General features: G+C 44.2%; 1 protein-coding gene across 2 annotated transcripts; it reads right to left on the reverse strand.

Moving 5' to 3' along the window:
* Nucleotides 1-31278: 31278 nt before the first annotated feature.
* Nucleotides 31279-242352, reverse strand: MIB1 (MIB E3 ubiquitin protein ligase 1). Of its 2 annotated transcripts, XM_073550850.1 has the most exons (22): nt 241827-242351; nt 222038-222209; nt 192202-192331; nt 169006-169110; nt 143771-143837; nt 143103-143307; nt 139120-139303; nt 130762-130906; nt 126889-127022; nt 121612-121719; nt 117702-117899; nt 106575-106726; nt 81966-82098; nt 69400-69486; nt 59433-59594; nt 58991-59172; nt 54605-54797; nt 52858-52936; nt 52260-52373; nt 51410-51510; nt 35005-35138; nt 31279-34532 (listed from the first exon to the last, which is right to left on the reverse strand). In XM_073550850.1, the coding sequence occupies exons 1-22, from the start codon at nt 242053-242055 to the stop codon at nt 34514-34516; spliced, it is 3033 nt and encodes a 1010-aa protein (XP_073406951.1). In that variant the 5' UTR covers nt 242056-242351; the 3' UTR covers nt 31279-34513. The 2 variants fall into 2 exon arrangements, with proteins under 2 accessions (XP_073406951.1, XP_073406952.1); XM_073550851.1 differs by lacking the exon at nt 31279-34532 and having other exon boundaries at nt 34998-35138; nt 241827-242352.
* Between the last annotated feature and the right edge of the window lie 46006 nt (nt 242353-288358).

Raw genomic sequence — 288358 nt, forward strand, 5'->3', positions numbered from 1 at the left:
AACCAGATCAATGCAAACAGAATAGCAAATGAACCACTTAGCTGAACATGCAGGGAAAGAGCAGGAGACATCAGACCTCAGGAGGCACAGGAAAAAAAATCACCAGCAGAGATAGAGGGAGTCGGCAGTCTTAAATCCCAATCTGAAACCCCAGATCTCCAATCGTCTTCCTCATTATCAGGTGGCAAGCCTCTGTCAATCAGATCAACTCCACTACATCCAGTAAGCACCAGAGGGAGCCCAGAAAGAGAGCTCTCAATCTGACCAGCTCCACTATCTTCAGTTATCACCAGAGGGAAGCCAGAGAGAGAATTCAAAACAGTAGGCCCTGTTCCTTTGTTCACAATGGTGAAGACAAAGGAGTTGTCTGATGACATCAGAACTGCTATTATTAGCAAACAAGACTTCCAAAGGGCATAAGACCATCTCCAAAGACCTTGGCATCCCAGTTACAACAGTGCACAATGTTATTAAGAAGTATGCCAAGCATATAACGATCAAGAACCTCCCTGGATGTGAGGGAAAGAGGAAAATTGACAAGAAATGTCTTCAAAGGTTGGTGCGAATGGTAGAAAAATCACTACGTCAAACATCCAAAGACCTGAAGGCCAACCTGGAACAGTCTGGGGTCATGATTTTTACAAGTACCATACACTGCACAGTAAACCAAGCAGAGCTTTTTGGACGAAGGCCAAGGAAGAAACCCTTGCTGAAGAAAAGACATAAAAAGGAATGACTGATCTTTGCCAAAAAGTATTTTGACAAACCACAATCCTTCTGGGAAAATGTTCCGTGGACAGATGAAACAAAAATAGAGCTTTTTGGCAATGCAAAGCCACAGTTTGTTTACACACGGCACAATGAAGCCAATAAGGAAAAGAACATCCTACCAACAGTTAAGTATGGTGGATGATACATAATGCTGTGGGGGTTGCTTTGCTGTGTCTGGTACTGGAGGCATTGATCATATCACAGGAATCATAAAATCAGAGATTTTAGAACGAAATGTTCTACCCAGTGAAAGAAAACTTGGTTTGAGTCGAAGATCATGGGTCCTACAGAAGGATAATGACTGAAATCACACATCCAAAAGTACACAGGAATGGTTGAAAAATAAAAAAAAGACTGTTTTAAAATGGCCAGCAACGAGTCCTGGCCTCAATGCCATTGAAAATCTTTGGGGTGAGCTGAAATCTGCCATTGGGAAAAAGAACTATGCAAACATTCAAGAGCTTGAACTCACTGCAAAGGAAGAGCGGGAGAAAATAACAGATGAAAAGTGCAAGAAGCTTATAGATGGCTACAAGAAACATTTGTAGGCTACAATCTATGCCAAAGGGTGGGCAACCAAGTATTAATTAGGGGTGGCTTTCATTGCTGCACATGCTGTTTATTCTGTTTATTCTTTGAAAGTGTACCATGTAAGTTGAAAAACAATGTTTTATTGTATTACTTTGGAACACTAATTAACAAAACCTGAGGATATAATAATAATAAATAATATTCTTTATTTTTATATAGCGACAACATATTCTGCAGCGCTTTACAGTTTGCATACGTTATCATCACTGTTCCCGATGGGGATCACAATCTAAATTCCCTACCAGTATGTCTTTGGAGTGTGGGAGGAAACCAGAGAACCCAGAGGAAACCCACACAAACACGGGGAGAACATACAAACTTCTTGCAGATGTTGTCCTTGGTGGGATTTGAACCCAGGACTCCAGTGCTGCAAGGCTGCAGTGATGACCACCGAGACACCGTGCTGCCATATACAGTTGTAGCCAAAAGTATTGACACCCCAGCAATTCTGTCAGATAATACTCAGTTTCTTCCTGAAAATGATTGCAATCACAAATTCTTTGGTATTATTATCTTCATTTAATTTGTCTTAAATGAAAAAACACAAAAGAGAATGAAGCAAAACATTGATCATTTCACACAAAACTCCAAAAATGGGCTAGACAAAAGTATTCGCACCCTCAGCCTAATACTTGGTTGCACAACCTTTAGCTAAAATAACTGCGACCAACCGCTTCCGGTAACCATCAATGAGTTTCTTACAATGCTCTGCTGGAATTTTAGACCATTCTTCTTTGGCAAATTGCTCCAGGTCCCTGACATTTGAAGGGTGCCTTCTCCAAACTGCCACTCCAAACTCTCCACAGGTGTTCTATGGGATTCAGGTCTGAACTCATTGCTGGCCACCTTAGAAGTCTCCAGTGCTTTCTCTCAAACCATTTTCTAGTGCTTTTTGAAGTGTGTTTTGGGTCATTGTCCTGCTGGAAGACCCATGACCTCTGAGGGAGACCCAGCTTTCTTACACTGGGCCCTACATTATGCTGCAAAATTTGTTGGTAGTTTTAAGACTTCATAATGCCATGCACACGGTCAAGCAGTCCAGTGCCAGAGGCAGCAAAGCAACCCCAAAATAGCAGGGAACCTCCGCCATGTTTGACTGTAGGGACTGTGATTTTTTCTTTGAATGCCTCTTTTCTCCTGTAAACTCTATGTTGATGCCTTTGGCCAAAAAGCTCTACTTTTGTCTCATCTGACCAGAGAACATTCTTCAAAAACATTTTAGGCTTTTTCAGGTAAGTTTTGGCAAACTCCAGCCTGGCTTTTTTATGTCTCGGGGTAAGCAGTGGGGTCTTCCTGGGTCTCCTACCATACAGTCCCTTTTCATTCAGATGCCGACGGAGAGTACGGGTTGACACTGTTGTACCCTCAGACTGCAGGGCAGCTTGAACTTGTTTGGATGTTAGTGGAGGTTCTTTATCCAACATCCGCACAATCTTGCGTTGAAATCTCTTGTCAATTTTTCTTTTCCGTCCACATCTAGGGAGGTTAGCCACAGTGCCATGGGCTTTAAACTTCTTGATGACACTGCGCACGGTAGACACAGGAACATTCAGGTCTTTGGAGATGGACTTGTAGCCTTGAGATTGCTCATGCTTCCTCACAATTTGGTTTCTCAAGTCCTCAGACAGTTCTTTGGTCTTCTTTCTTTTCTCCATGCTCAATGTGGTACACACAAGGACACAGGACAGAGGTTGAGTCAACTTTAAACCATGTCAACTGGCTGCAAGTGTGATTTAGTTATTGCCAACACCTGTTAGGTGCCACAGGTAAGTTACAGGTGCTGTTAATTACACAAATTAGAGAAGCATCACATGATTTTTCGAACAGTGCCAATACTTTTGTCCACCCTCTTTTTTATGTTTGGTGTGGAATTATATCCAATTTGGCTTTAGGACAATTCTTTTTGTGTTTTTTCATTTAAGACAAATTAAATGCAGATAATAATACCAAAGAATTTGTGTTTGCAATCATTTTCAGGAAGAAACTGAGTATTATCTGACAGAATTGCAGGGGTGTCAATACTTTTGGCCACAACTGTATATAACTTATCTATTTATTTCTGAAGATATTGTGTGGTCTATGAAAAAAAATGAAGGGGTGAATGGTGAACAGCACTGTATGGTCAGCTTTAGAGGACACTTAAGGCTCGTTAGTGAGGTCAATCGTTATTCACTTGTGGATAAGAAACCATGTCAGACTGCATTGGCTACGGTGAATTTTTTTTGGCTGATGATACGTGCCTGATTGGACTTATGAATGCTAATGAAAATTCATTGGTAGACTATATGTCAAAATGAACAAGTGTTCGTTATGATCAAAATTGATCGTTTCATCAAATTTTTCTCAAATGTGTAAGAGGGGCTTTATTGCTAGGTTTCCCCACAGACTGCGCTTTATTGCTGGGGGTCCTAACAGAAGGTCACTTTGTGGTGAGCTTTTTGACAAAGGACACTTCTGTCTAAAGTTGAGAACCCCTGCAACGGATTTTTCCACCACAATCATTTGTCAAATTTTAGAGATTGGCTGTTAAATGTTTGATGTGTGAAGGCTCGACGGCTGGCTCTTATGTGGTGTCTCATCTCTTCTAACTAGAGTATTCATGTTTGGAGACATAAATGGACATATATGGGCCCTATATGCTGTTTGACCTTTAATAGCGCAATATAAACTCAGTAAAACCAATATAGTCATAAATCTGTACATCTAACAAAGCAAGCGTCAAGAATCCTTTACATATTCAATGCTCATATAACATTAATGATATGAGAAAGTCTAAATCAGCTAAGATAAACAATAAATTAACCTCGATAAGATTAGGGTCAGAAACTAGCAATTCATATAGTATTGCTGCCGTGTTCTAAGTATACACTAAATTTAGATTAGATTAACACAACAGCGCTTCTACAAGTTGGCAGATTTTGTTCTAATGGTTGGAACTTTGCCCTCATCAATACTTGTATGTTACAGTACTACTAGAGACACGGAGCTCATGGGCAGCATTGTCAGCTATTTCTAGGTATACTTACTGTTGTCGTAACGTAGAGCAACTATGACAATTCTGTTAAAGAGCTGTGAACAGTTCTAGCAAAGGTTTCTAGCACCCCCTGCTGATGCTTAGATACACCGAGAGATGCATTTTCAAGAACAGGAGAGCTTTTTTTTACCTTTATATCATCTAAACATAACTTTTTCTTCAACAAGCAGTATCTACAGGAAAACCCATCATTTGTCCAAAATATGTTCTTGGTAAATATTGTTTAGTACCTACCAAGAGTAGACCCAGAAAGGATAATCATTGAACCCTCAACATGGTCATATATTCCCAAGGCTCAAGAATGCACATGGAGCATGAAAGCAAGCCCATCTGGTTTATTCCTTCAGAAGAGAGACTGAAGCACAAATGACTGAATTACTTAATTCTAGCTAAGGCTACTTTCACACATCAGGTTTTCGGCGTCAGGCGCGATCCGGCGTCGTGCCGGAATGCCGGATCCGGCAAATGTTTTGTAAAACCTGATGTGGCGGATCCGGTTTTCTGCCGGATCCGTCTTGTTCTTGACAGACAAAACCGGATCCGTCTCATCCGGTTCATCCGTTTTTCTATCCGTTTTTCGACGGATTACGCCGGATCCGGTTTTTAAAATTGACCCTTGTGGCCTTCCGAACGGGATTGGCTACTGGAAAACTATATATAGCATGTTCCTACAGCCCTTCTTTGACAGGTTGTAGAGGAGAAAGTGCAGGTTGTAGAGAAGAGCAAGTTACTGGCGAAGATGGATGTTGTCATTGGAAATATTACCACTAGAAGTTCTGTGACGGTTTCAGTAATGAGGGACAATTTTGCACTATACTTTATGTCACCTCAAGGCAGAGTACACTGGCAGGATGACAGAGTGTGAAAGATTTGTGCCCTAACCAAACTTGTGTACCTTCTGGACCAACAGTATATACCTTTGCCAACCAAAGTTGGCTATCTTGTCATGGTCTCTATTTTTAGGTTTAGGCCACAGGTGTGTACCTGGTTGTGTTTTATGCAAAGTATTTCAACTTTTAACAAAAGTTGTGTACATTGTTAGGAAATCACCAACAATAAACACGACTTTTCAGGTGAAATACTTTGCTTCAAACACAACCAGGAACACAACTGTGGCAAAAAGCTAAAATTTACCCACAGTTATATACCTGGTTTTGAATACCTTTTTACCTTTTAAATACCCTGTATTTAACCTTTTTTTTAAACATATTTCGCCGCAGAAAGAAATGACAGACAACCAGTGTAAACAATAATTTCACTTTTATTTAAAAATTTTTTTTTTGTGTAAACTGTTTTTAAAGTTAAAAAAACTTTTTTAATAAAGGTTTGAAACCAACCAAATGGGCATTTTTATTACAAAAATAACATTATAACTCGGTGTAGTGTGGGGTGGAAATACTGCTGGAGGGGCTGCGGGACACTTCGACAATGGGAGTGTGGAGAGAGGACTGGGATCGTGGTGGGGAAGGAACAGTTAGAGGTGATGGTGTGGAAAAAGCTACAGAATGGGTGGACATGTGGGAGGCAGAAGAGGTGGTGGGCGGTGGAGTGGAGGGTTGGGCAGGGACTGTAGGAGCAGATGATGTTGATGGAAAGTTGTATGGGGAAGGAGTTTGGTACGGGGAAGGAGTTTGGTATGGGGAAGGAGTTTGGTACGGGGAAGGAGTTTGGTATGGGGCAGGTTGCTGGAAGTGGGGAGATGTCTGGTACTGGGGAGGTTGCTGGTACTGGGAAGGTTGCTGGTATTGGTGAGGTTGCTGGTATGTAATAGGAGGGGGAGGATGGAAAGTGGCTGGAGGGGGTGCAGAATGTAATAGGAGGGGGAGGATGGAAAGTGGCTGGAGGGGGTGCAGATGTAATAGGAGGGGGAGGATGGAAAGTGGCTGGAGGGGGTGCAGGTGGAGGAACTACAGTGGTGGGAGGTGGAGGTTGGGAGGTAACCTGCTGTAGAGCACCGTGGCACGAATGCATTACATGCATCTGCTGGGTAGGAGATAGTGTTGCCATGCGCTCCACAACAGACCGGAAAAAGGTGTGGTTTGGCGAAGATCTTGCTTCTGAATGCATGGTTTGCAGAAGTGTCTTCACCTCCAGAATGCTGGAGTTGATCTGCTGAAAGCCTGCGGAGATTTGCTCTGACAAGACTTTTAGACAGTTCTGGAAAGATGCATTCAGATGCAAGAACTGTGGGGCATAACTCTTTTCCTGACCCCTCTGCCGCTGCCGCCCAGTACCCGCAGGTGTACTAGAGGTGGCAGGGGCAGAAGGGTGGGGTAAAGGGAAAGCGATCTCCTCACCAGCAGCTTCATGTAATGTAGGCGGCCACGATGCTCCTGTGCTGGTGGATGGGACAGATGGGTCGAATGTGTGGGAAGGCTGGGAAGGTGCAGATGTACCGGGGCGGTCGAAGTGTCCCTCGGTGCCGGTCTCCTCAGGGATCGCCTCAGAAGGGTCCAATCGTGCAGGCTCCCGAGTGCTGCTCACCGTGCTGTGGATTAAAGAGAAAAAAAAACAATTAAAATACTGACATGGTATGGCCCTGGCTGAAAAAAAAAAGTTACATCTAACATTTTTTTTCACATGTGGTGTGTAATATTTACCTTCTAGTGACCACATTGTTTCCCGGAGGAACGACAGGGCTTGTGCGTACTTGTACTTGCTCCTGCGTCCTCCAGATCCACTCGGGGCCCGCATCTCTTTATTGAACTCCTTCTTGAAACGATCCCTCACAGACCGCCACCGATTCACAATTCTGTTCCCTGAAACGAGAAAGGTGTGGTTAGTATACAACATCAGTGTTTCACAAACTCCAGTCCTCATGGTCCCCAGGGGTCATGTTTTCAGGATTTCCATAGTAAATAGAAATCCTGAACACATGATCCGTGGGGACCACGAGGACTGGAGTTCGGGAAACACTGGTTTACATCAAGCAACCGGTACTGTATATACTTACGCTCTTTAATCTGGGCCCGAACATCGAGGTCCTCCCAGCGGCCCACAAGGAGCGAACAGATTTCCTCCCAGAGTCGTCGGGTAACGATAAGGTCAGCGTGGCGGCGGTCAGCCATATTCCAGAGCGGCTCCCTTTCTCTGACGAGATCGATGAGGTGGTCCACATCGAGTCCTCCATCCTCACCGTCAGAGTCGGGAGCACACTGTGAAGGCTGTTAAAGAAAAAGACAAAAATAACATAATTAGCCTCCACAAAAGAAATGAAATAAAAAGTGCAAAAAAACAAAGCAAAAATATTTATACTTACACGCTGGTGACCGCCGCGTTGCTGTCGCCGACGACCCTGGGAGGCACTGCGAGGACCTCTTGGCCGAGCACCAGATTGGGAAGACTAGAGAAGAAAACAAAAAATGTTATGTCTTTGGACGTAGGCATTTGTTTGCTGTGTGTGGTCTGCAGAACATTGTTTTCTATGTGTTGTGTGTAGTGTGATGTTGTGTTTCTGCGTTTGATGCAAAAAACTTACCAATTGTGAGCCCACTCCAAGTGTCTGTCCACCCCTTCCTTCTTCTGGGAGCTCCTCTTCATCTTGTGAATCCTGTTTTGAAATAAAAGGCAATGAATAGACATATATTACAGAGATGATGGATTTTGGAAATAAAAACTTACCGTCAAACGCTGACGATGCGAGGGAGGGCTCCCAGAAGATGATGTGCTGTCCTGTTGATGGCCAGACTCCATGGCTGTGGGTATTGCTGCTGCTGTTGCTGCTGCCAGTGATGCCATTTCTGCTGCTGCTGCATCTCTTGGGCGGCTGTTGAATAAAGAGAAACAAAGGGCCAATGAATATCTTGATATTCAATAGCCCTAGTTTGGAGGAATGGGGGATTTGATAATTACCGTCTCTCATCTGCTGCTGGCCTCCCCTCCTCAGCATGTTCCATTTGCTGCTCCATTTGGGGTGGTGGTGGTGCTGATGGTGCTGCAGTGGTCTCCTGCCTTCTCCTGCTGCGCTTGGTTGCTTTCTTGGGTGGCATGTTGGGTGTGGCTGTGGGTCCCACTGTCTTGCTTTTATATATGTCTTGTGGGCAGAGCTACTGAGCATGCTCAGACCAAAAAACCGGATCCGGCCACCGGATCCGGCTTTCGCCGGATCAGGCGCATTGCGGCGCTCATAGGCTTTCATTGTGTGAAAAAGCCGGACGTGCCGGATCCGGCGTGTCCGGCTTTTTCGCCGGAGACAAAAAACGTTACAGTAGCCGTTTTTTCCAGACGCCGGATCGCGACACATTGCCGGATCCGGCGAAAACCGGATGAAACGCATGGCCATCCGGCGCGATCCGGCGCAAATGCAAGTCAATGGGGGGGAAACCGGATCCGGCATTGCATTTTGCCGGATCCGGTTTCTGTCAAAAGCGCCGGATCGCGCCTGACGGCGAAAACCTGATGTGTGAAAGAGGCCTAAGATAGAAACATGTCACAACAGATGGGCTGTGTAGCTGTGCAATGGTCAGAATGTCAAAGACAAATCCTGTCCACTGCCAAAAGCCTACAATGGGCATGTGAGGATCAGAGCTTTTCCTTTTACATCAAGTTGAAGAGATGGAAACAGGTTGGCTCAAAGAAAGTACATCACTGTAAGTTAATGGTATTCCATATTTGCAGTTGTCATTTAGCAGAACAATGTGTCTGGTCACACTGCAAAAATGGCTTCCAAATTCCACAGATCCCAACATAGACCAGCATCTGTGGGATGTACTGAAAAACCATCTCTCATCCAAAGGCTCCACCGTTTGTAGGGCTCACAGGATCTGCTGATAACATCTTTCTGTTCCAAGCCTTGAGTCAGAGATGTTTTAAAAGTACGGAGAGCAGTGGGGGTCGGTGGGTGTCACAATTGCTAATAAAGAAAACTTTTTTTCATCTATGTTATCAGCAAAGCCCTTTAAGGGACTATATGATGTTTATTTTGTTTCATTATGATCTTGGTAGTTTCACAGATTTTTACTTTAGAAACTGTACTTGTTTCTTTTTTTACTTTTCACTCCATTGAGCGGGGCACTGAAATTACCTTCACCTAATGTATTAGTTTTCTTACCATTCAAGTGGGCGGTTCATTTCATTCAATTCTGTGGACGTGTCCCATTAATCCACTGTCCAATCATAGAAAAGCAGCTTCATAGGGACAAAAAAAAGTAGATGTCCACATTTCTGACCGACATAAAACACCAATAGAGAAGGTCAGAAGTGTGCCAGCATGAAGATACTTACCTATCCTCAGTCCTCAGCTGCTTCCATGAAACTGCTCACTCTTCCTGCTTCTTCAACACTACTGCTGCTGTCTGTCTCCTCTCCTTTACTAACAAGAAGTGTTAGGAGGCAGCCATTGACTATGTGACAACGCCTCTCTCCCGTCACTAAGCTCACTTGACCATGCTGACAAAGCGCTTGTTAGTTAAGCACCAAGAGAAAAGGCAAACAGCAACATCATTGTGTTGGAGCAGCAGGAAGAGTGAGGAGCATTGCAGGAGGAGCTAAGGACCGAGGACAGGTACGTATTTCACTGGCACAATTCTAATCTCCTCTATGGGCATTTAATTTAAAAAATGTCAAAATTGTGGGAATCTACTTTTTGGTCTCTATGATGCTGCCTTTTTATGATTGGACAGTGTCATGGTGGACTGAAAGTACATGCCAACAAAGTTGAAAGAAATAAAACCCAAGTTGAACAATAAGGAAATGAACATATTGGGTAATTTTGGTGCCCAGTATCTCCACAATGGAGTGGAGAAAAAAAATTAGAGGAATGTTTGCCCACATTCCTGCTATTATGTTCTGTATTGTACAGTTTATAAAGTCAAAATTTGTGAATGGTTCCCTTTAAGTGCTATGTCATTAGTGTGTATTGCTATCGTCAGTCATACCTACCAACTTTGAATGAGACTGAAATAGAAAAAGGGCACACACATACTGTACACAAATCACTCCATCTCTCAAGAAGACCTGGGATTCATTAACCAGCATGACCAGGTCTTCCAGGGGACATGATACCCTTGTGACAGTGTCCTGTCACACCCAGGCTCCACTGCTGTTGAGTTAGTTTCTACTGCCCAGTCATGTTACTTTGGAATATCAAGTGAAAAAGCTCCTAGAAGATCCTTCAGTTTCTACCCCAAAGGAACAGTGGTGAAACGGGAAACTGACCGCCTCACCACAACTGTATCTATGTCCTAGAGACACAAATGCAGTTGAAGTCGGGAAAAACCTCTGACTTACCGGGACAGTTCAGAAAAAATTTGTTCCAGTTTAATTACAGTATAAAAAATACTTTACTTAATAGATGATAAAACAGCTTGTCACTAGGCTTGTAGCAATAAGCAGAAGAGAAAAAGTGACGCGTTTCAACCTCAATCAGATAACGATCACTATTAAGTTTGAAAAATGTTGCTTTTTGTCATGTGCTTGTTGCCACAAGCCTAATGCCATGCTGTTTTAGCATTTATTAAATAAAGTCTTTTTGAATTTTTCTCTGGAGGTGGAACAATCTTTTTTTCTTATATGTCATACGTGTGGATACAAGTTGGTGAGCCAACCCATTCCTACTTTTACTGGGACAGTTCCCCAAATTTAGGACTGTCCTGCTAGATCCAGGATGGTTGAGGTATGGCTATAGTGTAGTATACTGTAGTGTAGAAGGAAGCCACAAAGTGCAGACATAGGGCTGTTTTCTGTGAAAGTAATAGAATCATGGTGGCATTGCTAACATTTTGCCGTAATTACAACAATTCTTTTAGGAAAAGACAACAAAATTGACACCTCAACAGACATTTTTGTATTTTTATCATCCAGCACTTGTACAATAACTTCAACCCAAAGGTTATTGACCTTATCTGTATTGGTTTTTCCTTTGCAACAATCTGGCTAAGAAAGTGTTCAGATGTAGATTTGCTGTTGATGTTCATTACGGATTTGGGGACAGAAAGTCAGTTGTGAATTTACAATAACTGTAAAGTGAATGAGATTTCAAAAACCTTACCCACATGCTGCCTATACTGCAGTGTAGAATTGACCTGCACTGAAGATTTTTAAGTCCCAGGCATGTCAATTATAATTGGAGTCTCAGCCAATGACGGGATATCTTATACATCCATCGATGTAGCCGTCCAATGAGTTTGTCGTCATGGAAAGGGGCATTGCTTGCCAAATCAGATATTGAATCGGCATTTTCTCTGTTATTTTTGTGGATTTTCACTGTGGATTTCATAGTTTTAAATGAGTATTTTGAAATCTGCAACAAATTAGCACACAATACTTGCAGATTATGTTGTAGGTCCACAACAAAGTCTGTGTACATTTTTTAGATCAAGAGTGTAAATACCCAAAGGCCTGTGACATGAAGGACAACTTGTATTCCCTTATCTTTTATTTCCTTAATGACCAGAGCTTTTTTCGGTTTTGCAATTTTGTTTTTCGCTCCACTTCTTTCCAGAGCCATAACTTATTTTTCTGTTAATATGGCCATGTGAGGGCTTGTTTTTTTGCGGGACAAGTTGTACTTTTGAACAACACCATTGGTTTTACCATGTCGTGTACTAGAAAACAGGAAAAAAATTCCAAGTGCGGTGAAATTGCAAAAAAAGTGCAATCTTACACTTGTTTTTTGTTTGGCTTTTTTGTTGGGTTCACTAAATGCTAAAACTAACCTGCCATTATGATTCTCCATATCTACGTGGTAAAAAAAAATTCAAAAGTTTTCTAAACGCTGTCCAAAGCGCTGCCATAATGGACCGTAGAAACATACCCTTAGCCTCAGTAGGGACAGCGATGATGAGGTCTGTAAGGCGCTGTAGACTATGAAGGTGCTTTGTAGGATAATAAAAGATTAGAGACTGTTAATGCAGTAACATCACAGGGGAGCAGAATAGGGCACAGATTGCAGTGTACCAGGAGTTTTAGCAATTTTGTAGGTTTGCAAGGGTGCAGTAAATGAATACAGTGGATGTTGCCATCTTGTGGCTGAAAGAAATATTACTATAAATACTCTTATCCAGCCTAACATTTTAGTTTTTTTCATGATCGCTTATCCATAAATGATGGGCAGGCAACACTTTTTGTGTACACTTTGGAAAATCATAACTCATTGTACTGGGCAACAGTTTTAGGCAGGTGTAAAACAAAAGCTGTAAAGTAAGAAAGTTTTCAAAGTGTGAAGTTTTTTTAAATTAGTCAACAACATATTATATCTAAAGGGGTAAACAGTCATTATAGGTCCAGTGGGGAGAAAAAGTATTTAGTCAGCCACCAATTGTGCAAGTTCTCCCACTTTAAAAAAAAAAATGATATAGGCCTGTAATTGACATCATAGGTAGACCACAACTAAGAGTCAAAATGAGAAAATAAATCCTGAAAATCATCTTGTCTGATTTGGCAAGATTTATTTTTCAAATTATGGTGGAAAATGAGTATTTGGTCAAATAAAAACATGCAAGACCTGTAACTTCTTTAAGAGACTCCTCTGCCCTCCACTCATTACCTGTAGTAATGGCACTTGTTTGAACTTGTTATCAGTATGAAAGACGCCTGTCCACAACCTCAAACAGTCACACTCCAAACTCCACTATGGTGAAGACCAAAATGCTGCTGAAGGACACCGGAAACAAAATTGTAGCCCTGCACCAGGCTGGGAAGACTGAATCTGCAATAGGCAAGCAGCTTGGTGTGATGTCAGATCAATAAAACTAGTGATCCAGTGCCATTGGAGACCATGCATGCCCATGCCATCACACTGTCAGCACTTTTTCAGAGGATGTGGTGTGCTTCGGATCCAAGTCTTCTCCGTACTTTCTTTTTCCCTTCTTTCTGGTACAGGTTCATCTTAATTTCATCTGTCTAAGTATGCTTTTCCAGAATTGGGCTTACTTCTTTAAAAGTCTAATCTGGCCTTTCTATTCTTAAGTTTGATTAATGGTTTGCACCTTGTAGTATTTGCTTTCCTCTGTATTTATTCTTATGAAGTCTTCTATTTATCTGGAACACTAACTTTATGGAAAGTGTTCTTCACTTGGGTGGATGTTGTGAAGAGGTTTTCTTCATCCTGGAGAAGATTCTGTGATCATCTATCACTATTGTCTTCTGTGGGTGTGTAGGATTCGGCCAGGAGAGTAGTCGTGGCCGAGGACACCAGGGCCTTGGTGTCCTGGCCTCCTCCCACAGAAAAATTGTCAGCTTTTGTCAATATACCTGTTTGTGGTTCTGGGCCACCGTCAGAGGTTCCAGTGCGGTGCTGCACAGCTCCATTACGCTCAGTTTCGGTGCATAGGGTGGAAAGAATGGACACAGAAACAGGTTCAGAAGCCAAACAAATGACTTTACTTTTCTCTTCAACGGTCCCGGGCACAACAGTAGCATTACAGTCCACACAGCATTTCTCCTGCACTTTCCCTTTCCTCAATTCTTTGTCCTCACGCACATCATGGGGTTGTAGCGCCCTAGGCGGTACCGCAGCTTCACTTCTGTAGGACCTCAAGACATAGGGGATCCCGCTCATCCGTTTCATCCTGGACTTACAAGCTTCAGCCTTATTTAAGATCTGCCACATTGAGAATATTTTGCGCCCTGCTTGACTTTTGGACCCCGAAATTCTCTTCTCCAGTCCCAGCTGTAGAACCGTTCTTCTTTGGTGCTCCCGCTCTTTCCAGCACCCATCTGTCTGTGTCCGTGCTCTCTCTTTACTTTCTGAACGTTACGTCGGTGCTATGTTGTCCTGGGACTAGAGCCCTTGTGGACACTTCGGGTGTGCTCACCCTTCTCACCTGTTCCTATATCTTACACTCACTTATCCCATAGCAGCTCCTCCTACATTAGCCCTATGCTTACTGTGTTTGCACTAGCTACACTATCTACGAGCTATGAACATAAACATGCCCATCTAGTGGCCGACCCGGGGTAGTACACTGTCCCTATTTAATACACACAAAATACAGTAAATAGTAATACACGAGATGTAGCAGTACCAATATTACAAACAATGACAATACACCTTAGTGGTGTAGCAGTACCATAGAATTACATCTGTACATTATTTCAAGATATTTACATTAGGACTTCTTAAAAGTGGGTGACATTAAAAGGCATCTTCCTTCAATCCCCTTCAGGTGTCCAGGCCTTTTTCAGTTCCCAAGCTAACCAATGCACTCTTTCTTGCAGAATATACTAAAACTGTTGATTTGACCACTCCTAATATTTCTACTATCTCTCCGATGGATTTCTTTTTTTCAACCTAATTGTCTGTTTATACTGAGAGCTCCTTTGAGCACATGTCATCAGTTCACAACAGCTTCCAACTGCAGATGCCACACCTGGAATCAGCTCCAGAGACCTTCACCTGCTTAACTGAGCTTTGGAGATATCTGTCCAAATACTTTTGGTCACTTTAAAAATAGCCAGCTAAATATTAAAGAGCTGTAATACCTAAACCCTCCCTCCAATTAGGATGTGAAAATCCTCAAATTAAAGCTGAAATTCTGCACTTTCAGCCCTTATAATTTATATAACTGTAGCTTAAATGAGTTTTGGTAAACAGCTAAAATTCCAAAACTTGTGTCACTGTCCAAATATTTCTGGACCTAACTATTTAATCTAATAAACTGTTAGAAAACATGTTTTAAATGTGTACGATGAGATTTTAGTAGAAATTTCAAGATCCAGAAACATGACAGTATTCTTATGTGTAAAGGGGGAATAGGATGCACCATTTCTTTTTAGATTTTCAACAAAATCTTTTGCCTCCAAAGTATTCCCTTGTCAAATACAAACATTATATATATGATTTATTTTTAAATATATATTATTGCCAATTTGGAGACTTGTGATGTGGAGCGACTCAAATACCCCCATAAACAAATCTGGATAACTCAGTGCGACTTGCATCCCTATTGCGGTCCCAGATATCTTATGAGTAAATGCTCCTCTAAATTTGGACACATTGAATGAGTCTTTTATTTTTACTAACAATCGAAAAATCCTTTTGACTATCAGGCAAATCATTGCACTTTAAATACTTTTAAACCATAATTAAGGGCATAAAGAAAGCCCAAACACCAAGAGTATATTAAATCACATATAAATCTTTATTTAAATTAACTGGTTAAAAAAAATGATACCATAAAACCAAGTGCTGCCATTAAATTGCAAGAGGGACACCATTATGCATTACACCAGTATAGGATACTTCAGGTTATAACCTTTATAGCAGGTAGACAGAAAAATATTCAGAATTGAGAGTCCTCAGTGGCTGATACCTTTTAATGGCTAACTGAAAAGATGGTAACACATTGCAAGCTTTAAAGACTGAGACCTGAGTAGTCTCGAAAGCTTGCAATTTGTTACCATCTTTTCAGTTAGCCATTAAAAGGTATCAGCCACTGAGGACTCTCAATTCTGAATATTTTTCTATACTGCAATAGTCACTTATTTCCAATCAGGCTATATATCACACTGATTCATGTTATAAGTACATGGCTTGTGTAGTATATGATGGTGTCCCTGCAGCGTAATAGCAGCACTTGGGTTTTATGGTATCATGTTTTAACCACTTAATTTGTGTTTGAGCTTTCTTTATGCCCTTTATTATGGTTTAAATGTATTCTTCCAGTTATGGCCCTTGGTATTTTTATGTGATTCTCTATGGGATGTGCTTTTGTGTTTAACTCTTTAAATAATTCTCAGTATATGCAAAAATATACAAGATGATACAAAATGGGAACAAAACAATACGATATATACAATTACATAACATAAAAAGGATTAACAAAAGAATTACTAAATCTGATGATCCATGAATGGCTATTATCTTTATGGAGGGAAGCACTCTGATTGGGAAAATGGAATACTCTCACAGTGAACTACATCTTCTCGAATGAACAAAGACCAAAACTTTCATTTTCACTAACTCAAGGTCATGCCCATATACCTCCCCTTGATGAGCTCACATTGTGGCTGGGTGTGTGGTATGCTAGGTGCTTCAGAATTCCATGAGATCCTCAACTTACAGGATATATTCACCCCTGTGTGTCCTCCCAGGCAATTGATATTGTTGTCATGTATTCTTATCGCTATTTTACCTTTTTATAGAGATGAAACATGACCTGGATAGCACCATCCATTGGGCCAATATTACAGTTGGATGGGTTAGAATGGCCTTATCTTCGCTGCAATGCCAAAAATCTATCTCCCATAAATATCAGATCAATGCAAACCTCAATAGTCATATCTGGACCCCAGAGACAAAAAGTTTAAGAAGATTCTTTGATCAGAAGAAGCTCTATCCCTGGGGAAGGTACTTCCCCATCTCTGAGTAAACAGATCTCAGAGTTGTCCTCTTCCCAGCAAGTCTCCCTGCTGTAATTATTTGGTCACCGCAGGAGGCCCCTACTTCAATGGAGATTGAAGTGTTTACTGTATAATTTACCTTGTTTTAATTACCGTAGTTTCTTTCTTACCACCCACAATTTAACTTGTATGTTCAATGCGAGGGTGATATGTCTCCTCTCTGGTGATGTCTTATGCTAATTGAAAGAGCTTTTAAAACTATGGTTTCCTTTTTTGCTGAGATTATTCTCAGACTTTTTCATTTTTATTTGCAGGAATTTTATAAAAGGTATTGGAAACTAAATTATAAAATGTTTGCAAAAAGTAACCCTTATGGTGCTATGGCTAAAAATCAGATTTAGCAGCTACAACTTGGTTTACAAAATTATTTTCATGTAACAACATATTTTCATTTTCTGATTGATTTATTTTTACACTTTCCCATTTTTTTGTTTAGTTTAATCTGAAAATACCTTAACGTTACATTTCCAAATATTGTTTAACAGGATGAAAATGATGAAATGGTAAGACAGGATGTAGAGAAGGCCAAACTTTTAAATTACTATTTTGCATCTGCTTTCTCTCAGAAAGGAAATGTAACATCAACTGTTCTTCACTGTCCTATTAAGGGAATAGAAGAATCCAGGATATCTATAAACAGAATGATAGTGAGGAAACACTTAGCTAACCTAAATGAATTCAAGTCTCCAGGTCCAGATGAATTACACCCCAGAGTACTGAAGGAGATAGCAGAGGAAATTTTTGAACAACTCTCCATAATCTTTGAAAATTCTTGGAGAACAGGAGAAGTCCCAGAAGACTGGAGAAGAGCAAATGTTCAAATCTTCAAAAAGGTGAAGATGGTGGACCCATCCAACTATAGGCCCGTGAGTCTGACTTCTATACCAGGAAAAACCTTTGAACAAATTAAACAACATGTATTGTAAGTACCTGGATAAGAATGAAGTGATTAAACAGAGTCAGCATGGGTTTGTAACTAATAAGTCATATCAGACTAACTTAATTTCCTTCTATGACAGAATCATTGATTGGGTGGATCAGGGAAATGCTGTATAGTATAACCTGACTTCAGCAAAGCATTTGACAAAGTATCTCACACAATCCTTATTGAAAAAATGACTAAGTATGGAATGGACAAGGCAACTGTTAGGTGGATTCAAAACTGGCTAAGTGATCGGACCCAAAGAGTGGTCGTAAATGGCTGCACATCCAGTTGGAAGAATGTCTCAAGTGGGGTACCACAGGGCTCTGTCCTGGGCCCTGTATTGTTCAACATCTTTATCAATGATTTAGATGAAGGAATTGAGGGTAAACTGATTAAATTTGCTGATGACACAAAGCTAGGAGGGATAGCTAATACTAGAGAAGAGAGAGAGAGGATTCAAAAAGATTTAAACTGGAGAAGTGGGCAGCAACTAACAGAATGGTTTTTAACAGGGAAAAATGCAAAGTACTACATCTGGGCAATAAAAATGAAAAAAAGTATATACAGAATGGGAGGAAAAGGGCTAAGCAACAGCACATGTGAAAAAGACTTGGGTATACTAATAGATCACAGACTGAATATGAGTCAACAGTGTCATGCAGCAGCAAAAAAGGCAAATGCAATTCTAGGATTTATTAACAGAAGCATACAGTCTAGATCACGTGAAGTCAATATTGCCCTCTACTCCTCTTTGGTCAGACCTCATCTGGAATACTGTGTCCTGTTCTCGGTGCCACATTTTAAAAAAGACATCAACAAACTGGAGCAAGTTCAGAAAAGAGCGACCAGAATGGTGACCGGTCTGCAAACCCTGTCTTATGAGGAAAGGTTGCAGGATTTGGGAATGTTTTGTTTGCAAAAGAGAAGACTGAGAGGAGACTTAATAGCTGTCTACAAATATCTCAAGGGCTGTCACATTGTAGAAGGATCATCTTTATTCTCATTTGCACCAGGAAAGACTAGAAGCAATGGAATGAAACTGAATGGGAGGAGACACAGATTAGATATTAGAAAAAACTTTTTGACAGTTAGAGTGATCAATGAGTGGAACAGGCTGCCACGAGAGGTGGCGAGTTCTCCTTCAATAGTAGTCTTCAAACAGAGGCTGGACTGACATCTGTCTGGGATGATTTAGTGAATCCTGCTTTGAGCAGGGGGTTGGACCAGATGGCCCAGGAGGTCCCCTCCAACTCTACGATTCTAAATACGATTCTAAAACAACAGATCAAATTCTTTAGCTTTTTGGTTTCAGCAAAACATAAACCTTTGTTTAAGAAGGATAATTCCTCTTAATCAGATTAATAAGAAAAGAAACTGAAAATCTTTGTCTACTAATTTGGTCGATGCATTTTCATCTGCCCCATATTTGCTACTCATCCCTTAAAATTTTCTGTATCTGCCTCCTTTTCTTCCCAGTCTCTTTTTTTAACTTTTTGAGGAACACTGACTTTTTGAGGTGACTTTAGAGGTAGAAAGTCATTTTTTTATGGTGTTGATTTGCTGCGTGATGAAATGGTGGATTTTTTTTTTTTGGGGGGGGGGGACAAAGTAAAACATTATAGTTAGATGGGGACCTTTACAAATTAAATATTTGATGTAGCACTATTTGTGGATATGTTTTACATAGGTCTGGAGGATGAAATATCAGGTGTCATATAAACTTCATAGTGTCTTTGAAAAGTATTCATAACCCATGACCTTTTCAACATTTTTTTCATGTTACACCCACAAACTTAAATTTTGGGGGATTTTATGTAATATACAAACACAAAGTAGCAAGCATTTGTAAAGGAAATGATACATTGCTTACTATTTAAAAAAAAATTAAATCTAAAAATTGTGAAGTGCATTTGTATTCAGCCCAGTGTAGTCTAATACCCCTAAAAAAAAAATCCTGAGTGACCAGTTTCTTTAGAAGTCACAGAATAAGTAAATTGACTCCACGTGTATATAATTGATTCTCAGTATAACCATAGCTGTACTGTGAAGGCCTTGGAGGTTTATTTAAGAACATTTGAGATCAAACAGGATCTTGAAAACCAAGGAACTCACCAGACAGGTCAGGGATAAAGTTGTGGAAAAGAATAAAGCAGACATAGTTTATAAAAAAAATAGCCCAAGCTCTGAAAATTTCATAGAGCACTGTTCAATCCATCATCCAAAAATGGAAGGAGTATGGCACAACTGCAAATCTACAAAATACAGGACAATCCTGAAGGAAAACCTGTTAGAAGTTGCAAACGACTTGAGACTGGCACATAGGTTCACTTTCCAGCAGGTCAACGACCGTAAACATACTGCCAGAGCTAAAGTGTAATGGTTACATCAAAGCATACCCATGTGTTTAAATTGCTCAAAGTCCATACCAGAATCCCATTGAGCAAGAATTGAAAATTGCTGTTCACACATGCCTCCATCTAATCTCACTACACTAGAGGTAGTTTGCAAAGAATGGCAAAAATTTGAACCTCTAGATGTGCAAAGCTGGTAGAGACCTACTCCAAGACTTGCTAGAGTAATTGCAACAAAAGGTAGTCCTACAAAGTATTTACTAAGGGGGTATGGAATACACATGCAGGTCACAATTGTCAGATTTATATTTTTTAGATATTTAGAAAAACAGGTATCATTTCCTTTACAGTTCTCAAATACTTTCTACTTTGTGTTGGTATATCAGAAAAAAAACAAATAAAACCTTTAAGTTTGCACGTTTAATGTGAAAAAAATGTGGAAAAGTATGAACGCACGGTGGCTCAGTGATTAGCACTGCAGTCTTGCAGCGCTGGGGTCCTTAGATCAAATCTCAGGGAGGACATCTGCAAGGAGCTTGTATGTTCTCATGTTTGAGTGGGTTTCCTCCGGGTACTCCGGTTTCCTCCCACACTCCAAAGACATACTGATAGGGAACTTAGATTGTGCGCCCCATCAGGCACAGTGCCAATAATGTCTGTAAAGTGCTGTAGAATTAATGGCACTATATAAATGAGTAAATTAAACAAACACTTTTTTAGGCACTGTAAGACCCTGACGTCTACATAGGAAAAAATATTTCTTCACATTTTTGGTCCCCACAGCAACTGAGGATTTCTGGCAATAGTGCATGACAGTTGAAAGATGCAATTAATTCATTCTTTCTCCAGCAGTCTCTTAATTGAGGCTATGTGCACACGTTGCGGATTGTAAGCGTTTTTGCAGTTTTTTCGCCGCGATAACGCTGCAAAAATGCTTACACACCGCAACCCATTAAATTCAATGGCATTCTACAATACTGTGCTAATGCTGCGTATTTTTCCGTGGCAGAATTGCATGGTCATTTTTTGTGCGGAATAGCGGCGATTCCGCACACATAGGACTGCATTGATCAGCTTACTTTCAGCATGTGGCTATGCCCACCATCCGCAAAGTAAGCTGATCATGTGCGGACGGTACCCAGGGTCTGGAGGAGAGGAGACTCTCCTCCAGGCCATGGGTACCATATATCCCTATTAAAAAAAAGAATTAAAATAAAAAATTGTGATATTCTCACCTTCCGGCAGCTCCCGCAGCCTTCCCGATCCTCGCGATGCTCCCGGCAACTCCCGTTCCGAGCGATGCCTACAGATCGCTTGGAAAATGCTAGCATTCTGCAAGCTAATTACATTTGCAAAATGCTAGTGTTTAGCGGGAATACGCATGCCAATTCCGCATGCGTATTTCCCGCGGCAGGGAGTTGCGGAATTGCCGCTGAAATTTCAGCGGCAATTCCAAACGTGTGCACATAGCCTAAGATGTGCATTTAAAATGGCAGTCTTATTGAATTGAGCACAAGTCTCTTGTCTTGAGCACAAGTACAGTAATATTTGCAAGCTCTCAGAGAAAACTGTCGTAAAATACATTTTTGTACAAAGAGTGGATGCGTAAGAATTTTGCGACTTTTGGTGTTTCCAAAGTTATAATTGGCAGCAGATGACGGCATTCCACACTATATCCCATTAACCTCTTGATAATACCAGTTTGGGGCAAAACTCTTCAGGGTGGGGAAGAGCATATATGTTTTAATTCAGTCCTCATCATTTCATAATTTACTGTGGTGATGAACACTGCAGGCTCACCACCTTAATCCTCTATATATTTGCTATTTACTTGGTTAAAACAGTGAGCCAGCCTAGAATATTTACACTTAAGCTCGGGCGCAATCATTATAGATCTATGCTGTTTTGCAAATATGTATTGGTTGCGCATTGAAAAGGAGGTACAGTGCAAATAAGTTTGGTCCATATGTAATATACAAGTATACATTAAAAAATACCATGCTAATAGTGTCCTGAAATGGGTCTGTGGCAGTCCATTCAGGATATGTAATGTTTATTGCTGTACGCTATCCTGTAATGTTGTTGTACGCCCCAGAAAACTTATAGTTGCGTGCCAGCTAGTTAAGAGTATGTAAATACAAAATGAATATTCACCTCTTTCTCCGCCCTTAATCCCATTCACCCCTCTGCGCCGGTATCAGTGATTCAGTCAGCCAGCAGTTTTACTCACTGAAGATTGCATCGCAATCCTTGGATTGGCTATCTGGTCTCCTGATCGGAGCGTGACAGCATGTGTTTCTATGCAGGTCAGAGGCACATGCTGCCAGTCCAAGGATTGCCGGATAATTTGGAAGTCTACTTTAATTTTATGGTTTCCATATAGTGTGGTCATTACCAATCTTAATAGTTAATTAAAGAGACGTTTTAAATATCATTTAGTGAAAAATTTCCATTTTTTGTTCCCAGGAAATGTCGCATTTTATCTTTAATGAATTCAACAAATTTTTCAAGTATTGTGCATAATCACCTGAAATATATGCTAGGCAGGAACTGGCATACATTTCTGTCACAATTTATGGAACTTTTGTGGCACAAAATATGATTAAAATTATCAGGTGTGGTTAGCTACACCCCATCCAAGCGCCATCCACTTCACAAAAAGTTGGTGCAATTGGCAGGGACTAGCGCAAGAATGCCAAAACTATCAACATTTTGCAAAACTTCCGACAGTATTATGCCAAAATTTTGGCAAAAAGTGCTGGATGAATCAGCTCCTAAGTGCTTTTAATATAGTTAATACACAAAGGGGTTAATTCAAGATCTGTGATTACTTTTCCAAGCGTTTGGAGCCACTTCCCTGTCATATTGTACCTTGCCCTTGCAGTGGCAGGGTCCTAGGTTCAAATCCCAGTAAGAACAACATACAGTTAGGTCCATAAATATTTGGACAGAGACAACATTTTTCTAATTTTGGTACTAGGCATTACCACAGCGAATTTTAAACAACACAATTCAGATGCAGTTGAAGTTCAGACTTTCAGCTTTCATTTGAGGGTATCCACATTAAAATCGGATGAAGGGTTTAGGAGTTTCAGCTACTTAACATGTGCCACCCTGTTTTTAAAGGGACCAAAAGTAATTGGACAATTGACTCCAAGGCTATTTCATGGACAGGTGTGCGCAGTCCCTTCATTATGTCATTCTGTCATTCTCAATTAAGCAGATAAAAGGCCTGGAGTTGATTTGAGGTGTGGTTCTTGCATTTGGAAGGTTTTGCTGTGAAGGAAACATGCGATCAAAGGAGCTCTCCATGCAGGTGAAACAAGCCATCCTTAAGCTGCAAAAACAGAAAAAACCCATCCGACAAATTGCTACAACATTAGGAGTGGCAAAATCTACAGTTTGGTACATCCTGAGAAAGAAAGCACTAGAGAACTCATCAATGCAAAAAGACCTGGGCGCCCACGGAAGACAACAGTGGTGGATGATCGCAGAATAATCTCCATGGTGAAGAGAAACCCTTTCACAACAGCCAACCAAGTGAACAACACTCTCGAGGACGTAGGCGTATCAATATCCAAATCTACCATAAAGAGAAGACTGCATGAAAGTAAATACAGAGGGTTCACTGCACGGTGCAAGCCACTCATAAGCATCAAGAATCAAAAGGCTAGACTGGACTTTGCCAAAAAAACATTTAAAAAAAGCTAGCACAGTTCTGGAAGAACATTCTTTGGACAGATGAAACCAAGATCAACCTCTACCAGGATGATGGAAAGAGAAAAGCATGGAGAAGGCGTGGTACAGCTCATGATCCAAAGCATACCACATCATCTGTAAAACACGGCAGAGGCAGTGTGATGGCTAGGGCATGCATGGCTGCCAGTGGCACTGGGTCACTAGTGTTTATTGATGATGTGACACAGGACAGAAGCAGCCGAATGAATTCTGAGGTATTCAGAGCCATACTGTGTGCTCAGATCCAGCCAAATGCAGCCAAATTGATTGGTCATCGTTTCATACTACAGATGGACAATGACCCAAAACATAAAGCCAAAGCAACCCAGGAGTTTATTAAAACAAAGAAGTGGAATAATCTTGAATGGCCAAGTCAGTCACCTGATCTCAACCCAATTGAGCATGTATTTCACTTGTTAAAGACTAAACTTCAGACAGAATGGCCCACAAACAAACAGCAACTGAAAGCCACCGCAGTTAAGGCCTAGCAGAGCATCAAAAAGGAGGAAACAGCGTCTTGTGATGTCCATGAATTCAAGACTTCAGGCAGTCATTGCCAACAAAGGGTTTTCAACCAAGTACTAGAAATGAACATTTTATTTACAATTATTTAATCTGTCCAATTACTTTTGGTCTGTTTAAAAACAGGGTGGCACATGTTAAGGAGCTGAAACTCCTAAACCCTTCATCCAATTTTAATGTGGATACCCTCAATTGAAAGCTGAAAGTCTGAATTTCAACTGCATCTGAATTGTTTTGTTTAAAATTCATTGTGGTAATGTCTAGAACCAAAATTAGAAAAATGTTGTCTCTGTCCAAATATATATGGACCTAACTGTATGTATCCACAAATACATACACACAATTACTTTACTATTCAAAACATCTGTACACCTGTTTGCTTTATATATTTTTTTTACAACGCCAGAAATTTTTGCACAAATTTCATCAATCTACATGAGCCATTTTGATAATTTGTTGCTAAAAATTACAACTAAGACAAAAAAACCCCAGCAAATGATAAAACGAGCCTTAAAGTGTATTCAGAGAGTATTCAGACCCCTTTCAATTTTTCACCCTGTTTCATTGCAGCCATTTGTCAAATTCAAAGATGTTCATTTTTTTCATTAATGTACACTCTGTCTACAAATATCTGTATGGATGTCAGATTTGTAGAGTGATCATCCTTATTCTGATTTGTACATGGAAACACGAGAAGCAATGGGATGAAACTGAAAAGGAGAAGACAGAATAGATATTAGAAAAAAATTCTTGACAGTGAGAGTGATCAATAAGTGGAATAGACTGCCACGAGAGGCGGCGAGCTCTTTCATAGAAGTCTTCAAACAGAGGCTGGACAGACCCGAGATGGTTTAGTGAATCCAACATTGAGCAGGGATGTTGGACATGATGACCTTGGAGGTCTGTTATGAACTGGTCACCGAGGAGGACGGCAGGAATAGGCTAGGCCACCAGGAAACCAGAAAGGTTGGTAACTTAGCGGATTGCAGACCCCTAATCCTAACAACACAACTAGCAGTAGCCGCGGGGCATACCTACGATGCCCTAGACGCCTCATCACAGCCGGAGAGCTAAGCCTAAAGCAAGAAAGGTGAAGTCTAAACTGCCCCGGTGTAGAACCCCAAAGGAATAGATAGCCCCCAAACATATATTGTCGGAGAGACAAGATGAGACACAAACGCAGGCAGAAAATAGACTGAGCAAATGATGGGGCCCAAACTGACTAGATAGGACAGGAAAGGAAAGACACTGTCTGCAATCACACAAAAACCCTTAAAGATTCAACACGTCTTATGTACAAAAAAACACTGAGGTCTCACGAACTCTCCCCCACTATATCAGCATTCTGGTGTAAACTGGAAGCAAAGCAAAATAGACTAATATAACAAGGGACTGAACAAACTGACACAAGCTGTAACATATGGAGCGGGGTCCAGCACTGCCCCAGCAGGAAGCACGCTGAACCCTCACAGCAAAGAAAATGAGGCAAAACCAGATAATATGCAAAGGATTAGCAAATGAACAACTTAACTGAAAAATGCAGGATCAGGCAAGAGACAGCAGACCTCAGAATGCACAGGAACAAACTAATCACCAGCAGCCACTGAAGGAAGTCTGCTCACTTAAATACTCCAGTCAGTAACCCCTGATCTCCAATCATCGTCATCAGGTGGCAGACTTCGGCCAGCTCCACTACCCACAGTAACCACCAGAGGGAGCCCCGACTCAGAAGTCAAATTGAGAGAGTTCACAACAGAGGTCCCTTCCAACTCTAATATTCTATATCTATTATTAAAAAAAAACTGAAAAACACTACAATGGGATTTTCTGAGTTTTTCATGGACCCATATACTTTGGTGGGTGAGTTTGATTTGTGATTAAGATCAAAGATAGATGGAGATCTTTTTTCTTTTGCAACCACTTTGTACACAAACAAACATGGTGGCTCAGTGGTTAGTAACGCAGCCTTGCAGCGCTGGGGTAAAATTTGGGAAAAATGTTTTAGTCCAAATTTTTTCATTTTCATAAGGGCAACAAGTGAAACTGTACTGTGCAATTTGTTTTGTAATTTCTACGGAGTACACAGATAACCCAGTATGTTGTGGGCAAACTACTGTTTGGGCACACAGGAGGGCTCGAAAGGGAAGGAGCGCCAATTCAATTGTGGAACACAATTTTGGTTCTAAAATTGCGGATGCCATGTCACATTTGAAGAGCTCCTGACATGCTAAAACAGCAGAAACCCCCAAAGTGACCTCATTTTGGAAACTGCACCTCCTGAGGAATTCATCTAGGGGTGTAGTGAGCATTTTTAACCTTCAGGCGATTCACAATTGTATAAACATTCTATGGAGTCTATGGAAAAATTAACCTTTTTTTCAGAAAAATTTTTGTTTTAGCCACAGTTTACATTTTCACATAGGGAACCTGGTAAAAATGGCACTAAAATTTGTCACCCAATTGCTGCTGAATTTGCGAATACTCTATATGAGGCTGTACAGTACTGCTGAGCCATATGATGAGACCTGGGAGGGATTGGGTGCTATTTGACTCTTGGAGAACAAATTGTTGTAGAATAGTTTGCAAACTCCACATATACGGCCCCTAAGTGCCAGCAGAATCCTCCCTCCTCTGACCCCATTTTGGAAACTATACCCCTCTGGGAATATATCTACAGGTGTAGTGATGATTTTGACTCCATGGGCATTTTCCAGAAACAAGTGGATGCTGTGAAAATTGCAAAATCTGCCCTTGTAGTACCCAGTACACTGTACCCATACATTGTGCCCAGCTCGTGCATGCACCCATAAATTAAGCGGGCTCTCATCGCTACAGAAATGCCAAATATGTGGAAGCTAAATGAAATTTAGGCACACTATGGCTCTGAAGGGAGGGGGGCTTTGGATTTGAGAGTGCAGAATTTACTGGATTTATTTTGGGGGGAGAGGACACATGGCCTTTGTGTTACCAGTAACATGGAAGCCCCATATATTTCCGTTAACAGATGACGACTTAAGTGGGGACTTTTATTGGGAACATTTTATATAACATTTTGGATCATTTATCCTGTGCTCTATAACGAGCAATTAATTAGATTGGGGTTTCCATCTAAAACTCCCAGGGATCCATTCACTATAATGAAGCAGCAGAGTTAATCTGGACTCCATCTGGCCTCTTATGATTGCTTAAATAGATGGATACCACTGGATCATAGGCCAAACTGCACCCAGTGTCTTCATCTACCTCATTATAAGGAATCTTCTACCGGGGGGTTCTGTCTGAATGACGTATTTCAGAGATTTACACAGAAACCCTGGACAGGATAAGTGTGCACCAAGCCTTAAGGGGGTTTTACACATAGCGATATCGCTAGCAATATCGCTAAAGCATCACCAATCTGGTGACGCAGCAGTGATATCGCTATGTATGATACTTACCTCCGACCGGCTCCCCCGCTGTCTGTCGTTGATTGCGCAGCACCATTTCTCGTCGGGCGCTTCCTGCTGGCGCCGACGAGCGACACGTGGACGCGGACGGGAGGACGTCAGGATCGTCGCGTCTCAAAGGTAAGTAACAACCGCTGTATCGCTGTGAGATCTGCCTGTGTGGCAGCTCACTAGCGATCATTTAGCGATGCACCAGCGATCCTGACCGGGTCGTATCGTTGTCGGGATCGCTGGTGCATCGCTAAATGTAAAGGGGCCTTTACTGTGATCTTTGGGAGGCAGAATTAACAAAATCAACAGCAGGTCAAGAATTTGTTCTATTTATGTTTTCCGCACGAGCGGTATAAGTGATTAGACAATTATTCTTCCGGCTGGTGCGATTACAGCGATACCAGATTTATTTTTTTAGGTTTGGCTATTGTCACACATTTAAAATGTTTTTTTTTCTTGCATTGCCATATTTTGAGATCTATAATTTTACTAGATTTCTGCCGACAGTGTCATGTGGGGGCTTGTTTTTTGAGTTGATGTTTTTGTTGGTATTTTTGGCACATCACATTTTATGATCGCTTTCTATTCCGATTTTTGTGAGGCAGAATGAACAAAAAGGAGCAATTCAGGAACTTTTTTTATGCCATTCAAAGTGTGGTAAAAATGATAAGGCAACGTTATTCTTTGGCTCAGTATGACTACAGTGATACCACATTTATAATCATTTTTATTGCGTTTTGCCGCTTTTAGGCTATGTGCATACGTAGCGGAACTCTCGCGGAATTTACCGCAAGAATTCCGGAATTCCATTCCGCGGGAAAATCGCATTTTAAATTCCCGCGGAAAAACTAGCGATTTGCAAGCGTAATTAGCTTGCAGAATGCTAGCGTTTTCCAAGCGATCTGGAGCATCGCTTGGAGAACTGATTGACAGGTTGATCACATTCGTCAAACATAGTGTTTGACTAGTGTGACCAACTTTTTACTGCATAGGCAGCCTCAGTAGAAAAAGATAAAATGTAAAAAATAACTTAAAAAAATATTGTTATTCTTACCTTCCAGCGTCCCGCGCAGCCTTCCAGCCTCTCTCCACGATCCCGGTCCCAGTAATCCTTTGCATGAATGACCGCGAGACGTCGCGGGATTGCGAATGACCGCGAGATGTTGCGCTCCCGCGACGTCATCGCAAATGACCGCAAGACGTCGCGCTCCCGTGAGATCTCGATGTCATCGCGGTCATTTTCGCAAAGGATTACTGGGACCAGGAGTGTGGAGAGAGACGGGAAGGCTGCGCGGGACGCCGGAAGGTGAGAATAAGAATATTTTTTTATTTTAAATTCTATTTTTTACAGGGATATGGTACCCAAAACCCGGAGGACAGTCTCCTCTCCTCCGAACCGTGGGTACCATCCGCAAATGTTCGGCTTACTTTTCGCATGGTGGGCACAGCCCCATGCGGGAAGTAAGCGGAACAATGCAATCCTATGGGTGCGGGATCGCAGTGATTCCGCTAAATTAATGAGCATACTGTGTTTTTTACCGCGAAGCGATTCCGCCGTGGAAAAAAACGCAGCATTAGCGCAGCATTAGCACAGCATTGCGGAATCCCATAAGATTGCATGGGATGCTTATTTTTTGCGTTCTCACGGCAAAATCGCGCGTTTAAAACCGCCACGAAAACGCGAAAAAAACCGCAATGTGTGAATGTAGCCTTACACAAAAAGTTTTAGAGAAGACAGAATTAATTTTGCATCTCTTTATTCTGTGACTTAAGAGATTTTTTATTTCTCCGCTAACTGAACAGCTTGTTTTTGGGTGACAAGTAGACATTAGCTATATTGCTATTATTTACATTCAACTTTTTGATCGCGTTTCATTACACTTTTTTGGAGGGCGGTATGATGAAACCGATGTAAGTTTTATAGATAAGGTTCTTCCGGACACAGCTATCTCAGATGTGTACTGTGACAGCTCTTGTTCCATGTACAATCGCAACAACGTACCTACACATCGATTGGGAACCCCTTTCCAACCAATGACGTTCAGGTATGTAAAATATCGTGAGGAGATTAAAAATCTCCCAAATCAAACCTTTTCTCACCTTTGGAACTGCAAAAAAAATGTTTACGGTGGCATTTATTTATTCTCATCTTGACTACTGCAATGATCTACTGATTCATCTCACTCTAAACAAACTTTCTCCTCTCCAATCCATACAGAACGCAGCATCCAGGGTCATATTTCTGTCCAGCCACTGCAGATGCCTCCACCTTACACTAGTCAATACACTGGTTGCCCATTCGCTAAAAAATAAAAAAAAAAAAGGGGAGAACCCAGCGCTGCTTGTGGTCAGAACGCAATACATAAAGTGCATATGCACATATTGATTTCTAACTATTTCAAAATAAAATATTTCTCCCCTTTTTTTATTTGATATTGGTTTGTGGCTGACCATCACTCTTGCCGTGCGCGCTGGGTTGTTTGCCGTTCTTTGTGTTCATTGTGATTGATCTAGGCTGTTCTGCACACACACACAGCAGCCCTGCCCTGCCCCAGGCTCTGTTTGATTGTGCACCTGTGTATGGGTCTGTATCACCCTTCATCTGTGGTGCTGTTCAGGCAGTGTGGAGGTTAAACCTGAAATGTCTATGTCCGGATCTGGTCAACCTTTATCTGCGCTCGCCTTTTGTGGCTCTATGGGAGTGATTCAGAAACACTTCAGGTACAGTTTGCATTCAATATGGTCTTGCTTTTAATACATTTAGGAGGCCATAATGGCACAGTGAATATAAAAAACGTAGAGTAGGACTGCCCCATATGAGAATGCCTTGGCATGGCAGGATGGCTCAAATAATTGATCAATTTTTTTTATCCTCCCTAATTCAAACCTTGCAGGACTTCTCTTGTGCTGCACTAGTTTTCTAAAATGCACTACCCCGCACAATATGACTGATCCCTAGCCCTCACAATTTTAAGTGTGCTTCAAAACCATCTCTTTAGATAAGCCCATCAACTCACTTCACTGACCTAACTCTTCTGTGTTCCATTTTTCTAAACTTTCTATGAATCTGGTTCTTCCTATTCATCTGTCTGCACACCTCTATACACCCAGTAGCACTTGGCAGAGGACACTGGCTGATGACCGGATCATGCAGCTTATTTGAAATACCCTATTATAACGATGGTTGGACCATATATGACCGGAACTTTTTACCTATTGTGTCACCTCTTATTTCCTTATAAATTGTAAGCTTGCAAGCAGGCCCCTCACTCCTCCTGTAGCTGTTGAACTGTGTTACTTTGTTTTGTTTTTATCTGTACATGTCCCGCACTTAAATGTAAAGTGCTGCAGAATCTGTTGGCGCTATATAAATACAATTATTATAAATACTGTTCGTTTCCAGAGAATATAATCATCTATTTATATAACTTTATTCTGCTTTCAATCAGTTCTATTATTGATAAATTATCTCTTACCATCCAGAAGTAAATCATCTCTTTTCTGACAAAATACTTTTCACACACATATATTTCAACCCGAACATTCAGACTCGATGCCACACCTTCCCCAGGTGTAAAATATTAGTGTTTATTAAAGCGTAAGCCATACCTTAATACAACAAGCAATGAATTTTCCAGCAGTGTAGAAAATGTTTTCAGGTCTTAACAGAAACACAGAATACATAAGCTTAACAGTCTACATTGAATATCTGACAAAGAACAATAAGCAGATAATAAAAAAAATCATTACCGACCACAGATGTTAAATTCGGTGTCCAACTATAAGCAGTTCTCACCAAGATTTGCTGAAAAAGTAATGTGAATTTTTCAGGGGACTTCAAACGGAAGTGTGGTCTTCTGCTGCCATGCCATCAGGTGGTTAAGAAACATGGCCAGGTAGGTTTTTGAGGAATAATCTCTGTAAGCCAAAGCTTTGTATGGATCTCAAAGGAAAATTATAAAGACCATATTCTTTTTTTTCCTACATGCTGAGGTATTAACTGATGACCACAAAACAAAAAAAACAGCTTATAAACTATTACCTTCATGGGAAACGTATACACACAAATCTGATATAAACTATACAAAAAAACTAATTTCTACAAAGTTAAACTATTTTTTACATACTCTGCAATCTAAAAATCAGATGAGCAGCTGAATAGAGAATGCTTTTAAAGGCGCTCTGATAGGAAATAATGGAAACCTAGAGACCGGTCAGTATTAAACCACAGTCTTGAATGAGAAGAAGCAACTATTACTCAGTTAGAAATGTTTCAGGCTATGTTGAAGCTTTGAGGACAGGTCAGTTCTGCTGATTTGTCTGCTATAGTAAATATTTGTATTCCTTATTAAGTAATTCTGGATCATTTTTTCCTTAGACAATGTTGTGCTGTTTCTCAGTTATTCTTCCTAGCAATTTATAAAACAGATTGATAACTTAAAGATAGCAGATGGGGGCGCACTCTGACACTGTCCAATCAGTGCTGTTCAAACCGACTGTAGGGCAACACTATTAAAAAGTTATTAAAATAGTAACACAGGGGGCATGCATTTAAAGGGAATCAGTCAGCAGGGTTTTGCTATGTAACCTGAAAACAGAATGAGGTAGAGGTTAAAATACAAAATTCCACGATGTGTCAGATATTAGGCTATGTGCTGTTTGCTTAAAACAAAGGTTTTATCACCTGGTGATTATCAATGCTGTGACGTGCTGGCTCTCGTCCGACTCCACCCCCTCTTGTGATAAGCAGCTCACTGTCTATAGACAATGGACAGAGCCTGGTGTGAGCAGGGGAAGCTTTCTCAGCTCTGCTGCATTGCTAAATCTAAAAACACTGTGTGAGAACTGCCGCACCCAGTAAACTAAGTGATTCATCAAAATCACTGGATTCAGGGTCTCTGTCTACATCGGGCTGGCCTCAGATGAGGTAGCAAAACCTGCTGACAGATTCCCTTTAATGTATTTATACATTTATTGGAGGAATAACAGAGGAACAGCACAATGAGAAGTGAAAAGAAATAATGCTTTAGAACTTATTTATAGGGGTATACAAATATATGCAAGGTCAAGAGAGTTGACAAGTCTTCAGCAAATCAGATTTGTTATATCTAAACTAAAGGGAAAAAAAAAAAAAAAGAAAAAAATTATAAACTATGCATCACAAATTCCAGCTAAATGTAATGTCATTGTGTTACTAGTCTTACATATTTAGAGGGTAATACTGTAAGATTAAGGCACGAAGCAGAAAGGTATAGGTACTGTTATTAATACTGAAGCAGAACCTTACAGTATTCCCAATGCATATTTATCAATTCATTCTTCATTTCCACCCATCATTCTCTTACCATTATTGGAGAAAGAAACATTAAGTATTTTTATGGTCTTTTTTTGTAAGGTGATATTTTGTGTTGATTTCAGTAGATTTTTTTTGGATGGAAGAAGCATAGGTTTATAGTCATTTAAGGAAATACAAGTATATATTAAAAGAATGTTCTGATCTGATCAGTTTTGACAGTAATGATTACACCCCAATGCTGTCCGTCAATTTCTTGGTAGATAAACTCAGATAAAATGAGCAGAAATTTAATTGTGCTGGGAACTTCGGCAAATAGTGAGGCCTAAGTGTGAGAATGTGCTTTCTATGCTGGCCAAAGGGGGGGAAGAAGGAAAAATAACAACCCTTGAGACCTGGTTTAGTCTATGAGATCAATAAGATATAGGAAAGAAGGCAGGGGCTAATGATGCTTCTACTCCATAGTTGTAAGGCAGAGGCCATTAACTACAAAGGACTCATGCTTCCCTGCCAGACTTCCACAAGATTGCCAAGCCTCTTTATAAGCAGTGGACTTCCATTTTTTTCCACTTGCATTGCTTTAAGTACAGTGTGCAATCTTTGGAGTGTGATACTTTTAAGGACCGGTGTGTCTGTATGTGCAGGTGATAATTTTAAAAACAAATTACTTTCACAACTTTAAATATGTAGGGGGTGAATTGTCTCAAATTCTAGTGAAGATCACTCTAAATTAGTAACACGAGCCCCACGGTGCTGCTTCTTGATGCCTTGACATAAACACAATTGTAGGCCCATCCAAATGCTTGCCCAGGTATACACCTAGAATGTTGCTGAAGCATTTATAATAAGTTTTCTTTTCAGCCTAATTACTGAAAACAAATAATTTAGTAAGGCTTCCTTTCCCACATCAAGGTTGGTCTCTCTACCACTAAACACAGATGAATATGCATGAACATACAATACGTACACAAAAATGATCATTTTTAAAAGGATTTGAAAATTTTCATAGACAATCGACAGTCCAGTGATTTCTTTTGATGACCAGTATGTAGCAAAGCTAATGCTCAGAGTCAAAAGTATGTGGCACCACTAGAGATATGCTTGGCTCTTTGCATAAGGATGACATCGCCTTTTAAAATCCTGAGCGCGATTGAAGGAATAAACATGAAATACATATATAAAAATAAATATAAACAAGTCGTGGAGGGACATCTCCTTGGTATAACTTTCTTGTCTTCCCGATTATGGAAACCTTAAACGATCATTTACCATTCTAGCATGTATATGAAAAAAGAAAAATAGCAAGTGGTGGGCAAGAAAAAAAAAAGGGTCATAATAATCGTCCAGTGATCAGAATCCAGCAGACACACTGGTAGTGTAAGGATGGTCAGGGTGGTAAGAACATTGGGCATTGTAGTGTTGGGCACTTGTAAGGTCTACATTCATTATTCAGTATCAGAAAAGACATCAAGTTAGCTTCTTTGTTCTGCCTTTGCGACATTCTGTCTCCTAACATGACATACTGAATCTGTAAATGAATAAAAGAAATTCTATTACTTCTTTTAAAGAAACTAAAGCTCTAATGCAGTAAATACAATCTCCAGTCCAAGGACTACCAGCAGGCCTACTACTAAGCATTTCAATTCTCGGGCACATGTGGAGCAATGTCCACTAACCTATTTGTGCACACGAGTGACAGCCCCAAAAACAACAAAAAAAAAGTATAATTATGTATAATTGCTCCTGCCACTGGTTTATCAACCACACTACACTAGTGTGATTTATTGATTCTTTCCATTATTACCGGGCACAGAAAAATACAAGTGCTTGGCAGATAATACACAGTACAAAGAAAATACTACTATAATGTGGCAAGATCAAGCATACACTTTTGTAGCAAACCAGTTAACAGAGAATGTAGTTTGAACTAATAAAACAGGAGTACTAAAAATATGTACAGAAAGCAAAGACTACAAAACAAGCAATTGTGAGACTAGTACAATAAGATTCTTCGTTCAATGGCCTTCCGACAAATGGGACATTCACTCATCCGATCACCGCAGAGCTGACAGGTTCCGTGTCCACACATGAAGATCATATTTTTCAGCCGGTCCAGGCAGACAGGACACATGGTCTGTAGTAAAGGAAATAAAAGTTGGGGTCACTCCAGGTTTAGAATTGTTCAAAGGCAATTGATTATGCTTCAAATATATAGTTTGTGCACAACACAGAAGAGATACACCTGAACTAGATGATAAGCAAGAAATAGAGGTGTGTAAATTAAACTTTATTTTCAAACTCCTATTTGAGGGCTCCAAGTTCATAGTCCTTTCTTGTGGTCTTTGGGACAGTTCAGAACATTGTGTGTGCGTTACAGCAGATACTATGCATGGGGGCTAATAATACAGATTGTGTGTGCGTTACAGTAGATACTATGCATGGGGGCTAATAGTACAGATTGTGTGTGCGTTACAGCAGATACTATGGCTGGGGGCTAATAATACAGATTGTGTGTGCGTTACAGCAGATACCATGCATGGGGGCTAATACTACAGATTGTGTGTGCGTTACAGCAGATGCTATGCATGGGGGCTAATACTACAGATTGTGTGTGCGTTACAGCAGATGCTATGCATGGGGGCTAATACTACAGATTGTGTGTGCGTTACAGCAGATGCTATGCATGGGGGCTAATACTACAGATTGTGTGTGCGTTACAGCAGATGCTATGCATGGGGGCTAATACTACAGATTGTGTGCGCGTTACAGCAGATGCTATGCATGGGGGCTAATAATACAGATTGTGTGTGCGTTACAGCAGATACTATGCATGGGGGCTAATTCTACAGATTGTGTGTGCGTTACAGCAGATGCTATGCATGGGGGCTAATACTACAGATTGTGTGTGCGTTACAGCAGATACTATGCATGGGGGCTAATACTACAGATTGTGTGTGTGTTACAGCTGATACTATGCATGGGGGCTAATACTACAGATTGTGTGTGCGCTACAGCAGATGCTATGAATGGGGGCTAATACTACAGATTGTGTATGCGTTAAGGCAGATGCTATGCATGGGGGCTAATACTACAGATTGTGTGTGCGTTACAGCAGATGCTATGCATGAGGGGTAATACTACAGATTGTGTGTGCGTTACAGCAGATGCTATGCATGGGGGCTAATACTACAGATTGTGTGTGCGTTACAGCAGATGCTATGCATGGGGGATAATACTACAGATTGTGTGTGTTACAGCTGATACTATGCATGGGGGCTAATACTACAGATTGTGTGTGCGTTACAGCAGATACTATGCATGGCGGCTAATACTACAGATTGTGTGTGCGCGTTACAGCAGATACTATGCATGGGGGCTAATACTACAGATTGTGTGTGCGCGCTACAGCAGATACTATGCATGGAGGCTAATACTACAGATTGTGTGTGCGTTACAGCAGATGCTATGCATGGGGGGTAATACTACAGATTGTGTGTGCGTTACAGCAGATGCTATGCATGGGGGCTAATACTACAGATTGTGTGTGCGTTACAGCAGATGCTATGCATGGGGGATAATACTACAGATTGTGTGTGTGTTACAGCTGATACTATGCATGGGGGCTAATACTACAGATTGTGTGTGCGTTACAGCAGATGCTATGCATGGGGGGGTAATACTACAGATTGTGTGTGCGTTACAGCAGATGCTATGCATGGGGGCTAATACTACAGATTGTGTGTGCGTTACAGCAGATGCTATGCATGGGGGATAATACTACAGATTGTGTGTGTGTTACAGCTGATACTATGCATGGGGGCTAATACTACAGATTGTGTGTGCGTTACAGCAGATACTATGCATGGCGGCTAATACTACAGATTGTGTGTGCGTTACAGCATATACTATGCATGGGGGCTAATACTACAGATTGTGTGTGCGTTACAGCAGATACTATGCATGGGGGCTAATACTACAGATTGTGTGTGCGTTACAGCTGATACTATGCATGGGGGCTAATACTACAGATTGTGTGTGCGCTACAGCAGATGCTATGAATGGGGGCTAATACTACAGATTGTGTATGCGTTAAGGCAGATGCTATGCATCATGGGGGCTAATACTACAGATTGTGTGTGCGTTACAGCAGATGCTATGCATGGGGGGTAATACTACAGATTGTGTGTGCGTTACAGCAGATGCTATGCATGGGGGCTAATACTACAGATTGTGTGTGCGTTACAGCAGATGCTATGCATGGGGGCTAATACTACAGATTGTGTGTGCGTTACAGCAGATACTATGCATGGGGGCTAATACTACAGATTGTGTGTGCGTTACAGCAGATACTATGCATGGGGGCTAATACTACAGATTGTGTGTGCGTTACAGCAGATACTATGCATGGGGGCTAATACTACAGATTGTGTGTGCGTTACAGCAGATACTATGCATGGGGGCTAATACTACAGATTGTGTGTGCGTTACAGCTGATACTATGCATGGGGGCTAATACTAAAGATTGTGTGTGCGTTACAGCAGATACTATGCATGGGGGCTAATACTACAGATTGTGTGTGCGTTACAGCAGACACTATGCATGGGGGCTAATACTACAGATTGTGTGTGCGCGTTACAGCAGATACTATGCATGGGGGCTAATACTACAGATTGTGTGTGCGCGCTACAGCAGATACTATGCATGGAGGCTAATACTACACATTGTGTGTGCGTTACAGCAGATACTATGCATGGGGGTTAATACTACAGATTGTGTGTGCGTTACAGCAGATACTATGCATGGGGGCTAATACTACAGATTGTGTGTGCGTTACAGCAGATACTATGCATGGGGGCTAATACTACAGATTGTGTGTGCGTTACAGCAGATACTATGCATGGGGGCTAATACTACAGATTGTGTGTGCGTTACAGCATATCCTATGCATGGGGGCTAATACTACAGATTGTGTGTGCGTTACAGCAGATACTATGCATGGGGGCTAATACTACAGATTGTGTGTGCGCCACAGCAGATACTATGCATGGGGGCTAATAATACAGATTGTGTGTGCGTTACAGCAGATACTATGCATGGGGGCTAATACTACAGATTGTGTGTGCGTTACAGCAGATACTATGCATGGGGGCTAATACTACAGATTGTGTGTGCGTTACAGCAGATCATATGCGCGTTACAGCAGATCATATGCATGGGGGCTAATACTACAGATTGTGTGTGCGTTACAGCAGACCATATGCATGGGGGCTAATACTACAGATTGTGTGTGCGTTACAGCAGATACTATGCATGGGGGCTAATACTACAGATTGTGTGTGCGTTACAGCAGATACTATGCATGGGGGCTAATAATACAGATTGTGTGTGCGTTACAGCAGATGCTATGCATGGGGGCTAATAATACAGATTGTGTGTGCGTTACAGCAGATGCTATGCATGGGGGCTAATACTACAGATTGTGTGTGCGTTACAGCAGATACTATGCATGGGGGCTAATAATACAGATTGTGTGTGCGTTACAGCAGATACTATGCATGGGGGCTAATAATACAGATTGTGTGTGCGTTACAGCAGATGCTATGCATGGGGGCTAATACTACAGATTGTGTGTGCGTTACAGCAGATACTATGCATGGGGGCTAATACTACAGATTGTGTGTGCGTTACAGCAGACACTATGCATGGGGGCTAATACTACAGATTGTGTGTGCGCGTTACAGCAGATACTATGCATGGGGGCTAATACTACAGATTGTGTGTGCGCGCTACAGCAGATACTATGCATGGAGGCTAATACTACACATTGTGTGTGCGTTACAGCAGATACTATGCATGGGGGTTAATACTACAGATTGTGTGTGCGTTACAGCAGATACTATGCATGGGGGCTAATACTACAGATTGTGTGTGCGTTACAGCATATCCTATGCATGGGGGCTAATACTACAGATTGTGTGTGCGTTACAGCAGATACTATGCATGGGGGCTAATACTACAGATTGTGTGCGCGCCACAGCAGATACTATGCATGGGGGCTAATAATACAGATTGTGTGTGCGTTACAGCAGATACTATGCATGGGGGCTAATACTACAGATTGTGTGTGCGTTACAGCAGATACTATGCATGGGGGCTAATACTACAGATTGTGTGTGCGTTACAGCAGATCATATGCGCGTTACAGCAGATCATATGCATGGGGGCTAATACTACAGATTGTGTGTGCGTTACAGCAGACCATATGCATGGGGGCTAATACTACAGATTGTGTGTGCGTTACAGCAGATACTATGCATGGGGGCTAATACTACAGATTGTGTGTGCGTTACAGCAGATACTATGCATGGGGGCTAATAATACAGATTGTGTGTGCGTTACAGCAGATGCTATGCATGGGGGCTAATACTACAGATTGCGTGTGCGTTACAGCAGATGCTATGCATGGAGGCTAATACTACAGATTGCGTGTGCGATACAGCAGATGCTATGCATGGGGGCTAATACTACAGATTGTGTGTGCGCGTTACAGCAGATACTATGCATGGGGGCTAATACTACAGATTGTGTGTGCACGCTACAGCAGATACTATGCATGGAGGCTAATACTACACATTGTGTGTGCGTTACAGCAGATACTATGCATGGGGGCTAATACTACAGATTGTGTGTGCGTTACAGCAGTTACTATGCATGGGGGCTAATACTACAGATTGTGTGTGCGTTACAGCAGATACTATGCATGGGGGCTAATACTACAGATTGTGTGTGCGTTACAGCAGATACTATGCATGGGGGCTAATACTACAGATTGTGTGTGCGTTACAGCAGATACTATGCATGGGGGCTAATACTACAGATTGTGTGTGCGTTACAGCAGATACTATGCATGGGGGCTAATACTACAGATTGTGTGTGCGTTACAGCAGATACTATGCATGGGGGCTAATACTACAGATTGTGTGTGCGTTACAGCAGATACTCTGCATGGGGGCTAATAATACAGATTGCGCTTTAGGGCCCCGTCACACACAGCGATCTCGCCAGCGAGATCACTGTGTGTGACGGGGATCAGTGACCGCCCCCAAACACACACACACACACACACACCCCCCGCCGAGTATCGCTGATCGTGCACTATCGTCCTCGGCCATTTTTTGATCGTTGCTCTCTCGCTGGCCAGCGCGCATCGCTGCGTATGGCAGCGCGAGCCAACCATCAGCGAGGCTCCCAGTGCTCTAAGCAGGCGCTGGTATCTAAGGTAAATATCGGGTTACTAAGTGGCGCGCGTCACTTAGTTACCAGATGTGTACCTTAGAAACCTGCGTGCTGGCAGCTCCCGGCACGAACACGCAGGTTTCTAAGGTACATATAAGGTAACTAAGTGATGCGCGCCGCTTAGTAACCCGATATTTACCTTAGATGCCAGCGTCCTCGCTGGTGCTGATCGCTGGTGAAGCTGCCTGTTTGGCAGCTCACCAGCGATCATGTAGCGATGCACCAGCGATTCTGACAAGGTCGTATCGTTGTCGGGATCACTGGTGCATCTTTAAGTGTAATGGTACCCTTTCAGCAGATATTATGGCTGGGGGCTAATAATACAGACTGTGTGTGCTTTACAGCAGATACTATGGATGGGGGGGTAATACAGATTGTGTGTGCTTTACAGCAGATACTATGGCTGGGGGGGTAATACAGATTGTGTGTGCTTTACAGCAGATACTATGGCTGGGGGGGTAATACAGAATGTGTGTGCTTTACAGCAGATACTATGGCTGGGGGGGTAATACAGATTGTGTGTGCTTTACAGCAGATACTATGGATGGGGGGTAATACTGATTGTGTGTGCTTTACAGCAGATACTATGGCTGGGGGGGTAATACAGATTGTGTGTGCTTCACAGCAGATACTATGGATGGGGGGGTAATACAGATTGTGTGTGCTTTACAGCAGATACTATGGCTGGGGGGGTAATACAGATTGTGTGTGCTTTACAGCAGATACTATGGATGGGGGGGTAATACAGATTGCGTGTGCTTTACAGCAGATACTATGGCTGGGGGGGTAATACAGATTGTGTGTGCTTTACAGCAGATACTATGGATGGGGGGTAATACAGATTGTGTGTGCTTTACAGCAGATACTATGGCTGGGGGTAATAATACAGACTGTGTGTGCTTCACAGCAGATACAATGGATGGGGGCTAATACTACAGATCGTGCTTTACAGCAGATACTATGGATGGGGGGTAATGCAGATTGTGTGTGCTTTACAGCAGATACTATGGCTGGGGGTAATAATACAGACTGTGTGTGCTTCACAGCAGATACTATGGATGGGGGCTAATACTACAGATCGTGCTTTACAGCAGATACTATGGATGGGGGGTAATACAGATTGTGTGTGCTTTACAGCAGATACTATGGCTGGGGGGGTAATAAAGATTGTGTGTGCTTTACAGCAGATACTATGGATGGGGGGTAATACAGATTGTGTGTGCTTTACAGAAGATACTATGGCTGGGGGTAATAATACAGACTGTGTGCGCTTCACAGCAGATACTATGGCTGGGGGCTAATACTACAGATTGTGCTTTACAGCAGATACTATGGATGGGGGCTAATACCAGGGCTGTGGAGTCGGAGTCGTGGAGTCAGTGCTCATTTTGGTGGAGTTGGAGTCGGTATAAAATGGACCGACTCCGACTCCTAAAATATATAACAAATTGGGTACAGTAGTTCAATGCAGGATGTGCTGAATATTTTTTCATAGGCTACATTCACACACAGCATTTTTCCTGCGTTTTTTGAGGATACGTTTTTCAGTTGCAAAAGCAGATCAACTTTTTAAAAAACCGCATCACCTGAAAGGTTTTTGAGCTCACAGATAATGTTTTCAATAGCAAAAGCAGATTACAAATCTGCTCTATCTAGCTATATATCCATGTATCCATATCTGTCTATCCATATCATATCTGTACCAAAAAGAATGAAAGTCGGATAGCACACAGACTAACACTACTTTTTTTTAGCACCAGTCCGGTACACCTCATAGCTACCCAAAAGGACACCCAGGACAGGCATTGCTCTGCCAAGAGTGTGCAAAGCAGTAATCAAAGCAAAAGGTGGCTACTTTGAAGAATCTAGAATATAAGACATATTTTCAGTTGTTTCACACTTTAATTATATAATTCCACATGTGTTAATTCATAGTTTTGATGCCTTCAGAATGAATCTACAATTTTCATAGTCATGAAAATAAAGAAAACTCTTTGAATGAGGTGTGTCCAAATTTTGGTCTGTACCGTATACATGTACATGTATACAGTGTATTACATATTTACAATTTATTAGTTTTTTGTGTTCTACAGTTGTATTCCAAAAGATATTATGTTCTATCTAAATATCTTGATTATTGGATCATAGAAATGATTAAATGTCTGATGTTCACAATGTACTACAATAAATTTTTCACTTAAATATAAGCAATATATGTGGGAGTCGGAGTCGTGGAGTCGGAGTAAGGGAAATTGAGGAGTCGGAGTCGCAGGTTTGGCTTACCGACTCCACAGCCCTGGGTAATACTACAGATTGTGCTTTACAGCAGATACTATGGATGGGGGGGGGGGGTAATACAGATTGTGTGTGCTTTACAGCAGATACTATGGCTGGGGGCCAATAATACAGATTGTGTGTGCTTTACAGCAGATACTATGGATGGGGGCTAATACTACAGATTTACAGCAGATACTATGGATGGGGACTAATAATACAGACTGTGTGTGCTTTACAGCAGATACTATGGCTGAGAGCTAATAATACAGATTGTGCTTCACAGCAGATACTATGGCTGGGGGCCAATAATACAGATTGTGCTTTACAGCAGATACTATGGATGGGGGGTAATACTACAGATTGTGCTTTACAGCAGATACTATGGATGGGGGCTAATACTACAGATTGTGCTTTACAGCAGATACTATGGATGGGGGGGTAATACAGATTGCGTGTGCTTTACAGCAGATACTATGGCTGGGGGCCAATAATACAGATTGTGTGTGCGTTACAGCAGATACTATGGATGGGGGCTAATACTACAGACTGTGTGTGCTTTACAGCAGATACTATGGATGGGGGGTAATACAGATTCTTTGTGCTTTACAGCAGATACTATGGCTGGGGGCTAATAATACAGACTGTGTGTGCTTTACAGGAGATACTATGGCTGAGAGCTAATAATACAGATTGTGCTTTACAGCAGATACTATGGATGGGGGGTAATACAGATTGTTTGTGCTTTACAGCAGATACTATGGCTGGGGGCTAATAATACAGACTGTGTGTGCTTTACAGGAGATACTATGGCTGAGAGCTAATAATACAGATTGTGCTTCACAGCAGATACTATGGCTGGGGGCCAATAATACAGATTGCGTGTGCTTTACAGCAGATGCTATGGATGGGGGCTAATACTACAGATTGTGCTTTACAACAGATACTATGGATGGGGGGGTAATACAGATTGTGTGCTTTACAGCAGATACTATGGCTGGGGGCCAATAATACAGATTGTGTGTGCGTTACAGCAGATACTATGGATGGGGGCTAATACTACAGACTGTGTGTGCTTTACAGCAGATATTATGGATGGGGGGTAATACAGATTGTGCTTTACAGCAGATACTATGGCTGGGGGCTAATAATACAGACTGTGTGTGCTTTACAGGAGATACTATGGCTGAGAGCTAATAATACAGATTGTGTGTGCTTTACAGCAGATACTATGGCTGGGGGCTAATAATACAGATTGTGTGTGCTTTACAGCAGATACTACGGTATGGATGGGGGCTAATACTACAGATTGTGCTTTACAGCAGATACTATGGATGGGGGGTAATACAGATTGCGTGTGCTTTCCAGCAGATACTATGGATGGGGGGTAATAATACAGATTGTGTTTTACAACAGGTACTATGGATGGGGGCTAATAATACAGATTGTGTGTGCTTTACAGCAGATACTATGGCTGGGGGCTAATAATACAGATTGTGTGTGCTTTACAGCAGATACTATGGATGGGGGGGTAATACTGATTGTGTGTGCTTTACAGCAGATACTATGGATGGGGGGTAATACAGATTGTGTGTTCTTTACAGCAGATACTATGGCTGGGGGCTAATAATACAGACTGTGTGCTTTACAGCACATACTATGGCTGGGGGCCAATAATACAGATTGTGCTTTACAGCAGATACTATGGATGGGGGCTAATACTACAGATTGTGCTTTACAGCAGATACTATGGCTGGGGGCCAATAATACAGATTGTGTGTGCGTTACAGCAGATACTATGGCTGAGAGCTAATACAGATTGTGCTTTACAGCAGATACTATGGCTGGGGGCTAATACTACAAATTGTGCTTTACAGCAGATACTATGGATGGGGGCTAATACTACAGATTGTGCTTTACAGCAGATACAATGGCTGGGGGCTAATAATACAGATTGTGTGTGCTTTACAGCAGATACTATGGATGGGGGGGTAATACTGATTGTGTGTGCTTTACAGCAGATACTATGGATGGGGGGTAATACAGATTGTGTGTGCTTTACAGCAGATACTATGGATGGGGGGGTAATACAGATTGTGTGTTCTTTACAGCAGATACTATGGCTGGGGGACAATAATACAGATTGTGCTTTACAGCAGGTACTATGGCTGGGGGCTAGTAATACAGATTGTGTGTGCTTTACAGCAGATACTATGGCTGGGGGCCAATAATACAGATTGTGTGTGCGTTACAGCAGATACTATAGATGGGGGCTAATAATACAGACTGTGTGTGCTTTACAGCAGATACTATGGATGGGGGGTAATACAGATTGTTTGTGCTTTACAGGAGATACTATGGCTGAGAGCTAATAATACAGATTGTGCTTTACAGCAGATACTATGGATGGGGGCTAATACTACAGATTGTGCTTTATAGCAGATACTATGGATGGGGGGTAATACAGATTGCGTGTGCTTTCCAGCAGATACTATGGATGGGGGGTAATAATACAGATTGTGTGTGCATTACAGCAGATACTATGGCTGAGAGCTAATACAGATTGTACTTTACAGCAGATACTATGGCTGGGGGCTAATACTACAGATTGTGCTTTATAGCAGATACTATGGATGGGGGCTAATACTACAGATTGTGCTTTACAGCAGATACTATGGATGGGAGCTAATAATACAGACTGTGCCTTACAGCAGGTACTATGGCTGGGGGCTAATACAGATTGTGTGTGCTTTACAGCAGATACTATGGCTGGGGGCTAATAATACAGATTGTGCAGATATAGCAGATACTATGGATGGGGGCTAATACTATAGATTGTGCTTTACAGCAGATACTATGGCTGGGGGCTAATAATACAGATTGTGTGTGCTTTACAGCAGATACTATGGATGGGGGGGTAATACTGATTGTGTGTGCTTTACAGCAGATACTATGGATGGGGGGTAATACAGAGTGTGTGTTCTTTACAGCAGATACTATGGCTGGGGGCTAATAATACAGACTGTGTGCTTTACAGCACATACTATGGCTGGGGGCCAATAATACAGATTGTGCTTTACAGCAGATACTATGGATGGGGGATAATACTACAGATTGTGCTTTACAGCAGATACTATGGCTGGGGGCCAATAATACAGATTGTGTGTGCGTTACAGCAGATACTATGGCTGAGAGCTAATACAGATTGTGCTTTACAGCAGATACTATGGCTGGGGGCTAATACTACAGATTGTGCTTTACAGCAGATACTATGGATGGGGGCTAATACTACAGATTGTGCTTTACAGCAGATACTATGGATGGGGGCTAATACTACAGATTGTGCTTTACAGCAGATACTATGGATGGGGGCTAATAATACAGATTGTGTTTTACAACAGGTACTATGCCTGGGGGCTAATAATACAGATTGTGTGTGCTTTACAGCAGATTCTATGGATGGGGGGGTAATACTGATTGTGTGTGCTTTACAGCAGATACTATGGATGGGGGGTAATACAGATTGTGTGTGCTTTACAGCAGATACTATGGATGGGGGGGTAATACAGATTGTGTGTTCTTTACAGCAGATACTATGGCTGGGGGACAATAATACAGATTGTGCTTTACAGCAGATACTATGGCTGGGGGCTAATACTACAGATTGTGCTTTACAGCAGATACTATGGATGGGGGGGTAATACAGATTGTGTGTGCTTTACAGCAGATACTATGGATGGGGGCTAATACTACAGATCGTGCTTTACAGCAGATACTATGGATGGGGGGGTAATAAAGATTGTGTGTGCTTTACAGCAGATACTATGGCTGGGGGCTAATAATACAGACTGTGTGTGCTTTACAGCAGATACTATGGCTGGGGGGTAATAATACAGACTGGGTGTGCTTTACAGGAGATACTATGGCTGAGAGCTAATACTACAGATTGTGCTTCACAGCAGATACTATGGCTGGGGGCCAATAATACAGATTGTGCTTTACAGCAGATACTATGGATGGGGCTAATACTACAGATTGTGCTTTACAGCAGATACTATGGATGGGGGCTAATACTACAGATTGTGCTTTACAGCAGATACTATGGCTGGGGGCTAATAATACAGATTGTGCTTCACAGCAGATACTATGGCTGGGGGCCAGTAATACAGATTGTGTGTGCTTTACAGCAGATACTATGGATGGGGGGGTAATACAGATTGTGTGTGCTTTACAGCAGATACTATGGCTGGGGGCTAATACTACAGATTGTGCTTTACAGCAGGTACTATGGATGGGGGGCTAATACTGATTGTGTGTGCTTTACAGCAGATACAATGGCTGGGGGCTAATAATACAGATTGTGCAGATATAGCAGATACTATGGATGGGGGCTAATACTACAGATTGTGCTTTACAGCAGATACTATGGATGGGGGGTAATACAGATTGCGTGTGCTTTACAGCAGATACTATGGATGGGGGGGTAATACAGATTGTGTGTGCTTTACAGCAGATACTATGGCTGGGGGGCAATAATACAGATTGTGTGTGCGTTACAGCAGATACTATGGCTGAGCGCTAATACAGATTGTGCTTTACAGCAGATACTATGGCTGGGGGCTAATACTACAGATTGTGCTTTATAGCAGATACTATGGATGGGGGCTAATACTACAGATTGTGCTTCACAGCAGATACTATGGCTGGGGGCCAGTAATACAGATTGTGTGTGCTTTACAGCAGATACAATGGCTGGGGGCTAATAATACAGATTGTGCAGATATATCAGATACTATGGATGGGGGCTAATACTACAGACTGTGCTTTACAGCAGATACTATGGATGGGGGCTAATACTACAGATTGTGCTTTACAGCAGATACTATGGATGGGGGCTAATAATACAGATTGTGTTTTACAACAGGTACTATGGCTGGGGGCTAATAATACAGATTGTGTGTGCTTTACAGCAGATACTATGGCTGGGGCTAATAATACAGATTGTGTTTTACAGCAGGTATTATGGATGGGGGCTAATAATGCAGATTGTGTGTGCTTTACAGCAGATACCATGGCTGCGTTCTTATGGTTGGGCAATATCATGCAGTGGTAAAAGTAGAAAGCTCCTCCAGAGAATGACAGAACCTGCTTTCTCAGTGATATTTAAGACTGATGTGTCTAACCAAGTCGCACAGACCTCACTGCCAGGACCTACTGTGATTTCAAGTACAGGAGAAGGAGAGCTATGTATTATTACACACTCTGCTCTTCATCTATGGCCACGTTCACATGTTCAGTATTTGGTCAGTATTTTACATGAATATTTGTAAGCCAAAACCAGGAGTCGGCAAAAATACAGAAGTGGTGTGTGTGTTTCTATTTTACTTTTCCTCCGATTGTTCCTTTCTTGGTTTTGACTTACAAACACTCATCAAATGCTGAACTCATGATCGTGGCCTAAGCGTGACACACAGTACTGCTCTCCTCCTTGCATCTGCAATCACAGGTAATGCAGAGTGTTGGATTAATGACACACAGCTCTGCTCTCCTCACCCTGAACTATTAATCATAGTAGGTGCCAGTAGTGAGATTTGTGTAGCTTGGAGACGAAAGGCGAACTGTGTGTCATTACATACATCCCTCAGTGTGTCTGGGATAGAGGCAGTGCGGTGTATGTAGGGACACACAGCTTTGCTTTCCTTCCCCTGCACTTAGAATCCCAGTAGGTGCTGGCAGTGAGGTCTGTGGAACTGGGTTAGACACACCAGTGCTATCATCTCACACACAGAAAGCTGGTTGTGACCTTCTGTGGGGGCGATTTTTTCTTTTTAGAACTGCACAACACTGTCCGCTTATGACTGGACAACATCATGCAGGAAAAAAAAAGTAAACGCCCTATTGCAAAATCTGTTAATTCCCCATTGGTTATAGTAGAAATCAGCATATAACTTTACAGGCTTACATATCCACAAGAGATGACAAATAAAAAATATAAATGCTTTATTTTGATCTTCAGCTAGTTTATCATGATGTGGCCAGTTTTGCAATTACAAAATGGTGAAAGGTCCTTTTTAATTATTCCCCAGCAAAAACAGGAGGACTGAAGATTCAGAAAAAAGGTGTTAAAACACAGCCTAATGTGAGGCTATAAACTACCACTGTCAACAGTGACATCCTGCCTATCTAGTTTCCAGCAGTCCAGTACAGCTGTTATTTTAACACTGTAACTTCACCCTCTAGTGACTTATAGGTAATGCTTCATATAACAATAAGGCATTTTCATAAAGAGTGGTATTTTGTACATCAGTGTTAATTAACAGAGCAAACGAAGTGCCGTGTGCCGCCACCAGAAATGTTAATCTAGTCTTGGGCCCGGCATACATTTCTTGTGCAACATGCCACTTAAGTGAAGTGAATTATGATGAATTTGTCAGGCTTTGCCACGATGTGTCACATCCCAATTATGTCCACTTTTCAAAACATAGGCAGAGCTAGCCAAGATTGGTGGAAAAATGGCAAAAGTAGAAAAAATTAGTGTGCAATTCCAATTTTCGCCTTTGCAACGTCACAAGCTTTAGGCTAGAATTTGTTAGTAAACTGGGAGATGAATCAGGTCCTAAGTCTATACCACAAAACTGAAAAGATTCCTAAAGCAGAAATAGTCAGTTTATCTAATTATTGCATATATAGTTCCAAAAAGTAAGGATTAATGATGAAGAAATGGAGGAATCAATGTACACTACCGTTCAAAAGTTTGGGGTCACATAGACAATTTTGTGTTTTCCATGAAAACTCATACTTTTATTAATCAAATGAGTTGCCAGATGAATTTATAATCTAGTCCAGACATTGACAAGGGTTGAAAAAAGATTTTTATTTTAAATAATAATTTTCTCCTTCAAACTTTGCTTTTGTCAAAAGAATGCTCCCTTTGCAGCAATTATAGCATTGCAGGCCTTTGGCATTCTAGCAGTTAATTTGCTGAGATAATCTGGAGAAAGTTCACCCCACGCTTCCAGAAGCCCCTCCCAGAAGTTGGCTTGGCTTGATGGGCACTTTTTGCGTATCATACGGTCAAGCTGCTCTCACAACAGCTCAATGGGGTTGAGATCTGGTGACTGTGCTGGCCAATCCATTACAGATAGAATACCAGCTGCCTGCTGCTTCTTCCCTAATTAGTTCTTGCATAACTTGGAGGTGTGCTCTGGGTCATTATACTGTTGTAGGATGAAATTGGCTCCAATCAAGCGCTGTCCACAGGGTATGGCATGGTGTTGCAAAATGGAGGGATAGCCTTCCTTATTCAAAATCCCTTTTACCTTGTACAAATCACCCACTTTACCAGCACGAAAGCAACCCCAGACCATCACATTACCTCCACCATGCTTGACAGATGGCATCAGGCACTCTTCCACCATCTTTTCAGTTGTTCTGTGTCTCACAAATGTTATTCTGTGTGATCTAAACACCTCAAACTTGGATTCATCTGTCCATAACACTTTTTTCTAATCTTCCTCTGTCCAATGTCTGTGTTCTTTTGCCCATATTAATCTTTTCCTTTTATTAGCCAGTCTCAGATATGGCTTTTTCTTTGCCATTCTGCCCTGAAGGCCAGCATCCCGGAGTCGCCTCTTCACTGTGGACGTTGACACTATCGTTTTGCGTGTACTATTTAATGAAGCTGCCAGTTGAGGACCTGTGAGGCGTCGATTTCTCAAAACTACAGACTCTAATATACTTGTCTTGTTGCTCAGTTGTGCAGCGGGGTCTCCCACTTCTCTTTCTACTCTGGTTAGAGCCTGTTTGTGCTCTCCTCTGAAGGGAGTAGTACACACCATTGTAGGAAATCTTCAGTTTCTTGGCACTTTCTCGCATGGAATAGCCTTCATATCTAAGAACAAGAATAGACTGTCGAGTTTTACATTTAAGTTCTGGCCATTTTGAGAGTTTAATGGAACCAACAAATGTAATGCTTCAGCTTCTCAACTAGCTCAAAGAAAGGTCATATTTATAGCTTCTCTAATCAGCCAAATTGTTTTCAGCTGTGGTAACATACATTTCAAGGGTATTCTAACCATCCATTAGCCTTCTTACACAGTTAGCAAACACAAAGAACCATAAGAGCACTGGAGTGATGGTTGTTGGAAATGAGTCTCTATACACCTTTGAACATATTGCATTACAAACCAGACGTTTGAAGCTAGAATAGTCATTTACCACATTAACAATGTATGGAGTGTATTTCTGTATAATTTAATGTTAGCTTCATTGGAAAAAAAACTGTGATTTTCTTTAAGTGACCCTAAACTTTTGAACGGTAGTGTATGTTACTTGTAGAAAAAAAAAAAAAGAGCATTGATTTCCCGTACATAAGGCTATATTCACATTCACTGTAAAGGATCCAGAAGGAAAAAAGCAAGACAAAAGAAAAGAAACACAGATGCAACCAAATACAAAATGGAACTGAAAATTTCCATACCTAAAACAGATAATTGAAATAGGAACATTGGATTCTGTTTTGTATCCTTTCACATACGTTTATGTTCTGGTTTCAACATAACCGTCTTTACTACAGCTGTCTCTGAACATCTCTAGTGTTCTGGGTATGTACATTACTAAAAAATCAGATCCAGTAAATTAAATAAATGGATAATATTGTCAACTGCGGTTTGACTGCAGTGGTCACATGTCATGTGATTGCCAGGAGGAATGGTGCCAGTTCGGAAGTATTTTTTCATTATTATTATTTTGGACAGTTTAGTTAAGAAGGGGTTGTCCAGTAATGGACAAAAATGATGATCTGCACGTGAGCTGAATTTATTTCATTCCTTTACCTGCTCTTTGATGTCCTGTAATTGTTGCTGCAGCTTCTGCACATCAGCATTGACATTGGTATTGTCCTTATCCTTCTGTAAAGCTGGAATGTTCCCCGCAGCTGCAAAAGACAGAAAATTATGAGCTACATTCATAACCATCAAAAACATTATATGACAATTAGATGCTAACCAATATTTTTGAGCGGAATATACAATACATTTATTGAAATTTTACGTTTCATAGCTAATTTCTAAATACAGCTTATAAGAGCTTGTAAAGTAATTGCAGAGCATAACATTAATACTACTGGTGATTTGCCTGGCTAGATGAGGGCCAGACATAGCTTATACACAACCTGTAGCAGTTCACTACTACCACAAAAATATAATTGTGGTCCCTACTGTCTGATAGATTACATTTACAGGGAATGCATTATACAGAGTGTTCAAAGGTAATGAAATTACAGGGGCTGCCAGCCAATCACTCTTCAAAGCACTGCTGTGTTCTGTATGAGAGCCCCACTGCCAGACCTCTCTAGTGGCAGCACTTTGCAGTTAGAATGAAAAAAAAAGATTGGCAGCCTGAAATCGAGCATGCAGGAACATTATCTCCCCCGACAATTATCTGTTCTGGGCCCCCATATACATGAGACTGTTATCTAAACACACAGATATTGGTGGGTCTGGCCGACGTCAGTATAAAGTGTCTGGGGGGACTTTACTCCGTTTTACTACCTGCGGCATTTACGTTCTTCAATCTGCATTTGCACAACAGCGTTGTTTGGTCACTGTTTATCAAGTTTTGATACTGCTCAATTTTTCAATTTTAAAAAGTCATGTTGTTTTTGCATTTTTCAATCCTTCTTACCAATGTCATCGGTGACATCTTCTGCACCCTTCCCACTACAACATATAACAAAAGGCACTCTTCGCTCCACCAGAGCACGACACTGCACACACTTCTTCATAAGGCTCGCACAGTCTGGAAAGAAACACATCATGCAGTAACCTCAGTCAAGGCAAACAACCAAGCACTGAGAACACCTCTATGAAAGGCTGGGCTGTGACCGGACATATCTTTACTAGAAAAACTAAATGCAGAATGCTCATGACTGGACGGGAGTTTCTCAGTCATTCGGAAAAGGCTTTATGTTATGCTGTGGGTGGTGTTTTAGTAAGACATTGCCAAGGTCACAGAGAACTTGAACAGTGTGAACACATGTCACCAACCTAAAATTGGATATGCAAGTACATCCACCGCTGGTATAAACATTAGCTTAATACATAGCCAGCTTTCAGGAAGGCTGTCATTTATTACACCGTATAACCAACATCTACTTAACGGGACATTTAATGGCTACCAAAATGAATAGGTGATCATACAAAAAGTGTAAGGACACCGCCAACAAGCAATCATGTGTAAGATTACACATTACTATGCAATGCTGCAGGGTCATAGCACTTACTTTCACAGGCACACATATGTCCACATGGCTGGAACAGCACAGCTGCTTTCTTGTCTGAGCACACAACACATTCTTCTATCTGTACAATAGACACAAACCACAGATTATACCGGGCACACGACCACAGAACATTTTATACCATGGTTCATACTTCCTATAAATATTTACAGTAAAAGTAAAATTGGGGGGAATTTATAGCACTGCTGAGTATGACAGACAAACATTCAACGTAGGTCAGATCTCTTTCTCAGGCCGGGTGTGCAGGTTAGCAGCTCACCTGATCATAGACAGACTAAAGAGGCAGGAAAAGGGTTATACTATGATGTCATAGGGTCAAGGGTCAGTGAAAAAAGACATTTGTAAAAAGTGCCTAATTTTAATCAAAATAATATGATATAGAATTGAAATATAAGTATTCAACTTTAAGGACAGAAAACTACAAGCTGGGACTTGTAGTATTTTAACTTAGCACTACATCAGCAACCATGGTGATTAGGATACCAATCATTAACAAACAATACCATAGTGTAAATCTAATATACCATTAGTATAAAAAAAATAAGTTAGGCTAGTTTCACACTAGCGTTTTTTTGCGCTGCGTTTTTGCGCAGTGCAAACGCATAAAAAAAACGCGTCATGCATTTTGTATGCGTTTTCTGCTTTTTTGCGCATGTGTTTTAACCTTTTTTTAGCCATTTTTACTCTTAAAACGCATGCGTTTTTAAACGCAGACGTGCGCATGTGCATGCGCACATCAGCGTTCCCATAGACTGTAATGTGTTTTTTTGCGCATTCCGTGCACATGCGTTTTTTTGAGACAGGTCGGACGGACCAAAAATGCAACAGGTAGCGTCCGGCGCGCCTGGGCGCACACTACAAAAGACGCTTGCGCACGTAAAATGCGTATGAATGCGTGGAAATGCTAGACCATGCCCCCCCGCATGTTAATGATTGGGGAAAAGAATGCATGCATGCGCAAAAACGCAGCGCAAAAACACTCTAGTGTGAAACCAGCCTTAAAGGGGCTTTACAGTACTTTTATATTGATAGCTTATCCTTAGCATATATCATCAATATCAGATCTGCGAAGGTGCAACACCTGGCACCCGCACCAATCAGCTGTCCCCACGACCAGGTACTAATGAGTAGGGGTGGAACTGCAGTTGCTCATGCTACTGTGAGCAGCCTGCATGCCCTAAGTGTGCTACCATGGCCTGCAGCATCTCCAGACTTGTCTCTCATGGAGCAAATCTGGGACATTACTAGTTGACAATTTAAAAAAAAAAAAAAAAAAAAAAAGAGAGCTGCCAGCAAAGAATCTTGATGATTTCTGTGCATTCAGTGTGGCAGAACATTCCTCAGACAACCATTAATAATTTAATTGATGGCGTGTAATTGCATGTGGCACTCATAATGAATAAATCATGATGTTTATAAAATCTTGTTTCCATTTTTCCATCATTTGCATATCATTAACATGTTTAGCGAAGCTGTCGTTTTCATAACTCCAAGAATTTTTTGTTCTTGGTGTGGTAATTTCAATCTTGAGGAGTGTAAATAGATCAGTAGTAGGAATATAGAGATTACAAACAGATTTTCATATCTTGTTCATGACAAAGAGGAAGCATCTGAGGTCACCAGCCCAATGATACCAGACATTATATGGGTTTATATTATATGGGGATCCTGCATTATAAAGTAAATTAAAAGACATTCATAATTGCTTTTTCTTTTATTTACTATTCACCTTCGTTCTAGACTGTACTTGCTCTTTGCAAATGAGACATTTCTTTACACGTGGAGAACATAATGAACAGGTTGCCACATGGCCGCATGGACCGAATAGTGTATCTCTCTTCAAATCTGAGCACACCATGCATTCTTCTAGAGTCTCAGAGTCATTATTTATCATAGATGGACTGTGAGATCCCACTTGACCACTAGACAAGAGTAAAATATAAGTTAGGAAATAAAAGGTTTCTGAACAAAAATACTATTTTCATTCAAGATGATTAGATATATCACAGCAAAGCAAGGTGAAATAAGGCACGCCAGTCACCACCTGAAAATGCAGCATTTCTCAACTTTTTCTCAAAAAAGCAGACTTCTATTCCTGAAGACAGAGTATGGACAATGCAGTAAGCCTCCACTCATACACACTAAACAATGGGGCTCAGTCAAGACAAAGGTGCACAGAAACAGATCCAACGTTAGAAGAGGAGAAACGGCACTCACCCTGGATATCTTCTTAATACTTTCTTCACATGAGAGGTGGCAGCCACTGGGTGATTATGCTGAGTGCAAAATGCAGGTAACATCCAATCTGTGCCTACTTGTGCTTCAACTGGCAGAAGAAGTGCAAGCTACCACGATACAGGCGTTGCATGCATTTTTCACTCAGCGTTATCACCCAATGTCTGCCACATTTGATATGATGAAAATATTAGGAAGATCGCCAGGCTGTCTCATTTTTCCTAATGTTGGATTTTCCATCACTGACTTCAATAGAAAAAGAAACCCACAACACTATAAAAACTGCAGAGAAGACAATGAAGGCAGACATTTGGAGTGGCAGCGTGCAGGTCCTAGTTAGTTCTGGGGGAACGCAATAATGGAAGTATTTAACTGTTCGTTTCTGCCTGACTGGACAGTAATGCCACATTGTCTCAATGGTGATGTCACTTCAAAAACATCAAAGTCACCACAAACAGGTCATCATGACTGTATTATATGGCTGTATGGTATAACTAAAACGGGTAACGATCACAAAAACTTGTGAGACAGCTTTCACATGGCAGTAACCCTTAAATGAACAGTTGCACTCCCTGCCTCACACCACAGTATGGATGTGAACCCACATGAATATGTTCAGTTTTCTTGGGCATTACAGGGTTTCTTTTAATCCTCAATGCTATTGGTTGCATTATGAAGTTACCCAAAGAGTAAATTGAATTGTACCTTGATTTTGAATGGTATAAGTTGAACAGAGCAGGTATGTCTGCTGAACCCGCTTCAGAATATTCAATGCACCCCTGAACCCTCATTATCCTACCACTTTCTTCAACTTTGATGCTAGGCAAATGTCCCATTAACTGCAATCTGTTAATTGCCCCCTGCTGTGAACAGTCCTCAAGCCCCCTTCTCCTCCCTCCCTCACCTGGCTTCATTTCATGGGCATTTGAATTGTATAAGTTGAACACAGCAGGTCAGATGTGACATCGACATCATTTGAAGTGATATATGAGAAATATTACCAGAAATAGTCCAGAAATCGGTCAGACGGTAAGACTAACCACTGCTTTCTTCCATTACTTGAGGTTTTTGTTTTTTTTCACCCTCCTCTTTAACCATGCTCACATTTGCCATCACTGTTTTTGCTCCACTAATCTTCACTCTCCTTCGCTATCCCCAAACCCCTACACCCTCGAACCAAATAACTATCTCACCCTCTCTCTTGCCCCCCACCTCGCGTTATCTGCAGACATACTCCTTAACCTCAGACCTCTCCTACTAAAATACAATACAAGACGATCACTCTCCTTCACCCACCTGCTTTCCCTTTCTCTTGCTTCTTCTCACTGCTGGTGACATATCCCCCAACCCTGCCCCCCTTGCCTCATACATCCCAATAATAGTCACCCCTATCTTTCTCACACTACCGCAATCCCTCACACTTAAAACCCGTGCCACTGACCCCCTCCCTCCCGCACCCTCTTTCTGGAGCACTTTGGAATGCTCGCTCCATCTGCAACAAGCTCTACGTGATCCACGACCTCTTTACCTCCCGCAACCTTTCCTTCCTGGCCCTCACTGAGACCTGGCTGACACCCCCTGACACGGCCTCCACGGCCGCACTGAGTTACGGCAGCCTCCACTTTACCCACACTCCTCGCCCTGGCAACAGACATGGTGGAGGAGTTGGTTTCCTCCTTTCTAAAAACTGCTCCTTCAACCCTATTCAACCCCCACCCTCCCTTATCCTCCCTTCTTTCGAGGTTCACTCTGTCCGTATCTACTCTCCCTCTAATCTCCAGATGGCTGTCATATACCGACCACTGGGCTCAGCCACTACCTTCATCGACCAATTTTCCACCTGGCTCCTCGACTTTCTCTCTGCTGACATCCCCACCATCATCATGGGGGACTTCAGCATCCCCATTGACACCCACCAGCCAGCAGCCTCCAAACTCCTCTCACTTAGCTCATCCTTTGGACTTACTCAGTGGTCCTCCACAGCCACCCACACAGACAAACATACATTAGACCTCATCTTCACCCGCCTCTGTTCCCTATCTAATCTCACAACCTCTCCCTTCCCCCTATCTGACCACCATCTACTCACCTTCTCATCCTTGTCCTTCTCACCTGCCCCCCCATGTCCAGCCACTAGCACATCCTCGCAGAAACCTCGCACACCTAGACACTCACAGACTCTCTTCTACCTCTGTCCTCCATATTTTCACTCCACAACACAGACAGTGCCACCACTTTCTACAACGCCACCCTCACATCACTCATAGACTCAGTCGCCCCTCTCATGCATGGCAAAGTGCGACAAACCAATAAGCAACCCTGGCACAACAACCTCACCAAAAAACTTCGACAAGCATCCAGGGTCGCAGAGCGGCGTTGGAAGAAAACACGCCTGCCAGACGACTTCACTGCTTTCAAACAAGCTACACTTGCCTTTAAATCAGCCCTCACCTGTGCTAAACAGACCTATTTCACAAACCTTGTATCTTCACTATCCCACAACCCAAAACTGTTCAGCACATTCAACTCTCTCCTCCGCCCACCACTGCCACCTCCAACTCCCCTCATCTCTGCTGAGGACTTTGCCACTTAAGGGCCTGTCACACTAAGCGATATCGCTAGCAATATCGCTATAACCTCACTGGTTTTTGTGACGTAGCAGCGATATTGCTAGCGATATCGCTATGTGTGATACTTACCTCCGACCGGCTCCCCCGCTGGTCATCGCTGATCGCGCAAGAACGACCGTTTCTCGTCGTCAGCTTCCTGCTGGACTTCCTGTGGCGCCGACGAGCGGCGCGTGGATGCGGGCGGGACGTCAGGATCGCCTCGTCTGACAGGTAAGTAATGACCCCCGACCACGGCTATGTTGCTGGTGAGATCTGCCTGTGTGGCAGCTCACTAGCGACCACTTAGCGATGCACCAGCGATCCTGACCGCGTCATATCGCTGGTGCATCGCTAAGTGTGACAGTACCTTTACTTAAAAAAAAAGATTGACCAAACAAGGCAAACCTTTACAGTTCCACCACCCCAACCGCTCCACATACCAGACTTCTGCCCTTCCCTAATAACCTCCCTCTCCAACATCACTGAAGGAGAGCTTATGCATCTACTTTCCAAATCACGCCTCACCACCTGTGCACTTGACCCCATCCCTTCCTACCTGCTCCCCAACCTCACTAACATGATCATTCCAGCCCTAACCCATCTCTTCAACCTATCCCTAACTTCTGGTACCTTCCCCTCTGCCTTCAAACATGCCACCATAACACCTATCCTCAAAAAATCAAACCTTGACCCAACTGCTCTGCCCAGCTATCGCCCCATATCACTGCTCCCGTTTGCTTCCAAACTCCTTGAATAGCATGTCCATGCTCAACTTTCCTCTCACCTCTTATCTAACTCCCTCCTTGACATCCTGCAATCTGGCTTCCGCCCTCACCACTCCACTGAAACTGCCCTGACCAAAATTACTAATGACTTACTCACAGCCAAAGCTACTAACAGAGCGTTCTCCATGCCATGCCTCAACTCGTCCGATTATCCACCACCCTCGGATCCTTCAAACGGAACGTGAAAACCCATCTTTTCAGGAAAGCTTACAGACTGCAATAACCATTCTGCCGCCTCACCACCGCCTGAGCTGCCGCCTCATCATCACCAGAGCTGCTGCACCCCCGACTTTGTCTTTTCCCCGCTATCCCGTAGAATGCAAGTCCGCAAGGACAGGGTCCTCTCCCCTCTGTACCAGTCTGTCATTGTAAATTTGTTGTGGAAATTTATTTACTGTTAACGATATCTATAACTTTGTATGTAACCCCCCTTCTCATGTACAGCACCATGGAATTAATGGCGCTATATAAATAAATAAATAATACCTTGATTTCTCCTTATGGCACTTAGCCAGGGCCTTGCACAGGCTGGGGTCAGGACACAGATCCAGAGGAGACTGGCCTTTTTTATTGCGAATGGTGAGGTCAGCTCCATTAGCAGCAAGGAAGCAGGCTATGGATGCCGCGCTCTTCTTCTCTCCACCTTGCGTTCCAAGTCCCATGATAAGCTGAAAGATTGTAAACCTCCTTCATATTAAGTCTTTAGAGGCCAAGAACTAATCAGTGACATGCAGCATTTTTTCAACAAAGGCCCTGTTAATATTCCACAACTGGTAGTTGTGGTCAGATAATTACAGTAATACATTAGATAATATGCATTATCATACATCCACGATAACAAGAACATTGAATATACAACTGAAGCAAACAAATACAAATGTGTGCTACCAAATGTGTACCACCACTTTAACATCCCCGAGACACTCACCGTGTTCTTCGATGGCTCCCATGTGGTGTCCACCTTGCCTACATCCTGCATATCTTGCAGCTGGCGCAGCTGAGACAAAGTATGGTGCCGGAGAGCTTCATGTAGAGGGGTGTCACCGTCTTTGTCTTGTATATCCAGTTTCGCCTCTGCACGGACTAACAACTTAATAGAAACAAAAGAGCAATTTGAAGAATAAATCTAGTCTAACTACATTGATTTTAGACAATGAGGAAAGTTGGGTCTCCAGATCAATACAATGCAGAAATTTGAAAATATGTAAAGCCAATTATACTGAGGGTAAATAATCGGATATCTGTACATATATAGCCATCCATGTAGCGAAAAGAGGCATTTCTACTGAAAGATAATTGTAAAAGACTGTAGTTAGAACCGCTCATGTAAACAGTGTCTCAAACAATGGCAGGCGGGCACGTCAAAATGCATAAAACGCATGTCCCTGCGTCCCCAATGTTAAAGATAGGTACACGGGACAACGCAAGACGTATGCGGAAGTAGGCAGAGCTTAAGGGAGGATGTATGCAGTCATCCGCTGACCAGCCATACGCAAGTGTGAACTTAGCCTTACAGATCGCTCAGTGTGCATCCTCTGCTTTGGTCTGCATGTGTAAACAGACATTCAAATGATCATCCACCAGTAAAAGTTTACTGATCGTTGGTCGTATCTTGCCGCCAGCTGTACCATATAATAGGACCCTATGGTCACTCTACCAAGCAGAAATTACAGAAGACTTTTTTTTCATTTTTGCATAGTCAGATCCAGCATCATGTTACTCTGAACACAGCGGTTGGCACTTCACCTAGTGACCTGGGCTAGTCAACTACCCTGGGAGCCTTATTTCCGCAGACACTATCTTACAGTTATTGTTAGGGATGCATGTTTGGACAAACTGTCCACTACTTCCAAAAACAACTAGGGAATGGTAGATCGGCAGTGATGCTGTAAGGACACAAATACAAGTTTTACGGTAATTAGCTCAGCAACATATAATAGAAATAATTGTAGTATGGCATTGTCAGAGAACAGGTCTTTGAGGACAACCATGCCTGTGATATCTGTTTGACCAAAGATAAAGAATAATACCAAAAAAGAGAACAAGATGTGTAACAATGCTGGGATGTACAGTTGGTTTCTTGTTGGAACACACTATGGATGAGAATAAAACATTTACATCATTCACCACCTGGGAGTAGGTATGACTATTACTATTTCACACTGCATTATTATTACGGTGGATCGGTCACCAGATTTCATGATAACTCCGCATAAACCATTACATAAATCTCTTAGACCTGATGAAGCTAGTGAACTTACTATGAAGAGTTTCAGAATGGCTGAATAACCTTGATACTGAGAGTCACCAGCTTTGCTGTGCGCATATTTATTCAACTATTCCTTTGGGTAATATATTTTCTCTGTTGAGGACTGATATGTGTATATTTCGGAACTGTTAACTACGGGGTTACTAATTTCTACCCAACTCCGCAGTCAGCATGCCTCGATCTAGAATGTAGACGTTGTTGGATATTACCGTATTTGCAATATGTTTTCCCCAATAACTTTTCTGTTTTCTTGAACAGACTTTTATGCTTTGCATTAATATTGCTAATAGTTACCTGGTCTTGTTTTTTCGCACATAATGGTTGTGATAATATCTTGTGGTATGGCAATACTGGGTAGTAATATAATGGTTGTGATAATATCTGGTGGTATATGTGGTAATACTGTGTAGTAATATAATGGTTGTGATAATATCGGGTGGTATATGTGGTAATACTGTGTAGTAATATAATGGTTGTGATAATATCGGGTGGTATATGTGGTAATACTGTGTAGTAATATAATGGTTGTGATAATATCGGGTAGTATATGTGGTAATACTGTGTAGTAATATAATGGTTGTGATAATATCTGGTGGTATATGTGGTAATACTGTGTAGTAATATAATGGTTGTGATAATATCGGGTGGTATATGTGGTAATAATGTGTAGTAATATAATGGTTGTGATAATATCTGGTGGTATATGTGGCAATACTGGGTAGTAATATAATGGTTGTGATAATATCTGGTGGTATATGTGGCAATACTGGGTAGTAATATAATGGTTGTGATAATATCTGGTGGTATATGTGATAATACTGTGTAGTAATATAATGGTTGTGATAATATCGGGTGGTATATGTGGTAATAATGTGTAGTAATATAATGGTTGTGATAATATCTGGTGGTATATGTGGTAATAATGTGTAGTAATATAATGGTTGTGATAATATCTGGTGGTATATGTGGTAATACTGGGTAGTAATATAATGGTTGTGATAATATCTGGTGGTATATGTGGTAATATTGGGTAGCTATAGGCACCTTGGTGCCTCTTACCATGTTACATATACTATCATTAGCCTCTCTTTTTTTTTGTTTGATACTTAGGTGATGCATGATTCGCCAGCTTCTATGTTTTTCATCGCTTGTACCACCTTGCCATAAAGTCTGTGTCTTCGTTTTTTATTCTTTTCATTCCTATTTAGTTATGTAGTTTATTTTTGGACCGAATCATGTGACGACTTTAATTATAATATTTACATTTTACCTTACTGATATTTTGGGGGTTTTCCTCGAGAGTATGTTTTTGTTTAATACCAAGTCACTCGGTACCAAAATGGGTACAAGGTGTGTAATTATGCTGGAAAGTACAGTTGGGCTTCTTGAACTTTTTATGACCACACCTTACAACATTTACGGCACTCACGTGGGAGTAGGAATCACCCATTTCATTTTCACATTGATTTCACAATAAAACCTGCACATTATTGATTAGTTCTTTTAGACCTGATGAGGTTGGTGTACCTTCGTTGAAAATTCATGCCAGAATGGCCGTATTAAGCTCTTTTCACATTTGCGTCTGTGTGCGCATTGTTTCATCTGCATGCGTCATGTGTACCTATCTTTTTAACATGGTGTACGCAGGGGCATGCGTTTGCATCAGTTCGCATGCGTCGTTTTTCGGTGTGTGGCGGGGTCTGACGAACGCAACATGTTTCATTTTTAGAAGCGGCAAAAATCTGTCAAATATGCGCAGTTATGCGCATGCGGATGAGTGCGTAAAAAATGCATTACTGACTATGGGAACACGCATGCGTACGCACTAAAATGCGTCCGCATGCTTTCTTCAAAATGTAAATAGAAATCCCATGAGACACGCCCATTTTTGTCTGATGTCATATCAAACGCATGCGCATAAACAACGCAAACGCATGCAAAAATGAATACAAATGCAGCTTATTTTGGCATCATGCGTAAGATGATGTGGATAAAAAACACTGAGTAAACATACGTATGCGGATAATACCCTGCGGACTCAAATGCTAATGTGAACCTAGCCTTAGCCAGATATTATGGTAAGAATTTTATGAGTCGAGCTATAAAGTGAAATGTAAATACACCAGCCTCATCAGGTATAAGATACATGTCATAATACATGCAGTCTGTATTTTGAAAAATCCACTTTAACCCCTTAACCCCCAAGGGTGGTTTGCACGTTCATGACCGGGCCAATTTTTACAATTCTGACCACTGTCCCTTTATGAGGTAATAACTCTGAAACGCTTCCATGGATCTCAGTGATTCTGACATTGTTTTCTCATTACATTTTTCTTCATGTTAGTGGTAAAATTTAATTCAAATAACTTGCGTTAATTTGTGAAAAAAACGGAAATTTGGCGAAAATTTTTAAATTTTCACAATTTTCCAACTTTGAATTTTTATGCCCTTAAATCACAGAGATACGGCACACAAAAAACTTGATAAGTAACATTTCCCACATGTTTACTTTACATCAGCACAATTTTGGAACCAACATTTTTTTTTGTTAGGAAGTTATAAGGGTTAAAAGTTGACCAGCGATTTCTCATTTTTGCAACACCATTTTATTTTTACGGACCACATCACATTTGAAGCCACTTTGAGGGGTCTACATGATAGAAAATACCCAAAAGTGACACCATTCTAAAAACTGCACACCTTAAGGTGCTCAAAACCACATTCAAGAAGTTTATTAACCCTTCAGGTGCGTCACAGGAATTTTTTGAATATTTAAAAAAAAAATGAACATTTAACTTTTTTTCCACAAAAAAAATACTTCAGGTTCAATTTTTTTTATTTTACCAAGGGTAACAGGAGAAATTGGACTGCAAAAGTTATTGTGCAGTTGGTCCTGAGTACGCCGATACCTGATATGTGGGGGGAACCACTGTTTCGGCGCATGGCAGAGCTCAGAAGGGAAGGAGCGTTGTTTGACTTTTTCAATGCAAAATTGGCTGGAATTCAGATCGGACGCCATGTCACGTTTGGAGAGCCCCTGATGTACCTAAACAGGAAACCCCCCACAAGTGACCCTATTTTGGAAACTAGACCCCCCCCCAAGGAACTTATCTAGATATGTGGTGAGAACTTTGAACCCACAAGGGCTTCACAGAAGTTTATAACGTACAGCGGTACAATTAAAAAATCATATTTTTTCCACAAAAATGATCTTTTCACACCCAATTTTTATTTTTCCAAGGGTAACAGGACCCTAAAAGTTATTGTTCAATTTGTCCTGAGTACGCTGATACCCCATATGTGGGTGTAAACCACTATTTGGCGCATGGCAGAGCTTGGAAGGGAAGCAGCGCCATTTGACATTTTTGGCTGGAATTGAGATCGGACACCATGTCGCGTTTGGAAAGCCCCTGACGTACCAAAACAGTGAAAACCCCCAACAAATGACAACATTTTGGAAACTAGACCCCCTAAGGAACTTATCTAGATGTGTGGTGAGCACATTGAACCTCCCAGTGCTTTATAGAAGTTTATAACGACCGGGCGTGAAAATAAAAAAATCGTATTTTTTCAACAAACATGATCATTTAGTCCCCAATTTTTTTATTTTCCCAAGGGTACCAGGATAAAATGGACCACAAAAGTTGTTGTTCAATTTGTCCTGAGTACACCGATACCCCATAGGTGGGAGAAAACTACTGTATGGGCACACGTCGGGGCTTGTAAGGGAAGTAGTGACGTTTTGGAATGCAGACTTTGATGGAATGGTCTGCGGGTGTCATGTTGCCTTTGGAGAGCCCCTGATGTACCTAAACAGTGGAAACCCCCCACAAGTGACCCCATTTTGGAAACTAGACCCCCTAAGGAACTTATCTAGATGTGTGGTGAGCACTTTGAACCCCCAAGTGCTTCACAGAAGTTTATAATGCCCGGGCATGAAAATAAAAAAATCGTATTTTTTCCACAAACATGATCATTTAGTCCCCATTTTTTTTTTTTCCCAAGGGTAACAGGAGAAATTGGACCCCAAAAGTTGTTCTACAATTTGTCCTGAGTACGCTGATACCCCATATGTGGGAGAAAACTACCGTATGGGCACACGTCGGGGCTCGGAAGGGAAGTAGTGACGTTTTGGAATGCAGACTTTGATGGAATGGTCTGCGGGTGTCATGTGTGCGTTTGGAGAGCCCCTGATGTACCTAAACTATTGAAACTCCCCACAAGTGACCCCATTTTGGAAACTAGACCCCCCACAGAACTTATCTAGATGTGTGGTGAACACTTTGAACCCCCAAGTGCTTCACAGAAGTTTATAACGCCCGGGCGTGAAAATAAAAAAATCATTTTTTTTCCACAAAAATGATATTTTTGCCCCCAATTTTTTATTTTCCTAAGGGTAACAGGAGAAATTGGACCCCAAAAGTTGTTTTGCAATTTGTCCTGAGTAGGCTGATACCCTATATGTGGGGGTAAAACACTGTTTGGGCGCATGGCAGAGCTTGGAAGGGAAGGAGCACCATTTGACTTTTTCAACGCAGAATTGGCTGGAATTGAGATCAGACGCCATGTTGCATTTGAAGAGCACCTGATGTGTCCAAACAGTGGAAACCCCCCAATTATAACTCCAACCCTAACCTCAAAACACCCCTAGCCCTAACCCTAGCCCTAACCCTAATGGGAAAATGGAAATAAATACATTTTCTTTTAATTTTATTATTTTTCCCTAGCTAAGGGGGTGATAACGGGGGGGTTTGATTTACTATTTATGGCGGTTTTTATTTTTGGCAGCTGTCATACGCTAAAAGATGCTTTTTATTGTAAAAATAGTTTTTGCATCACCAAATATTGAGAGCTATAATTTTTCCATATTTTGACCCACCGAGTCATGTGAGGTCTTATTTTTTGCGGGACGAGCTGACGTTTTTATTGGTATCATGTTCGGGCACGTGACATTTTTTGATCGCTTTTTATTCCAATTTTTGGGACGCAGAATGAACAAAAACCAGCATTTCATGAATTTCTTTTGGGGGGTGCGCTTACACCGTTCCGCCTGCGGTAAAATTGATAAAACGCTTTTATTCTTCGGGTCAGTACGGTTACAGCGATACCTCATTTATGTCTTTTTTTATGTTTTGGCGCTTTTATGCAATGAAAACAATTTTATATAAAAAATAATTATTTTTGCAACGCTTTATTCTGCGAGCTATAACTTTTTTATTTTTATGCTGATGATGCTGTGTTGGCGGCTCATTTTTTGCGGGACAAGATGACGTTTTCAGTGGTACCATGGATATTTATATGCGTCTTTTTGATCACGCGCTATTGCACTTTTTGTTCGGCGGTATGATAATAAATCATTATTTTTTGCTTCGGTTTTTATTTTTATTTTTTAAGGGGTTCGCTAAAGGGGTTAACTAATAGGACAGTGGCGGGTCGTTACGGACGTGGCGATACCAAATATGTGTACTTTTATTGTTTTTTTTTATTTTGAAAAAATGAATTTATTAGGGAATATTTTTTTTTTTTAATTTATTTAGCGATTTTTTTAAAATTACTTTTACACTTTTTTTTTTTTTTTTTAACTTTATTACATTGTCCCAGGTGGGACATCACTGTCCTGTGACAGATCGCTGTCACATCACAGATCACTGTGACATAATAATAATAATAATAATAATAAATTTTATTTTTATAGCGCCGACATATTCCGCAGCACTTTACATTTCAGAGGGGATTTGTACAGACAATAGACATTACAGCATAACAATAATCACATACAGTAGATTATAACAAATACCAAGAGGAGTGAGGGCCCTGCTCGCAAGCTTACAGTCTATGAGGAAAGAGGTAGACACGAAAGGTGGGTGGTAACAGTTGCCCTGATTGTATGGACCAGCCATAATGTTAAGTGTGTAACAGTACAGACACAGAGGGCTAATGGATGCATAAAGCATGTGGGAACATGATGCTGGGAACCTGGTTATGGTAAAACTTTTGGCTCTGCCACACAGGGATAGGTTAGGTTAATGTGTTGAGGCGATAGGCCAGTCTGAATAAATGCGTTTTCAGGACACGCTTAAAATTGTGGGGATTGGGGACTAATCGTATTGACCTGGGAAGTGCATTCCAAAGAATTGGCGCGGCACGTGTAAAGTCTTGGAGACGGGAGTGGGAGGTTCTGACTATTGAGGATACCAGCCTCAGGTCATCAGCAGAACGGAGGGTGCGGGTAGGGTGGTATACTGAAACAAGGGAGGAGATGTAGGGTGGTGCTGAGCCATGGAGGGCTTTGTGGGTGAGGGTAATAAGTTTATACTGAATTCTGGAGTGGATAGGTAGCCAGTGTAATGACTGGCACAAGGTAGAGGCATCGGTGTAACGATTGGTGAGGAATATGATCCTGGCTGCAGCATTCAAGACAGATTGGAGAGGGGAGAGTTTTGTAAGAGGGAGACCGATTAGAAGAGAGTTACAATAGTCGAGACGAGAATGAATAAGAGAAACAGTAAGAGTTTTTGCAGAGTCAAAAGTAAGAAAAGGTCGAATTCTAGAAATGTTTTTGAGGTGCAGATGACAAGAGCGAGCCAGTGATCGAATGTGGGGGGCAAAGGAAAGCTCGGAATCAAGTATGACCCCAAGACAGCGGGCATGTTGCTGGGGAGTAATAGTGGAACCACAGACGGAAATGGCAATGTCGGGTGTAGGTACATTAGTAGCGGGAGGAAACACAAGGAGTTCAGTCTTTGACAGGTTCAGTTTCAGATATAGTGAGGACATGATATTAGACACAGCGTTTAGACAATCGCCAGTGTTTTCTAGAAAGGCTGGCGTGATGTCAGGAGAAGAAGCGTATAATTGGGTGTCATCAGCATAGAGATGGTACTGGAAACCAAATCTACTGATTGTTTGACCAATAGGGGCAGTGTACAAGGAGAAGAGGAGGGGGCCTAGAACCGATCCTTGAGGAACCCCAACAGTAAGGGGAAGGTGAGAGGAGGAGGAACCGGCAAAAGAAACAGTAAAGGAGCGGTCGGAGAGATAGGAGGAGAACCAGGAGAGAACGGTGTCCTTGAGGCCAATGGAATGGAGCATAGTGAGGAGGAGCTGATGATCCACAGTGTCGAATGCTGCAGAGAGATCCAAGAGAATTAGCATGGAGTAATGACCATTTGATTTAGCTGTTAGCAGATCATTAGAGACTTTAGTGAGGGCAGTTTCAGTGGAGTGTAAAGAGCGGAAACCGGATTGGAGAGGGTCGAGAAGAGAGTTTTCTGAGAGATAGCGGATAAGACGGGAGTGGACCAGGCGTTCCAGGAGTTTAGAGATGAAGGGAAGATTAGAGACAGGTCTATAGTTAGCGGCACAGTTTTGGTCGAGGGATGGTTTTTTAAGTAGTGGATGTATGATGGCATGCTTAAATGAGGAGGGAAAAATACCAGAAGAGAGAGAGAGGTTAAATATTTTAGTTAGGTGAGGGGTGACAGCAGGGGAAAGGGACTGGAGGAGATGTGACAGAAATGGGTCACTGGTGCAAGTAGTTGGGCGAGAAGATGCAAGGAGCCAGCTTACTTCTTCTTCTGTGACTGGTTCAAAATCAGAGAGTGAGTTCGATGCAGTGGGGGAGGGAGGACAGTGCATGGTATGAGGGGATTTGGAGATAATTTCCTGTCGGATCTGGTCAATTTTTTCTTTGAAGTAATTGGCCAGATCGTCAGCTCGGAGCTCCATATGACATAGTGCCTGTGCCATATGAGCGATCTGTCACAGGCACTACACAGGCTTCCTCCTTGCCTGCGCTTTGCAGGCATGAGGAAGCTAGCTCCCTGCAGGCCCCATCTTGGATTCGGGGGCCTGCAGGAAAGGAGCCCCCGGCAGCAGCGCTGCACATTGCGCTGCTGTGGGGGGCTCAGGGAAGCACGGAGGGAGCCCCCTCTCTGCCGATGCTTCCCTTTAACCCCCGATACACCGCGATCGTGTTTGATCGCAGTGTGCAAGGGGTTAACGTGTTGGGGGCCGTCTGTGACCGCCCCTGACACATTGTGCCGGGTGTCAGCTGTGATAATCAGCTGACACCCGGCCGCGATCAGCGGCGCTCACCACGTGAACGCCGCTGATTGCTGTGACGTACTATCCCGTCCCTGGGAATTAAGTCCCAGGGCACATGGACAGGATAGTACGTCACATGGGAGTAAGGGGTTAAGGTTGGAGGAAATTTGCTGCACACTTGAAAGTATGATTCGAAAGCATCAAGCTATGCAAATGTCCAGAATATTTAGGCACAGAAGCCAAGTCATCCTCATTTAATGCATGTTCTAGGGTAATTACACCTAACGTTTAAAAGGTTATTAATTTTGCTAACATTGGAACTTGTTGCATATTTCAGGGAATTCTATTAAACTAATTTACCCAATAACCTGTACAGTTATGATGGAACCAAACTACTGTACAAATATTTTCTGCTAGAGATTAAGGTATTTTGTTTGTTTGTTTTACCTTGAGTGGAAACTCAACTACTCAACATCAAATAATCCACAAATTGGTTAGCCGTCGCTTACCATTTGACCAAAGAATTCTGCAGAGATAAAAAAGAGATCTTCAACAATTCATAGCAGCAATATCATCTTACCCTGACAATCTGTGTATGCTGACGTTCCACGGCCAGATGCAGAGCTGTCTGCTGGTTTACATTTTGGATGTCCAAGTTTGCACTGCCCTGGAAATAAAGAAGAACTTCTTGTTGGAAATCACTAGGAACAACCTCCCCAAAATTCAATTTCATCCCATTGCTCACAATTTTGTTAGAGGACCCATAGGTGGATATTTGTATTTATTTAAACATCCTAGAATCAGTAGAGCAGCACCAATTGGAGAACAGGTTTATTTCTGTGCCCCAACACTCCAAAGTAAAGTCTCCAGATAATAAAGAAGCAAAGGTTTCCTTCAATGTTTCTGTGGTTGTATACCACAGAACATCTGTCATATAGGAGAACAAGCACGGTTGGTGCACTGTTATAGGAGAACTTTGGTTGAAGTTTGCTACTTTGTTTCTGTGGGGGGGTGGAATAGGTTTGTGGGACATTACTTTGGAACAGAGAGGAACAAGGGAAAAAAGGAAATCTGTTCCAGAATCGGTGGAGTAGCAATAGGAGGAGGGACTCAATTTAATAAAACAAAAAAATCCAGTGACACATTCTCTTTAAGTGACACACAGGTAAGAAGAATCTGTTCAGATGAAGAGTGGAAGGGACAGAGACGAAAGCACAACTAGGTTCACATAGTGTTAACACAGCCCGTTCAATGCATAGCGTTGACGGGCTGCGTTAACGCTACAGCTTAACGCGATATGCGTTATACTATACTGCTAACGCTGATGCTTCATCAGCGCTAGCGGTGACGGAGCCTCAGACGTTGTAGCCTACGTCTGAGGCTCCATCAGTGAATGACGGCACGTCGCGAACGCGTGCCGCTTTATGGCATGCGTCGCGATGCGCCACATAATGGGGTCTATGGCAGCGTTAACGGACTGCATTACACCACGTTAAGGCTAGGTTCACATTGCATTTAGAGCATCCGTTTAACGGATCCGTTAAACGGATGCGCTAACGCTGATGTCATTTTTGACATCTTAGTGACCTAGCGCTAACGGTATGCATAAACGCATGGTAGCGCTAAGATACCATGTGTTAACCCATACAGTTCTACGCACAGCGAACGGGTCCGTTCGCTGTGCGTTACTGTCAACGCACCCAAAAATGCTGCATGCAGCGTTTGAGGGTGCGTCATGAATTAACGCATACTTGCCGACGCATGCCAATTTTGGCATGCGTTAGGATGCACTACATTCATTGCGGGCAATGGCCTCGTTAACGGATCCGTTACATAGCGTTAGTGCCGCTATGTAACGGATCCGTCAGCGCATTGCCCCCTAACGCAATGTGAACCCAGCCTAAGACAGCAGGTCAAAACCACAATTTTATATTTCAACGACCACATTCCCTACACAATTTCACTTCCTCAGCTTTTAGCCACTGCGTGAAATCCCCCTTAACCAAACAAAAATATTAAATGGGTTGGTCTAGAGGAATACAAATAGTTTGCATAATTTACAAGTAGAAAATTAATAACACTAATGGAATTTATTTAAACTTCATTAACTTTTGTTATCTAACCTGCATAGATATCATAATGTTAGTATCGGGTCCAACACTTATTTTGACACAGGCACACAGTTTCCTCAGCTCCCTCTTTGTGTAGATATCTTGCTTGAATTGGGCTGGTCGCCTAGCTCGGTTCATTAGTAAAACCATCCCCCTTCCCCAACATGGCTGATGTAGACATGGGAATTGTTACCTAAAGAAGCCCATATATCTTTAGATTAATGTTGACTGAAACCTCGTTCTGACAATAGCTAGCTCTCCTTAATTACGCACCAAAGCTTGGTGCAGCACACGTCTGGTAGGTACACTGCACTTCTTTAAAAGGCCCAGGCCAAGTGGTCACCCACACATCATGGTTAATAACATGAGCACCTGTCCAGAGACTGTACCTCCAAGTGGGGGAATACTCTGACCATCTTCCACAAGATTCCAGCCTTCTTTTTTCCCGCTCTTAGTAAAGTCAACATATATGAAACATGTTTAAGTTTACAATCGAAGGGATGGGTTTTCATACATTAGAAACATCCAAAAGTGGCTTGGGGCCATGTCATGTCAGCTGTTTTCTAAACATTGCCCTCAATAAGGATTCTTGTTGCCCAGGTGACTAGATTACAAAGGTTTTTCTTTTAGTATCAGTGATCATCTAATTTCACAATAAAGGGGATTGAGCAGCCTGCAATACATGAGAATACCTGGAAGCTACAGGATAAAGTTAAAAAATGATTAATAAAAATCAATTACAAAAATGGCATAATGCAATTCAGTTATGCTAGAAATGGTGCTTCCAAACTAAGGCTAATCCTAGGGGAGAACCAGAACTTCTCTTGCAGGATGCTGTGAGCGTACCTTCATCTTCTGCAAGCCCTATGAAGCACCACTAGGAGAAATCATGGATCAGACATGAAGAGTTCAAACTTTTCGATCATCATCTCCGACATCTATCAGGAGATTCAGGAAGCCCTATACAAATTAGACTGTTGGCAGGCTCAGACGTCTTTCATCTCATGTGTATGGAGGCCCTTATGAACTGAGCCAGACACCTAGTCCCCTTCAAGCAAATCATCAACATAGTGGCAGGAGGATATCCCTGCATGCACTTGTATCATGATGGATGTGAAAATACAGTTTCCTGGAACATGGGACCGGTGCTGAAATCAGGACATCAGTGGAGATTTCATATTTAGCCACTTATATTACCATCTATTTCTGTCTATCTGCATTTTATCAGCTTTTATTTTTTTCATTTATGAGGCTGTATAAGGCCGGGTGCAACACAATCCAAGAGTAGCAGCACTTTGGATGCATCGTATGTTCGCTACGTCCAAGGCGCTGCCTTCTACTGAACTCAGGTGATTCCACATGTGCTCACTGAACCGTGTGGATTTACCACGTTCAATATATTCTATTAATGAAATTTCTGTTGCGTCTCCGTAAGAGACAGTGACGTGCTGCAGTCTTGAAAGAAGCGCTGCACGTCAGACTCCGCGCGTGGTTCGCAGGCATCTATGCACGCATAGTGGACATGGGATTTCTACAATTCCCATTCACTATGCTGTCACAGCTGGTTGCTGCGGGTCTGATGCTATGTAAATATGCAGTGTCAAACCCACAGCAGTTCCTGATCGTAGGCCTCTACCCTAAGGCATTTTAATGTGGGAGAGGCTATACTCCGCATCAGTGCAAGCGCTGTTCCAGTGATGATGGCACTGGCCCTCGTTATGTCACACGAGCCCTGCAGTCAATCAGTGGCCGCTTCACTCTAACTTCCCTTGGACAAAAATGACATGCAGAAGAAATCAGAGAACAGCAGCAGCTGACAGCTCTTCCAGATTCCAGTTTCATTTGAAGGAAGTGCAAATAAAGCGGTCACTGAATGACTGCAGGGCTTGACATTATGAGGGCCAGTGCCATCATCACTGGAGCAATGCCCATAACTAAGCTGCGTATAGGCTGTTTTTATTTTACATGGGTGAATATAACAAGTGATAAGTGTAGTAGTGGAGTATAGTAGTGGACAAACTCCTTTAAATTACTGGAAGTCAAAAAGAGAACACCGAACATTGGTCAAAGACTAGATATTGGACAAAATATTATAGATACAATAGTCTTAGTTACTCACCGGTTAATGGTATTTTTCGGAGTCCATGACAGCACCACCTGAGAGAGGGATCCGCCCTTCCTAGGAACAGGAAAACCTACAGACACAAAAAGGGCGGCACCTCTCCCACGCATCAGTTGGATTACAGAGCATAAAAGAGGACCTCCAAGGTTAATGCATGATTATATGTACAACAATATTAATACTTAAATTTTTATCACCCGTGGATATGTACAAAGGGAAGACGTGCACACCCAAATTGACTAAGGGAAGGGAATCTATGGGTGCTGTCATGGACTCCGAAAAATACCGTTAACCGGTGAGTAACTAAGACTTTATTCGGTCGTCCATGACAGCACCACCTGAGAGAATTACAGAGAGTAATCACTACTTTAGGGGGGGGACTACAGCCTGCAGAACCCTGATACCGAAGGAGAGGTCTGCAGAAGCACCCAACTCTAGCCTATAATGACTATAAAAAGTGCTCGGAGAGGACCAAGTGGCCGCCTTACAAATCTGGTCGATGGAGACTTCCGATCTCTCGGCCCACGAGGTCGCCACAGCTCTGGTGGAATGCGCCTTCAATTTCTCCGGAGCTACTCTACCTTTTGAGGTATAAGCTAACGAGATTGCTTCTCTAATCCATCTGGCTAGTGTACTTTTGGACACCCTAAGACCTTTCCTAGGGCCTTGGTAGGAGACAAAGAGGGCATTGTCCTTCTTCCAGGGATCGGTAGCCGCTAGATACTCCAAGAGGCATCTCCTAACATCTAAAGTGTGTAGCTTCTCCTCTTTCTCATTAGTTGGTTTAGGGAGGAAGGATGGAAGGACTATTTCCTGCGACCTATGAAAGCTGGAGGCTACTTTTGGTAAATACGCTGGGTCAGGTCTAAGTATTACCCTATCCTCTTTTACCTGAAGAAAAGGTGGGCGCCTAGACAATGCCTGAATGTCGCTTACCCTACGGGCTGACGTTATGGCTATCAGGAAAGCTATCTTGAGGGACAGGCTCCTAATAGAGGCTGAAGAGATGGGTTCAAATGGCACTTCTGTCATAGCTGTGAGGACTAGGTTCAAATCCCATGGCGTGAGTCTATTCTTTACTATTGGTCTGGATCTACTCGCTGCTTTGATAAACCTATTGACCCAGTAATTAGCCGCGATGTTGCAGCTAAAGAGGGCCCCTAAGGCGGATACCTGTACTTTAAGGGTACTGGTGGAGAGACCCAGGTCCAGCCCTTTTTGTAAAAATTCCAAGATCTGGCCTATAGGGACGGAATCATCAGTATTTATATTTGAGCTTTGGAGGAATCTTTTCCAAATTCTGACGTAAATCTTAGTTGTCACCACTTTTCTACTTTTTAGTAGAGTGTCAATTAGGTCTGGGGAGAAGCCTTTACTTTTTAGCAGTGACCGCTCAAATTCCACGCCGTGAGATGTAGGCCAGCCACCTGAGGGTGGAAGACCGGGCCCTGGGACAGAAGGTCCGGGATGTCCGGGAGAACCCAAGGATCGTCTACCGACATGATCCTGAGGTTCGAGAACCATGCCCTTCTGGGCCAGAACGGGGCGATGACTATGACCCTTGCCCTGTCCTTCCTGATCTTCCTCAACACCAGAGGAAGTAGAGATAGGGGAGGAAAGGCGTAGGCTAGCCTGAAGTCCCATTTTATCAGTAGCGCATCTACTGCCAGAGGAGTCTCCCTGGGATTTAGGGAGCAAAACTGTCTCGTTTTCGAGTTCTCCTTGGTGGCGAATAGATCCACCTCTGGTTGACCCCATCTCTGCACGATCTGAACGAAAATGGAGGTGTTTAAGGCCCACTCTCCTTGTTTTAACAGATTGCGGCTTAGGAAATCTGCCGCGACGTTTTCTTTTCCTCTTATGTGAAGAGCCGTGAGAGATAAAAAATGCCGCTCTGCTAGCTGGAACAACTGTCCTGCCACATTCATCAGAGTTTTGGATCGAGTTCCGCCTTGGTGGTTGATATAGGCCACGGCCACTCGATTGTCCGAGAGAACTCGTACGTGATGGCCCTGTAGATACATAAGGATCTCTTTAGCTGCGTGTACTACCGCTGTCAATTCTTTCAAATTAGAAGACATTTGTATCTGATCCCGTTCCCATAGGCCCTGGACCAGAATTTCCTCCATATGCGCCCCCCAACCGGAAGGACTTGCATCCGTGGTGACCACGCGGGAAATGTTATACTCCCAAGGGACCCCTCTAGACAAGTTATTTCTTTCTAGCCACCACTCCAGGGACTCTATTGTGTTTCTGGATAAGGTCAGTCGACCTTCTAAGTTACCCCCAAGAATCCTCTGATACCATAAAACTTCGCCCTGTAGAGTTCTCGTATGAACTTGGGCCCACTGGACCGCGGGAATGCAGGACGAGAGGGAACCCAACAGGGACATGGCTTTCCTGAGGGACATGGAGGGGTTGTTGGAAGCGTTCAGGACCCGGCCATGCAGGTGCAGCAGCTTCTCTGGGGGCAGACGGCATTCCTGCTTTTTAGAATCTAGGGTTAGGCCTAAAAATTGTTGAATTTTTAATGGCTGCAAACAGGATTTTTTGATATTAAGTAGCCATCCCAACCGCTCTAGAGCCGCCGTTGTTGTCTGTAATTGTTCTAAACACTGCTCGGCTGAACTGCCTATTATAAGGAGGTTATCTAGATAGGGAACGACTAGAATGTTTAGCTCGCGCAGATGGGCCATCACCTCTGCCATCACTTTGGTGAATACTCGGGGCGCAACTGCCACCCCGAAGGGTAAGGCCGCGTACTGGAAGTGCTGGATTGACCCCTCCAACTGAACCGCCAGTCTAAGGAAAGGTTGGTGTGCTAGACATATGGGTATATGGTAGTAAGCGTCTTTCAGATCTAGGACCACCATGAAGCAGTTTTGAAACAGCATTTTTATTGCGGTGTTAATTGTTTCCATTTTAAACGGACGTACGACCAGGAATTTATTGAGGGCTTTGAGGTTAAATATAGCCCTAAATGAGTCATCCGGTTTACGGACCAAGAACAGGGGGGAATAGAAGCCTTTCCCCCTTTCTTCCTCTGGAACTCTCGTCAGGACTCTTTTGGCCAGTAGCTTGAGGACCTCGGTCTCCAGGGCAGCTTGTTCTAGCGGGGAAGATTTGAGCGGAGTTACCCTGAACCGATCTTGGGGAACGCAGGAGAACTCTAGGTGCAGTCCTGTAGCTATCACCCCCAGTATCCAGCTGCTATTTGAGATTCTGGCCCAGGCCGGGTAGAAGGCAGATAATCTTCCTCCTACCGGAGCCACTAGTCATTGGGGCGGCTTCTTATTATCCCGTGATGGACCTTCTTGGCGCCCCCCTCCTCCGAACATGAAGCCCGTACCTCTGGTTTTCTTGTTGTCCCATCTGTTCTGATCTCTGGCCTGCCTCCTGCGGGAATACCCTTTCCTAGAAAAGGGACGTCTCCAGGATGTATTCGGCAGACTCGGAAATTTCTTTTTCTCATCCCCGGCTTTCTCTAACAGTTCGTCTAGGACAGGGCCGAACAAGTATTCACCCTCACAGGGGATAGAACAGACGGGACCTGGCTTGGATATCCCCCGGCCAGCATTTTAACCAGAGGGCTCTTCGGGCCGAATTAGACAAACTTGCAGACCTGGCCTGGCTTACTGAGTCTGCCGAGGCATCTGCCAGAAAGGCAGCAGCATTCTGGATAATTGGAAGAGACTTACGGATGGAAGCTCGCGAGGTTCCATCCTTTAGCTGGGAGTCCAATTGATCCAGCCAAACCATCATGGATCTGGCTGCGCACGTGGCTGCTATTGCTGGCCTTAGGGCGCCTGCTGACATCTCCCATGTGCCCTTTAAAAAGGAATCTGCCTTTTTATCTAGGGGGTCTTTAAGGGAGGCCATATCGTCGAAGGGTATAGATGACTTTTTGGAGGCCTTAGCTACTGCTGCATCCAGCTTGGGGGCCTTATCCCATCGACTTACTATTGGGTCCTCAAAGGGGTATCTTCGCTTGAAAGCCGGTGGCATAGAACCCCTTTTTTCCATTTTTTTCCACTCCCTGTCTATCAGGCTCTGGACTCTTTCGTTTAATGGAAAAGTCCTTTGCTTTCTGGGGTCTAGACCCCCGAACATAATGTCCTGAGCAGACAGTTCTGTCTTTTTTTCTTCTACCCCCATGGTTGACCTTATGGTTTTAATTAATTTATCCATTTGGTCCAAGGGAAAACAGAACCGGCTGGAATCCTCTTCGGAAGAAGAAGAGGAGGAGGCCGAGGACTCTGAGGAGATATCTTCCCTCCTAGGGCCGACTGAAGATTCTGAGCCTGAAATACTAGCCCGTCTTCTTTTAGAAGAATCTTCTTTTGATAGGGCTTTTATTTCAGTCCTGATTAATTGCCTCAGGTCTGTAGCGAAGCTTGGAGCTTCTTCCGCTACCTGCATAAATAGGGAAGAGTGTAAGAGTCTGATACTCCACTCACGTTCTACCCCTCATCTCCGTCCCTACCGTCTGTCTCACGCAAGACTGACACAATCTCTTAGGGTGGCCACTACAGAGGGCACATTCCTTGTGCTTCTGCTTCCCTGTGGCCTTCTTCCCCTGAGAATCAAAAAACATAAGGGGACACTGCATCAGGGTACATTCTCGCAGATCTCTTACCCTTGCAGATGAGGACAGGTACCGGATCATGGGGGGGCTGCAGGAGGATCCTTTGGCCTAGAGGAACTACTGTGGCTCTGTCCACTCGAACGTCCCTCCTTCCGCCCCTTAGGCTGGTCACTGGGGTGCTTTGCCACGGGCTGCACCTCTTGTGGGTCCATGGGGGCTTCTGTTGTGTCCATCGCTGGGCCTCCAGAAGCACCTCAGCAGCAATGCCTTCTGTCTTAAGAAGGCTTCCCCTCCGGATCAGCAGGAACTCCGTCCGGTGTTCGGGCCCCCCATTGGACCGCCTCGCGATCCTCCCCCTCCCCTTCAGGCCTGCCCTTCAGGCGGCGGGCGCGCATCGGCGCGTGTCCACAACAACCGGAAGTCGACCGGCATCCGACTTCCGGTTTCGGCGCTAGGCCCCGCCTCCGCCGCGTCACTTCCGCCGCGCGACAGAGGCCGCGGGGACGCGCGGCAAAGGGATCGGACGGATCCGCCCGAACGGACCGCTCCAGGGAAAGGAGACACAGGGGGACACCGCTTACCTCACCGGTCCCATAGAGAAGGCGCCCACCGGACCCCGTCTCCGCCTGCTCTTACCACTGCCGTGGACATCCTACCCGGACCCACCGTGGCGCATCCAGAGCCCCCAGCGAGACCGAGGTAGGAGAACCCCCCGCTACCTGAGTCGGTCCGCTGGCCTGGGAATTCAGTTATCCATGACGGACGATCTGTAGGGAGTTCTGTCCTTGTTAGGAACAGGAAACCAACTGATGCGTGGGAGAGGTGCCGCCCTTTTTGTATCTGTAGGTTTTCCTGTTCCTAGGAAGGGCGGATCCCTCTCTCAGGTGGTGCTGTCATGGACGACCGAATAAAAAGGTGTTTTAACAATAAGTGGCAATGGTTGGTACTGTATGCAAAGAGTGCCCACACAAGGTAAAAACATTTTAATATGGAAAAACAGAATAAAAGATGAAGAAATGATAATCAAGTGGGAACACATAATTGACGTAGGGTAACAATGATGATGACAGGTAGAAAAAAACGCAACGTCATTAGATATCAGACAATGCAATGAGTTATTGAAAAACAACTAAGATGGAAACCATGCTGACTTGTTCTGAAACGCGCGTCGGGGTGTGAACTTGACTTGAAACAGGGACCACCATCAGGTAACCACTACTGCCTTTTGACTTACCTTATCTCCATACTTACTCACTGCATACTCTGCTGTCAACAAGCAACATTGCCACATATGCATGTACATTTCTGGAGAGGCTTCATTTCATGCCTACTCCCTTCCTATATACTAGAATAATGCCTTTCCTTATATGATTGACATGTCAGCATCAACGGTGTTTTAGTGTCTATATATAATCATAGGCAAGTAGTGATGACTCATTTATCTTCAGCAAGTTTTCCATCTTTCTTGTTTTTCATTACATTGTCTGCTAGTGACATAGCGTTTTTTTTTCTACCTGTCATCATTATCGCTATTGGTCCCCCTTGATTATAATTTTTTCATCTTTTTATTCTGTTTTTATTATTTTTTTTCCCCCATATTAAATTGGTTTTTAACTTGTGCGGGCACTCTTTTGCCACCCATTGTTACAATAAAGTTGTTTTATCTATAATATTTTGTCCCATATCTATTCTTTGACCAATGTTCGGTGTTCTCTTTTTGGCTTTCACTATATCCCGAATGGTCTGCCATTCAGTTTCCTAGGACATATATGTCACCCTCAGACACAATGATGTGCACAGTATTTCCTAACTCTGTACATATATGATCTGTTACGTCCAGTTTTTGTTTGTTTTTTCAATTACTGGGTAATTTATTGAAAAAAATTAAATAAATTTCTGTGAATATAATGTTTTGTTTTTATTGACGGTTGATAAAGAAAATCCTATTATACAATTACTAGAAATTGAGTACAGTTTTGTATCAATCATTATACTTGACAAGAATACAATGTCCAATCTGCCCGCACCCATCTTCCCTCTCTGTCACCCGTCTGAGCTTACATTTTAATAATATATCGAGTACAATATTTAGACAAGGAGTTAAACATGAGGGACATACAGCAGGGTGCTTCAAATATGAAATAGAAGGTCACTATTAAAAAGAGAAGTTAAATATGGCATCCAATCCCCCACGGTTTACTAAACTTCGCGATGGCCCCCCTTTTGATGTATATCTTTTTTTCCATCAGATTGGTGGCATTTAAGCACCTCACCACCTCTTCCATTGACGGAGCAGTGTTTAGCTATGGACTTTCTGATTCAATACAGTATTGTAGCTATAGCCAGTAGTGGGGATGAATTCCCATTGTCTCCTACATAGCCAAATATACACACTTTGGGGCTAAGAGAAATTTGAATTTTAAAGACTTCAAAAATCAACCTACCCTCATTCTCCCACAACCCAGAAATTATCGACTAAATCTGCACCATCTTCCCTACAACGTGGGCAACAATAATCCACCCAGAGGCCCATCCCCTGTATAGTATTTTTGGAGTTCTACATAGTCTGTGCATGAGAAATATTTGAGATCCTCTTTATGCTGTCTTTATTGATGGCAACTAAAATATCATCCCATTCCTCTGAAGTAATATGTCCCATATCCCTCTCCCAGCTGAATTTAACTTCAGCCATAGGGTCTCCCAGGATTTTTAACAACAAAGAATTATATATAATGTATATAAAAGATATAAGGCCTTTAGTATTTTTGGCATTCAGCACAGAGTCCAACATCCCATTCAAGGAGATGGATAGGTCAGAGATAAATTCCTGAGGTATCACATGCCATAATTGTAGATACTTGAAGAAATCAAGAGTTAAACAGATACCAAGGTCTGTTTTAAATGCTCAAATGTGCAAAAATAACCCTCCATAAATAATTGATGTAAGTATTCCAATCCCCTCCTTTTCCATTCCCCAAAACCTTCCAAACGTTGCAATTGCCTCAAACAGGGGTTATTGCAGATGGGGGTATACTTGGAATATTCTCCCATTCCTAACCATGTCTTACATGCCCACCAGATGTTATGGACAGGAATTATAGTCGGCAAGCATCCGGTCTAGGACCCAAGCCTGTGAGCCTCTAGTAGTGCCACTAAATTACCTCCCTACCCAAAGAAATATTAGCAAGGAGGCACCTGCCTCCTGCACACCCTCCAAAGCCCACCCTCTAAAATGTTGAAATTGAGAAGCTACAGTGCTGTGCAAATTAATTGGGACAAAGCATTTTTTTAAGTAAAATCGTAAGTTGGTTACCAGTCAGTGATTCAAACCAGTTTTAACTACTTTGAACAGGTGTGAGTGCCCCGCAGCCCTTAGAAACCCGATGTTTACATTGGTAACCAGCGTGCTCGCTGGCCCTGATCGCTGGAGGGGCTGTCTATGTGACAGCTCACCATTGATCAGCTAACAATGTCCCAGCGATACCATCCACGTTGGATCGCGGGTGGGATCGCTGGGACATCGTTATGTGTAGCGGTACCCTTATTCCCAAAATGTAATGTTCTCAAGTATCCATGCACCCCCACCGATCCAGAGAGCAAGAAATGCCCCATCTGTACAGAGCAGTGGCCATGCAAATGTACCACTCATTGTCTATGGCTGCAGGGTCTAGACAGCTCCCAGCTTTTTCCAGCAGCCCCATAGACAATAATTGTGAGATTTGCGCCCCCTAATCGATTCTGAGAGATCATTTCAAAGTCCAGTTCTCAAGATCGGTCGACCCACTACAAATTGGCAAGTTATCTATCCTGTAGAAAATTTTGGCTATAACTGCATTATATTTTGTGACCTTTATTGCTTGCATTCTCTCATATAGCCCAAATTTCACACCACTACTTTGTCTCATTGAACAATAAACTATGGTGCTTGTCGTGTGACTAAAATTTGCTGTGGAGCCCTGGAAAAAGATGAGGAAATAGGAACTGAACATACTACCCGTGGTGATATTGGTAGAGCGTACAGGCAAACAGGCCAATCCAGTATTTTTTTCTATGCAGTCAAGGCTCATTAAAAGGGTCGATATTAACTTTTAGGATTGATATTTTCAATAGGTGACACTAAAGTTAAAGACCGTTCTCTCTGGAGACAATTTGCATAGTTAATTTCCCAGAGGACCATTACATGGCCTATAAAAGTCTCCTTACATTGACATATCAGGCATGTCACTCTGCACTCAGTGCCCTAGATGAAAAGAAAAGTAAAATATTTCCTACCCCTAGAAATGAGAGAGGTTAACAATAGAATTGATGAAATCATTTTGAGGCCATACCTGATGAACCAGAAGTTCGGCCACTTCGACATGATTATTGAGTGCTGCCAGGTGCAATGCAGTGTAGCCGTCATCCTTCTTCTCATCAACTATCCATGGCCGAGGCAATTTTGAAAGCAACACACGCATAGCACTACAAAGAAAACATATATGTAAGCTTAAAATACCTACTTCCTATAAATATTTATAATAAAGGGCTTCTAATCCATACAGCCAGATTACAGCTACAACACCGAGTCCTGCGGCACAAAGGCCAGTACTATCCACCATCCCAGTCCAGGTGTGAAATTTGGATTTTAAAATCGAAGTGAGATCATGAGAAACTGTTCACCTGGAGGGGCACAGGGCCTTTTAACTCACTGGCCTGAAATTCAGCTTGTATAGCACAGCATGATTTTCAAGTTTGCTATAGGGACCACTATTTTCAAGGTACACCCACAGCAGTTTCGATTTGTACAGTAGTGTGTACTCTGCTCAGTTCTAGAATTATAACCATTCATGAAAACACCAACCGTAGTCCAGCCTTGATTATACAGGTTTTGTTGTGTATAGCGATCTCCTGCAATATACATTTTTTTGTGCTGAAAACGCCCCCTCAGCCTATATACGAGGCTTTGTCACAGAAGACGGCAGGGGGAGCGGCGGAGCAGTGGGACACAGGAGGCAGGAGCCGGCGGCTGTAACTGTGCCCGCTGCTAAAGAGAAATGAATATTCACTGCACTGGCAAATAATATTAATTTCTCTTATAGCGTGCACAGTTACAGCCGCCGGCTTCCAGCAGTGGCCGGGTTAGCACAGGTGCCCGCTTATTAAGGTTAAAGGTAATGAATATTCACCTCTCTCCACTCCCATAGGCGTGGAGAGAGGTGAATATTCATTCCCTTAATGAGCGGGGACACATGTTTGCCAGGCCGCAGGAGCTGCTGGCACTGGAACAAGATGCTGCAAGGGCACACAGAGAAGATAAGTAGAATTTTTTTTTATGCTTTTCCCATGCATGCAAGGATAGGGATAAGGAGCCATGCAGACAAACATGGGAATAAGGAGCCACGCATACAAGGATGAGAATAAGGAACCACGCAGACAAGGATGGGAATAAGGAGCCATGCAGACAAGGATGGTTATAAGGAGCCATGCAGACAAGGATGGGAATAAGGAGCCATGCAGACAAGGACGGGAATAAGGAGCCATGCAGACAAGGCTGGGAATAAGGAGCCATGCAGACAAGGATGGGAATAAGGAGCCATGCAGACAAGGATAGGAATAAGGAGCCATGCAGACAAGGATAGGAATAAGGAGCCATGCAGACAAGGATGGGAATAAGGAGCCATGCAGACAAGGATGGGAATAAGGAGCCATGCAGACAAGGATGGGAATAAGGAACCATGCAGACAAGGATGGGAATAAGGAGCCATGCAGACAAGGACGGGAATAAGGAGCCACGCAAACAAGGATGGGAATAAGGAGCCATGCAGACAAGGATGGGAATAAGGAGCCATGCAGACAAGGATGGGAATAAGGAGCCACGCAGACAAGGACGGGAATAAGGAGCCACGCAGACAAGGACGGGAATAAGGAGCCACGCAGACAAGGATGGGAATAAGGAGCCACGCAGAAAAGGATGGGAATAAGGAGCCATGCAGACAAGGATAGGGATGAGCAGCCATGGAGAAAAGGGTGGGGATGAGGAGCCATGCAGACACAAGGATGGGGATGAGGGGACAATGCATACCCGGCTTATACGCGAGTCAATAAGTTTCCCCAGTTTTTTGTGGCAAAATTAGGTGCCTCGGCTTATTCTCGGGTCGGCTTATACCCAAGGATATACGGTATTTCTGAGCAACAAACAGCAACCGCAAAAACCACTATTTCCTTGGTGCATGATCTACTGCCCATTTCCTATAATAATCCCCGTCCTCCTTGGGAGTGAATGTTTCAAAACTATTCAATTTTTTATACAGTTTTATAGAAAAATATGAAACCCATGTAATTGCCCATCTTGTGTGGGTGACCTTTATTTTGGTCAATAATCCACAAATACAAGATATTCACGTGTATTTGGCAGCTATATACACACATCTCTGTATGCAGACAGAAACTAAATGTACACTTATAGAACATGACAGACGTTCGGAGTGACACAGGGACCTTGCTAACTAAAGCATTCACATTACATGTAGTGAAAAGAGGTGTTCCCTAAAACTTCTATTTATATCCCCTGGTCAGCTCCACCATGGAGGACACTAATGAGACAGGGACAAATATACCTAAGTTATCTCACCCGTGTGCACATTAACCCCCTACTTACCAGGGTGCAGGACAACCTGTTTGTAGTAAAACATTATACATTAAGAGGTTGTGAATACAGAAAATAAGCTGGAATATTTAGAAATACAGCGTGTCAGACTTCATTCATAATATACCAGCCAAACCACATCAGTGAACAAAAAGCCACAAAAATTTTATAAACACATCCCAAACAATCCTGGTAGTTTTTGGCAAGAAAAGTGGCACAGGCTGCACTACTCTTAGGCTATGTGCCCACGGTGCGTGTTAAAACGCACACCAAAAACCGGACTCCTTCCCAGAAATCGCGCGTTTTTTTCCGCGCGATTTCACCGTGATTTTACCGCGATTATGATTGCGATTTTGCAGCGATTTTCGTGTGCGATATTCAAGCACTTTCTAAGCATCGCTTGGAAAGTGATTGACAGGTTGGTCACACTCGTCAAACATAGTGTTTGACAAGTGTGACCAGGTTTTTACTATTGAGGCCGCCTATGCGGCATCAATAGTAAAAGATAGAATGTTAAAATGCTAAAAAAAAAATAAAAAAAATCGGTGTATATTTACCTTCCAGCGTCCCGCGCCGCCTTCCCGGGCCACAGCGTTTCCAGTAATGCCTTGCGAGACCTGTGATGATGTAGTCTCGCGTTACTATAGCGATCTCGCGAGACCGCTAGTCACGCGAGACCTACGTCATCACAGGACCGTGCCGCAAGGCATTAATGGGAACGCTTAGGCCGGGAATGCAGCGCGGGACGCCGGAAGGTAAATATACCCCGATTTTTTATTTTTTATTCTTTTTTTTACAGGGGTATGGTACCCAGGGCCTGGAGGACAGTCTCCTCTCCTCCACACCGTGGGTACCAACCGCACATGAGACGCTTAACTTCCTGCATGGTGGGCATAGCCACATGCGGGAAGTAAGCGGTTCTCATGCATTCCTATGGGTGCGGAATCGCGGCAATTCTTTGCGATTCCGCACAAAAGAATGAGCATGCTGCGATTTTTTTCCGCGATGCGATTCCGCCGCGGAAAAAAGCGCAGCATTAGCACAGCATGTGCGGAATGCCATAGGAATGCATGGGGGGCGTCATGTACACGATTTTTAAACGTTTTCGCGCCGAAAATCGTGGCAAAAACGCTTAAAAATCGCTACGTGGGCACACAGCCTTATTGTCAAAAACAGCAGAAGCCCAAGCAGACCAGAAAAAGAAATGGTAGAGTGAAAAAACAGTAAATTTTAAGCAGAGGCATCTGACATTTCCCTTTATTGAAGGCTTACAAGAAAGTTATATTTGTTATTACATGTTCCTTACTTACATAGCACCATTAATTCCACTGCAATTTACATACATTGTCAACACTGTCCCCATTGGTGCTCACAATCTACATTCCCTATCAGTATGTCTTTGGAATGTGGGAGGAAACCGGAGGACCCGGAGGAAACCCACACAAACTCATTGCAGATGTTGTCCTTGGTGGAATTTAAATTCAGGACACCAGCACTATAAGGCTACAGTGCTGCTTATATTATTTTTGGTTATCCTTTGTACGTTTCTTACACCCAATACAGGCAGTGATAAAATATTTGACACTTGAGAAATAAAAAAAAAAGCTTAAAACCCTCCACACTGTAAGGCTGAGTGCAGACGGACTTTTTGGCCCTGCGGATTTTTCCGCGCAGAATGGAAGAAATCCGCAGGTCAAATGACCTGCATTTTTCCTGCGGATTTCTTCCATTTTCCATGCGGTTTTCTTGCGGTTTTTGTGCGGTTTTCCATTGCGGTTTTCCCCCTGCGGATTTGGTGACAGGGGAGATGGAAAACCGCACAAAAGAAGTAACATGCTGCGGATTTTGTACCGCGGGAAAACCGAGCGGAAAAATCCGCAGCGTCTGCACGGCGGTTTTTTTTTTCCATTGATTTTAAGGCTACTGTACATCACAATGCGGATATGCAACGTTTCTGCGCGGTAAAATCCGCTGCGGAACCGCTGCAAATCTGCATCGTGTGCACACAGCCTAATTGCACAATTGCCCTTTGTGTATCACTCATCAAGATGATTCATTCATCTAATATAACGGACCTCACATTTTGATTGTCAAATTTGGTTATTTTCATTCACTGCTATATATATCTCTGTCTCGTAATCTGCCATCGATAGTTGGCCATCAATCGTTATAATCTGCCATGATTAATAGCTATTCTGTTCACAATAAGAAGATATATTTTCTTAGACATAGAATTACAACTGTCCAAAAACTAGAGAAAATAAAGCACAAATATTAATTGACAGGCTCAGGCAAAGCTGGTTAACTTGGCACTAAAATTGATAAACATTGTACATGAAGCCATATACAGCACAGATTTTGAGAAATGTGCCTGTACCTGTATGTACCATGGTCACAGGAACAGGATTCATAGCAGAATTAGCTATGGGATATGGCAGGCTATCAAAATGGTCTGTTCTGCAGGAAGATGGCTCAGTGGTTAGCACTGTAGTCCTGCAGCGCTGGGGTCCTGGGTTCAAATTCCACCAAGCACAACATCTGCAAGGAGTCTGCACAATCTCACCGAGTTTGCGTAGGTTTCCTCCGGGTCCTCCAGGTTTCCTCCCACACTCCAAATATTATCTGTAAAGCGCTGTGGAACTAATGGCACTATATAAGTGAGGAAAATAAATCTTTGATTCTCTGACAATTAAAGAAAAAAATCTTAATCCGGTCCAGAGGAGGGGTCTTTTAAAATGATGCGTATCCTGTGCCCCTGCTTAGTGCCAGCTTCCCTCACTTCCCTGCAGGCCTAGGTCGCACTCAGACATGCCAAGGCTGAGGGACACATCTACCCTTTTAGTGCTGTCTGTGCACCAAAAATAACTGAACCCCGGACAGGAGAGTCGGAAGTCTAGCTCTGCTCTCGGCAGTACATACTAGGGCTTCCTTTTAATCGCAGGCTAATTACATAACACATTCGGCATACATCCAGGCAGGATACGAATATAGTAAGGTTTTCGTCACGTTGGAAGATGCAGAATCCGATACTGAAATATGTTCAAACATTTTCTGATTTTTCACTAATGGGAATAATTACAATAAAAAAAAAATTACAATAAGTGAAAAACTACGCGGAATATACTGGCAGAGCAAAATTCCATTTTGAGCTCAACTCTAGAAACATGACGGACACTGAACAATTTTGGAACGAAGATAACAAAGAAGTGATTAAAGTCACTGTAAGCAGAAAAGCATTTTCTTTGGTGTCGCTGACCCTTTAAGTGGTCTTTCCTCTGAAGTATGTGAGGGGGACAGAGGAACACTACCATAGGAATACAAGTTTGCCCTGGGCAGCACACAAAGCATCAGTCAATGATTAACTAGAAGTTGTAGAGTGGGGGTGTATAGAGCGAGCAGGCAAGGGGTTTTATTACAAGAAATAAAAGGCTGAGTAATACAGCAAAAAATACAAACGGCAACGTATCTGTATGTGGCCTAATATCACTGTAATAATAAAGTAACGTGCCCCCCGGCAGAGAGACATACACCGGGTCACACGGTGCTATTGGTGACACATCAGGGCAGACCTGGACTTTTCCCTACAGCACAGCCACAGAGGGTCCAGGAGCAGGAGCGCTCCTTCTGTGAAAATACGGGTAATGTAAGTGGAAACATGAGAGACCGCTTTATTTGGCATTGCTAAAAATAGCTGAACAAATGGCAGAGAGTGTTGGGGGCTCGCAGGATGAACAATCAATGAGCAGAAAGCATGATAGGAGCTCCCAGAGCTCTTGGATCGACCATCGACAGCTGAGAGACTATTTTTTGCTATGGTTGACTAAATATGGTCAGGGAAGAGAGAGGCACTAGAGGGAACGTTTGCCTGGGACTGCATGTTTCACATGCTTAGCTGCCTATAAAGCTCTTACACTGTAGCTTGTGCCCTTTGAGTGGGGAATATGGCTCGTCTCTATAATTGCCAGGGGGAGTCATGACCTCGGATGGGGCTTTACTGACCCTCAGGAAGGAGAAGCAGCTTTGCCACAGATGTGTTTGAGGTCCAATCTGGGAACTTCAACAAAGGAAAATCCTCAAGGACAGACACATTGTTACACAAGGAAAGATAGAACTCATTTTTTTTTCTTTAACATTTCTACCTCCCAGGTATTTTATATATATTTTTTTTCCAACGTGGGAAAAGTTGGTTTTAAAAGCCCACTCGGCTTACAGATTAATGTAGCGGTGCACCTGCCATCATGTGTGATCTATATGTGTGTGCACAGGTGAGTTATTGTGTGATTTGCAATTAACATTACTAAACAAGTGACAAGTAGAAAGCTCCCGCTCACCGTGTAATAATATATATAACACTATGGATATAAACAGGCAAACACACATATATATAAGGCTATACTGACATATAATGCAATACTAACCAGACTAACACCACAATGCATGCCTGAATATTAACATTTAGATACTTTTATATTCATCTGCAATTCCAGAAGTTTTACATGTAATTTGCAAGCCTTGCCATATATCGCAGGGTTCTGTAGAATGCTTTCCCACCGTTATGGGCAATTTTCTTTTACAAAAATTTCCCTTTTCCACAATGTTAAGCCATGAGCTAAGTTATGGCAGGAAACGTGAGCGGTGCGGTGTCCGCAGAGCGCGCAGCCTGTGTAGTTTGCTAACTATTTAAATCCTGACAGTGCCTGCTGTAATAGTAATGCTGCAATGCTGTTTTTCCTTGTATTACTGTGCTATATCACCAGCTACTCTCTGATTTGCTCTCTATCAGCTGCATGCACTAGCTTTGTCAGGCTCTGCAGGAATTTTACTTTGGCTCATCTTTCCTTTTCTCGGGACACCTAACCAATACTGCTGCTAATTGCAAGAGTCTTCTGGAAATAGGAGCCCGTTCTCTGCATTGCAAATACACTAATTCTACCAAACCCAGATGAAAGGAGAGCTCACCAGCAGTGTGACATCATTCCGGTCATTTCATTGCCTCGGAGACTACTGAATGCAAGTCGGGGTCTAGGGTGAACGTACGACAATTGCAGTCATCAATAAAGATGGCAAGGGCTGCTGCCTGCTCGGAGGAGGCAGGTGCAGGTAAGTCACAAGGCTAATGAATAATCTAGGCTGGCATCAGCATGTGTGGACCTGACCCTGCTGCCGGCGTGCTGTGTGCGCTGTCACTAATACATACAAGTCTAGCAGCAGTAGTGTCCTTGTAGTGTGAAACACTAGAGCTTGGAACTATTTTACTCGAATGCTTAATGATCTCATTTTAAGTTTTTATGGAATTGATTTTATATCCTTTATCATTTTAAAAGACCGTTTTATCTATTTAATACTTTTAATGTAGGCCTTTTTTTCTTGCACCTGATCTTAAATCGCAATGCAGCTTTATTAGGCCACATGTAACATTATTTGCTTGGAATATAAAGTTGTGCAAAGTTCTTTTCTCCTTTCAGCTTCTTCTGGTGACAGGCCTGTGTAGAGTACATACTTCTTTATGTACCCATATGGACATACAATGCTATGGAATGTAAAGAAGTATGTATTTTCCCCAGGTGCAAACGCCTCCTGCAAGAAAGTGACCTCCGTACGCTGCAATATTCACCGCAACTACACCACCGCAGCCAGGTAAAACAGGGGAAGGGGGCTAACAATGGCCCCTCAGCAGCTAGCTTCCAGGATGGATTAGTAATTAAGCTAAAAGTCTGTTACATCTGCAGTCTCTCTTACTAATCTGCTATACATACTAGTGTCCTGTGTTATAATTACCAACTATATAATAATGCTAAATACTGTAATCAAATGGTGAATGGTGTGTGAGTAAAATATATATGTTGTTACCGACACCTATCAGCTACTTCTACTATAATATATATATATACACACACACATATATACACACACACACATAAATATATATTATTATACCCACCACACACTGTATACATATACACACACATATAGGCCTGCATGACACGATGTAACGATCTGACCTTTCTGCCCCGGAGGACACAATGAAGCTCCACATCACAGTCCTTGCAAACACCACGGCACTGCTGCAGGCCTACCACCAGCAGTCAAAGAGTTAAACAGACCAAAACAATAGCATCCAGACAAGCAAAACTATAAATGGACATTATGTACCTTTGATGAGACGCAGATGGGCACATCTGACAAAGAATTATTTTGTTAAGCTTAGCGTAAAACAAATTAAACTCAAGTTTCCCTTAAAAGGGGCATAAAGAGTCTCAAAACTCCTTGCTGAGGTTTTTAAAGGAACATGCCCTAAAGTGTAATGAGGTTTCCCCGATGCCTGCGCTTCCTGGAAGCTGAGGCTCTACAGCCTTTACATACAGTATAGTGCAGACGTTTACATCAGCGAGCTCCAGAGCGACACACACACCTACAGGACAAATGGACAGGGAGATGTATTCAGGTAATGAAGTGCCGCAATCCACTACCACACGTTGATGTACTGAGCAGTGAGCGGGTGAAGCCTCCAGCTGGAGGAGCAGCGTCACTCCAGAATGTCAAATCCATCACTTAGATCAGCTGTTCTCGTACCCCGGCACAGTATGCGCTGTGAGCATGTGCTGACATGGTCGTAACTCAAGCATTTCCAACGCCTGACTGACACGGGGAACAGATGCTGACATTATCAAATGCTGCAGTGCTTTTTTTCCATGGCCTTTTCTTGCCCTGATATGGCAAATGGATGAATGTGAATAGCCATCCAAGAGCACACTGAGCAGCTGGATCTGCACAAGAGTTCACATAGAACTGGTATAAATAGCCACCAGTTTTAGTGGGGACTTTATTGCCCCGTTCAGGGAGAGGCAGCACCTGCTACGTTCCTATTAGGACGGTGTAAGGAATAGATTTACATGATCACAGTCACTGCCTGGTAGGAAAGCACCATATGCTGCAGTGGGCAAGTATATTTAGCCCCAGCAATTACTACAGGACGGCTCTCTTCAATGTAATGTACTGCATGAGAACTGAAGTGAGAGGCAGGTCAGTGAGAATAATCAGTGTAGTCTTCTAGCTGCTGCAAGGGACACGCCATGTGCTGCATTCATGCTAAAGTTACGATTCACCACCGACTGCACCTAAAGGAAGCCGAACACCTCCATGTCTGCCAGCGAGCTGTAACACTGAACATACATAGAATATACGTTCAGTCATTGCTCCTCTGCATCGCTATAGTGGGAGGGGGCTGGATTACAGGGCCGGGTCTGCTTGCAGCACATATATTTCATGTCTGGATACTGCAGTCTCTATATACAAGCTGTTTCTTCTTCTGCCGCGACCATCAGAGACTATATGAGGCTGCACGTACGGTACATCTGCCTTCCTGCGGGGGTCTCCCGCACTGCAATGCTTTGCTAAAGCTGGTAAAATGGAACCAAATCACCTCTTCAATGGATTTGGTCCCCTTCAACCAGCTGTAGGATTGCATTGAGGACTACAACTACCAACATACTCTGGCAGCCAGGAAAACATTGCAGTTCAACGATTACTCATTTTTTTTCATTTGTTACTAGCTAAAATCTAATGTGCGAATTACAAATTGTGAATGAATTATGCAATAAAATCTTGTAATAAATCAATGTTATGCAGAAGCCATATTTCTAATCATTTATTGATAAACGCATGATACACACACATGAAATGTTCTCATATGAGCAGTAACAAAAAATGTAAAATGTTGGCACGTCGGAGTGTGAAATAGGTTAGAATCCAATGAAGAGTGGACTCGTCTGGGGATATTTGACATTAACACTGGGCTATTTCACCTATTTGTACAGACATTACAAAACATTTGCTTTAACCCTTGATGATGTGTATTCTTTTAAGGCTGGGCTGACACATGGCTTTTTTGTGTGTTATCATGGCAAAAATGCACCATTTTGCTGCGATCTTCAGAAGAATGTTGCAAGAAACCCTGCAGTTTTACCACGATGTGAACACAACCTCAAACCGACCACATATGTAATGGTTATCATCGATCATATAGCTATATCGTTAATGATCGCAGGTGATCTGGACTCTAATGACAACGGACCTTTTCTAACTATAAAATGATTCTGGTCACTCTCTCTAAACACCACAGCACGACGGCTTGTATAAAGTGGTCACCGGAGAGATTACCTAAGGACCTGTACAAATGGATACTCCAGGTAAAATCAGTGTACAAAGGTCACTCACAGCCACGAAACAAGGCTCTGCAATCCAATATTACAACACATACTGGTCCTCTGCTCCAATTACAACACAAAATTTAAAAGAAAAAAATAAAAACACATTGGTGGCGTCCCGACAGCAAACACACGGTTCAGGAATATATAAAACATAAAGCAGAAAAAATAACAACTGCACAAAATGCAAGAGCAATGACTCAGTGATAAATCAGGATGAAAGAGGCCTTCCTAACCTGAAAACACCTTGGTTTACCTCCTCAATTAGGCTATGTGCACACGTTGCGGATTCTGCTGCGTTTCCACAGCGGTTTTGGCCCTGCGGAAACACAGCAGTTCCGCAGACATGGTACAGTACAATGTTACTCTATGGACTTTCAAATCCGCTGTGCTCACGATGCTTTTTTTCCGCGCGGTTTTGCTGCGGTTTACAATCCGCAACATGTCAATTGTTTGAGCGGATTCCGCAGCGGTTTCACACCTTTAACATAGTAGACGTGTGAAACCGCAGGGCAAAACCGCAGGTCACTTTACCTGCGGATCCACGCGGAAAAAACCACAGGTGAATCTGCAACGTGTGCACATAGCCTTACTGGTGTGCGGGACTAAGACCGTGTACCCACGTAAGCGCTTTTTTCATGTTTGTTAAGCGTTTTTACTGGCAAACGCGCTAAAAAAACGGTTACAAAAGCATCCCATTCATTTTAATGAATTCCGCACTTTTTGTGCACATTGATGCGTTTTTTACTGCGAAAAAAACGCATCACAGTAAAAAATGCAGCATGCTCATTAATTTCGCGGAAAAATCCGCATTTCTAACTATATTCTATGAGCAGGAGGATGCTCCTGTAAAAAAACGCATAAAAAGCCGCGCAAAAAAACATGTGTTTTTCCTGGGAAGGAGTCCGTTTTTTTCTGCATACGTGGGTACATAGCCTTAATCCTCAAAGTGAAAGCTGGCAAATAAAGAGACAGCCACAAAGCAGTAATCAAACTAATTACTGACATCCGTTATTAGACAGCAAGAAGGGAAAGTGGCTCCTGTGACTGCAGGAAATGGACGTGCTGAGAGTGGCACTACATAACCCATTCAGAGACTTACAATAATTGCTGGATTTTACAACAATTTCATTACAAAATTAACAAAATTAGCAACAAAAAAAAATACAATTTTCAGGCTTTCCACATCCTTCATCGCTAACAGAGGGCTTTCCCCAAAATTAGGGTGATTCACTGCATTCAAGACAAGACCTGCACAGTGCTCAGCTCTGGAAGATCCCAATCCTCCACTGACATGTAGGCCATATTCACACATAGCTTAAAATATTGCGGTTTTTTTCTGTAGAATTCTTTTTATAATCCAAAAATCTGCAGCATGAAACAGTTCAAAGAAAGTTGATATGATTTTATGAAAACTCCTGCCCACTGCACATTTAAAGACTGTGGCCTGAAAAATGCTGTTTTTACGCTACCGTGTGGACAAAGCCTAATTTTTTTTCCTAAAAGGTACCTTGTAGAGGTCCATTCACATATGTCATATCAGACACAAATTTAGCAGGGGATTCAGAACAAACATCTACATCAAACAAAGTGACAACCCATTTGCTCTGCATATAACTGAGGCTTCTACAGTCCTGCTCACATGGTTTGGGAAATGATTGCACAGATTTCTGGCATGCAGATAAGTCATGTAACACATGTGGCATTTCCACACACATTTTTGGGGAGAATTAGCCCCAGATTGGATAACGGGGATGGGACAGCTCAAACAACAATTATATAATGTATACGGACGCTACAAACATAGTGACCTATTCTTTCAAGGGAGCGTATCAGCCGAAAATGAACAACTGTTTAAAGCAATTTTTTATACATTAAACAATATTTCATATATTATGGAGATTGCTTTCTAATTTTCCATGTTACTATTTATATTTTACAATAATCCTAAAAACTTGCATTTTTCACTGCAGTCACTAAGCCGGACACGAAGCTTCTGTTCTGCAGAAATCCTTTTACAGTAACTGTATCATCATATGAGGAAGTCTCCATAAATACAGGCGACACCACTGATATTAGGTGGAGGTAGCAGCTCCTCCCTCTCTGTACAGTGACCTCTGCACAGGTCAGAGGCATCTACCCTGCAATTCACTGTGGTGTATAGGTCTGCTGTAAATCTGAACTATCAGGCAGAAAACCAAAAGGAAAAAAAAAACAGAAAAAGTTTCAGTTTTTGACTCGAATTAGTAAACAAAAATCTAGGTGACATATTTCCTTTAATACCTAATGGTGTCTTCTCAAGATTCACCAAAAAAAAACAATGCGTAGAACAATAGGAGCCTGGAAATTTGCTGTGACCTAATCAGCTTTCACTAAACCACACGCCTTCCAAGCAAACTCCATTCACTGGAATAGTCTGCGTTACCGACTCATTAGCTGATCGGTACCCGGGCTTTATATGAATGCTAAAGCCCCTCAGTTTAAGGCATTGGTGGGAGTCACACAGGTTGGGTGTCTTCCATCAGACATTGATGGCTAAGGCCTCTTTCACACATCAGGTTTTCGCCGTCAGGCGCGATCCGGCGCTTTTGACAGAAACCGGATCCGGCGAAATGCAATGCCGGATCCGGTTTCCCCCCCCATTGACTTGCATTTGCGCCGGATCGCGCCGGATGGCCATGCGTTTCATCCGGTTTTCGCCGGATCCGGCAATGTGTCGCGATCCGGCGTCTGGAGAAAACGGCTACTGTAACGTTTTTTGTCTCCGGCGAAAAAGCCGGACACGCCGGATCCGGCGCGTCCGGCTTTTTCACACAATGAAAGCCTATGAGCGCCGCAATGCGCCGGATCCGGTTTTTTGGTCTGAGCATGCTCAGTAGCTCTGCCCACAAAACATATATAAAAGCAAGACAGTGGGACCCACAGCCACACCCAACATGCCACCCAAGAAAGCAACCAAGCGAAGCAGGAGAAGGCAGGAGACCACTGCAGCACCATCAGCACCACAACCACCCCAAATGGAGCAGCAAATGCAACATGCTGAGGAGGGGAGGCCAGCAGCAGATGAGAGACGGTAATTATCAAATCCCCCATTCCTCCAAACTAGGGCTATTGAATATCAAGATATTCATTGGCCCTTTGTTTCTCTTTATTCAACAGCCGCCCAATAGATGCAGCAGCAGCAGCAATGGCAGCAGCTGGAACACCACCCACAGGCATGGAGTGTGGCCACCAGGAAGACAGCACATCATCTTCTGGGAGCCCTCCCTCGCATCGTCAGCGTTTGACGGTAAGTTTTTATTTCCAAAATCCATCTTCTCTGTAATATATGTCTATTCATTGCCTTTTATTTCAAAACAGGATTCACAAGATGAAGAGGAGCTCCCAGAAGAAGAAGGAAGGGGTGGACAGACACCTGGAGTGGGCTCACAATTGGTAAGTTTTTTGCATCAAACGCAGAAACACAACATCACACTACACACAACACATAGAAAACAATGTTCTGCAGACCACACACAGCAAACAAATGCCTACATCCAAAGACATAACATTTTTTGTTTTCTTCTCTAGTCTTCCCAATCTGGTGCTCGGCCAAGAGGTCTTCGCAGTGCCTCCCAGGGTCGTCGGCGACAGCAACGCGGCGGTCACCAGAGTGTAAGTATAAATATTTTTGCTTTGTTTTTTTGCACTTTTTATTTCATTTCTTATGTGGAGGCTAATTATGTTATTTTTGTCTTTTTCTTTAACAGCCTTCACAGCGTGCTCCCGACTCTGACGGTGAGGATGGAGGACTCGATGTGGACCACTTCATCGATCTCGTCCGAGAAAGGGAGCCGCTCTGGAATATGGCTGACCGCCGCCACGCTGACCTTATCGTTACCCGACGACTCTGGGAGGAAATCTGTTCGCTCCTTGTGGGCCGCTGGGAGGACCTCGATGTTCGGGCCCAGATTACAGAGCGTAAGTATATACAGTACCGGTTGCTTGATGTAAACCAGTGTTTCCCGAACTCCAGTCCTCGTGGTCCCCACGGATCATGTGTTCAGGATTTCTATTTACTATGGAAATCCTGAAAACATGACCCCTGGGGACCATGAGGACTGGAGTTTGGGAAACACTGATGTTGTATACTAACCACTCCTTTCTCGTTTTAGGGAACAGAATTGTGAATCGGTGGCGGTCTGTGAGGGATCGTTTCAAGGAGTTCAATAAAGAGATGCGGGCCCCGAGTGGATCTGGAGGACGCAGGAGCAAGTACAAGTACGCAGAAGCCCTGTCGTTCCTCCGGGAAACAATGGTCACCAGAAGGTAAATATTACACACCACATGTGAAAAAAAATGTTAGATGTAAATTTTTTTTTCAGCCAGGGCCATACCATGTCAGTATTTTAATTGTTTTTTTTTCTCTTTATTCCACAGCACGGTGAGCAGCACTCGGGAGCCTGCACGATTGGACCCTTCTGAGGCGATCCATGAGGAGACCGGCACCGAGGGACACTTCGACCGCCCCGGTACATCTGCACCTTCCCAGCCTTACCACACATTCGACCCATCTGTCCCATCCACCAGCACAGGAGCATCGTGGCCGCCTACATTACATGAAGCTGCTGCTGAGGAGATCGCTTTCCCTTTACCCCACCCTTCTGCCCCTGCCACCTCTAGTACACCTGCGGGTACTGGGCGGCAGCGGCAGAGGGGTCAGGAAAAGACTTATGCGCCAGAGTTCTTGCATCTGAATGCATCTTTCCAGAACTGTCTAAAAGTCTTGTCAGAGCAAATCTCCGCAGGCTATCAGCAGATCAACTCCAGCATTCTGGAGGTGAAGACACTTCTGCAAACCATGCATTCAGAAGCAAGAACTTCGCCAAACCACACCTTTTTCAGGTCTGTTGTGGAGCGCATGGAAACGCTCTCTCCTGCCCAGCAGATGCATGTAATGCATTCATGCCACGCTGCTCTCCAGCAAGTTACCTCCCAACCTCCTCCTCCCACCACAGTAGTTCCTCCACCTGCACCCCCTCCAGCCACTTTCCATCCTCCCCCTCCTATTACATCTACACCCCCTCCAGCCACTTTCCATCCTCCCCCTCCTATTACATCTACACCCCCTCCAGCCACTTTCCATCCTCCCCCTCCTATTACATACCATCCACCTCCATCCACCTCCCCAGCACCATCCACCTCCCCAGCACCAGCAACCTCCCCAGCACCAGCAACCTCCCCAGCACCAGCAACCTCCCCAGTACCAGCAACCTCCCCAGTACCAGCAACCTCCCCAGTACCTGCAAACTCCCCAGTACCAGCAACCTCACCAGTACCAGACATCTCCCCACTTCCAGCAACCTGCCCCGTACCAGACATCTCCCCACTTCCAGCAACCTGCCCCGTACCAGACATCTCCCCACTTCCAGCAACCTGCCCCGTACCAGACATCTCCCCACTTCCAGCAACCTGCCCCATACCAAACTCCTTCCCCATACAACTTGCCATCAACATCATCTGCTCCTACAGTCCCATCCCAACCCTCCACTCCACCAGCCACCACCTCTTCTGCTTCCCACATGTCCACCCATTCTGTAGTTTTTTCCACACCTTCACCTCTAACTGTTCCTTCCCCACCACGATCCCAGTCCTCTCTCCACACTCCCAGTGTCGAAGTGTCCTGCAGCCCCTACAGCAGTATTTCCACCACACACTACACAGATTTATAACGTGTGTATTTAAATAAAAATGACCAGTTTTATGGTTTCAGTTTTATAGTTTCAAACTTTTATTAAACAAGTTTATTAAATTTTTAAAAAAGTTTACTAAAAAAAACATTTTTCAATAAAAGTTAAATTATTTTACACTGGTTGTCTGTCATTTCTTTCTGCGGCGAAAAAGGTTAAATACAGGGTATTTAAAAGGTGAAATGGTATTCAAAACTAGGTATATAACTGTGGGTAAATTTTAGCTTTTTGCCACAGTTGTGTTCCTGGTTGTGTTTGAAGCAAAGTATTTCACCTAAAAAGTTGTGTTTATTGTTGGTGATTTCCTAACAATGTACACAACTTTTGTTAAAAGGTGAAATACTTTGCATAAAACACAACCAGGTACACACCTGTGGCCTAAAGCTAAAAATAGAGACCATGACAAGATAGCCAACTTTGGTTGGCAAAGGTATATACTGTTGGTACAGAAGGTACACAAGTTTGGTTGGGCACAAATCTTTCACACTCTGTCATCCTGCCAGTGTACTCTGCCTTGAGGTGACAAAGTATAGTGCAAAATTGTCCCTCATTACTGAAACCGTCACAGAACTTCTAGTGGTAATGTCATGGTAATCTTGCAAGGTGGTTTCTTCAGAGGTGTCCTCAATGGAAATGGGTTCCTTGCAGATAACAAAATTGTGGAGTACCACGCACGCTTTGATCACCTCGTCCACAGTTTCTGTCTTGAGGTTGATCGCAGTCAATAGGACCCGCCATTTGGCTGTCAGAATACCAAAGGTACATTCAACCATTCTTCTTGCTCTTGTGAGGCGGTAATTAAAAATGCGTTTTGGTCTTGTCAATCCTCTGCTAGAGTACGGTTTCAAAAGGTGTTCTGACAGCTGGAAGGCTTCATCCCCTACACAGACAAATGGCATAGGTGGACCAGATGTTTGCGGCAGCGGTCTAGGTGGTGGGAACTGGAAGGTGTTTCCATACAGTTTACGCCCCATGGCAGACAGTTTGAAAACTTGAGAGTCATTGGAGCGGCCATAGGCCCCAATATCAACCGCAATAAATTTGTATTCCGCGTCAGCGATGGCCATGAGGACAATTGAAAAATATTTCTTGTAATCGAAATATTCCGATCCCGATCCAGCTGGCTTTACAATGCGGATATGTTTCCCGTCCACAGCGCCCAAGCAGTTGGGAAACTGACATATCTGTTGAAACTTGTCAGCAATTTCAATCCACCTCTCTGTTGTGGGCTCTGGTAAAAACTCTTCAGCTAAGGAGTCCCACAGTGCACGGCATGTGTACTTCACTATTCCAGATATGGTGGAAATCCCGAGTCTGTACTGGAAATGCAGTGACGAAAGGGATTCTCCAGTTGCAAGAAATCTGTGGGGAATTAAAAAACAATAAATTAGTTTTAAATCACAGCATTACATACCAAAACTGAGCTATAACACTTGGAGATACAAACTACCACCAACAAGATTGCAGTGAAAGTGTGCTCTGATGCGATCACATCCAATAAATGTGGCTTACCTTAAAGTCACCATCAGACGCTCTGCGGGTGAAACAGAGAAGCGGCAATAGGTGTCCGCTTTTCTTATGAGGTGTGCAATGCGCTCCACCAAGTAATCAAAATTCTCCATTTTCATCCTAACATATCCAAAAAATTTATCCGGGTTTCGTCGAAGGTCCATGCATAGTGTAGAATAGACCCCACGCGTCATTCTCTTGGCTGTGATGGGGTGGATCCACAAACGTCGTCTACGATGCCTGATGCGCTGCTGTCTCGCTCTCTCCTTCTCCAGAACAATCACCCTCAAACGATTCACCTCCGCTGTAAAATCCGCCAAATTCTTCAAAATATTTCCAATGACAACATCCATCTTCGCCAGTAACTTGCTCTTCTCTCCAACCTGCACTTTCTCCTCTACAACCTGTCAAAGAAGGGCTGTAGGAACATGCTATATATAGTTTTCCAGTAGCCAATCCCGTTCGGAAGGCCACAAGGGTCAATTTTAAAAACCGGATCCGGCGTAATCCGTCGAAAAACGGATAGAAAAACGGATGAACCGGATGAGACGGATCCGGTTTTGTCTGTCAAGAAAAAGACGGATCCGGCAGAAAACCGGATCCGTCACATCCGGTTTTACGAAACATTTGCCGGATCCGGCGTTCCGGCACGACGCCGGATCGCGCCTGACGCCGAAAACCTGATGTGTGAAAGTAGCCATATCTGATCTCTATTTATTCAATGCACATTTAGATTAAGCTCCCACAATGAGCATTTGGTGTATTTTCACAGCAAAAAAAAACGCAGCTTCTTAAGGGCCTGTCACACTAAGCGATATCGCTAGCAATATCGCTGTAACGTCACTGGCTTTTGTGACGTTATAGCGATATTGCTAGCGATATCGCTATGTCTGATACTTACCTCCGACCGCTCCCCCGCTGGTTATCGCTGATCGCGCGAGAATGTCCTGGACCATTTCTCGTCATCAGCTTCCTGCTGTGCTTCCTGTGGCGCCAACGAGCGAGGCATGGACGCGGGCGGGAGGACGTCAGGATCGCCTCATCTGACAGGTAAGTAGCAACCCCAGACCCCAGCTATGTCGCTGGTGAGATCTGCCTGTGTCATAAAGAAACCGCAGGAAAACTGCGCTGAAAAATCCGCACCGTCTGCACTGCGGTTTTTAATATCCATAGGATATTATGGTACTGTACACCGCAGCAAAAAGTGCTGCGGATCCACAGCGGCCAAATCCGCTGCGGAACCGCAGCAGAATCCGCAGCGTGTGCACACAGCCTTACAGTCCCAGCAAAGTGGGAGAGATATATAGAAATCTCCTGCCCACTGTGCTTAATTTGTACTCAGAGTAAACCGACCTGCTGTGCGGGTCTCAAAGCGATGTGAGTTTCTCTTGTGGGTAACGCTGAGTTTTATGTACAGATTTTCCCTCATAGAATTGCATTAGATCCAAAAAAAAAAAAAAAACACAGATAAAAACAAGCGTAATCCGCACATGACTAGCAAAGTTTTGTCAAAGACAAATACCAGTTGGTATCAAAAGCAAAGGGGCTCTATTTCAAGGGTGACACACCAACAAAAGACAAAGACGCATTGTCAAAAGCGCATTGTAAAAACGCAAGTAACCAGATTTACATATTGGGCGCAGAAATGCTACAGACAATCCATAACATCAAAAACTCACAAAAAGGTCATCATGGGAACTTTAGCCTAAGCTTACAGAACACCATATAGATTCCATGTATGCAATATGAGGGAACAGAACATATAACCCCTTAGTGACAGAGCCAGTTTGGTACTCAATGACCAAGCCAATTTTTACAATTCTGACCACTGTCACTGAGAATGTTTTTTAGTGACAAATTGCACTTCATGTTAGTGGCAAAAATTTCTTTGATATGACTTCCGTTTATTTATGGGAAAAAAAACTGGAAGTTTGGCAAAAAATTTAGAAAATTTTGCAACTTTCAAGCTTTTAATTTTTGTATCCTTAAGACTGTGTTCCCACGTTGCTTTAAGCGTTAAGACGCTTTTAGACGTACTTTTTGCCGCGGAAACGCTTAAGAAAAGCATCAAATATAATCATAATTGAATCCGCGGACATGTTGTGCTAATGGTGCGTTTTTTTCCACTGCGGAAGCGCTTAGCAGAAAAAAAACGCAGCATGTTCATTAATTTTGCGGAAACGCATGCGTACATACAATTGTATTGCAAAAACGCATGCAAAAACGCTTACAAAAGCAGGTCATAAAACGCATGCGTTTTCCCGGGAAGACGGTGTGCGTTTCCGCTCAGGAATATTCTGCTTCAAAAAAGCAACGTGGGCACATAGCCTAAATCGGAGAGTCATATCACAGAAAATAGTTAACATTTCCCACATGTCTACTTTACATCAGCACAATTTTGGAAACAATTATTTTTGTTAGGAAACTATAAGGGTCAAAAGTTGATCAGCGATTTCTCATTTTTCCAACAAAATTTACAAAACCATTTTTTTTAGGGACCACCTCACATTTGAAGTGCGTTTGGGGGGTCAATATAACAGAAACTACCCAAAAGAGACACCATTCTAAAAACTGCATCCCTCAAGGTGCACAAAACCACATTCAAAAAGTTTATTAACCATTCAGGTGCTTCACGAGAACTAAAGCAATGTGGAAGGAAAAAAACGAACATTTTACTTTTTTCACAAAAAATTTACTTTGAAACCAAATTTTTTTATTTTCACAAGGGTATCAGGAGACAATGGACCACAACATTAGTTGTGCAATTTCTCCTGAGTATGTTGATATCCAGTTTTTGAGGGAAAACCATTGTTTCAGAGCATGGCAGGTATCAGAAGGGAGGGAGCACCATTTGAACTTTTGAACGCAAAAGTGGCTGGAATCAATGGTGGGCGCTATGTCACGTTTGGAGAACCCCTGATGCACCTAAACAGTGGAACCCCCCAATTCTAACTCCAACCCTAACCCCAACACACCCCTAACCCTAATCCCATCCCTAACCACAACCCTAACCCCAACTCTAACCATAACCCTAACCCCAACACACCCCTAAACCCTAGCCCAACCCTAACCTTAGCTCTATCCCCAACCCTAGCCCAGCCCAACTCTAACCCCAATCCTAGCTCTAGCCCAAACCCTAGCCCAACCCTAACGGAAAAATGGAAATAAATATATTTTATTTATTTAATTAATTTTACCAAAATAAGGGGGTGATAAAGGGGGGTTTGATGTATTTTTTTAATTTTGATCACTGTGATAGACCCTATAACAGGGATCAAAATGGACCAATAGGAATAATTTCCTACTGTTGCCAGGTGCCAGCCAGCAGATCTCGGCGGGCGCACTGCGCCCACCATTTTCTTCCCTGAAGATGACATCGACGGCCGGGGGATGCAGGAGGGTTCAGGAACACCGGAGGGGTGCTCGGGGGACCTAATTTCTCTCTCCTCTGATGTGCTAGATCATGTCAGAGGGGAGAGAAATTAAATGGGAAACCAACCTTTTATTTTTGCAGTCGCTGTTATTCCATTGAGAACAACAGTGATCGCAGCAATGGGGTCGGTAAAATCCAAACCAAATCATATTCTTCGGGTTCTTAGCTACCCCCGGTAGCCGAAGCCCCGGAGAATTTCCAACGTGGGGGGGCGCTATACACTTTTTTCTCAGCGCTGAGGAATAAGTACCCTTAACTGCCACCATTAAAAGGCTTATCAGCGGTCGTTAAGAAAATATCATTTTTGCAAAGGCCTAAGTAAATAAAACACATGAACCTGTCACGTTGCCAATCAAGATGCTCCTGTTGGTGCACATATACAGTTGTACTCAAAACTTTCCATACCCCGGTAGAATTTTTGATTTCTTGGCCTTTTTTCAGAGAATAACACCAAAACTTTATCTCCACTCATGGTTAGTGGTTGGGTGAAGGAACTTATTATCAAACTAATGTGTTTTCTCTTTTTAAATAATAATAACAACCCAAAACATCCAAAAGACCCTGATCAAAAGATCACATACCCTGGAGATTTTGGCCTGAAAACATGCACAGAAGACACAAATGGGTTTGAATGGCTACTGAAGGCAACATCCTCACCTGTGACCTGTAATCAGTGTGTGTGCATAAAAGGGGAGTGAGTTTCTGGGATCCAGACAGACTCTTGCATCTTTCATCCAGCCACTGAATTTTCTGGATTGTGAGTCATGAGGAAAGCAAAAGTATCGTCAACGGATCTACGGGAAAAAGTAGTTGAACTGTATAAATAAGGAAAGGGATACAAAAAGATATCCAAGGAATTGATAATGCCAGTCAGCAGCGTTCAAACTGTGATTAGCAAATGGAAAATCACGTAGACCAACAAAAAATTCGACCGCAACCGCCAAGAAAATTGTTCGGGATGCAAAGGAAAAAAAAAACAAATAACATCAGCTGAAATATTGGACTCTGACTCTCTGAAAACTAGCGGTGTGGCTGTTTCAAGATGCACAATAAGGAGTCACTTGGAGAAAAATGGCCTGCATGTTCGAGTCGCCAGAAGAAAACCATTACTGTGCAGATGCCACAAAGTATCTTGCCTACAATACGCAAAACAGCACAGAGAAAAGCCTCAAATCTTCAGGAACAAGGTAATTTGGAGTGATGAGACCAAAATGTAACTTTTTGGCCGCAACCATCAATGTTACATTTGGAGAGAGGTCAACAAGGCGTATGATGAAAGGAACACCATTCCTACTGTAAAGCACGGAGGTGGATCGCTAATGTTTTGGGGATGTGTGAGCTACAAAGCCACAGGAAACTTGGTCAAAGTTGAAGGAAAGATGAATGCAGCACGTTATCAGCAAATACTGGAGGCAAATTTACAATCATTAGCTTGGAAGCTGCGCATGGGACACACTTGGACGTTCCAACATGACAATGATCCAAAACACAAGGTCAAGTTGACCTGTCATTAGCCACAGCAGAATAAAGTGAAGGTTCTGGAGTGGCCATCTCAGTCTCCTGACCTCAATATCGTTGAGCCACGCTGGGGAGATCTCAAGTGCGCAGTTCATGCTAGACAGCCCAGGAATTTAAAGGAAATGGAGGCTTTATGCCAAGAAGAGTGGGCAGCTTTACCATCTGAGACAATAAAGAACCTCATCCACAACTATCACAAAAGACTTCAAGATGTCATTGATGTTAGAGGAGGCAACACACAGTATTAAGAAATGGGGTATGTGAACTTTTGATCAGGGTCAGATGTTTTGGGTTGTCATTATGATTCAAAAAGAGAAAACACAGTAGTTTGACAATAAATGGCTTCACTCAACCACTAACTATGAGTAGAGAAAAAGCCGTGGTATGTAAACTTTTGAGCACAACTGTACCTCATGGTGCAGCAATGTAAATACGCATATCTTTAACAGAAGATAAGAGCAGCTTGCTACTCTGCACCTATATGGACTCACATCCTCTTGGAACGATCAGCAACCTGTGATAAAATACACTAAGGCTGGGTTCACACGTAGCGGAACTCTCGCGGAAAATACCGCGAGAATTCCGGAATTCTATTCCGCGGGAAAATCGCATTTTAAATTCCCGCGATTTTCCTGCAGAAAAACTAGCATTTTGCAAGCGTAATTAGCTTGCAGAATTGCTAGCGTTTTCCAAGCGATCTGGAGCATCGCTTGGAGAACTGATTGACAGGTCGGTCACACTCGTCAAACATAGTGTTTGATGAGTGTGACCAACTTTTTACTATTGAGGCCGCCTATGCGGCATCAATAGTAAAAGACAGAATGTAAAAAATAATAAAAAAAAAAAAAATATATTGTTATTCTCACCTTCCGACGTCCCGCGCAGGCTTCCCGCCTCTCTCCACGCTCCCGGTCCCAGTAATCCTTTGCTACAATTACCGCGATGACGTCTGTTCTCGCGGGATCGCGACGTCTCTCGGTCATTCGCGATGACGTCGCGCGAATGACTGCGAGACTTCGCGAACCCGCGAGAATGGACGTCATCGCTCGCAAAGTCTTACTGGGACCGGGAGCGTGGAGAGAGGCGGGAAGGCTGCGCGGGACGTTGGAAGGTGAGAATAACAATATTTTTTATTTTAAATTCTATTTTTTACAGGGATATGGTACCCAAAGCCCGGAGGACAGTCTCCTCTCCCCCAGACCGTGGGTACCATCCGCAAATGTTCTGCTTACTTTTCGCATGGTGTGCACAGCCACATGCGGAAAGTAAGCAGAACAATGCATTCCTATGGGTGCGGGATCGCCGCGATTCCGCGAAATTAATAAGCATGCTGCGTTTTTTACTGCGAAGCGATTCCGTCACGGTAAAAACCGCAGCATTAGCACAGCATTGCGGAATCCCATAGGAATGCATGGGATGCTTATTTTTCTTGGTTAAAACCGCCACGGAAACGCGAAAAAAACGCCACGTGTGAACTCAGCCTAAAACACAGCATATCCGGTAACCATTTTATCCTGCATGTGATTCACAATGGGACCAAAACAGGAAACGTCCTGCATTTCATGCCATGGAAATCAGTGACTGCATTTATAATAATACACGATACATGTTGTCTCTGGGACGAGCCATTTAAATTTGTGACATTTCTTTTTCTCATTTCTAAATTGGACTGAAAGTAATTGACACTCCTATTAGGTCATCTTTGTTAAATGTTACACTATGCTATGCCACAAAAATAAAACAACCAAATAACTATAGAGTAGTTCAATTTAATTTTGCAATCAATGAAAAAGGTTGATAAATCTATTGCTCTCCTGCTCAGGCCCTGAAACCACAGTCAGTGAGATCAGCATTACAGACATGACACCGGATCAGGTGCATCACATGCTAAGAAAAGAATAATGTCTGGACATTACCTGGGATTTCCTCTCAGCGCGGCGTGATGAAGGGCATTAAATCCATTGTTATTGGTAATGGTGACATCGGCTGCGGCTTCTAACAACACAGCCAAAATATCATCCCGCTTTTTGCTGATGGCGTCATGTAGGGGAGTATCACCTTCTGAATCCTATGAACCAAATAACACAATTTTATCCGCTGGACTACTACCTCACCTGTTAGTACAAACTTCTGGTATCTAAAGCGTTTATTTGTGACATGGAAAAGAAATACAGAACTGTCCAGTGATTAATGCAAAATGGATGAGAAAAAAAAAATAACACTAGAACCTCTCTGTTGTGTATATTTTACAATACATGACAGCCATATTGTGCATATTGAGACATTTCAATTTTCTATTGGGGCGATACAAACCAAGAGTTCATGACTACTGAGGTACACAGGATTTATCCTATAGTTGCACGTCTAATCCTGAGCGGATCTGTCCACAGGGAAAAACAGCAGTTTCTACAGCCTAAATATCTGCTGCATTTACAGCAAACGCGCTATGGATGAGACTTTACGAAATCTCATGCACACGGAAAAAATCTGCAGCCTAAAGTAACAAGTGCTGCAAAGTTGAAATCCACAACATGACAATTTATGTTGCAGTTGTTAGTGCAACACTAAATTTATTTGCACCATTTCAGTTCTGAAGATTTCACTGCTGTGAAAATGCCATTGTGAACGCACCCTTACCCCTTCAAACACATTAGATTAATGTCATTGGACCCTGGCGACACTGAAGGGTTCAGCAGACAGTCTAAAGTGTATGGCTGGCTTCAGACCTGACATCATAACGATATATATCTATAGATAATAAAATACTGACAAGTAAAAAACAGAAATTCACACATCTGTTGTACTATTTCATGTGCTGTGTTTTGATAGCACGCTGACCCATAGTGTGTCACTGATCCACACACACATCAGCTTTAAAAACAGATCCATGAGTCCAGCCTGTGAGACTCAGAGCAGGTCCTACTCTCATCTATTCTGCGGACCAGACTCGGCCATTAAAGTCTGTGGGGAATCCATATAAAATGTACGTTGGACTTCAGTTTTCAATCTGTGTTTTGTCTGTTTTCACGGATTCATTTCTAAAGGGAACCTGATGCATGCTGCTCACAGTTTGGGCAGTATGTATCAGCCACTAGCTGTTGTATTCCAGCCACGTACGTTTGTCTCTGAAACGCTGCGGTGTGAAACAGAAAAACATACTTTTAAATAGCTGCGGTTTGAGCAGCATGTATCAGCTGACAGGTTTCCTTTCATGGAATATTCCCACAGTCAGGAATGGTTCCGTATTGGCTCAGGATTTGACACAGGTGAAATCTCCATCTGAGGTCACTGGCAGGTCACCTGCGTTTTTGATGCATCTTTTCGTTGCATGCATTTTTTTTTTTGTCACTTGAAATAAAGCTAATTGAGGCTATGTGCCGACGATGCGATTTTTAAGCGTTTTTGCCGCGATTTTCGGCGCGAAAACGTTTAAAAATCGTGTACAGAACGCCCCCCATGCATTCCTATGGCATTCCGCACATGCTGTGCTAATGCTGCGCTTTTTTCCGCTGCGGAATCGCATCGCGGAAAAAAATCGCAGCATGGTCATTCTTTTGTGCGGAATCGCAAAGAATTGCCGCGATTCCGCACCCATAGGAATGCATGAGAATCGCTTACTTCCCGCATGTGGCTATGCCCACCATGCGGGAAGTTATGCGTCTCATGTGCGGTTGGTACCCACGGTGTGGAGGAGAGGAGACTGTCCTCCAGGCCCTGGGTACCATACCCCTGTAAAAAAAAGAATAAAAAATAAAAAATTGGGGTATATTTACCTTCCGGCGTCCCGCGCTGCATTCCCGGCCTAAGCGTTCCCAGTAATGCCTTGCGGCACGGTCCTGTGATGACGTAGGTCTCGCGTGACTAGCGGTCTCGCGAGATCGCTATAGTAACGCGAGACTACGTCATCACAGGTCTCGCAAGGCATTACTGGAAACGCTGTGGCCCGGGAAGGCGGCGCGGGACGCTGGAAGGTAAATATACACCGATTTTTTTTATTTTTTTTTTAGCATTTTAACATTCTATCTTTTACTATTGATGCCGCATAGGCGGCCTCAATAGTAAAAAGCTGGTCACACTTGTCAAACACTATGTGTGACGAGTGTGACCAACCTATCACTTTCCAAGCGATGCTTCAAATCGCTTGGAAAGTGCTTGAGAAAATCGGGGCAAAATCGCAAACAGAATCGCGGTAAAATCGCGCAGAAAAAAATGCGCGATTTCTGGGAAGGAGTCCGGTTTTTAGGGTGCGTTTTAACACGCAACGTGGGCACATAGCCTGAAAGGTGACTTCTGGGAAGGAAAAAAAAGTGATTTCCTGTTTGCAGATATATTGGGGTATGTTCCAACGGTCTGTAAACGCTGCAGGTTGGACGCTGCGTACATCGGCAGCATCCAACCCGCAGAGTACAGCTGTTACAGCATAGTGGATGGGATTTCAAGAAATACCATGCCCACTATGTGTGCACTGATGCCCACGGCTCACCCACAGAGATGGATATGCGGCGCGTCTTTCTAGACCGTAGCATATCAATTTATGTAGCTGAGACACTCAGTCTCCGCTGCGTAAATTACCCATTCACCATCATTAGATGCAGTAAAACCACATTATCTTCCTTGTCACATGAGTATTAAGTGCGGGAACACAACTTACTACACATGTGTACTAATTTACATAATAGCAAATTTTGTGACAAAGCCAGAAATACACAACACAGGAAGTGGAGGAAAGGACAGAGAGCGCTCAACTCCTTTTTAATAAATAAATAAATAAAAAATTTTAAAAAATGGCGTGGGGTCCCCATATTATATTATATATATATATATATATATATATATATATATATTAACTAGCCAGAGTAAAACAGACTACTGGGACTGGTATTTCAGGCTGGTAAGGAGCCAATATCCATGAACCTTACCAGCCTGATAATACCAGGCCGCAGCAGTGTGCTTACCTTGGATGGTTAGCAAAGATAGAGGGATCCCCTCAAAAAAAAAAAAAAAGGGCGTTAGGTCCCCCTATATTTGTTAACGAGCCAGGGAGAAAGCAGACAGCTGCAGCCTGGCATCCTCAGGCTAGCAAGGCCCATGGATTTTTTGGCCCTCACCAGCCTAAAAGTAGCAGCCGGCAGCCACTCCACCATTGGCACATTCAAAGATGCGCCAATTGTGGCACTTTACCCGTCTCTTCCCACTTACTCTGTAACGGTGGCAAGTGGGGTTCATATTTGTGGGGTTGATATCACCTTTGTATTGTCACGTGACATCAAGCCCAGCGATTAGTAATGGAGAAGCATCTATAAGACACCTTCCATTATTAATCCTATAGTTATATGGTTAATAAAGACACAGCCAGAATAAAGTCTTTTATTTGAAATAATGACAGACTCCTTTAATAGATCTTAATTAAACCATACTTACTGCATCGCCTAATTCCACCAAAGCCCACGATCTCCTATAAGAAAAATAAAATAAAAAAGCAACAGTATACCATACCTGTCCACCGAGAAGATATATAACCAGTCCAACGACGAGTTCAGCTCTGCTAAATCTGGATGTTAGGCTGAACGATGCCATTATGCCACCATCCACCCTGACATCCAGACACAGCGGAGCTTGTAGATGACCACCGGCTGTCACCAGCACTGCAGTTCTCTCGATCAGCTGACCGTGAGAACTTGGCAAGTGACCGGCGATAACCCCATCTCCGGCATTTCTCACGGTCAGCTCATCTCACTGTGAGAGCTGCAGTGGACGTGAACTTCCGGCTGTGGCACAAGGTAAGACATTATTTAAATTAGTTCACATGCGCAGTGAGTTGCATTCCAGCACTTAATACGCATGTGACTAGAAAGATAATGCGGTTTTACCGCATATAATGATAGTCTATGGGTAATTTATGCAGCAGAAACAGAGCGTTTCCGCAACATAAACAAACATGCAGCGGTATGGAAAGACGCGCCGCATGATCGTTTACGCAAAGATGCCACGGGCGTCTCTGAACGCATAGTGGAGATGGGATTTCAAGAAATCCCATCCACTATGCTGTAACATCTTGTCACTGTGGGTTTGATGCTGCAGATGTACGCAGCGTCAAACCCGCAGCGTTTACTGACCGTGGGAACATACCTTAAGAGACAATGCATTAAAATAAGTTCATTCTACTGCCTTCAGTTTTTTCAAGACAGATGAGAAAACACAGATGAAATAGATATAAAATGGATGACATTCTCATAAATATAAATCTAGACACGAATTTGTGAGTGCAGGCTTAGCCTAACTGAAGGGGTTTATCTGGTGTAAGTAAAGTCTGCTCGCCTGTTAGAAGAACCGCTCTGTACCTTTCTAATGTATCATAAAGCAGTGCTCCAGCACTCTACTTATCATACATATAAGAGTGACACCAGCAATGTTCTAGCTGTGCCATTTGTTTCATCCCATCTACAGGATGAAATCATCACCAATCAAATCACAGCTAGAAGCTCCCAGACAAGTAATGCCACCTTCCTTTGCCATCTCTATGTGCTCCTGCACAGGCCTTTTAAAGGGGTTTCTGCTTTCTGGAAAGTGGGTCACAAACTGTGTAAAGTATGGTACCTAAAATCAACTCTGCAGGTACTCGTCCTCTGTGGGACCAGCCCACGTTCCCAGACACTGCTCCAGTATCAGTGTTTTGGCTGCAGGGGTGACATCATGTCAACATCTTATGTCTAGCCAGTCACTGAGCTGAGTAGCATGTGCAATCAACCTTTCCTGAAAGTGGACAACCCCTTTAGGGTATAAATTTTGCCTTAGTACTATGATAAGAAGGCGAGTTCAAACAATAATTAGTACAATTAGTCTCTGAAATCAGTAAATGCTGTGTGCATCATACATGAATCCTATGAGATAAAGCTGCTCACTGCCACCTCCTGAAACAAAACTGACAGGAATAAGCCTATCACAAGCAGGAGACAGGCTGAAGCTGCATCACATAGTATACACAGACCGTGTGAAGGGACAGACGTTCTATATGACTCATCTATCACTTGCTGATAAGACTCAAAGCAGAGTAAGTGCAATGCGATGTCCCCTTCTGCAAAGCTTACAAGATCATGGGAAATGTAGTCTGCATTAGAGATACCATATTATAGGGGAAAAAGAATGGCATATGACCCAGAAATGTCACATCAAGTAAAACGCTATGCAGACTTAAAATATTTCTGGCGTGCAGTTTCATTTCCTCTACATTTTCAAGCTTTCTAAGCTTTTACAAGCATAAAGATTGCATAGACCTTGTCATACAATGATTTTACAAGGGTAGTTAATTACCATATAGTCAAAACAGTTTTTGTGTATAGTTTGTTTTATATTTTGCTTTTTGTTTTTTTTGCAGGTGAAACAAGCTGAGCGGTACATTTAAAGCTGTCATCCATTGTTTTATTTTTAAAACAGCCCAGCATAGTCAAAAAGTAATCAAAATATATATACCCTAGAGACTAACAAAAGGATTTTCACTAACCTAGTCCATCGCCCATGTTGATCCTCTGTTGCAGCAATTCTCTGCCCTTCACCCTAGGCACCTCTACCATTTACTAGGCTTCATGTGACATCATAAAGGCCTAGTAAATGACAGAGGTGTACAAGATGCCGGGCAGAAGATGACTGGTGCTGAAGCAAACACTGCACTAGTCTCTGGCTACAACGGATTACAGAACTTTATGATGGACATGGGTAGTTGAAATCTTTTTGCTCATTGCTAAAGCTCACTTCTACTAGCTAGGTTTCCCACCCTGCTTCCACTTCTAGCAGTGTCACAGACATGGCTGCTTCAGTTGCCTCTGCACACAGTGATTGGCTGCAGCAGTTCCATGTCCATATGACTGGAATACGACGCCTAATTCAGGTGGTACAGACATGCGAGGGAGTGCATATTATATATATTGGACCATGCTATCCTGTTATTTTTCTTATTAAATAAAAAAAGGTAGTTGGCAATCCCTTTAAGGGTACATATACACAGGAAAATGTGTTGCAAAAATGTCTGCAACTGTCCTGAAAGACTTAAAAAAAAAAAAAAAAAAAAAAAAAATTCACACATGTTGAACCAATTCTTGGTCACAAAAAACGCTTCAATGATTCTGCTGTTTGTGAAAATATTTTAAGAATTTCTTAAAGAGAATGTGCCGCAATTTTTATTTTATCATTAACAATATATAGATTGTAAGCTTGAGGGGAACCCTAAATCCTCCAGTTGAACTGTGTGTTACTTTGTAACGTCTTTTTGTCTGCACATGTTCCCACTTACCTTATTTTTCAGACTATAAGACACATCTAGGTTTTAGAGGAGGAAATTAAGGAAAAAAAAATTGAATTTAAACAGCAGGCAAAAAGGCAGCAATACTTACCTGCCCAGATCTTGGAACAAATGCACTACAGGATGCAGCCAGCCCATAAAGCAAGATGTTAGCAACAGAGGTGCAAAATACCAGATCAACAGTCACTCTCCACCTATCCATTCCCGAAGGGGGTGACTGCCCAGTATACAATTGCACAATAAAGGCCCGCATAGGGCGTTGTTCACACAAGGGTACTGCATAGTGTCTGGTTCACAGCCTATTAAGCCCCCGTCACACATAGTTATCTCGCTAGCGAGATCGCTGTGTGTGACACTGACCAGCGACCGGCCCCCCTGCCGGCTATCGCTGATCGTCCTGGAATAGCCAGGACATTTTTTTGATCGCTGGTCTCCCGCTGGCCAGCACGCATTGCTGCGTGTGACAGGTGGGAGACCAGCGATCAGCACGCTAGTAACTAAGGTAAACGCAGGGTTTCTAAGCAGCGCGTGGTGCTTAGAAACCCAATGTGTACCTTAGTTACCAGCGCGCTGATGTAGGGAGCTGGTAACCAAGGTACACATCGGGTTTCTAAGTGACGCGGTCCGCTTAGAAACCCGATGTGTACCTTAGTTACCAGCTCCCTGCATCAGCGCGCTGGTAACTAATGTACACAGCGACGCCGCGCTCGGCATCCCTGGTGCTGATCGCTGGTGAAGCTGCCTGTTTGACAGCTCACCAGCGATCACATAGCGACTCACCAGCGATCCTGACACGTTGATATCATTGTCGGGAATGCTGGTGAGTCGCTATGTGTGACGGGGCCCTTCCCCCCTTCACATTTAGCGATGAACCAGCGATCCCGACCACGATACGACCCGGTCAGGATCGCTGGTGCATTGCTAAATGGTCGCTAGTGAGCTGCCAAACAGGCAGATCTCACAGCGACGTAGAGACGTAGCAGTGGTCGTAACTTACCTGTCAGATGCGGCGATGATGACGTCCTCCCGCCCGCGTCCACACGTCGCTCGTCGGCGCCAGCAGGAAGCCCAGCAGGAGGCAGCCGACGAGAAACAGACGTGGACGATCTCGCGCGATCAGCGATAGCCAGCAGGGGAGCCGGTCGGAGGTAAGTATCACACATAGCGATATCGCTAGCAATATCGCTGCTGCGTCACAAAATCGGTGACGCTTTAGCGATATTGCTAGCGATATCACTATGTGTAAAGCCCCCTTTAGTCACGCCCCTACTTTTCAATTAGCCGGGCTGGCCAGCACACTCTCATTGCATCACAGTGTGAACACCCCTCATGCGAGACAAGACATGTTCGAGCCCGGCTACACCCCGAAAAATATAGGTGGAGAGTGGCTGTTGATCTGGTATTTTGCACCTCTGTTGCTAACATCTTGCTTTATGGGCTGGCTGCACCCTGCAGTGCATTTGTTCCAAGATCTGGGCAGGCTAGTGTTGCTGCCTTTTTGCCTACTGTTTAAACTGAATTTTTGGAGACTGAGTCTTCTTTGATGGCTTTACTAAAAAAAAAAAAAAAAAAAAAGAACTGAAGCAAAAAATACGGTCAATTCTGTATTTAATATCCCCTATCCTGGTCTATATGGTCCCCTCATCCTCCTACCTGATAGACATGGCCCACCTCATCCCTACCCTGGTATGCATGACCCCCTCAGCCTCATCCTGGTATGCATGGCCCCCCCGCATCCCAACCCTGGTGTGCATGCCCCCCTTATCCCTATCCTGATAGGAACGGCCCTGGTATGCATGGCCCCCCTCATCCCTACCCTGGTATGAATGCCCCACTTATCCCTATCCTTGTACGAATGGTCCCCCTCATCCCTATCCTGATAGGAACGGCCCTGGTATGCAGTGCCCCATCTCGTCCTAGTATGCATGGCCCCATCCTTAACCTGGTATGACTGGCCCCCATCCCAGTCCTGGTATGCATTGTCCCATCAGAAAACATTTAAAAAAAACAAAAAAAAAAACAACATTACGCTTACCTTCCCGGCGCTTCCTTGCAGCATCCTTTTCTGATGCCAGCAGCTGCTTATTGCCGCTCACGCAGCACATGGCAGGGACCTCACGTGCTGCTTGCAAGCCGAAGGGCAGCTGCCGGAATACTCAATGCTCTGCCGGGACTGTGTGCGCACAAAGTAGTGAGTATTCATTGCTGTTTAGCGAGCACAGTGTCAGCTGGAGACATCCTCAGCTGCCGGTGGTCATGTGTGCCGATACTTAAGAGAAATGAATACTCATGATATGGGGTGAATATTCATTTCCATTATGTATCAGCACACATGACCGCCGGCAGCAGCAGGAAGGCCCCGGCTGACACTGTGCTCGCTAGAGAGCAATGAATACTCACTGCTTTGCGTGCGCACACAGTTCCAGCAGAGCATTGAGTACTCCGGCAGCTGACCTTAGGCTTGCAAGCAGCGCATGACATCCCTGCCATGCGCTTTGTGAGCGGCATTAAGCAGCTGCTGGCATCAGAACAGGACGCTGCGAAGGAGCGCCGGGACGGTAAGTTCAATGTTTTGTTTTTTTTTAATGTGTTCTGATGGGGCATGCATACTAGGATGGGGGTGGGGGCCAAACATACCAGGTTAAGTAAAGGATGGCACCAATCATACCAGGACTGGGATGGGGCCAATCATACCTGGATGCCATTAAAGAGAAATAAATATTCATTGCCCTCCACGCCCATGGGCGTGGAATGCAGTGAATATTCATTTCTTTTAGCAGCCGGCACAGGAGTTAGCCGCAGCAGCAGCTCCTGCCTCTGTGACCCACTGCTCTGCTGAAATTGCTCCCCCACCTCCCTACCACAGCCAGTACATCCGGACTATAAGACACATACACCATTTTCCTCCCCATTTTTGGAGGAAAAAAGTTGGTCTTATAGTCCGAAAAATACGGTAATTGTAAAGTGCTGCAGAATATGTTGGTGCTCTAAAAATAATTTTGGAATTATTTATTTTAAAAATCTAAACTGTTGTGTTTCAACTTGTATTCATTCATTGTTTTTTCTGCAGCCGTTGGGGGCTCTCAGTTTTATTTGCTGGTGTATATGTGTTGGAGCATGACACTTAAACACAGCAAATAGGGTGGCCCCTGAGCATAAGAGACTGCGCTTGGTGTCCAACCACATCTCCTTAGCTGTACTGGGCATGTCACATGGGCTGTCCAGTTCACAGCTGTAGGGGGAGCCAGATGCAACTGTACTGTAGCACCGAGCTGTGCTCTAAGCTACAGTTTCCCCCTGTCACCGCTCACATAGTGTTCAGGAGACTGGTGATACAAAGTTTGGGCAGCGGGTGAGCCCAGTTCGCAACTAATGCGATGACTAATGCCAGGTTACTGAGATGTTCTCACCACTGCAAAAAATTACCGCCGCAGCCCTGTTCTCCCCACTCAGAGCAAGAGAGCATAGGTGACCTATCCCAGGGGTGAGAACAGCTCAGTAGCTAGGTAATATTACTGCAATATCAGGCTGTCCCATTCTGTCCTCACTGTTACCATCACCGCAGTATCCAGAGCTCAGCAGAGTAATCATCACGCTGCTGTACTCAGAGCACTGACTGAGCTCTGCTTAGTCACTATAAAGCCCCATTCAGATGTCTGTGATGCATGGATGGCTAAATGAGGCTTCACTGCTGCATCTGAACCCAGGTATCTAAACCCATCATGTGTGATGCAGTGTACTGAGCTGCGTATTTAGTCCACCTTGTATGATGCAATACACAACCATGTATCTAAGCTCACCATGCGTGACAATCTTCTGAGCTGTGAATTTAAGGCAACCATGTGTGATTCAGTCTGCTGAGCCATGTATCTAATCCCATCATGTATTATACTTTTAATGTAACCATAGTGGCGCTCAGGTATGTGTGAACTCCAGTAGCATAAGTAATAGACACCAGTCCATGAATCCAACCCTTATCCTGTACTAAACCGTAAGCAGTGCAGCACCAACTAACCATCAGGCCAGCCTACCTCGATGATACTGTGCACATGTCAGTATCCCTTTGCAGTGTCCAGCTAAATGTCTCTGCCCTGTGATCCTAAACTTCATCCTGAAGGGGAGGAGCGATGTCACACATTACAGCAGACCCCGCCCATTTCTACTGAAGGTGTACTGTGAACTATAATATCCAAATTGCCTCTTCAGCGAGAGAGAGGACTTGAACTCTATAGCGCCACCAGTTGGTAGTAGCGATCCTACAAGTCACAATTGACCCTTTAAAGAGTCTTGCAATATGACTTAGGATGAAAGCCAAATCAGAATCTCAATTTGCAGACACGGTGTTTCAGGCTATTGGCCCTCATCAGTGCAAAGTATGAGAACTGATTTGGCTAGGTATGGCAAATTTCAGCAGCTGCTCCCCCTACTGTTTAAAAGCGGAAAATATCAACACTAATTACCGTATACTTCATATTGTATACCCTTTAAAAAAAAAAAAGGGGAGTGTCTGCAGATTTTTCTGTTGCAATTTTCTTATGTGTGGCAAAACCACAAGATTTGTAAAACTGTTTTCTAGCAGTTATGAATGGCGTGTGGTAGATGGAATTGGTTCAGATGTTGCTCATGACATTATGGCTCCGTATTGTCATCAAACAATTATTCAAGTAATAAAATCCAGAAGTTATGCAAATGTCAAATATTTGTTATTTGTAAAATTATTGGTATAGTGTGCCAAGAAATAATTTACCTGTAGGCTTGGATGGCAACCAAAATCCAGAAGTGTTTTTACGACCTGTAAGTGGCCTTTATTCACAGCAATATGCAGCGGTGTCTGTCTGCGCTTATTCCGGGCATTTAAATCTGCACCCCCTCTATGTAGCACCTCAATCACAGCACCTTCATCACCAAAGGCTGCATGATGGACTGCCCGGTCGCCATCTTTATCCTACAAAATAGATATCATGTCAGTACACAGGTTCACATCCAGTACACAATTTTATGAAAGAAGCTTCTCTGTGTTGCTTGCCAGCATTTTATCATTTACCTCTATGGCTTTGAAAGGGGAAATCTACACTCACTGGCCACTTTATTAGGTACACCTGTCCAACTGTGTTAAGACTTAATTTCTAATCAGCCAATCACATGGCGGCAACTCAGTGCATTTAGGCATGTAGACATGGTCAAGACAATCTCCTGCAGTTCAAACCGAGCATCAGTATGGGGAAGAAAGGTGATTTGAGTGCCTTTGAACGTGGCATGATTGTTGGTGCCAGAAGGGCTGGTCTGAGTATTTCAGAAACTGCTGATCTACTGGGATTTTCACGCACAACCATCTCTAGGGTTTACAGAGAATGGTCCGAAAAAGAAAAAAAATCCAGTGAGCGGCAGTTCTGTGGCCGGAAATGCCTTGTTGATGCCAGAGGAGAATGGGCAGACTGGTTCGAGCTGATAGAAAGGCAACAGTGACTCAAATTGCCACCCGTTACAACCAAGGTAGGCAGAAGAGCATCTCTGAACGCACAGTGCGTCGAACTTTGAGGCAGATGGGCTACAGCAGCAGAAGACCACACTGGGTACCACTCCTCTCAGCTAAGAACAGGAAACTGAGGCTACAATTTGCACAAGCTCATCGAAATTGGACAGTAGAAGATTGGAAAAACGTTGCCTGGTCTGATGAGTCTCGATTTCTGCTGCGACATTCGGATGGTAGGGTCAGAATTTGGCGTAAACAACATGAAAGCATGGATCCATCCTGCCTTGTATCAACGGTTCAGGCTGGTGGTGGTGGTGTCATGGTGTGGGGAATTTTTTCTGGGCACTCTTTGGGCCCCTTGGTACCAATTGAGCATCGTTGCAACGCCACAGCCTACCTGAGTATTGTTGCTGACCATGTCCATCCCTTTATGACCACAATGTACCCAACATCTGATGGCTACTTTCAGCAGGATAATGCGCCATGTCATAAAGCTCAAATCATCTCAGATTGGTTTCTTGAACATGACAATGAGTTTACTGTACTCAAATGGCCTCCTCAGTCACCAGATCTCAATCCAATAGAGCATCTTTGGGATGTGGTGGAACGGGAGATTCGCATCAGGGATGTGCAGCCGACAAATCTGCGCCAACTGTGTGATGCCATCATGTCAATATGGTCCAAAATCTCTGAGGAATGCTTCCAGCACCTTGTGGAATCTCTGCCACGAAGAATTGAGGCAGTTCTGAAGGCAAAAGGGGGTCCAACCCCTTACTAGCATGGTGTACCTAATAAAGTGGCCAGTGAGTGTATTTTACCTTGGCCAAAAAATTACTTGCCACCACCCATGATTTAAGGCTACAACTAATCTGATGTCACCAGGAAATATCAGTTTTTGCTGTTTTTTTACAGACTGCCTTTCCTCAATACAAGTGTCCTCTTGCCATAACACAGGGCTTCCACTGAGACTTTCAAACTACACTGCTCAGCTGTCTTCTGTTAGCATAAAAATAGATAACTTGCGGATCGGTGGAGCTTTGACCGTTGGGATCCCAAGCAATCCCAAGGACAGGACTCTGCAGGACCCTGTCTGAATGAAGTGGTAGTCAGATATGAGCACCACCACATCATTCATTCTCTATTTGAGTGTGAAGATAGAGTACAGCACTCAGATTTTTACAGCAGTCCCATAGAGAATGAACGGAGTGGGTCCGCTATCACCTGTCTAATAAATGGATGATATCTAGTGATGAGCGAACATGCTCAGATAAGGCGTTATTCCGACCATGCTCGGGTGTTAGCAGAGTATCTTCAGCTTGGTCGAATAATATGTTCGAGTCCCCACAGCCACAACACATGCGGGGTTGTCTGTTTCTTAGGCAGTCCCAGTATGTGTTGCAGCTAACAGCCGCGAAACATGCAACTGCAGGGACTAGAACATATTATTCAAGCACGCCCAAGATACTCAAACAACACCCAACCATGCTCGGATAACCCGTTAGCCAAGCACATTCGCTCATCACAAGGGATAACATTTAAAGATGGGAATAACCCTTTAGAGGGGTTGTCACCCCATAAAATTCATTACCAACAGGACTGACGGAGGCAGTCAAGTGCTGAAAGTGCATTTTATTCTGTAGGCAGCATGTTAAAAACCATTGGGATGGGCTCAAATTGTTGTAATATAGTTTTAAATGTGAAAAATTAACCCCTTAATAATGAAGCCAATTTTCATTTTTGCTTTTTCCTTCCTTTCTTTCAAGAGTCGTAACATTTAGTTTACTATCGACATAGGCGCATGAAGTCTTGTTTGTTGAGGGACAAGTTGTAGTTTTAAATTATACCACACATTTTACCATACAATGTACTGAAAAATAGGAAAACATGTTCAGCTGAGCATGATTACAGCGATACCAAACATATATAGTTTCATTATTACTTTGACTTTACTAGCTTAAAAAAATTCTTAGCTTGCAAAAAGTAAATAAAAATCGTTTTATGTCACCATTTTCCAAGAGCTGACATTTTTTTTTTATTTTTCCATTGGTGGAGCTGTATGCGGGTCTGTTTTTGGCGTGCCAAGTTGTCATTTCTATTGGTATTATTTTGGAGTACGTGCTTTGTATTGCAAATCTGGGGAAGTGATGGCATCCAAAGCATGGGAATTCTGGCGTTTAGATTCTTTTTTTCTTTATGGGTAAAAACATTTTAGATCTTGATAAATTGGACTTTTACAGGTATAGCGATAATGAATATGCTTTATTTTTGAATCGGTAAAAGTAAGGTGATGCAAACTTACGTCTGTTTATTTATTTTTTTAACTTTTTAAAATCATTTTAGAATCCGCTTTCCATTCATTTTTTGTTGTTCCTGGACTTGAATCTGGGGTTCCTTAATCACCTTTTCTATATACAGCAATGTGTCTTTGCAAATAACGATCTCTCCTACAGTAACCCATTGGGTGATTGTGGTCAGGAAGTTAGGGCCATGGCTGCTGGCACAAATGTGCCACCAATATTACGCCACTTAAGGGCTTGTGGAGATGACCGTATGAGTGTGAGCCGACCAAACATCGGATTGCAATATAACCAGTGTAATTCTATGGGGCCGTGCACATGTCCAATTTTTTTCCCCAGACAGAATTCGTCAAAAGAAAAAAAAAAAAATATAGCAGAATGCTCGAGTTGAAACAGATCATTGGATGGCATTCAGCCATGCAAGTCACTGTCCATGCAAAACAAAGAACTGCACTCAGATGCCTTCTGAATGCAGTCCCATTTTCATGGACTGACAGAATAGAGAAGATGGAGACACCCTGATCAGCATAATCAGCCTGATTCTCTCAGATGTGAGAAAAATATTGTCATGTGACCCTAGCCTAAAAGTTGCCTCAGAGACTGACAGCAGCATTTCCAAACAGTGGTGATCAGAACTAGCTTTAATTGCTGCTGAGAGTGGCAGGTGCCAGCTGTATTACACAGTCAGCATGTGACCTGTATGTAATGGCCTCTGCTCCATACACACACCCCCTTCCCTATTACATGCTGAGTAGGGAAGGTGTTATGCATAACTTGTCATTTATAACCATTGTATCACCAACCACCATCCTAAATAAATCTGATTTTTACTTTTAGGAATTGTACGTCAAGATCAGATTAATAACCAAACGGTTATAATTCATTACCTCAGCTTCCACATCTACACTGTGCTTCAGGAGCAGCTTCAAAATGTCCACATGTCCATTCTGACTGGCGGCTTGCATAGCTGTGTGTCCAGCACACTGTCCATTCACCTAAAAATAAGAATAGTTAAATAGTTACATTCTCATCCCTGACAGAAATATCTAACCAAGATGTTGGCTATTGTTATGCACTAAATTGTCAACATGAAGAATTTACAACGATGTCAAAGTTATAAAAATAAGTCTTATTCTTAAACATTTGCAGAAAAATATGTATTGTATTTCCAAAGGATGAGGGGAAGATAATTCTTCACTAGAGTTGAGCGACTTTGGTCAGATCGGGTTTCGTGAAACCCGAATGAAACAAAATTTGTTTCGGATGAAACTGATCCGACTAGGGCAAAAAAAGTCGGAGTTTCGTCTGAAACACGACTCCAATGCAAGTCAATGGGGAATAAAAGTCGGCATTGAGCAGATGACATTCATCCACTCAATGCCGACTTTTATTTCCCATTGACTTGCATTGGGGTCGGGTTTCAGACGAAACTCCGACCTTTTTTTGCCCTAGTCGGACCAGTTTCATCCGAAACAAATTTTGTTTCATTCGGGTTTTACGAAACCCGATCTGACCAAAGTCACTCAACTCTGTTCTTCACCAGAGGCAACTAAAGTGGGAAATTACCAAAGATGAACTACAGATACAAATCAGATCTATGGTTTAACATAAATGGATCTGATTGCCATCAGGCGCAGCTCATCCTCACGAAGTTTTCACTAGCATACAGTATTAACCCCTTCACTACCAAGGGTGGTTTGCACGTTAACTACCGGGCCAATTTTTACAATTCTGACCACTGTCCCTTTATGAGGTCATAACTCTGGAACGCTTCCATGGATCCCGGTGATTCTGACATTGTTTTCTCGTGACATATTGTACTTCATGTTAGTGGTAAAATTGCATTCAAATAACTTGCGTTTATTTGTGAAAAAAACGGAAATTTGGCGAAAATTTTGAAAATTTCGCAATTTTCCAACTTTGAATTTTTATGCCCTTAAATCACAGCGATACGGCACACAAAAAACTTAATACATAACATTTCCCACATGTTTACTTTACATGAGCACAATTTTGGAACCAAAATTTTTTTTTGTTAGGAAGTTATAAGGGTTAAAAATTGACCAGTGATTTCTCATTTTTGCAACACCATTTTATTTTTAGGGACCACTTCACATTTGAAGCCACTTTGAGGGGTCTATATGATAGAAAATACCCAAAAGTGACACCATTCTAAAAAATGCACCCCTTAAGGTGCTTAAAACCACATTCAAGAAGTTTATTAACCCTTTAGGTGCGTCACAGGAATTTTTTGAATATTAAAAAAAAAATGAACATTTAACTTTTTTTCACAAAAAAAATACTTCAGGTTCAATTTTCTTTATTTTACCAAGGGTAACAGGAGAAATTGGACTGCAAAAGTTATTGTGCAATTTGTCCTGAGTACGCTGATACCTGATATGTGGGGGGGAACCACTGTTTCGGCGCATGGCAGACCTCAGTAGGGAAGGAGCGCCGTTTGACTTTTTCAATGCAAAATTGGCTGGAATTCAGATCGGACGCCATGCCGGGTTTGGAGAGCCCCTGATGTACCTAAACAGTGGAAACCCCCCAATTGACCCCATTTTGGAAACTAGACCCCCCAAGGAACTTATCTAGATATGTGGTGAGAACTTTGAACCCACAAGGGCTTCACAGAAGTTTCTAACGTACAGCGGTACAATTAAAAAATCATATTTTTTCCACAAAAATGATCTTTTCACCCCCAATTTTTATTTTTCCAAGGGTAACAGGACCCTAAAAGTTATTGTGCAATTTGTCCTGAGTACGCTGATACCCTACATGTGGGTGTAAACCACTATTTGGGCGCATGGCAGAGCTCGGAAGGGAAGCAGCGCCATTTGACGTTTTTAGCTGGAATTGAGATCGGACACCATGTCGCGTTAGGAAAGCCCCTGATGTACCAAAACAGTAGAAACCCCCCACAAATGACACCATTTTGGAAACTAGACCCCCCAAGGAACTTATCTAGATGTGTGGTGAGCACTTTGAACCCCCCAGTGCTTCACTGAAGTTTATAACGTCCGGGCGTGAAAATAAAAAAATCGTATTTTTTCCACAAACATCATCTTTTAGTCCTCATTTTTTTATTTTCCCAAGGGTAACAGGAAAAATTGGACCCCAAAAGTTGTTGTCCAATTTGTCCTGAGTATGCTGACACCCCATATGTGGGAGAAAACTACTGTATGGACACACGTCAGGGCTCGGAAGGGAAGTAGTGACGTTTTGGAATGCAGACTTTGATGGAATGGTCTGTGGGTGTCATGTTGCCTTTGGAGAGCCCCTAATGTACCTAAACAGTAAAAAAACCCCACAAATGATCCCATTTTGGAAACTAGACCCCCTGAGGAACTTATCTAGATGTGTGGTGAGCACTTTGAACCCCCAAGGGCTTCACAGAAGTTTATAATGCCCAGGCATGAAAATAAAAAAATCGTATTTTTTCCACAAACATGATCAATTAGTCCCCAATTTTTTTATTTTCCCAAGGGTAACAGGAGAAATTGGACCCCAAAAGTTGTTGTCCAATTTGTCCTGAGTACGCTGATACCTCATATGTGGGAGAAAACTACTGTATGGGCACACATCAGGGCTCGGAAGGGAAGTAGTGACGTTTTGGAATGCAGACTTTGATGGCATGGTCTGCGGGTGTCATGTTGCTTTTGGAGAGCCCCTGATGTACCTAAACAGTGGAAACTCCCCACAAGTGACCCCATTTTGGAAACTAGACCCCCTAATGAACTTATCTAGATGTGTGGTGAGCACTTTGAACCCCCCAGTGCTTCACAGAAGTTTATAACGACCAGGCGTGAAAATAAAAATATCGTATTTTTTCAACAAACATCATCTTTTAGTCCCCAATTTTTTTATTTTCCCAAGGGTAACAGGAGAAATTGGACCCCAAAAGTTGTTGTCCAATTTGGCCTGAGTACGCTGATACCTCATATGTGGGAGAAAACTACTGTATGGGCACACGTCGGGGCTCGGAAGTGAAGTAGTGACGTTTTGGAATGCAGACTTTGATGGATTGGTCTGCGGGTGTCATGTGCGTTTGGAGAGCCCCTGATGTACCTAAACTATTGAAACTCCCCACAAGTGACCCCATTTTGGAAACTAGACCCCCCACGGAGCTTATCTAGATGTGTGGAGAGCACTTTGAACCCCCAAGTGCTTCACAGAAGTTTATAACGCCTGGGCGTGAAAATAAAAAAAACATTTTTTTCCGCAAAATTATATTTTTGCCCCCAATTTTTTATTTTCCTAAGGGTAACAGGAGAAATTGGACCCCAAAAGTTGTTTTGCAATTTGTCCTGAGTAGGCTGATACCCTACATGTGGGGGTAAAACACTGTTTGGGCGCATGGCAGAGCTTGGAAGGGAAGGAGCACCATTTGACTTTTTCAACGCAGAATTGGCTGGAATTGAGATCAGACGCCATGTTGCCTTTGGAGAGCACCTGATGTGCCCAAACAGTGGAAACCCCCCAATTATAACTCCAACCCTAACCTCAACACACCCCTAACCCTAATATGAGCCCTAGCCCTAACCCTAGCCCTAACCCTAGCCCTAACCCTTGCCCTAACCCTAACCCTAGCCCTAACCCTAGCCCTACCCTAACCCTAACCCTAGCGGGAAAATGGAAATAAATACATTTTCTTTTAGTTTTATTATTTTTCCCTAACTAAGGGGGTGATAACGGGGGTTTGATTTACTATTTATGGCGGTTTTTATGTTTGGCGGCTGTCGCACGCTAAAAGACGCTTTTTATTGTAAAAATAGTTTTTGCATCACCACATATTGAGAGCTATAATTTTTCCGTATTTTGACCCACCGAGTCATGTGAGGTCTTATTTTTTGCGGGACGAGTTGACGTTTTTATTGGTACCATTTTCGGGCACGTGACATTTTTTGATCGCCTTTTATTCCGATTTTTGGGACGCAGAATGAACAAAAACCATCATTTCATGAATTTCTTTTGGGGGGGGTGCGTTTACACCGTTCCGCGTGCGGTAAAATTGATAAAGCGGTTTTATTCTTCGGGTCAGTACGCTTACAGCGATACCTCATTTAGGTCGTTTTTTTATGTTTTGTCGGTTTTTTGCAATGAAAACAATTTTATATAAAAAATAATTATTTTTGTATCGCTTTATTCTGCGAGCTATAACTTTTTTATTTTTTTGCGGATGACGCTGTATGGCAGCTCGTTTTTTGCGGGACAAGATGACGTTTTCAGCGGTACCATGGATATTTATATGTGTCTTTTTGATCGCGCGTTATTGCACTTTTTGTTCGGTGGTATGATAATAAATCATTATTTTTTGCTTCGTTTTTTATTTTTATTTTTTAAGGGGTTCGCTAAAGGGGTTAACTAATGGGACAGTTTTATAGGGCAGGTCATTACGGACGCGGCGATACCAAATATGTGTACTTTTATTGTTTTTGGGGTTTTTTATTTTGAAAAAATGGATTTATTGGGGAATATTTTTTTTTTTTTTACTAATTTATTTAGCGATTTTTTTTTTAATTATTTTTAACACTTTTTTTTTTTTTTTTTTTTACTTTATTACCTTGTCCCAGGTGGGACATCACTGTCCTGTGACAGATCGCTGATCTGTCACATCACAGATCACTGTGACAGATCAGCGATCTGTCACAGGCATTGCTGCAGACTTCCTCATGCCTGCGCTTTGCAGGCACTGAGGAAGCCAGCTTCCTCAGGCCCCCGAAGGCCCCCGTCGCCATCTTGGATTCGGGGGCCTGGAGGAAAGGAGCCCCCCGCAGCAGCGCTGCACATTGCGCTGCTGTGGGGGGCTCAGGGAAGCACGGAGGGAGCCCCCTCCCTGCCGATGCTTCCCTTTAACCCCCGGTACACCGCGATCGCGTTTGATCGCGGTGTGCAAGGGGTTAACGTGTCGGGGGCGGTCCCTGACCGCCCCTGACACATTGTGCCGGGTGTCAGCTGTGATAATCAGCTGACACCCGGCCGCGATCAGCGGCGCTCACCACGTGGGCGCCGCTGATCATGGTGACGTAATATTCCGTCCATGGTAATTAGGTCCATGGTCACATGGACGGAATATTACGTCAATTGTAGGTAAGGGGTTAAAAATATACATCTATCTATGTCTGTTAGTTCAAAAGAGCGTCCAGAATGAGCGTCCTTACATCCACATCTGGCCTCTTCAGCAAGTCTTCTACTTTAGCAACATCGCCATTTGCAGCCGCTTTCACCAGTTCCTCATTAAGATCTCCAGATTCTTGGGTTTCAAATAGTTTCTTTAACAGTTGCGACAGTCTCTCTATGGAAACAAATGATTGCCAGACGTCACAGGTCATCATACTTCTAGGGAACCGGTCGCCAACTACATGCTGCCCTTTTCTGAAGAGAGCATGAAGTAAGGGCAGACACACTGATTTCAGCAGTATAAAACTAATGGACTAAAGTTAAAGAGTTTCAGCGAAGTTACTCTTTAATCCTTAAAGGGGTATTCCCATTTGCAATATCCTATTCCAATATGCAGTAATACTAATAATATTAACAAATACCTCAAATTAGAAACGTAGTATAGTTTTTCCAATTTGCTTTCTCCCTTTCCTCTTGTACAATCATTGTAGGACCTTGGGTATCCATGGTTACAACCACTAGCTGTCACTATGTCAGTAGTCGTAACCATGGATACCTAAGGTCCTGTAATGCCTGCACATGAGGAAAGAGACATAGTGAATCAGAAAAACTATACTACATTTCTAATTGGAGGTATTTGCTAATATTATTACATCCCTTACATATTGAGATAGGATCTTGGACATCGGAAAACACCTTTAAGTCTTTAAAAGTCCCGATTATCCACGAGCTGCTACTGATTGCTAAAAACTGTCAATCAGCAGCAGGCGGGCGTGCAGCAGCAGCTCATGTAAAATTCTGACTCTGGTAGTGCGCTGCAGGGGTTCTCCAAAACTACTTAATGGTCTTTTAAACAATTTTAAAAAAATGTTGCATAAATCAATAGTACAAGCATATATAAAAAGATTTGTCATATAAATTAGAGAAATATGCCACTTTCTCTACTTAGGAGGCACTTCTCAGTGAAAATTTGACTTTGTCAAAACAAGACTGACCTCCAGCTTACTGAGCTGTAAGAATGCAGCTACCTACTTCAGTTTATGTAGAAGGCATGGGAAGGATGAGTGATGCAGAAACACAGGCAGTTCATGCTGCAGCTTTCTAGTAGCATTTTACCTCTCCCCAAAGTGTTGGATGCACAGCTACACACACACACACACACACACACACACACACACACACAAACACACAGTGCACATTATGATGTCTTTCATGCTGACACCTATGAACATGATACTTATAGACAGGACAGCAGGAATATGACATGTATGTGTGTGATGTGTATGGGAACCATTGTAGAAACTTATCTGTACCCAATGGTTTATATATAAAACTGACAATTCTTAAAACTGACATTACTTGGCAATATGATGATTCTACAGGTCACAACGACTAACCCGATACCACACTTGTAAAGTTTTTTTGTTTTGCTTCAGGGTTTTTTTTTTTAAAAAAACGTAAAAAAAATAAAATTAAATTGTTTTGCATTGCAATTTTCTGACACCCGTAACATTTTCATTCTTCTGTTGCTAACAACCAAGCAAGAAAATACCGAAGAGGACCCGTAGACAAGAGAGAACCAGACAAGACATAATCTTCAATATATACCTTTATTAATAATACATAAGTGGTGGTATAAATACCATAAAATTAATATATAAAAAACACTAAGCACAAGTGGGACAATTTTACACAATATAAAAAAAAAAAAAACCCTGATGAAGGATTAATTCCGAAACGTGCGTCGGGGAGCACAATTGTGGGACGTGCTGGACCTCAAAGGTATAATTATTTTGGCAATTTCATTCAAGCATTATTTATTCCTAGCGATTCATTTGCACAGCAATGTAAGTGCAGTCCTTGTTGTACACTGCACTTCAGCAAGCAGTGGTCTTATCTAAACGCCATATTGGTGCACGGCACTTTATATACTACATCACTTTAGTTTTGCACAGCAATTTTTTGCAAATTTTCCTCTCCTCTTTTTGTCTTATGCACTGGCACACTGCACTTTAGTAAGCAGTGTCTTTATAAGTTGATTCACTTTACACTGTTCACTGCTAATGTGACCATTATTTGTTACAAATTTTCACAGGATTAATTGATTTTTATACACTGGATTTTCTTCACAGTATTATACAATTTTTATTAAGAGGAATTTATCATTTTTTTATTTTTATTATTATAATAATTTTAAAAAAAAATTTTTCTTTAGGAATATAAAAATATATATATTTGTATGAATGCATATGTAAATACCATATAATTGGTCCAAGCTATATAATATTTTTTTTATATTGTGTAAAATTGTCCCACTTGTGCTTAGTGTTTTTTATATATTAATTTTATGGTATTTATACCACCACTTATGTATTATTAATAAAGGTATATATTGAAGATTATGTCTTGTCTGGTTCTCTCTTGTCTACGGGTCCTCTTCGGTATTTTCTTGCTTGGTTGTTTGTAACTAGTGGGTTTACCACTTACCTTCACTGAACAATGGTGGTAGCACATTTAAATTATACAATACTTATTATTATAATTATTATTTAGATTAATTGTATAGATATATCCTAAATATTCAGTGTTCGTGTGTCCTTTCTCATTCTTCTGTTGCTAAAGTGGTGTAATGACTTACTAATTACATGGTGAGATTACATTTTTATTCATACCATTTTGGGGTATATATGATGCTTTGACTGCTTCTTAAAAGAGGTTGTCCACTACTTTATCATTGATGACGTATCCTCAGAATAAGTCAACAATGTCTGGCCGGTCGGGGTCCGACAAACTGGCACCCCCGCCGATCAACTGTCCTCTGTGTCAGCGGCAAAGGCTGAAAAAGCTAAATTGCGAAGCTCCTCAGTCTTCTGATAGTGGCTGCGGCTGGGTACTACACATTCAGCTCCTATTCAATCAATGATTCAACTCCTGTGATGCCCCCCAAGCTTGCCATAGCGGAACACAAGCAAAGTCCCAGTGCCTGCCATGATGGAACAAATGCGATGTCCCCTATGCCTGCCATGGCGGAACACATGCAATGTCCCCTTTGCCTGCCATGGTGGAACATATGCGACGTCCCCTTTGCATGCCATGCCGGAACATGAGACATCCCCTGTGCCTGCTATGGCAAAGCACCTGTGAGGCCCCAGGACCTGCCATGGCAGAACACCTGTGAGGCCCCAGTACTTGCCATGCCAGAACACCTGTGAGGCTCCAGTGCCTGTCAGTGGCTAAGATTCACAGATATATTTACTGCAGTGTTGTTGAATTGCAGTATATAGAACAAGTAATCAGACCACTGTAGGTTCAAATCCTTCAAGGGTACTAAAAAATACAAATAAAATTTTTGAAAAACATAGTATGGCAACCTTATGGCAGAATGCAATCAAGCATAAATGAGCACTTCTGGATCAGCACGCTCCACCCCCCTCACACCAGGACATTTAATGCCCCAGATCATCCAGTGTCAGAATAGGGATAAAAGTCAGTAAAGATAAATAACGAACTATAAATATTAGATACAATTGAGATTTCAGATAAGAACAGAAAAGTCTCTAATGTTAAACATACATACAAGAAAATAGTGGACAAATCTCACATATTAGGTCTGGCTGTGTATGAAAACAGCCTCACGGTCTCTTGTAGTCTACCAGTGACAGACAAATCTGGGAGTTTACATTTGAATAAGTCCAGTCCTTAGTTCCAGAATTGGATAAGCAGGTATCCGCAGGCAATTAACTCAGCAAATCAGAGATGCGTATTAATGAGACAATCAGCAGCCAGCCAAACAAGCATTCAGAAGTTTCAGCCACCAAATCTATAAGGTTATTCTCCATCATCTGACTTTGAAGAACTGGGGTATAGTCACATCCATGAGAAAAAGAAAAAAGGAAGTAAAATGATGTAACTACCTCCGGTTGCACTGCTTATTGCTGATCCTACAGATGCCACCTTGGAGACAGCAGTCGGGTTATATGTCCACGATGTTCCGCAAACTTCCACTTTCAAGTCACTGTCTGAATAAATCTGCTGAACTCGTCCAACTTTACCCAAAGTCTTGAAAATGCAAAAACATAAAACGCAATTAAATATCAAGTAAAGAGGAAAAGTAAACTAATCATTCACACAGATTAAAATTTTTATTTAATAGAAAAATGTAAGTATCCTATCAGTTGACGTCACTAACTCCAATTTCACATATCACCTTACTTGTCTACAATTTTTTTTTTTTTTTTTTTGACATACAGGAGCACATAATCATAATATTTCAATGTACGCAAGAAAAACGAGCAAACTTCAGACTGATGCTTCTATGGCCACGGCTCAGTGTGCCATTATTTACATTAAATACATTTACACATCATACATGTATGAAAAGAATACAGGACAATAATTACAGTACATGTTTCATAGCTCGCTTGTCACAATTTGAAATAGCAACCACTTAAAAGGTGAGCGGCCGACCTAATACCACAACAACTTTACAGAGACCCCAAAAAGACCAGATATTTGAAAAGGGAGAAAATATCTAGATGAACTTAAGGTTTTTGTTTGCTTTTTTTTTTTGTTTGTTTTTGGTTATTTTTGTGGGGTTTTCTTTTTAATATGCATGCTTAGATATCACAGACTTTTTTCTTTGCAGTATCCACTGTTTTGGTCACATTCAAAGAGATCTTATATATTTTTGTGGCCAAGCTCTAATAGCTTTCATAATCCAATATGAACTAACTTTAACCCCTTTACTACCAAGGGTGGTTTGCACGTTAAGGGTATGTGCACACGCTGCGGATTGGGGTGCAGATTTGGAAAATGAGGTATCACTGTGGAAAATAGGAGTAGTGAAAAAGGATTTAATCTATTCTCCTCCACGTATGGTGGACACTGACCTAGGGACTTCTTCTAGCCAGGTCAGTAGGCCTCATAATTCAGTGCTGAGGTCACATCATTTTCCACTACTCCTATTTTCCACAGTGACGCCTCATTTTCTGGTTACATAAATATTTGACAAACCTACACTGTCATTCATTTGAGAGGTTTCAGAATTCTAGATGAATAAGAGCAGTCTTGTGTACTGATGAAGGCTTACTGTCATAGCCGAAACGTTTACATAAGTGACTGCAAATAAAATCCTTCACTGATTGCAAAAAGTTGAGTGCCAAATTTTTACTACTTATCTATTCTGGTGTGGGAACCTTCTTTTGTGCACCGACTCAGCTGTGCCACGATATACTTGTCAAGACCTAAACAGTGGAAACCCCCCACAAGTGACCCCATTTTGGAAACTAGCCCCCCCCAAGGAACTTATCTAGATATGTGGTTAGCACTTGAACCCCTAAGGGCTTCACAGAAGTTAATAATGTACAACCGTACAATTAAAAATCGTATTTTCCCAAGAGTAACAGGACCCCAAAAGTTATTGTGCAATTTGTCCTGAGTACGCTGATACCCCATATGTGGGGGTAAACCACTATTTGGGCGCATGGCAGAGCTCGGAAGGGAAGCAGCGCCATTTTACTTTTTTGACTGGAATTGAGATCGGACGCCATGTCGCGTTTGGAAAGCCCTTAATGTGCCAAAACAGTGGAAACCCCCCAATTCTAACTCCAACCCTAACCCTAACACACCCCTAGCCATAACCCTAGCCCTATTTTTGGCAGCTGTCACACGCTAAAAGACGCTTTTTATTGTAAAAATAGTTTTTGCATCACCACATTTTGAGAGCTATAATTTTTCCATATTTGACCCACCGAGTCATGTGAGGTCTTATTTTTTGCGGGACGAGTTGACGTTTTCATTGGTACCATTTTCGGGCACGTGACATTTTTTGATCGCTTTTTATTCCAATTTTTGTGACGCAGAATGAACAAAAACCAGCGTTTCATGAATTTCTTTTGGGGGGGTGCGTTTACATCGTACCGCGTGCGGTACAATTGATAAAGCGGTTTTATTCTTCGGGTCAGTATGGTTACAGCGATATCTCATTTATGTCTTTTTTTATGTTTCGGCGCTTTTATGCAATGAAAACAGTTTTATATAAAAAATAATTATTTTTGCATCGCTTTATTCTGCGAGCTATAACTTTTCTATTTTTTCGCTGATGACGCTGTATGGCGGCTCGTTTTTTGCGGGACAAGATGACATTTTCAGCGGTACCATGGTTATTTATATCCGTCTTTTTGATCGCGCGTTATTGCACTTTTTGTTTGGCGGTATGATGATAAAGCTTTATTTTTTGCTTAGTTTTTTATTTTTTAAGGGGTTCAATAAAGGGGTTAACTAGTGGGACAGTTTTATAGGGCGGGTCGTTACGGACACGGCGATACCAAATGTGTGTACTTTTACTGTTTTGGTTTTTTTATTTTCAAAAAATGAATTAGGGATTTTTTTTTATTTAAATTTATTTAGCGATTTTTTATAAATTATTTTTACACTTTTTTTTTTTTTTTTTTAAACTTTATTACAATGCCCCAGGGGGTACATAACTGTCATGTGACAGATCGCTGATCTGTCACATCACAGATCGCTGTGAAAGATCAGCGATCTGTCACAGGCAGTGCTGCAGGCTTCCTCATTCCGGCGCTTTGCAGGCATGAGGAAGCCGCCTCCCTGCAGGCCCCCACCGCCATTTTGGATTTGGGGACCTGCAGGGAAGGAGACCCCCCCAGCAGCGCTGCACATTGAGCTGCTGTGGGGGTCACAGAGAAGCACGGAGCGAGCCCCCTCCTTCCCGATGCTTCCCTAAATCCCCGGTACACAGCGATCCGTGACCGCCCCTGACACATAGTGCCGGGTGTCAGCTGTGATAATCAGCTGACACCCAGCCGCGATCAGCTGCGCTCCCCCCGTGAGAGAAGCTGATCGCGCTAGACGTACTATTCCGTCCTTGGGACTTAGGTCCCAGGTCACATGGACGGAATAGTACATCTAATGTAGGAAAGGGGTTAATATTAACTTTAATAAAACAAAAAGCACAAATATAGTTAGGCTATGCTCACACTGTATTGACACTCAAAGGGATGTGCCTTCAAAAAATTGTTTTGTTCAACAATTAAAAAAAAAAAGTATTAATTTTTTTTTTTTTTTTTAATAGAATTTGTTTTTAACCAGTTTACCCCGAAGGTGGTTTGCACATTAATTACCGGGCCAATTATTACAATACTGACCACTGTCCCTTTATGAGGTAATAACTCTGGAACGCATCAACGGATCTTGGCGATTCTGAGACTGTTTTTTTCGTGACATATTGTACTTCATGATAGTGGTAACATTTCTTTGATATGGTTTGCGTTTTTTTGTGAAAAAAATGGAAACTTGCGAAAATGTCGCAATTTTCAAACTGAATTTTCATGCCCTTAAATCAGTCATATCGCACAAATTAGTTGACAAGTAACATTTCCCACATGTTTACTTTAAATCTGCATCCTTTTAGAACCAAATTTTTTTTTGTTAGGAAGTTATAAGGGTTAAAAGTTGACCAGCGATCTCTCATTTTTACATCACCATTCTTTTTTAAGGGACCACATCACATTTGAAGTCACTCTGAGGGGTCTATATGATAGAAAATACCCAAAAGTGACACCATTCTAAAAACTACATCCCTCAAGGTGCTTAAAACTAGAGTTGAGCGAATTTGTTTGGATTCAGTTCCGAATACAATCAGCATCGAATAATGCTTTTGCAATATTCGTCGAACACAGCCGAACGTCATTAGAGTTCATGGGAGTAGAAATTACCGAACATATTCGAGCTGATCATAAAACATACATTCGGCACAAATAGTGTTCGAATATGGCACGAATATGTCAAAATCAGATTCGTGGACAAAATACAAACAAATTCATTCATCTCTACTCAAAAACCACATTCAAGAAGTTTATTAACCCTTCAGGTGCTTCTCAGGTATTGTTGGAATGTTTTTTTTAAAAAATGTATTAACAATTAACTTTTTCTCACAAAAAATTTACTTCAGATCCAAATTTGTTTTAATTTTCCCAAGGGTAACAAGAGAAAATGGACCCCAAAAGTTATTGTGCAATTTGTATGCCGATACCCCATATGTGGGGGTAAATCGCTGTTTGGGAGCATGGCAGAGCTCGGAAGGAAAGGAGCGCCATTTGACGATTTAAATGCAAAATTGGCTGGAATCGAGATCGGGCGCCATGTTGCCCCTGATGTACTTTTTGGAAACCTCCCAAAAGTGACCCCATTTTGGAAACTAGACCCCCCCCAAGGAACTTATCTAGATGTGTGGTGAGCACTTTCAACCCCCAAGTGCTTGACAGAAGTTTAAAACATATTGACGTGAAAATAAAAAAAAAAATCATTTTTTCCACAAACATGATCTTTTTGCCCCCAATTTTTTTTATTTTATCAAGGGTAAAAGGAGAAATAAGACCCCAAAAGTTCTTGTACAATTTCTCTTGAGTACGCCGATACCCCATATATAGGGGAATACTACTTTTGAGGCACCATCAACTCTTCAAGATAGTGTCCAAAAATACGTAAATAATAGCATTTCAATTCAATATGCAGTACTCACATCCGATTGGAAGTACAAAGGGAGAAAGAAGAGATCCATAGGTTAAAAAATAACTTTTATTTGTAAAAATAAAATGCAGAGATAAAACGTAACCAAGCAGTGTGCCTCATATAGAGGACGGTCCAGGAGGACCACAACTAGCACTCCATAAATGTACAGAATTAGTATGCTAAGTGGAGATAATCAGTTACCAGCAAATATGGTGAGATAGATATATGTAGACTAATAGCAACCACCTTAGAGAGAGTCCCTATAGAATATCCAATACTTCACATATACCAGTATTCAAACATATTGCTCATTTGCTCAGTAGATACTCCAAAGTTGAGGATAAATAAAGAAACTGACTCAAAATCAGATGGCTAAAGATATAGTACATATGAGAAATAAAGTTATGGGAGTGCAAAGAGAATTCAGGAACTTTACATAGTTTCCTGCCCGTGATGAAGGCAACTTATGCTCAATACTAGACCCAACAATGTATAAGCTTATAATCGCTAGTGAGAAGTAATCTGCTAAATGACCACTGACAGAATCAAAAAAGTGCCGGCAAAAAGTAAATGACTGTGCCCGCAAGTAATAGGAAACTAGGATTCACCTTGTGAGCAGGAGCCCGAAGTGCCGTCCTCTCACCCCGATGCACGTTTCACCACTGGCTTCTTCCGGGAGCGTCACTGCTACAGGGCAAGTGGGAAGAGCCGAGCAAAGCACCAGGATTGGTGCATCTAATAGATGTGCTTTTTCTGGGCAGCTGTGGGCTGCTATTTTTAGGATGGGGGGTTAATATCCATGGCACTTTACCAGCCTGAGAATACGAGCCCCCAGCTGTGAGCTTTAGCAAGATCGATTGTCAAAAATGCGGGGGGCCCCCACGCCATTTTTTTTATTTATTTAAAAAAAAATTTTTAAACAGCGTGGGTACCCCTCTATTCTTGATAAGAAGCCTTGCTGAATCTGACAGCTGAGGGTTGCAGCCCCCAGCTGTGAGTTTTGCCTGGCTGGTTATAGATAATACAGGGGAACCCACGCCGTTTTTTTTCATTCATATATTTATTACGCAGGCGGCGGCTGATGAATACCCCCATCAGCCACTGCCTGCTGTCTCTTTTATCACTTTAATAAAACTCTCATCATTCTCCCCTGCCCGATTGCCGGCAGAGCAGGGAAGAATGCACCCGGTGCCAGGGAAGAGTGCTTACTGTAACACTTCTTCCCTGGCGCCCATCCGTGTGGCACTAACGTGACACATGCATGCCACACACTTACATCTCCGGTACCAGAAATATCAGGACGTGTGAAGAGGTCTTATATCGGGTTTTAATGTTTGGCTGCTGTCACACACTGAAAGACGCTTTTTATTGCAAAAAATAGTTCCGTGTGTGGTAAAATTGATAAAGAAGTTTTATTCTTCGGGTCAGTATGATGACAGCGATACCTCATTTATATCGTTTTTTATGTTTTGGCCCTTTTATGCAATAAAAGCTATTTTATAGAAATATAATTATGTTTGCATTACTTTATTCTGAGAGCTATAACTTTTTTACTTTTTCGCTGATGATGCTGTATGTGGGCTTGTTTTTTGCGGTACAAAATGATGTTTTCAGCAGTACCATGATTACTTATATCCGTCTTTTTGATCGCGCGTTATTCCACTTTTTGTTTGGCAGTATGATGATAAAGCATTGTTTTTTTGCCTTGTTTTTTATTTATTTTTTTATGGTGTACACTAAAGTGGCTAACTAGTGCAACAGTTTTCTAGGTCGGGTTGTTGCGGACGGAGCAATACCAAATATGTGTACTTTTATTGTTTATATTTCTTTTTCATTCAAATACTTATTTAGGAAATACAATATATATTGATTTTTGAAGCAGCATCTGCATGCTATAGAAACTGTCAGCTCTGCACTGACAGAGACTTGCTGATCGTGCACTGCGCATGATCAGCAAGTTTCCTAGCTCTGGTGACCCGATGTCACGACGACATCAGGTCATCATGGCAACAATTGGGACCCCGCGTCAACCTGTGGGGTCTCTGACCCAAAGCCAGAGGGGCTGTCAGCCCTCTGCCAGCTACAAGAATAATGTGATCTTGTTTGATCGCAGTATTTCAGGGGTTAAAGTTTCGGGAGCGGTCAGCTGTCAAAATTAGCTGACACCCAGCGGCAATCAACCGCACACCCCCCATGTGCACAGGTGATCGCGATGACATAATATTCCATCCATGGTCAAATAGGCCCAGGTCACATGGACGGAATATTACGTCCAATGTCAGAAAGGGGTTAATGAAGTAAAATATGAAAAATAATTTTAAAAAGTTTGGTATTTCCACTTTTAAACACTAGGTGGAGCAGATGCTGAAATATGAACAGCTAGCTCGAATTGTGACTGAAGTACACATGGGCGAGGTCTGATCACGTGTGTGACTTCTCTCCTCCGTTACTGGGTGTTTGTAAAAACATAACAGAGGATGACATTTAGACACAGCGCGGAGCATTTTGTTGGTGACTGCCAGGGATACTGACAAGTAGGCTGCCACTGAGGATGGCCGGCAGCGCACGCAAAATTCTACTAGCGCACGGTCAGCACACCCTATGCTAAAGATAGGGTGTGCAGATCACATGCAGCCGTGTGCGATACTAGGCGGAGATGACCGGAGGGGCGGGGCTTAGTGGCGGCCGTGCGCTGCGGCCCAAAACGCTAGTGTCAAGCTAGCCTTAGGCCATGTGCACACGATGCGGATTCTGCTGCAGATCGGCAGTGTTTCAGGCTCTGCGGGTCCGCAGCAGATTTAGCTGCATTGTACAGTACCATTGTTTTCAATGGTAAACTGAAAAACGCTGTGCACATGCTGCGGGTTCAAATCCGCAGCATGTCAATTCTTTGTGCGGAATCCCCAGTGGTTTCACACCTTCTCCATTGTAGAGGTGTGAAACCGCAGGGCTAAACCACAGGTCTTTTGACCTGAGAATTTAACTGCAGATTTATCCAAATCCGCGTGGAAAAATCCGCAGCACCTAAAACTACGCGTGCACATAGCCTTATGTCCATGGCTGCCATGAGTTGTGAAAGTGTCGTGCTCGGACACTTACACCCCCACCAAATGAAAATGGCAACCCCAAGTGGCTAAAGTAAAAATTATAAAAATATTAAAGTAATTAATTTAACATTGTATTAAAATAAATTGATTATATAATCAATAATTACTAATACAAAAATTAATATCACGCCACCTTCCCTTTAATATTGAGCACATATGCCAAGGAAATCTCCAGTTAGATGCCACGGTAACCCATAAGGCATGCAAATTCTGACACATAAGTAAAAGCAACCATTGCATATAAAAGGATATAAAAAAGATATACTAATCCATACCTGCCCAACTGATGCAAAAGGCATTTAATCAGGTGCTTAGAGCCCTACAGATAATTTCAGAATCTTTGACAGAAGCTTTCCCAGAGCATGCATACATTAAAAAACCTGGCAAAAGGACTCTATCAGTATATTTATTTTTTTCTCATTTCTGATAACAGAAAAAAATATGACAAATTCTATCTGTAACTTTTGGAGGATGACCCCATCAGGTGTCAAGCTTATAAATAAGAAAACACCTTGGACAGATGTCACTGTCCATTTGCTTCTCAGCAAAAAAAAAAAAAAAAAAAAAACCTAATGGTTTAGTAGAAATATTATTGATAAAAGTGCAATAAAACAGGCAAATATGACAACTTACTGGAAGCATGGCCTCTGCCCATTCTCCATGCCCTCTTTGTAGTAGTTTTATTCTCTCTAGATCGTAACATATCTGTACAAGATCGCCCACTTGAAATTGCGATGTTCCTCCTTCAGCCCCTTGTGCAGCATCTCCACTTCGGACGACATTGGCTTTGGTCAGAACAGCGGGATTAAAAGTCCATCTAGGAATTAATTAGATATCGTAGATTACAATTTTGTAACACACTGCTCTCTATTACATCAGGAACCATAAAACTACATGTACAATCAAATCAAAAAAGCACTTTTGCAGACAGTATGTTGGCATGTCTTGCATTTATAAAATCTACAGCGATTGAAATATGTATTGAACACGTCACCAGTTTTCTAAGTAAACCTATTTCTAAAGGTGATATTGACATGAAATTCTCATCAGATGTTGGTAACAACCCATCCAATCCACACAGGCAAAGAAACCAAACCTTAGATGTCCATTAATTATGTGTAATAATGAGAAATGATACCGGGAAAAAGCATTGAACACATGGTGAGAGGTGTGTAAAAAGCCATGGAAAGTCATGACACACACTATCAGTAATTACAAAGCAATCCTGCCACTTAGTGAAAAATAATATCAGCTAGTTCAACTGATGCCCTACACAAAGGTGTCTCATTACCAAGGTGCCACACAAGAAACATCTCAAGATGGGTAAAACCAGTGAGCGGTCTCTCAAGAGCATCGCAACCTTATTGTTTCAAAACATACAGATGGCATTAATTACAGAAGAATTTCTAAACTGAAGGTTCCCATGAGCATTGTTGGGGGGAATAATCCGGAAGTGGAAAGAATATAATTTCACCATAACCCGTCCATGACCAGGTGCTCCCAGCAAGATTTTAGACAGAGGAGTGGGATCTAAGGGGTACTTCACACAAAGCGAGATCGCTGATGCGTCACCGAATTTGTGACGCATCAGCGATCTTGCCAGCGATCTCGCTGTGTGTGGCACGCATCAGCAACCGGCGTGCTTTAGTTACCAGCTGTTTACCCTGGATACCAGCTCCCAGCGTGAGCACACTGGTATCTAGGGTAAACAGTGGGTAACTAAGCGACGTGTGCACTTAGTTACCCGCTATTTACCCTGGATACCAGCGTCCTCGCTGGTCCTGATCGCTGGTGAGTCCGCCTGTTTGAGAGCTCACCAGCGATCATGTAGCGATGCACCAGTGATCCCGACCAGATCGTAGCATTGTCGGGATCGCTGGTGCGTTGTTTAGTGTAACGGGACCCTAAGGGGTAAGGTTTCTCCTTTTGGAGAGTGACAAGCTAGGTAAGGCATGCCAGTATGAGAAGACACAGAACTGAAAAGAATTATCAGAAGAGTCGTCCAAGAGCCAAGGACCACCTGTGGAGAGCTACAGAAAGACCTGGATCCAGCAGGTACATTTCTTCCAAAGAAAACTATAAGTAATGCACTCAACCTCCATGGCCTGTATGCACGCTCACCACGCAAGACTCCACTGCTGAACAAAAAACATGTTCAAGAACAAAGTTTGCTGAGAAACATTTAGATAAGCCTGTGTAATACTTTGAGATTATAGTCTGGCCAGATGACACCAAAATTGAACTCTTTGGATGCCATAATACACACCATGTTTGGATGCCAAAGGGCACTGCATATCACCCCAAAAACACCAGACCAACAGTGAAGTTTGGAGGTGGAAGCAAGATGTGCTGAATATTTTTTCATAATAATTTGGAAAAGTTATGAAATGTCCTATAAATGTCCTATAAATTTCTGTTCTGTTCCTGAACTAAGGATCTCTCCTTTCAGTTGAGATGAATCTGTGCTGCACTTTATGTACATATTCAGTAGTGACCAGTGCTGTGAGGTTGGAGGCAGGAAAATTTAGAAGTCGGCGCCCTGCCTTTAGGTCTGTTTGCTGATCCTGTTGAAAACTGATTAATGTCTATGGCTGTTTTTTTACCAACTGTCCAACTTACAAGCAGAATGAAAAGTAAAAAGGAAGACAATAATAGATTATATTTAAGTCACCACTAAATGAATATAATTTACAATTCCCTATCAGCTCCTAACTGGAAAGCGAGAACTGTATTATTGCTCAAAGGATTCCTGTACCTCAGCAGCCTGATGAAGATTTGTATTAACGCTGAAAGTGATGAAAATGCAGAAACCTAGGTATAACTAAAGTCAGCAGCAGTTTTATGCTACAAAATGTGAAGTGTTTAATTAATCTCCCAGTGAAGGCCGACCCTAAACCTGAGTGTTGTGCCACTACTTTCTGCAATGACTGGTAACAAGAAACTATGAAGAATGCCAGCTGTCACAATGTCCTGCATCTCCAGTCCTCACAATATCCGAGCACCATTATACAACAGACATATCAGTAAAACCACTGATGGATAAAGTGACTATATATTCATTTTCTGGTTACAAAGGCCCCTAAAAAAAAGGGATGGGTGATATCATGCAGCAAATGAACATTCAGTTCTTAAAGAACCACTGCAGCGTCTGTTTGCTTTATTTCACAGTTGGAGTGGTGTTTAAAATCTAATTCCCTTGGCCCCGTGTCTGATACTCAACTTCTGGCATTTTCATCTGGTCCACGTCCTGCAGTTTGTGACCTGCCGGCTGCTCCAGTGTTTCATGGAGCAAGACGGTGGACACTAATCAAAGTAAGTCTGTGAGAACCTCGTTCTGGCTTTCATAAATTTGCCTTGATAGCTTGTGACGTAGCTTCTGACTTCCGGACAGTCAGAAGCTCGCTCACAAGATGGTGCTCTGACACCAGACTGGCGCCAACACAAGGTGAAGACGCCAGAGGGTGAGTATGTGACTGGGGCAGGGGACTTACATTTAAGGCACTACTCCAGTGGTGAAAAAAAAATGCTTGGGCAGTGCTTTATGAAAGATGTACTGACAGCAAGAAAGATCTAAATGACAAAGGCCAAACTGTGACGTCTAGATGACTTGTTCAGTGTCACCTAAATGGCATGTCTGGAAAGCTTAAAATTGGACCCAGGGCAATCAGGCCACAAATATGGGTGCCAATGGCTCAATTATGTACGTGTGGGCCAAGGACAAGCAAGCCTGATTCAATAACATAGGAAAGGGTATAGTAGCGTAATTTGCAAAGCACTGTACATTTCAACTCTGAGAGGTGCAGCGCTTCTGATGTTCAGTTAGCAAATATCTGCCAAAATGCATCCATGAATGGCATGTATCATGCACCTGTCCTATTCGTTAGGGCCAGTGTATCCTGTCATTAGACATTCCTTTAAATATTCACTGTGACAGAAAGGTTTCAGTAAGTTACAATGTACTCTGTTTTGAGAACGGGGCTGCAAAGCCGCAGATGGGTCAGATTGCTTGGCTGACCCTTTCTATCACAGAAAGGACTTACAGTGGGCTTGCGAGCATCAGAACTAGACCAAAGAGCAGCGGGGAACTGTGGCTTGGTCTTATTCATAGTGTTATACATCACGTGTGCCACTTACATGGGAAGGAGATAGCACCAGGATACACTACAGGATGATGGCCAGCTGTATAGGCAAGTGTAACACTACTGGCAATGTTCTACAATGAAACCTTATATCATCTTCCTATAGATGAGTACACCATCAATCTGAGGCTGCCTTTTTCTTTTGAGTAGTCAGTCCCAGTTTGGTGATTTTTCTAAATATCATGTATCAACAAAACCCCTCAGAAGGATCTCTAATGTTCCCCAAAATGGCCCGACTTGTAAAAGCCCGGCCTGAATTTCAGGGTTGTGGCATCCAAGCATGCAGAGCGGGATACAACAAACCTCCATGACTGCTCTCGCTATGAAAGGGTGCAGCGTTTTTCTGCCAAAACACTGTTTTTTGCTTTCAGAAAAATCTGCTGCAAATATTGAACATACATAGCCTTAAAGCAGCTTTGCATTGCAATCTCCGATAGTTATTAAAATTAAAGTAAGGAAGCTTTTGTATTTACTGACCTATTTCCACTTGGATACTGCACCACAATATCATGATCTTCATCAATGCCGCAGACGGTGCCCGTGGTAGTTAATGTTTCAAACATGCCATCAGTCCATCCACCGTGGCCATGCTGCAACGACTGGACGATTTCCAACTCCAAATCAATGTTTACAAGGTCTCCAATAAGAAGGCCTCCAGGGTTACGATTACCGTTTTGCTCACCTAAACACCACAAAAAATAATTACACAATCTTAGGTTTTATTTCCTCAAGGGCAATACGTATTAATAATTCAGTGATGAACTCTGAAATTAAAGCTGTTGATGCAAGTGCTGCTATTGCATGGAAATTAAGTGTAAACTGGCCAAGTGTAGCATGAAAACCTGAAATGTTTGCAGATAATCCTTTCAAAACGACAAAGAATATTAGATCATATCGAAATATAAGTTCAGAAGTAAATCATTGGCAATCCTTATTGGGCTCTGCATGTGAACAGCTTCTAACTATAGCAACAGTCTGTAATGGAGCCTGCAACTACATCTAGTGGTCTACAGACCAGGAGAAGGAGGTGGTGGGGTCAGCCAGCTTTGCAGGTTAGCGCATAACGGTGGGGAGAGGACAGCACATTTATTAATATTTCCCAAACAATAATATATCAGCAGAACGGACGTGACCGCAAAACTTACCCAGGACAGGACAATGGTCTCTGTAAAATGAACCTCCTTTGGCATCTTGCACACATTTCAGGTCAGACTGTAATAAATATTGCATCCAGTGAGTAAATACATAAACATATAAAAAAAACACTGAAATATATAATAGAAAACAAATGATCAGCTGGATACTTCTAGAATGCAATTCATACAATGTTCAAAATATACAATACACATAAATATACTAATTAAGTCCATACAGACTTACAACTAATTCACACAGCAATATTCTAGTCAGTACTTTGTACTTTATCATTTCCACTCCAGGTCTTGGCTTACAAATACTGATGCAAAACACTAACCAAACTACTGCTGTGTGACTGAAGCCTTTGGGTCCCGTTACATTAAACGACGCACCAGCGATCCCGACAATGATATGACCTGGTCAGGATCACTGGTGCGTCGCTACATGATCACTGGTGAGCTCTCAAACAGGCAGGCTCACCAGCGATCATGACCAGCAAGCACGCTGGTATCCAGGGTACACAGCGGGTAACTAGGCCACGCGGGCTTACTTACCCATTATTTACCTTGGATACAAGCTCCCAGCGTCTGCTTACAGCGCTGGGAGCTCGCTGATCGTTGGTCTCCCGCTGCCACACGCAGCGATGCATGCTGGCCAGAGGGAGACCAACGATCAAAAAATGGCCCAGGACATTCCTGCAAGATCAGCGATACCTGGCGGGGGGGCGATCGCTGATGCGTGCCACACACAGCGAGATCGCTGGCGAGATCGCTGATGCGTCACAAAATCGGTGACGCATCGGCGATCTCGCTTAGTGTGAAGTACCCCTTAGACCATGGGCCACGTGGCTCGCAGGCCTTTGATGTTTACTTCTTGGCTATCTGCCAGTTCCATGCATTAGGACCAGGTCTAGCAAACAGTTCAGACAAGTAGATCTCCATATGGTGAATGTTGTGAGTGGTTCCGCACAGAAGAACATAATCTGGATGAGCCTATAGTGGCCTCAGGGGTGCAGAAATAAAGTATGGTAACTGGAGACAGGGTGATATGGTCAGTCACAAGGGTGGCTGACGCTGGGTGCGATAGTGTGGTGGGAGTGTGCTTGATAGAGTGTGTTTGATCATGCAATGCTGTGTATAAGTCCTGAAAGGCAGTGGCCGTAACTCATATCGGCCAAACCTAACGACAGGTTCCCTTTAAGGAAAATGTCCCTAAATATCCCCATATTCCTTTTCTGCCAGTTTCATGTTACTTTACACCTTTTTGCTTCACTTCCTGTCCCCTGGTATCAGTTCTGAGGTCACAGGGATCACTTCCATCTTGGAATCCTCTGGTCATTTTTACTAAATTTCCCATCACTCCTTGTGCTGATACAGAGAGATGTGTCTGCAGCAGCAGGCACAGGAGCACACATATACCAAGCTACACCAACCCATCAGTTTCCAGAGCGAGGACTGAGACATCACAGGAAGTCAATGGATTATCATCCAGAGACCATGCTGACCAAGGGAGCAGCTCAGGTACGGAAAGATTTGGGAAAGCAAGGTATTTAGCGTGAAGTGCTTATCTATGGCAGTTACAGCAATTCACATGAAAGAAACTTGTAAAGTAGTGATCAACCCCTTCATGACAGGCGCTTTTTTCGGTTTTGCATTTTCGTTTTTCGCTCCCCTTCTTTCCAGAGCCATAACTTTTATATTTTCCGCCAATATGGCCATGTGAGGGCTTATTTTTTGCGGGACAAGTTGTACTTTTGAAAGACATCATTGGTTTTACCATGTCGTGTACTCGAAAATGGGAAAAAAATTCCAAGTGCGGTGAAATTGCAAAAAAGTGCAATCTCACACGTTTTTTGTTTGGCTTTTTGCTAGGTTCACTAAATGCTAAAACTGACCTGCCATTATGATTCTCCAGGTCATTTTGAGTTCATAGACACTAAACATGTCTAGGTTCTTTTTTATATAGGTGGTGAAAAAAAATTCCAAAGTTTGCTATAAAAAAAAAAAAACATTGTGCCATTTTCCGAGTCGCATGGCGTCTCCAGTTTTCGTGATATGGGGTTGGGTGAGGGCTTATTTTTTGCACGCCGAGCTGACGTTTTTAGGGTATGTGCACATGTTGCGGATTGCTGTGCGGATCCGCAGCAGATTTGGCCTTGCAGATCCGCAAGGGAATACAGTACAATGTTATCTTATGGGGAAAAAACGCTGTGCACATGCTGCGGAAAAATCCGTGCGCAAACGCAGCAGTTTATTTTCCGCAGCATGTCAATTCTTTGTGTGGCTTCCGCAGCGTTTTTACAACCATTCCATTATAGGAATCCGCAGGTGTAAAAACGCAGACCAAATCCCCACAAAATCCGCAATAAATCTGCAGGAAAAACGTGCAAATTTTGACCTGCAGATTCTGCCAAAAATAGCAGATTCTGTGCGGAAAAATCCGCACAGCAATCAGCAACGTGTGCACATACCCTTAAGGATACCATTTATGTGCAAATACGTAGTTTTGATGTCGCGGTGACCAAAAAAACATAATTATGGCGTTTTGATTTTTTTTCCTGCTACGCCGTTCAGCGATCAAGTTATTCCTTTTTTTAATGATAAATCAGGCAATTCTGAACACGGCGATACCCAATATGAGTGATTTTTTTTTTTACGGTTTTATTTTTGAATGGGGCGAAAGGGGGGTGATTTAAACTTTTTTTATTTTTTCATATTTTTAAAAACTTTTTTTTTGCTTTTAACTTTGGCATGCTTCAATAGTCTCCATGGGAAGATAGAAGCTGCCACAACTCGATCGCCTCTGCTACATACAGGCGATGATTAGATTGCCTACATGTAGCAGAATTACAGCATTGCTGGGAGCGCCGACCACAGTATGGCGCTCATAGCAATCTGGCATCAACTAGCATAGACGTCTCAAGGAGACCTCTGGATGTTATGCCAATGCATCGCTGACCCCAGATCACGTGACGGGGGTCAGCGATGAGCGTATTTCCAGCCCGAAAGCACTTGTTAAAAGTTTTTCTTTTTTTTGCTGTATTGAAACATTTACGTTTGTATGTTATTTAGTACAAAAGCTGTTACCCTGACTTTAGTATGCATTTATTTACACTGAAAATCAGAATGAAGATTATAGTAAGTGTGGCATCTGATGAATATTTTGCTAGCAACACAGCTGCCTATATGCCTGGCAGGAAGAAGTGAGACATAAATCAACTGTACAAAAAAAAAAAAAAAAAAAAAAGTGTGAACACAGCCGCTAACAAAAGATTGATTTGGTCTTCTCCACAGAACAAGGCTGTGTTGTGGCTGAACAGTAACCACAGTAAGACAATCCACACAGCATGTGTATGACGGCAGAGTCCTGTCTGAGAGGCGCTGGTGATACTCTGCATGTGAAATCTAAGCAGGACACTGGTCTGTCAGTCTGTGGCACCCGTCCTCCCAACCATCATATACAACACATGACCGCACATCGTCCTGTTACTGCATACATCACACTTTTCAATTAAGCTAAAGATAATATTAAGAGGAATCACGTCATATTTATATAAAAGGAAACCAGGCAACATGTGTGCTCTTTGAAGTAGTATCGTTCATCTTTGAAGGGATTTTGTCAGGTCTCTAATGCTGCCAGGAGGCAAAACATCAAGAAATATACGATATGGATATTTTTTTCCAGCCAGCCTATTCACAGAAATCAGAGTGAGGCTAGACGGAACAAAATGTAACCTTAAGGGTGTGCGCACACGCTGCGGATTCTGCTGTGGTGCCATATCCACCGGACAACTACTCCTAATATCCCACATCATCCCGTCAGCCAGAGCCGCCAGACTACTACCCCTAATATCCCACATCATCCCGTCAGCCAGAGCCACCGGACTACTACCCCTAATATCCCACATCATCCCGTCAGCCAGAGCCACTGGACTAGTACCCCTAATATCCCACATCATCCCGTCAGCCAGAGCAACCAGACTACTCCCCCTAATATCCCACATCATCCCATCAGCTAGAGCTACCGGACTACTACCCCTAATATCCCACATCATCCCATGAGCCAGAGCCACCGGACTACAACCACTAAAATCCCACATCATCCCATCAGCCAGAGGCACCGGACTACTACCCCTAATATCCACATCATCCCATCAGCCAGAGCCACCGGACTACTACCCCTAATATCCCACATCATCCCATCAGCCAGAGGCACCGGACTACTATCACTAATATCCCACATAATCCCGTCAGCCAGAGCCACCGGACTACTCCCCCTAATATCCCACATCATCCCATCAGCCAGAGGCACCAGACTACTATCACTAATATCCCACATCATCCCGTCAGCCAGAGCCACCGGACTACTCCCCCTAATATCCCACATCATCCCGTCAGCCAGAGCCACCGGACTACTCCCCCTAATATCACACATCATCCCATCAGCCAGAGCCGCCGGACTACTACCCCTAATATCCCACATCATCCCGTCAGCCAGAGCCACCGGACTACTCCCCATAATTTCCCACATCATCCCATCAGCCTGGGGTCAGAACCAGGGTGCTGAGTTGAATGGCCCTAACTTCCATACCAGGGATCCCTTTAATAGAAGCCTGGGGTAAGAATCAGAGCATTGAGGGATTTACCCTAACTTCCATACCGGAGATCCCTTTAAGAGAGCCTGGGATCAGAACCAGAGCGCTGAGTGAATTTGCCCTGACTTCCATACCAATGATCCTTTTAATAGAATCGTGGGGTCAGATTCAGAGCGCTGAGGGATTTGCCCTAACTTCCATACAGGAGATCCCTTTAAGAGAGCCAGGGGTCAGAACCAGAACGCTGAGTGAAATTGCCCTAACTTCCATACTGGGGATCCCTTTAAGAGAGCATGGGGTCAGAACCAGAACGCTGAGTGAAATTGCAGTAACTTCCATACTGGGGATCCCTTTAAGAGAGCCAGGGGTCAGAACCAGAACGCTGAGTGAAATTGCCCTAACTTCCATACTGGGGATCCCTTTAAGAGAGCCTGGGGTCAGAACCAGAACGCTGAGTGAAATTGCCCAAACTTCCATACTGGGGATCCCTTTAATAGAGGCCTGGGGTCAGAATTAGAGCACTGAGGGATTTGCCCTGACTTCCATACCGGAGATCCCTTTAAGAGAGGCCTGGGGTCAGTTCCAAAGCGCTGGATGGATTTGCCTTAACTTCCATACCAATGATCCCTTTAAGAGGGAAGATGTGCCGATTGGGTGGAGGATGTGTTTTGTGTATATGGGCACGGGAGGGGGTATTCATTTCTGTTGTGCTCTCTGCTCCTTACTGGGGGGCAGACAATGGCTGAGAGCTTATGTTCCCAGGGATGCTAGATTTCTCTCACCATGTCAGTGTCTGCTGAGGTGTTTTCTGGAGTGGGAAAACTGTAGCTCATAGAAACCAATTACAGCTCAGCTTCTTTTATACAGCTCTCGTGAAATGAAAGATGATTCGTGATTGGTTAGTGATACTCACACACACACACACATTGATTTTTATATAGAGAGATGACTAAAAACATATGAAAGAGTAGACATTGAGAAATCTCACCAATGGGATTTGAACAAAGTTCTTAGGCCATGTGCACACGTTGCGGATTCTGCTGCGGATCCACAGTGTTTCAGGCTCTGCGGACGCGCAGCAGATTTAAGTGCGTTGTACAGTACCATTGTTTTCAATGGTGAACTGAAAAACGCTGTGCACATGCTGCAGATTTTTCCACGGTTTCATATCCGCAGCATGTCAATTCTTTGTGCGGAATCCGCAGCGGTTTCACACCTTCTCCATTGTAGAGGTGTGAAACCGCAGGGCTAAACTGCAGGCTAATCCGCAGGTAAACCGCAAGTCTTTTGACCTGAGAATTTACCTGCAGATTTTTCCAAATCCGCGCGGAAAAATCCGCAGGACCTAAAACTACGTGTGCACATAGCCTTACTCATAAGAAGAAAGATTTTTTAATCGTTTTCCTTTTTGACATGTTGTTGAATATCACCATTTGCATTTTGGAGTTTTCTGCTGTTTCCCACAAAAAGCGATCATTTTCTTTTTTTTTTTTTTTGCACCATCCTGAGATGCGAGGTACAGTCATGGCCAAAAGTTTAGAGAATGACACAAATATTAATTTTTACAAAGTCTACTGCTTCATTTTTTTCTAATGGCAATTTGCATATACTCCAGAATGTTATAAAGGGTGATCAGCTTACCAGCAATTACTTGCAAAGTCAATATTTGCCTAGAAAATTAACTTTATCCCCCAAAACACATTTCAACATCATTGCAGCCCTGCCTTAAAAGGACCACCTAACATCGTTTCAGTGATTGCTCCATTAACACAGGTGTGGGTGTTGATGAGGACAGGGCTGGAGATCAATCTGTCATGATTAAGTAAGAATGACACCACTGGACACTTTAAAAGGAGGCTGGTGCTTGGCATCATTGTTTCTCTTCTGTTAACCATGGTTATCTTTAAAGAAACACGTGCAGTCATCATTGCACTGCACAAAAATGGCCTAACAGGGAAGAGTATCGCAGCTAGAAAGATTGCACCTCAGTCAACAATCTATAACATCATCAAGAACTTCAAGGAGAGAGGTTCCCTTGTTGCCAAAAAGGCTCCAGGGCGCCCAAGAAAGACCAGCAAGTGCCAGGACCGTCTCTTAAAAGTGTTTCAGCTGCGGGATCGGGCTACCAGCAGTGCAGAGCTTGCTCAGGAATGGCAGCATGCAGGTGTGAGTGCATCTGCACGCACTGTGAGGCGGAGACTCTTGGAGCAAGGCCTGGTCTCAAGGAGGGCAGCAAAGAAGCCACTTCTCTCCAGAAAAAACATCATGGACAGACTGATATTCTGCAAGAGGTACAGGGAGTGGACTGCTGAGGACTGGGGTAAAGTCATTTTCTCTGATGAATCCCCTTTTCGATTGTTTGGGACATCTGGAAAATGGCTTATTCGGAGAAGACCAGGTGAGCGCTACCACCAGTCTTGTCTCATGCCAACTGTCAAGCATCCTGAAACCATTCATGTGTGGGGTTGCTTCTCAGCCAAGGGAATGGGCTCTCTCTCAGTCTTGCCTAAAAACACAGCCATGAATAAAGAATGGTACCAGAATGTCCTCCAAGAGCAACTTCTCCCAACTGTCCAAGAGCAGTTTGACGATCAACAATGCCTTTTTCAACATGATGGAGGACCTTGCCATAAAGCAAAGGTGATAACTAAATGGCTCAGGGAACAAAACATAGAGATTTTGGGACCATGGCCAGGAAACTCCCCAGATCTTAATCCCATTGAGAACTTGTGGTCAATCATCAAGAGACAGGTGGACAAACAAAAACCTTCAAATTCAGACAAAATAAAAGCATTGATTTTGCATGAATGCTCTGCTATCAGTCAGGATTTGATCCAGAAGTTGATTGAGAGCATGCCAGGGAGAATTGCTGAGGTCCTGAAGAAGAAGGGTCAACACTGCAAATATTGACTTGCTGCATTAACTCATTCTAACTGTCAATATAACCTTTTGTTACTCATAATATGATTGCTATTATATTTCTGTATGTGATAAAAACATCTGACAAACACACATAAAAACCAGAGGGCAGCAGATCATGTGAAAATATAATATTTATGTCATTCTCTAAACTTTTGGCCATGACTGTAGGCGGCTACTATCCGCTATTGCAGAGCTGGGTTTATATTGATCTCTTTTGAACTTATCCAGTGAATGGTTCATCTCCTCTGTTATGCCCTGGTGGGGCTAATAGTCGTGGGATAGCTCAACCTCGGTTGCACCTTCCTTGTAAAAGCGGTCACAACTGCAACCTTCCCGGTACGGTACATTGCACTAGAAGTGATCAGAATAAGACATTGTAGAATTGCATGTGTCCCCTAATAGGGGCGATTTTTTCAATCCTAGTGATTGTTGGAGATCCCAGCGATCACTGAACTAACATTATTTCCTATACAGTAAATCAGTGCTAGATGTTAAAATTGAGGAAATCTCTCCTCTCCTTGCAAATTTGCCCATTGTCTAGAAGTGTGCCCACGCTGCCTTGCAGAAAAACAATCTGGGTGATCTAGGTCTGCGAAATGTTGAAAAAAGATTTATGATATATACAAAAAGGGTAAAAAAAATTTAAATTACTACCTTTTTAGACAGTATAAACTTAGAAAAGATGATCGTAAAATGCATCAAATTTATCACAGTCGCTAATGCTGTTTAATAAATGTGATGCACCTTTAAGTTGTCTAGTAAACTTCACATCAACACTTGGCTTACTATCCATCAGAAACATGGATTTTTGTGAGTACTCACCGTAAAATCCTTTTCTCCGAGACGCTCATTGGGGGACACAGAGACTGTGGGTGTGTGCTTCTGCCGTCTGGAGGCTGACACTAAGTATACAAAAAAAGAGTTAGCTCCTCCTCCGCCGCATACACCCTCGCCCCCAGACCGGGCGTAACTCAGTTTAGTGCATAAGCAGTAGGAGAACGCGCCTTAAATTCAGGCAAGAAATTATACATCTGGAAAAGGGACCACCCTGATCCTTACATAAGGATTTGTATAACTTAAAATAAGCAAAAGCAAACTGGCTAGTAGGGTGGGTGCTGTGTCCCCCAATGAGCGTCTCGGAGAAAAGGATTTTACGGTGAGTACTCACAAAAATCCATGTTTCTCCTTCGTCTCATTGGGGGACACAGAGACTGTGGGACGTTCTAAAGCAGTCCCTGGGCGGGATCTTAGCTCACCCAATCCATGCTATTTTGCGCCCCTGATTAGAGGTGCGCAACTGCTGCCTGGAGAATCTTTCTTCCCAGGCTTGCATCCGAGGATGCCTGGGTATGTACGTTATAATGTTTGACAAACGTATGCAAACTGGACCAGGTAGCTGCTTTGCACACCTGTTCCGCTGAAGCTTGGTGTCGCAGTGCCCATGAGGCACCCACTGCTCGAGCCGAGTGTGCCTTGATCCCTGCCGGAACCGGCGTGCCACTGATTTCATAAGATTCTTGGATCGTCAGGCGAACCCATCTGGCCAAAGTCGCTTTGGACGCAGCAAGCCCCTTCCGCCGCCCTTCTGGGATCACGAATAGAGAGTCTGTCCGGCGGAAAGGTGCTGTCCTTGTCACATACCTCCTAAGAGCTCTTACCAGATCCAGGGTGTGCAAAGCCTTTTCTACCCTGTGCACCGGTGCCGGGCAAAACGAGGGTAAGACAATGTCTTCGTTGATATGGAATGCAGAGACAACCTTCGGCAAGAAGGGAGGAGCTGGCCTTAAAACTACCTTATCCTTATAAAAAGTCAGGAACGGCGGTTTACAAGATAAAGCCGCCAATTCCGAAACCCGCCTAATAGACGTAATAGCTACCAGAAAAACGACCTTCCTGGACAGGTAAGGTAAGGAGACTTCTTGTAACGGTTCGAAGGGAGGCTCCTGAAGGGCCCTGAGCACCAAGTTCAGGTCCCATGATTCCGTCGGCGCCTTTTAGGGGGGTACTAAATGTGCGACCCCCTGCATAAACGTCTTAACCTGCCAGACCGAAGCGACCTTTCGTTGAAAAAGGACCGACAGGGCCGAGATTTGCGTTCTGAGCGAACTCGGAGCCAATCCTGCGTCCAGCCCTGCCTGCAAAAAGGCCAGTACGTTGGGGATTGAAAAAACCAGAGGAGCCACTCCGCGATCCCTACACCAACGGAAAAAAACTTCCCAAGTCCGATGATATACTTTCGCCGAGGAAGGCTTTCGGGCACTCACCATCGTGGCCACCACATCGCGCCTGAATCCTGCCTGTGTTAACAGCCAAGATTCAATGGCCACGCCGTCAAACACAGGGCCCCTAAGTTCGGATGGTAGATCGGCCCCTGGGACAGCAAGTCCGGCCGATCTGGTAGACGCCAGGGTACGTCCACCACTAGCTGAACCAGATCTGCATACCAGGCCCTCCGAGGCCAGTCTGGGGCTAGCAGAATTGCTGGAACCTTCTCTCTCCTTAACTTTCTGATGACTCTTGGAAGCAGAGGTAGCGGGGGGATCAAGTACGGGAGACGAAACTGGCTCCATGGAAGCACCAGAGCGTCTGCTGCGATCGCCTGCGGGTCGAGGGATCGAGCGACGAACCTTTGTACTTTGGCGTTCTCTCTGGATGCCATAAGGTCCACATCTGGTGTCCCCCACCGTTGGCAGATCTGTTGAAAAACCTCGGGGTGCAGGGACCATTCCCCTGCCGCGACCCCCTGTCGGCTGAGAAAATCTGCCGCCCAGTTTTCGACTCCCGGAATGTGCACCGCTGAAATTACCACGTGGTTCTTTTCGGCCCAACGCAGTACCAGCCCAACCTCGCGCATGGCTGCTTGGCTGCGCGTGCCCCCTTGATGGTTGACATATGCTACTGCTGTAGCATTGTCCGACTGAATGCGCACCGGCCGGTGTCTCAGGAAACACTGAAAATGTTGCAGGGCCAATCGTATTGCCCGTATCTCCAGAATGTTGATCGGGAGAATTATCTCCTGAATGGACCACCGCCCCTGGGCTGTGTGACTCTGGAAAACTGCTCCCCAACCATGCAGGCTTGCATCGGTCGTCACCACCAACCACTGTTCCGGGGGAAAGGGTTTCCCCTGGCCCAGAGACGAGTCGCGAGTCCACCATCGGAGTGATCGTCGGACCAGCGGAGACAAATTGCACCGATGACTGAGGGATAGCAGCCTTCGGTCCCATGCTGACAAGAGCGCATGCTGAAGCGGACGGAGATGGAACTGGGCAAACGGGATTGCCTCCATCGCCGCCACCACTCTGCCCAACACACTCATGCCGTACCGGATGGATCTGGAGCCTGGCTGTAGAAGGTTCCGTACCCCCTGTTTGATCTTTCGCGCCTTGTCCTGAGGGAGGATCACCAGCCCCCGGGAGGTGTTGAAAACCATGCCTAGGAATACGATTCTCTGGGCTGGAACCAAGGACGACTTGTTCCGATTGATCAACCAGCCTAGACGGGCCAGGGTATCCAGCGTGATACTGACATTCTCCTGGCACGCCTGAAACGACGGCCCCTTTACCAAAAGGTCGTCCAGGTAAGGTAGTACCGTTATGCCCCGAGCATGCAGGATGGCCATAACCACCGCCATTATCTTCGTAAAGACTCTGGGAGCAGTGGCCAGACCGAAGGGCAGAGCAACAAATTGAAAATGTCGCCCTCCGATCGCAAAACGCAGGAACCTCTGGTGTGGAGGAAAAATCGGAATGTGCAGATATGCATCCTGCACATCGATCGAGGCCAGGAACTCCCCTGGATCCATGGCTGCAATGACCGAACGGAGGGATTCCATCCGGAACCGCCTGACTCTGATGAATTTGTTCAGGATTTTTAGATCTAATACTGGCCTTACTGTCCCGTCTTTTTTGGGGACCGAAAACAGGTTGGAGTAAAAACCTTGTGTCTCTTCGCTTTTCGGCACTGGGACAATGACCCCGTTGCGCTGTAGCGTCATTATGGCTTGTAACAAACCCTCCGCCTGCGATTCTGTTCCGGAAAGCCGGGAACGGAAGAATCGCCATGGCGGGAGTCCGAGAAACTCTATCTTGTACCCGGACGATATCAATTCTGCCACCCAAGCGTCGCGTGCCACTGCGACCCAAACGTGGCTGAACCTTAGTAGGCGTCCGCCCACTCTGTCGTCCGTAGGTACGAAGCGCCTCGAGTCATTTTGCTGGAGGCTTTTGGGATCTGGCCCCCCTTGTTCTGGGCAAACGGCCTCGGCCTCTACCCAGCGGATTGGCTCTGTAAGAGGTTTGCCTTTCCCTAATCTGACCGTCATTTGCGGAGGTGGATGCTCTGGCCGAAGTCCCCCTCCAGGGGTTACGAAAGGGCCGAAAACGCCTCTGTGTCTGCCTGAATGCTGGCCAAGTCCTCTGCTGCGGGAGGAAACTACTCCTCCCCCCTGTGGCTTCTGAGATAAGCTTATCAAGCTTCTCACCGAACAACCGATTGCCCTGAAAAGGCAATGAGGTCAAGGATTTTTTGGAGATAGAATCCGCTTTCCACAATCTCAGCCATAATGCTCGCCTAACGGCGATCGCATTTGCTGCTGCCACAGCAGAACACTCGGCCGCGTCCAGAGAGGCGCTGACGAGAAAATCACTTGCCCCTAAGATCTGATTTGTCACCTCCAAGACCTCCGCAGGCAGATCTCTGTTTTGGAGGGCATTCTGCAGAGCGTCCGCCCATGAAACCATGGCCTTAGCCACCCAAGTAGCCGCAAAGGAGGGGGCTAGGGCCGACCCCGCTGCCTCATACACCGAGCGGGCAAGCCCCTCTATAAGGCGATCAGTTGGGTCCTTGATAGAAGAACCGCTGGGTATCGACAATAGCGATCTTGACGCTAAACGTGATACCGGTGGGTCCACTACTGGCGACTCCACCCATCCCTTATGGAGTTCAGGAGGAAACGGATACTTAGCTTGCAGCGCTTTTTGCATTGCAAAACGCTTATCCGGGTGTTCCCTATGTTTCTGGACTAGCTCCTCGAACTCCGGATGCGTGGCAAACCTTCTATGCGGTCGCCTGGTCTTTTTGAAGGAGACCTTGTGACCTGAGGCCGTGGACACATCGTCCTCGATCTCTAATGTCTGGTTGACTGCCTCAATGAGGCTGTCCACCGAGTCTTGGTATCCCAGGCTTTCTGGATTCCAGGCCTCCTCCTCCTCCTCGCCCTCATCCTGCTCGCTTCCTGAGCTCGGCGACGGGGAACGAGATACCCTAATACCCGCCGCCGAAGCCCCAGAGGGTCCGGCCGACGGGGAACGAGCTCTCTTGCTATGAGCTTGTCTGGTGCTGGAGCGGGCTCTAACGGTCGGAGGGTCCTGAGACGTGGACGAGCTGTCTTCCGCTGGCAGACCACCATCCTTGTCCCTGCCTGGGCCTTGGAGAGACTCAATTGCCCTTGTAAGGGACATCATAGAGTGTGATAAAGACACCGCCCATTCTGGAGGGTCCTGACCTCTGGGCTCTGCAACAATGGGGGGCTCCTGGGCTCGCTCCGACTCGCAGGCTTCACAAAATTTACCCGGCTGCGCTTTAGGCAGCCTGACCCCACAGGAAACGCAAACAGCGTATAGGAAAGAGTGAGCCTTCCCTTTGCCAGACATATTGCAAGGTAGGGTAGGAGGAGGAGGATAACCCCTTCCTTGACTACTAGTGCGGCACTCGAAACGGGGTTGCACTCACCCACCGGTAATGTCCCAACTTGCGTCTCTTCCACGGGGCGTGCGGCGTTACTCGCCGGGGCACTCGCACTCCGGGAGATAGGCGGCGGCTTCCGGCCCCACTTCGGCGAGGAAATGCAAGGAGGGGGGCGGGAGGTCCCCGGTAACTGTGGGCGCCCGCCGCTCTCCGCCCCCGGAAGTTAGTGGGCAGGGCTTCCGCTACCCCCGGAAGTCGGCGGGAGGGCGCGCGGAACTCCGGACCTCCCCATACAGCGGGGACCGCGGCCGCCCGTGGGGCTCTGGCCGCACTCCACGTGCGGCGTTCGAGGGAGGGGGCGGGAGCTCCCCGGTAACTGTGCGCGCCCGCCGCTCTCCGCCCCCGGAAGTTAGTGGGCGGGGCTTCCGGCTACCCCCGGAAGTCGGCGGGCGGGGCCTCGCGTGGCACTCACGGATCTCCCCATACAGCGGGGGCCGCGGCCGCCCGCGGGGCTCTGGCCGCACTCCGCATGCGGCGTTACCCGCCGGGGGCAGCGCCGGGTGAGAGGCGGACTACCTGGTCCCGGTCTTCCTATTAACAAAGGTGAGCCGGGCCGCCGAGGGGGCTCTCTTGAGGTGCTTCTCAACCCCATCCCTGGGCAGGGAGGGGGAGGCTACTGCACCGCTCTCCGCCCCCGCTTCAATCCCTTGGCTCACCTGCGCCTCCAACTCCACCCCTGGTCTCACTACCTAGGGGTGGTAGGGGCATTAAAGCATTCCCACGTTGCAGGAGAGAACAACGTGGAGGATCACTCACACGTGCTCGCCCGTTGGGGTCGATGGGGAAACCGAATCCTCTTATCAGGATGCGTTGCCGCCTCTTTACAAAATAAAAAAGAAAAATGGTTGTCTGGGGAAAAGTCCCAGATGTGTCCCTCGGTGCGGGAGAGAAACACGTGGAGGGTTACTCACACGTGGTCGCCCGTTGATGATTTGGGGAGATCGGACCCTCTCTATAGGATCCTTCGCCCCTGTCTTATCTTCATAGAAAAGAAGAAAAAAAAAAAAAATCTAGTCTGGAGCTCCAGACTGCGTGTGCCTCCATCAGACACTAAGCAAAAAACTGAGTTACGCCCGGTCTGGGGGCGAAGGTGTATGCGGCGGAGGAGGAGCTAACTCTTTTTTTGTATACTTAGTGTCAGCCTCCAGACGGCAGAAGCACACACCCACAGTCTCTGTGTCCCCCAATGAGACGAAGGAGAAATATGCACAATAGCAAAATTGCATGCCAGCATCGCCATGCAAAAAAAAAAATATCTAAAAACACATAACTTAAAAGGGAATCTGTCAGTAGAATCAACCATCCTAAACCGTCTATATGGTCATGCAGGTCAAAGGAAGCTGAACGTAACGACATCTTGATATCTACTATTCGATATCTTATTCCAGAGAAATCCATGTTTTTCCTATATGTGAATGACCTCTTCCAGACTATGGGCAGGATGCTGCCTGGAAGATAACCCTGACTCCAGAGATTATTTTACATGAAGGGGGACTTACCAGTGTGAGACAAGTAACTAACATAGAACAGGAGAAGTGAACTTTGTCTCCTCACAAACACATTTTTTGCAGCTTCCGGGAGAGGAACCTGCAGATGGGTCAGTTCTAATCACACACAGCTCCGCAGTGACCTCTCCCGGCGCTTGCGCACTGCAGGACTCTGATCTGCCCTCAACAGGGCAGTGAAGTGTGCCTGCTCCGGAGCCACGACAGGAAGGGAGGAAGAGGACGGCATCGTATGGAGATGGGAGGCGCCGGACCGTGACACCCATCGGACAGGACTGCCCCCTCGGGTGAGTATAATCTAACTCTTTTTTCTTATCTTTCAGGTTACATTGGGGGCTTATCTACAGCATTACAGAATGCTGTAGATAAGCCCCTGATGTTGATGCCATAGCTCATAGGCCAAAAAAAGGGTGACAGATTCCCTTTAATAGTTTAGATAGGTCAAATATGGTGACAGATTCCCTTTAATAGTTTAGATAGGTCAAATATGGTGAAAGATTCCCCTTAAGACAGTTTTTTGGGCATAAATTAGACTAGTTTCACACTAGCGTTTTGAGGCACAGCGGACGCTCGCCGTGAAGCTCCGCCCCCTGCCACGCCTCCTCCTGTCAGCTCCACCTATGGGCGCATGACGCTGCATGCGACCTGCGTACCCTACCTTTAGCATTGGGTACGCAGGCCGTGCGCAGGTATGCTTTTGCCGGCGCTTGCTCCCTTTTGACGGTGCGCTGACCTGCGCCAAACGCATCGTGTTGCATTTTGGTGCGGCCGGCGCACCGTCAAAAGGACAAATGCGCCGGCAAAAGCATACCTGCGTGCGACCTGCGTACCCAATGCTAAAGATAGGGTACGCAGGTCGCATGCAGCTCCATGCACCCGTAGGCGGAGCTGACCGGAGGAGGCACGGCAGGGGCGGAGCTTCACGGCGAGTGTCCGCTGCGCCTCAAAACGCTAGTGTGAAACTAGCCTTAGCTTAACTCTTCCTCTTCAAATTTGTACTTTTTAATGTTGTTAAGTGTTTGGTCTGAATTCCCAAAAAGTGAAATTTAGACAGAATGTCAGTCAGAGTACGATAGAAAAAAATCTAGTTAAAATGGACTCTGCACTTTTTTTTCCTATCAATTCATCTTTTTAAAAGACAAAAACACAACAATGAATACAGCATGGAGGTGCAGCTAGAGCCATTCTCCTCCCTGGCAGGCTCAATACAGAAGCGTCTCTTCCTTCTTTTAACCATTTTGTGCACTTAATTTAATTTTAATTCTGATGACATAGATAAACAGATATTTTGAGTACCGATTTTTGAAACAGACTAATATTAACCTGTAGCATTTATGGCCTTATTGTGAAGTCCACCAGAGATAATAGGGTCCTTGACATTGACTAATCTGTCCACAGATGACAAACAAGAAGCATGCTGATGCCTACAAATACTGGCAGCCCCTGTGCTTGCCAATCATTCACCTCTTCAGCTCAGCAATAAAGGCCTGCATTGCTATGCTGTATAAGCGAATAGAACAGTCAAAGTGAAAGTCCTATAGAGGGACAAAGTGAATAAAAAAAATTGTAAATTTCTTTAAAAACAAAAAATGTCAAAATAAATTAAAAAAATGCAAATATGTTGTACCCATAAATACTTTTATGAAGTAAAAAAAAACAAACACATATTTGGCGTCACCTCGTACGGAACGACCAGACATATAAAAGTGTCCCACTAGTTAACCCCTTCTGTGAACACTGTATTAAAAAAAAAAAAAAAAGGCACAAAAACTATTCTTTATCATCATATCTCTGAACAAAAAGAGGAATAAAATGCGATCAAAATTACAGTTGTAAATAGAAATGGTATCACTGAAAACGTCATCATGTCCTGCAAAAAATAGCTCAGTCAGTGGAAAAATAGTTACAGCTCTCAGAATAAAACGATGAAAAAAATAAATCTTTTTTTTCTATAAAAATAGTTTTTATTGTGTAAAAGTGCCAAAACATAAAAAATTATAAATGTGTATCGCTGTAATCACACTGACCAGAAGAATAAAGCTATCTCATCAATTTTACCACACGTGGAATGGCATTAAAAGAAGAAAAAAAAAAAAACCACACAAATGCTGAATTGCTGGTTTCTGTTCATTCTGCCACCCACAAATCGGAAATAGAGAGTGATCAAAAAATGTCATGTGACCAAAAATGGTACCAATGACGTCAGTTCGTCCCGCAAAAACCAAGCCCTCAAGTTACTCAGTCAGCCAAAATATGGAAAAATTATAGCTCTCAAAATATGGGGATGCAAAAAGTAGTTTTTGAAATAAGCCAAACTAAAATAAAACTATATAAATCTGATATCGCTGTAATCGAACCGACTCGAAGAATAAAATGATATAATCACTTATACCGCACGACGAACTGCGCCAAAAAATAAATAAAACCAATTCTTAACCTGCTATTGATTTGTTCATTCTGCCAACCAAAGATCACAGTAAGGTTGGCAAACATTTATCCTGATCATTGACAACGGGGTTTCTGTGTAAATCTCTGAAATACGTGAATCAGACGGAACCCCAGATGGAAGATTCCCTGAAATGAGGCGGATGGAGGCACTGAAGACGCAGTCCGACCTGTGATCCGGTAGTATCCATCTCTTTAGGCGTGCATAAATTAGAGGTCAGCCACAGTTTTGGGCACCTCTGAAAAGAAGGACACCGCTGAACAGAGGCAGAATACAGCAAAACTATGCTGCCTCATTATTGTGAATGGATGTGCTGTCTTCCAGGTGCAAAAATTAAAGATGTGACTGACAGGATGTCAGGACTCTTCAGACCTACAGATGACTACCCATTCCTGCTACTACATGTGGGGACAAATGACACTGCAAGAAACGACCTGGAAACCATCTGCAGAGACTTTGAAGACTTAGGCAAGAAAGTGAAAGAACTGGGAGCGCTGGTGGTCTTCTCTTCCATCCTCCCAGTGGATGGCCATGGAACAAGGAGGTGGAATAAGATTCTGCAGGTGAACAACTGGCTACGTCGATGGAGCCGTCAGCAACGATTTGGATTTATGGATCACGGAGTGAATTACTTTTACGATGGACTACTTGCTAGAGATGGGGTGCACCTTACGAAGACTGGAAAACATGTATTTGGAAGTCGCCTTGCTACACTTGTAAGGAGAGCTTTAAACTAGAACAACATGGGAAGGGAAGCAAAAGACCAGAAAAAGCCATACATCTGAAAAATGCTATTGAGAACTCTGCTATTAGAAGTGGAAAGGAAGAACAAAGACAAATGAATCTAAATAATAAAAATATTGGAGAAAGAGAAACCAATCACAAACTAAAATGTTTCTATACTAATGCACAAAGCATGGGCAACAAACAAGGAGAATTGGAACTACTAACACAGGAAAAGAAATATGATGTCATTGGAATCACTGAAACTTGGTGGGACAATACACATGATTGGAATACAAGACTAGAAGGATACAATTTATTTTCAAGAAACAGACTTGATAAACGAGGAGGAGGTGTCGCATTGTATGTTAGAAACGCGTATATCTGCACAGAGATTGAAGCTTCAGAGACTGGGAGTACTGTGGAAAGTGGAAACTGTTTGGGTAAGAATACAAGGACAGAACAATGGAAAGGACACCATTGTAGGCATTTACTACAGGCCGCCTGTGCAAGCTGAAGATATGGATGAACTCTTTATGCATCAAATGGCCAGTTCTCCAAAAAATATGACATAGTTGTCATGGGAGATTTCAACTATCCAGACATTTGTTGGGAATCTCTCTCAGGCAAAACTAACAGGTCAAGGAAATTCTTATCCTCTCTTGCTGACAACTTTATCTTCCAAAAGGTAGGGGAGAAAACAAGGGGAACTGCTACCTTGGATCTAATCCTTACAAACAGGGAGGAAATGGTTGAGGAGGTAAAAGTGGCTGGGACCCTAGGAGGTAGCGACCATGCTATTTTAGAATTTTGGATAACTAGAGGAGGAAGACCTGTGAAGACTCAGACGTCAAGGTTAGATTTCAGAAAGGCAGATTTTAAGGGATTCAGAAAGAGAATTGGAGGGATCCAATGGCTGGATATCCTTAAAGACAAAAATGTCCAGGAAGGATGGGAAATCTTGAAAAATGAAATTCTCAAAGCACAATTGTTAACAATTCCAAAAAGAGGGAAGAATAGGAAGCATTTAAGGAAGCCAGGATGGATGAACACAGAACTTAAGCACATGCTAAAAAGGAAGAAAAAAATGTTTATAAAATGGAAAGAGGGAGGCATATCTAAAGAAGAATATAATGCTGTCTGCAGAACCTGCAGGGAACAAATCAGATTAGCTAAAGCTGACAATGAATTGAGGCTTGCAAGAGATGTCAAAAGCAATAATAAAGGATTTTGGGGATATGTCAAAAGTAAAAGAAAAGTCAAAGATGCTATAGGATTTTTACAGGATGAAAATGATGAAATGGTAAGACAGGATGTTGAGAAGGCAGAACTTTTAAATTCCTATTTTGCATCTGTTTTCTCTCAGAAAGGAAATGTAACATCAACTGTTCTTCACTGTCCTATTAAGGGAATAGAAGAATCCAGGATATCTATAAACAGAAAGATAGTGAGGAAACACTTAGCTAACCTAAATGAATTCAAGTCACCAGGTCCAGATGAATTACACCCCAGAGTACTGAAGGAGATAGCAGAAGAAATTTCTGAACCCCTCTCCATAATCTTTGAAAATTCTTGGAGAACAGGAGAAGTCCCAGAAGACTGGAGAAGAGCAAATGTTGTTCCTATCTTCAAAAAGGGGAAGAAGGTGGACCCAGGCAACTATAGGCCGGTGAGTCTGACTTCTATACCAGGAAAGATCTTTGAACAAATTATTAAACAACATGTATGTCAGCACCTGGATAAGAATGAAGTGATTAAACAGTCAGCATGGGTTTGTAACTAATAAGTCATGTCAGACTAACTTAATTTCCTTCTATGATGGAATCACTGATTGGGTGGATCAAGGAAATGCTGTAGATATAGTATATCTTGACTTCAGCAAAGCATTTGACAAAGTATCTCATACAATCCTTATTGAAAAAATGTCTAAGTATGGAATGGACAAGGCAACTGTTAGGTGGATTCATAACTGGCTTAGTGATCGGACCCAAAGAGTGGTCGTAAATGGCTGCACATCCAGTTGGAAGAATGTCTCAAGTGGGGTACCACAGGGCTCTGTCCTGGGCCCTGTATTGTTCAACATCTTTATCAACGATTTAGATGAAGGAATTGAGGGTAAACTGATTAAATTTGCTGATGACACAAAGCTAGGAGGGATAGCTAATACTAGAGAAGAGAGAGAGAGGATTCAAAAAGATATAAATAAACTGGAGAAGTGGGCAGCAACAAACAGAATGGTTTTTAACAGGGAAAAATGCAAAGTACTACATCTGGGCAATAAAAATGAAAAAAGCATATACAGAATGGGAGGAATAGGGCTACGCAACAGCACATGTGAAAAAGACTTGGGCATACTAATAGATCACAGACTGAATATGAGTCAACAGTGTGATGCAGCAGCAAAAAAGGCAAATGCAATTCTAGGATGTATTAACAGAAGCATACAGTCTAGATCACGTGAAGTCATTATTTCCCTCTACTCCTCTTTGGTCAGACCTCATCTGGAATATTGTGTCCAGTTTTGGGCGCCACATTTTAAAAAAGACATCAACAAACTGGAGCAAGTTCAGAAAAGAGCGACCAGAATGGTGACCGGTCTGCAAACCCTGTCTTATGAGGAAAGGTTGCAGGATTTGGGAATGTTTAGTTTGCAAAAGAGAAGACTGAGAGGAGACTTAATAGCTGTCTACAAATATCTAAAAGGGCTGTCACATTGTAGAAGGATCAACTTTATTCTCATTTGCACAAGGAAAGACTAGAAGCAATGGGATGAAACTGAATGGGAGGAGACACAGATTAGATATTAGAAAAAACTTTTTGACAGTTAGAGTGATCAATGAGTGGAACAAGCTGCCACGAGAAGTGGTGAGTTTTCCTTCAATGGAAGTCTTCAAACAGAGGCTGGACAGACATCTGACTGGGATGATTTAGCAAATCCTGCTTTGAGCAGGGGGTTGGACCAGATGGCCCAGGAGGTCCCTTCCAACTCTACGATTCTATGATTCCTTGGGGGTTTCATCTGAATCATGTCACTCAGAGATTTAGATAGAAACCCCAAAGTAAACGATCAGTGTAGAGCCCAGGATAAATGTGATCCAAAATGTTATATAAAATGTTCCAAATAAAAGTTTCAAATCAATCCACAAAAAATAAGCAAGGTCCCACTCAGGTCCGTCATCTGTTAAAGGAAATATAAGGGGCTTCCACGTTACTGGAAGCAAAAAGGCTCTAGAAAAGCTAAATGGCTACTTGCACCCCAAAAAATTCTGAGCTCTCAAATCCAAATGCCCCCTCCCTTCTGAGCCCCAGTGTGTCTAAACCACGTTTAGGGTCCAATTGTTTGGCATTTCTGTAATGATGAGAGTCCGCCTAATTTAAGGGTGCATGTCTACAGAGGCATGAGCTGGACATAACGTACTGGGCACTACAACGGCAGTCATCCACTGCTGCTTATTTCTGGAAAACACCCATGGAGTTTAAATGGTCACTATTCCTGTAGATATACCCCTATGTGAATTTAATTTCGAAAATGGGGTCACCTGAGGGGGGATTCTGCTCTCCTAACACTTAGAGGGCTCTGTATACGGAGTCTACAAACTATTGTAGGAAAATCTGCGCTCCAGGAGGCAAATGGTGCTGCGTCCCTCCAGAGTCTTGCCATATATCTGTACAGCCACATAAGGGGTATTTCTACATTCAGCAGAAATTGTGGGACACATTTTGGTGCCATTTTTACCTATTTCCCAGTGAGAAAATGTAACATCTGGGGCTAATTTTGAAGGTAAAAAACAAGTATTTTTCTTCATTGCCTAATGGTATATACAATTCTGTGTCAAACCTGTGGTGTCAATATGATCACCGCACCCCTAGATGAGTTCATTGAAAGGTGTAGTTTGTACAATGTGGTCACTTATGGTGTTGTTTAGGCATCTCTGGTGCTCAGCCAATGTGTCATGGCACCCTCTAACCAGTCTAGCAAATTCTCCAATATGGCGCTTCTTCCCTTCTGAGCCTTGCACTGTACCTCAAAAGTAGTTTATAGACATGTATGGGGTATCAGTGTAATCAGTAGCAATTGCACAACAAATTTCGGGGTCCATGTTCTCCTGCTATCCTTGTGAAAATGAAAAAAATTGGGGCTAAAACACCATTTTTGTGGGAAAATAGATGCTTCTCATTTTCACAGATCAACATTGTGAAATTCGGTGAATCACCTACAGACCCTTCCATCAAAATCTGTGTTCCAAAACATTATTCCTTCCTTTCTGAGCCCTGCAGTGAGTCCATACAGTGGTTTTCCTCCACATATGGGGTATCTGCGTACTCAGGAGAAATTGCACAACGGATTTTGGGTCCATTTTATCCTGTTTCCTGTGTGAAAATAAAAAAATTTGCACTTAAAACATGTGTGTGGGAAAAATGTAGTTTTTTTTTCATGGCTCTACATTATAAACTTCTGTGAAGCATGTGGGGGTTCAAGATGCTCACCACACATCTAGATAAGTTCCTTGAAGAGTCTAGTTTCCAAAATGGGTTCACTCGTGGGGGGTATACACTGTTAAGGCACATCAGGGGCTCTCCAAATTCGACTTGGTGCCCATTAATGATTCTAGCCAATTTTGACCTCAAAGTCAAATGGCCGAGCCCTGCCGTGTGCACAAACAGTAATATTTCCTCACAGATGGGGTATCAGCATACTCAGGAGAAGTTGCACAAAAAATTGTATGGTGCAATTTCTAATTTTACCCTTGATAAAACGCAAAATTTGGGACTAAATGAACATTTTGTGGGAAAAATTTGATTTATTTTCTCCGTTCAACATTATAAACTTCTGTGAAGCACCTGGGGATTCATGGTGCTCACCACACATCTAGATAAGTTCCTTGAGGAGTCTAGGTTCCAAAATAGGGTCACTTGTGGGGGGGGGGTTTACATTTTTTAGGCACATCAAGGGCTCTCCAAACACAACATGTTGTCTGCTAACTATTCCAGCAAATTTTACATTCAAAAAGTCAAATGGGGCTCCTTCCTTTCCAAGCTCTGCCATGTGCACAAACAGTAGTTTCCACCCACATTTCGGGTATTCGCGTACTCGGGGGAAATTGCACAACAGTAATTTTTGGGGTCCATTTTCTCCTGTTACCCTTAAGGCTGTGTGCACACGTAAGCGTTTTTTTCACTTTTTTAAGCGTTTTTACCAGCAAAAATGCTTAAACGCTTACAAGAAACATCCCATTCATTTTAATGAATTCTGCACTTTTTGTGCATATTGATGCATCGCGGTAAAAAACGCACCATGCTCATTAATTTTGCGGAAAAAAATCAGCATTTCTAGCTATTTTCTAGGAGACTAGGGACGTGCGGAAAAAACGCGCGGAAAAAAACACGCATTTTCTGGGAAGGAGTCCGGTTTTCATGGAGAAATTTTCTGCATACGTGTGCACATAGCCTACGGTAAATGTTAATTTTTTTCCTTCCACACTCCATTAAATTCCTGTGAAGCACCTGAAGAGTTAATAAACTTCTTGAATGTGGTTTTGAGCACCATGAGGGGTGCAGTTTCTAGAATGGTGTCACTGTTGGGTATATTCTGTCAAACAGACCCCATAAAATCACTTAAAATGTACTAGGGTCCCTAAAAAAAATGGTGTTGTAAAAATTAAAATCGATGGTCAACTTTTGACTTAATTTTTTTTTTTATGATGTTTCAAAAATTGTGCTGATGTAAAATAGACATGTGGGAAATGCTATTTATTAACTCTTTTCTGCGACATTACTCTCGGATTTAAGGTTATAAAAAAAGTTTGAAAAGTGCGAAATGTTCACAAAATTTCGTTTTTTCACAAATAAAAGCATATCGACCAAATTATACTAAAATCATGAAATACAATATGTCACAAAGAATCAGTGGAATACAGAATTGTAAAATTTGGCCTCGTCATGAAGGTGAAAACGGGAACGGGGGTTAACCTTGCCCATCGGCGCCACTGTCACTTGATCGGAAGAGGGGTGGGGGGCGATTGGTTGTCAGCCAGGGGTCTGTAGAAGAGTTTTTCAAAAAATATTAAGGGAAAAAAATACAAAAAAGTTCATATCACCTCCCTGTTACCCCATTGAAATTAATAAAAAAAAAAAAAAAAAAAAAAAAAAAAAAAAAAAAAGGAGCACACATTTGGTATCGCTACATTCAAAATGTCCAAAATAGCTCAGGGCGCAAAAAAACAAGCCATTATGCAGCCCCAGATCCCGAAAAATGGTGACAAAAGCAAAAACTTTTTTCATACAAATTTCTGAATTTTTTTTCACTACTTAAAAAATAAATTATACATGTTTGGCATCTGTGTGGGGAATCATATTGCCAGGTCAGTTTTACCATATAATGAACACTGTAAATACAAAAACTCCAAAAACAGGACAACATCTGCAAGGAGTTTTTTATGTTCTCCACGTGTTTGTGTGAGTTTCCTCCGGGATCTCCGGTTTCCTCCCACATTGCAAAGACATACTGATAGGTAATGTAGATTGTGAGCCCAAATAGGACAGCGATGATAATGTCTGTAAAGCGCTGTGGAATTATTGGCGCTAAATAAATGAGTAAAATAAATAAATTTCAACGCATTTGTTTTTATTATTCCCGTTTTCCAGTACAAAAAAAGAACCTAAAAAAGAACCTAAAAAAGAAAAAAAAAAAAAAAAACACCTTTCTAAAGGCCGTACTGACGAAAATATAACAAAAAAAAAAAGTTAAGGCTCTGGGAAGAAAAGGAAGAAAAAAACAAAAGCAAGAAAAAAAAAAATGAAAATGGCTAGGGGATCAATGGGTTAAACCTTAACATATTTCACCAATGATTGGTAGGGTGTGGGGAGACTTGTCATAATGCAATTTTGCACCAATATAAAAATAGATGGAAACAAAAAGGCACCAGAGTCACAGACAGGCGACAAACTCAAGAGAAAAAAAAAAGAAAAATACTTCTAACAATGAGAGAACGGATGGTCAAAGAGTCTAATGTCTGACTGCATTAAAAGGAAGCGTGCTTTTTCTCCAAGTAAACTATATAGCAGTAACAATAGAGGGCTGTAAATAGATTAAAAGTAACCCTGGAACAGCTGGAAGGGTCAAAGCACAACACTGTGCAGCAATGCCACCCTACTGCTAATTCTTCTCCGCCTGAGATGTATCACAAAGGACATTCACTACATCACCCAGACCAGGATGTGCTTTGCAACAAAAGCGTTAAGAGAAGAGAACACTCTCTGCCCCTGCTGAATTCTTGCAGGAATTGTCCTTTCTTAATTACTTACCATGCCTTCAAATCCAACTCTGTAAAGGTTTTTAGCTCCATTGTCCCAAAGGACATAAGCAGCACTGTGTGGGCTTGATGCACTCCAGTCCTGGATCTCAGTTACCTAAAATAAGATTAAACAAAATGTCAATTGATCCGATGAAATAGTGACAGAAAAGTAGCAGAGAGGCTAGATTACATAAATATGGACAGTAATGTTTTCAAGGATGTTCCAGATTTTAAACGCTTCATAACCAGATTGGTGGCACCAAGCCATGACCTCATCTGTGTGACCAGCAGCCTACACAGGGCACACAGGATAAAAGATAAAAGAACGCCATCCATTATTATGCAAAAGCCTAGCAATCTAAAATACAAGATACAATTGTGGGCGCACTCAGCTGTGCATGATAGCAACATCAGAGATATGGCCAGGTGCCACTGCAGTGGAATAATGACAATAGAAAAAGGAAAAGAAAAAGCACCACTGCAAAAAAAGCGCACACTGCACCAATTAAAGTGACGACTGAAATAAGTAATTTTTATTGATACAAAAGAGTTATACACAATAAAAACACGATAAAATCACAAAACTATGGCATCCATGGTACCTAAAATGCTGTGCGGCTTCGTCAGGTTACGGCGATACGCATGGGGTAATGGTCCTGGGTATGGCATCCGTGTAACTTTATTTCCATTGCGACTATTGATTGTCTTGGTGGCATTTTTAGATATTCTTTTGCCTTACTACGTGTCCTGGCACCACTGACATGTGGAGTTATCTTCTCTTTCCCCTTCTCCTTGCTATCTGGGCTTATTAGGGTCCTAGCATGAAAACTATATAACATGGATTTTTGTTTGTGGTTGCTTTATTATGGGCTGGGCTTTATTTAGGGTTATTTAGTCCTCATGAGCCTGGGAATAGGGAGGTATACTGCTATAGTGTCGCTGGATTATATGCTCACATTATATGTACTTATACGTATGACATTTTTGTATTGATATGCATTTTAGGTACCATGGATGCCATAGTTTTGTGATTTTATCATGTTTTTATTGTGTATAACTCTTTTGTATCAATAAAAATTACTTATTTCAGTCGTCACTTTAATTGGTGCAGTGTGCGCTTTTTCTTTTCCTTTTTCTAAAGCCTAACAATCTGTCCAGATGTACACTTTGTGTGGATTTTTAGACTATCGGATGCGAAGGTTGCCAGATCAGGAGGACAATCTACCACCTTCTCATGTAGTTCCCAGATCCTACTAGCACTGGTCAGGAATAAAAGGGAAGATACAGACCCACAGGTCCATGGGAGTTCATCACCGCTTATGAAGTACCCATCACCAGTCTGGGGCAACTCACTTTATTTAATAAAACAGTGGGCAGTCCCAGATTGGTTATACTTCTAATATCCAAAGGAAAAAAGATTTGGTCTCCAGCACCAAAATTAGTGAAAAAAGATAAAACTCACATTAGGAAGGTTTTAAAATCATATTAATAAGCCACCATGACAGGCAAGGCTACCTTACGCGTTTCAGACAGATATTACATGTCCTTAGTCATATATTTCTAATACTGTTCTGGTGACAAAGCTTTTTGGAAGTAGCCCTAATGTTCCCTTAAAAGGAACAATTCTCTACCAAAGATGGGCCCAAGTTTACTGAATATTTTCCTGCAAACCTATATATAATTCTTCTCAGTTTCTTCTTCTCTTTACCAGACTGTCCACAAGTCGGATTGCATGTACAACAGCTGCACTTTAGGGTATGTTCACACGTAGCGGAACTCTCGAGGAAATTACAGCGAGAATTCTGGAATTCCATTTCACGGGAAAATCGCATTTTAAATTCCCGCGATTTTCCCGCAGAAAAACTAGCATTTTGCAAGCGTAATTAGCTTGCAGAATTTCTAGCGTTTTCCAAGCGATATGGAGCATCGCTTGGAGAACTGACTGACAGGTTGGTCACACTCGTCAAACATAGTGTTTGACGAGCGTGACCAACTTTTTACTATTGAGGCCGCCTATGCAGCCTTAATAGTAAAAGATAGAATGTAAAAAATAATAATAAAAAAAAATATATTGTTATTCTCACCTTCTGACGTCCCGCACAGCCTTCCCGGCTCTCTCCACGCTCCCGGTCCCAGTAATCCTTTGCGACAATTACCACGATGATGTCTGTTCTCGCGGGATCGCGACGTCTCGCAGTCATTCGCGATGACGTTGCGCGAATGACTGCGAGACTTCGCGATCCCGCGAGAACGGACGTCATCGCTCGCAAAGGCTTACTGGGACCGAGAGCGTGGAGAGAGGCGGGAAGAAGTCGGAAGGTGAGAATAACAATATTTTTTATTTTAAATTCTATTTTTTACACGGATATGGTACCCAAAGCCCAGAGGACAGTCTCCTCTCCTCCGGGTCGTGGGTACCATCCGCAAATGTACTGCTTACGTTTCGCATGGTGTGCACAGCCACATGCGGAAAGTAAGCAGAACAATGCATTCCTATGGGTGCGGGATCGCCGCGATTCCGCGAAATTAATGAGCATGCTGCGTTTTTTACCGCGAAGCGATTCCGCCGCGGTAAAAACCGCAGCATTAGCACAACATTGCGGAATCCCATAGGAATGCATGGGATGCTTATTTTTCGCGGCAAAATCGCGCGGTTAAAACCGCCACGGAAACGTGAAAAAAACACCACGTGTGAACTCAGCCTAAGCGTTTTTTTTCCGCATTTTTTCCTGCAGCAAAACCTGACCTCTTGGCAGGAAAGAAGCTGCAGAAAAAAAAAAAAACAGGTTTTCCTTATGCTTTTTTTTTTTTTGCACGCTAGATTTGACTCTTGTGCATGCTGATAAAGCTTAGTGTTGAAAAAAGGTCATATTCTAGGGCTAGCTGTGTCATCTCTCATTTCACAATATGGGTAAGAACCTGCAGGGACATGGTGGGGTTTCAATAGATCAGCCTTAATCTGATTTCAGGCACAGGCCTACTGCATACGATAATACTTACTGTATATACTCGTGTATAAGCCGAGATTTTCAGCCTTTTTTTGGGCTGAAAGTCCCCCTCAGCTTATACATGGGTCATATACCTGGGGGTCGGCGGGGGAGGGGAGCGGGGGTGTCAGAGATCTTACTTACCTGTCCTGCCGCGGTCTCTGCAGCCTCACTTCTCCACTCTCTCCCTTCAGCGGTCACATGGTACCGCTCATTACACTCATGAATATGCACATATTCATGAGTGTAATGATAAAATAGAGTACTCATAAACACAATCAGACTAGGAGGACATATTCCTGGCATAATAAATTACACCTAGATGCCTCCTCTGTTGTGTAAGACCTAAATGTAGATCTGTCGCTAGAAACAACTATAAAGAAGGGGGGGGGGGGGGGGGGAGTGGAAAACCACTAATGAACGACTATAGATCCGATGTAAAAATATATATATCTTTATTAGGACACATAAACAGATCCCAGACAAAACATTGCTCGATAGTGCATTAAAATGATCCACGCACCATGGGAAACATAGCAGACCTCCCTAAGAGACTTAAATAATATAGTCTAAAAGGACACTGAAATCTCCTCACATAGATAGGCATACAAGATTAACATTATATCATAACATCTTGAATGTTCATTTACAGACCTACCAGCCCTACTCACATTATTGCTCTCCCCTAAGACTAATAGTCAGAGAACCGCTAAAATAAAAAAGGGAAGATGTCACTATATATCTGCACCACCAAATGGTTAGACAAATGCCTCAGTGGTTGGTGCACACTAACAAGCAGAAACGCATATAGCGGAAAAGCGGTAATAATTACCAGCACCGGGCGGTAGAGAGGAGTCCCAGGGGGGTCTGCGCGTGTGAGTAGGGCTGGTAGGTCTGTAAATGAACATTCAAGATGTTATGATATAATGTTAATCTTGTATGCCTATCTATGTGAGGAGATTTCAGTGTCCTTTTAGACTATATTATTTAAGTCTCTTAGGGAGGTCTGCTATGTTTCCCATGGTGCGTGGATCATTTTAATGCACTATCGAGCACTGTTTTGTCTGGGATCTGTTTATGCATCCTAATAAAGATATATATATTTTTACATCGGATCTATAGTCGTTCATTAGTGGTTTTCCACTCCCCCCCCTTCTTATGAGTGTAATGAGCAGTACCACGTGACCGCTGGAGACAGTGGAGAAGCGAGGCTGCAGAGACCGCGGCAGGATGGGTGAGTATAGCGATATTCACCTGTTCCCCGGTCCATCGCTGCTCACCGCTGTCTCTGCTGCATCCTGTATCAGTGACGTTTAGGCAGCGGTGACGTGGTTAGTGCGCGCCGCCCTTCTGCTGGCTGAACAGTCACTGACACAAGAAGCGGAAGACAGCGGCAATGGACCCAGGAGAGGTGAGTATGGCTTTTTTTTTGCAGCATATGGGGGGCATATTTTATGGAGCAGCATATGGGGGCATAGTCTTTGGGGCAGCATATGGGGCATATTCTATTGAGCAGCATATGGGGGCATATTCTATGGAGCAGCATATGGAGACATATTCTATGGGGCAGCATATAGGGGAATAAACTATGGAGCAGCATATGGGGGCATAATCTATGGGGAAGCATATGGGGGCATAATCTATGGGGCAGCATATGGGGGCATAATCTATGGAGAAGCATATGGGGGAATATTCTATGGAACAGCATATGGGGGCATACTCTATGGAACAGCATATGGGGGCATAAACAATGGAGAAGCATATGGGGGCATAAACTATGGAGCAGCATATGGGGGCATATTCTATGGGGCAGCATATGGGGGCATATTCTATGGAGCAGCATATGGGGGCATATTCTATGGAGCAGCATATGGGGGCATATTCTATGGAGCAGCATATGGGGGCATATTCTATGGAGCAGTATATGGGGGCATATTCTATGGAGACGCATATGGGGCATAAACTATGGAGAAGCATATGGGGGCATAATCTATGGAGAAGCATATGGGGGCATAAACTATGGAGCAGCATATGGGGGCATAGTCTATGGATTCCACCCTCAGCTTATACACGAGTCAATAAGTTTTCCCAGTTTTTTGTGGCAAAATTGGGGGGGTCGGCTTATACGAGTATATACGGTATGTCGTCCCCACTATTTTCTCCGAGTTTTGCATAAGCTCTATGCACTTTATTACCATGGTCAAAATGCCTGTGTGATATAATGTGATTGTACATGCTGCCCTCTACCTGATCCTCTCTCTGTATTTCCTCCATTACTGATCTATATACAGTGGGTACGGAAAGTATTCAGACCCCTTTAAATTTTTCACTCTTTGTTTCATTGCAGCCATTTGGTAAATTCAAAAAAGTTCATTTTTTTCTCATTAATGTACACTCTGCACCCCATCTTGACTGAAAAAAAAAATAGTAATGTAGAAATTTTAGCAAATTTGTTAAAAAAGAAAAACTGAAATATCATATGGTCAAAAGTATTCAGACCCTTTGCTCAGACACTCATATTTAAGTCACATGCTGTCCATTTCCTTGTGATCCTCCTTGAGATGGTTCTACTCCTTCATTAGAGTTGAGCTGTGTTTAATTAAACTGATAGGACTTGATTTGTAAAGGCACACACATCTCTATATAACACCTCACAGCTCACAGTGCATGTCAGACCAAATGAGAATCACGAGGTCAAAAGGAACTGGCCAAGGAGCTCAGACTGAATTGTGGCAAGGCACAGATCTGGCCAAGGTTACAAAAGAATTTCTGCAGTACTCAAGGTTCCTAATGGTACTGTCACACTTAGCGATGTACCAGCGATCCCGACCAGCGATATGACGCGGTCAGGATCGCTGGTACATCGCTAAGTGGTCGCTAGTGAGGTGCCACATAGGCAGATCTCACTAGCGACATCACTGGGGACGGGGGTCGCTACTTACCTGTCACACCAGGCGATCCTGCGTCCTCCCGCCCGGCTCCACGCATCGCTCGTCCTCACAGCAGGAAGCGCCGCAGGAAGCTGACGACGAGAAACAGTCCTGAACATTCTCGCGCGATCAGCGATAACCAGCGGGGGAGCGGTCGGAGGTAAGTATCAGACACAGCAATATCGCTAGCAAAATCGCTAAAACGTCACTAGTTATAGCGATATTGCTAGCGATATCTCTTAGTGTGACATGCCCTTTAGAGCACAGTGGCCTCCATAATCCTTAAATGGAAGTAGTTTGGGACCACCAGAAGTCTTCCTAGACCTGGCTGTCCAGCCGAACTGAGCAATCATGGGAGAAGAGCCTTGGTGAGAGAGAGGTAAAGAAGAACCCAAAGATCACTGTGGCTGATCTCCACAGATGCAGTAGGGAGATGGGAGAAAGTTCCACAAAGTCACCTATCACAGCAGCCCTCCACCAGTCAGGCCTTTATGGAAGAGTGGCCCAACGGAAGCCTCTCCTCAGTGCCAGACATATGAAAATCTGCATAGAGTTTGCTAACACATGGAGGACTCCCAGACTATGAGAAATAAGATTCTCTGGACTGATGAGACGAAGATAGAACTTTTTGGTTATAATTCTAAGCGGTAAGTGTAGAGAAAACCAGGCACTGCTCATCACCTGCCCAATACAATCCCAACAGTGAAACATGGTGGTGGCAGCATCATGCTATGGGGGTGTTTTTCAGCTGCAGGGACAGGACGACTGGTTGCAATTGAAGGAAACATGAATGCGGCCAAGTACAGAAATAACCTGGATGAAAACCTCTTCCAGAGTGCTCTGGACCTCAGACTTGGCCGAAGGTTAACCTTCCAACAAGACAATGAACCAAGCTCACAGTTAAAATAAAGGATTGGTTTCAGAACAACTCTGTGACCATTCTTGACTGGCCCGGCCAGAGCCCTGACCTAAACCCAATTGAGTATCTCTGGAGAGACCTAAAAATGGCTGTCCACCAACGTTTACCATCCAACCTGATGGAACTGGAGAGGATCTGCAAGGAAGAATGGCAGAGGATCCCCAAATCCAGGTGTGGAAAAACTTGTTGCATCATTCCCATGAAGACTCATGGCTGCACTACCTCAAAAGAGTGCTTCTACTCAATACAAAGGGTCTGAATACTTATGACCTTGTGATATTTCAGTTTTTCTTTTTTAATAAATTTGCAAAAATTTCTACATTTCTGTTTTTTCCAGTCAAGATGGGGTGCAGAGTGTACATTAATGACAAAACAAATTAACTTTTTTGAATTTACCAAATGGCTGTCGGTACCCACTCTCCCAGTGCTCTCGGCAGTTATGACATGTAAGCCCGGCGCCCAATCAGCTCTGCCGTCACTGTCTCCGCCCTCGTACAGAATGAAGAGGGCGCAGCTTATCTCTGACTTCCTCTTCATGCATAATTCATACAAAGGTGGAGACAGTGATGCCAGCGCTGATTGGGGGCTGAGCACCACGTGTCACAACCACCGTACAAGAGACCCGGGAACACGAGTGCCGACATCACTGGAACAGCGCCGGTATGGGAGTATAGGCTTTTTCATTTTATCAGGGACAAACATATAGATCAGTTGTCCTAGTAGTGGGCATCCCCTTTATGGATGCAGACAGCTTTTGTCTTAAAAATGCAGTGATTGTATTAGCTTTGCATTGTGGCATTTTTTTCTTTTCCTATTTGACAGGTAAGTATTTTATGTATTGCTACTTTAGCACAGCAAAAACACTTACCCGAGACCTACAGCAATTTTAATTTTATGCCAAGAGCTATGTGATGGCTTCTGTTTTTGCATTAAGTTGTTTGATCCCTTTGCTTTTTGACAGTCAGAAACAAAATACAGCAATTCTTCCAAGGTTTTTTAGGATGTTCAGTGTATACGGAAAGTGACTTAATAGTTTTACAGTTTAGTATGTTACTGTCGTGTTTAATTTTTAGCTATAAAAAAAGTTTTTACTGGGAGTTTTTTTTTCTTTACCTTTACAGAGGTTGTCCACTACTTTTACATTGAAGGCATATACTTAGGAAAGGTACGGTAATCAATGTCTGATTGGTCGGGGTCTGGCAACCCACGCCGATCAGCTGTTATCGGTGGTGGCAACTGCTGGGTGGAAGTACTTGCTTGCGGAGCTGGCCGTCTACTTATAGTGGCTGCCGCAGGGTACTGCACATCTGCCTCCTATACAAATAAATAGGAGGCGGATGTGCAGTAACAAGCCCCGGCCACTACAAGTACATGGCCAGCTCCGCAAGTAAGTATTTCCGGCTGCCACTGATAACAGTTGATCGGCGGGAGTGGTGGAACCCGGGCCGATTGATCAGACATTAATGACCTATCTCAATGATAGGCCATCAATGTAAAAGTAGTGGACAAACTAACTTTTTTTTGCCTCACTTAGGGACTTTACCATGGGATTGTTTGATCACTTGCATAACCCCTTAATGAAAGCCAATACATCTTTTTACTGACCTGAGATGTAAGAGAATAGCAGCCCCATACAGGTGACAATCCAGCAGCTGTCGGCTGTTCACTACAGCTGACAACTTGCTGCATTAGCCACGATCAGTGTTGTCACCGTCCATATCTGTTTAACCCCTTAGATGCTGCTGTCAATAGTGACTATATCATATAAATGTTTAAAAGTGTGGCTTCTCCCACTTTATCCCCATCGGCACCCTGAGATCATGATTGCGCGGTCCTGATGTTTGCAATGGCAATTCACGGCCAAAAACCGGCCTTAGAGTCTGCCGGCTATAGTGGCCTGTTCAAAAGTCAGCGATATTTAGATGGCAAAATACATTTTGTCATTCCTGTCATGCCACTTTACATTAATTACTGAAAATCACCTGAAGGGTAAATGAACTACCTGACAGCAGTTTTCAGTATGTCAGGGGGTGCTGTTTTTAAAATGGTATCAAAATTGGGGTTTTCCAATAAATAGGACTCCAAAAGTCACTTCATACCTGGATTTGTCTCTAAAAAAAATAAATTTTGTAAATTTCCTTGAAAAAATGAAAAATTGCTGCTACATTTTTAAACATCCTAAAATGCTAACAAAATAAAGTAACATTTTACAAATGGTGCTGATTTAAAGCAGACATGATGGAAATGTTATATATTAATGATTTTCTGTGGATATTTGTTATAAATAAACACAAAACATATTGACCTAAATTTACCATTATCATAAAGTATAGTGTGCCACACAAAAAAAAAGGTCTCAAAATCACTGGGATTTGTATGGGATTTGTAGAAACATTCCAGTATTATTACCACCTAAGGTGACAGTGGTCAGATGTTAAAAATTTGGCCTGGTCACTAAGGGGATAAGACACCTTTAGGGTATGTACCCACAGTCAGTAAACGCTGCGGGTTGAACGCTGCATACATCCGCAGCGTCCAGATGTTACAGCAAAGTGGATGAGATTTTGAAGAAATCCCTTGCCCACTACGTGTGCACCAACGTCCGCTGTTTCCCTGTAGAGACAGACATACAGCGCGTCTTTCCAGACAGCAGCATGTCAATTTATCTTGCGGAGACGCAAGTCTTCGCAGGATAAATGTTACCCATACAATGTATTAGACGCGGTGATTCCGCACGGTTCAATGAACACATGCAGAATCACTTGCATTCAAAAGCCGGCAGCACTTTGGACGCAGCGGACATGTGCAGCACCCAAAGCGCTGCCGATTACTGACCATGTGCACTTACCCTAATACTTCCGTATTGCAACATATTATATGGCATATCAAAAAATGTTATTGGTGAAGAACACCTAAACAAATAGGAAATCATTACATTATCTATGAAGGCCCCTTGAATCTGATTACAAGGGCTTTGCTTCCTGTACTTAAATGTGTAGAACAGAGTTGAGCGACTTTGGTCAGATCGGGTTTCGTGAAACCCAAATGAAAGAAAATTTGAGTCGGATGAAACTGGTCCGACTAGGGCAAAAAAAAAGCCGGAGTTTCGTCCGAAACCGGACCCCAATGCAAGTCAATGGGAAATAAAAGCTGGCATTGAGCAGATGACATTCATCCACTCCATGCCGACTTTTATTCCCCATTGACTTGCATTGGGGTCGGGTTTCGGACGAAACTCTGACTTTTTTTTTCCCTAGTCGGACCAGTTTCATCCGACTCAAAATTTGTTTCATTCGGGTTTCACGAAACCCGATCTGACCAAAGTCGCTCAACTTTAGTGTAAAACAATGAAAAGACCTTTGGTTTTGGTTCAGACTTAAAACACCCCTATTTCAATTACCGTATATACTCGTGTATAAGACGAGATTTTCAGTCCATCTTTTTGGGCTGAAAGGCCCCCTCTCAAGTCATATACCTGGGGGGGTCAGCGGGGGAAGGGGAGCGGGGGTGTCAGATCATACTTACCCCCCCGGCACGGTCTCTGCAGCCACCCCCCCCCGCTTCTCCACTGTCTCCCTTCCTGCCTTCAGCGGTCACGTGGTATGTGCATATTCATGAGTGTAATGAGCGGTATCAAGTGACCGCTGAAGGCAGGTAGGGAGACCGTGGAGAAGAGGGGCTGCAGAGACCGCGCCAGTAGGGGGTAAGTATAGCGATATTCACCTGTCCCGGGTCCATCGATGCTCACCGCTGTTTTGCTGTGTCCTGTGTTAGTGACGTTTAGCCAGCAGGGGGCGCGGTGACGTGGTAAGTGCCCGCTGCGCCCTCTGCAGGCTGAACAGTCACTGACACAGGAAGCGCAGACAGCGGTGAGCAGCGATGGACCCCGGACAGGTGAATATCTCAGGTGCCGGGTCCTGAGCAGGAGAGGTGAGTATGGCATTTTTTTTTGCAGCAGCAGCATATGGGGACCTACCGTATATACTCGGGATGTATAAGTCGACCCGTGAATAAGTCGACCCCCCTAATTTTACCTCAAAAAACTGGGAAAAATGTATTGACTCGCGTATAAGTCGAGGGTGGGAAATGCAGCCTTAGTGGGAGACAGCAGGAGGCTGAGAGAGACAGCGGGAGGCTGAGACAGAGAGAGGCAACTTATGACAGGCTAACAAGCCTTTCACTTTATTGTTTTTTTAATACAGTATTTCATAACCTCATAGCAGGCTCCGTACGGGCCGTGCTAGAGGAAAACCCAGCCACCCACCTCACCTCCGCTCTTTTCAGCACGCAGCTGCGTATGAGAATCAGAGCAGGGAGGGGGTGGGGGTGGGAATGCAGGACAGAGGAATTGAAAGTTAGAGCTGCAGAGCCAGAGGGGGAGGTGGGCCAGAGTGGCCAATTACATTCGTCGTGCCTTCTCTGACTGGTGATTCACTGGGGGAAGGGGAGCGTGAAGGGGACTGGTGATTCACCAGTCAGAGAGAAAACTACAGCTCTGCAGAGCTGACAGGGGAGGCGGGCCGAACCGCGGCTACTCATAAAGAAGACATGGCGCCGGAGCAATGCGGAGGACATCGCCGTGTGCTGGCAGTGTGCTGGCCGGACTGCCGCGTCCCCGCAACACTTCCCGAAAAGTAAGTTTGACTTAAAAACTTGCTTGACTCGCGTATAAGTCGAGGGGGGTCTTTTTCAGCCCATTTTTGGGGCTGAAAAACTAGACTTATATGCGAGTATATACAGTAATATATGGAGCCTCTTATGGGGGCAGCATATGGGGGCATATTCTATGGAGCAGCATATGGGGGCATATTCTATGGAGCATTTTATGGGGGAATAATCTATGGAACATCTTATGAGGCATAATCTATGGAGCATCTTATGGGGGCATAATCTATTGAGCATTTTATGGGGCCATAACCTTTATGGAGCAGCATATGGGGCATATTATTCTATGGAACATCTTATGGGGGCATTATTAACCTTTGTGCAGCATTATATGGGGTGTATTTTGTACAGAGCATCTTATGGGGCCCATCATGACCTGTATAGAGCATTATATGGGGCTCCTGATTCAATATGGCTATTCAAAAACATTTAACCTACTGATGTCCCAATTAATTTTACCTTTATTGGTATCTATTTTTATTTTTGAAACTTCCCAGTAGCTGCTGCATTTTCCACCCTAGGCTTATACGCGAGTCAATAAGTTTTCCCAGTTTTTTTAGCAAAATTAAGGGGGTCGGCTTATACATGGGTCGGCTTGCTTATACACAAGTATATACGATACTTGGTGTGGTGCAGTGACCGCTGTGACAGCTAGGGGGCGCTGTATGGGTCATGCACAGGTATATCCATTGTGGTAGTGGATATAGGATGAATGCCAGGATGGTAAATGACCGTTATGTATCCCAGAATGGGTGGCCCTGGGATGGGAGCTTGAACATGTGCTAATCAGCAGAAGTACTGCTGAGGTTTTGTTACACTGTATCAGGGAGAAGCTTCCAGATGGCTGGTGAGACGGTTGGGACCAGTCACCTACAAACCCACCCAGGGGCATGTGGCTAAACGCCCATAGTAAGCATGTATATATGTGTGTATGGCTGGGTGTTTGAGAGAGTACCTGTGATGAGGTCATAGCCATGTGATCCGGTGGGCGTGGCTACGGACCATATAAGGTGACCAGAGTAGGTCACACGAGTGAGTGCCTGGATCTGATTGGAGCACGTGTGGAAGGTCCCGGAAGACCGACGTGCTAGAGGGTCTGCTGCCCTCCTGAACAGCACATGCTGAGGCCGCGGGCCTGGTAAGGCCTGTGTATATTGGCCTGTTTGTGTGGGACAGTCCCTAGGAAGGAATGGACGTTCTGAATGAGAAAGCAACTAAGAAGGTAACCCGGACAGGGTGAGCTGTGTTTTAGGCGAGAGCCTACGTGCCGGACATAGCACAGCCTGTGAGACCACAGGGTTAACAGAGCGGAGCTCTGTCATGAAAATTATGCTGTTTGATATAAGCCTGTTGCTGTTTATGGTTTATGCTGCCTAATAAACCACATGGACTGATTTATGTTGAAAAAACTTGTGCCGCATCTGGTTAATCGGCTGCCAAGCGACTGTCCCCAACATGAACACTGGGCGCTACCTTACAGTGGATACAAAGCAACAGAGATGGTTTCTCCAAGAGCTATTTTGGGTGATATCTTTAGTTGCTTAACTGACACACACAATGCCATAGAGAGAAAATGTATACAAGAAAGTATCAGCCTCTCGTTATCAAAAGTGTTACAGCCAGGAGAGGTATGTAATACATACAAAATGTTTAGACTATCCGACAGATTTATGTCTATTAAGATGAAGGCAAAATTGCAAGTTTCATGTGCCGATTTATCTCAGGGGAAGAAATACCAATCTCTCAAGCTGGCCATATAAAGTAGACAGCTGGTGCAGACATCCAACTCTCCCGGCTCTTAAAAGGGCTTCAATAAAAAAAAAAAGTTTAAAAAGGTCCACAAACACATTAGTCCATGAGCCAAGAGCAAATTTTGACGATATCGGTACTACCCGGAGTGACTAATTCTCTTTGGTGTTTTTAGGTAGATGCATGTCTGTAGTTTATGTTTTGATATGATAGCCCTTGCACATCAGTAGCTTAACCCCTTCAGGCCTATTTGTACCCAAATGCCTAGGCCATTTTTTGTAAATCTGACCTGTCACTTCATGCGGTAATAACTTTGGGACGCTATCACCTACCCACGCCATTCTGAGGTTGTTTTCTCGTGACATATTGTACTTCATGGTAGTGCTAATTGTGAGTCAATAGATTTTACCTTTCTGCATAAAAAATTACAAAATACACGAAAATTTGGGAAAAATTCGCTATTTTTGAACTTTGAAATTCTCTACTTTTTACAAAAATGCTGATGCCCCCCATAACAGTTATTAGTTTACATTCTCCACATGTCTACTTCACATTGGCATCATTTTGGAAATGAAATTTTATATTTTTCGGATGTGATAAGGCTCATAGTTTTATACGCAATTTTTAAAGTTTACGACTAAATTTCCAAAACCCATTTTTCCAAGGACCAAGTCAGTTCGGACGTCACTTTATGGGTCTTGTATAACAGAACCCACCCATACATTACCCCATTTTGCAAACTACACCCCTCAAGGTGTCTAAAACGGATTTTCAAAACTTTGTTAACCCTTAGGTGTTGCACAGGAATTCAAGCAAAATGACAGTGAAATATCAAAATTTCAATTTTTTGGCAGATATTCCATTGTAATCCAATTTTACCTGCAACCCAGCAAGGGTTAACAGCAAACCCAAACCCAAAATTGGTTACCCCAATACCGCAGTTTATAGAAACACCCCACATGTACCCGTAAACTAAATTATGGGCGCGCAAGAGGGCTCAGCACAGAAGGAGAGCTAGGCGGTTTTTGGGATAATAGATTACACTGGAAGAAATCCAGTGGGCCATGTCGTATTGGAGAGACCCTGAGGTACCCCCAGAGTGGAAACCCCCAAAAGGTCACCGCATTTTGGAAACTACACCCCCTAAGGAATGTTTTAGGGGGTATAGTAACCACTTTGACCCAACAAGCGCTCCATTGGAGTTTCATGCACTTGGTTGAGGAAATTGAAAAGTACGTTTTTTACTGAAAAATGTCGCTTTAGGCCCACATTTTTCATTTTGAAAAGGGGGACCAGGAAAAAGTACACCCCACTTTTTATTCCCCATTGTCTCCCGAACACGGCAATACCACAAGTGTTGTCTAAAACCACAGTATTGGCGCACGGCAGGCTTCGTAAGTGAAGCTGCGGCAAAATTTACTGTAAGAAATCTATGGGGCCATGTCTCATTTGGAGACACCCTGAGGTCCCGCACAGTAGAAACCCACAAAAAGTGACCCCATTTTTGAAACTACACCCCCTAAGGAATGTTTTAGGAGGTACAGTAACCACTTTGCACCGGGAACCGGCTCCCGACCCGCGGCGATCGCCCGGCATATGATCCGGTTACGATTCGCCGTACCGCTACGGCGGCCGGCGCGAAGGGGTTAATGGTATTTTTCACCTTTTGAATAGATCCTACCTATATTTCCAAAAAATTGATGAAAGGTCGATTTAGGGGAAATGCCAAAATGTCAATACAATGCATGTAGTATTTGTAACAAAATTTAATCCAAGTTATGTAAATACACACTGAACATGTCATGGGCTTGTCCATACTAGTGTGTGTGTGTTTGTGTGTGTGTGTGTGTGTGCGTGCGTGCGTGCGTGCGTGCGTGCGTGCGTGTGCGCGCGCGCCAAGGGTTTTAATGTTTTTCTTTGTGTTTGCAGGTGTTTACTGACATATCTAATGGCATGATGGAAGTACCAGCGAGGAAGAAATCACGGATCGACTGTATCATACACTGCTCTAATGATGACAGTGATGATCTGGCGTCCCTACAGGATTTGGACTCCTGGAAAACATTTCTTAGGGCTGCAGAGATCAGACAGCATGAATCCGTCCTGGAAGCAGCTAAGGGCCTTGAAGAACGAGAAATACCACACATACAATATCACCGTAAATGTCATAGTCTCTTTACAATGAAGAAGTCACTGGATTCTATCCTTGCCAAGGGTGTCAATGTCGAAACAGCAAGCGAAATCCCCAGGAGGAGGCTACCGAGGTGTACCCCCAGTGATAGCAGGGTGTATGCCAAAGTATGTATGTTCTGCGAGAAGTCAAGCAAGTATCTCAAAGGAGAAAAAACAAGGGAGCCAATCGTCCAGTGTGTTGAGCTACGAGCAGATGAAACGATCCGCAGAGCAGCGATAAGGAAAGGCACACAGAGAATCCTTGGTTTACTTAGCAGAGACCTTGTTGCTTCAGAGGGGCACTACCACAAGTCGTGCTACAAACTATTCACAAAAGATGATTCCCAAGTGGCCTGTAGGTCTGGTGCAGCAGAAAATCAGGAAGAAAGCAAGGAAGTACGCTACGGAGAGGCAGAGAGAGAAGCCCTTGAGGAACTCTTCTTGTATATAAGGACTGAATTGTTCCCAAACCCAGCAGTACTGCCTATGATAAACCTCACATCTAGGCTTCAGAGATGCATGATGTCCCATGGTATCATCAAACTGAAACTATCGACAAAGAAACATGTTCGCCAAAAAACTTAAAACAGAGTTTGGTGAATCACTCCGCTTTCTCGCCGATGAGAAAGGTAAGCTTCTAGTCTATCCATATAGCCTATCAATGGACGACCTTGCCCGGCAAGCACACAGCATGACAAAAGATCTGCAAGAAGCAAGAGCCGCTAACTCTGGAGATGTCGTAACCAAAGCAGCAATGCAGCTGAGGAATGAGATCAAGAAGCAAGATGTGAGTCAGCCATGGCCTCCCGATACAGATCAGAATGTCGTTCCTGCATTAGTCACTCAATTCCTGCAAACCCTGCTTACAGGAGATTGTGAGTGCCAAACTCCCTCTGAAAGAGCTCAACGTCTTGCCACATCCTTCGGCAGTGACTTGGTTTTTGCTGTTACCAATGGAAAGACAAAGCCACCCAAGCACGTACTGCTGTCCTTTGCAGTTAAGTCTTTGACCGGCAATACAGAACTGGTTCGAACTCTGAATCGTCTTGGCCACTGTGTGTCATATTCAACGGCTGAGGAGATCGATACAGCCCTTTGTATCCAGAAGTTGGAATGTTCAACGGATGACATCCCAATGCCAGCAAATATCTACCCTGGTGTGTTCACAACCTTGGCCTGGGATAACATTGACAGACTTGAGGAGACACTAATTGGAGCAGGTACATCTCATAGAGTCAATGGCATCGCTGTTGAGTCCAATGTTGCATGCTCTGTGACAAAAGTCCTGCCAGATGTAACCAAGTCGAAGAAAAGAAGCATAATTCCGATAGAATTAATGCTATCAATATACAATGTTGGGCGGCGGGGAGGGCCACCCAGGATTGAGACTGCGAATGTTAACACTACCGAGGAGGTCCAGGATTCAAAAACCAAGAACCTTATCTGGCTTCTGGCTAGAATATCAGACCATGAGGATCAGACCATTAGCAGTTGGACTGGGTTCAACATCCAAATCCGCAGCGACATTGTAGTGGCCCAGGACACTGTAAGCTACCTGCCCACTATCAATGCTCCTGCAACAGCCATGTCCACTGTAAATGAAGTCTTGGAGCAAACACATTCCATCATGCAGACCCTGAAGCTTAACAGAATTGTGTGCGTGTTTGATCAAGCACTCTATGCCAAAGCTGCCGAGGTTATCTGGAAACAGGAGAAGTTCAAGAACATTATAATTAGAATGGGTGTCTTCCACACAATCTGTAATCTCCTCTCCATCATAGGTAAGAGATTTCAGGATGCAGGCCTTAGAGATCTGTGTGTTGAATCTGGTGTCATCGCTGAAGGATCAGTGTCTGGAGTGAAGGATGGCCGGAGGTACAACAGAGCAGTGAGACTACACAAGCTGGTCTATGAAGCACTTATGAGGCTTGCATGGAAAAACTTCCTTCCATGGCTAGAAGAAAACCATGCAAGGGACCTTCACCATCTGGATGAAACACTGAAGAACATCACAAACTTTCGCATCAGTGTGTCGCAGGGATCCTTCGAAAAGTTCTTGGATAATGAATCTTGCACACTTACCCTGAAGCTCTTTCAAGTTTATCTCCTCTTGAGTTGTTCAGAAATGAACAACTCTCAGCATTCTGGATGTCATACTTAGACATGGTCGAGACCATGCTGGCCCTGGTTCGAGCTTCAAGAGAAGGCAACTGGATGCTTCACCTAGGAGCAATCCGACAGATGATACCGTGGTGTTTTGCCTATGACAAGGTCAACTATGCCCGATACCTAACCTATTACTATGCTACGATGTCTCGGCTTCCCATAGAACACTCAGAGGTCCATGAATACTTCATGGAAGGTGGCTTTTCGGTCCAGATCGGTAGCAAGAATCCTTTTGGACGGATTCCTGTGGACCAGACCATCGAACAAACAATCAACAAAGACACCCAGACACCAGGGGGCACAAAAGGCTTCAGCCTCAAAGTTGGAGCTGTCGCCAGATTCTACCTGACATCGGAGTACCGCAGCATGTACTTGAGGCAGCTGAGGGCCCTAGTAGGCCAACAATATACTGACTTCAGTCATTCAGACCTACAGGTGTCCAGGATTAGAAGAGATGAAGCCGATGTCCGATCTTTTGTTGAACTGCTGGAGACTGGTTGGTTGAACCCCTTCAACAAAGAGCATAATGGTGAACTTATCAGTTTATCAACAGCGACTGCAGCACCACCAGATGTAGCCAAAGACCTTCTAGGGGCATACAGTATAGGAGAGGATGCATATCACACATTCAAGGATGAGCGTTTGGGTACCGATACTCCAACTACACTGTTTCATGACAAGATGACGAAGAACAATCTTAAAACGTTCTCTAACATCAGAATGAAGACACACAGACAAGGCCTTGGCAAGGAGGTAATTTTGAAGGCTGACAGGAACCTATTTGGCCAGATGATACTTGTAGCTGAGAACAGAAAGCTGCAAATGAGTGATGTCTTGACTCATCCCCTGGGGCCATTGCCATGGGCACTTGCCAACGGTGATGGGTCTATCCGCAAGACCAACAAGGCTGCCCTAGCAAGGGAGTTGGAGAGGAATGCTCCTCCTGCAGAGGTGATCCCTGAGCCCTCTGCAACCATCATTGATGGGATGAGCCTGGTTTAGAAACTGAAGGGAAACGATGCAACATTTGCCCAGCTAGCAGGCACAGCAATGAGTCGTGCTATCCATGAGGGTGCTAAGTGCAAGCGCATTGATATTGTCTTTGACGTCTACAAGGAGACATCCATCAAAGATACAGAAAGAGTCAACAGATATGAAGGCACAGGGATCCATTTCAAGAACATTCAACATGGGCACAATATCCAGCAGTGGAGAAAGCTACTAAGTAATTCCTCCAACAAGGCAAGTCTCATAAAGTTTCTGGTAGAAGAATGGAAGGCGAAACACCACAGGGAGAAGCTTGAGGAGAAGGAGATGTATGTCACATGTGAGCAGCTCTGCTTTAAGATCACCAAAGAACAGTGGGAAGAGGCTGCTGACCTTAAGTCAAGTCAAGAAGAAGCAGACACACGCCTCCTTCTCCATGCTCTTCATGCAGCAGAATCTGTTTCCAAGTCTGTCATCATCACTTCAGAGGATACTGATGTCATGGTCCTGTGTCTGGGCATGTGCCATAAAATCCCATCCCACCTGTTCCAGAAATGCGGTACACAGAACCGGACAAGATTCCTGGATATCACCACTCTGAGCAGAACATTGGGAGGCAGCGTGTGTGATTCATTGATTGGTATGCATGCATTTACAGGCTGTGACACAGTCAGTGCATTCGCTGGCCGTGGGAAGATGACGACACTCAAGCAGTTGAAGATGAACAAGACATACCAGGATGCCTTTCAGGAAGTTGGTCGTTCATGGGAAGTGTCTCCCGAACTCTTTGAGAAGTTACAGGAAATCACCTGCCACATGTACCTGCCAACTACCCAAACAACTGAGGTAAACAGGCTCCGGTATCAGCTGTTCTGTGCCAGACGTGGAGTGGTAGAGTCAAGTCAACTCCCTCCTTGCCAAGACTGCCTTTTCATGCATGCACTGCGTGCAAACTACCAGGCTGCAATCTGGAGAAGTATGCAGAGCCAGCCATTTGTTGCAAACCCAACAGACTGCGGTTGGATGATAGATAATGACGGAAAGCTTGTTGTCAAGTGGATGCGAGGGGCACCAGCACCAGAAGCTATTATCCAGCTACTGTCCTGCAAGTGTGTGCGGTCATGCGAACTTCCTCAGTGTACTTGCCTCAGCAATGGCCTGAAGTGAACGGACATGTGCAGGTTACAGACATGCCAGAACAAGGGTATTGAAGACGAGCCAGTAGAACAACAGTCAGATTCAGAGTCTGATGTTGAAGATATTATGGAGTAACGTTATATAATTATACATACACACAAAATATATATATACACACACCTACACACACACACATTAGTATGGACAAGCCCATGACATGTTCAGTGTGTATTTACATAACTTGGATTAAATTTTGTTACAAATACTACATGCATTGTATTGACATTTTGGCATTTCCCCTAAATCGACCTTTAATCATTATTTTTTGGAAATATAGGTAGGATCTATTCAAAAGGTGAAAAATACCATTAACCCCTTCGTGCCGGCCGCCGTAGCGGTACGGCGAATCGTACCCGGATCATATGCCGGGCGATCGCCGCGGGTCGGGAGCCGGTTCCCGGTGCAAAGTGGTTACTGTACCTCCTAAAACATTCCTTAGGGGGTGTAGTTTCAAAAATGGGGTCACTTTTTGGGGGTTTCCACTGTGCAGGACCTCAGAGTGTCTCCAAATGTGACATGGCCCCATAGATTTCTTACAGTAAATTTTGCCGCAGCTTCACTTACGAAGCCTGCCGTGCGCCAATACTGTGGTTTTAGACAACACTTGTGGTATTGCCGTGTTCGGCAGACAATGGGGAATAAAAAGTGGGGTGTACTTCTTCCTGGTCCCCCTTTTCAAAATGAAAAATGTGGGCCTAAAGCGACATTTTTCGGTAAAAAACGTACTTTTCAATTTCCTCAACTAAGTGCATGAAACTCCAATGGAGCGCTTGTTGGGTCAAAGTGGTTACTATACCCCCTAAAACATTCCTTAGGGGGTGTAGTTTCCAAAATGCGGTAACCTTTTGGGGGTTTCCACTCTGGGGGTACCTCAGGGTCTCTCCAATACGACATGGCCCACTGGATTTCTTCCAGTGTAATCTATTATCCCAAAAACCGCCTAGCTCTCCTTCTGTGCTGAGCCCTCTTGCGCGCCCATAATTTAGTTTACGTGTACATGTGGGGTGTTTCTATAAACTGCGGAATTGGGGTAACCAATTTTGGGTTTGGGTTTGCTGTTAACCCTTGCTGGGTTGCAGGTAAAATTGGATTACAATGGAATATCTGCCAAAAAATTGAAATTTTGATATTTCACTGTCATTTTGCTTGAATTCCTGTGCAACACCTAAGGGGTTAACAAAGTTTTGAAAATCCGTTTTGGACACCTTGAGGGGTGTAGTTTGCAAAATGGGGTAATGTATGGGTGGGTTCTGTTATACAAGACCCATAAAGTGACGTCCGAACTGACTTGGTCCTTGGAAAAATGGGTTTTGGAAATTTAGTCGTAAACTTTAAAAATTGCGTATAAAACTATGAGCATTATCACATCCAAAAAATATAAAATTTCATTTCCAAAATGATGCCAATGTGAAGTAGACATGTGGAGAATGTAAACTAATAACTGTTATGGGGGGTATCAGCATTTTTGTAAAAAGTAGAGAATTTCAAAGTTCAAAAATAGCGAATTTTTCCCAAATTTTCGTGTATTTTGTAATTTTTTATGCAGAAAGGTAAAATCTATTGACTCACAATTAGCACTACCATGAAGTACAATATGTCACGAGAAAACAATCTCAGAATGGCGTGGGTAGGTGATAGCGTCCCAAAGTTATTACCGCATGAAGTGACAGGTCAGATTTACAAAAAATGGCCTAGGCATTTGGGTACAAATAGGCCTGAAGGGGTTAAGCTACTGATGTGCAAGGGCTATCATATCAAAACATAAACTACAGACATGCATCTACCTAAAAACACCAAAGAGAATTAGTCACTCCGGGTAGTACCGATATCTGGCCCGGCTCATGGACTACATAAGATAGCCATTAGCCAGAAGCCAAATCCCCCCCCCCCCCGCAGCTCCACGTATACAGGTGCTTGGCCGAGATCTTGTGTCCTTTATGACAGAACTGCTACCAGTATTATCTGGCAATTATCTGTGTCGTCTCTACACTCTGCACCGGGGGGAGCAGGGACATGCATGTTATCCAATATAATGTTATGGCATCAAGCGGTTCATAACAAGTAAATGATCCAAAACACAAATATTTCAAAGTCTAGAGAAAAAAGTCATTTGCTCCCAAGCTTCAACAACAAATGCAATATTTCTGAAGTCCCAGAGTCTGGAGGGAGAGTGGAGAGGCCACAATCTAAGCTGCTTGAGGTCTAGTGTGAAGTTTCCACAATCACTGATGGTTTGGGGAGCTGTGTCATCTGCTGGTGTAGGTTCATTGTGTTTTATCAAGACAAAAGACAGTGCAGCCGCTACCAGGAAATTTTAGAGCACTCCATGCTTCCCTCTGCCTACAAGTTTTATGGAGATGGAAATTTCATTCTCCAGCAGGACTTGGCACCTGTCCGCACTGCCAAAAGTACCAATACCTGGTTTAAAAACAACAGTATCACTGAGCTTGATTGGCCAGCAAACTCGCTAGACCTTAATTATATTGTCAAGAGGAAGATGAGAGACACCAGACCCAACAATGCAGACGAGCTGACGGCTGCTATCAAAGCAGCCTGGGCTTCCATAACACCTCAGCAGTGCCACAGGCTGATCGCCTCCATGCCACGCCACATTGATGCAGTAATTGATGCAAAAGGTGCACCGACCAAGTATTGAGTGCATTTACTGAACATACATTTCAGTAGGCCAACATTTCGGATTTTAAAGTCATTTTTCAAGCTGTTGCTATAAAGTATTCTAATTTACTGAGATAATGACTTTTGGGTTTTCATTGGCTGTAAGCCATAATCATCAACATGAACAGAAATAAACACTTGAAATAGATCACTGTGTTTGTAATGACTCTATATATTAGTTTCACTTTCTATATTGAAGAACTGAAATAAATTAACTTTTTGATGATATTCTAATTTTGTGAGAAGCATCTGTACCTCCAATCATGGTGCTCTCAGATTACATAGCAAAAACCTGCTGACAGAGTTCCTTTCAAGGAACTCTGTCAGCAGGTTTTTACTGTGTGTAATCTGAGGACAGCATAATGTACCAGCTGAGACTCAGATTTCATGGATGTGTTACTTATTAGGCTGTGTCCTTTTGTTTCCATACAATGAATGTTGAATCACCAGGACATTATCACTGCTCGGACGGCAGTGCACAGGAGCTCTGGTCCGACCACGCTCTCTCCTCTGATAATCAAGCTCACTGTCAGACATTGTACACAGAAAGCTGTGGTTTGGACGAGGGTAGCTTTCTGAGCTTTGCTACATCTAAGATCTCGATTGTGTTACAACTGCTGCACCCAGTAAACTAAGTGATACATTGCTGGAATCAGGGTATCTTTTCCTACATTATGCTGCTCACAGATGAGGCAGCAAAAATCTGCTGACAAATTCCCTTTAACACAGCTTTAGAGCAATGTTGAGAGATGACTTACCTTGCCCCTCCTGCCATTGCCACCATCTTGGTCCTCCCACTGCCAATCAACTCCTCGCACTACCCGGGCACCAGAAAATATGCCTCTCGCTGTTATTTTCTTCGATTTACGTCGTGACTCCAAAAGTACCCTAGGATTTAAAGAACAAGGTGTACTGAAAACAACTTTACATGAGTCAGGAGCGCTGGATGAGTGCGTGCACCTCGCCACAAATCCTACTCCAGTCCCTGCTGGAGTGAGATTTGTGGCGCACCAAACACCGCCAATTGCCATGAATTTGACAAGATGTGATCGACAAGCCCCCTTGTCCTGCCCCATTTTTGTCCACTTTGTCAGAACTGGGCGAAAATGGAGTGAGAACGATAAAAGTCATAATTTTAGAGCAGATTCTAGTTGTGATAAAATAATGCAACTCTTCAAAGCTTTTTACGTATAAAAGTTTTGCTGAAATCTGGAGCTACGTATCGTAACAATACACATTTACTTAAGAGGGTTTTCATTAACCTAAATATTGATCACCCGTCCTTAGGATAAGAAATCAAAATTTAAGTTGGAGGGTTCCGACCACCAGCACAACGCAGGAGCATAATGTTGTAACCGGTCAATCCTTAGGATAATAAATTACAGGGAGATTGCAAGAACCCTGGAAAGGTTCGTGCACACGGCGGTGTTTTTCCTGAAGCATCTCCCGCTCTTTTTTTTTTTTTTTGTTTGTTTTTTTTTTTGGGGGGGGCAGCTTTGCCTCAGGCATCTTTATCTTTTACATATGGTATAGTGGAAGTCAAAGTGGAAGAATTGTCAAGTCACTTTTAGCCATGCTACAAGCTTTAAGACACTGAAGCAATAAAAGTGTTTACGCTATGTGCCCACTCTCAGGAAATGGCAGCGCTTTGGACACAGAATATTTTCGCTGCATCCAAAATTTTGCGTTCTAATCATGCAGGTAATTCCGCATTTGTTCAATGAACCATGAGGATTTACCAAATGTATTGAATGACTATGGGTGTAACTACATAGCAGAGACTAGCATCTCCTCTCCACTGCAGATGATTCACATGCTGCGGCTTCTAAGCCTGCACCGCAGGTCAGTTTACGCAGCGTCAAATAGTAGCACAGTGACCATGGGATTCTTATAAATCCCATCCACCGTGCTTCTAATGTAGAATGCAGTGCAGGGGAAGCGTTACTCCGGATCATGGGCACATACAGTTGTGCTCAAAAGTTTACATACCCCGTGGATAGCACTGCAGACTTGCAGCGCTGGGGTCCTGGGTTCAAATCTCACCAAGGACAACATCTGCAAGGAGTTTGTATGTTCTCCCCGTGTTTGCGTGGGTTTCCTCAGGGTTCTCCGGTTTCCTCCCACATTCCAAAGACATACTGATAGGGAATTTAGACTGTGAGCCCCATCGGGGACAGCGATGATAATGTGCGGAAAACTGTTATGTATAGCCAAAATTACATAACATACAGAAAGATATGTCTTGGGAAGTTAGAAAAAAGAGCTTTCGCATTTAAATGTTTCTATTATAGGGTTTGTCTAGTACTTTAATATTAATGACCTTTCAATATCACAGTTCCCAGTGGTAACAGTGACTGGATGTGACACAAACACGTCTGAAAATTGTATGGTGGCTGCAGCTGAGTACTGCACATCCACTTCCATTCATTCAAATAAAGGGCGGAAGTGCAAGACCCACTACAGTATACAGCTGAAGGAGCTGTGATGTTCCGCTTCACATCTAATCTCATATTCAGCCGCCGTGGACACCTGGAATAGCTGATCAGTGACGGTATAAGATGTCAGACCCCCACCGATCTGATATTTATGACCTATCCTACGTGGAGGTTCATCAATATAAAAGTAATAGTCATCCTCTCTAATATACAAACCAACAGCCTGATCAGAGATACAGATTAGGGAATAAATAAATTCAGGGAAAACACAATAGTCAGTAAAAGTGATATACAATATACAGATAAACAATCCTGTTTCTACCCTGGTTCACCCTATAGTAGATGTCTGCCTAGCCATGGAAGTTGGCAGTCTAATTAAAGAGACAGTGCCACCTCCACTCCACGACTCTCTCTATAAATCCCCTGGCTGGCCAGTTTCCCACAGTACAAGTATTAGAAACATTAAAATACCATATTATGCTGTACAGATTACTAATAATAAATAATAATTTTATTTCTATAGTGCCAACATATTCCGCAGCACTTTACATTATAGAGGGGACTTGTACAGACAATAGACATTACAGCATAACAATAAACACATAGATCAGAACAGATACCAAGAGGAGTGAGGGCCCTGCTCGCACGCTTACAATCTATAAGGGAAAAGGGAAGACACGAAAGGTGGATGGTAACAATTGCTTTTATTGTTCGGACCAGCCATAGTGTAAGAATCGGGTGTTCCTGTTACTGCATGAACCAGTTAACAGTCTAAATATGTAACCGTACAGACACAGAGGGCTATTAAATGCATAAGGCATGAGAGAACATGATGCGAGGAACCTCGTTATGGTAAAAAATTTGAATGGGCCACACAGGGATATTTAGGATAATGCGTTTAGGCGATAGGCCAGTCTGAACAAATGAGTTTTTAGGCCATGCTTAAAACTGTGCGGATTGGGAATTAATCGTATTAACCTGGGTAGTGCATTCCATAGAATTGGGGTAGCACATGAAAAGTCTTGTAGACGGGAGTGGGAGATTCTGATTAATGAGGATGCTAACCTCAGGTCATCAGAAGAACGAAGGGCACGGGAAGGGTGGTAGGCTGAGACGAGGGAGGAAATGTAGGTTGGTGCTGAGCCATAGAGTGCTTTGTGGGTGAGGGTAATAAGTTTGTACTGGATTCTGGAGTGGATGGGTAAGCAGTGTAAGGACTGGCACAAGGTAGAGGCATCGGTATAACGATTGGTGAGGAATATGATCCTGGCTGCAGCATTCAGGACAGATTGGAGAGGGGAGAGTTTGGTAAGAGGGAGACCGATTAGTAGAGTTAAGCCCCGTTACACACTGCGATATCGCTAGCAATATCGCTGTAAAGTCACCGATTTTGTGACGTTGCAGCGATATTGCTAGCGATATCGCTGCATGTGATACTTACCTCCGACCCGCTCCCCCGCTGGTTATCGCTGATCACGCGAGAAGCTCCTGGATCATTTCTCGTCGTCAGCTTCCTGCTGTGACGACGAGCGACACGTGGAGCCGGGCGGGAGGACGCAGGATCGCCTTATCTGACAGGTAAGTAGTATCCCCGTCCCCAGCGATGTCGCTAGTGAGATCTGCCTTGCTGGCAGCTCACTAGCGACCACTTAGCGATGCACCAGCGATCCTGACCGCGTCACATCGCTGGTCGGGATCGCTGGTGAGTCGCTAGGTGTAACGGTACCCTTACAATAGTCCAGACAAGAATGAATAAGAGAAACAGTAAGATTTTGCAGAGTCGAAAGTACGAAAGGGTTGAATTCTAGAAATGTTTTTGGAGGTGCAGATAACAAGAGTGTGCCAGTGATTGGATGTCGAGGGTGAATGAAAGCTCGGAATCAAGTATGACCCCAAGACAGCGGGCATGTTGCTGGGGAGTAATGATGGAACAACACACGTAAATGGCAATGTCGGGGATAGGTAGGTTAGTAGAGGGAGGAAACACGAAGAGATCAGTTTTTGACAGATTCAGTTTGAGATAGAGGGAGGACATGATGTTAGAGAGAGCGGTAATACAATCGCTGGTGTTTTACAAAAAGGCAGGCGTGATATCAGAAGAAGTGTAAAATTGGGTGTCATCAGCATAGAGATGGTACTGGAACCCAATTCTACTGATTGCTTGACCAATAGGGGCAGTATACAAAGGGAAGAGGAAGGGGCCTAGAACCAATCCTTGAGGAACCCCAACAGTAAGGGGAAGATGAGAGGAGGAAGAGCCAGCAAATTATACAGTGAAGGAGCGGTCAGAGAGATTGGAGGAGAATCAAGAGAGAACTGTGTCCTTGAGGCCAATGGAGCAGAGCATAGTGAGGAGGAGCTGATGATCCACAGTGTCAAATGCAGAGGAGAGATCCAGGAGAATTAGCATGGCATAGTGACTATTACATTTAGCTGTTAGTAGATCATTAGAGACTTTAGTGAGGGATGTTTCAGTAGTGTGTAGAGAGCGGAAACCGGATTGTAGAGGGTCGATAAGAGTTTTCTGAGAGATAGCGGATAAGTCAGGCGTGAACCAGGCTTTCCAGTTTAGAAATGAAGGGAAGATTAGAGACAGGTCTATAGTTAGCGGCAGAGTATTGGTTGAGGGATGGTTTTTTAAGTAATGGCTGTATGATGGCATGCTTAAGTGAGGAGGTAAAGCTACCGGAAGAGAGAGAGAGGTTGAATATTTTTGTTAGGTGAGTGGTGATAGCAGGGGAAAGGGACTGGAGGAGATGTGATGGAATGGGGTCACTGGTGCAAGTAGTAGGGCGAGAAGATGCAAGGAGACTGATTACTACTTTTTCTGTTACTAGTTCAAAATCAGAGTTTGAGCTAGCTGCAGTGGGGGAGGGAGGACAGTGCATGGTATGAGGGGATGGGGAGATATTTCCTGTCTGATATGGTCAAGTTTTTCTTTAAAATAATTGGCAAGATCGTCAGCGTGGAGATACGTGGTTGGGGGTCTGCACTCTTGGGTTGAGTAGGGAATGAAAAGTATCAAAGAGATGTTTCGGGTTATTGGATAGTGAGGTGATGAGGGTGTTGAAATAGGTTTGTTTGGAGAGGTGAAGGACAGTGTTGTAGGTTTTACACATAAACATATAATGGATGAAATCTTCGGGTAGACTGGATTTTCTCCACAGATGTTCGGCGTACCTTGAGCATCGCTGTAGGAAGCGTGTTTGCAGTGTGTGCCAGTGATGTCGCCGTCTGTGCCTAGTTGTTCTATGTATAGGAGGTGCAGTTTAATCCAGAGCACTTTGAAGTTTCATTGTAATGCTTCAGTGCAGAATCAGGACATGAGAGGGAGGAGATAGGGGCCAACGATTACTGCAAGTTCTTCATAAGTTTCTGGGTGTTAATGGCCTGTATGTTTCTAAAAAAGTGGAAAGTGGGGGTGACCCTGGGCGGGATGGCAGTTCTTGATAGAGAGTGATAGAAGGTTGTGGGAGAGGGGAGTTTGTGAAATCATCCACTGAGCAAAGCCGGGAGAAGACCAAGTCGAGGGAGTTTCCGTCTTCATGAGTGGGGGAGTTAGTATGCTGCGAGAGACCGAAAGAGGAGGTTAGAGATAAAAGGTGAGAAGCTGATGGTGAGAGGGGAAAAGTAATGGGGACGTTGAAGTCTCCCATGATGAGGGTAGGGATGTCACAGGAGAGATAGTGTGGAAGCCAGGTCGCAAAGTGATCCAGAAACTGATGGGAGGGGCCCGGAGTACGATATACCACCGCCACTCGCATGGAGAAGGGGATGTACAGTTGTGGCCAAAAGTGTTGACACCCCTGCAATTCTGTCAGATAATACTCAGTTTCTTCCTGAAAATAATTGCAAACACAAATTCTTTGTTATTATTATCTTCATTTAATTTGTCTTAAATGAAAAAACACAAAGAATTGTCCTAAAGCCAAATTGGATATAATTCCACACCTAACATAAAAAAGAGGGTGGACAAAAGTATTGGCACTGTTCGAAAAATCATGTAATGCTTCTCTAATTTGTATAGTTAACAGCATTCGTAACTTACCTGTGGCACCTAACAGGTGTTGGCAATAACTAAATCACACTTGCAGCCAGGTGACATGGATTAAAGTTGACTCAACCTCTGTCCTGTGTCCTTGTGTGTACCGCATGGAGAAAAGAAAGAAGACCAAAGAACTGTCTGAGGACTTGAGAAACCAAATTGTGAGGAAGCATGAGCAATCTCAAGGCTACAAGTCCATCTCCAAAGACCTGAATGTTCCTGTGTCTACCGTGCGCAGTGCCATCAAGAAGTTTAAAGTGTTTAAAGCCCATGGCACTGTGGCTAACCTCCCTAGATGCGGACGGAAAAGAAAAATTGACAAGAGATTTCAACGCAAGATTGTGCGGATGTTGGATGAAGAACCTCGACTAACATCCAAACAAGTTCAAGCTGCCCTGCAGTCCGAGGGTACAACAGTGTCAACCCGTACTATCCGTCAGGGTCTGAATGAAAAGGGACTGTATGGTAGGAGACCCAGGAAGACCCCACTTCTTACCCCGAGACATAAAAAAGCCATGCTGGAGTTTGCCAAAACTCACCTGAAAAAGCCTAAAACGTTTTGGAAGAATGTTCTCTGGTCAGATGGGATAAAAGTAGAGCTTTTTGGGCAAAGCATCAACATAGAGTTTAAAGGAGAAAAAAAGAGGCATTCAAAGAAAAGAACACGGTCCCTACAGTCAAACATGGCAGAGGTTCCCTGATGTTTTGGGGTTGCTTTGCTGCCTCTGGCACTGGACTGCTTGACCTTGTGCATGGCATTATGAAGTCAGAAGACTACCAACAAATTTTGCAGCACAATGTAGGGCCCAGTGTGAGAAAGCTGGGTCTCCCTCAGAGGTCATGGGTCTTCCAGCAGGACAATGACCCAAAACACACTTCAAAAAGCACTAGAAAATGGTTTGAGAGAAAGCACTGGAGACTTCAAAGGTGGCCAGCAATGAGTTCAGACCTGAATCCCATAGAACACCTGTGGAGAGATCTAAAAATGGCAGTTTGGAGAAGGCACCCTTCTAATATCAGGGACCTGGAGCAGTTTGCCAAAGAAGAATGGTCTAAAATTCCAGCAGAGCATTGTAAGAAACTCATTGATGGTTACCGGAAGCGGTTGGTCGCAGTTATTTTGGCTAAAGGTTGTGCAACCAAGTATTAGGCTGAGGGTGCCAATACTTTTGTCTGGCCCATTTTTGGAGTTTTGTGTGAAATGATCAATGTTTTGCTTTTTGCTTCATTCTCTTTTGTGTTTTTTAATTTAAGACAAATTAAATGAAGATAATAATACCAAAGAATTTGTGTTTGCAATCATTTTCAGGAAGAAACTGAGTATTATCTGACAGAATTGCAGGGGTGTCAATACTTTTGGCCACAACTGTAGAGTCTGACAGGACCTCGAAAGAAGACTATGTTAATTATCACAGATCTAAAAGATCTCTCTATACCACATCCACAGTATTAGCAGGGATCCTTACTGCAAACACTAATGTCCATTCACTACTTCAATGAAAAAATGACAAATACAGAAAACTTCTACCGGCCTAAGATGATGTTCACACATTGCGTTTTTTTCCACATTTTTTAATTCAAATTTTCAGCTAAATTTTACAATTACAAAGTATATGAGATTTCAGAAATCTCATGCACACAGCTTTTTTTTATTTGCCATCAGTATTTTGTGCAAAACCTTGTTGTTTGCAAAATGCAGCATTTCACTTCTTTCAGCGTTTTTCACCCATTGAAAGCAATGGGAGATGGAAAAACACTCAGGTATCTGTTTTTGCTGTGTTTCTGTTGCCAAAACTTGAAGTATAGTCATATATTTTATATATACTAAACTTTATCAGCATGCACAAGAGACAAATGTAGCATAACAAAAACGCAGGAAAAACTACGCAAAACCTGCTTTTTTTTTTGCAGCAAGTTTGTTACTGCCTAGAGAGCAGGTTTTGCCTGCAGAAAAAAAAACGTGTTAACTTAGCCTAAGGGACATGTTCAAAACATCCTTTCACCAATTATACTGACTAATTTTCCACCAATATTTTATGTTTTCTTCAGGCGACAACAAGTCAGAGGCCAATCTGGAAGTGCTCAGAAGTGGAAATACACCTGTATGTGAAATGGGATGACTTTAACCCCTTCGCACCCGAGCCTGTTTTTGCCTTCGTGACCGGGCCAATTTTTTCAATTCTGACCAGTGTCACTTTATGAGGTCATAACTCTAGAACGCTTCAACGGATCCTATTGATTCTGACACTGTTTTCTCACGACATATTGTACTTCATGATGGTGGTAAACAATTTTAGATATGATCTGCGCTTTATTCGTTAAAAAAAATCAAAATTTGGCGAAAATTTAGAAAATTTTGCAATTTTCAAACTTTTAATTTTTATGCCCTTAAATCAGAGAGTGATATCGCACAAAATAGTTAATAAATAACATTTCCCACATGTCTACTTTACATCTGCACAATTTTGGAAACATAATTTTTTTTTTAGGAAGTTATAAAGTTGAGGTTAAAAGTTGACCAGCAATTTCTCATTTTTACAACAAAATTTGCAACACCATTTTTTTTTAGGGACCACCTCACATTTAAAGTGAGTTTGGGGGGTCAATATGACAGAAAATACCCAAAAGTGACACCATTCTAAAAATTGCACCTCTCAATGTACTCAAAACCACATTCAAGAAGTTTATTAATCCTTCAGGTGCTTCACATGAATGAATGGAATATGGAAGGAAAAAATAAACATTTAACTTTTTTTCACAAACATTTTACTTCAAAACCATTTTTTTTTTATTTTCACAAGTGTAAAAAGAGAAAATGAACCACAAAATTTTTTGGGCAATTTCTCCCGAATACGCCAATACCCGGTATTTGGGGCTAAACCACTGTTTGAGCACACGGCAGAGCTCAGAACGGAAGGAGTTGAATTTTTCAATGCAGAATTGGCTGGAATTGAGATCGGATGCCATGTCGCATTTGGAGAGCCCCTGATGTACCTAAACAGTGGAAACCCCCCACAAGTGACCCCATTTTGGAAATTAGACCCCCCCAAGGGACTTATCTAGATGTGTGGTGAGCACTTTGAACCCCCAAGTGTTTCACTAAAGTTTATAATGTAGAGCCGTGAAAATAAAAAAAATCATTTTTTTTCCACAAAAATGATCTTTTAGCCTCCAATTTTTATTTTCCTAAGGGTAACAGGAGAAATTGGACCCCAAAAGTTGTTGTCCAATTTGTCCTGAGTACGTTGGTACCCTATATGTGGGAGAAAACTACTGTTTGGGCACACGGTGGGGCTCGGAAGGGAAGTAGTGACGTTCTGAAATGCAGACTTTGATGGAATGGTCTGCGGGTGTCATGTCGCGTTTGCAGAGCCCCTGTCTGATGTACCTAAACAGTGGAAATCCCCCACAAGTGACCCCATTTTGGAAACTAGACCCCCCAAGGAACTTATCTAGATGTGTGGTGAGCACTTTGAACCCCCAAGTGTTTCAGTAAAGTTTGATGGAATGGTCTGTGGGCGTCATATTGCATTTACAGAGCCCCTGATGTACCTAAACAGTGGAAACCCCCAATTCTAATTCCAACCCTAACCCCAACACACCCCTAACCCTAATCTCAACCCTAACCACAAACCTAACATCAACACACCCATAACCTTAATCCCAGCCCTAGTCCTAACCCTAGCCCTAACCTGTGTACCTGCTTTTTTTTTTCTTTACTTTTTTTTATTTTTGTGACAAGATCGCTGCCCTGAGATCTGACTCATAGTAACGCCACTTCTCCTCTGATCTCACAATGACAGATGATCAGAGGTGAAGCAGCGTTACTGTGTGACAAGATCGCTGCCTGGCACAGCTGTGCCAGGCAGCGATCAGCTGTGCCAGGCAGCGATCTAGTCACACAGTAACGCTGCTTCACCTCTGATCATCTGTCAGTGTTAGATCAGAGGAGAAGCCGCGTTACAATGAGTGAGATCACCGGGAAACCAGAAGCTTTCCCAGCGATCACTCCCATTGGCTGCTGTGACGCTGACGTCATCAGGACCTGAACCAATCAGGTCTCGATGACGTCGTGGGTCCCAGCATGCATTGTGCACCGGGATCCCCGCCCCCGCCTTGTAAGGTATGTGGGGGTCCCGGGGGGCACAAAACCGCCAACAGTAGATAAACGTCGGCGCTGCACAAAGCCCAGCAAGCGCCAACGTTTATCTACTGTGGGCGGTCGGGAAGAGGTTAAAAAATTCACTTACGGTATATACGTGAGTAGAGGTATAAAATGGACCGACTCCTAAAATATATAATAAATTGGGTACAGTAGTTCAATGCAGAATGTGCTGAATATTTTTTCATAGGAATTTGGGAAAGTTATGAAATGTCCTATAAATGACTGTTCTATTCCTGATCTAAGGCTACATTTACACACAGCGTTTTTGCTGCGTTTTTTGAGGATACACGTTTTTCAGCTGCAAAAGCAGATCAGCTTTTTAAAAAAAATCGCAACACCTGAAAGGTTTTTGAGCTCATAGATAATGTTTTCAATAGAAAAAGCAGATTAGAAATCTGCGCTATCCATTTATCTATATCTGTCTATCCATATCTTATCTATACCAAAAAGAATGAAACCCGGATAGCACACCGACTAAAGCTACTGTCACACTTAGCGATGCACCAGCGATCCCGACCAGCGATATGACGCAGTCAGGATCGCTGGTGCATCGCTAAGTGGTCACTAGTGAGCTGCCACACAGGCAGATCTCACCAGCGACATCGCAGTGGTCGGGGGTCGCTACTTACCTGTCACACTAGGCGATCCTGACGTCCTCCCGCCCGGCTCCACGCTCGACGCTCGTCTCTCCACAGGAAGCGCCGCAGGAAGCTGACGACGAGAAACGGTCCAGGACGTTCTCGCGCGATCAGGTATAACCAGCGGGTCGTAGGTAAGTATCACACACAGCGATATCGCTAGCAATATCGCTATAATGCCACAAGTTATAGCGATATTGCTAGCGATATCGCTAAGTGTGACAGTACCTTAACACCAGTCAGGTACACCTCATAGCTGCCCAAAAGGACGCCCAGGACAGGCATTGCTCGTCTTCAGTAACACATCAACATCAATTGACAGTTGGAATAAATAGACTGCATTCACCACATCTTCTTAAGGTGCAGGCTTTATTTTCAAGTGTAGGGGTGTGCAGTATGAGGTTCTGCAGCAGCTGATTTGTCAGTGCTGCACTCCAGCATCAGTGAAGCTCCTCCTCTACAGACAAGGGTACAACGTAAACACACTCAGAAAGAAGGAAGGCCCGCCCTCATCTCAGAAGAATTGCTAGAGTGAACAGGATAACAAGATTAAGGTAATTACATCTTAAAGCATATTTAAACTTTCAATAAACTGTGCATAAATCAATAGTCCAGTATGCTGTATGTTCTCTCTGTATGCTTGATGCTTGTTTGTTTTTTCTTTGAGCTCATATACTTTTGGGAAGCTAGCTTTTATACAATATACATATAATATACAGGGAAAATACAGCAACAGCATTGATGAGGACTTGTATAGGTATAGAAGCCAAAACCTCAAGTTAGCTCCCTCCCTCCTCCCCTCTTCATAGACTGTGAAGCATTTAGTGAGCTGTACCCTAATAAGAAAAGCCTTGGAAATTCAAAGTAAAGCTAATAACATATTTTACAAACTTTATATTTGTCATCTGTACTATTTATTTATGCAAAGTTTGTTTTATTTCTATCTAAAATTACACAATGGGGAAAGTATGTATTTGATACACTGTTGATTCTCACCTACAAATAATGGAGAGGTCAGAAATTTTTAATCATAGGTACACTTCAACTGAGAGAAACAGAATCTACATGAAATGTCTGACCTCTGTAATTGCAAACAAAGGTTTCTGTATCAAATATTAAGTTCTGTTTTTCTATTGTATCAAATACGTATTTCTTGCAAAAAATGCATATTATTTAACCCCTTCATGACCCAGCCTATTTTGACCTTAATAACCTGGCCATTTTTTGCAATTCTGACCAATGCCCCTTTATGAGGTAATAACTCTGGAACGCTTCAACGCATCCTAGCGATTCTGAGACTGTTTTTTCGTGACATATTGGGCTTCATGTTAGTGGTAAATTTAGGTCAATAATTTTTGCGTTTGTGAAAAAATCAGAAATTTGGCGAAAATTTTGAAAATTTCGCAATTTTCAAATTTTGTATTTTCATTCTGTTAAACTAGAGAGTTATGTGACACAAAATAGTTACTAAATAACATTTCCCACGTCTACTTTACATCAGCACAATTTTGGAAGCAAAATATTTTTTTGTTAGGAAGTTATAAGGGTTAAAAGTTGACCAGTGATTTCTCATTTTTACAACAAAATTTATAAAACCATTTTTTTTAGGGACCACCTCACATTTGAAGTCACTTTGAGGGGTCTATATGGCAGAAAATACCGAAAAGTGACACCATTCTAAAAACTGCACCCCTCAAGCTACTCAAAACCACATTCAAGAAGATTATTAACCCTTCAGGTGTTTCACAGCAGCTAAGGCAATGTGGAAGGAAAAAATGGACATTTTAATTTTTCCAACACAAATTTCCTTTCAGCATCAATTTTTTCATTTTCACATGGGCAACAGGATAAAATGGATCCTAAAATTTGTTGGGCAATTTCCCCTGAGTACACTGATACCTCATATGTGGTCATAAACCACTGTTTGGGTGCACGGCAGGGCTCAGAAGGGAAGGAGCGCCATTTGACTTTTTGAATGGAAAATATGCTGGAATATTTAGCGCTTGCCATGTCGCGTTTGGAGAGTCGCTGTGTGCCTAAACAATGGAGCGCCCCCACAAGTGACCCCATTTTGGAAACTAGACCCCCCAAGGAACTTATCTAGATGCATAGTGATCACTTTGAACCCCCAGGTGCTTCTCAAATTGATCCGTAAAAAAAAAAAGTACTTTTTTTTCACAAAAATTATCTTTTAGCCTCAGTTTTTTCATTTTCACATGGGCAACAGGATAAAATGGATCCTAAAATTTGTTGGGCAATTTCTCCTGAGCACACCAATACCTCATATGTGGTCATAAACCACTGTTTGGGTGCACGGCAGGGCCGGAAGGGAAGGAGCGCCATTTGACTTTTTGAATGGAAAATTAGCTCCAATCGTTATCTGACACCATGTCGCGTTTGGAGAGCCCCTGTGTACCTAAACATTGGAGCTCCCCCACAAGTGACACCATTTTGGAAACTAGACCCCTTAAGGAACTTATCTAGATGTGTAGTGAGCACTTTGAACCCCCAAGTGCCTCACAAAAGTTTATAACATAGAGCAGTGAAAATAAAAAATCATTTTTTTTTCCTCAAAAATGATTTTTTAGCACGCTATTTTTTATTTTCACAAGGGTAACAGGAGAAATTGGACCACAAAAGTTGTTGTCCAGATTGTCCTGAGTACGCTGGTACCCCATATGTGGGGGGGGGCACTGTTTGGGTGCACGGCAGGGCGCAGAAGGAAATGAGCGCCATTTGACTTTTTGAAATGAAAATTAGCTCCAATCGTTAGCGGACACCATGTCGTGTTTGGAGATCCCCTGTGTGCCTAAACTTTGGAGCTCCCCCACAAATGACCCCATTTTGGAAACTAGACCCCCTAAGGAACTTATCTAGATGCATAGTGAGCACTTTGAACCCCCAGGTGATTCACAGAAGTTTATAATGCAGAGCAGTGAAAATAAAAAATCTTTTTTTTTCCTAAAAAAAAAATTTTTAGTCGGCAATTTTTTATTTTCACAAGGGTACCAGGATAAATTGGACCCCAAAAGTTGTTTTCCAGTTTGTCCTGAGTACGCTGGTACTCCATATGTGGGGGGGACCACTGTTTGGGGACACGTCGGGGCTCGGAAGGGAAGTAGTGACATTTTGAAATGCTGACTTTGATGGAATGGTCTGCGGGCGTCATGTTACATTTGATGAGCCCCTGTGTGCCTAAACAGTAGAAACCCCCCACAAGTGACCCCATTTTGGAAACTAGACCCCCCCAAGGAACTTATCTAGATGTGTGGTGAGCACCTTGAACCCCCAAGTGCTTCACAGAAGTTTATAACGCAGAGCCGTGAAAATAAAAAATCATTTTTTTCCCTCAAAAAAAAATGATTTTTAGCCCGCAATTTTTTTTTTCACAAGGATAACAGGATAAATTGGACCCCAAAAGTTGTTGTCTAGTTTGTCCTGAGTATGCGGATACCCCATATGTGTGGGGGAACCATTGTTTGGGCACACGTCAGGGCTCGGAATGGAAGTAGTGACGTTTTGAAATGCAGACTTTGATGGAATAGTCTGCAGTCGTCATTACGTTTGCAGAGCCCCTGATGTGCCTAAACAGTGGAAACCCCCCACAAGTGACCCCATTTTGGAAACTAGACCTTCCAAGGAACTTATGTAAATGTATGGTGAGCACTTTCAACCCCCAAGTGCTTCACAGAAGTTTATAATGCAGAGACATGAAAGTGAAAAAAACATTTTTTTTCCACAAAAATAATTTTTTAGCCCCCAATTTTTTATTTTCCCATGGGTAACAGGAGAAATTAGACCCCAAACGTTGTTGTGCAATTTTTCCTGAGTACGCTGATACCCCATATGTGGGGGTAAACCGCTGTTTGGGCACACGTCGGGGCTTGGAAGGGAGTGAGCACCGTTTGACTTTTTGAACGCAAAATTGGCTGGAATCAAAGGTTGCACCATATCGCGTTTGGAGACCCCCTGATGTGCCTAAACAGTGGAAACCCCTCAATTCGAACTCCAACGCTAACCCCAACACACCCCTAACCACAACCCTAACCCCAACACATCCCTAACCCTAATCCCAACCCTAACCATAAACCTAACCCCAACACACCCCTAATCCCAACACTAACCATAACACTAACCACAAGCCTAACCCTAATTCTAACCCTAATTCCAACCCTAACCCTCTTTTCAACCCTAACCCTCATTCCAACCCTAACCCTCTTTCCAACCCTAATCCTAATTCCAACCCTAACCCTCTTTCCAACCCTAACCCTCTTTCCAACCCTAACCCTGATGGAAAAATAAAAATAAAAATATTTTCTTTATTTTATTAGTTATGCCTACCTATGGGGGTGATAATCGGGGGGTTCATTTACTTTTTATTTCATTTTGATCACTGTGAGAGTGATCAAAATGAAATAATGGAATCTGCAGCCGGCAGATTCGGGCGGGCGCACTGCGCATGCGCCCGCCATTTTCTAAGATGGTGGCGCCCATGAACCGGACCCGCCGGACACCGGGAGAGACAGGTGGACTTAGAAGGTGCCGGGGGCGGTGAGAGTGGGTGAGGGGGGGATCGGAAGCTGGCGGGGAGCGGAGGGAATGGGAGGGGGGGCAGATGATGACAGCGGCGGCAGATCGCCGCTGTCAGTGGCGGGGGGGCGATCGCCGGTGGGGGGGGGGTCGAATCGGTGTCTCCAGCCATGTCCGATGCTATTGCAGCATCGGCCATGGCTGGATTGTAATATTTCATCAATTTTCATTGATGAAATATTACTATCGCTCTGATTGGCTTTTTCACTTTTAACAGCCAATCAGAGCGATCGTAGCCACGTGGGGGCGAAGCCACGCCCCCTGTGGTGAATTACAAAGCCCCCTGTATCTGCGGGTCAGGTGACCTTTCATTGACCCCGGTCACCCGACCTGCAGGGGGGCTTTGAATTCATGACACAGGGTATGCGTCATAGGTCGGATTGGCACCGACTTTCATGACGCATAGGCTGTGTCACAGGTCGGGAAGGGGTTAAATCATACAATGTGATTTTCTGGATTTTTTTTAGTCTGTCTCTCACAGGTGAAGTGTACAATTGCAGACCTGTACATTCTTTGTACTGTAGCTGGGAAAACTTGCAAAATTGTCAGTGTATCAAACTCTTATTTTCCCCACTGTACATGGTTCCCTGTTCTTGCTGGAATTATAGTATACATTATTATATTTCATAGGACAAAATTATTTTGAGAGTGAATTTATAGGATTACAAAATGTCTAAGAAGCTCCCCATGAAGTCAGCCGTATTTGAGCATTTCAAAGTGACTCAAGATGAAAAATATTGTGTGTGTCAATGTATGACAAGTGACTCAAAGGAAAACAAATGCTGTGATACCAAAATCAGTACATACTCAAGCAGTGATAAAAATACTCCTACAAGAGCTTCCATTCTAAAATAGGGATGTTTGTGTACTCACCGTAAAATCCTTTTCTCCGAGCCAATCATTGGGGGACACAGACAGTGGGTGTTATGCTGCTGGCCACTAGGAGGACACTAAGTAAACCAGAAAAAAAGTTAGCTCCTCCCCTGCAGTATACACCCTCTCGCTGGCTGAGATTTCTCCAGTTCAGTGAAAAAAGCAGTAGGAGCATAAACAGTCAATAATAACCATAACTAAGTCAAAGCCTAAGAATGCTACAGTGAGCCAATAGGCTAAACAGGGTGGGAGCTGTGTCCCCCAATGACTGGCTCGGAGAAAAGGATTTTACGGTGAGTACACAAAAATCCCTATTTCTCCTACGCCTCCTTGGGGGACACAGAGAGTGGGACGTCCTAAAGCAGTCCCTGGGTGGGGAGCATACATCTGCTAATACCCCATATACCACTGAGTCAACAGTGAAGTACTGCCGATTGCAGGCTGCATCCGCAGAGGCCTGAGAATAAATTAGGCAATGTTTGTAAAGGTATGTAGATTGGATCAAGTCGCAACCTTACGGACAGGCCTGAGAATGAAATTGGTGATATTTTGTAAAAAGTATGCAGACTGGATCAAGTCGCAGCGTTGCAGATCTGTTCTGCCAAGGCCTGGTGCCGAATGGCCGAAGAGGCACCCACTGACCAGGTAGAGTGCGCTTCAATCCCCACGGGGACAGGCGCGTTCCTGATACAGTAGGACTACTGAATCGCCAGGGGAATCCACCAAACTAGCGTTGCTTTGACACAGCTAGACCCTTCCTATGCCCTCTGGAAGCATGAACAGGGCATCTGACTTGTGGCAGGGAGCCGTCCGAGAGATGTACCGTCTCAGCGCCCTAACCACATCCAGGGTGTGGAGGGCCTTCTCAATGCAATGGACTTGCACCGGACAAAAGGAAAGGCAAAACAATTCCCTCGTTGAGATGGAAGAGGAGACGACCTTGGGCAGGAAGGACGGGGACGTCCTGAGAACTACCTTTTCCTGAGAACTACCTTTTCCTGATGAAAAATTCAGGAATGGAGAACGGCAGGACAGAGCTGCCAATTCCAAAACTTGTCTGATTGACGTAATTGCCACTAGAAAGACCACCTTCCAAGAGATGACGGACAGTGACACGTCCTGCGGCGGTTCGAAAGGAGCCTCCTGTAAGGCCCCGAGAACCAGGTTAAGGTCCCATGATTCCAATGGCCTTCTATAAGGAGGCGCCACATGGGAAACTTCTCTGAATGAACATCTTGACCTGAAGTGTGGTGGCAATTTTTCGTCAGAAAAGCATTGACAAGGCCGAAATTTGGCCCTTGAGCGAGCTAAGCATGAGGCCTGATTTTAAACCAGACTGAAGAAATTCCAATATGGCCGGAATGGAAAAAAAAACACCAGAGGTGATCGACCATGACCCTTGCACCACAAAAAGAAGGGTTTCCAGGTGCGGCGATAGATGCACATGGACACAGGCTTCCTAGCACTAAACATGGTGGAAATCACGTTGTGAGAGAACCCAGTCTGTGCTAAAATCCAGGATACAACGGTCACGCCGTCAAAGACAGGGCCCCGGAGTTCTGGTGATAAATCGGGTCTTGCGAGTGTAGATCCATGCAATCTGGAAGTCGTCAGGGGACGTCGGCAACTAGTTGTATTAGTTCTGCATACCATGCTCGGCGCGGCCAATCTGGCGCGACAAGGATCACTGGTACTCCCTCCGCTCTGATCTTCTTGATGACCCTCAGAAGCAAGGGAAGAGGAGGGAAGATGTACGGGAGCCGGAACAGGTGCCATGGCAGAACTAGGGCGTCCGCTCCGATGGCGCATGGATCACGCGATCGGGCAATGAACCGAGGAACCTTGTTGTTTAGACTTGAGGCCATGAGATCCACATTCGGAGTCCACTAATGATGACAAATCTGTTGAAAAGACTTCCGGAAGAAGAGACCACTTCCCCGAGGCAATACCTTGGCGACTGCGAAAATCTGCCTCCCAATTTTCTACACTCGGCCCAATGGAGGATGTGACTCGCTTCGTGCACGGCCATCCTGCTCCGGGTACCTCCCTGGCGGTTGATATACGCCACAGCCGTGGCGTTGTCGGATTGGATCCTGATGTGACCTGCAAGGAGACAGTGGAAACTCCGCAGAGCTAATCTGATCGCTTGCATCTCCAAAATGTTGATAGGGAGACTGACTCTCGGGTTGACCCATGACCCTGTGCCGTGTGGCGACGAAAGACTGCTCCCCAGCCGAGGAGACTTGCGTCGGTGGTTACTACCAACCATCTTACAGGGAGAAAAAACCTGCCTTGATTCAGGGAGGTCCTCAATGTCCACCACCTGAGGGATTGCCTGACCCGCAGGGACAGAGGGATCCGACGGTCCAGGGAGAACGGGTTCTTGTCCTAAGCTAACAGCAACGCGTGTTGTAAGGGACAGAGGTAGAACTGTGCAAATGGAACTGCTTCCATCGCTGACACCAACTTTCCTAGAACTCTCACGCCGAAACGAATGGAAAGAGAAAACAGTCGCGCTGCCTGTTATAAGGCTTGGGTCTCTCCTGGAGGGAGAATGACTAACCCGCGGGAAGTGTCCAAGATCATGCCTAAAAGGGAAATCTGCTGAGCCGGTTTTGGGAAAGACTTTCCAAAGTTTATCTTCCACCCCAAGCGAGAAAGTGTATTTACTGTTATCCATGGATTCCTCGCAGGCTGGAAGGGACAGACCCTTTATGAGCAGGTCGTCCGGATACAGTAACACCACCACTCCCCGAGAGTGGAGAATGGTCATGACAGCCGCCATGACCCTGATAAAGACCCTGGGGGCGGTGGCGAGTCCGAAGGGCAAGGCAACGAACTGGAAGTGTTCCTTGTGAATTGCAAAACGCAAGAACTGCTGGTGGAACAAGCAGATCAGAATGTGAAGGTAAGCGACCTTGATGTCGATGGATGCTAGGAATTCTCCTTTTTTCAAGGAAGCGACAACTGATCGGAGAGATTCCATTCGGAATCACCGTACCCAGACAAACTGATTTAACAGTTTGAGACCCAGAATGGGTCACATCGTCCCGTCATTTTTAGGAAGCACAAAAAGGTTTGAATATAATCCTCTGAACCTTTCGCGATGAGGGACTAGAATGATGACTCCGACCCTTAGCAGAGCCTGAAGAGCCCCAAGGAAGGCTCTTGTCTTTTTCTTTGGGGGGAGAGGAAAGGAAAAAACAGAGTTGGGAGGGGGAGAAGAAAATTCTCTCACGTATGCGGAGGACACCAGCTCCCTGACCCACTTGTTGTCATTGGGTAGATCTATGAGATTTGGCTCCCCTAGATCCAGAAGCCCTAGGCCTGGGTTTCCAAGAGCGGTTAGGTCTGTATGAGACCTGGGAGCCTCTGTCTCCATGCGAGAACGGACCTGATCCGGAAGAAAAGGTAGAGGAGGACAAACCGGAATTGTTGCGAGAAGATCGAAAACTCGTCAGCTGTTGGTTGCGAAACGGCCGTACAGCCCGTATTGTTGAGGAAGGAATTTACTTTTTCCCCCGGTAGTATAGGAAATGAGTTGGCCCAGTTTCTCTCCAAAACAACGACCTGTTTGAAAGGGGAGAGAAGACAACGATCTTTTAGGTGTGGCATCCGCGGAGCCATAGGGCTCTTCTAATGGAGATCACATTAGCGGCAGTTTGAGCCGCGCAATTGGCGGCATCAAAAGAAGCGTCTACTACAAAGTTAGCTGTGTGAATTATCTGCCTGGCGACAGTGGTTGCCTCCGGAGGAAGATTGGTGCCTTGGAAGGAAGTAATCAAGACTTCTACTCAAGCGGCCATTGCCTTAGTGACCCAAATTGCCGCGAGAAATGGAAAAAACGCTGTTCTTGAAGCTTCAAAAAAACTGAATGGGGAATGTAGTCAATTTGACAATCGGAGGGGTTTCTGACTAAGGAACCCTCAGAAGCAGATAGAGTTTTAGAAGCAAGACGCGATACAGGAGGGTCCACCAGAGGGGACTGTAACCAATCCTGAGTAGACTTTTGCCCTGTGAACCGCTCATGTGGCCGATCCCTATGTTACTGGACGGCTGGTAAATAACGTGCGCACACGCTAGGTTCCCTTAAATGAGCTAGGGTGTGCTGGAGCGGGAATATTTTCTTCACCCAACCTCAGAATCCTGTTGATTGATTCTATAAGAGAATCAAGCGACTCTTGATCAGTTGGGGGATTCTGAGGGGCTGTCAGATTCGAATTCTGAGCCGTGCTCGCTGTGAACCTCAGGAGAGGGCGAGCGAGAGACAGGAGTCTCCGATGCTGAGGCGCTGACCGTCCCTAGGACGAGTATGGTCCCTGCTGGGGGACTGTTCCTGGCCGACGCCAGAGCCCTCCGCGGGAGGTAAGGACGCTTTCTGCCTGGGTCAGAGACTCCATCGACCGTGACAGGGACGCAGCCCAGTCAGGGTTACTAAACGCAGGAGGCCCGTCAGCAGCAGCGGCAAGGGACATTGGAGCGCAGGTCAGGGCGCAGTCCGGGTCGCAGTCCGTGTATAACGGATTAGTCTGTGCACTGGGTAAGGCAGACTTGCAAGTGGTACACACAGTAAAAAACTCAGTGTGCTTTTTTAACAGCCCGTTTAGCCTCCTTAGATTGAGGCATAGCGCTCCTGAAATAATTAATGGCAGAGTCTGTCTGCAGCTGCAGGGAATGTGCCGTGAAGGGGTTAAGCTTTAATCTGAGGGAAGATGCAGCTTACCCAGTCTTGTGCTGGGTCCCCCGGGAGGAAACAACGGTGGCCTTGTGGTGTCACCCGGTATCCGGCTGTCCAGAGCAGGCATAGCGCTCAAGAAAGGGTTAACGGCAGCTGAAGACATGGCCCCCCCGAGAATAAAATTGCGCGTATCGTAAGTAATGAGAGGAGCCAAGAGGAGGGAGCAGCGACGTTAGCGCGGGCGGCTCTAATCAAATTCCGGCCTAGTGGGCCGGAAAAGCCGGGGACTAAATTTTTGGCCTACCCGAGCACCGAGAGCGGGGGGGAGGGGGGACCGCGATGGAACGCCGGTGCACCACCGCTGACGTTAAGTCAGCGCTTCTCCCAGGGGGCAGGACACGAACCCATACCTCCACTCCTGTGCTCAGGCAGGTCATCGCTGTACGGGGTCTTCTTGTCTCATCCTCCGGGTGATATAAAAGGAGAGATACAGGGCGCATCCACTGTGTGAAATCCGTATAAAACAATTAAAATTGTGGAACAGTAAGGAAGGTGCTCACCTATTGGGGTTGTGAGGAAGTCACAACACCCATGAACGCTTAAGAAGCAGCAGCAAGTCTGCACAGGGTCCTAGGACAGAATTGCAGAAATGACGTGGAAGTGCAATAAGGACTGCGCTTGCTTCTGGTAGAGTAAAGGGTTCTTTATTCAGCCAACGCGTTTCCTGAGCCTGCTGGCTCACTTCATCAGGGCAGATTACATTGGAAGACAGTGAAACATACTTATAGACAAAAAAGGCGCCAATACAGGGTCAAACAGAATCAGCAAAGGTAAAAAAAAAATCAAAAAAAAAACAATGAAACTTTATTACAAGCATAAAAAACACAACAATAAGAGTATATATAGAAAAGAAAGAATAAAAATATGTAAAAGTACAAAAAATTAAAATATAAAACAGAGTGCTATGGATCACGGGGTTAAAACATGGCTATAGTTAAAAAAGGTGAGTCCTCAAGGGGTATTAGAACCTGGCTCATAAAATGCAAATGGAAGGTATTAGTCCACTAGACCATAAAGCTTGACTGTGGTGATGTGAAGAATAAATTGAGGGGTTGTTTGTCACTTTATTTAGAGAAAAAAAGAAAAAAAAAACACAATATAAGCAAAGGTCAAAAATGGTAAAGAATAAAAACAATGAAATTACAAACATAGAAAACACAACAATAAGAGTCTATATAGAAAAGAAAAAATAAAATTATGTAAAAGTACAAAAAATATGAAACAGAGTGCTAAGGATCACGAGGTTGAAACATGGCTATAGTTAAAAAAGGTGAGTCCTCAAGGGGTATTAGAACCTGGCTCATGAAGTGCAAGTACAGACTATAAAGTGCAGATGTAAGGTATTAGTCCACTAGACCATTAAGCTTGACTGTAGTGCTGTGAAGAATAAATCTTTTCCCCCTCTTCTATCAAATAAAAGCATCATTGATAATATTGAGGCCATAGGGACCAATTGTCTTTAATTTATAAATCCAATAGACCTCTTTTCTATTCAGTGCTTGGGTTCTATTGGAAACGTGTTCAGGGATGTGTTCTATAGGAAAAATGATAGCTTTAGAAAAATCTCTTTGGTGAAATAAATCAAAGTGACGTGACAAACCGTGTTTTTGATACCCAGTTTTAGTGTTGTGTCTATGAGAATTCATTCTACAGTGAAGGGGTTGTGTTTTTCTGCCAACATACAATTTAGGACAAGGACAAAGGATGACATAGATGACAAAGGAAGACACACAGGACAGGTGGTTAGTGATGGTGAATTTTTCTGAGGTGAATGGATGTGAAAAGATGAATGTATTATGAGCAATATTACTGCATAGGCTGCACCTGGGTTTCAGGCATCTGAAAATGCCTGGTGTCAAGCCAGTGCAGTTATCAGGAGTACACTGGGTCAATCTGCTAGGGGCCAGATGGTTTTTTAGTGATCTGGCCTTCCTAAAAGTGACAGTAGGTCTATCAGGCAGAACTTTATTGATTATTGGATCTTTTTTGATAATATACCAGAGGTCACCTAACATATTTTTTATCTCTTTATGTTGGGAGTTATAAGTAGTGATGAAGTTGACCTGATAGTTATCATGTGCATCCTTTTCTTTAGATCTCTCACTTAAAAGAGTTTGCTGATTAAAATTTTTAAAAACATTATTAAAAGTAGAATGAACCAATTGGGAGGGGTATTTTTGAGCAAGGAATCTTCCCTTGAGGACCTCAGCTTGATTATTAAAATCCTCGTCCTCTGTGTAATTCTTTCGGATTCTCTGAAATTGATTATGAGGGATGTTAAAAAGCCATTTGGAATAGTGGCTACTCTTAAAATGGACATAACTATTGGAGTCAACTTTCTTAAAAAAGGTTTTGGTATGAATTTTGGAATTTTTTATAAAAAAAAGTGATATCAAGAAAGTCCATCTGGGTATTACTAATGTGGGGGGTAAATTCCAAACCCCATGTGTTATTTTGTATAGAAGAAATAAAAGCATCAACTGAAACGTGACTGGTGTCCAGGATTAAGAATAAATCATCAATGTATCTACTATATAAAACAATACCCTCTAAAAATGAATCAATAGTAATAAAAGCATTCTCAAAGACCCCCATAAAAAGATTAGCATAAGTTGGCGCGACCCGTGATCCCATAGCGGTGCCTCTGATCTGATGATAAAAATCCCCCAAGAAAGTAAAAAAATTATTATGTAAAATAAAATCCATCCCATTAAAAATAAATTCCTTTTGAGGGTCAGACAGTCGACTGTCAGTTAAAAGAAATTTTTTAAAACAGCTCAAACCCAGTTGGTGATCAATGTTGGAATACAAAGCAGATACGTCAAAAGAAATAAAAACATAAGAATCTTTCCAAGGTGTGTTATTAGTTAAATTGATCAGTTGTGTAGAATCCTTTAAAAAACTAGGGAGCTGTGAGACATGAGGCTGCATGATTCTATCTATGTAAAATGATAGATTACTGGTGAGGGAGTCAATACCCGAAATAATTGGTCTTCCTGGTGGATTAATAGTATTCTTGTGTATTTTGGGTAAATGGTACAGGAAGGGAGTGGAGGGGTTCTTGACTGTTAAAAACCTTTTTTCATGGTCATTAAGAACCCCAGAATCATGCGCCTTTTTAATAAAATCATTGTAAAAAACAGTGGCTTGGGGGATGGGGTCCTGGGGGATGGGTGAATAAAATTTTTTGTCAGATAAAATTCTAAAAGCCTCGTTCACATAGTCAGTTTTATCTTGAATCACTATCCCTCCACCTTTGTCTGCAGATTTGATCACGATATTAGTGTTTTTCTCTAATTTTTCCTTCCATTTGCATTTTATGAGCCAGGTTCTAATACCCCTTGAGGACTGACCTTTTTTAACTATAGCCATGTTTTAACCCCGTGATACATAGCACTCTGTTTTATATTTTAATTTTTTGTACTTTTACATATTTTTATTCTTTCTTTTCTATATATACTCTTATTGTTGTGTTTTTTATGCTTGTAATAAAGTTTCATTGTTTGTTTTTTTTTTGTTTTTTTTTGACCTTTGCTGATTCTGTTTGACCCTGTATTGGCGCCTTTTTTGTCTATAAGTATGTTTCACTGTCTTCCAATGTAATCTGCCCTGATGAAGTGAGCCAGCAGGCTCAGGAAACGCGTTGGCTGAATAAAGAACCCTTTACTCTACCAGAAGCAAGCGCAGTCCTTATTGCACTTCCACGTCATTTCCGGGTGATATAGCAGAGATGGAGGAGGTCTTAAAGGGGTATGCTCAATCGATCCACCCTGTGGTAGGGGGATGGAGAGCTCTGGGGCTGATTCAGGGCATCCGAAAAAGCGCTGCTCAAGTCCTTCTCCATGCACTCCTGTGCTACGTCCTGTTGTGCTTGCCCTCATATCCGTGCAGTACCAACCGTAAGGGAACCATCGTCAGAGGAATCAGCCCCATTCGTTGCAGGAAAGTGTACGGGGAGGTATACTCCACCTGCTTGCCTGTTGGTTCGGGGGAGAGCGGGCCGTAGAAAGGAAAAGGCGCCCCCTTCACTCTGTTAATTAAAAAAATAGAAATTTACAGAAAATTCAAAAATAAAATAAAAACCGGTGGGGTCTGAAACTAGACCCAAGTGCCTCCTACAGACACTAAGCAAAGAACTGGAGAAATCTCAGCCAGCGAGAGGGTGTATACTACAGGGGAGGAGCTAACTTTTTTTCTGGTTTACTTAGTGTCCTCCTAGTGGCCAGCAGCATAACACCCACTGTCTCTGTGTCCCCCAATGAGGCGTAGGAGAAAAGACATTTACAACACTTCCACCCAGAAGTTTTCAAAGCTGTGACTGAGAAAGATAACAGCAGCACCAAGAAACCCGCGCCCAGCACTTTTTGCCAGGCAAAGGAGGAGGAAAGAGCATCTCAAACTTCATTAACAAGATATTTTGTAAGTGAGAAAGTTACTGTAACAATGACAGCAGATATGTTTAAAAGACAGCTCATACAGCTTGTTATGAAGGACGGTCTACCATTATTATTACTTGAATGACCAGCTTTTACAGCTCTTAATGGAGAAATGGCCCCCAAACTTGGTGTTTCTCTGGAAAGAGAAAGTATTAGGAAATTAGTGATTGAAGAAGCCCTTAAACAAAAGGAAGATCTTAAGAAGACTCTCAAAAGACGCTTCATGTTTCTTAAAATGGATGCCTGCACACGTCACAGAGTGAACTATTTTGCCATCAATGTTCGATATGTTTGACAACAAAGAAATTGTTACCAACACGCTGGCAGTAAAAGATACTAAAGCTCATCACAGCAGCCAGTATCTCCAGGCCTTAGTGGAAAAAGTTCTGCAAGATTACGAACTCAAAAAAAGAACAGGTTCTTGCTATTGTAACGGACAATGCTTCAAACATGATAAATCCAATTACACTGATGAATGAGAGTAATGACCAACAGCTAGAAGAAAATTTAGGATTCAGCATGTTTGAGATGGAAGGCCACAGTGCTGTTCATGTAACTGAGGAACAAACAGATATTACAACAGAAGAACAGCAAAATTATACTTTAGAAATAGATGATCTTGTTGAAGCTGCTTCAAAACACTTTCCTATTCATCACATGCGCTGTGTTGTGCACACGCAGCTGGCAATAAGAGATAGTCTGCAAGAGGGACATGCTGGACATCTGATTGGAAAAGTGAGGAAATAGGCTATTGCCGCCAGAACCCCTAAAATTGATTCCATCTTGAAGAGACGTGCTGGAAAAGGGGCAATTGTCCATCAAGCCACTAGGTGGGGCAGCACTTATTTAATGATTGAGCGCTTGCTTGAACTAAAACCATTTCTTAAAGATATGGCAAACCCTCAGGTAACCCTAAATGAAGGTCAATGGACACAGGTGGCTGAATTGAAGGAATTGCTTAACCACCCATTTACCATGACTAAAAAATTACAAGCTGAGGATTTAACTCCAGGCATTTTCATAAGGGAGTGGAAGAACTTAGAGAGACACAGCTATTGGAAAATAAAATTCTTTCGGCAGCTGTTTATGTGGACCCAAGTCATCGTATACTGCTTGATGATCAACAGTTTACTAAAGGAAAAGAAGCTCTGACTGAGGTAGCAGTTAGGATGAGTGGCCTACAAGAGGACTGCCAGGTGCAAGAGGACTTGGGTCCTGACAGTGCTACTGCTGCCATATCTTCATCCTCATCAGATGAGGAGTTTGACTTTGACAAGTATTTGGATGACATGGAGCAGGCAAAGCGTTGCCACAAGAAAAAAGATTTCACTCCCGTCTCCTATAGCAAGCAGATTGACCATATTTCAGCAAAATGTTTCACTTGCTCTCAAAGAAATAGAAAAATTCAACCGTTCATCAAAACTGACTGTGCATGAGGCAATTCCTTTATACCCGGAAATTGTTAGAGATGTTACCCATGTGGTTACGGCTTTGCCTTCAACCCAATTTAGTGTAGAGAGGTTGTTCTCTGGCCTTAAAATTATTAGGTCAGATTTGAGGTTATCTATGATGGAGGATCTGATGGAGGCAATTCTATTTCTTAGAACAAATTCATAGACTGTACAAATGTTATTTAGTATGTTTTTGTTGAAAACTGTTTTTTGCCACTTACATAGGTTATTACATAGTGATTACATATATTATTATTATTATTATTATTATTATTATTATTTATTGTTATAGCGCCATTTATTCCATGGCGCTTTACATGTGAGGGGGGTATACATAAAAACAAGTACAATAATCTTAAACAATACAAGTCATAACTGGTACAGGAGGAGAGAGGACCCTGCCCGCGAGGGCTCACAATCTTCAAGGGATGGGTGATAATACAGTAGGCGAGGGTAGAGCTGGTCGTGCAGCGGTGCAGCGGTAATATATATATATATATATTAGTAAGGTAGCGCTTGTTATTCAGGTAGGGGACACTCGCTAGGCAGCCAAATAACCAGGTCCGGCACGGGTTTCTCATATAACTCCAAAAGTCCATGCGGTTTGTTAGGCATCATAAACCATGAAAAGCAACAGAAAGTTCATATACAACAGCATAGCGTCCATGACAGAGCTTCACTCTGTTTATCCTGAGGTCACACAGGTTGTGCAATGTCCAGCACACAGGCTCTCTAGCCTCACAGTTATATTCCCTGTCAGGGTTACCTCATGGCTGCTTCTCCGTGCAGACGTTCATTCCCTCTCCCTGGGAACTCTCAGGCATATGCAGCCATTATACACAGCCTCTCCACGTGCTGTCAGGAAGGCAGCCACGTCAGCCCAGACGAGACCTTCCATACGGACCAACCGGGTCCAAGCATTCACTCATGTGACCTACCCTGGCCACCTTATATGGTCCGTAGCCACGCCCACCGGATCACATGGCTATGACCTCATCACAGGTCCTTCAAGCATTCATACACATATACTTTACTATGGCGTTCTAGACACCCGCCCCTAGGTGGGTTTGTAGGTGATTGGTGAGACGGGTGGGATCAATCACCTGAAGGCTTCTCCCTAATACAATGGCACAAAAGATCAGCTCTGCTGATCAGCACATAATCAAGCCTTCATCCCAAGGCCACCCACCTTGGGATACATAACGATCCTTTAGCACCCTGGTCCGGTTACCACTCTGGACATGGCTATCCGTCCGTCCTGGGACACCCACACAGCGCCCCCTAGCGGACACAGTGGTCACTACACCACTAAAATATATATATATATATATATATATAAATAAATAAATAAATCGATATTACATAGTGTATTACATATTTAGAATTTATTACAGTTTTTTGTGTTCTAAAGTTGTATTCCAATAAATATATGTTTTATCTAAATATATTGATTATTGTATCATAAAAATGATTAAGTGTCTGATGTTCACATTGTACTAGAATAAATTTTTCACTTAAATATAAGCAATAAGCATGTTGGAGTCGGAGTCCTGGAGTCGGAGTCGGTGTAAGGGAAATTGAAGAGTCGGAGTCGCAGGTTTGGCTTACCGACTCCACAGCCCTGCTTCTATAGTCCCTGTGTGGAGAGCAGCGTGTATTTCAGCAGCTGTCCTTGGCTTGTAATCATGATGTCACTGCCATGCGCTGCTTGCAAATCAGCTGCTGGCATCGGAAAAGGACGCTGCGATGGAGCGCTGGAAGTTAAGTAAAACGGTATGAGGGGACCATTCATACCAGGATAGTGATGAGAAGGCCATGCATATTAGGATGAGGATGAGGAGGCCATGCACACCAGGATAGGGATGAGGGGGCCCATGCACACCAGTATAGGGATGAGGGGGCCCATGCACACCAGTATAGGGATGAGGGGGCCAATGCACACCAGGATAGGGATGAGGGGGCCCATGCACACCAGGATAGGGATGATGAGGCCATGCACACCAGGATAAGGATGAGAAGCCATGCATACCAGGCTTATACTCAAATCAATAAGTTTTCCCAGTTTTTTGTGGTGAAATTAGGTGCCTGGGCTTATATTCGGGTCGGCTTATACTCAAGTATATACAATAATCTGTCCCCCTACAAAAAGTAGAATCTAGAATGAAAACATTTATTAAACTTAAAAAAAATTCCAACATTTCAATTGATCAATGACAAAATTATTCATATCAGAACACTATATAAATATGCTTACCCACATTCACATACCGTATATTCTAAGTTGCCATGACATGGCATTCATTCAAGTATTTGCATTTTATTTGCTGCTCACTGTGATGCCCCTAACATTCTTTTGTTCCTGCTTGTGTAATATTTATTATTAAAGCACCATTGATGCAAATCATGAAAAAGGGTTACATACATAATACATATAAAAATTACATTGAACAAACTAACCGTGACAGACTGGGACAGAGGGGAGAGGGACCTGCCAATAGGTTGGGGTGTTGCAGCAGCTCCAGTGGTGGTGAGATTACAGCAGGGTCATTGCAGGCTGTAGGCCTTCTTGAAGAGATGGGTTTTCAAGTTCTGTCTGAAGGTTTTGAATGTTGTAGATAACCGGATGTGTTGGGACACAGAATTCCAGAGGATGCGGGAAGCTCGAGAGAAGTCTTAAAGGCAACTGGAGCCCTTTTTTACCTCCCCCATTACATTTTGTTTTAACTAACCAAACTCCTGTACAAAGACCCTCTATCAGCTTGACTTCAGCCTGTTTTGCCTTTATAATGTATAAAGTTATCCTCTCTTGTCATTGTATTTTCTGTTCCTACTGTTGCTCAAGTTACATCAGATAATCTCTAAAGGCTGTTTTGTTTTTTGCCCATCAGCGATGTTATACTACTGTTTACATATACCATTTATAAAATTAATAAAGTTTCTAATAAGAAGTGTAGATGTGCGTGTTATCCAGCGTGACATAAGTGATTTTACAGTCTTCCAGTAGTTTAAAGACTTTAGCAAGCCTGTATATCTCCTTATCCTTAATAAAACACCTGCAATGTTTTATTTTTTGCTTTAATTATTGTATTGTTAACGTTGTTACTTATGACTTGTGTTTTGAAACTGTTAAACTGTAAAGCGCTGCGGAATATGTTGGCGCTATATAAATAAAGATTATTATTATTGCTTTCCAAGTTTCAATAACAATTACTAGACATCTTACCGTTCGCTTCCTGGAGTTGTAATTCTGTAAAACCGATGCCTTAAGTGATGCTTGTCACCATGATAACAAACCGTGCACAGGTCGTAGTTTGTGCACTCGGCACACTTCCACCGGATTCCAATAATAGGCTGTTGTCGGCAGGTATCACACATCGTCCCATCATGTTTGACACCTTAAAAAGAAAAAAGGCTCCTGTCAATGGGAATAATCAATGGTAGCATCTGTCAAGACTAGAGATGGGCGAACACGAACAGTAAAGTTCAGTGTCCATACCGAACACTTACTGTTAGGGCACGCACACCGAACACGGACTTCACCTGGAAGTCAGTGTTAGGCCTCTTTCACACATCAGGTTTTCGCCGTCAGGCGCGATCCGGCGCTTTTGACAGAAACCGGATCCGGCGAAATGCAATGCCGGATCCGGTTTCCCCCCCATTGACTTGCATTTGCGCCAGATCGCGCCGGATGGCCATGCGTTCCATCCGGTTTTCGCCGGATCCGGCAATGTGTCGCGATCCGGCGTCTGGAAAAAACGGCTACTGTAACGTTTTTTGTCTCCGGCGAAAAAGCCGGACACGCCGGATCCGGCGCGTCCGGCTTTTTCACACAATGAAAGCCTATGAGCGCCGCAATGCGCCTGATCCGGCGAAAGCCGGATTCGGTGGCCGGATCCGGTTTTTTGGTCTGAGCATGCTCAGTAGCTCTGCCCACAAGACATATATAAAAGCAAGACAGTGGGACTCACAGCCACACCCAACATGCCACCCAAGAAAGCAACCAAGCGCAGCAGGACAAGGCAGGAGACCACTGCAGCACCATCAGCACCACCACCACCCCAAATGGAGCAGCAAATGGAACATGCTGAGGAGGGGAGGCCAGCAGCAGATGAGAGACGGTAATTATCAAATCCCCCATTCCTCCAAACTAGGGCTATTGAATATCAAGATATTCATTGGCCCTTTGTTTCTCTTTATTCAACAGCCGCCCAATAGATGCAGCAGCAATGGCAGCAGCTGGAACACCACCCACAGGCATGGAGTGTGGCCACCAGGAAGACAGCACATCATCTTCTGGGAGCCCTCCCTCGCATCGTCAGCGTTTGACGGTAAGTTTTTATTTCCAAAATCCATCATCTCTGTAATATATGTCTATTCATTGCCTTTTATTTCAAAACAGGATTCACAAGATGAAGAGGAGCTCCCAGAAGAAGAAGGAAGGGGTGGACAGACACTTGGAGTGGGCTCACAATTGGTAAGTTTTTTGCATCAAACGCAGAAACACAACATCACACTACACACAACACATAGAAAACAATGTTCTGCAGACCACACACAGCAAACAAATGCCTACATCCTCTAGTCTTCCCAATCTGGTGCTCGGCCAAGAGGTCCTCGCAGTGCCTCCCAGGGTCGTCGGCGACAGCAACGCGGCGGTCACCAGCGTGTAAGTATAAATATTTTTGCTTTGTTTTTTTGCACTTTTTATTTCATTTCTTTTGTGGAGGCTAATTATGTTATTTTTGTCTTTTTCTTTAACAGCCTTCACAGCGTGCTCCCGACTCTGACGGTGAGGATGGAGGACTCGATGTGGACCACCTCATCGATCTCGTCAGAGAAAGGGAGCCGCTCTGGAATATGGCTGACCGCCGCCACGCTGACCTTATCGTTACCCGACGACTCTGGGAGGCAATCTGTTCGCTCCTTGTGGGCCGCTGGGAGGACCTCGATGTTCAGGCCCAGATTAAAGAGCGTAAGTATATACAGTACCGGTTGCTTGATGTAAACCAGTGTTTCCCGAACTCCAGTCCTCGTGGTCCCCACGGATCATGTGTTCAGGATTTCTATTTACTATGGAAATCCTGAAAACATGACCCCTGGGGACCATGAGGACTGGAGTTTGTGAAACACTGATGTTGTATACTAACCACTCCTTTCTCGTTTCAGGGAACAGAATTGTGAATCGGTGGCGGTCTGTGAGGGATCGTTTCAAGAAGGAGTTCAATAAAGAGATGCGGGCCCCGAGTGGATCTGGAGGACGCAGGAGCAAGTACAAGTACGCACAAGCCCTGTCGTTCCTCCGGGAAACAATGGTCACTAGAAGGTAAATATTACACACCACATGTGAAAAAAAATGTTAGATGTAACTTTTTTTTTCAGCCAGGGCCATACCATGTCAGTATTTTAATTGTTTTTTTTTCTCTTTATTCCACAGCACGGTGAGCAGCACTCGGGAGCCTGCACGATTGGACCCTTCTGAGGCGATCCCTGAGGAGACCGGCACCGAGGGACACTTCGACCGCCCCGGTACATCTGCACCTTCCCAGCCTTCCCACACATTCGACCCATCTGTCCCATCCACCAGCACAGGAGCATCGTGGCCGCCTACATTACATGAAGCTGCTGGTGAGGAGATCGCTTTCCCTTTACCCCACCCTTCTGCCCCTGCCACCTCTAGTACACCTGCGGGTACTGGGCGGCAGCGGCAGAGGGGTCAGGAAAAGAGTTATGCGCCAGAGTTCTTGCATCTGAATGCATCTTTCCAGAACTGTCTAAAAGTCTTGTCAGAGCAAATCTCCGCAGGCTTTCAGCAGATCAACTCCAGCATTCTGGAGGTGAAGACACTTCTGCAAACCATGCATTCAGAAGCAAGATCTTCGCCAAACCACACCTTTTTCAGGTCTGTTGTGGAGCGCATGGCAACACTATCTCCTACCCAGCAGATGCATGTAATGCATTCGTGCCACGGTGCTCTACAGCAGGTTACCTCCCAACCTCCACCTCCCACCACTGTAGTTCCTCCACCTGCACCCCCTCCAGCCACTTTCCATCCTCCCCCTCCTATTACATCTGCACCCCCTCCAGCCACTTTCCATCCTCCCCCTCCTATTACATTCTGCACCCCCTCCAGCCACTTTCCATCCTCCCCCTCCTATTACATACCAGCAACCTCACCAGTACCAGCAACCTTCCCAGTACCAGCAACCTCCCCAGTACCAGACATCTCCCCACTTCCAGCAACCTGCCCCGTACCAAACTCCTTCCCCGTACCAAACTCCTTCCCCATACAACTTTCCATCAACATCATCTGCTCCTACAGTCCCTGCCCAACCCTCCACTCCACCGCCCACCACCTCTTCTGCCTCCCACATGTCCACCCATTCTGTAGCTTTTTCCACACCATCACCTCTAACTGTTCCTTCCCCACCACGATCCCAGTCCTCTCTCCACACTCCCATTGTCGAAGTGTCCCGCAGCCCCTCCAGCAGTATTTCCACCCCACACTACACCGAGTTATAATGTTTTTTTTGTAATAAAAATGCCCATTTGGTTGGTTTCAAACCTTTATTAAAAAAGTTTAACTTTAAAAACAGTTTACACAAAAAAAATATTTTAAATAAAAGTTAAATTATTGTTTACACTGGTTGTCTGTCATTTCTTTCTGCGGCGAAATATGTTTAAAAAAAAGGTTAAATACAGGGTATTTAAAAGGTAAAAAGGTATTCAAAACCAGGTATATAACTGTGGGTAAATTTTAGCTTTTTGCCACAATTGTGTTCCTGGTTGTGTTTGAAGCAAAGTATTTCACCTGAAAAGTTGTGTTTATTGTTGGTGATTTCCTAACAATGTACACAACTTTTGTTAAAAGGTGAAATACTTTGCATAAAACACAACCAGGTACACACCTGTGGCCTAAAGCTAAAAATAGTAAGACCATGACAAGATAGCCAACTTTGGTTGGCAAAGGTATATACTGTTGGTCCAGAAGGTACACAAGTTTGGTTAGGGCACAAATCTTTCACACTCTGTCATCCTGCCAGTGTACTCTGCCTTGAGGTGACATAAAGTATAGTGCAAAATTGTCCCTCATTACTGAAACCGTCACAGAACTTCTAGTGGTAATATTTCCAATGACAACATCCATCTTCGCCAGTAACTTGCTCTTCTCTCCAACCTGCACTTTCTCCTCTACAACCTGTCAAAGAAGGGCTGTAGGAACATGCTATATATAGTTTTCCAGTAGCCAATCCCGTTCGGAAGGCCACAAGGGTCAATTTTAAAAACCGGATCCGGCGTAATCCGTCGAAAAACGGATAGAAAAACGGATGAACCGGATGAGACGGATCCGGTTTTGTCTGTCAAGAACAAGACGGATCCGGCAGAAAACCGGATCCGGCACATCAGGTTTTACAAAACATTTGCCGGATCCGGCATTCCAGCACGACGCCGGATCGCGCCTGACGCCGAAAACCTGATGTGTGAAAGTAGCCTTACTGTTCGGGTTCAGCCACCCAAAACACTGGGTGTTCGTCACGCTGTCATATGCATGACATAGCAGGAAACACCGCTTCAGATTGGTGGTAAAATCATCACATGCCTCACACTGATATCATCCCGTTTCATTTACTACAGCTCTGGCAAAAATTAAGAGACCACTGCTGCAAAATTTTCAGTTTGTCTGATTTTTCTCTTTATAGGTATATTTGAGTAAAATGTAAATTGCTCTTTTATTCTATAAACTACTGATAACATGTTTTCGAATTTCCAAGCACTAAATATTGTATTTATTTTCAGAAAATTAGAAATGGTCAAAAGAACAAAAATATGCAGTGCTTGCAGACCTCAAATAATGCAAAGAAAACAAGTTCATAATCATTTAGAAACAACAATACTAATGTTTCAACTCAGGAAGAGTTCAGAAATCAATATTTTGTGGAATATCCATGATTTTTAATCACAGCTTTCATGCGTCTTGGCATGCTTTCCACCAGTCTTTCACACGGCTTTTGAATGACCTTATGCCACTCCTGGTACAAAAATGTAAGCAATTCTTCTTTGTTTGATGGCTTGTGACCTGGGGTTCAGGTCTGGAGATTGGGCTGGCCATGACAGGGATTTGATGTGTGGATGAAGGACCACCACATTGATTGACCTAGCTGTGTGGCATGGCGCATTGTCCTGCTAGAAAAAACAGTCCTCAGAGTTGGGGGAACATTGCCTGAGCAGAAGGAAGCAACTGTTTTTTCAGGATAACCTTGTATGAATCAAGCCGCATACATCCTTCACAAAGATTAACCTGTCCAATTCCAGCCTTGCTGAAGCATCAGCAGATCATCACCAATCCTCCACCAATTTTCACAGTGGGTGCAAGACACTGTGGCTTGTACGCCTCTCCAGGTCTCCGTCTAACCATTAGACGAGCAAGTGTTGGGCAAAGCTGAAAATTAGACTCATCAGAGAAGATTACTTTACTCCAGTCCTCTATGGTCCAATCCTTATGGTGTTTGGCTAACTGCAGCCTGGCTCTCCTTTCCTTCTCACTGATGAAAGGCTTTTTTCTAGCTTTACATGACTTGAGCCCTGCCTCTAGGAGCCTGTTATGAACTGTTCTTGCCGTGCACTTCACCCCAGCTGCGATTCGCCATTCCTTCAGTAGGTCACTTGGTGTCATCCTGCGGTTGCTGAGAGACATTTGAATAAGATGAGGGTCATCCCAGTCAGTGGAGAGTCGTTTTCGCCCTCTACCGGTCTATAGCTTTTTGTCCCCAATGACTGCTGCTTGACCTTGTTGTAATGGACTGCCTTCTTAGAAATTTTAAGGATTGAGGCAACTTGAAGCTTACTAGTAAAGTCAGAATTGAGCCCTTCTTTTCCTCAGTCAAGACTTTTCTTTTCAACTCCTTTGGCATGGTTAAAAGTTATTATTTCATTCCTATTACTTTTGGGATATTACTAGCACTTGTTTTGCCATCCAGCTTGTCCTATTGCAAGAGGATTGTGAACACCACAGCAGGTTTTTTTTATACTTTCCTTCGTTAAATAAGATTTGGTTCAGGTGATCACCTAATCAGAAGCACATTAAGTAGAATGAGGTGTATTCTGGTTGGAATTCAACTGATGCTGGAATGGAATGGCTGTCAGACATGTAGAGGAGCTGATTTTTGTAAAACTGTGCAGCGGTCTCTTAATTTTTTGCCAGAGCTGTTTAATCTCTTTAGGCAGATTCTCATGCAAATTTGTTTCCGGCCCGTAGATCTGAACAGGTCATACACATAAGAAAAACGTGGATTTCTCTGGAATAAGACATCGGATTAGCAGATAAAGTTATTTAAGCCTGGTTTCACATTAGCGTTTGTGTGAACACAGTTTGATCCGCACACATCCGCATGCGTACATATATTTAACATGGTGTACGCAGGGACATGCATTAGCATGCTTTTGCGTACGCATGTGTTGTTCGCGGTGTGCAGAGGTGTTCGGCAAACACAACATGTTGCATTTTTTTGTGCGTCAAAAATCCGTCAAATATACGCAGACATGCGCATGAGTGCGTTCAAAAAACGCATTACTGTCTATGGGAATGCATTGGTACACAAGTACATGCGTATGTATTAACCCCTTCCTGACATCCGACGTCCTATCCCGTCCATGGGACCCGGGCCCCTATGCCCATGGACGGGATAGTACGTCTACCGCGATCAGCGGCGCACACGTGGTGAGCGCCACTGATCGCGGCCGGGTGTCAGCTGATTATCACAGCTGACACCCGGCACAATGTGTCAGGGGCGGTCACGGACCGCCCCCCGACACGTTAACCCCTTGCACACCGCGATCAAACATGATCGCGGTGTACCGGGGGTTAAAGGGAAGCATCGGCAGGGAGGGGGCTCCCTCCGTGCTTCCCTGAGCCCCCCCACGGCAGCGCAATGTGCAGCGCTGCTGCGGGGGGCTCCTTTCCTGCAGGCCCCCGAATCCAAGATGGCGACGGGGGACTTCGGGGGCATGAGGAAGTCTGTGTAGTGCCTATCAATTTTATCAGTTATCAATTTTACCGTACGCTGAACGGTGTAAACGCACCCCCCCAAAAGAAATTCATGAAACGCTGGTTTTTGTTCATTCTGCGTCCCAAAAATCGGAATAAAAAGCGATCAAAAAATGTCATGTGCCCGAAAATGGTACCAATAAAAACGTCAACTCGTCCCGCAAAAAATAAGACCTCACAGGACTCGGTGGGTCAAAATACGGAAAAATTATAGCTCTCAATATGTGGTGATGCAAAAACTATTTTTAGGCTGAGTTCACACGTGGCGTTTTTTTTCGCGTTTCCGCGGCAGTTTTAACCGCGCGATTTTGCCGCGAAAAATAGAAAAATAAGCATCCCATGCATTCCTATGGGATTCCGCAATGCTGTGCTAATGCTGCGGTTTTTACCGCGGCGGTATCGCTTTGCGGTAAAAACCGCAGCATGCTCATTAATTTGCGGAATCGCGGCGATCCCGCACCCATAGGAATGCATTGTTCCGCTTACTTCCCGCATGTGGTTGTGTCCACCATGCGGAAAGTAAGCAGAACAATTGAGGATGGTACCCACGGTCCGGAGGAGAGGAGACTGTCCTCCAGGCTTTGGGTACCATATCCCTGTAAAAAATAGAATTTAAAATAAAAAATATTGTTATTCTTATCTTCCGGCGTCCCGCGCAGCATTCCCGCCTCTCTCCTCACTCCCGGTCCCAGTAAGCCTTTGCGAAAATGCCCGCGATGGCGTCCGTTCTCGCGGGATCGTGAAGTCTCGCGGTAATTCGCGTGACGTCATCGCGAATTACCGCGAGACGTCGCAATCCCGCGAGAACGGACGTCATCGCGGGCATTTTCGCAAAGGATTACTGGGAACGGCTGTGCGGGACGCCGGAAGGTAAGAATAACACCATTTTTTATTTTTTTTTTACATTCTATCTTTTACTACTGAAGCCGCATAGGCGGCCTCAATAGTAAAAACTTGGTCACACTCGTCAAACACTATGTTTGACGCATGTGACCAACCTGTCAATCAGTTCTCCAAGCGATGCTACAGATCGCTTGGAAAACGCTAGCATTTTGCAAGGTAAATACGCTTGCAAAATGCTAGTTTTTCCGCGGGAAAATCGCGGGAATTTAAAATGCGATTTTCCCGCAGAATGGAATTCCGGAATTCTCGCGGTAATTTCCGCGATAGTTCCAATACGTGTGCACTTAGCCTTACAAATTACAATAAAAAGCGTCTTTTAGCGTGCGACAGCTGCCAAACATAAAAACCGCCATAAATAGTAAATCAAACCCCCCGTTATCACCCCCTTAGTTAGGGAAAAATAATAAAACAAAAAAAATGTATTTATTTCCATTTTCCCATTAGGGTTAGGGCTAGGGTTAGGGCTAGGGCTAGGGTTAGGGCTAGGGTTAGGGTTAGGGCTAGGGTTAGGGCTAGGGCTAGGGCTAGGGCTAGGGCTAGGGTTAGGGCTAGGGCTAGAGTTAGAATTGGGGGTTTCCACTGTTTGGGCACATCAGGGGCTCTCCAAATGCAACATGGCGTCTAATCTCAATTCCAGGCAATTCTGAGTTGAAAAAGTCAAATGGTGCTCCTTCCCTTCCAAGCTCTGCCATGCGCCCAAACAGTGTTTTACCCCCACATGTAGGGTATCAGCCTACTCAGGACAAATTGCAAAACAATTTTTGGGGTCCAATTTCTCCTGCTACCCTTAGGAAAATAAAAAATTGAGGGCAAAAATATCATTTTGTTTTCACGTCCGAGCGTTATAAACTTCTGTGAAGCACTTGGGGGTTCAAAGTGCTCACCACACATCTAGATAAGTTCCGTGGGGGGTCTAGTGTCCAAAATGGGGTCACTTGTGGGGAGTTTCAATAGTTTAGGTACATCAGGGGCTCTCCAAACGCACATGACACCCGCAGACCATTCCATCAAAGTCTGCATTCCAAAACGTCACTACTTCCCTTCCGAGCCCCGACGTGTATCCATACAGTAGTTTTCTCCCACATATGGGGTGTCAGCGTACTCATGACAAATTGGACTACAACTTTTGGGGTCCAATTTCTCCTGTTACCCTTGGGAAAATGAAAAAATTGGGGACTAATTGATCATGTTTGTGGAAAAAATAAGATTTTTTTATTTTCATGCCCGGGCATTATAAACTTCTGTGAAGCCCTTGGAGTTCCTTAGGGGGTCTAGTTTCCAAAATGGGGTCATTTGTGGGGGTTTCCACTGTTTAGGTACATTAGGGGCTCTCCAAAGGCAACATGACAACCGCAGACCATTCCATCAAAGTCTGCATTCCAAAACGTCACTACTTCCCTTCCGAACCCTGACGTGTGTCCATACAGTAGTTTTCTCCCACATATGGGGTGTCAGAGTACTCAGGACAAATTGCACAATAACTATTAGGGTCCTGTTACCCTTGGGAAAACAAAAATTGGGGTGAAAAGATCATTTTTGTGGAAAAAATATGATTTTTTAATTGTACGTTATAAACTTCTGTAAAGTCCTTGTGGGTTCAAAGTTCTCACCACATATCTAGATAAGTTCCTTGGGGGGTCGAGTTTCCAAAATGGGGTCACTTGTAGGGGGTTTCCACTGTTTAGGTACATCAAGGACTCTCCAAACGTCAAACGGCGCTCCTTCCATTCTGAGCTCTGCCATGCGCTGAAACAGTCGTTCCCCCCTACATATCAGGTATCAGCGTACCCAGGACAAATTGCACAATAACCCTTGGTAAAATAAAAAAAATTGAACCTGAAGTATTTTTTTTGTGAAAAAAAAAAGTTAGATGTTCATTTTTTTTTTTAAATATTCAAAAAAATTCCTGTGACGCACCTAAAGGGTTAATAAACTTCTTGAATGTGGTTTTGAGCAGCTTAAGGGGTGCAGTTTTTAGAATGGTGTCACTTTTGGGTATTTTCTATCATATAGACCAGGGGTCCCCATCCGCCGGTCCGCGGCCCAGCACCGGGCCACTGCAGTGCCCTTGCCGGTCCGCGGACACAAGGGGAGCCAGGGGCGGTCAGTGGCGTAGCGGGGGCTGGGGCAGCGCGCAGCAATTCTTAAACTGCCCTCATGTGTAGCGGCGGCCAGGGAGCGATCCAAGCAGCTCCGCTGCCTGCAAGAGGGAATAGCAGGAGCGGAGCTGCAAGGACCCGTCCAGCTTCCTGCCCGCCGCCCGCGCTTCCTGTCTCTGACTAACACAGAGAGGAGCGCGCCGCTGCTGTGTCAGAGCGAGGAAGCGCGGGCGATGCTGCGACAGGTGAGAGGAGAGAGGTGGTGTGTGTATGTATGTCTGTGTGTGAACATGTATGTCTGTGTGTGTGTGTGTTTGTCTGTGTTTGTGTAGGTGGAGCCTGGCCCTGGAGGAGATGGGGACATGAGGAGAAGACCATGATGGGGAGAGAAGGCCATGATGCCTGGGGTGATGGGAGAAGGCCATGAGGGGGTAATGGGAGAAGGCCATGATGGGGGTGATGGAGAGAAGGCATTGATGGGAGTGATGGAGAGACGTCAGTGATGGGGTGAAGGCAATGATGGGGAGAAGGGAGTGATGGGGTGAAGGCAATGATGGAGAGACGGCAGTGATGGGGTGAAGGCAATGATGGAGAGATGGCAGTGATGAGGAGAAGGGAGTGATGGGGTGATGGAGCAGGCAAGAATGGGGTGATGGAGCAGGCAAGGATGGGGGTGATGGAGCACTCATTCAAAACCTATGGTGAGTTGAGTCACATTATAAATGTTATTTAATTATAAGTATGCACTGCTACACTATAACCGCGTCCATAGCCCCGCCCCCTTATGACCAAAGCCCCGCCCCTGCCACACCTCCATCCCCACCCTGCCGGGCCATGGAAGAATGGTCTTGCTTGAAACAGGTCCCTGGTGCAAAAAAGGTTGGGGACCACTGATATAGACCCCTCAAAGTGGCTTCAAATGTGATGTGGTCCGTAAAAATAAAATGGTGTTGTAAAAATGAGAAATCGCTGGTCAACTTTTAACCCTTATAACTTCCTAACAAAAAAAAATTTTGGTTCCAAAATTGTGCTGATGTAAAGTAAACATGTGGGAAATCTTAGTTATCAAGTTTTTTGTATGCCGTATCTCTGTGATTTAAGGGCATAAAAATTCAAAGTTGGAAAATTGCGAAATTTTCAAAATTTTCGCCAAATTTCCGTTTTTCTCACAAATAAACGCAAGTTATTTGAATGAAATTTTACCACTATCATGAAGTACAATATGTCAGAATCACCGGGATCCATGGAAGCGTTCCAGAGTTATGACATCATAAAGGTACAGTGGTCAGAATTTAAAAATTGGCCCGGTCATGAACGTGCAAGCCACCCTTGGGGGTGAAGGGGTTAATTCTTCAAAATGTAAATAGAAAATGCCATAAGACACGCCCATTTCTGTCTGGTGTCATAGCTAACGCATGCGCATAAACAATGAAAATGCATGCAAAAACGCATACAAACACAAGCACGTACGCAGCTTTTTTTCCGTCATACGTAAGATGACGCGCATAAAAACCGCTGCGTAAACGTGTTTTGCATGCATTTGTGCATGCGGATGATACGCTGCAAACTCAAATGCTAATGTGAACCTAGCCTTATTCAACTTTCTATGAACTGCGTGCCCATATAGACGGCTTAGGTGGGATGATCCTACTGACAGATACCCTTTAAATTGGAGTGACACATGCAGTTTTTGTGACAGCTCTTTGAGAAATAAACATTCCAGTAGATACAAAATAGAAGTACCCATGTCTCCCACTTCTTTCTTTGGCTCCTAAAGCGGTCACAAAAATTACATCAATGAAATCTGACATTTCCTACCCTGCAAAAACCCATCTGCAGAAGAATGGACCTGCAAATAACAAGCCACATCTGTAAATGGACTGCCTGGAGAGCCATACATAGATGCTAACAAGGGCTGCAACAGGCTTTTATATAGAACTGAGGGTTTTCATATCAGAGCTAATATGTCAATGAGTGCTTTTTTTTTACTGATATGTACCTTTTTCCTCTCCATAAAAAAGAATGGGTTTCACTTACTTTACATTCATTTTTTAATTATTTTTCTATATTGTAAATTCGCACCCATTTCCCTCACTTTAGGAGCCACCTTTCCCAAATCGTGCCATAAGCAGGACAATAGCCGACATGTTTGCTGGCGTCTCTGGCTGCTCACAGATGATTGGTCATTACAATTCAAATTACAGCCATTGTTCGCTATAAAGCAGAGGACAGCTGCTAATATCCACAGCACGGGGAGGGAGGTGGAGAGGATAAAGCCAGCAGACTGCAACCCTAAGCAGAGCACATCCATCCCACCAACCTATACCACATGTGACCGCTGTATATAATACACACACCTATATATACACCACAGGGGACCGCTGTATATAGCACACACACCTATATATACACCACAGGGGACCGCTGTATATAACACACACCTATATATACCACAGGGGACCGCTGTATATAGCACACACACCTATATATACCACAGGGGACCGCTGTATATAACACACACACCTATATATACCACAGGGGACCGCTGTATATAACACACACACACCTATATATACCACAGGGGACCGCTGTATATAGCACACACACCTATATATACCACAGGGGACCGCTGTATATAACACACACCTATATATACCACAGGGGACCGCTGTATATAACACACACACCTATATATACCACAGGGGACCGCTGTATATAACACACACACCTATATATACCACAGGGGACCGCTGTATATAACACACACACCTATATATACCACAGGGGACCGCTGTATATAACACACACACCTATATATACACACCACAGGGGACCGCTGTATATAACACACACCTATATATACACCACAGGGGACCGCTGTATATAACACACACACCTATATATACACACACCACAGGGGACCGCTGTATATAACACACACACCTATATATACACACCACAGGGGACCGCTGTATATAACACACACCTATATATACATCACAGGGGACCGCTGTATATAACACACACCTATATATACCACAGGGGACCGCTGAATATAACACACACACACACCTATATATACCACAGGGGACCGCTGTATATAACACACACACCTATATATACCACAGGGGACCGCTGAATATAACACACACCGATATATACCACACCACAGGGGACCGCTGTATATAACACACACACCTATATATACCACAGGGGACCGCTGAATATAACACACACACCTATATATACCACAGGGGACCGCTGAATATAACACACACACCTATATATACCACAGGGGACCGCTGTATATAACACACACACCTATATATACACCACAGGGGACCGCTGTATATAACACACACACCTATATATACCACAGGGGACCGCTGTATATAACACACACACCTATATATACCACAGGGGACCGCTGTATATAACACACACACCTATATATACACCACAGGGGACCGCTGTATATAACACACACCTATATATACACCACAGGGGACCGCTGTATATAACACACACACCTATATATACACACACCACAGGGGACCGCTGTATATAACACACACCTATATATACATCACAGGGGACCGCTGTATATAACACACACACCTATATATACACCACAGGGGACCGCTGTATATAACACACACCTATATATACATCACAGGGGACCGCTGTATATAACACACACCTATATATACCACAGGGGACCGCTGAATATAACACACACACCTATATATACCACAGGGGACCGCTGAATATAACACACACACCTATATACACCACAGGGGACCGCTGTATATAACACACACACCTATATATACCACAGGGGACCGCTGTATATAACACACACACCTATATATACCACAGGGGACCGCTGTATATAACACACACACCTATATATACACCACAGGGGACCGCTGTATATAACACACACCCCTATATATACCACAGGGGACCGCTGTATATAACACACACACCTATATATACCACAGGGGACCGCTGAATATAACACACACCGATATATACCACACCACAGGGGACCGCTGTATATAACACACACACCTATATATACCACAGGGGACCGCTGAATATAACACACACACCTATATATACCACAGGGGACCGCTGTATATAACACACACACCTATATATACACCACAGGGGACCGCTGAATATAACACACACACCTATATATACCACAGGGGACCGCTGTATATAACACACACACCTATATATACACCACAGGGGACCGCTGTATATAACACACACCTATATATACCACACCACAGGGGACCGCTGTATATAACACACACACCTATATATACACCACAGGGGACCGCTGAATATAACACACACACCTATATATACACCACAGGGGACCGCTGAATATAACACACACACCTATATATACCACAGGGGACCGCTGTATATAACACACACCTATATATACCACATGTGACCGCTGTATATAATACACACCTATATATACCACAGGGGACCGCTGTATATAACACACACACCTATATATACACACCACAGGGGACCGCTGTATATAACACACACACCACAGGGGACCACTGTATATAACACACACACATATATATACCACAGGGGACCGCAGCATATAACACACACACCTATATATACACCACAGGGGACCGCTGAATATAACACACACACCTATATATACCACAGGGGACCGCTGTATATAACACACACCTATATATACCACATGTGACCGCTGTATATAATACACACCTATATATACCACAGGGGACCGCTGTATATAACACACACACCTATATATACACACCACAGGGGACCGCTGTATATAACACACACACCACAGGGGACCACTGTATATAACACACACACCTATATATACCACAGGGGACCGCTGCATATAACACACACACCTATATATACACCACAGGGGACCGCTGAATATAACACACACACCTATATATACCACAGGGGACCGCTGTATATAACACACACCTATATATACCACATGTGACCGCTGTATATAATACACACCTATATATACCACAGGGGACCTCTGTATATAACACACACACCTATATATACACCACAGGGGACCGCTGTATATAATACACACCTATAAATACCATATGTGACCACTGTTTAGAATACACACCTATATATACACACCACAGGGGACCGCTGTACATAACACACACACCTACATATACACACCACAGGGGACCGCTGTATATAGCACACACACCTATATACACACACACCACAGGGGACCGCTGTATATAACACACACACCTATATATACACACCACACACACCTATATGTACACCACAGGGGACCGCTGTATAAAACACACCTATATATACACACCACAGGGGACCGCTGAATATAACACACACCTATATATACACACCACAGGGGACCGCTGTATATAATACACACCTATAAATACCATATGTGACCACTGTTTAGAATACACACCTATATATACACACCACAGGGGACCGCTGTATATAACACACACACCTACATATACACACCACAGGGGACCGCTGTATATAACACACACACCTATATATACACCACAGGGGACCGCTGTATATAACACACACACCTATATATACACACCACACACACCTATATGTACACCACAGGGGACCGCTGTATAAAACACACACACCTATATATACACACCACAGGGGACCGCTGAATATAACACACACCTATATGTACACACCACAGGGGACCGCTGAATATAACACACACCTATATATACACACCACAGGGAACCGCTGTATATAATACACACCTATATGTACACCACAGGGGACCGCTGTATAAAACACACACACCTATATATACACACCACAGGGGACCGCTGAATATAACACACACCTATATGTACACACCACAGGGGACCGCTGAATATAACACACACCTATATATACACACCACAGGGGACCGCTGTATATAATACACACCTATAAATACCATATGTGATCACTGTATAGAATACACACCTATATATACCACAGGGGACCGCTGTATATAACACACACCTATATATACACACCACAGGGGACCGCTGTATATAACATACACACCACAGGGGACCGCTGAATATAACACACACACCTATATATACACCACAGGGGACCGCTGTATATAACACACACACCTATATATACACACACCACAGGGGACCGCTGTATATAACACACACCTATATATACACCACAGGGGACCGCTGTATATAATACACACCTATATATACACCACAGGGGACCGCTGTATATAATACACACCTATAAATACCATATGTGACCACTGTATAGAATACACACCTATGTATACCACAGGGGACCGCTGTATATAACACACACCTATATATACCACAGGGGACCGCTGTATAGAATACAAACCTATAAATACCATATGTGATCACTGTATAGAATACACACCTATATATACCACAGGGGACCGCTGTATATAACACGCACACCTATATACACACCACAGGGGACCGCTGTATATAACACACACCTATATATACACACCACAGGGGACCGCTGAATATAGCACACACACCTATATATACACACCACAGGGGACCGCTGTATATAACACACACACACCTATATATACACCACAGGGGACCGCTGTATATAACACACACCTATATATACACCACAGGGGACCGCTTTATATAACACACACACACACCTATAAATACCATATGTGACCACTGTATAGAATACACACCTATATATACCACAGGGGACCGCTGTATATAACACACACCTATATATACACACCACAGGGGACCGCTGAATATAATACACACCGATATATACCATGTGACCGCTGTATATAATACACACCGATATACACTCACTGGCCACTTTATTAGGTACACCTGTCCAACTGTGTGTTAACACTTAATTTCTAATCAGCCAATCACATGGCGGCAACTCAGTGCATTTAGGCATGTAGACATGGTCAAGACAATCTCCTGCAGTTCAAACCGAGCATCAGTATGGGGAAGAAAGGTGATTTGAGTGCCTTTGAACGTGGCATGATTGTTGGTGCCAGAAGGGCTGGTCTGAGAATTTCAGAAACTGCTGATCTACTGGGATTTTCACGCACAACCATCTCTAGGGTTTACAGAGAATGGTCCGAAAAAGAAAAAAAATCCAGTGAGCGGCAGTTCTGTGGCCGGAAATGCCATGTTGATGCCAGAGGTCAGAGGAGAATGGGCAGACTGGTTCGAGCTGATAGAAAGGCAACAGTGACTCAAATTGCCACCCGTTACAACCAAGGTAGGCAGAAGAGCATCTCTGAACGCACAGTGCGTCGAACTTTGAGGCAGATGGGCTACAGCAGCAGAAGACCACACTGGGTACCACTCCTCTCAGCTAAGAACAGGAAACTGAGGCTAAAATTTGCACAAGCTCATCGAAATTGGACAGTAGAAGATTGGAAAAACGTTGCCTGGTCTGATGAGTCTCGATTTCTGCTGCGACATTCGGATGGTAGGGTCAGAATTTGGCGTAAACAACATGAAAGCATGGATCCATCCTGCCTTGTATCAACGGTTCAGGCTGGTGGTGGTGGTGTCATGGTGTGGGGAATTTTTTCTGGGCACTCTTTGGGCCCCTTGGTACCAATTGAGCATCGTTGCAATGCCACAGCCTACCTGAGTATTGTTGCTGACCATGTCCATCCCTTTATGACCACAATGTACCCAACATCTGATGGCTACTTTCAGCAGGATAATGCGCCATGTCATAAAGCTCGAATCATCTCAGATTGGTTTCTTGAACATGACAATGAGTTTACTGTACTCAAATGGCCTCCTCAGTCACCAGATCTCAATCCAATAGAGCATCTTTGGGATGTGGTGGAACGGGAGATTCGCATCAGGGATGTGCAGCCGACAAATCTGCGCCAACTGTGTGATGCCATCATGTCAATATGGTCCAAAATCTCTGAGGAATGCTTCCAGCACCTTGTTAAATCTCTGCCACGAAGAATTGAGGCAGTTCTGAAGGCAAAAGGGGGTCCAACCCCTTACTAGCATGGTGTACCTAATAAAGTGGCCAGTGAGTGTACACCACAGGGGACCGCTGTATATAACACACATCGATATATACCACATGTGACTGCTGTATATAACACACATCAATATTTACCAAAGTATATGCAACAAGGAGCTGGCAGCGGCGCTTGGGCAGTAGCATCTATCGGAACACGACAGATGCTAATGTGCAGGCGCACCCGATAGCGCCATATTGATGGGGATTTATTTTTCCTTTGATACACAGGAAAATAATAGGCACTAACTGATAAGAGAAAGTGCGCAGGCATCTCCATTTTGATCAAGTGACATGCTTTATTTTCAAACACATATATTAGTATATTCATTATGTAAACTAGGGGGCAGGTCAGTGAGGGATCAGTGACCTGTCAGCAGTCTGCACTATATCTAATCAGAGCACCACAAACCCCAGCCCTGCCTTAGGGCACGAGAATCTCATTAACAAAAAACTGGAAATAAAGATTAGGAAACAACAACAAGATGGATTCAATCAACCAATGAATGATTTTAATCAGTATAACGGCGCCGACCTGACACTGTCTGTAGGTTACTGTGCATAATCCTGCTGACAGGTTCCCTTGGTCATGGAGCGGCCTAGCCAGTCTCCAGACTTTAATCTCATAGATAACTTATGGAGGGAGTTGAAGCTCCGAGTTGCCAAGCGAAAGCCTCAAAATCTTAACGACTTAAGCCCCTGGTACACACTGCGATATAGCTGTGTGTGATACTTACCTCCGACCGGCTCCCCCGCTGGTTATCGTTGATCGCGCGAGAACGTCCTGGACCATTCCTCGTCGGCCGCTTCCTGCTGTGACGACGAGTGAGGCGTGGAGCCGGGCGGGAGGACGCAGGATCGCCACGTCTGACAGGTAAGTAGCGACCCCCGACCCCTGCGATGTCGCTGGTGAGATCTGCCTGTGTGGCAGCTCACTAGCGACCACCTAGCGATGCACCAGCGGTCCTGACCGCATCAAATCGCTGGTCGGAATCGCTGGTCCACCGCTTGGTGTAACAGTACCCTAAGACATGATCTGCAAAGAGGAGTGGACCAAAATTCCTCCTGACGTGCGCAAACATCATCAACTACAAAAAATGTCTGACTGCTGTGCTTGCCAACAAGGGTTTTGCCACCAAGTATTAAGTCTTGTTTGCCAGAGGGATCAAATACTTATTTCTCACTGCAAAATGCAAACAAATTTACGGTATATAATTTATACAGTGTGATTTTCTGGATTTTATTTTTGATATTCCATCTCTCAATATTAAAATTAACCTACTCTCAAAATTATAGACTGTTCATGTCTTTAACCCAATATCAGTAGGTTAAACTGTATTTTTTTTCTGGTAACAGGTTCCCTTTAATGGTGGAAAAAGTTCTGACCTGATTCTCCACTGTACGATTATTTTACATGACAAAATCCAACCTGGCATTTTAACAGGGGTGTGTAGAGTTTTTATATCAATTGTATAGAACACACACTGATATATGCCACATACAGAGCTGTGCAAATTAATTGGGACAAAGCATTTTTTTTTTTTTTTTTTAACTAAAATCGTAAGTTGGTTACCAGTCAGTGATTCAAACCAGTTTTAACAGGTGTGAGTGCCTGACTATATATATATATATACACACACCATACACGAACATTGTATAAAACACACATAATGACACTTACATGATATACACATCACACTTTCTTGCAATTACAGCGGGCACACTGACTGCACAACAGTCTTGGACACTCAGGGTACACTAACTGCACAGCATCGGGCACACTCATGGCCGCACAACAGGGCACAGCACCGGGCACACTGACCGCACAGCCCCCCGGGCACACTCACGGCCGCCAGTCTCACCGGTGGGCGCACTGTCCAGGATCCTCAGGTCGTAGGCCCCGGAGCAGCGGTAGTTGGCCGCCGTCCCGTTGTCCCACACCACCACCACCTCTTCGGGGCTCTCGAAGCTGCGCACTGTGCCCACATGCCCCTCTCCGCCATCCTGCTTTCCCCATTTCCAGTCCGGGCCTCTGGACACACGGGCCCCGACTCCCTCCACCATAACCCGGTTGTTGCGAGAGCCGCTCATCCCCCGGGAGGGATTCAGACACTCCGGGCCCGGTTGCCTCACTTTCCCTCTGGTCTCTGGCCGAGCGGGCACCGAAGCAGCGAGGAGACAGCGCTTAATCCCGGCAGCGGGGAGTGCGGAGGAAAGTTTCCCTCAGATAGAGAATTGGGATAAGGCCACAGCTCCGGCCGCCGCCGCTACAGTCACCGACACTACTGAGCCTGCGCGGGAGGGGAGAGGCGAGCAGCGGGGACGAGCGGCGAGGAGAGGACGGGAGCGCGCATCACTGCTGAGGCCGGCTTGCTCCCCAGACTCCTCGCTGCCGGCTTCTCCCCCACACTCCTCGCTGCCGGCTTCTCCCTCAGACTCCTCGCTGCCGGCTTCTCCCCCACACTCCTCGCTGCCGGCTTCTCCCTCAGACTCCTCGCTGCCGGCTTCTCCCTCAGACTCCTCGCTGCCGGCTTCTCCCCCACACTCCTCGCTGCCGGCTTCTCCCCCACACTCCTCGCTGCCGGCTTCTCCCCCACACTCCTCGCTGCCGGCTTCTCCCCCAGACTCCTCGCTGCCGGCTTCTCCCCCAGACTCCTCGCTGCCGGCTTCTCCCCCACACTCCTCGCTGCCGGCTTCTCCCCCAGACTCCTCGCTGCCGGCTTCTCCCCCAGACTCCTCGCTGCCGGCTTCTCCCCCACACTCCTCGCTGCCGGCTTCTCCCCCAGACTCCTCGCTGCCGGCTTCTCCCTCACACTCCTCGCTGCCGGCTTCTCCCCCAGACTCCTCGCTGCCGGCTTCTCCCCCAGACTCCTCGCTGCCGGCTTCTCCCTCAGACTCCTCGCTGCCGGCTTCTCCCCCACACTCCTCGCTGCCGGCTTCTCCCCCACACTCCTCGCTGCCGGCTTCTCCCCCACACTCCTCGCTGCCGGCTTCTCCCCCAGACTCCTCGCTGCCGGCTTCTCCCCCACACTCCTCGCTGCCGGCTTCTCCCTCAGACTCCTCGCTGCCGGCTTCTCCCCCACACTCCTCGCTGCCGGCTTCTCCCCCAGACTCCTCGCTGCCGGCTTCTCCCTCAGACTCCTCGCTGCCGGCTTCTCCCCCACACTCCTCGCTGCCGGCTTCTCCCCCACACTCCTCGCTGCCGGCTTCTCCCCCACACTCCTCGCTGCCGGCTTCTCCCCCACACTCCTCGCTGCCGGCTTCTCCCTCAGACTCCTCGCTGCCGGCTTCTCCCTCAGACTCCTCGCTGCCGGCTTCTCCCCCACACTCCTCGCTGCCGGCTTCTCCCCCACACTCCTCGCTGCCGGCTTCTCCCCCACACTCCTCGCTGCCGGCTTCTCCCTCAGACTCCTCGCTGCCGGCTTCTCCCCCACACTCCTCGCTGCCGGCTTCTCCCCCACACTCCTCGCTGCCGGCTTCTCCCCCACACTCCTCGCTGCCGGCTTCTCCCCCACACTCCTCGCTGCCGGCTTCTCCCCCAGACTCCTCGCTGCCGGCTTCTCCCCCACACTCCTCGCTGCCGGCTTCTCCCCCACACTCCTCGCTGCCGGCTTCTCCCTCAGACTCCTCGCTGCCGGCTTCTCCCCCACACTCCTCGCTGCCGGCTTCTCCCCCACACTCCTCGCTGCCGGCTTCTCCCCCAGACTCCTCGCTGCCGGCTTCTCCCCCACACTCCTCGCTGCCGGCTTCTCCCCCACACTCCTCGCTGCCGGCTTCTCCCCCAGACTCCTCGCTGCCGGCTTCTCCCCCAGACTCCTCGCTGCCGGCTTCTCCCCCAGACTCCTCGCTGCCGGCTTCTCCCCCACACTCCTCGCTGCCGGCTTCTCCCCCACACTCCTCGCTGCCGGCTTCTCCCTCAGACTCCTCGCTGCCGGCTTCTCCCCCACACTCCTCGCTGCCGGCTTCTCCCCCACACTCCTCGCTGCCGGCTTCTTCCAACTTTTATGTTTAGAAACTTTATTAGCTCATAAATATCGGGCGCTTTCTTTTGTAATGTCGGTGAAAACAAATAGCTGCGTCCGTGCCTTTTCTGAAGGTGATGATGATTCTGATCGGACTTCTGATAGTCGGAGAGCCGCTCCTCATGGTGCCGCTCGTAGTGGCCGCCGGTGCTGAGGTGCGGTCCGCGGAGCGTTCTGTCAGTAATGTCCCCGTCAGTGGATGATTTCATAGAAGGAATGATCCCTCCGGTTGGCCGGTGACGGAGGCCGTGCCCAGTTACCCTCCAGTTGGGGTTTTCACCTCATTTTCCGGTTTTCGGATTTCTCTGCATCAGAAATAATACAAATGTATTTATTCGGAAATGTTCAGTAGGGTATGATGGGTGACGGGTGTGATTAGTGGGTGACGGGTGTGACTGATGGGTGACGGGTGTGATTAGTGGGTGACGGGTGTGACTGATGGGTGACGGATGTGACTGATGGGTGACGGATGTGACTAGTGGGTGACGGGTGGGACTGATGGGTGACGGGTGTGACTAGTGGGTGACGGGTGTGACTGATGGGTGACGGATGGGACTGATGGGTGAAGGATGTGACTGATGGATGACGGGTGTAATTAGTGGGTGACGGGTGGGACTGATGGGTGACGGGTGGGACTGATGGGTGAAGGATGTGACTGATGGGTGACGGGTGTGATTAGTGGGTGACGGGTGTGACTAGTGGGTGACGGGTGTGACTGATGGGTGACGGGTGTGACTGATGGGTGAAGGATGTGACTGGTGGGTGACGGGTGTGACTGGTGGGTGACGGGTGTGACTGGTGGGTGACGGATGTGACTGGTGGGTGACGGATGTGACTGGTGGGTGACGGGTGTGACTGGTGGGTGACGGGTGTGACTGGTGGGTGACGGGTGTGACTGGTGGGCAAGGGCCAGACTGGCAAATGTCAGAAGGGCCTGTCTGGTCGTGGGCCGCCTTGTCTGCTACGTTGCTAACAGAATCAGTGTTCTCAAGACACCCATACTGTTAAGAGTTGTGAAGGAGCACAAAGTCACTGATTCCGTCACTTACCCCAGCAGGCCACGGGAATCATTGGAAATATTGAAGCAAAAAAGGAAGCACACTGTAGCGCCATAACATGCAAATATGAAAAATGAATTGCATCACTGCATTAGAAATATGAAAAATTGAGAAAGTTTAGCGCATAAAATGGCCAACAGGTGGAGTCAGAAAGTAAGGCTGCGAAAACGTTTAAAAATCGTGTACAGAACTCACCCCATGCACCCTATGGCATTCCGCACATCGCGGAAAAAATCGCAGCATGCTCATTCTTTTGTGCGGAATCGCAAAGAATTGCCGCGATTCCGCACCCATAGGAATGCATGAGAATCGCTTCCCGAATGTGGCTATGCCCACCATGCACGAAGTTAAGTGTCATGTGCGGTTGGTACCCACGGTGTGGAGGAGAGGACACTGTCCTCCAGGCCCTGGGTACCATACCCCTGTAAAAAAAAAGAAAAAATCGGGGTATATTTACCTTCCGACGTCCCGCGCTGCCTTCCCGGGCCTCAGCGTTCCCAGTAATGCCTTGCAGCAAGGTCCTGTGATGACGTAGTCTCGCGTGACTCTAGCGGTCTCATGAGATCGCTATAGCAACGCGAGACCAACGTCATCACAGGTCTCGCAAGGCATCGCTGGGAACGGGAGCGCCGCTGAGACTGCGCGGGACGTCGGAAGGTAAATATACCCCGATTTTTTTAGCATTTTTAACATTCTATCTTTTACTATTGATGCCGCATGGGAGGCCTCAATAGTAAAAACCTGGTCACACTTGTCAAACACTATGTTTGACGAGTGTGACCAACCTGTCAATCACTTTCCAAGCGATGCTTCAAATCGCTTGGAAAGTGCTTGAATATCGCACGCGAAAATCGCGGCAAAATCACGAACCTAATCGCGGTGAAATCGCGCTGAAAAAAAAGTGCAATTTCTGGGAAGGAGTCCGGTTTTCATTGTCCGGATTAAATCGCTATGTGGGCACATAGCCTAAATGAATATTTGCATGTTTTGGTTCTACAGTGTGCTTCCTTTTTTGCTTGAATGTATATGAGTTGGTGACTCTAGGTTAAGCACCTGTTCACACTATGCTTGGATGTGACGGTCAGTTTTTGAAATTTGTATTCATTTACGTTCTGACTGAGCACTCCACCTGTTAGCCGCAGGCGTTTTTAATCAAAGCAGGGCCACTTCCCCTCCACAGAGATATAGACTTCAGTCTAAACAGAGGATTTTTCATAGGTTCCCATTCAGATGGAGACTTCAATCTTAGTGAGCATTGGCATAGACAGGGAGCTGGAAAACAAGAAATGCCTTAATGTTGGCTTCCAGGTACACATAACTTGGCCATTTTATGCGCTAAACTTTCTCAATTTTTCATATTTCTAATGCAGTGATGCAATTAATTTTTCATATTTGCATGTTATGGCACTACAGTGTGCTTCCTTTTTTGCTTGAATGTATATGAGTTGGTGACTCTAGGTTAAAAACCTGTTCACACTATGCTTGGATGTGACGGTCAGTTTTTGAAATTTAAATTCATGGGAAATATTGGTCTTGTAAATCTTGCTTTCTTCCATCCAGGGTAATATTAGTAATATATCCCATCTGGTGCTTGGGGATGGGGACAGCATGGGCCTGTGTGATTTCAAATGCCAGGGCTGAATTTCAGCCCCAGTCCGTACCTGCTGATGGGTGACGGGTGTGACTGATGGGTGACAGGTGTGAATGGTGGTTGTGACTGATGGGTGACGGGTGTGACTGGTGGGTGACAGAGGTGACTGATGGGTGACGGGGTGTGACTGGTGGGTGACGGATGTGACTGACTGATGGGTGACGGGTGTGACTGGTGGGTGACGAGTGGGACTGGTGGGTGACTGGTGTGATATGATGGGTGACTTGGTGGGTGACAGGTGGGTTTGTGTTTACCATTTTTTTAAAAGATTCATATAGCGTATTCACCTGCGCTTTCTGATCTATTAAAAAGATGGAAATTAGGCCCAGTCCACACTGTGCCTGTGCCCAATGTCAGGGAGCACACATTCAGGAGGTACGTACCCTGGCACCTTCCTTTAATGTCCCCCATCCCAATACCCATCCTATAATAATGCCCCCCATACTGGCCCCTTGATATAATTATGCCCCCCATCCTGGCCCCTTGAAATAATTTCCCCCATCTTGGGAACCTTCCTTCAAGAGCAAGAGCCATTACCAGTAATACTGTTCCCCGTTCCATTCCAACCCATGGCACAGGAGTCAGCAGGTGACTTTGGCTTGCCCGACATGGTGCATGACGTCACTGCCATGCATCACCCGTGACTTCCACACCGACGTCAGCTGCCGGCTTCTGATTGGCCAGCAGCATGAATTGCACCGCAAGGCAGATCTCTGTGCCTCAATACATTGTAGCCGAATGTGCATCTGAGGACGCCCATCCAGCTGAAATAGGCGCTAATGTCAGCAGGCCCCCATCCCACATGGGCCCAGTCGCCTTCGCACCCTCTGTGACCGTGTATTTTAGAAAAAGTGTATTTAAAAAGGCTCACATTAATTTTCCATAGATATAATGTTAAAGAAATAGGCAAATCCAATGGTGAGTGCACCCTGCGTCTGCACGCCTAGCCTAAAGTATTTTTAGGAGCTTTTCCTGATGTATACTGTAACGATGCCAAAGATGCCCATTCACCAGACGGTGGTCAAATGGGAGTTCTTTTGGCCTCTGTCTGGCCATTATTCCCCTGTATACCATTTAACTGTACAGGAAAGTGCAGCAGACTACTCTTTCCAAGGGGCGTGTAGAATAGAACATGCACACAGAAACCCAAAGATGTATAGCTACATGCTAAAGATTAAGGTATGAGGTCCAGGCTCCCATAACCTGACGCGTATTGTCACCGTCGTGACTTCATCGGGGTGAAAACGTATACCCCTCTTCTATTCTAATATAGTGGGGGTCCATGAAGCCTATTATTGGTTTTTACACCTGAGTGTATGTGGCATAACTTGTCTTTGCCTTTGAAAGAGATTTTTACAGAATCTGTTCATCCCCTATTATAAAATCTCCTGTTCATACACAGATTGGGATGGTATGCCTGATTACATTTGTGACTTAATCTTTAAACTTTAGTCTGATATTTGGTGCCAATCCTCTCCATATTTAGGCCAATTATTATTATTTTTTGACGCTCTACTTAGTTACTGCTTATATACAGACTGCTTATGTATATTCTGTATTGGTACACACTGATCTGTTATTTATGAGGATAAATGTGTATTATTTGAACCTGTGGTATTTGGCTATTTCCTCACTCCCATATGTCTGAGTTACTTGTGGTAACTATTTTTAACTGTTTTTAAACATTTTTGTAGTTTTCTTGTAAGTCCTATGTAATAAAACTGTTATTTGGTAAGGTGATCCCCGCTTTTTTGTATGTCTCTTTTGCTTTTTGGTTTAAATAGTGAAATAGTGGAAACCCCCCACAAGTGACACCATTTTGGAAACTAAACCCATCAGGGAACTTATCTAGATGTGTGGTGAGCACCTTGAAATCCCAGGTGCGTCACAGAAGTTTATAACTTAGAGCCATGAAAATGGGAAAAAAAATCACATTTTGCCCACAAAAATATTTTTAGCTCCAAATTTTGTATTTTCTCAAGGGTAACAGGAGAAAATAAATGGAACACAAAATTTGTTGTGCAATTTCCCTGAGTTAACGGATACCCCATATGTGGTCAAAAACTACTTTTGAGCCACAGTGCAAAGCCCGGAAGGGAACGAGCGCAATATTACAGTGCAGATTTGGCTGCAGTGGTTTGTGGGTGCCATGTCACATTGGCAGAGCCCCTGAGGTAGCAGAACCCCCCCATATATGACCCCATTCTACAAACTACACCTCAATAAATTCATCTAGGGGTGCAGTGATCATATTGACAACTCAGGTTTGTCACAGAATTTTATACCATTGGGCAGTGAAGAAATAATAACTACATTTTTACCACCAATATTGTGCGTCAGCCCCAAATTTTACATTTTCTTGCTGGGAAATGGGTAAAAATGGCACCAAAATTTGTCCCACAATTTCTGCTGAATGTAGAAATACCCTATATATGGCTGGACAGTACTGCTAAGCCACATGGAGAAACTCGGGAGGAATGGAGCGTTATTTCCCTCCTGGAGTGCAGATTTTGATAGAATAGTTTGCTGACTCCATATAAAGAACCCTTACGTGCTAGAAAAGCAGAATCCCCCTCAAGTGACCCCATTTTGGAAATTATACCCCTTTTGGGAATTTATCTACCGGTGTAGTGACAATTTTGGCTCCAAGGGTGTTTTCCAGAAACAATCAGTAGTGGAAGTTGCTGAGTGAAAATTGCAAACTGCTATTGTAGTGACCAATATGTTGTAGTGACCAGTACATTATGCCCAGCTCATACTTCTGGAGACATGCACCCGGAAATTAGGCAGGCTCTCATCAATACAGAAATCTCAAACGTGGGCGTTATATGCGGTTTAGACACACTGGGGCACAGAAGGGCTGGGGGCATTTGGATTTGGGAGTGCTGAATTTGCTGAATTTCTTTCGAAGGGCGAGGAGCCATTTTCCTTTTCCAGAGCCTTTGTGCTACCAGAAATGTGGAATCCCCTATATTTCTGTTAACAGATGACGTACTTGAGTAGGAACTTTCTTTTATGTGGATTGAGTTGAAGCTTTTATTTGGAACGTTTTACATAACCTTTAGGAACACATTTATGTGGCACTCTATGCTAAGAAGAAAGAAGAAGCGATCCAGCTGAGTGCTCTGGTGATTTATTGAATGCTGTTCAAACAACAGAACGTTGTTAACGCGTTTCTGGCTAGATGCCCTTAATCATATTTTATGGTTATGATTAAGGGCGTCTAGCCAGAAACGCGTTAACAACGTTCTGTTTGAACAGCATTCAATAAATCACCAGAGCACTCAGCTGGATCGCTTCTTCTTTCATTATTGCTGTGCGGCCAGGGCAGGGCCGGATCCGAGTCAGGTGCGGTGATGTCAGACGTGGGTGAGCTGGACTTCTATACAAACTCTATGCTAAGCACTTACTTTGGTTTTTCCATCTAAATCTCCGATTGATGTGACAGATGAAATCCCCAACGGATCCATTCACTATAATGAGGCCGCATAGTTACTCTGGACTCCTTCTTGCCTCTGTTCTGCTTTGTCCTTCTTTTCAAAAGTGAACAAAACTGTGGTCGACCGCGCTTTTACAGTATGCTCACCTAAAAAGACAGACATCTCCGGATCACAGGTCTTATGGCATCCACAGTGCCTCCTTCTGCCTCATTATAGGGAATCTTCTGCTGGGGGTTTTGTCTGAATCACGAATTTCAGAGATTTACACAAACCCTGGTGTAAGCTCTAAGCGTAGAGCACAGGATAAATGTGAGCTGAGCCCTACTGCATTCTTTGGGAGGCAGAATGAACAAATCAACAGAAAGTTAAGAATTGGTTTTATTTATTTTTTAACGCCGTCCCTCGTGCAGTATAAGTGATTAGGCAACGTTATTCTTCGGGTCGGTGCGATTACAGCGATACCAAGTTTATATCGGGTTTTTATGTTTGGCTGCTGTCACACAGTATAAGATGCTTTTTATTTCATCCCCATATTTAGACAGCTATCATTTTTCCATATTTCGTGCGACAGCTTGCTTTTTGTGGAACGTTTGATGGTTTTATTGGTACCATTTTCGGACACATGACTTTTTTTATCGCTTTCTATTCCGATTTTTGGGAGGTAGAATGAACAAAAAACAGCAATTCAAGAACTGGGTTTTTTTTATACCGTTCCGCATGTGGTAAAATTGATGAGTCAGCTTTACTCTTCGGGTCAGTACGATTACAGCGATACCCCATTTATATATTTTTTTTATGGTTTATACAATAAAAACTATTTTATAGAAAAAATAATTATTTTTGCATCGCTTTAATCTGAGAGCAATAATTCTTTTATTTTTCCACTGACGGAGCTTTATGGTGGCTTGTTCTTTTGCGAGTCAAGATGACGTTTTCAGCACTACCATTGTTGTTTGCATTTGTCTTTTTTAACACATTTTATTGTACTTTTTGTTCAGCGGTATGATGATAAAGCATGTTTTTTTTGCCTCTTTTTATTTATTTTTTACAGTGTTCACTGAAGGGGTTAACTAGTGGGACAGTTCTATAGAGCGGGTCGTTCGGGGTGCAGCTATACCAAATCTGTGTAAATGTATTTCTTGGAATAATATTTTTTCTTTTTTTTGTTATCTATTTGGGGATTTTTTTTTAATATATTTTTACACATTTTAATAACTTTGTTTTTATTTTAATACATTATCCCAGGACAGCACCATACATATACTGTGGTTTGCGGGACGAATTATATTAGTTATACGTGTTAAAGTAAATAAAACTTGAGCATCTCAATGCCCAACCAATGTGTAAGTAAATAATGCCCCAACAATTCAACTTCCCCCTTCCTGTCTTTACATTTTCAATTGTGTATTTTTTCATGATCTCTTGTAACCTTAGCGCATGGCTGCATTTCATACATGAACCAGCTGTTTTGTTCGGAATATTCACTATTTTTCACGTGTGATGTAATCTTATCTTGTAAATTACTCATTCCCGCTGTTAAATTCTTTAATGTTTTTTATCTATTGTATTGAGTATCCTTGCCAAAAAAAAGTATATTGGTCGCACCAAGAGAACACTTACAAAACAAATGGGTGAACATGCACGGAACGTCAAAAATAAATTGGATGGACAGTTGGACACCCCTTATCCAGACACTATGCGGATAAGCACGGAGGTTCCCTTTTAGGTACGCAGATATGGGGAATCCAAAAAAAAATAATCCAAACATTTAAAAAACATTAGCGAGGGGGAGAATTGGTAAAACAGATGTCATGTACATAGACTCAATGGATGCCTTAATAGTGAAACAGAAATGCTTGCATTTCAGTAAAGAGTGATACACTGGCAATCAGTCTTATTAATATGTATAATTAACATTGTGACCTTCCAGCTATAGAAAGATTACCTTGTCTTATGTGGACCCTAGGGAAGAAAGCTAATAGCTTTCGAAATGTGTTGATTTTGGTCCTTTCAGGTGCAATCTTTGTGACTCATGGAGTATCAGGTCACTGACGTTCACCAAGGCAATGAGTTCTACGTAGTCCTAAGAGCAGCCAGACATGGATCTCAATGAACACTAAACTTCTCAGATGCGCGCCACCAGCCGGGGCACCTTCTGTATATATAGCTTGCCGAATAATCAGGGACCTGATCAAATTCTCTCAACTCGTCAACGGTGGATAAACAGACGTCCCTCTGACTTCACATTATCTAATAAGCTGTCACTCTCTGTGATTACTGACACAGGAATCAGTGTTTTTCATAATGAACCTCTCTATCAGTGGCAACATGGAATTTATATATTGGCTCAGGTTTGGGCAAAAATCGCCCATGTGTGTTTTATGACAGTAAACCTCTTATTAATATAGAAGATTAAATTTGAGTTTGGTGCAATCCAGCTTTTTTTAATAGTTGCTATATGGCTAACAAAATTATTGCACTAATTGTTCAGTTCGTGAACATGTCCTAGAGCAGGGTTCCCCAACTCCAGTCCTCAAGGCCCACCAACAGGTCATGTTTTCAGGATTTCCCTTGTATTGTACAGGTGATGTAATTATCACCTGGGCAATACTAAGGAAATCCTGCAAACATGACCAGTTGGTGGGCCTTGAGGACTGGAGTTGGGGAACCCTGTCCTAGAGGTTCCCCCATCAGTATATGCATTGCATGTGTGCTTGCAAATTCTATCCTATGGGAATATGACGTGGAAAATATTCATAAGTATATAAATAAATTCTATTCTAGCAGAGAACAACAAGAATATTTTCCACAAGTGCATATATATATATATATATATATATTACTGTTGTGCTCAGAAGTTTACATACCCCAGCAGAATTTTTGCTTTCTTGGCCTTTTTTCAGAGAATATGCATGATAACACCAAAACCTTTTCTCCGCTCATGGTTAGTGGTTGGGTGAAGCCATTTATTGTCAAACTACTGTGTTTTTCTCTTTTTAAATCATAATGACAACCCAAAACATCCAAATGACCCTGATTAACCCCTTAAGGACCTGGCCATTTTGTAGGTTAATGACCAGGTCTTAATTTTGAAATCGGACCACTGTAACTTTATGTGCTTATAACTATGGAAGGCATCAATGGATCCCGCTGATTCTGAGATCGTTTTTTTGTGACATATTGTACTTCATGATAGTGGTAAAAGTTCTTCGATATGACTTGCGTTTATTTATGAAAAATGGAAATATGGCAAAAAATTTTAAAATTTTGCAATTTTCAAACGTTTTAATTTTTGAGATATGTCACACAAAATACTTAATAAATAACATTACCCACATGTCTGCTTTACATCAGCACAATTTTGGAACCAAATTTTTTTTGTTAGGAATTTATAAAGGTTAAAAGTTGACCAGCGATCTCTAATTTTTACAACAAAATTTACAAAACTATTTTTTACAGACCACCTCACATTTGAAGTGAGTTTGGGGGGTCAATATAACAGAAAATACCTAAAAGTGATACCATTCTAAAAACTGGACCCCTCAAGGTGTTCAAAGCCACATTCAAGAAGCTTATTAACCCTTTAAGTACTTCACAAGAATTGAAGCAATGTGGAAGGAAAAAATGAACATTTAATTTTTTTTTCCCCAAAATTTTTCTTCGGACACAATTTTTTTTTATTTTGTCAAGGGTATCAGGAGAAAATGAACCACAATATTTGTTGTGCAATTTCTCCTGAGTACACAGATACCCCATGTGTGGAGGAAGACCAATCTTTAAGCGCACGGCAGTGCTCAGAATGGAAAGAGCATCATTTGAGATTTTGAATGTCAAATTGGCTGGAATCGAGATCAGACGCCATGTCACATTTGGAGAGCCCCTGATGTACCTAAACAGTGGAAACCCCCCATAAGTGACCCCAATTTGGAAGCTAGACCCCCCAAGGAACTTATCTAGATGTGTGGTGAGAGCTCTGAACCCTCAAGGGCTTCACAGAAGTTTATAACATAGAGCCTTAAAATTAAAACATATTTTTTCCACAAAAATTATCTTTTCACCCCCCAATTTTTATTTTCCCAAGGGTAACAGGACCCCAAAAGTTATTGTGCAATTTGTCCTGAGCACGCTGATACCTTATATGTGGGGGTAAACCACTGTCTGGGTGCATGGCAGAGCTCGGAAGGGAAGGAGCGCCGTTTGACTTTTCAACGCAAAATTGGCTGGAATTTAGATGAGACGCTATGTCGCGTTTGGAGAGCCCCTGATGTGCCTAAACAGTGGAAACCCCCACAAGTGACACCATTTTGTACACTAGACCCCCAAAGGAGTTTATCTAGATGTATGGTGAGCACGTTGAACCCCCATGGGCTTCACAGAAGTTTATAACGTAGAGCCGTGAAAATAAAAAAAATCATTTTTTCCACAAAAATTATCTTTTTGCCCCCAAATTCACAAAAGGTGAAGAATTGGTTTTATTTTTTATGCCGTTCCTTGTGCGGTATTAGTGATTAGGTGACTTTATTCTTTGGGTCAGTGCATTTACAGTGATACCAGATTTATACCCTTTTTTCATGTTTAGCTTCTGTCACACACTAAAAGAGGCTTTTTTTTGTAAGAATTTTTTGGAAGAAATTTTTGTGTGTGAGAGTGTGTACGGCGTGTAGAGTGTGTGTGTGGTATGACGGTGTTCCGCAGCAGTGTGAGTGTATGAGTGTGAGTATGAGTGTGAGACTGAGTGTGTGAGTGTGTCAATGTGAATGTGTGAGTGTCAGTTTCAGTGTGAGAGTGTTTGTGAGAGTGTGTGGTGTGTACGGCATTTAGAGTGTGTGTATGAGTGTGAGTGTCTGAGTATGTGAGTCTGAGTGTTAAGGGTTAGCAGAACGCACCAAATAATTATGATGGTAAGAGGTTGCTGTTCATCCGCCATTACTTAGCCAGACCCTGGCGCTAAGATAATGTTAAGGGCTAGCGGAACGCACCAAATAATTATGAAGGTAAGAGGTGCGTTCGCAGCCCGTGGTCCACTGTGCAGAGATGTAACCTGCTGCTAGGTAATGGTGGAGAGTAGCACACTCGGGTTACCTCACCTGGAGGGTATGATGCGAACCCTGTTACTTCACAGGGTCGCACTAATTAAGATATGAGCGCAAGCGATGTGGTCACAGAACTGTGCCCAGAGGCACGGAGTCAGAGTCCTTCTAGACCCACTTGCGCACAGAGCCGCTGCATCAGCGCTAGAGAGTGACACTAGGAGAATGCTGTGCCCTGTTAGCTGTCACAGGGTGCAGCGGACAGACTTGTACCGCCCAGAGGTACGAGAGATATGGCGGCACTATGGCGCTAATCTTTGTGCTTTGGAGCACTGTGGCACATGCTTTGCCACGATGAAGCGCTGACTCTAGCTAAACTAACCCTAACACATACGTATCAAAGGGAGGGATTATTTAATGAGTCAGTCACCAGTTCCATGCATCCATCATCACTCACAAAAGTCTCAATAAAAGTCTATCGTAGCGCATGGCCGTGCAGCCATGCAACCTTTTTATAGCAGCGTCCTTCCGGGACCTTCCTGATGTTCCAATCCGAGCTGGAGAAGGACCTGAGCATGTGACCTACGATCTCCAATGAGTGATCGTCCCACGGGCATGCTCAGTGGACCGAAAGGAGGACTTAGTCCCTGGAGTAGCTCGCTTCTGATGAGCAAGTGTTGCTATAGCTGGACCAGAGGTGGCAGCAACAGCAACCAAACCCACAGTGCTGGTATGAGCAGAGCACCGGGATTGACGAGTCTACTGAGCAGCCTCCTCTGTGGCTGGAGAGGAATGGGAGACCGCCGAATGGAAGGCTCGGGATTCCTGCTGTGCAGCGACAGGAACTCGACGCCTAACATTACCCCCCCAGGGCCCCCTCCCCTCTGAGCCTCGCTATGCTCAAATGCCACGACGAGAAGCTGAGCGCGGATGTTCTCCACTGGCTCCCAGGTCTGAGCTTCTGGACCATGACCCTTCCAGTCCACCAAATAAAACTTTTTTCCACGTACCACCCTGCATCCCACGATGGCATTAACCTCAAACTCGTCCGAGGACAGGTCTGATGTCCCAGCAGATGACTCGGAGAACCGGGACATGTGGACAGGCTTAAGGAGGGACACGTGGAAGGTGTCAGTGATATCCAAGTGTGGTGGAAGGGCCAGACGATAGACCACAGAGCTGATCTGTTCAAGGACCTTAAAGGGACCAATGTAGCGAGGAGCGAACTTAGTGGACTCGACTCGCAGCCTGATGTTACGGGCTGAGAGCCACGTTAAGTCGCCAGGGGAGAAGGTTGGAGCAGGACGCCGGTGTGCGTCCGTGGAGACCCTCATTCTCTCCTTAGAGGCCCAAATAGCATCCTGGGTGTGGTCCCAAATATCACATGCCTCCACTGCCCAGTCTGCCACCCTAGAGTTGGTGGATGACACAGGCATGGACACAGGCATGGGCACAGGGACATGAGGATGTTGGCCGTAGTTAAGGAGGAATGGGGTCTGGCCGGTGGAATCGGCCACAGGGTTGTTCAAGGCGAACTCTGCCCACGGCAACAAGGATGCCCAGTCATCCTGCCTGGCCGAGACAAAATGTCGGAGATATGTGACCAGGGTCTGGTTGGAACTCTCTACCAACCCGTTCGTTTCGGGATGATAGGCCAAGGAGAGATTCAGCTCAATACTGAGCAAGCGACAGAGCTCTCTCCAGAACCGAGACGCAAACTGGGGACCCCGGTCACTGACAATCTTTTCTGGCATGCCGTGTAACCGGAAAACATATTTAATGAACAACACTGCCAGGCCCCGTGCGGAAGGTAGCTGAGAGGCACCAAGTGCACCATTTTAGAAAAATGGTCGGTGACGACCCAAATAACTGTGCTGCCACTGGACTTGGGTAGACCCACCACAAAGTCCATGCCAACCATCTCCCAGGGCCTGTCCGCCACTGGTAAGGGGTAAAGTAACCCAGCGGGTAGTTGCCAGGAAGACTTATTCTTGGCGCAGGAGACGCACGCCTGAATATAATCTCTGATGTCACGGGCCACCAGTACGTCCTCGCCAAAAGCTCAACTGTCCACTTAGTACCAAAGTGTCCACCCACCCTGGACGCGTGAGCCCAAGAGAGGACCTCCGGACGCAAACGGGCAGGGACAAAAGTCTTGCCTGGGGGTACAGACTCAAGGGCGACCAGAGCCACTGTCCTCAGGCTCTCAGATGGTACAATTAACCGAGGCTATTCTTCTCACCGGAAAGGAAATGTAGGGTGAAGTGGAACCGGGAGAAGAAGAGAGACCATCGGGCTTGGCGAGAATTTAACCCTGGGCGGTTTGGAGATACACCAAGCTTTTATGGTCTGTGAACACCTGGAAAGAGAACCGAGCCCCCTTCAGGAGACGTCTCCACTCCGAGAAGGCCAATTTCATCGCTAGCAACTCTCTGTCCCCGATGGAATAGTTCTTCTCCGTCGGTGAAAAAGTTTTAGAGAAGAAGAAGCAGGGGTGCTTCCGACCCTGAGCGTCCTTCTGGAAGAGGACTGCTCCGGCACCGACGGAAGAAGCATCCACCTCCAAGATGAAAGGTTTATCTACATCGGGACGATGTAGAATGGGAGCGCTAGCAAAGTGGGACTTAATAGAGGAAAAGGCCTTGGAGACCTGTTCCGACCATAACTTGGGGTTAGTTCCCTTTTTGGTGAGGGCAACCACGGGAGCTACCATGGTGGAGAAGCGGGGAATGAACTGGCAATAGTAGTTTATGAACCCCAGAAAGCGCTGCAACGCTTTGAGAGAGTGGGTTTCCTGCCAGTCCATTACCGCCTGCAGCTTGGCAGGATCCATAGCCAAACCCTGGGCAGAGATGATATAGCCCAGGAAAGGCAAGGACTCCTGCTCAAACAGGCACTTCTCCAACTTGGCGTAGAGGGAATTTGCCCGTAAGCGGTCGAAGACCTTGCAAACTATCTGGAGAGAAGATGAGAATATCATCCAGATAGACAACCACCGAGGTAGAGAGCATATCTCGAAAGATATAATTCACAAAGTCCTGGAAGACGGCAGGAGCATTACAGAGCCCAAAGGGCATGACTAGATACTCGTAATGGTCATCCCTGGTGTTAAAGGCCGTCTTCCATTCGTCCCCCTCACGGATGCTTATCAGGTTATAGGCCCCCCACAGATCCAGCTTGGAAAAAACCCTCGCTCCTCGTAATTTATCAAACAGTTCTGATATCAGGGGTAGAGGATACTTATTCTTAATGGTGATGGCGTTAAGACCCCTGTAATCAATGCAGGGACATAATTCTCTATTCTTCTTTTGGACAAAGAAGAATCCCGCCCCCGCTGGTGACACTGACTTCTTAATGAATCCTCTTGCCAGATTCTCCCTGATGTATTGAGACATGGCCTCAGTCTCTGGTAGAGATCGGGGATATACTCGACCCCGAGGAGACTCAGCACCGGGCAAGAGGTCATTAGGACAGTCATAGGGAATGTGCGGTGGAAAAGTCTCCGCCGCTTTCTTGGAGAAAACGTCCGCATACTGGTGATAGTGCTTGGAGAGCGAGGAAAGATCTGCGGGAACCTCTGTGGTTGTGACCTGTACGCAGTCCCTCGGACATCTACCCTGACAGGACTTACTCCAACTGAGAATTTTTCTCGAGGACCACTCTCTATGAGCAGAGTGAACACGCAACCAGGGGACCCCTAGGAGGATCTGATCGATGCCCTCGGGCATAACAAGGAGGGATATCATCTCCTGATGGGATGGAGACAGGGAGAGGCTCAGTGAAGCAGTCTGGTGGATAATCTGGGAGGGTAGTGTCGCTTCATTCACCACTCTGATAGAGAAAGACTGAATGACCAGGAACTGAGAGGCACTCTGTAGCATGGGGTCACCGCGCTCCCACAGCGGAGTGGCCCACTCCAGAGCCCTACCCGACAGAAGGGAGATGATAAATCCCACCTTAGCCTGCTCTGAGGGGAATAGTGCCACCAGCAGCTCTAGCTGTGTAGTGCACTGGCTGACAAACCCCTATATGAGGCATTATCACCCGAGAACTTCTCGAGCAGCGGGAGGCGGGACAAAGTCGGAGCAGGGATGGCAGTGGTCATACGGGAGACAGCCTCCGTGGCTGCCTGAACAGCGACTGCAGTAACATCCGCAGCTGAGGCTGAATGCTCGATAGCTGCCAACCTGCCCCCCAGCTGCGCGATGTGCTGCAGCAGTTGCTGTTCATCCGCCATTACTTAGCCAGACCCTGGCGCTAAGATAATGTTAAGGGCTAGCGGAACGCACCAAATAATTATGAAGGTAAGAGGTGCGTTCGCAGCCCGGGGTCCACCGTGCAGAGATGTAACCTGCTGCTAGGTAATGGCGGATAGTAGCACACTCGGGTTACCTCACCTGAAGTGTACGAGGCAAACCTGGTTACTTCACAGGGTCGCACTAATTAAGATATGAGCGCAAGATGCCAAGATGCACGGAGTCAGAGTCCTTCTAGACCCACTTGCGCATGGAATCGCTGCAGCGGTGCTAGAGAGTGATGCTAGGAGAATGGTGTGCCCTGTTAGCTGTCACAAGGTGCAGCGGATAGACTTGTACTGCCCAGAGGTACGAGAGATATGGCAGCACTATGGCGCTAACCTTTGTGCTTTGACTGGAGCACTGTGGCACATGCTTTGCCACGATGAAGCGCTGACTCTAGCTAAACTAACCCTAACACATACGTATCAAAGGGAGGGGTTATTTAATGAGTCAGTCACCAGTTCCATGCATCCATCATCACTCACACGAGTCTCAACAAAAGTCTATCTTAGCGCATGACCGAGCGGCCATGCAACCTTTTTATAACAGCGTCCTTCCGGGACCTTCCTGATGGTCCAATCCGAGCTGGAGAAGGATCTGAGCATGTGACCTCCGATCTCCAATGAGTGATCGCCCCATGGGCTTGCTCAGTGGACCGAAAGGAGGACTTAGTCCCTGGAGTAGCTCGCTGCTGACCAGCAAGCATTGCTATAGCTGGACCAGAAGTGGCAGCAGCAACCAAACCCACAGTGCTGGTCTGAGCAGAGCGCCGGGATCGACGAGTCTGCTGAGCAGCCTCCTCTGCGGCTGGAGAGGAATAGGAGACCGCCGAATGGAAGGCTTGGGATTCCTGCTGTGCAGCAACAGGAACCCGATGCCTAACATTGAGTGTGAGTGTGCATGTGAGTGTGTGAATGTATGAGTGTGAGTGTCAGAGTGAGTGTGAGAGTGTGTGTGGTGTTTACGGCGTATAGAGTGTGTGTGTGTGGTGCAATGGTGTTCCGCTGGTGGTACCGCGCAACAGGCTGCATGAGTGTGTGTGTGTGTGTGGTGCGTACGGCGTATAGAGTGTGAGTGTGTGGTGCGACGGTGTTCCGCTGTTGGTACCGCGCAAGAGGCTGCGTGAGTGTGTGAGTGTGTGGTGCGTACGGCGTATAGAGTGTGTGTGTGGTGCGACGTTGTTCTGCTGGTGGTACCGTGCAATAGGTTGGTACCAGCAGCAGTTTCCATATTGAGACACCCATCACTTGGGTGTCCCAATATGGCGGTCGGTGAACTTCCTCCGCTTGGAATTCTGGGATACAGTGACATATGGACAGAACACGAAATGAAAACATTACAAGGCAATTATATAAATAGATACTTGAAATAATGTTTCAATCCTCTTGGACTTTGTTCATGTTAGTATTCTGTAATAATAATAAAGTATATGTTACCCAAGATGAACATGAACATAATGTTACAAATCAGGGCCAGCCAACGATGGCAGCAGGCCCCCCTCAAATATTCACCTCTCCCCGTTCCATGCTACTTCGGGCTCTTCAGCATCTTCTGACTCTCTGTGATGTCTCAAGGTAAAGGGCGCGATGACGTCACTACATCACTACCTCTGCTGGGCAGTGCAGAGAGTCAGAAATGCTGAGGTGACCGTAGCAGCGGGGGAACGAGGAGAGATGAGTATTCGATTATTTTTTTATTTATATAGCAATATATGGGGCCAATATACTGTATAGATATTTCCTACATGGTAAGCGACCGACTAGATAATGTATATAGATACACGTAAGCCATAATCATCAACATTAGCAGTAATAAATATTTGAAATAGATCACTCTGTAATGACTCTATATAATATATGAGTTTCATTTTTTTGTATTGAAGAACTAAAATAAATTAACTTTTTGATAATATTCTAATTTTGTGAGAAGCACCTGTATGTGTGTGTGTATATATATATATATATATTACATATATATTTATGCATTTGTCTACAAATATGTCCATAGGTTGCATATGTCAGTGACTCACGCAGTTACCAATTTGCTAATGACGGGGAGACTAATCTTTATGTATTTACTAGCTGAAGAGCCCGGTGCTGCCCGGGCATAGTAACTAACTATGGTTAGTTATAACAAATTATAATGATTATATCTATATATATAAAGCTGCATAGCCAGATTCACTAAAACATCCCACATCATCCCGTCAGCCAGAGCTACCGGACTACTACTCCTAATATCCCATGTCGTCCCGTCAGCCAGAGCTACCGGACTACTACTCCTAATATCCCATGTCGTCCCGTCAGCCAGAGCCACCGGACTACTAATATCCCACATCATCCCGTCAGTCATAGCCACCGGACTACTACCCCTAATATCCCACATCATCCCGTCACAGCCGCTGGACTACTACCCCTAATATCCCACATCATCCCGTCAACCAGAGCCACCGGACTACTACCCCTAATATCCCACATCATCCCGTCAGCCATAGCCACCGGACTACTACCCCTAATATCCCACATCATCCCGTCACAGCCGCCGGACTACTACCCCTAATATCCCACATCATCCCGTCAGCCATAGCCACCGGACAACTACTCCTAATATCCCACATCATCCCGTCACAGCCGCCGGACTACTACCCCTAATATCCCACATCATCCCGTCAGCCATAGCCACCGGACAACTACTCCTAATATCCCACATCATCCCGTCACAGCCGCCGGACTACTACCCCTAATATCCCACATCATCCCGTCAGCCAAAGCCACTGGACTACTACCCCTAATATCCCACATCATCCCGTCAGCCAGAGCCAGCGGACTACTCCCCTAATATCCCACATAATCCCATCAGTCAGGGGTCAGAACCAGAGCGCTGAGTGGAATGTTCCTAACTTCCATACCAGGGATCCCTTTAATAGAAGCCTGGGGTGAGAATCAGAGCGCTGAGGGATTTACCCTAACTTCCACACCTGAGATCCCTTTAATAGAGGCCTGAGGTCAGTACCAAAGCACAGAGTGGATTTGCCCTCACTTCCGTACCGGGGATCCATTTGAGAGGGGCCTGGGGTCAGAATCAGAGCGCAGAGTGGATTTGCCCTCACTTCCATGCCGGGGATCCTTTTAATAGAATCCTGGGGTCAGATTCAGAGCGCTGAGGGATTTGCCCTAACTTCCATACAGGAGATCCCTTTAAGAGAGCCTGGGGTCAGTTCCAGAGCATTTGAAGGCAATTGCCATGACTTCCTTACCGGGGATCCCTTTAAGAGAGCCTGGTGTCAGAACCAGAATGCTTAGTGGAATTGCCCTAACTTCCATACCGGGAATCCCTTTAAGAGAGGCCTGGGGTTAGAACGAAAGCGCTGGATGGATTTGCCCTGGCTTCCATACCAATGTTCCCTTTAATAGAGGCCTGCGGTCAGAATCAGAGCACTGAGGGATTTGCCCTGACTTCCATACCGGAGATCCCTTTAAGAGAGGCCTGGGGTCAGTACCAAAGTGCTGGATGGATTTGCCCTGACTTCCATACCAAAGATTCCTTTAAGAGGAAAGATGTGCCTATTAGATGGAGGATGTGTGATGTGTATATGGGCATGGGAGGGGGGGGATTCATTTCTGTTGTGCTCTCTGCTCCTTTCTGGGGGGCAGACAATGGCTGGGAGCTTATGTTCCCAGGGATGCTAGATTTCTCTCACCATGTCAGTGTCTGCTGAGGTGTTTTCTGCAGTGGGAAAACTGTTGCTCATAGCAACCAATCACAGCTCAGCTTCTTTTAAACAGCTCTGGTGAAATGAAAGATGCTTCGTGATTGGTTGGTGATACACACAGATTCATTTTTATATATATAGATAACCCCTACAATTATGTTGATATGTTTTTGGATATCTTTATAGTTATCAACAATTAGTGGAGTCAACACCAAGTGGTCCATATCTTATTCGTATAATTGAACACAAATAGTAACCGGACAGGACACTGACACAGAAAAAGGGGAGAAGAGGAATTAAGGAGTAATTCTAACTCCCCATAATGTTCCCGACTTACTTTTCATAGCTGTAAACATAAACAATCTCTTTGCACCCAATATATATCCCAAAGAGACCAGACTCCTTCAAAGTGTTCAACAGTATAATTTATTAGGGCTGTAAAGTATTCCATTCCACATTTGCCATGTATACGCATGTGTAGCTCACTATTTCAGCAAGTTGTTTTGACATTGCTGTGTATTATGTTCATTCTTTGTAGCATCTTTTTAGCATTTTTTCAGGCGTAATTGAGGCAGAATCTGTCTGAAAAAGACGTTGTGTGCACATACTCTTAGTGTACACATTTTACATTGGGAATTTTAATTTTAGAATATTGTACATTCTAAACACAAACTTACCCCTTTTTTCTATCCCTTGCTAACTTGTACATAGCCTGGTGGGAGGACACTCTTCTATATACCCCCCCAAAAAAAACCTTTATTTCCCACTTACGGTGGTATGGGAGGTATATAGATGACTTCCTCTTCATTTGGAGTGGCACCATTATGACCATTCCACTGTTTGGTGAATACCTTAGTTCCAACAATGCCAAATATACTTTTTTCAGTACACTTTGAATTAACGTTCATATCTTTTTTGGATTTTCGTTTAATGAGTGATTCAACTAACCATAAAATCATCACCATGTTCTATAGCAGTGTTCCCCAACTCTGGTCCTCAAGAGCCACCAACGGTTCATGTTTTCCAGATTTCCTTAGTATGGCCCAGGTGATAATTGTAGCACCTGCACAGGCAATAATTCCATCACCTGGGCAATACTAATGAAATCCTGAAAACATGACCTGTTGGTGGCTGGAGTTGGGGAACACTGTTCTATAGGAAGCCCTTATCTGGGAATGCCATCCTGCACTTTGATAGTTGCTATCCTAAACATATCAGAAAAGGTTTATCGATAGGCAAATAATATGCATGAGTACAACAAGCACGCTCAGTACTGTCATTAGCAAAAGGTTACAAAACAAGGGTTGCCCCTCTCGCATCCTAAAATAAACAAAACAAATCACTGATTCAAATCAGAGACTATTATTTACACAAGAATCCAAATGAAAAGCCCAAAATGACTAACATTACTTTCTCAATTCCATAAAGCATGCAGTTCAATAAAACCATGTTTATTATCCGTAAATATTTCCCTTTATGAAAATGAACAATTGGTACACAAATTGGAGAAAGGAGTGAACTCTGTAGTATTCACACTGAATTGTCCTCACTGGAAGGTGACCTGATTCATTTTTTCTCCTTCCCTACAAACTAACCCTGCTAGACTTAGCTCTAGCTAGATAAGTTTCCCTAAGTATGCTGGAGGCATACTACAGTACCAACCATCCAAAGAAGGAACAAAAAGGTTGTGTGCTACCCCGCACCAATAGCATTAACTAGAGACTAGCAAGCCGTCACTAGCAGAGTCTCTTGAACAGACCCCTTCCTCTTAGTCAGGGCCGGCAGTAGGGGGAGGCAGACCAGGTAGCTGCCTAGGGCCCCTGCTCCCCCGGGGGCCCCCAGCTAGTGGCACATCATGCAGCTGCTATGGGGCCCATGAGGCAGGAGGGCCTGTCTGCCGCCAGCAACGTCTCCCCCCGCCGCCGTCGCATTGAACTATACCGGCGTCTGCCGGTACAGTTCAAAGCAATGATGGAGGAGATAGCGTCAGCTGGCGCTCCCTCTCCCATCATTCCCCGCTCTGCCTCTGACACTGCGGGTGCTGGATGATGTCATTGCGCACTCATTGTCTGCAGCCGCTGAGACAGGAGCCAGGAGCAGTGCGGGCACGAGGAATGGTGAGGATTGTGGGTTTTTTTTTTACTATAACAGTGAGTACTGGACTGTGGGGCCATTCTTGGGGGGGAGATGTGGGCTGTGTTATATACTATGCGGGCTGTGCTATATACTATGAGGGCTGTGTTCTATACTATGTGGGCTGTGCTATATGCTATGTGGCTGTGTTAAATACTATGCTGGCTATGCTATATACTATGTGGGCTGTGATATATACTATGCGGGCTGTGTTATATATGATGCGGGCTGTGCTATATACTGTTCAGGCTTTGTTATATACTATAATGCGGGCTGTACTATATACTATAATGCGGGCTGTGCTACATACTATAATGCGGGCTGTGCTACATACTATAATGTGGACTGTGCTATATACTATAATGCGGGCTGTGATATATACTATAATGCGGGCTGTGATATATACTACGTGGGCTGTGCTATATACTATGCGGGCTGTGCTGTATACTATGCGAGCTGTGTTATATACTATGCAGGCTATGCTATATACTATGTGGCTGTGTTATATACTATTGGGGGTATAATATATTCTATGGGGAAGGCTGTGTTATACACTATGGGGGGTATATTATATTCTATGGGGGAGGCTGTGTTGTATACTATGGGGGCTGCATTATATTCTATGGGGGGCTACATTATATACTATGGGGAGGTAGGCTGTATTATATTCTATGGGTGGCTGTATTAGATTTTATGAGGGAGGATTGCATCATACTCTTTGATGGGGGCCACATTATATTCTATGGGGAGGTGGGCTGTATTATATTCTATTCGGGGCTACATTATATTCTATGGGGGGGCTGTATTATATTTATATTCTATGATGGGTGATTGCATCATACTCTATGAGGGGGCTACATTACACTATATGAGGGGGGCTGCATTATACTCTGTGGGGTGGCTGCATTATACTCTGTGGGGTGGCTGCATTATACTATATGTGGGTTGCATTATACTGTATCGAGGTCTATGGGAAATACATTATACTATATGAAGAACTATGGGGTGCATTATACTATGGGAAGTGAATTGTACTACATGGATGACTATGGCAGTGCATTATACTATATGGAGCACTATGAGGAGTATAATATAGTATGTGGAGGACTGAGCAGTGTATTTTATTATATGGAGGACTATGATGAGTGTATTATACTATATGAAGGACTATGGGAAGAGTATAATAGTGTACTGTGTGGAGGACTGAGGAGTGTATTATACTATATGGAGGACTATGGGGCATATTATATTATATGGAGAACTATGGGGTGTGCATTTTACAATATGGAGAACTGTTGTGCACATTATAATATATGGAGGACTATGGGGTGTATTGTACTAAACAAGCATAATGCTTCATGGAGTGATTGGATTGTTTATGCCGGAACAAAAATCATTGTTCTCAGCAGCACATCGCTGGTGTAAACTGTAAATTTGCTGCTGATAACATGATACTTTATGGTGATCTGTTAGTGATCCATTAGTGATCATTCTGTCCCCATCATTCTTTCTCAGATGGTGGAAAGAGGCCGGGAAACAAGTGTTGAACGACTTCAATATTGTCGATCACACTCATTTAGCGGCCTGAACTCAGCGCATGTAACTACAACCGAAATGCTTCTGTGTGATGTGCAATATGTTAGCATTTGGGGCCCCATTTTAAACTTTGCCTAGGGCCCCATTTTGGCTAAAACCGGCCCTGCTCTCAGTTTTTCACTGACGTGTTGGTGTAACAGGCCAATTTATCCCCTGTCCAGACTAAACCTGGGTATAGTTTGGCTCATGTTGGAGAATACCCCGTAGGATAAACTGCCCTAGGCAAAACTATACCTTGGGGGTGTAAAATAGCCGATGCCAAACTATAATCCTCCATGCTACAATATACCCCTCTATTTTATGAGCCCTTGTTAATTACATAGATTTTAGACGCCATTTTTTAATAACTTAAAATTGACTTAAATGTAGTGGGAAGGTATTTGTGTTGTCAATCACATGGTGAAGATTGATTTTACAATGCAATGTGATAGGTAAAGGACAACAGTCTTTACATCTGAGATTACACCGTTGTCCATTAAGATAAGTGCTTTTACCTTAGAAAGCAATTGTAACTTGATGTTATCACTTCACTGTTCTCACCCTGTCTCTGATTGGCTGAAAAGTGTGCAGATCTGTTTCTGTCTTAGGGCCCCGTCACACATAGCGACTCACCAGCGATCCCAACAATGATATCAACATGTCAGGATCGCTGGTGAGTCGCTACATGATCGCTGGTGAGCTGTCAAACAGGCAGCTTCACCAGCGGTCAGCACCAGCGACTCCGAGCGCGCGGCGTCGCTGTGTACTTTAGTTACCAGCGCACTGATGCAGGGAGCTGGTAACTAAGGTACACATCGGATTTCTAAGTGACGCCCGTCCCTTAGATACCCGATGTGTACGTTAGTTACCAGCTGATCGCTGGTCTCCCGCCTGTCACACGCAGCGATGCGTGCTGGCCAGCGGGAGACCAGCGATCAAAGAAATGTCCAGGGCTTTCCATGAGCGATCAGCAATACCGGCAGGGGGGCCGGTCGCTGATCGCTGTCACACACAGCGATCTCGCTGGTAAGATCGCTGTTGTGTCAGCGATGTGTGACAGGGCCTTTACTCAGACAGAAAGCTGCTTGTAATGTGTAACTACTGAGAAGTGCGGTAGGATTCGTCACCTCATTATGGGTGGGTGCACACAGTCAGTAATTTGCAGCACTTTGGACGCAGCACATGTCCGCTGCATCCAAAGCGCTGCCGGCTTTTGAACGCAGGTGATTCCGCATGTGGTTCATTGAACTGTGCAGCATCACAGCCTCCAATACATTGCATGGGTGACATTTATCTTGTGGGGACTCGCGTCTTCACAAGATAAATTGACATGCAGCTGGCTGGAAAGACGTGCTGCAGGTCCGTCTCGATTTGATGCAGAGAAAGCACTTTGTCAATATTTTTCCCAGCAATATGCGCTCCTGAAGGATGATGATGGAACTCGATATTCTGATTCAAGAATGATTTTGAAATCATTTATTTGTAATAAAAATCATTCTTGAATCAGAATTTTGAGTTCCATCATCCTCCTTCAGGAGCGCATATTGCTGGGAAAAATATTGACAAAGACTTATTCTGTTAACAAGTCATAGGGAAAACGTCAGGAGAGTGTTTGTGTGACAATGGAGAGCAGTCAGGTGACTTCTGTTTCTAGAATTATCATTTTGATAAATGACTTTAGAGACGTCGGCTCCTGACGCCTGTCAGTTGTTCCAGGTTCTGGTTGATATGTTACCATAAATAAAGACAATTCTCCAAAGAAGCATTTTTAATCCATTACTATGAATACAAAACTTATGCCTCATGTAGTCTCATTCGACAGAGACGACTCCCACTAAATTGGAAAGAAACAAGAGAATGCTGGAGTCCAGATCTATCTAGAGTAATGCAAAATTGTATTGACAAAAGACAGGCATATATAGAGAAACAGAACAATCATAATAATACTATGGAGAGGCAATTAATAAACACCCGGAGCCCACTGAAACAGACAAATCAGCAGCAAAAAATGTAAACAGCACTCAGGCCCTTAGTAAGGGAAATGAATAATCCAATAATATATTGCACTTGGCCCCAGCAGTGTGAATCTATGATGCTGTGGCAATGAGTATAGCCCCCACTAATATCTGGTTCAATATAAACAAAATAGTCTGTAAGTACAGCATATAGTAAGTGGGGTAATAGGACATCACCACCGGACCAGCATCTCCGCAGTGGCAAGTGTAGTATAATCCAGGCAGAAAACCACCAGCGCGGTGTATTATGTCTATTGCACAAATGCCCATGAAGAAGGGGAAAGAAATGCCATCATGTGTACATACCCATCATGTCCTGGTGCAAATAGAGCACTGATTTGTGCACCCCAACGCGCGTTTCGCAGTGAAAATACCGCTTCCTCGGGGGGCCAAGGTGTTTATTAATTGCCTCTCCATTGTATTATTATGATTGTTCTGTTTCTCTATATATGCCTGTCTTTTGTCAATAAAATTTTGCCTTACTCTAGATAGATCTGGACTCCAGCATTCTCTTGTTTCTTTGATATGTTACCAGTAGTTGAATGCTGGCTGATTGTGGCGGGATCTGAAATCTGTTTTTATCTTGGGACTAATATAACATGAGGACAACCTTTGTTCTCCCAGAAGATGACCCTTGTTGAAGCATCTCTCTGGCTGTTCCTTATATACTTCTCCCCATAGAAATAAACATGTCTGCTAACTTATGTTTATGGAGGAGAGCAGCATTTTGGCAGAGACCCAAGCGATAGTTTCGCAGCACTAGTGTATTTCCACTAGTGGACAGTAGGTGGCACCAGAGTATATATAAAAAAATTATAACTGCACAAGATCCATTTTCATGAATTATAAAATTAGGCTATGGTAACATTAATGATATTTCTGATAACAAACTATGAGTATTAAAAGGAGCTGTCCACTACTTGGAGAATGCCTTTTAAATACTTTATTCTCCCTAATGAAATAAAAAGACTACATACTCACCTGTATCAGTGCTAGGATTGCCAATTTTTACGTGACATGTTAATCCGTGTGAGCCCTGCAGCCAATCAACGGCCACTAATGGACTGACGTTCTCACACCTTCCACAGAATTCCAAGGTTTGTCCAATGGAAGTAAGAGCAAAGCAGCTTAATAGCAGCCGCTGATAGGCCGCGTGAACCCTGCAACCAAACAATATCACACAGACCCCAGAAGACCCTGAAGCGGTGCAGGGGTGGATTAAGGGTAGCCAGGGCCCGGGGCAGTTCAGACTCTGTGGGCCCCCCTCGTCACGTGACGGGGGTCACGAATCGTAGAGCCACACTCTACATAGAGAATAATGGGGCCTCCAGCACCGACCTCCACCCGCAGAGCCACACTCTACATAGAGAATAATGGGGCCTCCAGCACCGACCTCCACCCGCAGAGCCACACTCCACATAGAGAATAATGGAGCCTCCAGCACCGACCTCCACCTGAAGAGCCGCACTCCACATAGAGAATAATGGAGCCTCCAGCACCGACCTCCACCTGAAGAGCCGCACTCCACATAGAGAATAATGGAGCCTCCAGCACCGACCTCCACCCGCAGAGCCACACTCCACATAGAGAATAATGGGGCCTCTGGCACTGACCTCCACCCGCAGAGCCGCACTCCACATAGAGAATAATGGGGCCTCCAGCACCGACCTCCACCCGCAGAGCCGCACTCCACATAGAGAATAATGGGGCCTCTGGCACTGACCTCCACCCGCAGAGCCACACTCTACATAGAGAATAATGGGGCCTCCAGCACCGACCTCCACCCGCAGAGCCGCACTCCACATAGAGAATAATGGAGCCTCCAGCACCGACCTCCACCTGAAGAGCCACACTCCACATAGAGAATAATGGGGCCTCCAGCACCGACCTCCACCCGCAGAGCCGCACTCCACATAGAGAATAATGGAGCCTCCAGCACCGACCTCCACCCGCAGAGCCGCACTCCACATAGAGAATAATGGAGCCTCCAGCACCGACCTCCACCTGAAGAGCCACACTCCACATAGAGAATAATGGAGCCTCCAGCACCGACCTCCACCCGCAGAGCCACTCCACATAGAGAATAATGGAGCCTCCAGCACCGACCTCCACCCGCAGAGCCGCACTCCACATAGAGAATAATGGAGCCTCCAGCACCGACCTCCACCCGCAGAGCCACACTCCACATAGAGAATAATGGGGCCTCCAGCACCGACCTCCACCCGCAGAGCCGCACTCCACATAGAGAATAATGGGGCCTCCAGCACCGACCTCCACCCGCAGAGCCACACCCCACATAGAGAATAATGGAGCCTCCAGCACCGACCTCCACCCGCAGAGCCACACTCCACATAGAGAATAATGGAGCCTCCAGCACCGACCTCCACCCGCAGAGCCGCACTCCACATAGAGAATAATGGAGCCTCCAGCACCGACCTCCACCCGCAGAGCCGCACTCCACATAGAGAATAATGGAGCCTCCAGCACCGACCTCCACCCGCAGAGCCGCACTCCACATAGAGAATAATGGAGCCTCCGGCACCGACCTCCACCCGCAGAGCCACACTCCACATAGAGAATAATGGAGCCTCCAGCACCGACCTCCACCCACAGAGCCGCACTCCACATAGAGAATAATGGGGCCTCCAGCTCCGACCTCCACCCGCAGAGCCGCACTCCACATAGAGAATAATGGGGCCTCCAGCACCGACCTCCACCCGCAGAGCCACACTCCACATAGAGAATAATGGAGCCTCCAGCACCGACCTCCACACACAGAGCCGCACTCCACATAGAGAATAATGGGGCCTCCAGCTCCGACCTCCACCCGCAGAGCCGCACTCTACATAGAGAATAATGGGGCCTCCAGCACCGACCTCCACCCGCAGAGCCGCACTCCACATAGAGAATAATGGGGCCTCCAGCACTGACCTCCACCCGCAGAGCCGCACTCCACATAGAGAATAATGGGGCCTCCAGCACTGACCTCCACCCGCAGAGCCGCACTCCACATAGAGAATAATGGGGCCTCCAGCTCCGACCTCCACCCGCAGAGCCGCACTCTACATAGAGAATAATGGGGCCTCCAGCACCGACCTCCACCCGCAGAGCCGCACTCCACATAGAGAATAATGGAGCCTCCAGCACCGACCTCCACCCACAGAGCCGCACTCCACATAGAGAATAATGGGGCCTCCGGCACCGACCTCCACCCGCAGAGCCGCACTCCACATAGAGAATAATAGAGCCTCCAGCACCGACCTCCACCCGCAGAGCCACACTCCACATAGAGAATAATGGGGCCTCCAGCACTGACCTCCACCCGCACTCCACATAGAGAATAATGGAGCCTCCAGCACCGACCTCCACCCGCAGAGCCGCACTCCACATAGAGAATAATGGAGCCTCCGGCACCGACCTCCACCCGCAGAGCCACACTCCACATAGAGAATAATGGAGCCTCCAGCACCGACCACCACCCGCAGAGCCGCACTCCACATAGAGAATAATGGGGCCTCCAGAACCGACCTCCACCCGCAGAGCCGCACTCCACATAGAGAATAATGGGGCCTCCAGCACCGACCTCCACCCGCAGAGCCGCACTCCACATAGAGAATAATGGGGCCTCCAGCACCGACCTCCACCCGCAGAGCTGCACTCCACATAGAGAATAATGGAGCCTCCAGCACCGACCACCACCCGCAGAGCCGCACTCCACATAGAGAATAATGGGGCCTCCAGCACCGACCTCCACCCGCAGAGCCGCACTCCACATAGAGAATAATGGAGCCTCCAGCACCGACCTCCACCCGCAGAGCCCCACTCCACATAGAGAATAATGGGGCCTCCAGCACCGACCTCCACCCGCAGAGCCGCACTCCACATAGAGAATAATGGGGCCTCCAGCACCGACCTCCACCCGCAGAGCCGCACTCCACATAGAGAATAATGGGGCCTCCAGCACCGACCTCCACCCGCAGAGCCCCACTCCACATAGAGAATAATGGAGCCTCCAGCACCGACCTCCACCCGCAGAGCCCCACTCCACATAGAGAATAATGGAGCCTCCAGCACCGACCTCCACCCGCAGAGCCGCACTCCACATAGAGAATAATGGAGCCTCCAGCACCGACCTCCACCCGCAGAGCCGCACTCCACATAGAGAATAATGGAGCCTCCAGCACCGACCTCCACCCGCAGAGCCGCACTCCACATAGAGAATAATGGAGCCTCCAGCACCGACCTCCACCCGCAGAGCCGCACTCCATATACATGGCTGCTCTCAGTGCTCTGTGCTGTGCGCACAGGACCTGTGATGAGGTCACAGGAGGGGAGGAGACAGGGGTCACATGATCGCAGGCCCTGACACCTTACCTCCTGTGATCTCATCACAAGCCTTTGCACGCTACCAGCAGCATCAGCGTTCACGCTACTTGTAGATGCTGCTGGTAGCAGAGCACATAATGCCGCCCCCACGGTCACTCACTTTTAGGTGGGGAGAAGATGGAGTGCCATTGCAGCAGCCAGCAGGAATGTGGTGGGGGCCCCCTTAGAAGCTCTTGTGGTGGGGGCCCCGGGGCTGAAGCCCCGCCTGCCCTGCCTATAATCCGGCCCTGCGCGGTGGCGGATTATAATGGGGCAATTTACTGGCCTGGGCTGTGGGCCCCTTAACCCCACTGGGCCCGGGGCAACTGCCCAAATTGACCTCATTATAATCCGCCACTGGGTGCTAGTATTGAGGTGAGGTTATGGTGTTATTTTATAAGGGGGAATAAAGTATTTAAAGAAGCCCTACTATAAAGTTTTTTAATTAAATCTTTGTCTCTGTGCATGTAAAGACCAAATATGAATGCTATGAATAAATGCATCTCAACTTTATTAACCAAACGATTGATGTGCAGGAGTAATACCAGAAGATGAAAGCGGGCACACATGCAAAAGCAATATGAATGATCTAAAAACCATGGAAATGTATGTCATAAGAATACATGAATTCACTGATACACTTAGCAAAGTTCCAAGATGGTAACACCAATCCATATGCAAATGTGAAAATGTAATAGACTTGATGCAAAATAAAAAGTATAAAAGGCTAAATGATGGCCAGTGTACTAACATGTGGGAATGGCCATTGAGATATGGGTATGCATATAGCAGTACTGTAAGTAAACTGCCCAACTCAAATGCTAATGTATATTAGAATGACAAAATGCTGACATGCACGAATACATGTGGGATAAATCTCATTGTGCAGGTAGGTTTTGCATACTACACAGGTGTATGTAGGTTTTCTGGCACCCTGGGCAAGAATTCAGTTTGGTGCCCCCCCCCCCCATGCACATACAGTATGAAACTTGCACTCTTAGGCTATGTGCCCACTTTGCAGAAATGCTGCAGAATTGTCCGCAGCATTTCTGCAACTCCCCGCCGCGGGTAAAACGCATGCGGAATTCGCATGCATTTTACCGCAAAACACAAGCATTTTGCAAGGCTTTTTAGCTTGCAGAATGCTAGCGCTTTTTCAAGCACTTTGAAGTATCGCTTGGAAAAGTGATTGACAGGTTAGTCACACTCGTCAAGCATAGTGCAGCATCAATAATAAAAGATAGATTGTTAAAAATAATTTAAAAAAAATAAAAAATAGAGATATACTTACCCTCTGTCGGCCCCCGGAATCCTCAGCGGTGCACGCGGCACTGCCAGCAACTTCCGATCCCAGGGATGCATTGTGCGAATGACCTCTGATGACGTCGCGGTCACGTGACTATAACGTCATCTGGGGTGATTCTCGCAATGCATCCCTGGGAACGGAAGTTGCTGGCAGCGCCGCGTGCACCGCTGAGGATTCCGGGGGCCGACAGAGGGTAAGTATATCCCTATTTTTTATTTTAATTCTATCTTTTACAGGAATATGATACCCAGGGCATGGAGGAGTGTCTCCTCTCCTCCAGACCCTGGGTACCATCCGCACATGAAGCGCTCACTTTACGCATGGTGGGCATAGCCACATGCGTAAGGTGAGCGTTTCAATGCAATCCTATGGCGGCGGAATCGCCTCGATTCTGCAGAATTAATGGACATGCTGTGGATTTTACCACTACGCAATTCCGCAGCGGAAAAATCCACAGGATTGGCACAGCAGCTGTGGAATCCCATGGGATTGCATGAGAATGCGTTTTTTAACCGTTTTTTAAGCGTTTCTTTGGCAGCACAAATGCGGTGGAAACGCTTAAAAAACGCAACGTGGGCATACAGCTTGAGTCCAACGAGCTGTTCTCCCTAATTCTCTCAACGATCAGTGGAAAACTGAGAGAAGCAGGAAGAGAAGCTCATTGTCATATATTGTAAGGGTATGTGCACACATTGCGGATTCGTCTGCGTATCTGCAGCGGATTTGGCCCTGTGGATCCACAGCAGTTTTCGGGATGTACAGTATCAAGTTATCCTATGGAAAACACCTACAGTTGTGGCCAAAAGTATTGACACCCCTGCAATTCTGTCAGATAATACTCAGTTTCTTCCTGAAAATGATTGCAAACACAAATTCTTTGGTATTATTATCTTCATTTAATTTGTCTTAAATGAAAAAACACAAAAAGAATTGTCCTAAAGCCAAATTGGATATAATTCCACACCAAACATAAAAAGAGGGTGGACAAAAGTATTGGCACTGTTCGAAAAATCATGTGATGCTTCTCTAATTTGTGTAATTAACAGCCCCTGTAACTTACCTGTGGCACCTAACAGGTGTTGGCAATAACTAAATCACACTTGCAGCCAGTTGACATGGATTAAAGTTGACTCAACCTCTCTCCTGTGTCCTTGTGTGTACCACATTGAGCATGGAGAAAAGAAAGAAGAACAAAGATTGTCTGAGGACTTGAGAAGCCAAATTGTGAGGAAGCATGAGCAATCTCAAGGCTACAAGTCCATCTCCAAAGACCTGAATGTTCCTGTGTCTACCGTGCGCAGTGTCATCAAGAAGTTTAAAACCCATGGCACTGTGGCTAACCTCCCTAGATGTGGACGGAAAAGAAAAATTGACAAGAGATTTCAACGCAAGATTGTGCGGATGTTGGATAAAGAACCTCGACTAACATCTAAACAAGTTCAAGCTGCCCTGCAGTCCGAGGGTACAACAGTGTCAACCCGTACTATCCGTCGGCGTCTGAATGAAAAGGGACTGTATGGTAGGAGACCAAGGAAGACCCCACTTCTTACCCCGAGACATAAAAAAGCCAGGCTGGAGTTTGACAAAACTTACCTGAAAAAGCCTAAAACGTTTTGGAAGAATGTTCTCTGGTCAGATGAGACAAAAGTAGAGCTTTTTGGGCAAAGGCATCAACATAGAGTTTACAGGAGAAAAAAAGAGGCATTCAAAGAAAAGAACACGGTCCCTACAGTCAAACATGGTGGAGGTTCCCTGATGTTTTGGGGTTGCTTTGCTGCCTCGGGCACTGGACTGCTTGACCGTGTGCATGACATTATGAAGTCTGAAGACTACCAACAAATTTTGCAGCATAATGTAGGGCCCAGTGTGAGAAAGCTGGGTCTCCCTCAGAGGTCATGGGTCTTCCAGCAGGACAATGACCCAAAACACACTTCAAAAAGCACTAGAAAATGGTTTGAGAGAAAGCACTGGAGACTTCTAAGGTGGCCAGCAATGAGCCCAGACCTGAATCCCATAGAACACCTGTGGAGAGATCTAAAAATGGCAGTTTGGAGAAGGCACCCTTCTAATATCAGGGACCTGGAGCAGTTTGCCAAAGAAGAATGGTCTAAAATTCCAGCAGAGCATTGTAAGAAACTCATTGATGGTTACCGGAAGCGTGGTCGCAGTTATTTTGGCTAAAGGTTGTGCAACCAAGTATTAGGCTGAGGGTGCCAATACTTTTGTCTGGCCCATTTTTGGAGTTTTGTATGAAATGATCAATGTTTTGCTTTTTGCTTCATTCTCTTTTGTGTTTTTTTTTAATTTAAGACAAATTAAATGAAGATAATAATACCAAAGAATTTGTGTTTGCAATCATTTTCAGGAAGAAACTGAGTATTATCTGACAGAATTGCAGGGGTGTCAATACTTTTGGCCACAACTGTATTCCATTATAGGAATCTGCAGATGTAAAAATACAGGTGAAATCCTCACTAAACCCACTAGAAATCCGCAGGTAAACCGCAGCCAATTTGACCTGCTGTTTCTGCAGATTCCGCGTGGAAAAATCCGCAGACGAATCCGCAACGTGTGCACATACCCTTAGATCGAAAATCGCATATGAGTGAAGTGGCCATGTGATGACTGCAGGAACCTGCAAGCAGAGCTGAATCCTGACGGTGAGGATATTACACGTTAGGATTGGCTACAGGGCTTCATTTTATAATTAAAGGGTGCGTCCAGGTTTGAGATGAAAGCCTGCAGCCGCTCTAAGTGACTGCAGGTTTCTGAATTTTCCCCCCAGCATGCACTGCACACTTTTAAGATTCTCCCTTGCCAATGGCAAGAGTGGACAGTCATGTGAGTGTAAGTATGCGATTTGTATACTTCTGACCACATTCTGACTAGATGTGTCCGGCCTCGCTTAATTCATTTTCACTGAGTAAGGCCGCGCATGTCTAGTCGGCACGTGACTACATGTATGCAAATCACTAGCACCAGAGAGTCCTGACAGCGTGCAGTGTGCACTGTGAGAATTCAGAAGTCTGCAGTCACATAGAATTGCTTCTAGTCTTTCCTTATGCAAATGAAAATAAAGATGATCCTTCTCCAATGTGACAGCCCTTGAGATATTTGTAGACAGCTATTAAGTCTCCTCTCAGTCTTTTTTTTTTTGCAAGCTAAACATTCCCAAATCCTGTAACCGTTCCTCATAGGACATGGTTTGCAGACCAGTCACCATTCTGGTCGCTTCTTCTCTGAACTTGCTCCAGTTTGTTGATGTCTTTTTGTAAAATGTGGTGGCCAAAACTGGCACAGTATTCCAGATTAGGTCTGACCAAAGAGGAGTAGAGGGCAATAATGACTTCACGTGATCTAGACTGTATGCTTCTGTTAATACATCACAGAATTGTATTTGTCTTTTTTTGCTGCTGCATCACACTGTTGACTCATTTTTAGTTTATGATCTATTAGTATTCCCACGTCTTTTTCACATGTGCTGTTGCTTAGCCCTATTCCTCCCATTCTGTATATGCTTTTTTCATTTTTATTGCCCAGATGTAGCACTTTGCATTTTTCCCTGTTAAAAACCATTCTGTTAGTTGCTGACCACTGCTCCAGTTTAGTTATATCTTTTGGAATCCTCTCTCTCTCTTCTCTAGTATTAGCTATCCCTCCTAAGGCCTGTTTCACACTTCAGTTTTTTGTGTCAGTCAAAATCCGCCAAAAAGGCGGAAAGCAGATCCGTTCCTAACTGATGTGAACGGATGCCACCTGATCCATTTTTTTTGACGGATCCGCCGAATGAAGAATTTTAAAGGAACTGCTGCGAGAGAGAGAGAGAGAATTGTTTTCGTCCGCCAGAAAGGATTTCAGGGTTAAATTCCCAGCTGACTTCCTTTCTCTGGGCATGCGCACTGTAAAATGCGGATCCTGCAGCAAAAAAAACGTTGCAGGGTCCGTCCAGGCATGTTGGTGGACGCAAGAAATTTGGCGGATCAGCAAAAAAAAACGGATCCAACGGATGGCCATCCGTCAAGATCCGCCAGTAATGCAACTCAATGGGGAAAAAAACGGATCCGCCAAAAAAAATGGCGGATTCGTTTTTTTCATAAACCGGCGGATTTTGACTGATGGTCAAAAACGGAAGTGTGAAACAGGCCTAAGGGATTGAGCAGAATATCCCTTTAATGCCACCTCCCCTTTAAGGAGTTCTAATAGTAATATATATTGCAAATAATGAACAGATCTGATGATGTTTCGGGACTGCTACACTAAGGTGTATTACCTACTGTTCGTTGGTACTGCCATATTATGTGGTACCATGATGTAATATATTGTATGCCGTATATTAATGCTTAGATTAGGGTAAGCCAGTGCATTCTTCGGGTTCAATAGTGGAGAGCAATGTTAGTATATAGTTCCATAGACTGGGTAAGTGTATTTCTGTTGCGGGCCACTAGATGGGGGTATACTAGTGGGCCTTGTTAGGTATAGTTGATAGGTAGTTAACATAAGGGTTAACTATAGGAGGAGATGCTATGGGTTAAGTAATTGTAGGCATTAGGATATAGTTAGAAGGCCGAGAACACCCGACAGGTCCACAAGGGCTCTAGGCCCAGGACACCATACTAGCTACGCAATGTTGTGGACAAGCAGAAAAGCACGGGCACAGTCAGGAGGGTGCTGGATAAGATCGGAGCACCCATGGAAACTACAGTTTATGACAGCAGCAGTGAGTCATGTAGGGTGCAGAGTATTCACCATGTGGCAGATCTTAAATAGGGCTGAAGCCTGCAAGTCTAAGGTGAAGCGGATGAACGGGATCCCCTATATCTTGAGATCTCACAGGAGTGATGCTGTGGTACCGCCTAGGGTGCTACTACCCTGGAATGTGTGTGAGGAAGTAGAAAGTAAGAATGGGACAGTGCAGGAGGAAGGCTGTGTGAACTGTAATGTAACTGATGTTTCCGGGACGTTGAAGAAGAAAGTAAAATCCTTGATTTGGCATCAGAACCGGTATCTGTGTTCATTATTTCAACCCTGAGCACTGGAAACAAGTGTGCGGGAGCTGGGTCGCACTGCTGTGGAATCCCTGATGGTGGACTAGCATCTCGAACAGGTACGCCGTTAGAAGCTGAAGGTTTTTGTGTGGAAGGAGGTCAGGACACCAGAGCCCCGGTGTCCTCGGCTACGACTACCGTCCTGGTCCCCTCTTACATAATTCCCTAACTCTATACGTAGCCCATAATGATGCATAACTACACATTACACATACAGTACATCATTACATCATAAAGCATCTTACACGTAAAACGTACCCTTTTTACTAGGAAGGGATACAGGGCATGACTTGACCTCAACACACCCTTACATGGTCAGGAAGGTGAAACAGGCTTCAGGGTGTAAGGTTTAAACAGTCAGTGAAATGTTTTTCCTCACAGAAAGCAGCTGTGATCCCATGTCTGTGTACTCCCTTTTACGTCATCCCCAGGCCAGGAGAAGTGCTGAGAGATTCCCTTTACTAAAAATTAATAATATATTAAAAAGGGTTCATAAAAACAGCACTGCACATACATATAAAGGTAACCAGAATTATATGTTTTATAAGTACACATTGATCATCTCAACCAACTATGACATAACCTGTGGTATGATAAGTGAATATTATCATCATAAATAGTACAATTCCATTTGTGGCCAATAGATGATCTATTTTGAGGTCTATTGAGGTTGGTTGCACCCATATCCCATTTAGTGTTTGGTGCCAACATTGTTTTGGATATTTAATACTGTGTGCATGTCATCAATTTGTGAAACCCTTAATGTTCATATATTAATATTTGCTGCAGTATCTTGGTATTACAGATGTGCGGATTGCTTTGCGCAGCCCCAGCCCATGGTCCATCTCACTGCTCTCTGGCCATGAACAGGAACCGTGCAAATTTCCTGACCTTCCAGGTTCCATGGTGCAGCATTTGATTTTCCAGCCTAGTGTGACAACATCTGTACACACAGGTGACGACAAACCAGCATAGTAAATCATAACATGAGCCTGGGATCCCTGAGGGGCAGAAATTTTTATAGCTCCTGTCTATGGCCAGAGAGCACTGACCTGGACGGTGGTTGTTCAAAGCGATCAGCACATCTCTACTTTATATACAATAAACTTTGGTCTTAATATATGTTATTTCCATGGAGTTGCTGAGATTAGGACTGAATAACTGAAAAAATAACATGAACTATCATGAAATGGCCTTAGTACGGCAGACATAATGTACATAATGTTGCTGACAAGCTACGAAAGTCAACCTTTGAAGTCCAACAGGACAAAATATATTGACGTCTGTGTGGAGGGTCATGATAACTTATCTGTGCACATACTGTACGGGTACTGAATAATCTGCCATGAAGTATTTTCAGCTACTGCTGGTATAAAACCTACTACAGACTACCTACTAAAGCAATGAAACTTATTTGAAGCCTCCACCCAAAAGTGCAATGAAACAAGTCTTCTAGGAGTCTTCTTTGTCAATCTTCTCAAAAAAGATGGTTAATATGTGTAATATATAGTAGGACTGAAAATCTGGGATAGGAGAGGTCTTCTCAAGAAATGTGGTCTTTTGGAGACGTTCTTCTGTATTTCATTATGTAATGAAATTGGCACTAGGTAAGATCTTGACCTATTGTTCATAGCTGGCACTATATCTGTTCAGTTGTGGTACATTAAGGCTGAGTTCACACGTGGCGTTTTTTCGCGTTTCCGCGGCGGTTTTAACCGCGCGATTTTGCCGCGCAAACGCGAAAAATAAGCATCCCATGCATTCCTATGGGATTCCGCAATGCTGTGCTAATGCTGCGGTTTTTACCACGGCGGAATCGCTTCGCGTAAAAACCGCAGCATGCTCATTAATTTTGCGGAATCGCGGCGATCCCGCACCCATAGGAATGCATTGTTCCGCCTACTTCCCGCATGTGGCTGTGCACACCATGCGGAAAGTAAGCAGAACATTTGCGGATGGTACCCACGGTCCGGAGGAGAGGAGACTGTCCTCCGGGCTTTGGGTACCATATCCCAGTAAAAAATAGAATTTAAAATAAAAAATATTGTTATTCTTACCTTCCGGCGTCCCGCGCAGCCTTCCCGCTTCTCTCCACGCTCTCGTTCCCAGTAATCTTTTGCGAAAATGCCCGCAATGACAACCGTTCTCGCGGGATCGCGAAGTTTCGCGGTCATTCGCGCGACGTCATCGCGAATTACCGCGAGACGTCGCGATACCGCGAGAACGGACATCATCGCGGGCATTTTTGCAAAGGATTACTGGGAACGGCTGCGCGGGACGTCGGAAGGTAAGAATAACACCATTTTTTTTTTTCACATTTTATCTTTTACTACTGAGGCTGCATAGACAGCCTCAGTAGTAAAAAGTTGGTCACACTTGTCAAACACTATGACGAGTGTGACCAACCTGTCAATCAGTTCTCCATGCGATGCTACAAATAGCTTGGAAAATGCTAGCATTTTGCAAGCTAAATACACTTGAAAAATGCTATTTTTTCCACGTGAAAATCGCAGGAATTTAAAATGCGATTTTCCCGCGGAATGGAATTACGGAATTCTCGCGGTAATTTCCGCGAGAGTTCCGGTACGTGTGCACATAGCCTAAGTGTTCAAAAGAGTTATTTTCATGATTTAAAGTAAAAGTATATCTCTAGGGTATGTTATCACATTTTGATTGTTGGCAGCTCAACTACTGGGACCCCAACCAATCTATAGAATTATGGGCAGCCTCAGTGTAAGGAACTGCAACATCACCCCATTAATGTGAATATGGCTAAGCTGCTGTTTTCTGCACTCTCGGTGGCCAGAAACACCACTGGGCAGGTTGATGAGGGGATGCATTATTGTGACACTTCATTCTCATAATTTGTGGGATCTGAAAAGTTGGACCCAAACTGATCATGAGGTGCTGGCATTTCCTAGCACCATGCCATAACTTTACAAGATGGGAAAAGCTACAAAGCTATAGTCAAGTTCTAAGAAGGGCAGAACTGATATTGGCTGTCACAATGCAGAGAATTCTTTAGATTTGGCGGCACGTATTCTGACAGTGGCTCACAGAGGTCTTCTTTTTGCTGGAAAAGTTAAAAATGTTTTAGAGAAACCCTTTTAGGGGTATATATTTGGCAAAGTATATTTTCAAAAAGTGAAGTGCTGAGCCAGCGCTCTGAGAATAAAAGCGATATTTTACAGTTTAGCACATATTTTGAGAGAGAAATAACAAAAAATATATTTGTTTTAGAAATGTATGCACTATGATAATGCATTTATTTAAGTTTTGCTTATGAGATAAATACAGAAAATGGCACTTCTGAAATCTTTTTTGTTTGTTTGCTTTATTAATAACTGACTTATTTAAGGCTTCAGAGTTGAGGTCGGTAGTCTGTGGCTGCAAACCTCCTACTACACACAGCCTCCCCAGCACTTCTTCTGATTAATACACCTTGCAATGTCATTATTTTGTTAGTCGATGCACACATGACGTCGATGGGGCCTGCTAATCAGAAGAGGCTGTGGGGATGTTGCAGGTAGTAGGAGGTTCAAGCTGCTCTGATGCAGTTACCACGGACAACCAAGGTGGTGCTAGACAGGGGTCTTTTGAAGCTATGAGGCTCAACTCTACTCTGTTCACATTAGCAGCATGGTTTACATTATTCTAGCTGTAACCATACGGAATAAGTCTATTACTTGCTGTCCTCTGCAGTAAGTGCCATAAATGTCATTTTTCAGTGAACTAGACCCTTGGATGACTTCCTGACATTCCCTTATTTTTGCTTTGTTCTTTGAAGATTGTTTTTCTGGTACTTGTTGTTCTACTCCTGGCTCTGACACTTGGCTCCATTCCCAACTTCACGGCTCTATTATTCACTAGACCATTTCATCCTCCATACCTCCTTGCAGGGAATGAAAGTGAAGACTAAAGGTTCCCTTAAACCAGGCAGCAGCCACAATGCCCGTTATTGGCCGCAGGCCATTTAATTCTGCAGTGGTGCGTCCGGCGCCCCTGAGGCTTGGTCGCCACAGAGGTACTGCACCTTCTCCTAAGGTGTGGTGCCCCACCATCCAGGTAAGTTGGAGGCTCCAGACCACGCTCCAACACGCGCACCCCACACAATAGTGTAGTTCAGGAAAACCACATTGTGGCTCCTTGCTTAGAGAGAGGCAGAGCACCTTTGGTGGTTCCCTGCTTGGAACACTAGACGTGCTGGGAGGTGGGTGAAGTTCAGAATATATATATAAGAGCGGGACAGTTCCAGGATTAAGTGAGGTCAGTCAGAAGGAGAGTAGGAGAGAGGAAGCCACTCGGGAGGAGTGGGGATCCCTGGAAGAGGGATGGAGGAAGGAGTGCTGCAGCTGCTTCAGTGATCTGAGCCAGCTGGCACGGGAAAGGAAAGAAGGAGAAGGACATTGAACTGAAGCCTGAGCTTCCATAGAAGGGAAAAGACAAGTACGGAACGTAGGAGTAAAAGGGAACACAGAGGACGTGGGTTAGAGGAAGAACCCTGCCTAGAAGTTCTAAGCGCAAGGCCGGTGCCCGGTCCCCGAGGTTGTATGGACACCAATGGAGTAGTGGGCTGTAAATGCACTACTCTCATCTAAGACTTGAGGGCACAACAGCAACACGGATAGAGAGCCGGGACTTAGGAGTAGAGAGTCCCCGAAGCAGGCTACAGCTGTCTGTCGTACAAGTAGAGTTCTTGGGAACATCTGTCAGGAGGAACTCCAGTGTAACACAGTACTAGGAGATCTTCACACTTAAAGGCGCTATAGAGGAGATGTTCAGAAAAGGCACATAAGTTGGAGCGTGGAAGGGAGCATTCCATCTTGCCTGGGGGTTGACTGAGTCCCTGACCCACAGGACACATGGCACAGAAGCGAGCACTACAGACTGTGAGTAAAGCTTTGGAACTACATGCCCTGGTGTCCTCCATTTCTTCCTGCCTGGCACCGCTACATCCCCTGCGCCAAACACTACACCATCTAAGTGTCTCCACACCTACACTGCCCTGGGACAACAGCCCTGCCTGTGGAGGGCTATAACATCATTGCTGCACCACACCATCTGTCCCAGAGGATCTGTCTGCAGCGTCAGCTTAACACCTCCCTTGCCGAACACCACAGGTGGCGTCACGAACTATTCATTTAACTAATTTAACTACATTCTACCATTCATCTTCCTATTACTTGGGCGCCCAGGGCCACGGTCCGGGTCACTGCCGCTGTGACACATCCTACTGATACCGTCCCGGTACCGAGTACCCCACAGCCATGGGAGGGCGACCCAACTTGGCGTCACGAACAGGATGACAAGACCCGATGCCATCGGGTTCTGTGCGCTTAGGAATTGTTGGACTTAAAACTTTTGAGAATGTGCAGAAGACCCAATTTAATAGACTGTAAAATGAACATTAAAAATGGCCGTTGGCGTGGAGAAGAAGGGCGTGACGAGATGGGAGGACCTAGGAAAAGACCGCGAACAGTCTTGGGCCTCCCTGCCTGAATTACTATGTGACAGCAACATGGCCCACCCCCCGAGGGGTTCGTATACTGGCTTGGTATGGAGGCACTGGAAGAAGACGCCGCCCCAAGAAGGAGGGGCAGAAGCCAGTGGCGGGAAAGGGGCCGATAGAGGAGGGAGAAGAACGCCAGAATGCCATGTTGGAAAGAGAAAAGAAGACAGAAGAACGGGGGTAGGAGAAGCCACTCGCCCCCAGGCCGCCCCTGCGGAGGCTGCGACCGCTGATACATCCTCTGCAGCGTCCGCCACCACCTTACGACCGATATTGCCATTGGATGAGTCCCGTCTGGAGGAGATATATGAGGGCTCTGGAGCAGAATGGAGGGCCGGGACCGCATCCCCGTCTGGACCGGGCATGGTTGCACCGGCCTCCACCGACGACCCCGGCTGAAACCGGGTTTGCCCCTGCCCGAATCCAGCTGCGGTTCACCCCATCCACAACTCTGGGAGTTGCGGCTGCCGTTTTTCACTACCAGGAGCCGGGACCAGAACCTCGCCTGGAGGCACAGGGTACGACCAATGCCCCCGACTTGACCCTAGTCTTGGGAACGGAACCCACCAACAGAAATGGCCCAATTGACCTCCGCTGGCAGCCCCAGGCTGTGGTGCTGCCACACGAGGTCCCGATGGACACTGATGAATCGGATTCCGAGAAACCAGTGACAGCGCCGGCTGAGTCACTAGCAGCAGCAGAAGTGCCATCGGAGGGAGCGGATATGCCATCCCCGCAGGCGGTAGACATTTCCATGGCCCTTTCAATTACCCCGACCAGTCCCTATCTCTCCCTGTGGGAAGCGGAGTACATGCGACTAGCAAGCAACCAGCAACAGAATGAAGACACCCAAAGTATTACATCTGGTAGCGGTTCCCAATCAGCAGCTTCCAGAACCCCAGGAGGGGACCAACACTAGTAACCTACACTAATTCTCGTTACCCAGGAGGGTTTATTTGCACCGTTGTGCCTTTTGGTTCTATTTTTGACCATCATGGTTTAGTTTTGTTTTTTCCAGAGTTGCCCTGTTTATTGGCAGCCTTTACATTTGAACTGAGCGATCATGAACTTGGAGTGATCCAAAAACTGTGTTTGTAAATAGTTGCACCTATTTAGGTGCCCTCCCTTGGTTTTACATATAGACACTTTGCGAAGATTACGTCTACCTCATTTGGAGCATGACTCCAATCAAAGGACACTGCAAGAGATCCCGGCTGGAAGCGGTGTCCAGCACTTCCAAGAATTATTGAAAAGTTCAGAAAAGGCACATAAGTTGGCGGAGCGTGGAAGGGAGCATTCCATCTTGCCTGGGGGTTGACTGAGTCCCTGACCCGGAGGACACGGCACAGAAGCGGGCACTACAGACTGTGAGTAAAGCTTTGGAACTACATGCCCTGGTGTCCTCCATTCCTTCCTTCGTCCGTCTGCCTGGCACCGCTACATCCCCTGCGCCAGACACTACACCATCTAAGTGTCTCCACACCTACACTGCCCTGGGACAACAGCCCTGCCTGTGGAGGGCTATAACATCATTGCTGCACAATACGCACTGGCGTAGCGTGGGGGGGGCGGGGGGGGCGGTCCGCCCCAGGCGGCATGTGTGTGGGGGCGGCGCGGCAGCAGCAATTCCACCCTGCAGTGCAGTGCAGCGGCGGGCAGGGAGCGATGCGATCACGGCAGCTCCGCTGCCTGCAAGAGTGAATAGCAGGAACGGAGCGGCAAGGGTCCGTCCTGCTTCCTGCCCGGAGGCCGCGCTTCCTGTTTCACACAGAGGAGCGCCGCTGAATGACGTCATCATTCAGCGGCCGCTGCTGTGTGAGGGAGGAAGCGCTGGCGATGTTGCGGACAGGTGAGAGGAGAGAGGTGGTGTCTTGTGTGTATGTATGTGTGTATGTATGTATGTATGTCTCTGTGTGTGTATGTCTGTGTGTATGATGGAGCAGGCAGTGATGGGAGTGATGGTCTAGAAGGCAGTGATGGGGTGAAGGAGCAGACAATGATGGGGTGATGGAGAAGGCAGTGATGGGGTGATGGAGCAGGCAGTGATGGGGGTGATGGAGCAGGCAGTGATGGGGGTGATGGAGCAGGCAGTGATGGGGTGATGGAGCAGGCAGTGATGGGGTGATGGAGCAGGCAGTGATGGGGTGATGGAGCCGACAATGATGGGGTGATGGAGCAGACAATGATGGGGTGATGGAGCAGGCAGTGATGGGGTGATGGAGCAGACAATGATGGGGTGATGGAGCAGGCAGTGATGGGGTGATAGAGCAGACAATGATGGGGTGATGGAGAAGGCAGTGATGGGGTGATGGAGCAGACAATGATGGGGTGATGGAGCAGGCAGTGATGGGGTGATAGAGCAGACAATGATGGGGTGATGGAGCAGACAATGATGGGGTGATGGAGCAGGCAGTGAGGGGAGTGATGGGGGTGATGGAGCAGGCAATGATGGGGTGATGGAGCAGACAATTATGGGAGTGATGGAGCAGGCAGTGATGGGGTGATGGAGCAGACAATGATGGGAGTGATGGGGGTGATGGAGCAGGCAATGATGGGGGTGATGGAGCAGGCAGTGATGGGGTGATGGAGAAGGCAGTGATGGGGTGATGGAGAAGGCAGTGATGGGGTGATGGAGAAGGCAATGATGGGAGTGATGGGGTGATGGAGCAGGCAATGATGGGGGTGATGGAGAAGGCAGTGATGGGGTGATGGAGAAGGCAGTGATGGGGTGATGGAGAAGGCAATGATGGGAGTGATGGCGTGATGGAGCAGGCAATGATGGGGGTGATGGAGCAGGCAATGATGGGGTGATGGAGCAGACAATGATGGGAGTGATGGGGTGATGGAGCAGGCAATGATGGGAGTGATGGGGAGAAGGCAGTGATGGGGTGATGGAGAAGGCAGTGATGGGGAGAAGACAATGATGGGGTGATGGTCGAGAGGGCAATGATGGGGTTGTGGGTGAGAATGCAATGATGGTGGTGGTGGAAAGGGAAATAAATGGGGGTGGTGGAGGAGGAGGAAATGATGGAGGTGGTGGAATGGGCAATGATGGGAGTGGTGGGGGAGAAAGCAAAGATAGTGGTGGAGAAGAAAATGATGGAGGTGGGGGAGAGGACAATAATGGGATGCGAGGGGAGGAGGACAATGAGGGGTGTGGGGGATTGGGATATACATAATAAAGGAGACTATGTAATATATACCTGTATGTGTGTGTGTGTGGCTATATAACATC

The sequence above is a fragment of the Dendrobates tinctorius genome, unplaced genomic scaffold, assembly GCF_039654945.1.
Source record: "Dendrobates tinctorius isolate UK_male_01 unplaced genomic scaffold, ASM3965494v1 ptg000171l, whole genome shotgun sequence".
NCBI lineage: Eukaryota > Metazoa > Chordata > Amphibia > Anura > Dendrobatidae > Dendrobates > Dendrobates tinctorius.

What these genes read in the sequence shown, in the direction of transcription:
- MIB1 (XM_073550850.1), bottom strand. Translation starts at nt 242,055, where the DNA reads ATGAGCGGCTCTCGCAACAACCGGGTTATGGTGGAGGGAGTCGGGGCC. An exon ending in AATAAGCAGTGCAACCGGAG is followed by an intron (nt 127,023 to 130,761) that starts GTAGTTACATCA and finishes TTGTTTCCATAG; the next exon opens with AGAGACTGTCGCAACTGTTA. An exon ending in CCGAACTTCTGGTTCATCAG is followed by an intron (nt 69,487 to 81,965) that starts GTATGGCCTCAA and finishes CTTTATTTCCAG; the next exon opens with GGCAGTGCAAACTTGGACAT.